At 42.3% G+C, this 261483-nt stretch overlaps 5 protein-coding genes, 1 long non-coding RNA gene and 1 other non-coding gene across 11 annotated transcripts; 3 read left to right on the top strand and 4 right to left on the bottom strand.

Annotated features, from left to right (window-relative positions):
• Positions 1-19386: 19386 nt before the first annotated feature.
• On the top strand, positions 19387-82447 carry ACO1 (aconitase 1). Of its 2 annotated transcripts, none has more exons than XM_019965853.2 (21): positions 19387-19511; positions 44331-44449; positions 48090-48258; positions 49643-49780; positions 56219-56288; positions 56408-56591; positions 57107-57246; positions 59258-59429; positions 60867-60967; positions 61924-62040; positions 63150-63309; positions 64829-64964; positions 65906-65990; positions 66759-66915; positions 68055-68179; positions 69758-69862; positions 70596-70738; positions 74201-74348; positions 78122-78244; positions 80641-80826; positions 81591-82447. In XM_019965853.2, the coding sequence occupies exons 2-21, from the start codon at positions 44353-44355 to the stop codon at positions 81702-81704; spliced, it is 2670 nt and encodes an 889-aa protein (XP_019821412.2). In that variant the 5' UTR covers positions 19387-19511; positions 44331-44352; the 3' UTR covers positions 81705-82447. The 2 variants fall into 2 exon arrangements, with proteins under 2 accessions (XP_019821412.2, XP_019821411.2); XM_019965852.2 differs by lacking the exon at positions 19387-19511 and adding an exon at positions 19771-19974.
• A 6576-nt stretch (positions 82448-89023) lies between these two features.
• RIGI (RNA sensor RIG-I) lies at positions 89024-170095 on the bottom strand. Its single transcript, XM_019965850.2, has 19 exons — positions 169964-170095; positions 134067-134327; positions 127733-127867; positions 124390-124571; positions 123288-123435; positions 122128-122247; positions 120553-120654; positions 119998-120151; positions 118992-119250; positions 116692-116854; positions 114293-114412; positions 110755-110912; positions 109686-109821; positions 108450-108598; positions 105589-105679; positions 102859-103029; positions 101265-101416; positions 92541-92684; positions 89024-90292 (listed from the first exon to the last, which is right to left on the bottom strand). Exons 2-19 carry the CDS (start codon positions 134170-134172, stop codon positions 89954-89956), a joined length of 2829 nt encoding a protein of 942 aa, XP_019821409.2. The 5' UTR covers positions 134173-134327; positions 169964-170095; the 3' UTR covers positions 89024-89953.
• Positions 130700-130771, bottom strand: TRNAC-ACA (transfer RNA cysteine (anticodon ACA)). The gene has a single exon. It is a non-coding gene; the product is annotated as a tRNA-Cys (tRNA).
• Positions 161092-172171, bottom strand: TOPORS (TOP1 binding arginine/serine rich protein, E3 ubiquitin ligase). 2 transcript variants are annotated; one of them, XM_019965849.2, is made up of 3 exons: positions 171800-172171; positions 169964-170158; positions 161092-164631 (listed from the first exon to the last, which is right to left on the bottom strand). In XM_019965849.2, the coding sequence occupies exons 1-3, from the start codon at positions 171800-171802 to the stop codon at positions 161716-161718; spliced, it is 3114 nt and encodes a 1037-aa protein (XP_019821408.1). In that variant the 5' UTR covers positions 171803-172171; the 3' UTR covers positions 161092-161715. The 2 variants fall into 2 exon arrangements, with proteins under 2 accessions (XP_019821408.1, XP_019821407.1); XM_019965848.2 differs by lacking the exon at positions 171800-172171 and adding an exon at positions 171458-171606.
• On the top strand, positions 171666-172381 carry SMIM27 (small integral membrane protein 27). Its single transcript, XM_070794432.1, has 2 exons — positions 171666-171845; positions 172171-172381. The coding sequence occupies exons 1-2, from the start codon at positions 171801-171803 to the stop codon at positions 172291-172293; spliced, it is 168 nt and encodes a 55-aa protein (XP_070650533.1). The 5' UTR covers positions 171666-171800; the 3' UTR covers positions 172294-172381.
• Positions 172382-173023: 642 nt separating this feature from the next.
• Positions 173024-189257, bottom strand: NDUFB6 (NADH:ubiquinone oxidoreductase subunit B6). Its single transcript, XM_019965851.2, has 4 exons — positions 188957-189257; positions 184952-185044; positions 176512-176556; positions 173024-173194 (listed from the first exon to the last, which is right to left on the bottom strand). Exons 1-4 carry the CDS (start codon positions 189134-189136, stop codon positions 173126-173128), a joined length of 387 nt encoding a protein of 128 aa, XP_019821410.1. The 5' UTR covers positions 189137-189257; the 3' UTR covers positions 173024-173125.
• Positions 189258-189283: 26 nt separating this feature from the next.
• On the top strand, positions 189284-226936 carry LOC109562818 (uncharacterized). Of its 3 annotated transcripts, none has more exons than XR_011568003.1 (5): positions 189284-189459; positions 197399-198064; positions 201439-201539; positions 215579-215723; positions 226547-226936. It is a non-coding gene; the product is annotated as an uncharacterized lncRNA (long non-coding RNA). The 3 variants fall into 3 exon arrangements; XR_011568002.1 differs by lacking the exon at positions 215579-215723 and adding an exon at positions 198412-198762; XR_011568001.1 differs by lacking the exon at positions 215579-215723.
• The last annotated feature ends 34547 nt before the right edge of the window (positions 226937-261483 follow it).

Here is a 261483-nt window from a genome sequence, read left to right as displayed (position 1 = left end):
TAACCAATCACCTAATGCCACCATTCCAATAGGAATCTTCTTTGTCTTGAGGCTGTAAAAATTGACTACTAGCATCTCCCTCTCTAATAAACTTTATTCTCCACTCATTCGCTCACTGTGCCCCACGTCTGCATGGACCACAACAATGTGGTTTCTATTTCCAAATGTGACTTTGTCTTAGTCAGTTTGGGCTGCTATTACAAGTGACCACAATCTGGGTGACTTAAACAACAGATATGTGTTAATATTGCTCATGGTTGTAGACGCTAAAGAGAAGGTGCCGACAGTCAGGTTCTAGCAGGAGTCCTCTTCTAGGTTGCCGAAGAAGTTACAGCTGTTAATATTGTAGCCTCACATGGCAGAAAGAGACCTGGCTAGTTCTCTAGCCTCTTCTAATTCATGAGGGCTTCGTCCTCATGATCTAATTGTTTACCAAAAGCCCCACTTTCAAATACTGTCACATTAGGGCATCAGAATTTCAATGTACAAATCTTGGGGGGACACAAACATCCAGTTCATGGCAAAACCTCACTGATACAGAAAAGAATTTGGCAATATTTAGCAAAAGTAATATGGATTTACCCATTGACCCATCAACACCACTGCTAGTACTCTATGTAAAAAATATATGGTCTTTCTTTGAAAGACTATTTATCTTAGCAAAGACTGGAGACAAAAATGTCTACCAATGATACATACACATAACAGGATATTATAAAGTCATAAAAATTAATGGGAAAAGGCACTATTACCGCTATGGAGTGATCTCCATGATATATGGTTAGGCAAAAAAATAAAAGCAAGAGGGATAAAATGTGTGTAGATTTCTGTTATTTGTCTAAGAAAGGAAAGAATAAGAAAACAGTCACATATTAGTGTGACTAATTAGTGTGACTAAAGTCACATACTTTTGTTAAATTAAGTGGATGGATAAACAAACAAACAAACAAACAAAACCAGGATACCCATTGGAGGTAGAAAGAATAGGCTGAAGAAGACAGGGACAGAACCTAGACTTCTCTGGATATACCGGGTTTTATAGATTTGACTTTAAGAGGTTCCAGTGAACAATTCCATCTTGAGGGTGTATATGTGGAATGGGGTCCCCACACCAACAAGCAATTCTTCAACACCAGCTAGGCACCTTACAAATCAACAGCATGCTGCCAGTCCCTGGACACAGCATCAGGTCCCATGGGTTAAGGGCTCTATCCTACAAGACTGTCCCTGCCCCTAACACCCCCAACTTTGAACACCAGTCACAACCCACTCCCCTGGTGGCTCAGAGGGTAAAGAATCTGCCTGCTATGAGGGAGATTGGGGTTTGACCCCCGGGTTAGGAAGATACCCCTGGAGGAGGGAATGGCAACGCACTCCAGTATTCCTGCCTGGAGAATCCCCATGGACAGAGAACCCTGGCAGGGCTACAGTCCAGGTGGTCGGACACAACTGAATGACTTTCACTTTTTCACTTTCACAAGTATGGGTTATCATCTGTGCTTCTGACCAAATGACAATAGATGGGAGGATCCAACAATCTCCCAATTCAATTACTTGCTAGAATGACTCACAGAACTCAGAGGAACATTTTACTTACTAGATCACCAGTTTTTTACAAAAGGATATAATTCAAGAATAACCAGATGGAAGAAAGACACAGGGCATGGTAAGGGGAAAGGGCACAGAGCCTCTATGCTCTCTCCAGGCACACCAGTCTTCCCAAACCTCCATGTGTCCACCAACCTGGAGGCTCTTTATATCCTGCCCTTTTGGGGTTTTATGGAGGTTTTATTACAGACAAAGGATTGATTAAATATTTCGCTATGACTTACTAAATCTCCAGCCCCTCTCCCCTCCCTAAAGGTCAAGGGGTTGGACTGAACATTCCAACCCTAATCACAGGTTTGCACCTCTGGCTATCAGGTCCCATCCTTGGGTGCTTTCCCAAAGCCACTCAATTAACATAACACGCCAGATGGTCAACACCGAAATCAGACTGATTATACTCTTTGCAGCCAAAGATGGAGAAGCTCTATACAGTGAGCAAAAACAAGATCGGGAGCTGACTGTGGCTCATCCATTCATATATGACCAAAATCAAATCCCTTATGATTATACAGTGGAAGTGAGAAATAGATCTAAGGGACTAGATCTGATAGAGTGCCTGATGAACTATGGAATGAGGTTCATGACATTGTACAGGAGACAGGGATCAAGACCATCTCCATGGAAACAAAATGCAAAAGCAAAATGGCTGTCTGAGAAGGCCTTACAAATAGCTGTGAAAAGAAGAGAAGCAAAAAGCAAAGGAGAAAAGGAAAGATATAATCATCTGAATGCAGAGTTCCAAAGACTAGCAAGGAGAGATAAGAAAGCCTTCCTCAGAGATCAATGCAAAGAAATAGAGGAAAACAACAGAATGGGAAAGACTAGAGATCTCTTCATGAAAATTAGAGATTTCAAGGGAACATTTCATGCAAAGATGGGCACCATAAAGGACAGAAATGGTATGGACCTAACAGAAGAAGAAGATATTAAGAGGAGGTGGCAAGAATACACAGAAGAACTGTACAAAAAGAGCTTCATGACCCAGATAATCCTGATGGTGTGATCACTCACCTAGAGCCAGACATCCTGGAATGTGTTAGAGCCAGATACCCTGGAATGTGAAGTCAAGAGGGCCTTAGAAAGCATCACTACAAACAAAGCTAGTGGAGGTGATGGAATTCCAGTTGACTTATTTCAAATCCTGAAAGATGATGCTGTGAAAGTGCTGCACTCAATATGCCAGCAAATTTAGAAAACACAGCAGTGGCCACAGGACTGGAAAAAGTCAGTTTGCATTCCAATCCCAAAGAAAGGCAATGCCAAAGAATGCTCAAACTCCCGCACAATTGCACTCATCTCACACGCTACTAAAGTAATGCTCAAAATTCTCCAAGCCAGGCTTCAGCAGTACGTGAACTTCCAGATGTTCAAGTTGGTTTTAGAAAAGGCAGAAGAACCAGAGATCAAATTGCCAACATCCGCTGTATCATGGAAAAAGCAAGAGAGTTCCAGAAAAACATCTATTTCTGCTTTATTGACTATGCCAAAGCCTTTGACTGTATGGATCACAATAAACTGTGGAAAATTCTGAAAGAGATGGGAATACCAGACCACCTGACCTGCCTCTTGAGAAACCAATATGCAGGTCAGGAAGCAACAGTTAGAACTGGACATGGAACATAGACTGGTTCCAAATAGGAAAAGGAGTACGTCAAGGCTGTATATTGCCACCCTGCTTATTTAACTTATATGCAGAGTACATCATGAGAAACGCTGGGCTGGAAAAAGCACAAGCTGGAATCAAGATTGCCAGGAGAAATATCAATAACCTCAGATATGCAGATGACACCACCCTTATGGCAGAAAGTGAAGAGGAACTCAAAAGCCTCTTGATGAAAGTGAAAGTGGAGAGTGAAAAAGTTGGCTTAAAGCTCAACATTCAGAAACTGTAGATCATGGCATCTGGTCCCATCACTTCATGGGAAATAGATGGGGAAACAGTGGAAACAGTGTCAGACTTTATTTTTGGGCGCTCCAAAATCACTGCAGATGGTGACTGCAGCCATGAAATTAAAAGACGCTTACTCCTTGGAAGGAAAGTTATGACCAACCTAAATAGCATATTCAAAAGCAGAGACATTACTTTGCCAACAAAGGTCGGTCTAGTCAAGGCTATGGTTTTTCCTGTGGTCATGTATGGATGTGAGAGTTGGACTGTGAAGAAGGCTGAGCGCCGAAGAATTGATGCTTTTGAACTGTGGTGTTGGAGAAGACTCTTGAGAGTCTCTTGGACTGCAAGGAGATCCAACCAGTCCATTCTGAAGGAGATCAGCCCTGGGATTTCTTTGGAAGGAATGATGCTAATGCTGAAATCCAGTACTTTCACCACCTCATGTGAAGAGTTGACTCATTGGAAAGGACTCTGATGCTGGGAGGGATTGGGGGCAGGAGGAGAAGGGAATGACAGAGGATGAGATGGCTGGATGGCATCAGTGACTCGATGGACGTGAGTCTGAGTGGACTCCAGGAGTTGGTGATGGATAGGGAGGCCTGGCATGCTGTGATTCATGGGGTCGCAAAGAGTCGGACACGACTGAGCGACTGATCTGATCTGACCCTGCATATAAGTTAAATAAGCAGGGTGACAATATACAGCCTTGACATATTCCTTTCCCTTTTTGGAACCAGTCTGTTTTTCCATGTCCAGTTCTAACTGTTGCTTCCTGACCTCCATACAGATTTCTCAAGAGGCAGGTCAGGTGATCTGGTATTCCTATCTCTTTCAGAATTTTCCACAGTTTGTTGTGATCCACACAGTCAAAGGCTTTGGCATATTCAATTAAACGAAGTAGATTTTTTTCTGGAACTCTCTTGCTTTTTATATGATCCAACAGATGTTGACAATCTGATCTCTAGTTCCTCTGTCTTTTCCAAATCCAGCTTGAACATCTGGAAGTTCACGGTTCACGTAACTGTTGAAGCTTGGCTTGGAGAATTTTGAGCAATACTTTGCTAGTGTGTGAGATGGGTACAATTGTGCAGTAGTTTGAGCATTCTTTGGCATTGCCTTTCTTTGGGATTGGAATGAAAACTGACCTCTTCCAATCCTGTGGCCACTGCTGAGTTTTCCAAATTTGCTGGCATATTGAGTGCAGCACTTTCACAGCATCATCTTTCAGGACCTGGAACAGCTCAACTGGAATTTCATCACCTCCACTAGCTTTGTTCATAGTGATGCTTTCTAAGGCCCACTTGACTTCACATTCCAGGATGTCTGGCTCTAGGTGAGTGATCATACCATTGTAATTATCTGGGTCATGAAGATCTTTTCTGTATAGTTCTGTGTATTCTTGCCACCTCTTCTTAGTATCTTCTGCTTCTGTAGTTCCATACCATTTCTGTCCTTTATGGTGCCCATCTTTGCATGAAATGTTCCTTTGGTATTTCTCATTTTCTTGAAGAGATCTCTAGTCTTTCCTATTCTATTATTTTCCTCTATTTCTTTGCATTGATCATTGAGAAAGGCTTTTTTTAATCTCTCCTTGCTATTCTTTATAACTCTGCATTCAAATGGGTATATCTTTCCTTTTCTCCTTTGCCTTTAGCTTCTCTTCTTTTCACAGCTATTTGTAAGGCCTCCTCAGACAACCATTTTGCCTTTTTGCATTTCTTTTTCTTTGGGATGGTCTTGATCCCTGCCTCTTGAACAATGTCATGAACTTCCTCATAGTTCTTCAAGCACTCTGTCTATCAGATCTAATCCCTTGAATCTATTTGTTACTTCCACCGTATAATCATTAAGGGATTTAATTTAGGTCATATCTGAATGATCTAGTGGTTTTCCCTACTTTCTTCAATTTAAGACTGAATTTGGCAATAAGGAGTTCATGATCTGAGCCACAGTCAGCTCCTAGTCTGGAGCGGGGGCTGCACGGTGCTGGAGCAACTTTGAGGAGATCCTCCATGTCCAAGGGCAAAGTAGAAGCCCCAGCAAGATGGTAGGAGGGGCAAAATCACGTTTAGACTCAAACCCCATACCTGCCAGCGACACTCAGAGGGCTCAGACAAACCCTGTGCACACCAGGACCCAAAGACCCCACAGAGACTAAGACACAACTGTGTTTGAGTGTCTCTGTGGAGGTACAGGTCAGCAGTGGCCTGCTGCAGGGGCAGGGGCTCGGCGCAGCACACTTGTGTATGGCATAAGCCGTCTTGGAGGAGGTTGCCATTAACCCCACAACAGAGCTGCCAGAACTTACACAGGACCGGGGAAATAGACGCTTGGAGGGCACAAACAGAACCTTGTGTACACCAGGACCCAGGAGAAAGGAGCAGTGACCCCACAAGAGACTGACCCAGACTTGCCCGTGAGTGTCCAGGAGTCTCCAGCAGAGGTGTGGGTCAGCAGTGGCCTGCTACAGGGTCAGGGGCACTGAGTGTAGCAGTGCGTTCATGGACCTTTTGAAGGAGGTCGCCATTGTCTTCATTACCTCCACCATAGTTTGGCCCCAGATAAATAACAGAGAGGGAACACAGCCCCACTCATCAATAGGAAATTAGATTAAAGATTTACTGAGCATGGCCCCGCCCATCAGAACAAGATCCAGTTTCCCCCTCAGTCAGTCTCTTCCATCAGGAAGCTGCCATAAGCCTCCTACCCTTCTCCATCAGAGGACAGACAGACTGAAAACCACAATCACAGAAAACTAACCAATCTGATCACATGGACCACAGCCTTGTCTAACTCAATGAAACTATGAACCAGTCTGTGTAGGGCCACCTAAGACAAACAGGTCATGGTGGAGAGTTCTGACAAAACATGGTTCGCTGGAGAAGGGAATGCCAAACCACTTCAGTATTCTTGCCTTGAGAACTCCATGAACAGTATGAAAAGGCAAAAAGATAGGACACTGAAAGATGAACTCCTCAGGTCGGTAGGTGCCCAATATGTTACTGGAGATCAGTGGAGAAGTAACTCCAGAAAGAACGAAGGGATGGAGCCAAAGCAAAAACAACACCCAGTTGTGGATGTGACTGGTGATGGAAGTAAAGTCCGATGCTGTAAAGAGCAATATTGTGTAGGAACCTGGAATGTTAGGTCCATGAATCAAGGCAAATTGGAAGTGGTCAAACAGGAGATGGCAAGAGTGAATGCTGACATTTTAGGAATCAGTGAACTAAAATGGACTGGAATGGGTGAATTTAACTCAGATGACCATTATATCTACTACTGTGGGCAAGAATCCCTTAGAAGAAATGGAGTAGCCATCATAGCAACAAAAGAGTCCAAAATGCAGTACTTGGATGCAATCTCAAAAACGACAGAATGATCTCTGTTTGTTTCCAAGGCAAACCATTCAATATCACAGTAATCCAAGTCTATGCTCTGACCAGTAATGCTGAAGAAGCTGAAGTTGAATGGTTCTATGAAGACCTACAAGGCCTTCTAGAACTAACACCCAAAATGATGTCCTTTTCATTATAGGGGACTGGAATGCAAAAGTAGGAAGTCAACAAATACCTGGAGTAACAGGCAAATTTGACCTTGGAATATGGAATGAAGCAGGGCAAAGGCTAACAGAGTTTTGCCAAGAGAACGCACTGGTCATAGCAAACACCCTCTTCAACAACACAAGAGATGACTCTACACATGGACATCACCAGATGGTCAACACTGAAATCAAATTGATTATATTCTTTGCAGCCAAAGATGGAGAAGCTTTATATTTAGCAAAAACAAGACTGGGGGCTGACTGTGGCTCAGATCATGATCTCCTTATTGCCAAATTCAGACTTAAATTGAAGAAACCAGGGAAAACCGCTAGACCATTCAGGTATGAGGACCCCTAGTGCCCAGATTATATCTTTAAATACCAGTTCCCACTAAATGGAGCCAGGACTCCTTTGAGAGCTGGCAGGTTCCAGGTCTGGAACAGAAAATGTATTACACAAAGCAAGTAAGGAAGCTCTTGTTGCACCAGAAAGCAAGGACACTATGAAGGACAACTGGGTTATGTCAAAAGAACTCAGAAGTCAACTTGACTCTATTATAATATCTTCATTTGCAACTTATAAAGATTAATAAGTCTAGGCATTGATCATCAATGCCTGCTCACATTCACACATAAAATGAGACAATCAGATAGTGTATGCTGCTGATGCTACTAAATCGCTTCAGTCGTGTCCAACTCTGCGCGACCCCATAGATGGCAACCCACCAGGCTCCCCTGTCCTTGGGATTCTCCAGGCAAGAACACTAGAATGGGTTGCCATTTCCTTCTCCAAGTACACAATGTCATCTGGTGGCTCAGCTGCTAAAGAAACAGCCTGCCAACGCAGGAGACTCAAGAGGCCCCTGGGTTGGGGAGAGCCCCTGGAAAAGGAAATGGCAACCCACTCCAGTATTCTTGCCTAGGAAATTCCATGGACAGAGGAGCCTAGTGGGCTACAGTCCATGCAGTCACAAAGAGTCGGACATGACTGAGCAAGCACTCACACACGCACATCATCTATGAAGTATTCTTGTGTAATAAGATGATTACATAGATGATGAAGTATTCTTGTGTAAAACATGGGAACCATAATCTAATCACACTTCAATATACATGTATCTATTGCAGGGGACAAATATATTAATGATCTCATAGAGATGCAACCTCTATGGACTATACAGTCCATGGAACTCTCCTGGCCAGAATACTGGAGTGGGTAGCCTTTCCCTTCTCCAGGAGATCTTCCCAACCCAGGGATCGAACCCAGGTCTCCTGCATCACAGATGGATTGTTTACCACCTGAGCCACCAGGGAAGCCCAAGAATACTGGAGTGGGTAGCCTATCCCTTCTCCAGAGGATCTTCCCATCCTAGGAATCGAACCAGGGTCTCCAGCATTGCAGGCAGATTCTTCACCCGCTGAACTATCAGGGAAACCCATCTATTTCAGAGGACAAACATATTAATGACATCATAGAGATGCAATCAGCAAAATACAGGTGGTAGAACACAATTATTACTTCAACAAATCAAAAAATAGCATGTAAACCTGTGAATTAGCAGAGAAAATACAATGAGCCTGATTTAAACAAGCAAATTGTTTTAAAATTTTTATAAGACAGGAACTTTGAACACAGATGAGATATTTTATGATATTCTGAAATTATTTTTAACTTTGTTATATGAGGATACTGTGGTTAAAACAAAATATATAATACATGAAATTGTATAAAGTCAGGTATTTGCTTCATAACTATCAGGTGTGAGGAAGAATTGAGTGAGGACAGAGAAGAAACAATATTGTCTAAAGACTTGAGTCTGGGTCATGGCTATGTCAACTGAAAAAAAAATGACGTAAAAGCAGTGAGTTTCAGTTTTATTTGGGGGACCTTACTGAGGACAACAACCCAGGAGACAGCCTTTCAGCCCTGAGGAACTGCTCTGAGGAAGTGGGGAAGGAGCTTGTTTTTGTATGAATCTTTGCAGAAAAATGCAGGTAGTGAAGCATCTATCTTAGTAAAAGATTACTGATAATCGCACACAAAAAAACACAGATCTCTCAAGTTAATGACTTTAGCGTTTTTCTATGAATGGAAAGATGCAAGAACCTGGGGTAGTTAAAATTCTTCCTTAGACATGCATCTTAACCATCTAGCTGCACAATATGCAAAACAAAGAAGGCTTCCCCTCCTCCCCCACCCCACCCCCGCCCCCCGCCATTCTTTCTCCACCCAGAATTCTCCTCCTGTGTGCTCTTGGTGGGAGACTGCAGGGATTTTCTATTTAACCCTTTGCTACAGTCCATGGGGTCGCGAAGAGTCGGAGATGACTGAGCGACTTCACTTTCACTTTTCATTTTCATGCATTGGAGAAGGAAATGGCAACCCACTCCAGTGTTCTTGCCTGGAGAATCCCAGGGACGGGGAGAGCCTGGTGGGCTGCCATCTATGGGGTCGCACAGAGTCGGACACGACTGAAGTGAGTTAGCAGCAGCAGCAGCAGCGTCAAGGTGACACTCTTTGTTCAAGGAGTTCTCTTTGTTTACAGGCACATGGAAGTTCATTATAAAGTTATATATCCTTTTTTATATGTTTAAAATAACCAAAAAACTCAAGCCTATACATTTACTGGGCTTCCCTGGTGGCTCTGTGGTAAAGAATCCACCTGCCAATGCAGGAAACATGGGTTCGATCCCTGGGTCAGGAAGATCCCCTGGAGAAGAAAACGGCAACCCACTCCAGTATTCTTGCCTGGGAAATCCCAAAGAAAGAGGATCCTGGTGAGCTACAGTCCATGGAGTCACAGTGGTCTGACACAACTTAGCGATTAAACAGCAACATACATTTACCACTATGTACAGTTTGGGTTCCTGTAAAATATTTCAGAGATCAGGGAGAAGGAGAATTGTGATGGTTTTCCATTAATTATTATTAGTGGTCCTATATATCTTATGTTCACAAAACAGTTCTTGGAAATTCAAAGAATACAGATACTACAAAACAAAGCGAATTCCAGTCAATCATTTTAAATTAAAATATATTAAAAATGAAGTGATATGATTTCATAAATACGCTTTCAAGTTATCAGGGATGGGAGGCAGATACAGAAGTAATCAGATTAGCTATAAGTTGAAAATTGCTGAAGCTGAGGGATATCTATATCGGTGCTCACAATTCTAGTCTCTCTACTTTTGTAAATGGCCGAGACCTTTCATTATTTTAAAGTTTTTAAATAAAACTTAAAAAGTGGCTGAATTAAAAAGTGCTAAATATCAAGCTCTGCAGTTTGGTGCAGCTTCAGGACAAGTTTAATGAACTGAATTCTTTTCCTCAATGTAAAAACAAAGTTACACAACTAACTTTGTGCCTGGTGACTTCAAGTAAACATCATAACATCCTTTGCCCTCCCCCAAAACACAGATACCCATGAGAGTTTGGGATTATATCATACTTCCAAGCGAATAAGAGACTATTACTAGTTTATGAATACTGGCAGGGGGCAGGAGGCTCCTGGGTCATAGAAAAACTTGGTTACTCAAGGCACAGCAAGCGGCATGAGGATCAAGTCCTTGCCTTGGGTCCCATGGGAGTGAGTGACATGGAGGACCCCAGAAGGATGTAATACATACAGTAGGTTTGTGCTGCAGAGGAGGAGCAATGAGCTTGGAAATTCACAAGAATGACATGGAACTTGGGCTGTTCCACCTCCCATGGGACCACACCAGTACTCTTGCCTGGAGAATCCCATGCACAGAGGAGCCTGGCAGGCTACGGTCCATAGGGTCGTAAAGAGGTGGACATGACTAAAGAGACTGCACGCAGGCATGCACGCACGCATAGTGATAGCAAAGTCTGCACTTTGAACTCACATGCACCCATGATCCAGACTCAACGATCATAAATTCTTAGACAACACTGTTTCATCTATAGTCTCACTCAATTCCTCTCCTCACCTAGTAATTTTGAGGCACATGCCTGACTTTATATATAATTCTAACAATCTCTGTTCTCTGTAAACACCACCCTAAGGAATGGCATGTGTAAACAGCAGTCAGGACCTTGTGTCCTTGGCATACCCAGCAAAAATGTGCAGGGGCCACGGAAGATTGCCTTCCCCAGCAATCCACCTGCTGTTCCTCCATGTCTTGACTTCTGGCAAAAATCACAGAAGTATGCCACACTGTTGACCACTCTTATTAATCTAACCAACAGCAGCTAGAACTAAATCAGTTCAGATGTTCTCATACTGCATTTAATCAAGGCTTCTGTCAATAGGGCTCCAAAGGCAAGATAAAATTAACCTGCAGTATTGACTTAAATATGCTTTCCGGGACCCAGGCAACTGTCCTCGGGGAGACCAAGGGATTTTATTTCAGTCAGGATGCAGCCTAGTGTAAGGCTGTCTAATATCCACTATAAGCCATGAGAGTTTACACTAACCTTCAGATCTCTGGGGTCATTGCCAACAATTACAGAAGGCAATAGGTAAGCAAAAAAAAAATCAAATCTCAATGGAGAAATATCCTATGAGCCATTTCCAGCCACATGCAAACATATAACCCAAATGGCCACAGGTAATTCCAATCAAGTTTTTCATTAAACTTGATTTGGTGGTTTAGTCGCTAAGTCATGTCCGACTCTTGCGACCCTGTGGACTGTAGCCCACCAGGCTCCTCGTCCATGGGGTTCTCCAGGCAAGAATGCTGGAGTGGGTTATCATTTCCTTCTCCATAAACTTGATTTGGATCAGCTTTAGTGTTGGTTACATCATATGGGCAGTGTTATACGGGTTGTAGACTCCTTTTCCATACACGGCATAACCGAAGACCTCTCAAGGATCAGAAAAGCACGTGAATTTCTAACAGTCACGATGTAACAAGGCTGTACCTGCGTAAACGGGGGTCCATGTGGAGAGCTGCTACTGATGACAGCGAGCATCTGTCATCAGGCAGAGGAATGCAGGGCCAGCCACGTCCACAGAATGTCAGCTGCAGCTGTTATTTGACTCAGTGGTAGTGGTGGATCTGCGGGACAACAATATCATGAACTGTCCCCACCCTCACACATTTTGGGCCTAAAGTGTTCCCACCAGAGATGCCAGAGTTGTTTAATCTATGCATACTCCAAGTGGCGGGCCAGAGAGTAGGCCAGTCGGCTAAATGGTTGGCAAAATCCCAAGGACCAGTTTAAAAAAAAAAAATTTCTTTCATCAAAAGGAGTATTGGCCAGAGTTATGAGAATGGCCTAGAGTTCTGCCCACTGAGTGGACAACCACACCAGTTTTCAAGAGGGCATATATTGAGCAGCCACTGACCATCGGAAGCAGGCCAGTGGGCACTAACAGGATGCAACTTAGCCAAACCATCAGTGAACCAGGCATTAAGATGAGCCTCTGTGAACAAAGGGCCCCAATAAACTGATGGATTTATTTCAGGTGGTACAATGGAGAATAAAGTGTCTCGAAAACAATGAGAGAGTTAACTTAGGCAGGCTGATAAGGAGTCCAAGCCTAAGGCCCTTTAAGGAGGAGGTAAACATTCTTTTTCGCATTCTTTTGCCTTAAACAAGAAGGCCTTGTAAGCAGCAATATCTCTTGTTCAGGGACATGCCTTTTTTTTTTTTTTTTTAATTTCTGGGCTTTGGATGAATGTTATGGGAGAGGTGGATCGCTCAGTCATGTCCAACTCTTTGTGACCCCATGGACTTGTAGCCTACCACACTCCTCCATCCATGGGATTTTCCAGGCAAGAGTACAGGAGTGGATTGCCATTTCCTTCTCCAGCGGTTCTTCCGGACCCAGGGATCGAACCCAGGTCTTCCGCATTGTAGACAGACGCTTTACCGTCTGAACCACGAGGGAAGTCTGAGAAGTGCATAAGACCCTGCTTAAACTAGTGAGGCAGGTACTTGCCAGCCCCCTTCTGATGTCTACGTCAGAAACTTTTTCTGTCATTTTCACTTTAAATAACATCTACACAAAGCATTGAGTGACTGAGACTGTCTTTGGTCCTGGAGTTAAATCTTCTCCTTCAGAGACCACGAATTCAGCGGCACCGTTCACCGTAAGCTATCAGCAATAGTTGCCATTTTTTCAAATAAACTAAGATGCTGCTAGGGCCAGGCCATACAATCTCCATTTAACAAGTAGACTGGACTTTTTCCTTGTTGTTGTTAAATCGCTAAGTCATATCCAACTCTTTTGCGACCCCCACGGACCGTAGCCCAACAGGCTCCTCTGTCCATGGGATTTCCTAGGCAAGAATACTGGAGTGGGTAGCCATTTCCTCGTCCAAGGAATCTCCCTGACCCAGGAATCAAACCCACATCTCCTTCATTACAGACAGATTCTGTACTGACGAGCTACTAGGGAACCCCCTGACTTTTTCCTTATTGGTTGTCAAATCTGAGCTAGCTCACCCAGGAATGGGGACATCAGGTTGCAGAGGCCTACGCCCTTTATGTAAGGACCAGGCATTCATCTTCAACCAGCACTTGGCAACACATCAATTGCTGCTGCTGTTTCTGCTGCTGCTGCTAAGTCGCTTCAGTCGTGTCTGACTCTGTGCGACCCCATAGATGGCAGCCCACCAGGCTCCCCTGTCCCTGGGATTTTCCAGGCAAGAACGCTGGAGTGGGTTGCCATTTCCTTCTCCAGTGCATGAAAGTGAAAAGTGAAGTCGCTCAGTCGTGTCCGACTCTTCGCGACCTCATGGACTGTAGCCTACCAGGCTCCTCCGCCCATGGGACCCTCCAGGCAAGAGTACTGGAGTGGGGTGCCATTGCTACTCCCCCTTTTAAAATGGGTGTACTTAGAGACTGTATCCGGCAGGTGGCGATATTGTACTGGGAAACTGCCTTTCCAAGCTTCTTCCTTTTAAGTCCTTAGAGCTGTAATTTCCATTTCCTCTCAGATTTTATATTCTTTTGCAGGACTGCTGGGAAGAGAACAGAGATTGCCTCTCTACCTGCCACAGTCCCTGAATGCAAGAATCTCTTCTGGACCTCATGAGCATTTACAAGTAGGTAAAACATAAATATCAAGTATATGTTCAGCCGTGAAATTAAAAGGCACCTGCTCCTTGGAAGAAAAGCTATGACAAACCTAGACAGCATATTAGAAAGCAGAGGCATCACTTTGCCGACAAATATCCATATAGTCAAAGCTATGATTGTTCCAGTAGTCATGTGTGGATGTGAGAGTTGGACCATAAAGAAGGCTGAGCACCGAATCATTGATGCTTTTGAACTGTGGTGTTGGAGAAGACTCTTCAGAATCCCTTGGACTGCAAGGAGATCAAACCAGTAAATCCTAAAAGAAATCAGTCCTGAATATTCATTGGAAGGACTGATGCTGAAGCTGAAGCTCCAATACTTTGGCCACCTGATGCTAAGAACTGACTCACTGGAACAGACCCTGATGCTAGAAGAGATTGAAGGCAGGAGGAGAAGGAGACAACAGAAGGTGAGATGGTTGGATGGCATCACTGACTCAATGGACATGAGTTTGAGCAAACTCTGAGAGATAGTGAAGGACCGGGAAGCCTGGGGTGCTGCAGTCCATGGGGTCACAAAAAATCAGACAAAACTGAGCAACTGAACAACAATAACAATATGTTTAGCAATGAAAGACTTATTACAGATCATTATCCAGAAAAAAAATATTAAATAAGTCAGTAGCAGCGGACTCAGAACAGTAATATGACTGTGATATGATTTCTAACACCTCCATCCCCAGGACGGAGAGCATCTTTACCTGTGTGCACCTAAATTACAGAGCTGTAGCAAGGAACTCCAGACTGTCAAACAGGGAGACACAGGCCTAAAAATAAATGAGTAAGGAATTTTAGACCATATAGGAACAGACCAAAGTTCGCTCCTAGAACATTTAAGCTCCTCTTCTTGTCTGTAAAGAACTAGTAACTTATAACCTCAGAGTGTCCAATGATTTCATGTAAATGATTATATACTTTTAAAATTCGTTTATTGGCTGTGCGGGGTCTTCGTTGCTGCGTGAGGGTTTTCTCTAATTGTGGCGAGCAGAGGTTACTCTCTAGTGACAATGCACGGGTGTCTCATTGCGGTGGCTTCTCTTTTGCACAGCCTGGGCGCTACAGCATGGACTTCAGTAGCTGAGGCGCCTGGGCCCAGCTGTCCTGCAGCACGTGGGATCTTCCCAGACCAGAGATCAAACCCATAGCCCCTGCACTGGCAGGCAGATTCTCAACTACTGGATCACCAGCAAAGTCCTGTTGCTGCTGCTGCTGCTCAGTCGCTTCAGTCGTGTCCAACTCTTCGAGACCCCATGGACTGCAGCCTACCAGGCTCCTCCGCCCATGGGATTTTCCAGGCAAGAGTACTAGAGTGGGGTGCCATTGCCTTCTCTGAGCAAACAAGTATATTTGGTTGCACAGAGTATCAAGCACAAGCTCCAGAATAAGACCAGCCTTTCATCAAACCCTAACATCACCATTTATAAGTTATGTGACCTGAATCATACAGTCACTCTGAATCCCAGTTTCCTCAGCTGCAAAATGATAACAATGCCTCCAGCTCAAAGAGCTGTTGTGGAGTCAATGGGACATTTAATCACATTTGGCTTTTATTATTAACTTCATTTAGGGGAACAGCGCTTAATTGAAAAGCAGATGGCCAGGGAATCCTGGTTCCCTAGCAAAGCAGCTCAAGAATTCGGGCACTTAGGTGGTAAGAAAGAGAGCACAAAAATTAAGACATTGACAGGTGTGGAAGGGCATGGCAATGCCCTTGTGGGGGGCCAAGATGAGCCCAAGAACTGCCTTTTCCTGTTATGAATGTAGCATTTTTTAAAAAACAGGAACAGAAAACATTTATTTCAAACTTTCTCTGGTATGAGGAAGACACACGTTCAGTGATGAACTTAGGCATTCTTGAGTCATTGTGCCCAACTCTTTGTAACCCCATGGAATTCTCCAGGTAAGAATACTAGAGTAAGTGGCCATTCCCTTCTCAAGGGGATCTTCCTGACCCAGGTATCAACCCAGGGTCTCCTGCTTCGCAGGCAGATTCTTTACTATCTGAGCACAGAGAAGCCCAGGAATTTAGGAGGGACCACCTTATACTTCATTCATTGCCATACAGATATCTCCCCCTCTGCTATGCTAGAGAACACGGAAGAATATGCAGGCCAACGTAGAGCACAGAGCAGAGGGCAGTAAGCAGACTGAGTATCTATGTGCCAGGCTTCCTGTTAGGGGTGATGAGCATAGTGACGTGGTCCCACCTTCATGGAGGATGTGTCTTCAGGTAGCAGCTCCCTGGGGCCGATCTGTGGACCTGCTGGAGCAGGATCTTCTGCAGTATACAGAGTGCTCTGACTCTGAGCTCAGATCCCACTCCTCACCTAATTCTACAAAGTGGGGATGCAGGAGGCTGTATTTTTAATGTTTCCTCTGGTGATTCTAACACAGTCTGGGAAATGCCATTGGTAGCACTCAAAGGGTGGTGAGACCCTCACACTCAGTCTCCCTAAGAGTGCAGTGCAGGAACATGCCTTTCTCTGTCTTTGGCAATCCCGCACAGCATTCAGGATCTTAGTTCCCAGTGAGGACTCGAACCCTTGCTCCCTGTGGTGGAAACACAGTCTTAACCACGGGACCACTAGGGAAATCCGTAGACTGCCTTTCTCTTATACCACTTCCTTTCGATTAGATAATATGTATGAAAATGCATTATGAACTACAAAGCAAGATGCAAAGGTGGTGTCTAGTTTTTAGGATGGTCCAGTTTACACACGTAACTAAAGTCACTGTGAAGTACAATGAGGCATTCCTCACAGCTTAACAGGTCTCCAAACAAAGCCTTAGGATTCCCTTTACAGTAGCAGAAGCTTCTGTCAGGTAAGGCTGTTACCTCACTAAAGGCCCTTCTGCCACTTGCCCCTGGAGCAGATCCACAGTGCCTGGGCAGTGACCACACCTGGATGGCTTCCTCTCTGAAGGCCCTTCAAGTCTACACACTCCTCTGGGCCACTGGCAGAATCTTCTGTATCATGACAGAAATATATATCCGGTGAACTTTGTATGAGTATAGTGATGTGGTTTGAACCCCCGTAAATGTTTAGCTTTCTCAATATACGATAAAATATCCAGGATGTGGGATTCAGGATGAGGAAGAAACTGGATGAGTGGGAGGGGACAGACAGATGGCAAGAGAAGACACTGAACTGCCACTTTAGATGTGAAGTATGGCAAGGGCCTTGGGAATACTCAAGTGCTGCTGCTGCTGCTGCTGCTGCTAAGTTGCTTCAGTCGTGTCCGACTCTGTGTGACCCCATGGACTGCAGCCCACCAGGCTCCTCCGTCCAGGGCATTTTCCAGGCAAGAGTACTGGAGTAGGGTGCCATTGCCTTCTCTGACTCAAGTGCTAATGCTCCACAAATAGCTGCTGTCAAAGAGTGTGGAGATCTGAAGAAGGTTAAGGTCAATGATGGAGACAGAGCAGACTTTAGCTGGAAGTCTGAGTAGAGAGAAAATAGATGATGAAGACTTCATCAGTGTGTGGAGTTACATGTAAAGTGAGAAGAGAAAGGGTGTACTGAAAGAGCCTAAGAAAGAGGGGCCAAATTAAGAAGAGGTGAATCATGAGAGGAGAAGCCTCTAAAGCCAAAAGGAGGTTAAATTTCAAGGCAAGACCTATTACCAGTATCAAATACCACAGAGCAGTCAGCAAGGCAAGAACAGAAGAGAGGTCACTGGGTTTTGCGATCCACACGTTCCTGGCGACAGGCCCAAGCGCACAAGAGTAGGGCGATGTGAGAACTGTCTCCTTCACAGTTTTGGCCAGAGCGTTTACTAATAAATCTCAATTCCTTTTATAGTTCTGATTGAATTATTCCCTGTCAACGATGACCAGTCCTCCTATTCCATGTATGTTATCATTGAACATTAAGAAATTTTGCTTTGTGAAGGGCTGCCTTGGTTAAGAATCAAAATTTAGCTGGATGTCTTTTCTCCCTACCCCTCAGCCTTCCCTACATACTCTCTAAGGGGACCCCAGTCCACTCAAGGGAAGTTTGTTCAATGGATGTGAATGGAAACAGTTTAGAAAGTGGGTAGGAAGAAAGTCTTCTCCCATATAGTAAAAATATAATGCTTGTTATGTGTGTGTGCTCAGTTACTCAGTCATGTCCAATTCTTTGCGACCACCAGGCTGCTTTGTCCATAGGGATTCTCCAGCCAAGAATACCGGAATAGTTTGGCATTTCCTCCTCCAGGGGATATTCTTGACCCAGGCATTCAACCCACGCCTCCATCTGCATTGGCAGGTGGATTCTTTACCACTGAGCCACCTGGGAAGCAATGTTTACTACACAATAAATATGTCCTTCTTCAAACTTGAATATAGTAGTAGCAGTGTTAGTTGCTCAGCAGTGTCGGACTCTTTGCAATCCCATGGACTGTAGCCCACCAGGCTCCTCTGTCCATGGGATTCTCCAGGCAAGAATACTGGAGTGGGTTGTCATTTCCTCCTTCTCCAGGGGATCTTCCCGACCCAGGGTTATGAACCTGTTTTTCTTATGTCTCCTGCAATGGCAGGCAGGTTCCTTATCACTAGCCTCACCGGGGAAGCTGAAAATGCTACGTTACACAGGTTGGCCCCTATGGTGATAGTCACTACTTATTCCTTCTATAAGCCGTATATCCATATACTCAAGATGGAAAAGTACAATAACTCTTCATATAAGTTGGGCAAAAACCTCACCTTTTCTCTAGAAAGATCTAATAAGTCAAATTTGCCTGAGCAGGCGCGACTCCAACCAACCTATAGAAACTAGGTGCAGTGACCAAGGCCTGCTGAGTCAACTCAGTCATTTCTCTGACTTCTGACAGGTGAACAGCCTGCATTAGGAAGTGTTGTTAGACATTAAAAAAAAAAAATTAAACACTGAAACTTTGCACTCCATAACCATGGAAACTTTGAAGTCCTGGCAGTCACTCGGCTCGCTCTGCCAGGCGCTAAGGTGGGGGCGGATTGGGGGCAAAGGGGAGAGGGGGAGGTGACCACGTACCGGGGTGTCGGACAGGGAAGCCTCCACTGATGGTCAAATCATTTTTAAAAGCTGCATCTCTAACATGCGCCTTCAGCTCCCTCCCTGCGAGCTGGGAAGTCACACTCCACGCCCAAGAGTGAGCGTGTCCCCGGCCTGGGCCATCATGGGAGGAGCCCGTCCCGAGGCGCCTTCCGGCCGCTGACCCCCAGCTACCCGGCTCCCTCCCAGCGAGGTCTCCCCGCCCGCAGACCCCGCCCCGCCTGCAGGCCCCGCCCCGGCCCCGGCCCCGCCCCCGCCCCTCCCTCAGGCCCCGGCCCGGCCCCGCCCCTCGGCTGGCGGCCCCGCGGCGACAGGGGGCGGAGCGGCGCCAGCAGCTGGACTCAGCCGCAGAGAGCGCCCCCAGCCTGGTTCCCCGCGCCAGTCGGAGTCCTCCGTGCACTCCGCGGTGAGTACGACGCGGCCCAACCCGGGTCCCCGGGCCCGAGCGCCGGCCGCCCTGCCCTGGCAGGGGAATCCGGGTCGGCGGAACCCCGAGCCGCCTCCCCGAGCCGGGCTGCAGCGCGCCGGGCCGCCCAGGGGAGATCTGGGGGAGCGGGAAGGCAGCCGGGAGAATCGGGACTAGTTCCTGGGGACTGACCCCTCCGCCCTGTTCCCAGCCGGTGCCGCGCCGAGGACGGGGGCGGGACTGGAAATGGCTCTCCTCGGCCTCCTTCGCCCGGGCTGTGCCGGCCGCCGGGAGAGTCCGCGCCGAGCTTGTGCGGGCCTCACCCGGGAGTCGGCGAGGTTGAGGGGGCCGCCAGGAGAATCCACGCTGCCACTTGTCCCGGCACACTGAACCGGGGAGTCCTACCCCCAAGGAGGGTGTGCGGCCCTCGCCGGGGAGTTCTCGTCGATCTGGGGATGGCGAGGTAGGGACATTTCCTACTGGGGTTCCGACAGATCGGGGAGTCCACACCAGATGGTAAGGAAATGGAGTGAGGGGGGAAAGAGACCCTCGGTGGAAGGGGTGGGGAGAGTCCATCCTAAAGATTCACAGACCCAGGGAGGAGTGAATGTGTGTGTCTGTGTGTGTTGCGGGGATGGGGGCAGAGAGTCGGAAACAGTCTCTCAGCAGTGGGGACAGAGTCCATCCTAAAGATTCACAGACTCAGGGAGGAGTGAGAGAGTGAGTGAGTGAGTGTGTGTGTGTGTGTGTGTGTGTGTGTGTGTGTGTTGCGGGGATGGGGGCAGAGAGTCGGAAACAGCCTCTCAGCAGTTCTCAAACTCCCGTATACACTCTTAAAAATTAGTATATTAAGGAGCTTTTATGTGGGTTATGTGTCTCAATATTTATCATATATAACTAAAACAGAATTTTCAATATATTTAGTATCTCATTTAAATATAGTGGTAAAGAATCCACCTGCCAGTGCAGGAGACGTAAGAGATGTGGGTTCAATCCCTGGGTTGGGAATATCCCCTGGATATGAAAATGGCAACCCACTCCAGTATCCTTGCCTGGAGAATCCCATGGACTTAGGAGCCTGATGGGCTCCAGTCCATGGGGGTAGCAAAGCGTCTGCTATGACTGAGCACACAGACATGCATGCATTATATGTTGATATGTGTTTATGAAAATAACCATACCTTTCAAAATAGAAGAAGAATGTCATTGTATTATATTTTTGCAAATCTCTTTCATATCAGTTTTAATAAGTAGCAGCTAGGGTTCTTATATCTTGCTTCTGCACTGTCTGTTGCAGTATCACATGTCATATCGCCTCTGGAAAACTCCACTGTGTACTCCTGAACGTGTGTGGGTAAAAGCATCAAATAGCATCTTGGTATTAAGAAAGTGGTTTTGACTTTGCGAATCCCTAGAGTCCCCTGCACCACACGTTGAGAACCACTGGAGTAGGAAATGAGTCAGGGGCTCAAGTCATTGATCCCGCTTCTTGTTTGTGATCCTTCCTCTGAATGGGAACACGCATCACCCCAAGGAAGGATGGTTAACCTCTGGTAGCTGCAACCAAGCTGACCTCACTCTGGAAACCCAAGTACTGTGTCCCCACGTAAAAGATAATGAGCCCTGCACGCCTCCTGAAAACTGGCAAGGCTCTCAGATGCCTTGGGTTATTTCTGTGCCTGCAGAGGTGGCCTGTGTATGCCTTCAGATTGTAGCGGGGATATGGCACACAGGACCCATGGGTTCAGAGACATGCCCATAGGGAGCCGGTGCCAAGTGTGGAGGAGTTTGTTCAAGAGCTTCCAAGTGGGTCAGAAGTGATTTCGAAGAGAACAGGGAGGCATGTTGTTGCCTCCCTTTCCTCCATGATCGCTTCTGTGTGTGGTTGTGCAACCTTGCGTTTATTGGAAAATGATTTCCCAGTCTTGGTGCTCTTTCCCTTTCCACTTTTGGGGGCGGGGGGGTGTTTGTCCCTGTGGGTGGCCCTTCCTCAGCCTCTGCCAGACCCCAGTGTCCTGGAGGCTGCTGTGTGGTAGGTGGGGGCCCCTCACTGGATTTCTTCCTTGGCTTCTTGCTCTGTCAGCACAAATTCCAGATAGAAATTAGGTACATATATAGCCTTATAAGAGCACCATTGTGGCTCAGCGGTAAAGAATCTGCCTGCCAATATAGGAGATGGGGTTCGATCGCTGGGTCGGGAAGATCCCCTGGAGAAGGAAATGTCAACCCACGCCAGTATTCTTGCCTGGAAAATCCCACGGACAGAGGAGCCTGGCAGGGTACAGTCCACGGGGTTGCAAAGAATCAGACACGACTTAGCAACTGGACACACATATACACACCATGGCCTTATAAATGTTTGGAAGACAGACATCCCAAACCATTAACAGTCAGTTCTGGGCAATGGAGTCAGAAAAAAAGGCAGGAACCTTCTCCTTGTTACTCGTTGTGATACCATATGACCGCCTGTTTAGCAGCATTCCTGTATTGCTTTTACAACCTGAAAACAAAAACTGAAATCCCAACAACATACACTTTTTCAAGGAAGATAGGATTATTTCTCTGATAAGAATGTTACCACTACTCCCTCTCTCCCAAGAAAACAAATTACTTTATTACATCACATTTCCAAACTAGTATCTGTGATACTAGTATATACAAAGTCAAAATGATACTGAGAGAGAGCCCTCTGAGATCAAAACATTCTTGAACAGTATAGTTTGGTGTAAGGTTAGAAGCCACCAGATCAGACTGTTCTTCAGTGGATCATCATACCCCCCTTAAACTGCTGTTGTAAAATGCTATTTCATGAAATGTCATGAAGTACAGTTTTAAAACTGAAAAATGTAATACCCAAGACTGTTTCTCCTTGATCCTACAGCTATGAGAAGAGAAAGCATGTTCGTGTACGTTCTGATGTGCCCATGTACCAACTGGGGCAAAGGATATGCCCACATGCCAAGTGGCTTTCTCTTGGTGGTGGAGTACAGTAGATTTTTATTTATCTTCACTTTGCTTATTAATAGTTGGTGCTGCTGCTGCTGCTGCTTAAGTTGCTTCAGTTGTGTCCGACTCTGTGCGACCCCATAGACGGCAGCCAACCAGGCTCCCCAGTCCCTGGGATTCTCCAGGCAAGAACACTGGAGTGGGTTGCCATTGCCTTCTCCGATTAATAGTTGCTGCTGCTGCTGCTGCTAAGTAGCTTCAGTCATGTCCAACTCTGTGCAACCCCATAGACGGCAGCCCACCAGGCTCCCCAGGCCCTGGGATTCTCCAGGCAAGAACACTGGAGTGGGATGCCATTGCCTTCTCCGATTAATGGTTGCTAGCAACCACTAAACAAGTATTAAACTTGATATGACCAGAAATAACCCCTACAGTTACTTATGTAAGGAGGACAACATAATTGCCTTCGTTTTTCTTAGGTGGACCATGCAACCTGGCTAGTAGCAGACCCTTGCTACTCCCTTCCTCCCAGTGGGAAGTGGAGAAAGAAGTGTGTGGAAAGCGACTCAGGGGGAAATAAAAACAGCCCTCAGTCACATTGTGCGGTGTCTACTTCCCCCTGTAAGATCAGCTCCAATCTCAGCCCTGCCCGCTCCTTCCAAGTGACCCAGAGGTTAGAAAGTTCTTACTGGATTTGCACCATCACCCGAGAAGCCATCAGCTGACCATCTTCCCAGACTCACTGGCCTTCATTAATTTTTTTTAGCCATTTTTAATGGCTAAAACTTTAGACATACAAAGAAATGGAGAGTATAAATCCCCAGCTTCAACAGTTATGAACATTAGCACTTGGCCAATCTTATTTCACCTAGACTTTTCCTGGAACTCACTCTTTTCCCCTCTTCTAAGAGTTAGCATCTTTATGTTCAACTGTATAAACTAATGAAAGGAATATTTTTGTTGTGTCTTTTTAGTATCAAGCATGTACTGACTGCTGTAGCAAAATCTTAAAGTCTTGTGCCCTGCAGTCAGCATGACTGAACCCCTGGAGTGGACTTCACACACTTGCTATGTGGTCCCACTTCTCCGCCTCTGCATTTGCTTGCCTCTTGGCCTTTCTTCTTCCTGTCTCCCCGTTCTGCTCTCTTAAGGCTTTCTCAACTCCCCTAGTCATAGCTGTCTCTTTCCTCTGGCCTCTCTTATGACCCTTTGCAAACAGCAAGCTTATTTCAGTCTCCTTAGTCAGATCATCATCTTTGTCATATTCAATTAAAGCAAGGTTTTCCTTTCTCCCTTTCTCCTATGCTGCTTGTGCTTAGTTGCTTAGTTGCTTGGTCGTGTCTGACTGTTTGTGACCCCGTGGACTGTAGCCTGCCAGGCTCCTTTGTCTATGGGGATTCTCCAGGCAAGAATACTGGAGTGGGTAGCCTATCCCTTCTCCTGGGGATCTTCCTGACCCAGAAATAGAACTGGGGTCTCCTGCATTGCAGGTGGATTCTTTACCAACTGAGCTACCAGGGAAGCAATGCTTTGTGCAAAGAAGATGCTCAAGAAATAGATGCTAAATTACTTTAACTCAAGTTCACTGGAGAACATTTTTGATTACAAGAGAAATGCATCATTTCTAGGGAAATTTTTCCCGTATTGTCTAGGACCACAAACGTTTTATCTACATTTTTATGTTTTATCCACATAATAATTTTATGCGCATAAAATTATTTATCTGCATAATTTTTAAAAGAACTGCAACAAAAAGAATCTCCAATTTGAGCCGACATAAAAAAGCCAGCTTTTTTTGAGGAAATTATCTTTCTGATCTGTTGTCATTTTTTCACATGTATCTGGAAGACCTCTCTGATTCTGGAGTGCTTTTTTTCCTCAAAAGGAAAGAGTGACTCTCTTTTAGAATATCTATCGTGTTGTAAGATGTAGGCTTAAATCTTCAGTAAAAGAAATAGACTACATGTAGGGTCCACACGCCCCATGAACTAAGTTGATATCAATCAATGTCATGAATACTGGTAGCTCCTGGGTGTAGAGTCATTTCCAGTATTCATCATCTTTTCATCTAGTTCCTCCCTTAATAATCACAGTGGCCCTTGTGAGCTGGGCAGAGCAGTGCAGTCAGGTAATGTTACCTTAAATCTGCAAAAAGTAAACTGAGGTTTAGACAGCTAGAGTTAATCTTGTCTATGACAGAAAGTGGCAGAGTCTGATTTTAAGAGTAGATTAGAAACCAAAGGCTTTGGGATTGAATATTGGGAACATGCAAAGACAAACTCTCTAAACAGGACGTGTACTGGGGAGCCAGACCAGGTTGTTGAAGTCAGGATGTTTAGTTGCTAAGTCGTGTCTGACTCTTTTTGACCCCATGAACTGCGGCATGCCTGGCTTCCCTGTCCTTCGCTGTCTCCCAGAGCTTGCTCAAACTCAAGTCCATTGAGTCAGTGGTGCCATCCAACCATCTCATCCTCTGTCGCCCCCTTCTCTGGGATTGGCTATGGGGAACGTGCAAAGCCAGGAAACTATCTAAACATGACATGGATTTGGGAGCCAGACCAGATTCTTGAAGTCAGTGTGTATACCCTGATGCATAAAACTACCAAAGTGATAGCACACTCTCTGAACCAATCACTTTCCAAATGCCTTGGGTTTGGCTTTAGTCTTTGTTGCACAAGTTGATCTGCTTTCTGATGAATTGGCAAGGCTGCTCTGTATGAGTGCTAGTGGGGTTCTCTCTCATTCTGTTTTTGTGACTTCAAAACTTTGGGGAAACCCAACTTTGAACTGTGTGAATTGCCTGGGCTGTTGCTCAAACTGACACGGATGGAGCATTTCATTATTCTTGAACCTCATCATCCTTTCATGATCACGACTGTAGACTTACAAAGCAAAGTACACATTGTGGCTTGGCTCATGAAGGAGGCGTGTCGGCCTAAGAAAGAGTTCTCCTGCAGACTTGCCAGGTTTGAACTTTGGGTTGTGAAGAGATGTGAACGAATCATTGTGGACAGTTGGTTACATGTGATAACTACACGGACATACTCAGGACAGTTCTGTAATAGTGGTGGCATCAAGACCAGCACTTGCTATGTTATGCTGGGACTTCCCCAGCAGTCCAGTGGTTAGGACTCTGAGCTTCCACTGCAAGAAGCACGGATCCTATCCCCGGTCAGGGAATTAAGATCTCACAAGCCTTGTGGCAGAGCCAAAACAATAAGAATTGTTATGTTTCATAAAACCTTATCTGCTCAGATAAGGAATCAGTTACATTTTAAGGCTGGTGATGCCTGATAATGGATTTTTGACATCAACCCATACTTCAGAACCCATGTATACTGAAATTACATATACTATATGTAATTTCATCTATAGGTATGATTACTGTATGTAATCATCTATACTGAAATGTACATCTATACAAATTTATACTGAAATCAAGAGTATTTTAGGGGCAATTAGAGGAAAACTATCTAGTCCTCACTACTCTATTGGCTTCCCTTGTAGCTCAGATGGTAAGGAATCTGCCTGCGATGCAAGAGACCATGGTTTGATTCTTGAGTCAGGAAGATGCCCTGGAGAAGGGAATGGCAACCCACTCCAGTATTCTTGCTTGGAGAATCCCATGGACAGAGGAGCCTGGTGGGCTACAGTCCATGGGGTCACAAAGTCAGACACGACTACCTCAAAATATCCAAATTATCTAGTCCTCACATATGTACTTTAGAGTTGGAAGATTGTTTTAAAGTGAGATTTAACTTTTTTAATCTATTTGGTAATGTAGGTTTTTGGATGAGGAATAACTATAAGATTCTCTGCTTGTTTGGAAATGCGTAGGGCAAGGGAGTTGGCCATTGGTGGCTCAGTGGTAAAGAGCCTGCCTGCCAATGCAGGGGACACGAGTTTGATCCCTGGGTTGGGAAGATCCTCTGGAGAAGGGAAGGGCAACCCACTCCAGTATTCTTGCCTGGAAAATCCCATGGACAGAGGCACCTGGCAGGCTATAGACTCTGGGGTTGCAGAGTCAGACACAACTGAGCAACTAAAACAAAACACAAACTTGCCACCTTCCAGCCATGGGGTGTTGACAAGTTATCAATACTTATCGTCTGTGATCCTCAGTCTTCTCATCTGTACAGTTGGGTGGTGATCCCTACGTCACAGTTGTTGAGGGACTATATTAGACGCTGTGGATAAAGTGTCGGGCACTCCACCGGGGCTCGGCTCAGGTCAGCTGGCTGCAGTGCTATAGAGTGAGGTAGCACTCAGAGCAGGGTGCCTGTCCACACTTCTCTTAGCCCAGACCTCCTGAGCTCCAGGCCCATGTATGCTGTTGCCTGCCGTTCCTCTTCAAGGCAAACTCACCGTCTGAAACCAGTACCCAGGTGTATCACGGTCATTAGCTCTGCCAGTTTGCCCAGATGGGGCACACGGAGCCATGCTAGATCTCTCTCTTCCTCCCCCACCCTCAGCCCGTTCTCCTTTCTTAGCTGTCCCTGGGATCTGTTGCCCTGCCCTCCACTTCTGACTTGATGACTGCAACAGCACCATAACCTGCCTCCCTGACGCCAATCTAGCATCCTTCCCCCAAGTCAGCTCCTACCTCACCCAGCGTGTGTGCGTGCTAAGTCGCTTCAGTCGTGTCCTACTCTGCAACCTATGGACTGTAGCCCACCGGGCTCCTCTGTCCATGGGGTTTTCCAGGCGAGAATACTGGAGTGGGTTGCCATACCCTCCTCCAGGGGATTTCCCCTACCCAGGGATCCAACCCGCATCTCTTTATGTCTCCTGCATTGGAAGGTGGGTTCTTTATCATGAGCGCCACCTGGGAAGCCACCTCTACCAGAGTAATGTATAATATCCAATCAGGTCTTGAAGATTTCAGCTAAGACTCTTTTAACGTGCCTGCCTTCAAGTTTTTCTGTGCCTTTCTTCGAGGTCCCTCGTGATACGGGCCCCACCCCTCCCCTCTCCTCTGAGCCCCGCCATCATGAACATTTCCTTCAGACTCGTGGAACAGCTCTGTGACATCCATAGGGTCTCACTTCCATACCTTCACATGTGCTGTCTTCTCTGCCCAGAACATTTTTTCCCTGACTCCCTCCCTCAGTGTAGTTCTCCAAGTCTCCTGCATGGTGTCACCTGTCCCCAGAGGCCTTCCTGACCCCGTCCCATACTGGATCAGGTGCTCTCCTTAGATGCTTCTTTTGTCTGTTTGTTTTTGGCAGCATCGTGAGACATGTGGGATCTTAGTTCCCTGACCAAGGATTGAACCCATGCCCACTATAGTGGAAGTGTGGAGCCCTAACCACTGAACCGCCAGGGAATCCCCCGTAGAATTCCCTTTATCGGCCTGCATCCACCACTGCTGCAGGATGGACTGCTTGATCGTGTCATAGCCTCCTGACCAGTCTATGTGTAACTGAAGATGGCGGGGAAGCGGGGGGAGCGCTTATGTCTTTATCCCATCAATGTCAAATCAGTGTCTTTCAGGGTCGAATGTAAAACTGAATCTGCAATAGTGCCTTTTCTTGGACAAACCAGCAGCTCAGAAACCAGGTGCATCGTCGTCAAATGCTGCTCTAATACTTGTCCCATCTTTGACTCAGTGAAGTGGCCATTGCATGTGGATGCTACGTGGCCCTGTGGGCCACTGAGATGGGATTAGAGCATTATTGCTCAAGAGCTGGGCTTAAGGGCGGATGCACTTGACTTTGAGTTCCCTTTCAGCACGCCTGCGATCTGGCAGCTGCTTTCCCGCTCCTAACCACCTGACTGTGGGGAAAGAAAACAGTAGCATCAGGTCCTCCCTGCAGCTGCCTTTCTTCTGGAAAACCAAGAAATGTGGGTTTATAGCTCAAACTTCTGCGAACTTGACCAGCATGAGTCATCACTGTTGGATCCCAGCAGTGCTGAAGTGGGTGGGGGCAGATCACCTCAGAACCTCGGTGAATTCATGGAGAGAAATGCTGCCCAGAGTGACCTCTGGCAGCCTGACACTTGCCACCACCTTTTGTGGTGACACTCTTTCTAATTTCTAAAATTTGAGTTAGGGAAGTTCATTACCAAGGAACTACTAAATGAGGTAGGAGCTCGAGGGACTCACGTCGCTTCCCTTGCCCTTGGGACTCAGATACATCAGGGCTTGGCTGGGGTCTCTGCAGGTCTCGTTTTGGAAACCGTACTGGTGATGGTGGGTTGCTGCAGGGGAGGGAACCGCAGTTTAAGAAGGGCAGCCTTAAAGAGGACTGGCCTCAAAGAGAAGAGGATGAGGTCCAGAGTGGGCTAGTTAGGATGCCTGGTTCTGGTGGGTCCTGCCCTTGCTGCTGCTGCTGCTTCCTTTTTGAAAAGTTATTTATTTATTTATTTGGCTGAACCAGGTCTTAGTTGCAACCTGTAATCTAGTCCCCTGACCAGGGATCGAACTGGAGCCCCCTGCACTGGGGGCACAGAGTCAGCCATTGGACCACCAAGGAAGACCCTCTCTGCCCTGCTTCTTTCTGTATTCTCTGGACAAATGTTCCATGACCCCACAGTGACTTGCCTTTCTCAGTGCATCCCCAGAATAATAAACGTGAAGTTCACCAAGACTTTCTTGTGAACCTATCTATATTAGCTCATAGTGATACCAGAAAATAAAAATAACTATGTTTGTGCTACTGTAGTTAATTTAAAATGAGCTTAAAAGATGTGTCAGGCAAGCTTTCTGTGTTGGGAATTGCATATGATGTTGTGCCCTCTTGGGCACTGAGCCTCAAAGAGGCTAGGGGGGCTTGATCAGACAGTGCCGTGGTCACAGGGTGCTGGTCCACACAGATTCTGACCACTGCCTTTGGCTGTGGCTGTGCACATCTGCTGAGTGAGTCATGATCACTTCTATGATACATCCTGAAAACTTCCAACGTGACTTAATGAAGTTTGGAGAACGGAAAGGTTAGATTTCAGGAAGTAGCTACTTCTTAAATGACAATCAGATGTTTTCATATTATGAGTTAATATCTTACCAAACCTAAATTCTGGTGTTGGAAATGTAGAGTTTAAACCACGTGTAAAGTTAGGAGCGTGCTTTGTGGTTGTCCCTTAGTCCAAGTTCCTACAGTGACAGGCTCTGCTACACCCCACCTCAGTCTTCCCCTTTTCTGCCCTCGCTCACCCACTTCTGCCTTCCCTCAGACCCCACGTCAGGGCCTTCACACGTGATCTGACCCCTCCTCCAGATTCCCCTCACTTCCTCCACAGTTTTTCTCAAGTGGCTCCATGTCAGTGAGGTCTTCTTTGATCTCCTGATAACGCTTCACAGAACATGCCCTACTGCCGTGTCCTGCTTTATCCATGGAACTGGTCACAGTCTGACGTTCTGTTTCTGTATTTATTTGTTTAGTCTCCCCCTACTGAAATGAAGCACCATGAGGGAGCTTTGTCAATTTTGTTCCTGAGTGCCTAAAACATATTACATGGTTAATGTAAAGGTATATTGAACAAATAGATGAATGAATTACAGAATTTTTTTCACTCAGAAGGGACTTTTTAGATCATCAAGTAACCCTGTGTTACAGACTGGGAAACTGAGGCCCAGAAAGGTTCTGTGGCTTATTTCGAATGAAACTGCTGCTGCTGCTAAGTTGCATCAGTCATGTCCGACTCTGTGCAACCCCATAGACGGCAGCCCACCAGGCTCCTCTGTTCCTGGGATTCTCCAGGCAAGAGTACTGGAGTGGGTTGCCATTTTCTTCTCCATTGAATGAAACTAAATCCTTCAAAAACTGTTACAGCTCTTTAAAAAACTAGGAATATATTTGGAGCGCTCTGGCCAGTGGTCCAGGATAAGACAAAAGAGTTAGTTAAAATTATAATAAGTTAAGTTGTGATAAGTTAATTTGTGATAAGCTAGAATTGTAACCCAGAGTGACAAGTTATTGTGTGACTGCAAAGCTTTCTGAAGGCAGAGTCTCATTAATTTTTGTAAAGTGCACCTTGCATTAATTAGTGCCCAAGAAAAATGTGCTGATGGATTTGCTAATATTGTTATAAAGCCATTCCTTCTCCAAGATCCTCCTTCTGCACTGAGACAGGAGGGAAGAGGACAGGGTGCAACCTCTGAAAGAATAACATCCTGAGGATATGACAGAGCTGGGTAGAAACCACTAGGTTCAAGATGGCAGGAGATTCTATTTCCCACAGACCTGGAGCCTCATTGTATGCTCACTGTAACATGTTAATGCTGTCGTGTCTGACTCTTTGAGATCCCATGGACTGTAGCCCGCCAGGCTCCTCTGTCCATGGAATTTGCCAGTAAGAATACCGGAGTGGGTTGCCATTCCCTTCGCCAGGAGTCTTCCTGACCCAGGAATTGAATGCAGGTCTCCTGCATTGCAGGCAGATTCTTTACCATCTGAGCCACCAGGGAAGCCCTGTAATACATTAGCATAGGCTAAATGTCTCACAGGTGCCATGAGAGTTATAGGGCCAACCATAAAAAGTCAAAAAGCGGGAATTGCCCCAATTCCTGGAAATCCCCACCCCCTCACCAAGATAGAATATTCCTCCTCCTCATCCAGTATCCAGTGAAATTCCCCAGCCCATAGAAACTAACCACCCCTACACCCGGGGTCTGGTCTAACTTTCCAAGAGGACCCCATGCCCTAGGGCCACCTCTCACCTTCTGAGACTGCCCACACTGTGTCTCTCTAAATAAACCCATTTTCACTTTACTGTGGCTCACCTTGAATTCTTTCCTGCATAACGCCAAGGGCCCTCACTTGGCCACTTGAGACCTAGGACATGACCATCCTTTCTTGCCCCATTTTTCATACAACAGCACTACCTTTTTTTTTTTTTCCATTCTCTCCCAAAATAGATAATTGCACTTATGACTTCTCCTTTAAAATTCTTTTGGTTGCAAGTATCACATTTAAGAGATTTTTGTATTATTTTTCGTGTTTTTTTCCCCCAGTACTTTTATGAACAGCTAGGAAGATCAAAAAAGTGATTTGGTCTCTGAAAATTGGGCTTCCTTGGTGGCTCAGACAGTGAAGAATCTGCCTGCAATACAGGAGACCTGGGTTCAGTCCTTGGGTTAAGAAGATCCCATGGAGAAGGGAATGGCAACCCACTCCAGTAGTCTTGCCTAGAGAATTCCATGGACAGAGGAGCCTAGCTGGCTACTGTTCACGGTGTCGCATGGACAGAGGAGCCTAGCTGGCTACTGTTCACGGGGTCGCTAAGAGTCGGACACAACTGAGTGACTAACACACACATGCTGGGAATATTCAGAGATGTTTAGCTCTTCCAGCTTCCCAGATGCATCTGCATCAAATAAAGCAAAAAAAACTAACATTTCTAGCTCTCTCGTTTGTAAAAGAACCAAGTCGACTAGCCATGGTGGTTTGCTGGCCTGAATGCTTCTGACCTCAATCTTGTTTATATTTACATAGACATCCTTGGAATCTCACTTTTGACAAAAAGCTGTTTATAAGTAGCATGATGTTTAGATACACAGCAGTCAGTTTGGGAGCGGGAGCAATTAATTTCTCTTTAAACAGAAGAAAATGAAGCACAGCTAATCTTGAGAGTGAACTGAAGTAAACTCTAAGAGATGCAGTGATGTTATGTTACTTTGGATTGGAAGCTAGGAAAAATCAGGAAGGGTATATTTAGGAAAGTGTGAGAAGCAAGGTGAATAAACCATATGAACTACAGAATAAACCTTTTTCTGATGTTTGCACAGATTTTAAAAATCCACTCTGTGTGTCTTGGATGTGCTCAATAAATAATTCAGAGGGCGTGTTGTCTGTACTTTAGACCATAGCACAGAGGTTCTCAGTGAATCACCTGAAAGCCTTTCAAACTATACCAACTTTCCAGGGAACTTATATGCACAGTCTCCACCCCACCCCCAACCCTTTCTCCCCACCTATAGGTTTTTTTTTTTTTTTTTTTTTAATTTTTAATTTTGTACTGGGGTACAGCCTATTAACAGTGTTGTGGTAGCTTCGGGTGAACAGCAAAGGGACTCAACCATACATATACATGTATCCATTCTTCCCGCAACTCCCCTCCCATCCAGACTGCCACATAACATTGAGCAGAGTTCCCTGTGCTGTATAGTAGGTCCTTGTTGGTTATCCATTTTAAATACACAGTGTATACCTGTCTGTCCCCAACTTCCCTTCTCTTCCTAAATGAAGTGTTTGGATGGCACAAGAGATACCCCACCCCACTACTGACAGGAGTTCTGCTGCCTGGGTTACAGTTTTCCTCTGCTCCTTCCTGCTGGTGCCTGGGAATCCTGTGGTTGGTCATAGGATTTGTTCACATCCATGCTTCTCTCTCTATTACAAAATAAGCTAAGAGGATTCAACTCTGACAGCAGAAGCAGCTAAATGTAATTAGAATTATATACTCCAAAGCCTGGAAAGAGACCTGAAAAGGTGAATCTTACTTTATCCAATCATTGGCATTTAGCTAAAATCATTCACCTATTGCAAACATCTCTACAAAGCTGACTGTGCCAAACAGATACCATCACTATCAGCTGGTGTGTGGTGCCAGGCAGTCTTCTGTCCTTCAATAAAGGGCAGAAACGGTATGGACCCAACAGAAGTAGAAGAGATGAAGAGGTATCAAGAATACACAGAAGAATTGTACAAAACAAGTCTTAATGACGCAGATAACCACAATGGTGAGATCACTCACCTAGAGCCAGACATCCTGGAATGTGAAGTCAAGTGGGCCTTAGGAAGCATCATTACAAATAAAGCTAGTGGAAGTGATGAAATTCCAGTTGAGCTACTTCAAATCCTGAAAGATGAGGCTGTGAAAGTGCTGCATTCAATATGCCAGCAAATTTGGAAAACTCAGCAGTGGCCACAGGACTGGAAAAGGTCAGTTTTCATTCCAATCCCGAAAAAGGGCAAAGAATGCCAAAGAATGTTCAAACTACTGCACAGTTGCACTCATTTCACGTGCTAGCAGGTAATGCTTAAATCCTCCAAGACTTCAGTAGTATGTGAACCAAGAACTTAGTTTGTACAACTGAATTTAGAAAAGGCAGAGAAACCAGAGATCAAATTGCCAACATCCATTGGATCATAGAAAAAGCAAGGGAATTCCAGAAAAACATCTGCTTCATTGACAATGCTAAAGCCTTTGACTGTGTGGATCACAACAAACTGTGGAAAATTCTTAAAGAGGTGGGAATACCAGACCACCTTACCTGTTTCCTGCAAAACCTGCATGCAAGTCAGGAAGCAACAGTTAGAATGGGACATGGAACAATGAACTGGTTCAAAATGGGAAAGGAAAAAAAAAAAAAAAAATGGGAAAGGAGTACGTCAAGGCTGTATATTTTCACCCTACTTATTTAACTTTTTTGCAGAGTATATTTGAGAAATTCCAGGCTGGATGAAGCTCAAGCTGGAATCAAGATTACTGGGAGAAATATCAATAACCTCAGATATGCAGATAACACCACCTTTATGGCAGAAAGTGACGAGAAACTAAAGAACCTCGTAGTTATAACCTGAGTAGTTATAAGCTACTCAGTCTCCCTCACAAAAGCCATTAGCAAGACTGCTGCCTGGGCTTGGAAATGGTCTGGGTTACAGGTAGAGAGTTCACTGATCCCAGTAAAGATTTTGCCCATGATGTCAGGAATTGGTCACTTGCGCGGCTCTAAACAGCAAGGTTCACAGTGCACGTGAGCATGGGGTCAAGTTGTGCATCAGATTGTCAGGGCTCCCTTCTTGTAAAGGGGAATCTTGTAGACTGCAGGTCTCAAGATCAGGTAGAGGCCAAGGGCAGTCCTTGCCTCTCCCGAATTACAGAGCTGAGTCTCATCCACAGGAATAACTCAGCAACATCCCTTCGGATATGAGAACATTTGGTCACCAGAAGCCATCTCAGCGTCACTCAGTTTGACCTTTCTGGCAGACAGGGAGCTAACAGAAGAAATTCAGATGTCTAACAGAAGGATGGAAAAGTACTCACCTTTACTAGCCATTAGACAAATGCCTAAGATTAACTTTTTAATCTCTCAATTTGGAAAAGATAAAGACAAATTATGTTCCCTGGTTTAGGCACTTCTGTTTTTACTCTCTGCTTCAGAGAAGGGTCATAAAATTGGTACAGCCTTTCCCTGGCGGCCTGGTGATGTGCATCCAAATGGAGCGATCGGATCCTTCCACCCAGATGTCCTACTTCTAGGAACTGAAAGCTCAGGGTTTATTTTGAGGAACTGGATTAAGGACCTATCTAAAGAAGTGTATACAAAGATTGCAAGCAATGTTTGAATGTTAATGCTTGGACACCACCTACATATTTTAACAATAAGAAATTTAAATAAATTATTATATGTCTGAAGGAGAGATTTTTATGGTGTAGTTAAAAGTGATATAAAATACCATATAAAAAAAATCACGTGATGGCCCCATGAAGATGTTTGTGGTCTACTGATGAGTAGGGGGAAAGCAGTTTACAAAACAATGTGAGGTCTAATCCACTTTTTTTTAAATCCAAATACATTTAAAATTCATGGTAAATGAAACTCCACACCATGGTGTTACAGATGACTTATTTTCTTCTTTTTGTTCACTTGCATATTCTAATCTTTCCACAATGAATATCTGTTTTTAAAATTTTATTTTACTGTACCAATATTTTTCTGATCTTTTTCTAAGTTTCAGGTGTATAACATAGTGATTCACAATTTCTAAAGGTTATACTCCCCTTATGGTTATTATAAAATGCTGACTATAGTCCCTGTGCTGTACAGTACATCTTTGTAGCGTATCTTATACATAGCAGTTTATACCTCAAAGTCCTCTCCCCCGTCTCGCTCTCCTCACCGTCTCTCTTCCCCACTTTGTAGCGTATCTTATACATAGTAGTTTATTCCTCAAAGTCCTCTCCCCCGTCTCGCTCTCCTTACCGTCTCTCTTCCCCACTGTTAACCACTGGCTTGTTTATGTCTGTGAGTTTGGTTTTTTTTAAATATTCACTAATTTGTTTAATTTTTAAGATTTCACATAGGTTATTCTAGGTCTTATTTTTTAATTGAGTTGTTTGGGTGGGTTTTTTTTGTTTTTTGTTTTTTTTGATATTGAATTGTATGAGCTGTTTATGTATTTTGAATTTTAACTAACCCTTTATTGGTCATATTATTTGCAAATATTTTCTATCATTCCATAGGTTGTCTTCATTTTGCCAGTGGTTTCCTTTGCTGTGCAAAAGCTATATATTTAATTACATCCTGTGATTTATTTTTATTTTTGCTTTTGTTTCCTTTGCTTTAGGAGCAGGTCCAAAAATATATTGCTGTGGCTTAAGTCAGAGAGTGTTCCACCGATGTTTTCTTCAAGGAGTTTTATGGTTTCTGGTCTTACGTTTAGGCTTCTAATCTACTTTGAGTTTATTTTGTGTATAGTATTAGAAAATGTCCTAATGTTAACTCTTTTCCACGTAGCCATCCACTTTTCCCAGAACCACTTACTGAAGAGAGTGTCTTTTCTGCATTGTATATTCTTGCCTCCTTAACTGACCATCAGCGTGTGAGTTTATTTCTGAGCCCTCTGTTCCTCCCTGCTGATCTCTGTGTCTGTTTTGTGCTATTTCTGTTTTGTTACGTTCGTTTGTTTTATTCTTTCGATTCCACGTGTAAGTGATAATATATAGTATTTGTCTGACTTATTTCCATCAAGTCTAGTTTGCACAAATGGCAAAATTTCATTCTTTTTCATGTTGAGTAGTATTCCATTACACATATATATTATATATGTGTGTATATATGTCTCACATCTTCTTTCTTTATCCATTCATCTGTTGACGGATACTTAGGTTGCTCCCAAATCTTAGTTATTGTAAAGAGTGCTGCTTTGAACGTTGGGGTGCATGTATCTTTTCAAATTAGTGTTTGCGTTTCCTTTGGGTATATACCCAGCAGTGGAGTTGCTGGATCGTATTGTAGTTCTGGTTTTCGTTTTTTTTGAGAGCCTCCATACTGCTTTCCACAGTGGCTGTATCCATCGACATTCCTACCAACAGCATGTGACGGTTCCCTTTTCCCCACATCCTGGCCACCACTTGTTATTTGTGGTCTTTTTTCTTTTTTCTCATGAAAAATAGTTATATTATTAATTCATCTGTCTTGAAAGATTATGAGATTGTGTCTTTTTTTTTAATGCTATATGTATTTTTTTAATTTTAATTTATTTATTTTAATTGGAGGCTAATTACTTTACAATATTGTGGTGGTTTTTGCCATACCTTGACATGAATCAGCCACGGATGTACATGTGTCCCCCATCCTGAACCCCACTCCCACCTCCCTCCCTATCCCATCCCTCAGGGTCATCCCAGTGCACCAGCCCTGAGCACCCTGTCTCATGTACCGGACCTGGACTGGCGATCTGTTTCACATATGGTAATATACATGTTTCAATGCTATTCTCTCAAATCATCCCACCCTCCCTCTCTCACAGAGTCCAAAAGACTGTTCTTTACATCTGTGTCTCTTGCCTGTCTCGCATACAGGGTTGTCATTACCATCTTTCTAAATTCCATATGTATGCTTTAGTATACTATATTGGTATTTTTCTTTCTGGCTTACTTCACTCTGTATAATAGGCTCCAGTTTCATCCACCTCATTAGAACTGACTCAAATGTGTTCTTTTTAATGGCTGAGTAATACTCCATTGTGTGTATGTACCACCGCTTTCTCATCCATTCGTCTGCTGATGGACATCTAGGTTGCTTCCATGCCCTGACTATTATAAACAGTGCTGCGATGAACACTGGGGTACACGTGTCTCTTTCAATTCTGGTTTCCTCAGTGTGTATGCCCAGCAGTGGGATTGCTGGGTCATAAGGCAGTTCTATTTCCAGTTTTTTAAGGAATTTCCACACTGTTCTCCACAGTGGCTGTACTAGTTTGCATTCCCACCAACACTGTAAGAGGGTTCCCTTTTCTCCACACCCTCTCCAGCATTTATTGCTTGTAGACTTTTGGATAGCAGCCTTTCTGACCGGCGTGAGATGATACGTCATTGTGGTTTTGATTTGCATTTCTCTGATAATGAGTGATGTTGCGCATCTTTTCATGTGTTTGTTGGCCATCTGTATGTCTTCTTTTCATGATATCCACTTTTATCAGTGTGAGACTGGTTTTGATTTGCAAAGCCACTGACGTTGTGGTCTTGGGTTGCGTTTTTCTGATGAGAAGCCCTGTTGAACATCTTTTCATGTGCCTGTTAACTATCTGTATACCTTAACTTTATATCTTTCTTTTTTTTATTTATTTACTTACACAATAGTATGTGAGTCTGATATTTACATCTATAGGATTGATTTGCCCTTACTCGTCTGCCTCTCTTGGAATAAACTAGTCATCCAGAACATCCAGATGGTTAAAAACTTAACCACAAGTTGTTTTCCCAAAGTTTAGCTGTCAGTCAGTTCTCTGGAATTTTGAATCATAGAAGGTTCAGTGAATGATTATAAAGCTAACTCATGAAAGTGCCAGAAGACTGTAATATGTCTAAGTAGTACTTTTTAAACTCTATTTATGGAGGATTTTAAGTTTTTTTTCCACCCCCTGCCAAGGAAATGTACTTTTAATTGGAAGGAAAATCAGATATATTTTCTTCCTCGTTCTGCCACTTACAATCCTGTGACCCCCAGGCTATCACCTTCTTTTTAGGGCCTCTATTTCCTCATTGGGGGAATGTTAGTGATATCTAAGGTTCTTTCAAGGAAGGCTCAACATTCCCTGATTTATCTCATTACATCCTCAGCATCTACTCACCTAGGGAGTGGTGGGTTTCCCTGATGGCTCAGATGGTAAAAGAATCTGCCTGCCATGCGGGAGACCTGGGTTCAATCCCTGGGTTGGGAAGATCCCCTGGAGGAGGGCATGGCAACCCACTCCACTATTCTTGCCTGGAGAATTCCCATGGACAGAGGAGCCTGGTGGGCTACAGTCTATGGGGTTGCAAAAGGGTCGGACGTGACTGAGCGCCGGAGCACAAGCACACAGGGTGTGGCGATGGGTTAATGCCATGTGGCAAGTGCACAGAGTGAAGGTGCCTCTCCAAGTCTCCCGCCCATGTCCTAAACTAAGGCCAAAGATCAGTTGGCAGCAACACTGTCTGCAGCTGGAAAGGATCCCTGCACTGAGCTTTTTACAAGGAGCACAGTTCACTTGGTAAATGTCTCAGATCTGCCCACCCATGCCTACTGTTTAGTATTTTTAGTGATTTACTTTAAAATTCTGGTGTCCAGCACTCCCTACCCCACTCCCACTCCTCCGTGCACAGAATGTACCTGTAAGGATCATGCCAAGTGACCCAGCTGGTATTTCAGGATGGGTTAGCTTTGAGAAACACCCATTTCTCTACCAAACAATTATCTTTTCTTTCAAAATCTGCACAGATGTAGTAAAGGGTTTCAGGGATAGTACAAAGGTCTCTTCTTGGATTCCTTTTGTTCAAGAACTGTCCCTGGGTCCCAATTGATTCAGAGGCAAAGGTCAGCAGTTCTGGCCTCAACACAAGTATTCAGGAAGGACAAGTGCTGAATGAGCTGCACACTCGCTGCTTAAATATAACATTTCCCCTGCTTTCCTTTCTTTTTAAAAAAAATCTCTTTTCTGCTTTTCTTTTCCTCTTTTTATCCTTTGCCTCCATGCAGTACCACCTTATTCTGTGGAACAGAAGAGGCAGCAACCCGAACATATTTCCATGTATACAGTAACCTTTCCTCTTTCCATAAAAGAAGAAACCTAGGATAACACTCCACTCTCTCCAAAACAATCCTGTTTGTTCATTCCTCTCTTTTATTAGTATTGAATGGGGGTTAGATAAAACAGAAGAAAGGGAACAATGCAGAGCAGATAGGAAAGGAATTGAAACCATGGGGTCTGTGGTTTCTCTGAATGTGGAAGTAGACAGGATTCCCTGGCCATTTGGTGGGGTTTCTAGCAAAATCACAGATCTCGGGATAATTTAGGGCCTGCAGATCCTGCAGTAATAATACTCGAGGCTTGGGGATGGGGTTTGAGGGTTCTGGAGAAGGTCAGGCAGACCTACATATATCCCTGATACCTAGATTCTACTCTGGTCTGGCTTGTCCCCAAGGCAGAGATCCTTCTCCTCACACCCTGCTTGGACTGTGGTCACTTTGGCTCCCTCTTGGGGTTCCTGAAGCACTGGGAACTCCTATAATGTCATATGAAATACAAATGATAAAGTGAGTGAAACTGTGGAGTGGCTCTGATTTCCAGAACCCTCCAGGTTTAAAGCAGGGGTTGGGGGAGGGGGGCGGGGAGTAGACATTGCCCAACTTCCAAGCAAAACCAGTTTGGGGTTGCAAAAACACAGCTGCTCTTGCTTTCCACTGACCTGGGGCTCAGAGTGGCAAGGGACATGTGGCAGTCAATGCCCAGCCCAGGCCACTGTGCTGGCTGAGCCCTAGAAAGAAGGAAAGGCAACTCAAGTATTCAAAACTGAGGCTTATAGGAGAATTTTGCAGGCCCGCAAGTCTCTTGGCTTTTTATCAACACTAGGGATTGCTTGGTGGCCTCCAGCCAGCACCTCCTTCAGATGAGGAGTTGCCACACCTAGAGAGGTGGCCCCAAGGAGCTGGTAGAGAAAGCCAGAGATCAAAGCCTAGCTCTGCCTCTAACTGGATGTTTGCCCTGCGGCGAGCTATCCATGTCTCAGAGCTGCACTATTCTCTGCTGTAAAATGAGAGTAATGATAGGCTGAAATTTACAGAGTTGTGGCCAGGGTTATAGAAGATGGTATGAAGTCAATGGTACATCCTGATACTTAGTAATTAGTAATTGGTTCGTCTGTCTCCTAACTTCTGCAAGCAAGATTTCCTTCATTTATGTACTGAAACTAGATAATTATGTAGTTTTTAAGAAAAAAGGAGGCAGATGGAGAGTGCGTTACACAACATATTTTCTATAAGAGCCACACTGGTCACCACATGTGACTGAATGAGTGAAAGCCGCTCAGTCATGTCTGACTCTTTGCAACCCCATGGACTGTGGCCCACCAGGCTCCTCTGTTCACGGGATTATCCTGGCAAGAATACTGTAGTGGGTTTCCATTTCCTTCTCCAAGGGATCTTCCCAACCCAGGGATCAAACCCAGGTCTCCCGCACTGTGGGCAGATTCTTTACCATCTGAGCCACCAGGGAGACATATATGCATCCTGAAATACCAGCTGGCATTGTAGGATGGTAGGAACGGCAAGAATCATGTAAGACTTCCAGAGCTCTGCTGGGGGCATCTGTAAGCTGTGTTGAGTCACTTCGGTCATGTCTGATTCCTTGCAACCCCATGGACTGTAGCCTGCCAGGCTCCTCTGTCCATGAGATTCTCCAAGCAAGAATACTGGAGTGCGTTGCCATGCCCTCCTCCAGGGCATCTTCCTGATCCAGGGATCAAACTTGCGTCTCATGCCTTGTGCATTGGCAAGTAAGTTCTTTACGGCTAGCGCCACCTGGGAAGCCCACATTTGTAGGCTTCAGGGAAGCGAACTGACATGTTGAGTCCTCACCGCATCATGGCAAATATGGGTACAATTTAGCAACTGGTTTGCCCATCACATTTTGGCAAACTGACCCCCTTTAGGGCTTGACAGAGAAACAGGAATGATTCAATGTTACTTAAGAATTTTTGAAGGTATGACCTGCCCACCATGCCTGGTTCAGCAAAAGGTCCCCACCACTTCCAGAGTTTCCTGGCCCAAGTTTTCTCTTTAGTTTCTTACCATTCCTCCAGAACATCTGCCAGGCTGAGTGAGAACGCAGGGCAGGGCTCGCCCATGAGCGTGTTTGGTTTGATCATTATGGTGCAGGCCCACTCAGTCGTTTAGGAAAATTTAGTTACCAACATTTGTAAATCAAGAGAGTTTGGGTGGAAATCCAGATTGCCAGCCTCGCTTGAACACCGTCCACACTGGGCTGGCATTCCTGCATGCAGCCTGTGGCTGGAGCCAAGTGGGTGCTGCTCCCTTGGCTGGGCAAGCAATGCCTGAGCTGCCTGGCCGGGCGCTGCCTGCTTCCCTTGTTCAGAGCCCCTTCCTGAACTGGGGTGGTGTTTTGGTTTCATTCCCTCACCATCTTACACATCTCCCTTCCATGGTACCTCACCGCCTTCTGAACTAAGTGGGCGTTCCTCACCTGACCCTCCACACCGTCCAGCAATGATTCTCAGACTGGGCACCTTCTAGAGACACCTGGGAGATTATTGGGTCCTGCTGCTTCCCCAGTCCCTTCTGATTCAGCAGCTTGGGGAGCGGGGTTGGGACTCAGGAGTCTATTTTTAACAAGAACGATCCCCAGGTAATTCTCCTGCAGATGACCTGGGATGCGTGCTTTTGTAAATAGAGCTGCAGCATGCCCCAGCGTCCCCTGCTGGCCTTTCTTTAGTTTCAGCTCCAGAATTCCTAGAGAAGGCAGTCCCTTGGCCTTTAGTCTCCCCCACCAAATTGCAGCTCCAGCAAAAACCACGTGGGATGGGACTTCCACGGCGGCGGCCCACTGGTTAAGACTTTGCCATCCAATGCAGGGAGTACCGGTTCGATCCCTGGTTGGGGAGCGAAGATCCCACATGCCTTGAGGCCCAAAAACCAGGACATACACAACAGAAGCAATACTATAACAAATTCAATAAAGATTAAAAAAAAAAAAAATGTGTGTCCAGGGGAAAGAAGCCACTCCTGGCAACAAGGTGCTGATCAGATCCGTTTCCCCGCCCCCACCCCACCCACTCCACCTCTACACAGACACACACACTCACACACTCTCTCTCACACACACATGCCTTTCCACTGCATTCTCCCTCCATTACAGGTGCCCAGACCATCCTGGCCCTCCTGCACGGGGAACTCCAGGAAGGCAGGGCTACTCCTCACTCAGCTGCCTGTCATCAGAACAGCCCAGCACTGGACTTCAGACAGAGTGAATGAACACATTCTCGCTCTCAAGTTTCAACTCATTTTCAAACAACTTTATTTGTCCTCAGTTTAAAATGCAAACAATACCAAAGGATATTCGATGAATGTGAGTCATCTTCCCAGTCCTGACTTTGAGGCCTCTGTCCCTCTTAAGGGGCTTCCCTCTTGGCTCAGACAGTAAAGAATCTGCGTGCAGTGTAGGAGTCCCAGGTTTGATCCCTGGGTTGGGAAGATCCCCTGGAGAAGGGAATGGCAACCCACTCCAGTATTCTTGTCTGGAGAATCCTGTGGACAGAAAAGCCTGGCAGGCTACAGTCCATGGGGTCGCAAAGAGTTGGACACAACTGAGCAACTTTAACTCACTCATTCCCTAAAGGAACCAGTCTGTTTTGTGTCTTGATGAAAACATGGGCCTGTCTCTGGAGACAAGGGCCACTGTCACTGTTCATCCTCACAAACAGTTGTTTTCTCTACAAACTGTCCTCGGTTTACAATGGTTCAGCTTACAATTTTTTTTTTTTTTTTTTTTTACCACTTTGGTGCAAAAGCGATAGGCACTCAGTAGAAACACACTTTGAGTTTTGAGTTTTGATCCTTGCCTGGGCTGGTGCTACGCAGTACTGTACTCTGCTGTGATCGCAAGTAGCTATAGCCGCAGCTCCCAGTCAGTCACGCCATCACCGGGATGAACAACCTCACAGCCGTTCTGTACTCAAACAGCCACTCTGTTTTCCATTTTCAGTACAGTAGTCAATACATTACGTGAGATATTCAACTCTGTGTTGGGTTATCTTATCCAACTGTAAGCTAGCGTTAAAGAGTCCTGAGAATATCCGCGGTAGGCTTGGCTAAACTGTGAGGTTCAGTAGCGTAGTACATTAAATGCATTTCAGCTTATGGTATTTCCAATTTATGATGGGTTTGTCGAGATACATATCTTTTCATTTTTTTCATTTTATAGTAATATGTTGATCATTTCATATCAGTCATCCCCAAAATAGGTTGGACAAAAGTTCATATTTATTCATAAAACCTTGGATTAAGTAAGGAAATTTTACTATTCTTATATAGTAATTAAGACTGAAGAGTGGACTGGTAAGGATTTTCGCCAAAGCGGTAGATCTAGAAAGCAAGTCTTCCAGCTCCTACGCTGGAGTGTTTTGCTCTAAGTCGTATAGTTATTTGAATCACTGTTTATCTGTATGGTTCAGGCCAGATCTTTTTTGTTCACCGCTTACAATTTATAAAAAGATACAGGAGAAGTTCTGCCCAGAGCTGGGGTAAAGGGTCCTCTCCAGACTTACTTGGGAGTCTGGCCTTTTATACATCCACCAGGTACCTTAAAGGTTCCTTGATGTGAACACACTCTTGCTACCATTATGTAAAAGTGAGTCCACAAGACTTCTAACTAACAAGTTTATTTAAAATGCTGCAGAGGCAGTTACAGAAGAAACCAGCTGTTTTCAAGCCTGCTCTCCCAGAGTTCAGGTTTTATGTAGTTTTACAATGTCACCTGCTCCTACCTCTTACCTCCTGTCAAGCAAAGCATGAATCCAGCTCAGATGTTCATGTGTTGGCAATTTCCCGTGTGACACCCTTCATTTCCCTTCTGCCTCATGTCTTATCAGTGCAATCATGTTGGAAAGTTGTAGATATAAGACAAAAGAAGTTTGGAATTGTACACTCTTGAGAGGTAAATGCTAGCTTTCACAGGAGCTTCACAGAGGTCATTTTCTTTGCTAAGAATATCATTCTGATATTCGTGTCCCACCTTCCCACCACTCTGAAAAGATAATAAGTGATTTCTTGAAGTCATTGTGTATCATAATTGTTAAAGAGGGCAAATACTCATTGGAATAAATAAGATCCAGCTTTGAGAGGAGAAATTAAATGTTCTCTGTCCTTTTCAGGGACACCTGGTCATCAGGAATCATGAGCAACCCATTTGCACACCTTGTTGAGCCTTTGGATCCTGCACAACCAGGAAAGAAGTTCTTCAATTTGAATAAATTGGAGGATTCCAGATATGGTAGGTACATGGCTCTTTGATATAAATGCTCTGATAGCAATCGGCATATCAGTTGCATAATAACTAAACTACCTAATAAATCAGCCTTTAGGAGAGTTGGAAGAGGGAGTAGCAGAGAATGGCTGAATGGTCTTGGATTAACCACAGAAACACACACACACACCCTTCTTACATTGCTCATTTTCAAGTAGATAATGATTATATACATATAACATTTATGTAACACTTGGTATAGAGAGTGTTTGTACATGTATATTATTTAATCTGAATAACAAGCCTGTCAGGCTATATTCAAAAACATTAAAAAGTCCTGAGGAAGCTGAGGCCCAGAGAGAGTCGATGACATGGTTAAATAACAGCTATGTAGGTAGGAGGCAGCCAGCGGCAACAGTCAGGCCGCTGGGTGGCGGATTGGCCCTAGGACGAGCAGTGGCAGCAGAGAGGCTGGGGAGCCCTGCGCTCCTGGGTTTCCTCCAACATCAGTCAGCTCCAGCCAACAGCTCCAGCAGGGCCTTTGCCCAGGCCCCCGGGTGGAATGTTGGCCAACACGCCCAGCAACCAGTGAAGGTTTACACACTCAACGAGAACCAGCAGTGGGACAGCCAGGGCACTGGGCATGTCCTCCAGCTACGTGGAACAGTGGAAGGGCACGTGCCTGCTAGTCAGGGCCTGACAAGACGTGGGCCACTGGAGACGGGAATGGCAAACCACTCCAATATTCTTGCCTTGAGAACCCCATGAACAGTAGGAAAAGGCAAAAAGATATGACACTGAAAGATGAGCCTCCCAAGTCTGTAGGTGTCCAGTATGCTACTGGGGAAGAGTAGAGAAACAGCTTCAGAAAGAATGAAGAGGCTGAGCCAAAGTGGAAAGGACACCCAATTGTGCTGTGTCTGGTGGTAAAAGTAAAGTCCGAAGCTGTAAAGAACAGTGTTGAATAGGAACCTGGAATGTTAGGTCCATGAATCAAGGTACACTGGATGTGGTCAAACAGAAAGTGGCAAGAGTGAACATTGGCATTTTAGGAATCACTGAACTAAAATGGGAATGGGAGACGTTAATAACGATGATTATTATATTGACTACTGTGGACATGAATCCCTTAGAAGAAAATGGAGTAGCCCTCACAGTCAACAAGAGAGTCTGAAATGCAGTACTTGGGTGCAGTCTCAAAAATGGGAGAATGATCTCTGTTCGTTTCTAAGGCAAACCACTGAACATCACAGTAATTCAAGCCTATGCCCCAACCACTAATGCCAAAGAAGCTAAAGTTCAACAATTCTATGAAGACCTACAAGACCTTCAAGAACTAACAACAACAACAAAAAATGTCCTTTTCATTATAGGGGACTGGAATGCAAAAGTAGGAAGTCAAGAGATACCTGGAGTAACAGGCATGTTTGGTCTTGGAGTACAAAATGAAGCAGGGCAAAGGCTAACAAAAGTTTCGCCAAGAGAACATACTGGTCAGAGCAAACATCCTTTTCCAACAACACAAGAGACAACTCTACATATGGACATCACCAGATGGTCAACACCAAAATCAGATTGATTATATTCTTTGTAGCCAAAGATGGAGAAGCTGTATACAGTCCACAAAAACAAGACCTGGAGCTAACTGTGGCTCAGATCATGAACTCCTTATAGCCAAATTCAGACTTAAATTGAAGAAAGTGGGGAAAACCACTAGACCATTCAGGTATGACCTAAATCAAATCCCTTATGATTATACAGTGGAAGTGAGAAATAGATTCAAGGGATTAGATCTGGTAGACAGAGTGCCTGGAGAACTATGGACGGAGGTTTATAACACTGTCCAGGAGGTGGTGACCAAATCCATCCCCAAGAAGAAGAAATGCCGGAAGGCAAAATGGTTGTCTGAGGAGGACTTACAAACAGCTGAGAAAAGAAGAGAAGCAAAAGGCAGGGAAAGATACACCAAACTGAATGCAGAGTTCCAGAGAAAAGCAAAGAGAGATAAGAAAGCCTTAAGTGAACAATGCAAATAAATAGAGAAAAAACAACAGAATGGGAAAGACTAGAGATCTCTTCAAGAAAATAGAGATTCCAAGGGAACATTTAATGCACAGATGGGCACAATAAAGGACAGAAACAGCAAGGACCGAACAGAAGCAGAAGAGATTAAAAAGAGGTGTCAAGAATACACAGAACTGTACAGAAAAAGTTCTTAATGACCCAGATAACCACGATGGTGTGATCACTCACCTAGAGCCAGATTTCCTGGAGTGTGAAGTCAAGTGGGCCTTAGGAAGCATTCCTACAAACAAAGCTAGTGGAGGTGATAGAATTCCAGCTGAGCTATTTCAAATCCTAAAAGATGATGCTGTGAAAGTGCTGCACTCAATATGCCAGCAAATCTGGAAAACTCAGCAATGGCCACAGGACTGGAAAAGATCAGTTCTCATTCCAATCCCAAAGGGTAATGCAAAGGAATGTTCAGACTGCCACACAATTGTACTCGTTTCACATGCTAGCAAGGTAATGCTCAAAATCCTTCAAGCTAGGCTTTAGCAGTAAGTATATCTTCCAGATGTACAAGCTGGATTTGGAAAAGGCAGGGGTACCAGAGATCAAATTGCCGACATCCACTGGATCAAACCAGTCAAACCTAAAGGAAATCTACCCTGAATATCCAATGGAAGGACCGATGCTGAAGCTGAAGCTCCAATTCCTTGCCCACCTGATGCCCACCTGATTCACTGGAAAAGACCCTGATGCTGGGAAAGACTGAGGGCAAGAGTAGAAGGGAACGACACAGGATAAGGTGGTTGGATGGCATCACTGACTCAGTGGACATGAGTTTGCGCAAACTCAGGGAGATAGTGACGGACAGGGAAGCCTGACGTGCTACAGTTCATGGTGTGCAGCGTGAGACACAACTTGGCAACTGAACAGCAACAAAAAGAGCAGAAGAGGATGAAAACACAAGCCTGTTTTGTCCCAACTCCTATGCTTTTCTGCCTTTGTGCTCTTTCCTTCTCTGGATAATACTAGTGAATAATTCTTATGTATCAAGTTGAACCACTTCTTTTATAAGCAAAATAAATTTTCTTAAAAATTACCATTGTCTTATTCTAAAAAACATGGTTACCAATGACCATACTCCATGGAGTTTAGGTGTTTATTTCCTTTGAAAGGTATATATGACTATTCTTTGGTCTTATTTTAATCATCGTAAAGGGGTTATTTTCTCATTTTTTACACACTGAGGTTTCATAACAAATACTACTCTGTATGTGTGTATGTGTATTTTACTCACTAACAGTAATACAGCAAATTAAATAATCTAGACTGATTTCCTTCATGATAACTTAAGGGAAGCTCTGTTACTGGATTCCAAGGCTAGGCAGCCACTGGCTATGAAAGAATTAACTGTAATATTTTACTTTTGCCTAGGCTGCAGGTATTTTCTAATAACTGAATGTCTCAAGCCCATTCAATATTCTTATATTTCAAATTGTTGAAATCAGTTTAAATTTACTCTCTTTCCTTGTTGAAAGACTACCGGGGATGTTGCCTTGTATCAAGTTTGGATGGAGATTGGCTTTAAAGAGCTCTGATAATAAGATGTCTCATGGATTTTTGTTTGTTTTGTTATGCTTTCTCCTTTTATTCCTAGGATCCTTACCATTTTCTATCAGAGTTCTCCTGGAGGCAGCCATTCGGAACTGTGATCAATTTTTGGTGAAAAAAAATGATGTTGAAAATATCCTGAATTGGAAGGTCATGCAGCATAAGAACATAGAAGTGCCCTTTAAGCCTGCCCGAGTCATCCTACAGGACTTTACGTGAGCCTCGTGTCACCTTACTCTCTGTTTCTCTCCCTCCCTTGTCGGCCTGTAGAGAAGGCTTTTTAAAGGCAAAAACAAAAAAACAACACAGTGATTGTGTGATTTTTCACTCAATATTCAGAGACACTTGAAAGCAAAAGAGGGCGGTCATCCCAGATGGCAAGAGATAATCTCAGGGATGATACTCATCCACCTTTTCAGTGGCGGAGATCATTGTCCTTAGTCTTGAAGATCCTAGTCCTCAGTGTACTAGCAAAAAAGGTGAAAGAGACAGCATGAAGTGGAACTGTCTTAGAATCTTTTCTCCCCCACATCCTGTCACCCAGGGAGCCAGGTTTTAAACAGACATCCTTGGAATGTTGATATGTATCACCGGAGGGGAGAAGTAGTTTGCAAGGCCTTATGTGTTGCTGTTAAGTCTCTGCTCACACCCTGCTAGTCCCAAGAACCGCTTCCCATCACAGCCCCACTTAAAAAAAAAAAAAATCTATCTATTTATTTGTTCATTTTTGGCTGCACTGGGTCTTTATTGCTGCCCTCGGGCTTTTAGCTGCAGTGAGCAGGGAATACTCTATAGTCGTGGTATGCTGGCCTCTCATTGCGGCGGCCTCTCTTGTTGTAGAGCACAGGCTCTCAGTACATGGGCTCCAGGAGCTGCGGCTCCTGGGCTCTAGAGCACAGGCTCAGTAGTTGTGGCACACAGGCTGAGTTGCCTTGGGACATATGGGATCTTCCCGGATCAGGGATTGAAGCCGTGTCCCCTGCATTGGCAGGTGGGTTCTCAATCAGTGGGCCACCAGGGAAGCCCTTCACCCCTTCACAGACTACCTTTTCATTTTTTTAAACAATGTTATTTTATTCCTTCTGGCGACCAAATTTCATTTTTTTAGAGGATGATTACTCATATTTTAGTCTCTAATATAATAAAAAGGAAGGATGCATTTAATATAAACTTGATTCACAGCCGCTTTTCTGAGTTACATCCATTCCTTTAAATTTGAAGTTGAAGGGTGTGATCTCTGTCTTGCCCAGGACTTTCTAGCCCACCATGTGAGTAGGGAACAGTAATAACAGAAAAAGTTCCCAAGTTATTAAGTGCCAGCTTTCTGACAGTTTCTCTGCCTAAACCACATTGGTTGTGAACTTTAATGCAGGAATAAAATTGCATATAGAGGTACCACTCAGCCATGATGCTCATTACTGATGTGATTTCCACTCAAGGAAATATATTTAGCAGCTTTCACTTTTCTGACATCTATCATTTGCTCCACTGGTGAGACAGCCCTCTTGCCAATATTTTCAGTAGAAACAAAAGCTGGAAAAAACCCGCATAACACTTGTTTAACAGATTTGTCTTCTGCTTAATTCTCCCATTTCTTAGGGGTGTGCCAGCTGTGGTTGACTTTGCTGCCATGCGTGATGCTGTGAAAAAGTTAGGAGGCAATCCAGAGAAAATAAACCCCATCTGTCCTGCTGATCTTGTCATTGATCATTCCATCCAGGTTGATTTCAACAGAAGGTGAGAGACCAGGATTAATATTTGGGTTTTCTGCTTTGTGCAAAATCTTGGAGTATAAGTCTTGTGTATGTGTGTATCGTTAAATAAAAGAAGAAAAATCTTTAAAAGATATATTCAGAAAAACTCAAACTTACTATATATTTTCCCTTGAAGTTTTTTTTTTTTTTTTTTAAGTGATGGGGACATTAATCTCTTTTTTCTTTCTATTTACTTCCTTCGGGGGAGCAGGCTGTGTTTAAGCTTGAAGTTTGGGTGAAAATCACAAACAGATTTCTGCCAGGGGAGCTTGTTAGTACAAGTATGTGTGTGACCTTAAAAGAGTTTTGGTGTTTTGTTTTGCTTTTTCTAACCACTGGATCCTTATTCTTCTTTTAATTCCAAGTAATTATTTTATATCTAGCCATCTCTGCCTCTCCACACAAGTGTCCATAATGTCCGTACCTTTCTTTTCCGCTGTTCCTTCTACTGTTCGGGATACCTGCTTCTCTCTTCCTGCCATAACCCTACCAATAACCTACCAGTAAAATCTCAGTGTCGGTAGATGATAAAAATGTATCTCTTAAACATCTACCAATTAGTTGGGAGGTCCGCTAACCTCAGCTGAGTGCGGTTGGGCAACTGTGCCTCACCCAGCCTTGACTGGGTTGACTGCTTACACTGCACACCTGCAGGGCAGCTGGGCCTGCCCCATTCTCTGTGGGCTGCTTTGGGAGCCCAGGCTAAAGGAGAAAGCAGCTGTCTGGGAATCACAGAGGCTTGAGAGAGCAAGCGGGAACCTGCAGTATCTGTCGAAGCCTTGATGAGGGACTGACGTCTGATCACTTCTGTTCACAATGACATTAATTATAGCAAGGCCCGAGGTCGAGCCCAAAGTCAGGGGTGGAGGCATACACTCCAGTAACTGCAAGATTACACAACAAGGATATGAATACAGGGAGGGCAGCCAGGTACTGCTAGAAGGCTGATACCTTCACCTAGAAATATAACTAAGTAAAATTATTTCCAACTTTAGATAGAACCTTAGTTAAAAGGAAAGAACTGTTCTGCATACAATGCTGGGAAAATCAATTCTTTGGTAGAAAAAACAGTACCTATGATTGAAAGCATTAATATTTTTAAAATTAAATCATCAAACATTTAGAAGAAAATGTAACTTTATATGTGTCAGATGTCTGGATGAGAAAGACTTTTCTCAATTGAGAGGCAATGAATGAAACAAAGGCACAAAAACTATAGATGTAAGGACTTCAAAGCTAACAGGAGATAACTTGAACAATATTTTCAATAGAGTTAATAGCCTTAATATATACAGAGTATGTGTAACCTATTAAAAAAAAAAGAAAAGAAACAGTAAAACCCAGCAAATAAATGGGCAAAGGGAAGTAGACATGTCACAGTAAAAGAAAATGGTAAACAGTATATAAAGCCTTTTCAACTTTACAAGTAATAAAAAGGTAAATTAAACCCTTGAGATACCATTTTCTCTTATCAACATAGTTAAGATTAGAAAATAAATGTTATTAATTATAAAGGTGTCATGATGGAGACACTTTTATACACTGCTGATAGAGCTGGAAATTAGAAATAATGAAAGCACTGTGTATTTGGATCGTTAGAAATTGCCATATCCTTTGTCCTGCGATTTCTACTTCTAAACATATCCTTTATAGATTTCTGAAATTCAGCAGAAGCTTAGTGACTAAATAGTGCTCTTTAAAGTATTATTTATAATAGAGAAAACCTAAAAGCATTCTATGTGTCCCAACAAACGAGAGTGATTTATTAAATTATATACATCCTTAAAATAAATATATTAAGTAACCTTTAGGGTTATATTTAAATCCTTAATAACACTTGGAACATGCTCATGTGTTAGCTCAAGGAGCCAGGTAGAAATTGCCTGTGTAGAGTGATCTCAGTTCAATGAAAAGCTGCTGCTGCTAAGTCGCTTCAGTCGTGTCCGACTCTGTGCGACCCCATAGATGGCAGCCCACCGGGCTCCCCTGTCCCTGGGGATTCTCCAGGCAAGAACACTGGAGTGGGTTGCCATTTCCTTCTCCATGAAAGTGAAAAGTCAAAGTGAGGTCTCTCAGTCGTGTCCGACCCTCAGCAACCTCATGGACTGCAGCCTTCCAAGCTCCTCTGTCCATGGGATTTTCCAGGCAAGAGTATTGGAGTGGGGTGCCATTGCCTTCTCTGCAATGAAAAGCTAGGCAGAGGTTAAAGAATTGGAAAGAGAGGTGCCAAACTGCTAAGCGATTGTAACTATTCTTTATTTTTACAATAAGAAGCTGTTGTTTTTATAATAGAAGTTCATTTAAGAATGTGAAACCAACCGCACAAAGGGGAAAAAAACCCAAAACCTCTATTGGCTTCCTTGGCAATTTAAGCGGGTTTCATACAGGCTTAAGAGAATCGTAGAAACTGGCCATTCTCAAATTAGTATTGACAATATCCAAACCAGAAAAATTCAGGAATCGAGAGAAATCTGCTTTGTCTCCTGAACTGTCAGTTCTTGGAACAAGCAGACTGGATACTTGCCAGCTCTTTCCTTTCCTTTGGACTCTAAACCCATCCTTAGGCTTTTTTTTTTTTTTTTTTTCCCTTAAATTACATGAGCTCAATCTAATATTTTGATTTCAAAGGGAAGAGTTAAAAATACACAAACTATTGTCCTATTGAAGAGTAAGTATGTTTCCTAAAGTCCCACTTTAGAAATGAATAAAAAGTAAGCTCACAAAGGCAAAGGAGAAGAGAGTGGCAGAGGATGAAATGGTTGGATGGCATCACTGACTCAATGGACACAAGTTTGAGCAAACTCCGGAAGATAGTGAAGGACAAGGAAGTCCATGGGGTCACAAAGAGTCGGACACGGTTTAGCAGCTGAACAACAACCTCACAAAATCATAGGCCACTTTTATCTTTCTTGAAGACTCTTATTGGTCTTCATGGATTTACCTTTATTTCCCTTGCCTGGAAGGTAAAAATACTGGTGGAGACAAAATTGCAATTGTTTTAATGTCTGAAGTTATTTGACGCAAAACTCAAAGAACTCCTGACTCTCTAAGTAGGTAAAGAATCTGAATCAGCACCAACTGTGACTTGGTTTCCTCTTTAAGCTGTGACATCTATCAACTCTGGTTTCAATTTTTTATGGACCTTTTTCATTTACACTGTAACACTGAAAATATTGTTTTGAAAAACGCAAAGTCCAAGGTTGAGCTTTGATCCAAAATGATACCCAAATCTAACAAACACTTTTTTTTTTTTAATTCAAGAGAAACATTTCTGTAAGAAGCATTTTCATTGCTAGTGTTTTGTTTTTATTTCTTGAGTTTGGTTTTGCAATTTGACCTCCCAGTCTGTTTCCTCATTTTTGTAAAGAATTAAATGTGATACGTCTCAGCTTTTGTGGAACTCTGTGCTGTGGGCTTTTTTCCAGCTATTTCCAGAAATGAACTAGTACAACTGGGTAAGGGGTGGCAGGATGGTGAATTTTCTCAGTTAAGTATTTCTAAACTTTTTCCTTGGTTTGAATATTAGTAATTGGCTTCACACTATCTTTAGGGATCAAGGATCTAACTAATGCATAATTATAATGTTTTGCAAAGTTATCTCAGAAATAATCTTTTTTAAAATCCCAACAAGAATATAACAATTTCCAACCAGATTTCAAGCATGTCCGAACTACGAACTATTTCCTCTATAAATATTTTCTGTGAATTTCTGGAGTACCATTAAATGTAATACTCAGAAACTTTGAACTACATCCAGATCTGATTTCAACTTATGTAAATAAGGGGACATTTCCTCTTTAATCTGTGAGGCCATTCACATTCAGAGATCTTATTAAAAACTCACCAGGTTGGGTAAATGTAGGGCAGTTCTGAGTGGTGGAAAACTCTGAATTCTGGGTCTGTTTATTCATTTCAATAACTAGAACTAAGTTAAAGAAACAGCCAAGGTTAGCATGAAAGTTGTTCTGTTTTAGTGACTAAAAGGGTTGTTGTTGGTGGGTTTCTTTTTTTTTTTTTTTAACTTAGAATTAACATATTATAAAGCAGCCTAAACATTCTGGCTTCTGCTTGTCCTGTGACTGTGTCATTTGTATCAAACTGATGGTCCCAAAATTCTGTGGGTTAAATGATCTTCTTCCAGCCCTGCTTCTGCTGTAAGGAGCTCTGATATCCTTCTAGAGACAGGAGGATGAGGCATAATGACTGGGAGTCCTTGTGTGCTCAGAGTACGGCAGAAGAGATGGAGCAGGGCCATACATGATTAAAAATAATGTTCCAAGATGCCTTTCCTTTTTTTTTTTATTAAAAATAATTCTATTTAACAGACCTATTGTGTGCTAGTATTTGTTCAAGAAGCAGGTTAGTCTTAAAAAGCAGAGAGATTAGAGAATGCATAGCTTGAATGCAGTTAATAAGTGTAGGAATGAAATTTCTAACTTGGAGAGTTGGGAGATTCTTCCAGGAGTATCACTTAATCTAGGTCCCCAGGAATGTTTACCACAAGGAACTGGAAAGGCATTCTACACAGAGAGAACAGAGCATGCGAAGGCATGAGGAAAGTGTAGTGTGGGAGAGTATGAAGGCCACAGTGCCGCTGAAGCTGAAAGTTTGGACTGGAGGATGGGAGAGAGTGCATGGAGGAAGTCTGAGGTCAGACTGAAGGACCTTGTTTTTTAAAGAAAAGGATTTGTACTTTATTTAGAAAATGGGATCCCCTGGCAGATTCAGCATGGGTTGTGATGATCTGTATTTTGGAAAACCAAATTCTGGTGACAGTACAAAAGATAGGTTGACTAGATTGAGAGAAACAAGACAGGAGGCTATTTCTGGAATAAATACTCTGATAGCTGTAGGTACTAAGTGGGAGAAGAGGAGATCATTAGATGAGAGATGGACAGATAAGAACAAGAAGGAGATGCAGGGAGGAAGGTCACACATTAGGATTTGACCTGTTGCATTTGTGGTGCCCAAAGTGTTCCTGGTGTAGATGCTCAGGATACATTGGGAATATGGATCTGGACCTGAAGACACAGGAGAGGACTAGAGGGATGGAGCCCTCAGTGTACTAGGATGAAGGTGGAGGGATGGAGCCCTCAGTGTACTAGGATGAAGGTGGAGGACCTGAAGACATGAGTGGGGACCGGAGGGATGAAGCCCTCAGTGTACTTGGAAAAATTATCTAATCTTTCTGTGCCTTGGCTTCCTCTTCTATACATTGGGATGATAGTAGTACCTACGTGAGGGGTTGTTATGATGATTGAGTGAGTTCATGTGTGTAAAGTCTGTATGCCTCTTGCGATCTCGCATGTTGGCTTCTGCTGTAATTATTATGGTAGTTGTCGCTGTTACAATACCAGCACCACTGCTGCAGTTTCTGGAACTACTACTGCAAGGAGACAGTATAGGGATTTAGAACATCGATGCTGGAGTCAAACTGCCTGGGTTTCAGTACCAACTCCATCATTTACTTGCTGGGTAGTCTTGAGCACCTTACCTTCTGTCTGTCTCCTTTTGAAAAAAATGTGGATATTAGTTGCCCCTAACTTGAAGGGCTATTTTGAAGACTAAATTAGAAAATAAATGTAAAGCACTTTAGTGCCTAGCTCTTGTAATGTCAGTAAGCGTTAACTATCAATTAGTGAGGCCTGACTTGGCTCTTAGCTATTAATTTTACCGTCCTTTCCTATGTTCACTCAGTCCATGACACATAGTTTACAAATGCTTCCTGTGTGCTAAGCATGCAGAGTTACCACTATGACTTACTCTACCTTGACTCAAAACAATGTAGTTTGATTATAAAAATTCTAGAAAAGCTTCCTGATGCTCTGCATTGTCCATGTCCTTCCTGATGGATGGAATGACTTTGAGCAAACTTTGGCATGTATTTTGGGTTTTATAGATGTTCTTGGGTGGCACCATCTGCCCTGTAAACCTCCATTTGGAGGATAGGAGGTTGTGATCCTACAAATTCCTGTGCCTCCTGGCATCACTGGGTTCCTGTCCCCAACATAAAACAGATGAAAATGCCAGGCCCAGGCATGGCTCAGCTCAGAGAGGTGTCGTAACAAAGCCACAGATGAGAAAGATGTATGGAAAGAAGGCTTCTTTAAGAATCTAAACTGCTGTTCTCCTCATAAATGTCTTAAGTCTGTTCCTAAGACTCAGACTTTATGATTAGAATAGTTTTTACTTAGATTCACTCAATGTTTTCTACCTACCATGTTTAAAGGCATTGTAAAAAAAATCACCTGAATCAAAAATAAAGTTGTTTTTCCTTTAATTAACTCTTCTTTGCCATGTGAATAAATGTATTACCACCCAACAGGCCTACAGATGATATGCCATTTGGTTTATTATCATCAATAACTTTGGTAACATTTCAAGCCTTAAAATTTATTTGTTTAGTTGTTCTCTTTGACAGGGCAGACAGTTTAAAGAAGAATCAAGACTTGGAATTTGAAAGAAATAAAGAACGATTTGAATTTTTAAAGGTACGGGCAGAGCTTGGTTCCATTGATTGATTCTTCATACGTGTGGGGCGTGAGGGAGAGGTGAGCTGCATAAACGTGTGTCTGGCATTCACAGTGTTCCTCCCATTTCTCAACCCTAGTGGGGCTCTCAGGCCTTTCACAACATGAGGATTATTCCACCGGGCTCAGGAATCATCCACCAGGTGAATCTGGAGTATTTGGCAAGAGTGGTCTTTGATCAGGATGGATATTACTACCCAGACAGCCTTGTGGGCACAGATTCGCACACCACCATGATTGATGGTTTGGGTGTCCTTGGTTGGGGTGAGTGCTTTTTCGGGTTCCTATTCGTATATGCTGGTCTGTGGCATGGACTTCGATATACTTTGATCCCATTACATTCCAGCAGCATGAATTTGAGTGACCAACAAATATCGGAGAGGTATTTTTGTCTGTTTTGCTTACTGCTATATTTCCAGTACCCTGAAAAGTGTTTTGTGCCTTTTACGCAGTCAGTATGATATTTGGAAGAATGAATTGGAACAAGGGGTTAGGGACATTTGAAATAAATGAAAACCACCTGGAGAGTTTGTTAAAAATGGATACTCCTGACCCTCACTCTCCTTTTCAGTGTGGAATCGTGGGGATTTTTTTCTAGATGTTGGGAGACCACACTCTGAGAAACACTTGTTAAAAATTCTGTAGAGGGAAATAGAGGAAAGATAACCGTTCTTTATGGAAATATAACTCTACACTAGTAAAATACTGTAAGTGGGTTGACTACTTATTAATGATACTGAACTATGCCTGAGGAGTCATGAAACCATTATTACATACAGGTGTGGGTGGTATCGAAGCAGAAGCTGTGATGCTGGGCCAGCCAATCAGCATGGTGCTTCCCCAGGTGATCGGCTACAGGCTGGTGGGAAATCCCCACCCCCTGGTCACATCCACTGACATCGTGCTCACCATCACCAAGGTACCCAAGTGCTGCCTCTTCTGGGGTCTTAGAGAGTCTCAGTGACAAACTGGAAGGAAGTCCTTGATGGACTCTCTCTTGGTTTTCACGTGCTCTAGAAATGCTAGGAAACAGTACGTTGATGACTTTAAAAGAGACGCAACAAGGCGAGAATTCTGTGGTCAAATTTCAGATCATTAGGTTCACGTCACTCTTCTGTTGCTGCATGGATCTTTTTATTTAAAAAAAAAAGTTTTTGAAACCGTGAAATAGTTTAAATACGCAGAAGTTAAAATGACACTTATATGCCCACTGCATAAACTTAACAGATGGTAACATTTTGCTGTTTTTGCTTCAGAGCTGTCTCTGTATGTACATTTTTTAAAGAAGTGAAATGTAATGTTTATGGCTGAAGCCACCCTCCTCATTTCTAGAGATAATCACTATGCTGAGGTTGTACAAAATCATTTCCATGCATATGTTTATACTTCTGTACTTTTTCCATGTGGTTCTTCTTTGTATGTAAATAACAAACTCTTTCTATGAATAATTTTTTACTTTTAAAATTTCTTTCTCTGTATTTTAAGTTACATTATTGTAACGGATGTTTTTCCAAGCTGGAAAATACTAGTTTTTTTTGTTTGTTTGTTTTTCCCCTTGTTGGAAGTAATCTTTTATGATGATTTGCTTGCTTTGCAAAAAGAAGGCAGTTTCATTTTGAAAGATTATTAGAAAAGTAATTTTTTTTATTATCACAAAGTTTTTTCTGGTTGTATAGTTTGGAGGCTTGGGGTATTTGGGATGGATACTATACTTTTGATTTAATCTTCATGGAAATCAGAATTGGATATGTTTGAATATTATAGTTTATCAGAGATGTCCACATCGTTCAAGTGTAGAATAACATAGGCTTTACCCACAAAATTTGGCAGAATTCCACATAATCAGAAGAGCCTGTCCACGTGGTTGTCCACACTTCATGAAACTGATTTCATGCAGGCCCAAGCTGGTCACTGATGCTGCAGCTCTGGCTGATGGCTTGCATGGAAAAGATGTGGGAGTCAGACTGCCTGAATCTTTTGGTTACCTTATACCTGTTTTTATGATATTCATTCATTATACACTTGGAAACAAGGCATTTGCTTACTCAGCAAGTGCAAATCGTAACTTATTTAAGTTGAAAGAATTTATTTAATCTTTAGAAAGTTTTCTCATTTTGAAAAACTTTTCTTAATATTGTGTTTTTATATTATTTTTTCTTTTTCAAGAACTGTTTTGAAATAATTTTAGATTTATAGGCGAGTTAATGTAAAGGTAATACAGAGTTCTGTTACCTTTCTCTCAGCTCCCCCAGATGGTAACATCTTATATAACCATGGTACATTTACCAGAAATAGTAGTTAACATTGGTATGCCATTTTTAACTAAACTAGAAACTCCACCAGTCTTTTTAGTAATGTCCCTTTTCTGTTCTAGGATCTACTGCAGGGTACCATGTTGTATTAGTTGATTTGCTTTTTAAGTTTTATTTTTAAAAGTAATCTATAACGTGTGCTCAGTCGTGTCTGACTCTTTGTGACCGCATGGACTGTAGCCTGCCAGGCTCCTCTGTCCATGGAATTTTCCAGGCAAAAATACTAGAGCAGGTTGCCCTTTCCTACTCCAGGGGATCTTCCCAACCCAGGGGTCCAACCTGCGTCTCCTACATTGGTAGGCAGATTCTTTACCACTGAGCCACCTGGGAAGCCCATAATCCAAAATACATTGGGCTAATTTAGTTTGTGTTGACTCACAAGGCTGGTTTATGAAAATTGCAAGGGGATAGTTCTGCATTTTAGATGAGTTATCAGGGCTTCTCTGTTGGTCCACTGGTTAAGACTCTGCCCTCCAGATGTGGGGAGCACGAGTTCAGTCCCTGATTGGGGAACTACAATCCTGCATGCTGCCTGGCATGACCATAAAGAGTAAATAAATACTGAAAAAAAAATGTGGGTTATCAAATCTCAAATTCTGTTATTATCCTGTTGCTCAGCACCTCCGCCAGGTTGGGGTAGTAGGCAAGTTTGTCGAGTTCTTTGGGCCAGGAGTAGCCCAACTGTCCATTGCCGACCGAGCTACAATTGCCAACATGTGTCCAGAGTATGGGGCCACTGCCGCCTTTTTCCCAGTTGATGAAGTTAGTATCAAGTACCTGGTGCAGACAGGTAAGTGCAGAACCCTGAGAACAGAAGGTCCTTTGTATAGTTCAGAGAAAGCTGAGAATCGGGGTGCTACCTTCTGTCTCTGTCCCTCAATTAAACAGTAGAGGCATCACCCTAAAAAGAGATGGGAAGAGATGGTGGGGAGGGGAAAGCTGCAAACTACGCCCAGAGATAAGATTGGTTTCTGTGATCTAGAGGTGGTCGCTGAACCTCTTACTGATCTGGTACTGAATTTCTAACATCTATTGAAATGAAACAAATGGTTTTAGAGAAGGCGAACCCTTTCTTAAACGGAAACCTAAGAGAAATTTCTCCCATGTGTTTTCATGGAGAGGGTGACACGGGGTGTAGTGAACACTGGAACGCAACAACAGGTCACGACAAATATGCTAATGAAGATCAGACAGTCATCTGTTACAAGATCCATGCTGACAGCTGATGACCTTGACAAGTCAGTGGAAGTGAACAGGCAGACAAAAAATGCTGATCTGATGTGGATCCAAGAATCAAGCTCTCCAGCAGTCTTAATTTACTGTCAGAGAAATGGGAGGACTGCATGTCCATTTGGGCAAACCATGCGTATTATCTCCTGCTACCAGGAGCTTTCTGAATGAAACAGCAGAGCATTTGGGGTCATATTCTTGGTGATACAGTATCATGAGTTAGGACCTTGAACTTTGGAGTTAAACTCAGCTTTGGTTCCTGGTTCTGCCATTTACAGCCTGTGTTCCATGGAAAAGTTATTTAATCTTCTTGAGCCACTATTGCCTCATCTGTACATGAGGATAATAATAATGTTTGTCTCAGAAGGTCAGGATAAAGGATTAGATATTGAAATAATGCATTGAAAAAGTATAGCCCATAGCGCTGGGCACACAGCTCGTGGTCTGTGGTAGGAGATGAGGGGAAATTACTATTTTAACAGGACTAATGTAGAATGTTGAGGGTCTATGGCCAGTTGAAGGCAGATGCATAGGAGGGGCACTTTGGCAATTTGCTGAGCCTTAGGAGCCTCTTAATTAAGAACCATAATCAGGACTTCCCCAGTGGTCCAGTGATTTAAGTCTCCATGCTTCCAATGCAGGGGGCATGGGTTTCATCCGTGGTCAGGGAACTAAGATCCTACATGCCACACAGTGCCGCCAAATAATTGGGGGGAAAAAAAAAAGAACTATAACCCAGAGAGAGGAGTACTTATAACCAAGACTAGAATCCTTTTCAGAAAACAGTCCCTTCGGTAGAACAGCAAATTGGTTCATGGTCCCTAGTAAACAGCAGCATCATTTGGAAAGTCAGACCATGAGCCTGCAGGCTGCAGTGTCAGCAGAGGGCTTGGAGTGTTTTAAGTGAAATCCCCATTATTTATGCAGTTGCTGCTAAAGGTATTAGTTTCATCAGAAAATACTGACATCTGTTGCTTGTTCTTAAAATGCCCATTAGGTCGTGACAAAGAAAAAGTAAAGCATATTAAACAGTATCTTCAGGCTGTAGGAATGTTTCGGGACTTCAGTGACTCCTCTCAAGACCCAGACTTTGCCCAGGTATGGGAGCACCTCTCATTGAACACGTTTCCTCTTCCTCAAGCCTGTGGTTTTAATTGTGAAAGTTTTTCTTAGGGGGGTGTACTTGTAGGAAATTAGTCACTGCCAAGTTATCACAAAAAAACAGGGTGTTAAAGGCTGAAAAAATAAAAAAGATAAGGAATTGCAGACATAACAAAGTAACATAACTTCCCCCGTTCTTCCTGGCCATTAAGCTGAGTGTCTCCTTTTTTGATTTATTCCTCTTACTTAGACAGCCCTTGGATAAGAAGTTTAGAAGGACTGGATCTATTTAAAGGCTGATAAGTTCATCAGAATTATAGATGGGAAAGAAATGAAAGTGCAAGCCAATCAACTAAGTGTGAGCCAATCAGTTCAGATTTATCCACTGCTTATCTTTACTCATTGTCTAGGGTGCAAACTAAACCCACATTTTTCTCTACAGCCAAGATCGGAGGGTAAACCAGATGTGGGACTATTATTTCCTTTCCTATTATTAATACACTGAGGGAAGGAAATACTCCATCAGACTAGGGCCCATTTCTTGGCATTGATGACTTAATGACAACATCCCCCCAAGTCATCTTAGAAAAATTACAATGGTTTATCTGTCGTTTCAGTAGGAAACACATCTCAGACTAACTTCAGCAATAGAAAGGATGTATGAGCTACGTTATAAAGAGGGCCAGGTGGAAGACCACAGCAGCCATAGTGCCCGCCCTGGTCTTTCTGAGAGTGGGCAAGGCTTCTGCCTGTCTCATGCTACCAAAGTGCTCATCTGGCTCTCTGGAAATTCCCTTCAGTGTTAACAAGGGACCCTGACTTCCTTGGTTTTGAATGTGGTAGTTTGGTTTGTTAGTTTTTATTGTTGTGGTGTAAATTCTCTGGCACAGCTGTGTTTTTTTCTTTGTGGGTATAATGCCAGTTCTATGGTTCCTTTTCTTCTGGGTGGACAGGTTGTGGAATTAGACTTGAAAACAGTAGTGCCTTGCTGCAGCGGACCCAAAAGGCCTCAGGACAAAGTTGCCGTGTCTGATATGAAAAAGGACTTTGAGAGCTGCCTGGGGGCCAAGGTAGGGAGCTGGGAGAGGTGGGTGGAGACCCTCCCCATGCCTGGCTTCTTCATGCACAGGCTTCTTTTCACACCTCTCGATGATGAATCTTCCTGAAGCCTAGTACTGAAGGCCTTTCCTCTCCAAACTGAACCTCTTGGTGCCTCCTCCCACCTTAGCTAAGAGCTGAGCAGCTTCCTTACAGCCCTCTATTGCCTATAAACACACTCAACCCTCCTTTTCATTTTTTCTAATTCTCCTTTTCCAAAGCATATCCACTCTTCACGTGACTCTCACCACAGCGTTCACTCTGCTTGAACAAGCTATTCTGGCCACTAATTTTGTTCATGCCACCCTTGCCTACATGCCCTTCCTCACCAGCATGCCCCAATCTCTCAGCTCCTCCACAGCATGACCTCAGATCTCATAGCACAATGTCATCTCTCCCTCATTTGAACATTCTGGCATCAGTCTAAACCCCTGTGATGGCGTTTCATATCCTTTAACTTCATTGTTGGTACTTTATATTATTTGCACTTCTGATTCTTTTACTAGACTCTTAAGTTTGAGGATAGGATTTATGTTGCAGTCACCTTTGTATCCCACACAGTGCCCAGCAGAGCATCTTGTACACAGCAGATTTTCAGTGAACATTTCCCAAATGAATGATTAAGATTTGTGATGGGTTTTATCCATGGGACATCAGTATTTTACCAAATGTTCAGCTGCACTGTGTTCACCTCATTGCTCATGCTTGAATCTGGCCAAAAGGGCACTTTTTCTAAATTTCCTTATGGTTAGTGTCTGTGCCCTCTGTTGCCATTAAATCTGTACTAATTTGCTCTAGTTAGACTAACTTTAAGCTAAATTTGTAGTTTTAGCATTTCAGTATTTAAAGTGGGAAGGAGGTAATTGTTAATAATTTCAAAGCAAAATAAGATTCAGAAATCATGACTCCCTTTTATAAAGATTTTAAAAGAGGGAAGGGAACTTTCATTTTTCTGTAGCATTTCAGAGTTTACGAGCTGAGATGTTTATGTTTTAAGAATTATAATTACCAAAGTGCTTCTTCTCCTTCCAAAGTGAAAACTTTTGACCTTATATTTTTTTTTCTTTTTTTCTTCCTATAGCAAGGATTTAAAGGATTCCAGGTTGCTCCAGACCATCATAATGACCATAAGACATTTATCTATAATAACAGCAAGTTCACCCTTGCTCATGGTTCTGTGGTAATCGCTGCCATTACTAGCTGCACAAACACCAGTAATCCATCTGTGATGTTAGGGGCAGGTAAGTGCATCTGATGGTCATGTGGACGTGTGGGTGGGAATTTCCAAGACATAACCCAAGGCCTTAATTAACTTCTATGTATGGGGCTTCCCTGGTGATTCAGAATGCAAAGAATCTACCTGCAGTACAGGAGACCCAGATTTGATCCTTGGGTTGGTAAGATCCCCTGGAGAAGGGAATGGCAACCCACTCCAGTATTCTTGCTGCAGAGTCCTATGGACAGAGGAGCCTGGTGGGTTACAGTCCATGGGGTCACAAAGAGTCGGACATGACTGAGTGACTAACACTTTGACTCATAGTTACCTGAACCTTATCCTTCCCAGATGCACAGACTAATTGGCCTAGAAATGTTTATTCAATAAATAGTGCCCAATACAAAATATTTAAAGTAGTATAGTCTTTAGAATTAACACAGAAAATAAGGAAAAGAGAGGAAAGAAAGATGAATTTCTGGTAAAGCCTAGAATCTTGTGTCAGATTTTAGAAAAAGGAAAAAATGTTTTCATGCCACAGATTGTTCTTCATAAAATCCCTTTTTATATGGTGGCATTTAGTCTTAGATACCTTGTCAAGTGCATCTGAATTAGCACACAGGGCACTTGGTTGATACAACTTATCTGCCTATTATGCAGTTCTGGTTATTTAATGTTTACATGCAGAGTTTCATTAATGTAAGGTCCCTTTAGTTTCCAAATTTTAAAACATCCCGAAGAGTTCCTCTTGTGTCCACACACAAATAGTTCTTTCTTTATGAAGTAGACAAGTGCATAAGGAAAACTTTCTTTGTCCAAGAATTCGTCTTTTGCCCCCTAAGCTTTGGACAAACAAGTTTCCTTAAAATAAGACCGCAGCTTGTCTGTAGCTTCTTGTCTCTTAATACCCACACTCCTTATTTCTTTCCTACTTCCATGAGATGTCCTAAGGCAGAGCACCCAAGTGTCCCTGTAGTACACTTGGATTTGCCAGAATCAAGTGACCCAGCAGCCCTTGATCTTCCACTTTAAGAAATATCTGAGAGCAAGATTTTTAACATCTAGGTGGACTGTACTCCTCACCAACTAATAGGCAATTCGTATACTTTAAGAAGGGGCCCTGCCAATTATTTTTTATCTAAATATAATTAGAAAGATTGCTTTCCCTCCAGAAATTAAAAACTCACACTATAATATAATCATTAATTATTTATCTCTTTAAAAAACAAAAAGCACTTCTCTTTTTATGTCATTCACGTCCATGGCTCATTTTGAGCTTACTGAACAAACGTGAATGACTTTGCGCTAGTGAGCATTTGGTTTCTATCGTTTAGTCTCTCAGTCGTGTTCGACTCTTTGCGACCCCATAGACCACAGCACGTCAGGCTTTGGTTTCTATTAGGCAGCAAAAATGGCAGAAAGCACCAGCAAGAGAGGGGTCCTGTCAGGTGGTGCAGGAAGTGCAGAGCAGAGTCAGTGTTTCCTGAACTGTCTGTGGCACCTGGAGCGGGCAGCCCGCAACCATGTCTGTGTTTACCATTTCACAGGCTTGTTAGCGAAGAAGGCTGTGGATGCAGGCCTGAGCGTGAAGCCTTACATCAAAACTAGCCTGTCTCCTGGCAGTGGTGTGGTCACCTACTACCTGCGGGAAAGCGGAGTCATGCCTTACCTGTCTCAGCTTGGGTGAGGGAGAAGTCTCTTACACCATTGCTTTTGTTGCGTTGTATTCCACAGATACCTTGCCCAGTCACCTTGAAATGGATGTAAGCTTATCTGATGGTATCTAATTGCATAGTCTTTCGTCAGTGCAGACTTAAACCCTTGCTTTCCAACAGACAGGGCCCCTGTACAGTTGTGCTGGTTGTTCATCAGACAAGGGTGTCTGTGAAGAGAGCATGGGCTGATATCAAGCCCGTGCTCCACTGTGGCACTGCCCTCCCAGGGGAGGGGGCAGCTTTTTCAGTTGCATGAAGGTGTGCTGTGGGCTAATATTGGATCTGCCACAGAGAGTCTGCCCTCTGTATACTTTAATTAAAAAATAATTATTTCACATGCCTAGAAATGTTGTGATTCACTGAAGTCAATTATTTGTTTCCAAATACAGTTTCTCCTAGTAACCCACTATTACTAATTTAGTTGACATAGATCTTTATCACGTACCTCATAAAAGTTGGAAGTCCCTGGGAGTATATAATAAGAGTAGTGAATAAAGATATCAGATATCTGATTTTGACTTTTAAAAATTACAGATCATTTAGGTAGTCTCCTCATAATTTACTTATAAATTTAAAAAGTGAATTACTTATAAAAGCAAATTATATGGACTAGAATAGAGAGACCAGACGGAGAAGGCAATGGCAACCCACTCCAGTACTCTTTCCTGGCAAATCCCATGGACAGAGGGGCCTGGTGGGCTGCAGTCCATGGGGTCACTAGGAGTCGGACACGACTGAGTGACTTCACTTTCACTTTTCACTTTCATGAATTGGAGAAGGAAATGGCAACCCACTCCAGTGTTCTTGCCTGGAGAATCCCAGGGACGGGGGAGCCTGGTGGGCTGCCAGGCACCAGCAGGCGGGCCCACTGAGAGTCATTCTGCATCCCGTGCTTCTCTCCCGCACCAGGTTTGACGTGGTGGGCTATGGCTGCATGACCTGCATCGGCAACAGCGGGCCCTTACCGGAAGCTGTGGTAGAAGCCATCGTACAGGTAATTACAGGGCAGCCTGTGGGTCTTTCTTTTTCATATGATGTGTGATGAAGTGTTGCTAATTTTAAAGAAAGTTCAGGGAAGCATGGGGTGCAGTTAAGAGAATGGTCTTTAGAGTTGACTTAAACTTATTAACTATATACCTTTGAGCAAGTTCATGAACCTCTTTGTGCCTCAGTTTTCACAACTGTAAACGGGAAGTGATAATAGTATATGTTTCAGAAAGCTGCGAGCATTCTGGTGACAGTGGACACAAAGGACTTAGTGTGGTGCCTGGCCGGCGCGTGCCCCACACATGTGAAGGAATCATTTGTTCCTGTTGTCTGCAGGCTGGTTCCAAGTCAGACAGCTGAACATAAACTCATCGGCTTGATTTTTGTCCCATAAATTCTATAGTATTGAAAAATACTGTTTGGTCCGCTTGCACTGATTTGGAATCCCTGTCAGCCAGTGTGGCTGCCTCTAACTGTCAACCTGTCATCTTCCCCACCTGTTCTCGGGCCCCCGGCTGCAGAATAACTAGGATGCTGCCTTCTGACCCACCTGGTATTCGCTCCTGAGCAGAAATCATCCAGTGCGTCTCTCTGCTGCTTTTGACCCAGCATGTCTCCCCCAGGCTCACCCTATGGTCTCCCTCTCCGGGGAGAAGCCCAAGTGCAGGGGAAGCCTAAAGGGCTCCTTGACTTAAAGGAGGACTTCAGCAGATGGGTCTAGGAAGCCCAGGCCGTCTGTTGTCTCTGCGACCTGTTTCCCCCTTGCCTCACACAGGGGGACCTCGTAGCTGTTGGAGTACTGTCTGGGAACAGGAACTTTGAAGGACGAGTCCACCCCAATACCCGGGCCAACTATTTAGCCTCTCCGCCCTTAGTAATAGCCTATGCGATTGCTGGGACCATCAGGATCGACTTTGAGAAAGAGCCACTAGGTAAGATCTGATTTGTGGGGTTACAGTATTTTTCCCCCCAATGAATTTGAAAACATTACTGGAAAAAAGTTATTGCTTTCCTTAATAAATAATGAAGCCTAGAACCTCCAAAGATCAGAGGAGAAAGAAGGGTCTTTGCTTCCTTCCCCAGCACACAGCTAAGACATAACTGAAACAGCTAAACAAGAATTTACTAAAGGGGAAGGGGCAAACAGGGAAAGAAACACCTAGAGTAGTGGAGGTCTTGCCATTCTGGCCTCTGCTTCAGTCCCTCCCTTTCCAGTTCCTGCTTCAATCTCATGATAGCCTGGTTTTAATGTCTCTGCTGTAGGAACACGTCCAGAGTATGCAGCGTCTCAAAGCTTGGGGGACGTGATGCTTTTTTCCTTTCCCCTGGCCTCCTGGTGTGCCCTCCTCAGTCCATGCTATGCAGATTAGATTAATATGAAAACGGTGCCCTGGAATTTACTTTAAGGAAATCATAGCTTTAGACATGCAGCTGATCCTCATTACATATGTATTCCATATTTTCAAATTTGACTACTCTTTGAAGTGGATTTTCACCCCCAAAATCAGTGCTCATCACACTCCCGTGGTCACTCACAGACATGCACGAGGTGGTGAAATCCCTGAGTCACTCACCGTGCCTGCTCTCAGCTGAGGTCAAGCAAGGTGACACTCTGTCTTTTTATTTCAGATCTCATACTGCAAATAAGTGTCCTGTTTGTGCTCTGGATAGCATCATGTTTTTCATAGTTTTGTGCTTTTTTTTGGTGGTTTTACTGTTTAAAATGACCTGAGAGTAGGGCTAAAGTGCTATGGAGTATTCCTGAGCTCAGGAAGGCTATGACAGGCCTCATGTTGGGCTCCCGAGTTCAGTGTGAATGCATCAACAGTATGTACACAGAAACACATGAGACAGCGTTACGTATTGATCAGTTGACAACAGTGCTGTGGATAAACACCCCTGGGAGCCTAACCTGTGTGTTTCTTGCAGGCAGTGGCTGAGTGTTTTCTAAGTGTGCAGAGAATTTACTGAACGTAACTGCCCTGAGCAATGAGACTGGGCTGACTGCCTGTGACCATGAAAATTGGATATGAGATGAAGTTCATCTCACTAATAAACATTTTCTCCCCAGGTGTCAATGCCAAGGGACAGCAAGTATTTCTGAAAGATATCTGGCCGACCAGAGATGAGATCCAGGCAGTGGAACGTCAGTACGTGATCCCTGGGATGTTTAAGGAGGTCTACCAGAAAATAGAGGTGAGGTCCCCGCCCCAGTGTCATGGGGAGGTCACTCCTCTGCGTCTTCTCTGCCAACCTTGAGGCTAGTGCTGGTGTCAACTAGACAAAGTAGCATTTCTTCAGATAACTGGGAAAGTGGGACAGTCATTTTGCTCCTACAACTCAGGTTCTTCCAGACCCCCCTCTCCCCAGATGTTCCCAGATTTGGACACATGAGCAGCAGGCTCAGGAGGCATGGACTCGGCATGGATGTGGCTCCTGGCTAGCTCTGCATGGCTCCCCTCTTCCTCTGACAGCCCGGGGTGAGCATGAGCTGTGGTTGAGGAGCTCGATATCACTATAATGTGTCACTGAGGGGCCACATGGCTGAACGCACCTCTCAGATTTATTTGCCTGCTTCAAAGAGTAATACAAATAAAAGCCACTCGGTTGGAAGGACCAAACTATCAAGCTGCTGAAATTAAAAAAAAAAAAAAACTTGCTGTGCATTTTACAAACAGAGGGGGAATGTATGGGGCTCCATATCACTTTCCGAGACTCGAATGTTACCCTTTTCCCTGGTTTCTGTGTTAGGCTGACCCCAGGGCTTCTGGCTGGGGCTGGTGGCTTGAAATATGAGGGCAGACTGGGGAGCAGATTCAAATGGGAGTCACACTCACGCACTGTGAATCCCACAAGCTGCTCATTGGGAAATGGTTGAAGGGAGTTTGGTGGATACTGGGTTGAATGCATTTCTCCAGAGGCTGAGTTAATGACGTGGAGCAAATTCAAGCCAATTGGAACGCCTACTGGCCGACACTTACTATCTAATGTTCCTGTGACCAGAAGTCTACCTCCCCAAATCTTCAGAGCATCAATAATTTCTCCTCGGGTACAACCTGGATTGTTATTTCATAAATTATATGGTTAGTTACCTGTTGCTCTGCAACACATTACTCCTAAACTTAGTGAATTAAAACAGCAAACATTTTTTATCTGTTTCTGTGGGTCAGAAGTGGAGGTGCGGCTTAACAGGGAGTGTCTGCCTTCACAAGGCTTCATTCCAGGTGTCGTCTGAGGCTGTGGCCTCACCTGATGATTCGACTGGGGAGGGGCCAGTTCTTAGACCGCTCGTGTGGTCACTGGCAGGATACAGGACCTCGAATGCTGTGGGTGAAGGCCTCAGCTTCTCACTGACTGTCAGCGAGAGGCCCCCTCAGGGCCTTACTGGTGGGTCTCTTCACAGCATGGTGACTGGCTTCCAGCAGAGCCAGCAAGAGCAAGTAAGAGGTTGAAGAGACAGAAGGCAGTCTCTGTAACCTAATCCTGGAAATGAGTCACTAGGCTCAGCCCTCACTCAGCAGGAAGGGTCCATTTACAGGTAGGGTTCCCAGGAGGCAGGTCCATGGGGTCATTTTAGAGATGGCCTGTCACAGGGTATGTGTATTTTTAAATTACTTAGCATGGTGTTATCTTTGTATAGACATGTTGTGTGACCATTTAGACTAAGAATTGGTCTAACTATACTCTTAGCTTGAATATTATGTTCACATGTTAAGTCTTCCTCAGGATGAACTGTGGTTAGATCTGCCTCTCCTTTTTTTCTTTCTCCCCAAGACTGTGAATGAGAGCTGGAATGCCTTAGCAGCCCCGTCAGATAAGCTATATTGCTGGAATCCCAAATCTACATACATTAAATCACCACCATTCTTTGAAGACCTGGTAGGACTTTTTTTTTTTTTTTAACAAAATGAGTTCTTCAAAAAGTTTCTTGGTTTGTAAAATCTACTTGATTAACCAGTACCCTCGCTTTGACTACCTACTTTGTTGAAAGCTTTACAAACCTGAGCAGATAACACTGAGGAGAGCTTGAGGAAGCTGGGTTATTCGGCTGGAGTGGGCCTGTGGTTTGTCTGTCTAGGGCTTCCACGTGGCTGTGCAGAGACCCCTGGAGATCAAGTGTCACTGGGATAGAGACTCAGTAACGTCTGAGGGGGACTGTCCAGGAGAACAGGCTCCAGGACCTGCCGTACTTCAGCCTTACACCCTTACAAACAAGGGACGTCTTCTCTGAAACTGATGATCAGGAGTCTGTGCTCTCCCAGTGGGAGGAGGGGATGAGAGGATGTGAGTAGAAGGCAGGACTCCTGCCGTACCCAGCATTTGGGACCTTCTCTGGATGTGGAGGAAGAATGTCATCTGCAGCATCATCCCTTTTGTTTTTGAGGGGATAGTGCCAATACTTCCCCTCCTTCAAGGATGAGATATGAATATTTTGCATAAATTCACTTGCTTTACTAAACACCCCTGATAAACCCAATAAAACTAGAATTCTCTATGTGTTGATGTGGGGCTATCATCAGGGTCAGATCCGTGGACCACTACTGTTGAGGCTCCCCTGGTGATGCGTTGGAGAAAAGCCAGGCAAACACTGACTTCCTGTGTTCTTTGCTAGACTTTGGATCTTCAGCCCCCTAAGTCTATTGTGGATGCCTATGTGCTATTAAACTTGGGAGATTCAGTAACAACAGACCACATCTCTCCAGCTGGAAACATCGCAAGAAACAGCCCTGCTGCTCGCTACTTAACTAACAGAGGGTAAGTAATGGGGTGGGGGGAGGCCTGAAGACAAAAGGGACAGCATGAGGTCGTTAGTCCTCTTTTCATGAGGTCTGTTTGGAGGCAGACTCCAGTTTTTCACTGAACCCTGGAGCCTGAAAACCAATCACTCTGTTTGTAGCTTTGAAGCTACTAGAGAATCCACCAGGACATGAACCTCAGCACATGGAGACCTTCTTTTTGAGCAAGTCTACTTATTAGACTCGGCTATCATCCCTGCCACCAGCTTGGCTGATCATTTATGTACAAGGCTCTTCCCCTGTGTGGTCTGGTTATACTTGAAGCACTTGGCAGGGGTTTAACCAGAAATGTATTTACATTTCCTGGTTGAGAGACATATGTTGTGTTTTAGTTTACTGTTTATTTTGGCTGCGCTGGGTCTTTGTTATAGCCCATGGACTCTCTAGTTGTGGCGTGTGGGCTCTGGAGCGCACAGGCTCAGTAGTTGTGGCATATGGGCTTGGTTGCAGTACGTAGGATCTTAGTTCCCTTACTGGGGATTGAACCCAGGACCCCAGCATTGAAAGCACAGAGTCTTATCCACTGGACCACCAAGGAAGTCCCAAGAGACATGTTCTTTACGGAGAACAGCTTTGAGGATTTGCAATTTACACATCCATTCAGCAATCCTTCAGTCATATACCTATTTTAACAGGTATTACACTCATATTGACTTCCCTAGTGGCTCAGACAGTAAAGCGTCTGTCTACAATGCAGGAGACCCGGGTTCAATCCCTGGGTTGGGAAGATCCCCTGGAGAAGGAAATGGCAATCCACTCCAGTACTCTTGCCTGGAAAATCCCATGGACAGAGGAGCCTGGTAAGCTACAGTCCATGGGGTCGCAAAGAGTCAGACATGACTGAGCAACTTCACTTTCACTTTCACACTAATATTATATACTGCTATTTAACAAACCCTGAGTCAAGAAGATCCCCTGGAGAAGGACATGGCAACGCACTCCAGTATTCTTGCCTGGAGAGTCCCCATGGACAGAGGAGCCTGGCAGGCTATAGTCCACGGGGTCGTGAAGAGTCAGACACTAAACCACCACCACAGTGCACCAATATCAGTCAGTGTCCCTCCCAGATCTGACTCCTTGAGATTCGTCTGGGGAGATGAACATTCCTGGCCCTATCCCCACTTGCTGAGTCACCTTCTTCAGAGTCAGGGCCCAGACCCAATATGAGAAACAGAATTGAAGCTTTTTTTTCTTTTTTCCCAGTGGGAGAGGACAGCTACCTTGCCCCTCCTCTCACTTGCTGGGCGAGTAACCCATTCTCTTCACAACTTTCCCCTTCTCTCACGCGCTTTCAGTCTCTGCCTTTTCCTAGTGCATCCCATGGGACAGTCTGTTCATTCAGACCGAGATATGCGTGTTGTGAGTTTAAGAAGACAGCCCAGATCTAACGGAGGTGAACGCACAGTGGTCTGTGTCGAGATTTTTCTTTAACTTGGGGCAACTACTTTTTAAAATGCATGGCAACTGCCCATACACAGATAGCGGGTTGGTCAAAAAGTTCACTCAGGGCTGTCTACTGTTAAGATGGTATGGAAAAAGCCAAACAAACTTTTTGGCAAACGTCATACATACGAGATTTTAACATTTATTTGTTTTATTGTTTGGCTGGGCCGGGTCTTAGTTGCAGCACGTGGGATCTAGGGCCCCAGCAGGGATGGGACCCGGGCGCACTGCACTGGAAGCCTGGTGTCTTAGCCCCTGGGCCGCCTAAGGGAAGTCCTCATATTATGAGCTTTTACTTATTTATTTATTTTTTAACAATGTTAAGCATCTTTTCATGTACGTATTGGCCATCTGTATGTTTTCTTTTTTTTTAACAAATGTATTTATTTTAATTAGAGGCTCACTACTTTACAATATTGTATTGGTTTTGCCATACATCAACATGAAACCACCACATGTGTACACATGTTTCCAATCCTGAACCCCCTTCCCACTTCCCTCCCCATACCATCCCTATTATGAGCTTTTAAAGGGATGATTCTGTCTTGAGTGGGAGATGCAAGTCCATCAGCAAATAGAAAAGGGCAGATGTTCAAGGTGGGTCGGTGATTCCTGCTCTTCCCCCTCACCCACACTGCTCGGGACACGCTGCCCACCACCTTGTTCCCTGAATGTTCAGACAAGGCCAAGTACCCCTCTGCCTGAGAGCCTTCGGGTGAGCTCACCTTTTTCTCCTCTTGGATGCTTTTCCCCAAGATACCCTCTTAACAAACTCCCACGCCAAGTTCAAGTCTTCCTCCATAAGGTCATGCCCACTGTACTGTTTCTTGCCCTGGCCTACTTTTTCTTAGGTATTAACCACAATCTAGTAACACTTGTGTAGGGTGCTCTTTTAAAAAAACGTCTCTGTCTCTACCTTCTAGGATGTAAGCCCTGCAAAAGCAGGGATTTGCTGTATCCCAGGCACCTGACGGCTCCTGGCATGCAGTTGGTGCTCAGTGAAAAGTTGTTGAATGAATGAATGGGAAAGGCTTCTAAGGACAGAGAAACTAGAGAAACAGAGTTGAGGCTGGAAGAAGAAAACTAGGAAGAGAGAAGTAACCAACACCTTTTTTGATTGGTGGTTATTGATAGTCTTTAGAGAATAGCATGAAACGAAATATACCTTTCCCGAAAAATACATATCCACATTTGGACATAATTTCAGGGGTTCATAGACACACTTACCTACTCCTGAAGCCCATGCGTAGATTCTCAGTCTTCAGAATTGAGCTAATGAATAAATCATCAACACACATGGCTTCTAGCATTTTAAGAAACAGCCCAGTGAACTGGTCACTGTTCATTGTTAAGATGTTGTTCCTGACATCTCAAAACATCCTTTCGTTCGGACCCACAGACCAGACTTTTCTTTGATTTTAGGACCAGCCGTTCTTGTTCTGCTCCTTCGTCCCTGCCCTGCTTTTGATCTTAAAACAATACTAAGTCATGTTGCCAGTTACGTGTTTTTTAATTGCATTGAGTTCCTGGACAAATTTGAACTTACTTCTGTTTAATTTATAGAATGTATTTTATGTGTCCCCCACTCTTGGCTCCACCAAACTGACCTACCCGGAGTATTCCCTTTGCTTCCTTTTTTTTCCCACCCATTTTTAACATTTTACTTTTAATGAAGCTTTATAGGCTACCTTACTGAATAAATAAAATACTCTTATTAAAGTTCCTCCCGCTTGCTCTACCCAGACTTATAAGACTGTAGGTTGCTGCTGGGAGGCTATAGGTTCACCATTGCACCTGCTGCCTCTCATCGTGCCCTCGGTCGAAGCTATGGTTTGAAACAGTGTTTCCACATTGGAGAACAAGACTTAGTAGACTTACAGAAACACCTAGGTTTGTGATTTTTACCCCCTTTCATGGTGTAAGCCAGGTTTCATCTCTCAGTTCCCTAAACCAGCTTCTCTCCTGCTTTCGTTATCAGCCTGACTCCTCGAGAATTCAACTCCTACGGCTCCCGCCGAGGGAATGATGCCATCATGGCACGGGGGACATTTGCCAACATCCGCTTATTAAACAAATTCTTGAACAAGCAGGCACCGCAGACTATCCACCTGCCTTCTGGTGAAATTGTGAGTATGATGTCTGTGCTCCCGCTAGAGCCAGCATTTCTCGGGCTCTGGGCGCTTCAGTGCTTGCACTGCCACTTCCCCTTGGGTCTTATTTTTTCCCACACCTCATCCTACCTCCTGCTTTACATAACCCCTCTTGCCAAGTGTCCCATATATGTAGAGTTCATCCCTAAAGAAGAGTCCCTTTAAACTGAGAGGCCTTTTCCTACTTAGAGATTTCTGCTTCATGCTTTAACTAAATCTAGTTTCTTAAGGGTTGAGCTTAAAAAGCCTCCGATTGAGGTTTCATCAGTTCAGAATACTTGAAGGGGAAATTCCAGGTTAAGGTGGAGGATATTTCCTAAGAAGTGCTGTTTTATGACTTCAGTAACATTTAATCAATCATACCTTAGGGAAGGAAGGATACAGAGGACTGTGCAGGCCTGCTTGGGTCCCAGTAGGAACCCCGTGGAGTTGGTTTATTAGAGCTGGAATTGTCTGTTCACAGAGGGCAGGCATGGGGAGAGGTGGGAAAGCCTGCCCTTGGAGTCAGACAAGCCTGGGTTCAAGTCCCAGCTCCACCTCAGACCAGCAGTGGAGCCTTCTTCAGCAATCTGTCTACCTCTCTGAGCTTCACTTTTCTTACTTGCAAAGTAAAATAATATCTGCTTTTTAAGGTTCTGGGTGGCATGCATGCTTCAGTCACTTAGTCAACTCTGCAACCCCATGGACTATAGCCTGCCAGGCTGCTCTGTCCATGGGAATTCCCAGGCAAGAATCCTGGAATGGGTTACCATTTCCTACTCCAGGGCACCTTCCCAACCCAGGGGTCAAACCCACATCTCTTGTGCCTCCTGCCTTGGCAGGCGGGTTCTTTACCAGTGCGCCACCTGGGAAGCCCATCCCGCACAGAGCGAGTGCCCAGGACGTGTTTGTTCAGGGCCCAGCAGGGACAACAGACGAGTAAGTGAAAAGGATACAAACGCGTGGTGAAGTCCCCAGGAGACCAAGGAGGGACTTGCAGTTAATAGACTTTGAGGGCCTCCGGGATGCCAGCTGTCATGGTGGGATCCCTCATTGACAGCCCTACCGTGCACAGAACTCCTAGTCAGATGGTTAGTGCCTCAGCTTAAATAAGGAGACAGCATCAGAGATGAAGAGACATTGGAGTCCAGGCCTTGAACTTGAAAGACAGACCTAGACAAGAAACAGAGGAATAAAGAGAAAAACAGATAATGCACACAGTAGAAGAAAACTAAGAAAAACAATTATTTCGTCAGAGTGATAAGAGATGATTTTCTGTTGGTATAATCAGAAGACAAGAAGGAGCTCTTTAAAAAAAAAAAAAAAGTCCCTAAAAAATTTCACAGGAAAAGTTGACTAGTTGAGAAAATCTTCCAGAAGGTAGAAAGACAAAGGGGAAATTAGGAAATGTAAGAAAAATCAAAGCCTGAACCGAGGAGGACCAGCATCTGACTGAATAAAGATGCTAAAGAGAACAGATAGAATCTGAGAGGAAATTGTTACGAGTTAACACAAGAAATTCTTCAAGTGCAAAATCTGAGATTCCAGATCAAAAGGTCCACTGACCACACCCAGCCACATGATTAATACTCACTCCAGGTCACATCACTGTGAAATTAAGAACAGCAGAGGTAAGGAGAAGATCTAGAAACTTCGGAGAGGGGGAAAAAAGCTTACGTGCACTCTTCTGGGGATCAGACGCACTCAGGGCAACCCAGGGACTTAGACTGAGGAAAATTGTTGGCACTCTAAAGTCTGTATCCCTCATACGACCAGCCAAGTGAGGGCAAAGTGACAACACAATCAGATATTCAGAAGCTTTAAAAATAATCTGTCAGCCCCAGTCTCAGAAAGCTACTTGGTAATTGTGTTCCACCAAAACGAGAGAATAAACCAAATATAGGGGAAGATGTAGGATCCAGGAAAAGGAAATGCAGGGAATCACCAGGATGCTGGGGAAGGAAGTCTCCTCTGTCACATGAACACGCCTCAGAGAGTCAGCGCTCCACACAGGAATGAGGGCGTAGGGAGTGACACCGCGTGAAAAAGACTTTTAAAGTAAATTGCCTGACAGATGTGAATGTCTCCAGAAAAGACTTATGTCGATACTTTAGGTAGTATATTCGTTAGTTAATTGGTAGGGACACAGAAACAGGTGAACACCTGTGCACACACACATACAAATTTATTATTTCCAGTAGGAAAAAAATTTTTTTCAATTGCCAAGAAAAGGAAATCTGAGTCCATTATGTGGCTCAGCTATAAATAGCATGTACGTCATCAAAACATATGGCCAAAAAAAAAAAAAAAAAGACAGTGATATTAGAAGGCCCTGGAGAGGAGAGGTTGGGAGGGGGAGGGCCCTACAAGAGAGGTAGTTGAAAGAACTAAATCCTCTAAGTAGGAATTTAATGGATAATAAAAAAAAGGAGAAATGAACTGACCGATTATATACTTAGGGATCCAGAGGTGAGATATCAGAAGAAACCACTAACTTTATGCTTTCTTTAGAAGAGAGGGAGAGTGCAGGGAGCCGATGCTTTATAAGCTGCTTGCTACTCTCAGTTTGACGCACACAAGAGAAAAGCCAGGAGCCCGGAATTCAAACCTGCCGAGTCCACACAGCTGGGTTCCACAACCCAGCCGCTCTGCCTTGGGATTGTCAGCTCTGTGGTGGTTTTGAAAGCACTTTAAGACACACACTCCCACATTCTTAATATCCAAACTAGTAATAGATACCTCTGAAAATATCAGGTAGGTTGTTTCTTTCCTGGTCTTCGAAAGCATCCAGGCTTTTTGGTTAGACAGAGCAGGCTTTTACTCTGTTTTTTGTGTTTTTTTCCAGCTGTTTCTATATTTGTGAGTTCTGTTCAGCTGAAGACAGACAGAACCCTACTTAGATTTAGGCAGTGCCGTGTGACATTAACCACAGTCTCCATCCTTTTACCACAATAGTAATTTGTGAAAGCCTACTTGAGAGTTTGATTATATACCTTTGTAGAGCTCCTTTCAAATCAAACACTCCCTCTTTGGACTCTTTGGAGGGGTCTTATTTTCTGACTTAAGTAGTGACAAAAAAAAAATGTTTCATTACTCACCATCAATGATATCACCCGTCTTTGTGAAGCCTCAGCTCAGCAGAATGTTCAGAGTTCCTATAAGAAACAAACGAATCTGTTAAAGCTGTTTCTCATACATACTAAGAGATTCCTTATCCCTTTCTTGTCCTTTATTGATTGGTGCTTCATCAGTGTTTCTACTATCGTTTCCTTGACCTCCACGTAGGAGGGTGATGAATAAAAGTCTGCATTTTTGTAATTTCCGAACACGTGACCTTTTTTTGTGTTTGGCCACCCTTCACAACTGACCATCACCAAGTCTCTGGTACAGAATCAAAACCCAGATTTAGGTGGGATTATCTGCTTTTGCTTTAAAATATTTTAATCAATAGAAGAGTTAAAAAAAAAAAAAAAACTGATCTAATTTCCTTTTTCCCCCTGATGCCCTAGGATTTGAATGTTTTTCTAAAATTAGGACAATAAGGCATTTCACTTAAGAGTATAAAATTCAATTTGACAGAGGTAAGTATTAATAGATGGCATTAACTGGAAATTTGTAGACCAGGCAACTGATTGGTTGAGTGTGCCATTGAATTTACACTGGCTTGGCCGACTGCAGACACTCCTGCATGGCCCCCCAGGACTCACTGGCCTCTGTCTACACGCTGTGCCTTTACTCTGTCAGTAAAACCTTCCTCCTCTCCTCCTCAGCTTGACGTGTTCGACGCCGCTGAGCGGTACCAGCAGGCGGGCCTCCCCCTCATCGTCCTGGCGGGCAAAGAGTACGGCTCGGGCAGCTCCCGAGACTGGGCCGCCAAGGGCCCTTTCCTCCTGGTGAGTAGGACACAGAGACAGCCCTGCAGGCAGCTGCCCCCCTAAACCAGAAGGGAAGCTGGGAGCGAGGCTTTACTTTCCAAGAAGATGCTGTGGGAGAGCAAAGCAAGCTCGGGGAGGCGTGGACTGTTTTCTCACCTCTTGCTTGGTAGATCGGGGCTTCCCTCACTGAGTGAAGTAGAGTCACCCGGTTCCCCACCATCGAATGTTGCTACCCTGAGAGCCATGGATCTTTGGGTGTGTCTGTACAGCAGTTGAGGGGAGGATCTTGAAGTCTATGAAATTACATCCAGAAGTGTGGGATGTATGTCTTTTTTTTTTAATGGGGAAAGTTTCATGGTTTTCATAATGCTCTCAGGTTAGCACCTGAAGCTTATCTAAGGCCCTTGTCCCAGGTCAGTGTGAGGAGTAAGCTGCGGCTACTGCCTTGTCTGTTAGGTTCACAGAAGGGAAAACATCAGGAGCCTGAAAGTGAAAGTCTCTCAGTCATGTCTGACTCTTGCAACCCCATGAACTATACAGTCCATGGCATTTCTCCAGGCCAGAATGCTGGAGTGGGTAGCCGTTTCCTTCTCCAGGGGATCTTCCCAACCCAGGGATCGAACCCAGGTCTCCCACATTGCAGGTGGATTCTTTACCAGCTGAGCCACAAGGGAAGCCCAGGAGCCTGAGCTTTGAATAAACTCAGGGAATGCACTTTTTACAGCTGCTTTTCATTGCCAGTGAATGGTCTGCGTAAGGGCTCAGTTAGAAAAGGACTGCAGGCAGGACACACTTCTACCCCTGGGAGCAGGAGGCAGCTCCTCCCATTTATTAGAGCAGGGATTGACATCAGGTTGGCTGTCAGTTACCAGGGAAACCAGAGCTGGGCCATGTCCCTCATAGCCCCTCAAGTAACAGCCATCAGAGGGTAAATGTTTCCCTTTAATGAACTAACAGGTGGGGCCGTCCTGGCTTAAGGGGCAGAGGGCAAGCACGCAGGTGAGTAGGGTGGAGGCGAAGCCGGACCAGGAAGCCGGACCAGGAGAGCAGCGGGTATACAAAGAACAAGGGAACAGCCCTCTTTTAGGGTCCTGACTCTGCAAGTGTCAGCTTCTCTACAGAACTGCCCTGAGTTCTGTCTGCCCAGACAGCCGTGCACACTTCCTTCTGTAGCTGGCCAGCCTCAGCCACGTTGTCCGCAGGCAGAGAGGGCCGGGCAGTGTGACCTGCAGCCCCACACAGCCCTCCTCACAGAGCTTGGGGCATGAATAACCTGTCTTTACAACCATTGCCCCTTCCCCCCAAATGAATACACAGTACATATGTACATAAATCTATACAAAATACCTGTCATAAAGAATCTGCTCTTTTAAATCTGTACTTTTAAACTTGGAAACACTTTGTGATTTAAAAAATACCTATGCCCAGATCTCATTCCCAGACATTCTGGTTTGGTTGGTAAGGTGAAAGGCCTGGACGTCTGGATTTTAAAAGCCTACCCTGGTGATTGTAATATCAGCAGAGTCTTAGAACACCTCTGTCTAGCCATGGTTCTCCAGACTTAAAAGAATCCCATCTTCTCCCACCCATGCTTCCTGTAAGAGATTCTGATACAGTAAATCAGGGGTAGTAAGTACCCAAGAATCTACATTTTTTAACAAGCTTCCTGAGTGACCCTGATTCAGGGGATCTGAAAGGATGTTGAGAGCTTTTACGGGTATCTTAATATTATATTACAGTTAACTAATATTTGAGATTTGGGTATTTAGTTAATCAGGTATCCTGGTTTACTGATCATTGCTGTATATTGTCACTTATATCTTATCAATAAAATGTACTTTATAGGAAGCTTTATATCAAGATTATATTCAGTGCAATTTGATCCTTGAAACAGGAGGTATAAAAGCGGCACACAGCAGGTGATCAATTCCTTTCTCTGTAGTATGTTCTGAAAGTTGTGTTTTGATTAAATCTTCTGTGTCTGCTAATACAGCCTACAATAATACCGAAATTCAAGGGGGGAAATGAATTTTCTTTGTGTTTCTTTGTAGTGTGGTTTCCAGACACAATGGGAGTTTGTATCACAAACTAAGTGTGTGGTTAGACTTTGTGGGTTCAAATATCTGACAGACCACTGACTCCCAGGGTGCGGGGCACGGTACCAGTGTCTCCATCCAGGGTTGGTGGAGGTAGAAGCAGAGAGTTCATTTCATTGCCTACATGCTGCTTATCCAGTGGAGGCAGTTGGTCAGCTACGGTGCTATTTATAATGACAACATTTTATGTAAAGGATTAATTGGTACTTAAGAAGAATTTAGGCAGGAGAAGAGTTTTGACTTAAGAACCCTTTTGTAAGGTGTCTGTGTATCTAAAGAAAAACTGTGTCCGAACTACTTACTCTCTTGGTTTCTCAGGGAATCAGAGCTGTCCTAGCAGAGAGTTACGAGCGCATTCACCGAAGTAACTTGGTCGGGATGGGGGTGATCCCTCTCGAGTACCTCCCTGGGGAGAATGCAGACACCCTGGGACTCACTGGGCGTGAACGATACACTATTAGCATTCCAGAAACCCTGAAACCACGAATGAAAGTCCAGATCAAGGTAAGTCAGTGCCTTTCCAGGCCAGGTCCAGCTAAAAGGGGCCCCGTGTTTGTCATCAGTCTTTTTTTGTTTGTTTGTTTTAATCTGGTCACACTGCAGGTCATGCAGGATCTTAGTTCCCCACCCAGGGATTGAACTCATGTCTCCTGCATTGGAAGAATAGTGATGAAAAGCTCAGGGACAGGGCGTTTAAAACACCTTTTTATGATAAAAATGTGAACAGACACACTCACCCCATCCCTGCACCTCACCTCGCCCTGGCTTTGATTAGCACTGAGGTGAAAACGACAGATCAGCCCTGGGTAAGCCGAGGATGAAGTGCGCCACCGTGGTCCCAGGGTGATCTAGCCGCCCAGGCAGACTGAGCTGCTGAGCCGTGTCCCAGGGCGAGCCTCTGGGCCAGCGCCTAGGGGACAACCTTAGTGAAGTGCCTGCTGGCTGCCAACACTTCCTTCCTTGGGCCGTCCCTGGTGAAGGCTTCGAAAATATTCCGAATCGCTAGTAATTGCTGCCCCAAGAGGCTGTTTCTAATTCTCCAATGTCTCGCACTTCCATCACAGATGCTCTGCAGGGCTTTACCTTGTAGATCAGTACCTGGGGCATCTTGTTAAGTAAAACACAGCTTACTGCTCAGCGGGTCTGGAGCCGGCCGGCACCTGCTCTGGGTGCTGGGTGCTGCCAGGGCATGGACTGCACTTGGAGGGGCAGTCTGAGGGCTGGCTCGTCTCCTCCCTCAGCAATTCTCTGCTTATCCATCCTCCCAGCTGGATACCGGGAAGACCTTCCAGGCTGTCATGAGGTTTGACACCGACGTGGAGCTCACTTATTTCCATAACGGGGGCATCCTCAACTACATGATCCGCAAGATGACCAAGTAGGCCCTGGTGTCCCAGCTGCCCGGTGGCAGGAGGAAGCACAGCGTCCGCAGCCCGCAGGCCCTGGGTTGGCAGCGTCCCCGCCCCAGCCTCCTCCCCCGACCCTCCCCTCCACGCAGGGGTGCTGCCTGCCCAGGGCACCCTGAGGCTCCAGTGTGGATCCTGTGCACACAGAATCAGCAGTTTCTACATGCTCTATTTTTGTTAATCTTTTTATCTTGTTGTAGAATTTGGGAGCTTAGAATGGTGGGACTGTCACTTGTGCCAAGAAGGGAGAGTTGAGCCCTTTAAGGTCACTGATCACTGAATGTTGATTTTTCACTCTTAGCCTCTAATGTTCAGGTGAACACACGTCCGTCTCTTGCCCAGTTTCTGGCTCCTCTCTGTTACCCTCTGCTCAGTGAAACCTTCCCCTTGAGAGTGCTTCGCCTCTGTGTGCGCCACCAGTGTTAGCTGACAAGGCAGAGGGGAACGTGTTCGAACGTGGTGACTAGTCCCTGCACCCCGCCCTTTCCTCCAGTGAGTGACCCAGGCACCTCATGAACAGCTCAGACACTGAAGTTTTTGCTTGTGTACCTTTTGACAGATCCACACTGAAGAAATACGGAGATTTCTTTCAGTAGTTTCATAAAGTTTCCCTAGAAAACTTTTCATATATCAGGAGGAGAACTTTGGAGGTGGTTTTGGTGGAGAGAGATGCAGAACATTTCTAATTTGAATAAGATTAAATCTATTTTCAAGGAAAACTTTTTGACTTTGGTATTGAATTCTGCTGCGTGCGTGGCCCTCATTTTGTGGTATTTAGAGCAGAGCAAATTTCAGACTGCAGGTTCCTGAAGTCCGAATGATCTTCGAGTTTTGTTTGTTTGTTTTCCAAAAATATATTTATTTGTCTGTGCCAGGTCTTAGTTTTAACGTGAGAACAATTAGCTGTGGCACGGGGGATCTAGTTCCCTGACCAGGAATTGAACCCAGGCACCCTGCACTGGGAGCACGGGGTCTTCAGCCACTGGACCGCCAGGTAAGTCTCTCGAGCTCTTTTTTGTAACCACATCAGTAATATGCAGGTCAAATGGCTGTGTTGAACCTCATTTACAAGCACACAAGACGGTAGCAATAGCCTGGGAGCAGTGACAGTGTAGCTTGGTGAACAGATTATAATAGTTTTTCATCTTCAGCTGGGTTATCTGTTCATTTTCATCACTGAAGTCATTTCAGGCACGTGTTGTGGTCTACTCCAGCTGCCATAATGAAATGTCATAGACTGAGTGGCTCAAACATCAGAAATTTATTTTCTCACAGTTCTGGAGGATAGATGTCCAAGATTGAGGTTCCAGCGAATTCATTTTCTGGTGAGAGCTCTCTTCCTGGCTTGCAGCCAGCCACCTCTCCCTGTGTCCTCGAGTGGCCTTCCCTCAGTGCATGCGCAGATAAAGGATGAAAGGACAAGCTCTCTGGGGTCTCTTCTTACAAGGGCCCGGCCCTCGTGACCTTTATTTAAACTTAGCCTAGAAGCCGCATCTCCACAGAGTCACAGTTGGGGGTGGACTTCAATATACGAATTTGGGGTGGAGGGGGGGCACGTTCAGTCCATAACAGGGCACCCTATACCTTACAAATTAATCTCCCTCTAATGAATTTTAAGTCTCAGCTTTCAGCACTCAGGGTCTGTGGGCTGGTCAGCAGAACTTGGGCCTGTGTGCTCGCTCAGTCGTGTCTGACTCTGCAGCTCCATGGTCTGCAGCCCACCAGGGTCCTCTGTCCATGGGATTCTCCAGGCAAGAATACCAGAGTGGGTTGCCATTTCCTCCTCCAGGGGATCTTCTTGACCCAGGGATCGAATCTCTTGTTTCTCTCCTGCACTGGCAGACGGAATCTTTACCACTAGCTCCAGAACACCCAGGATCAAATCCTGCCCCCAGCTCTCCCCCCAAATAATGGACAAGGCAGGTTCCTGAGCATCCTTGCCTCTGAGATCCTGGGATCTAGCTTCTGTTCATAAATAAAAATCACAAACAATCCTGATGTACAATAAAATCCTGTGACCCACATATTAAAATCAGTCCTAGCATAAAAACACTAAGGGCTGAAAAAACACATCCACCCCTCAGGCCTCCATTGCCGAGCCTGGGAGCAGCCTGACTTCCCACCCTCAGTGCTTATTCTTACAGCTATGACTTCTGGAATGAGGTCCCTTCACCTCTGAATTTCCCTCCTCCTCCCTTCCAAACACCCTCTATCGTGTTCATTAATAAAGTGTCTTGGGCCAGTGTCCCATCCTTGCTCTCAACCAGGCTGGACAAATAAACCCCTTTCACCTGGTTTCTCAAGAAGGCACTGGGCACTTACTCTCCAGGTGAGAAGCGTGCTGGGCCCAGCCCCTTCTTCCTGTCTATGGGGTTCCCATCTCCTTGGTTCCTACTGTTTTCTAAATTCGTATCTGCCTGATCCCTCCTAGAGAAACAAGTGCCCCTGGCGCACAATGAGTTCATTGACGAATTTCTCTTGCAGTGAGTAAGCACATGTGTCTTTGGCTATGGAACAGCTCATGTAGGTGGAAAGTGATCTAGGAGAAGGATATATTAGACAGGACTCTTGGTTACAGTATTAGAAGCATAATTCAAACAAAAAAAATTGGCTCAAGAACCGAGGTGGCCATTGCCACAGGGGTGATTGGATCTAGCGACTCAGACTCAGGTCCCTCCAATTCATTTCCATTTGTGATGGCCTCACTCTGGGCCAGTCCGTGTGCTGGGGGATATGGCCACTGGCTCTGGGATAACAGTTAATAGTTTGTTATCTTAGATCCCAGTGTCCCCTAGGCTAAAAATATTGGGAGTTTCCTAGTCACCTAAATGAAGCACCTTATTTTGGGCACAGCTGGCCTTTCAGGGTTGAGTTAGGACAGTGTGGCGGAGCCATGAGAGCTGCTTCTGAAAAACAGGAACCCAAGCTCCATGGGCTGCCTTCTTCGGAAGCTGTTAAATGTCCTGACCACAAACAGAATTTAACATCCAAGTCGTTTTTGTTCACCTGTACAAAGACTATATAATTATAGTCAATATTTAACAGTTTTAATAATTTGAATCCTCAAAACTGAGGTCTACATTTTAAATACAGATTTATTGAGTGGAATTTGTAGTTTTATTACATGATATAATAAAATGAGTTATTGGTATGATCCTGAAATTAATACTCTAATTTGGTTCGTCATCTGATTGGCATCAGGGCTTATGAGTATCTGCTACTGTGGTTCTTCTACAGGATGCTGATAACGTGCCGTGAATATGGGGGGGTCTAGGGTCAGTGTAGTTGGGAACCACTGGGTTACACGGGCCTTATTACTGCAGAGCTGACACAGGACACAATGGCCGTGTGCGCTGCGAGTCGTTCATTTGAGGGGAGAGGGGGCAACAGACAACATGGAAGCCTATCTGCCCGCAGAACTGCTTTCTGCAGAGCATCGCACAGCTCCACGTTCCACGGGTCACACTTGAGCCAACACTGACCTGCTGGCTTGCTTGTTTTTAAATTCAAATAATAATCTCAGTTTTAAGGGTGGGAATCAGTTTACTGGCCTTGTGACACAATCAGGCATTCGGGGGAAATATCACAAGGTCAGCACTGGTGGGGACCACACTTAACAAAAGAGCGGTTGTATCAGATTATATCAGAAACACCTGAGGAACTTCAAAAGCTACCACCCTGCCAGGATGTTCTAAGGGGGTTAGGCATGTGCCCAAGAAAAAGACTCCCAGTTGGTTCTGAAACGCAGCCTCTGATCTAGAAATCCAGTGACCATTTGGGCATCAGTCAAGAGTATGCAATTCTTAAATCCTTACTACTGTTTTTTTTCCTTCAACAAGTCTTGACCAAATGCCTACTCTGTTCCATGCTCTATACCTGCAAGGGCTTGACTTCAGGCTAACGTGAAACAAGGAAATTCTCAGTTTTTCTTGTTTCAGCTTTCGTCCGCGTTCTTCAGTTGGCTGTCGAGAAGGAAGGGCTACTCACCTTCATCCAAACTGAATTATTTAGATTTCCAGCAGATCTTCCAGCACTGAAAATCTGCTGTGTGTGTGTGTGTGTGTGTGTGTGTGTGTGTGTGTGTGTGCGCGCGCGCTCCGTTAACCCTTGGAACTTCGTAAGTGATAACAGCAACAAAGGTGTCCTGGTTATGTTAATGACTGACCTTTGGACCACACCTAAGGGAGGGTGGGCGTCCCTGGTGGCTCAGAATCTGCCTGCAGCGCAGGAGACCTAGGCTGGCAAGATCCCCTGGAGAAGGGAATGGCATCCCACTCTAGTATTCTTGCCTGGAGAATCCCATGGATGGAGGAACCTGGTAGAGGGTCCCTGGTAGAGGAGGGACCTCGCAGAGAGTCAGACACGACTGAGCAACTAACACTTAAGGATGGACTGGTTAACAGGAGAACAATCACAGGATCAGAGGGTTAGAACTTTCAGTCTCATCCCTTGCCCTCAGGGGCTGAGAGGGGCTGGAAGTTAAACAAGTTACCAATGGCCAATGACTTAATCAATCATGCTTCCCAAATGAAGCCTTCAGAAAACCCAAAGAACAGGGTTCAAAGAGCTTCCAGGTGTATGAACACGGAGATTCAGAGAAGACATGGAGATTCTGAACCCTTTCTGCATAATTACCCTATGCATCTCTTTCACCTGGCTGTTCCTGAGTGTCTAGCTGTATCCGACTGACTATGCCAACTGTCTCGCTGTATCTCACTGTTCACTGATCCCAGGGAGGACAAGGCATGGGCAAGGAAGCTGGAAGAAGATGTGAGGAGCCGTAGGAACTGTGAACATGCAGGCTAAGTCGCTTCAATCATGTCTGACTCTTTGAGACCCTATGGACTGTAGCCTGCCAGGTTCCTCTGTCCATGGGGTTTTCCAGCAAGAACACTGGAGTGGGTTGCCATTTCCTCCTCCAAGGGCTCTTCCCAATCCAGGGATCAAACCCAGGTGTCCTGCATTGCAGGTGGGTTCTTTACCACGGAGCCACCTGGGAAGGAACGGCAGACTTTCTTTACTCACTGTGGGAAGGCAGACATGCTTTACTCTCTAATGACTGCCATAGGAGCAACAACTACGCAACCCAACTCAATACAACTCTTACTCCCCTTAAAGAGCTTTTCAGGTGGGGCTTATATAGCTTTACAGAACAAAAAGTGGCCCGAGGCCACGCGAGTACATCATGGCATGCATGCGCAGTTCTGTAAGTGACCTCAGCTGTTACATAACCATGCAAAGGCATTATTTACAAAATGTGGGGTGACAGCAAAAGGTCATGGGGCAAGAGAGCCTGACCACTGCCATCTTGGCTAATTTGTATAAACAATCCCTACACTGAGTTATTTCCTCTTACAATAAACCAATAATCTAAGTCCTATGAGTCTAGCAAGTTAATTAAGCCCACAGAGGAGGTTGCTGTAACTTTCATCCGTATTCAATTGGTCAGTTCAGTTCAGTAACTCAGTCGTGTCTGACTCTTTATGACCCCATGAATTGCAGCAAGCCAGGCCTCCCTGTCCATCACCAACTCCCGGAGATCACTCAGACTCACATCCATCGAGTCAGTGATGCCATCCAGCCATCTCATCCTCTGTCGTCCCCTTCTCCTCCTGCCCCCAATCCCTCCCAGCATCAGTCTTTTCCAATGAGTCAACTCTTCGTATAAGGTGGCCAAAGTATTGGAGTTTCAGCTTTAGCATCAGTCCTTCCAATGAACACCCAGCACTGATCTCCTTTAGGATGGACTGGTTGGATCTCCTTGCAGTCCAAGGGACTCTCAAGAGTCTTCTCCAGCACCACAGTTCAAAAGCATCAATTGTTTAGTGTTCAGCTTTCTTTATAGTCCAACCCTCACATCCATACATGACTACTGGAAAAACCAGAGCTTTGACTAGATGGACCTTTGTTGGCAACTGGTCAGAAGCACAGGTAATGACACTTTGTAGGGAGGAGGCGGGCAGTCTTGTAGGACTGAGCCCTTAACCTGTAAGGCCTCTGATGCCATCTCCAGGCAGAGAATGTCAGAACTGAGTTGAGTAGTAAGACACCCCGTTGATAAATTGCTTGGTGGTGTGGGGAAAAAGCCCACATTAAAACCGGTGATCAGAACCTTAATACTCTTATAAAATACAAATGGAAAATGAATAAAAATCAGCAAGTAAGTCGGCTTAAATAACTCATTTTTAGTATGTCTTACTAAGAATACTTCTAAGAGTAACCATGATCAAGCTACTATGTATAATCAAGGACTTCTCATATGTTATTTCAGTTAAAAACTCTCCATTAATCCTTACAGGTATGCATTATCCTTGTTTTGCAGATGAAGAAAATTAAGCCAAGGAGTAGTTAGGTAAATAGCAAGTTCTCTGACTCTGCCTGCAAAACCAATCATCAGATCAAAACCAGGATGAGGTGGTTGTAGTGCGTCAACCCACTGATCTCCAGGATTGATCTGGGTACTCTGAGTGGTCTCTTGGACACCAAATAGCCTTCAGATATAAATAGGTGCTATTTGAAAAGTTATGTGATCCCTTATATTGAGCATATTAACATTTTATGATGTTTGCAAGTTTGTTTAAGCCATTGACGATCCTAGCGGATTACAAACAGCTCATGTGTTTTAGGAATTTGCTTAAATTACTACAGAGCCTACCCTGAGCTGAACATACAATACCTTGGCCTGGGTGGAGACAGCAAAACTCAGGTGTCTCTGTGTCTGGAACACACCAAACTAAACTCTGGAGCATCAGCAAACCCTGTTAAACGGCACAGGATACCTTTGCATGCGTTCTAATTTTTTAAACAGAATGGACAGCCAAATTAAACTGCCCCTTCAGTATCATCCAAGGGACCTACTTGAGAACACAGTCCAAATGTTGACCATCAACTATTACTGGAAAATGTCTTGAGATGACCAATCGGAGGGAACAATGGCACAGATTAAGAAAAAAATTAATTGGGCAAGATGTACAATAAACTAAAACAACAGAAATCAACTTTGCAAGGATTACTGTATCATTTTCATGTCCCCATTACTAAGAGTTGTCCACCACTGAGAACATACTGTTTAGCACACGGAACTCTACTCAGTACTCTGTGGTGACCTAAATGGGAAGGAAATCTAAACGAGGGGCTATGTGTATATATAAAACTGATTCACTTTGATCTACAGCAAAAACTAACACTTCAGAGCAACTATGTTCCAATAAAAATTAATTTAAAAATTTTAAAACGAAGAAAAAGAACTAAACTTTAAAGGAGAAAGGTCCAAGAGCCAACAAAGAAAAAAAAAGTCCATCGCTGAATTTTAATAATAGATGCCACATGTTGCTACACAGAGAATACAAGTATATGTGACTCTTACGCCTATGGATATGTATATACATTGAACCTTTGGAATTACTAACGTGGGGGATCAGAAAAAGAAGCCAATAGAAAAGACTGGGGAAGAGTTAGAAGAGCAAGTGGCCAAGACAGAGTTCCAAGAAAGAAGTATCTAACGGCAAAAACAGAAAAAGATCAGACGGACTCATAAGTGCCCAATGGATGTGACAACCAGAGTCACTGATGACCTTGACAAAAATAATTTCAATAGATCGTTAAGGGCAAAAGTCGGTTTCAGTGGGTCAGTCAGTTCAGTCGCTCAGTTGTGTCTGAGTTGTTTCGACCTCATGGACTGCAACACGCCAGGCCTCCCTGTCCATCACCAATTCCCAGAGTTTACTCAAACTCATGTCCATGGAGTTGGTGATGCCATCCAACCATCTCATCCTCTGCCGTCCCCTTCTCCTCCCGCCTTCAATCTTTCCCAGCATCAGGGTCTTTTTCAGTGAGTCAGTTCTTTGCATCACGTGGCCACAGTATTGGAGTTTCAGCTTCAGCCTAGTGGGTTAAGGAAAAGGAAGTATGGAAAAGGTTTCAACATTCCATTCACTCATTCATTGATCCCAGTGTGTCTGAGTGGCTATGGGTACACTGGGTTCTGAAAGGAAGGATGGCAACAAGTTAAGGCTTATTCATTTTTCCCAAGCTCTCCCAGCCAACAAAGAATCGAGTGCTCTAATCCACTCACTTGTGCTTGACAGACATGATATAGCATCAGTACAAACTGCTGAAAACGAATAGAAGTTGAGTGATACATACTCCGTATGATACAAGCCATAGGAAAAATAACTTGACCGTAGTACAAAGAGACCCATGATTCACACGCAGGTTTAACTTCTTCATTCAAGGCCATCCACTCCCTGCAGATTGAGGTCCTGAGCCCAAGGGGACATTTCTGCAGCATCAAATGGGATCTTCTCAAAATTAAAGTCCTTCCACTTTGCATACAGTGTCTGAGCTCCAGTCGCAACATCTTCCACCACAAAACTTTCGATCTTTATAACTGGAATCTCGAATGTCTTGTACTTCATGTGAATTCCCCAGTCATGGAGGCAATCCTTCCTGGCACAGAAGATCTTAGCTTTCTTGTCAAAATTCCCAAACTTCTTCGGTCTGGGGTGTAACTTAGTCACGAAGCACTCCCTGAAAGCATCTCTAACCACAGTGAAATGGCATTCCTACAGATAAAGGGATCAAATAGCACCCAAAACAGAATGTTAGAACCAGAATGTAACTGTGACTTAAAAAATAAAATTCCACAATAATCTGAGATGACAAGGAGGCGGGATCCCACTTCTTTTACAGATGGAGTAGGGAGGAAATGTGAATTCGCCTCAAGACTAGAGTACAATCCATGCAGTCTGACTCCCAGCCACACAGGTGGAGGTGAGGGTGGGCGTGGAGGTACCAGTGAGTTGATGGGGGACACCTCATGCTGAGGAGGACTAAAAAGTTTCCAGGCAACCTGGCTCCTGAAAACAGACTGTCATTGTTGTAGTTGCTAAATCACATCTGACTCTGCAACCCCATGGACTGTAGCCCGCCAGGCTCCTCTCTCTATGGGATTCTCCAGGCAAAACTACTAGAGTGGGTTGCCATTCCCTTCTCCAGGGGATCTTACTGACCCAGGGATCGAACCTGAGTCTCCTGCATTGGCAGGTGGACTCTTTACCACTGAGCCATCAGGGAAACCCCTGAAAATAGATACTCATTAATTCAGAGACAAAGGGGTATTTGCTGAAGATCTGGGAAGCCCAAGTTCACCAGTGGCCCTGACAGGAAGAATCCCAAGGATACAGAGAACAACAAAGGGTCAGTGTGTATCTGAAGACTCTCAGGGACTAAGCTGTCCACTGGCCCCGCCCACAACATTAGAATAAACACAAATAAAGCTCACAGTGCACAGAACAAATACAGATCCTACAAACCCGGCCCTCAGGAAAACAGAGTCTAAAAGGGCTATTTCAAGAGAAAATCACCCAAATTGGAGCTGAAAGGACCTTCTACAGCTAAAGAAAAAGACTCAGGAAGGTATGGGAACTTGCTAGTATTAGCCCTAACTGTGTTTCTTGCTCCAGTGTTATACTGACTAGAGACTTCAGCTTTCTGAAGACTAAACAGAAGACTAAACGATGATTCTTTTCTCTTTCTACTATTTTGTTTTCTTTAAAAATTTTTTTAACTGGAGTACAGTTGTTATACAGTGTTGTTTGAGTTTCTGCTGTACAACAAAGTGAATCAGCCACAAGTACACACGTGTCCCCTCCCTCTTGAGCCTTCCTCCCACACCTATTACACCTATTACATGTAACAGCTAACGTAATGTAACAACTCATCATGTGAACCAGCCCAGGCCCTCTACTGTCCCCAGTCAGCAGCAATAGAGTTACGTCCAATTTTTGTCTTTGGAGATTCTTCTAATCCTTTATCTACAAGTTTTAAGAAAAAAAAAATAGAAAGCTAAGCTGCAGATGTGTTTAAAATCAGGAGATTTTGCTTCCATTGTAAAAGTGATCCATATCCCCAAAAGAAAGTTTAGAAAACGTAAAATTGGTGTGGGAGGAAGGCTCAGGAGGGAGGGGACACGTGTGTACTTGTGGCTGATTCACGTTGTACAGCAGAAACTCAAACAACACTGTGTAACAACTGTACCGCAATTAAAAAAATTTTTTTAAAGAAAACATAAAATAGTAGAAAGAGAAAAGAATCATGGTGTCTCACTGCAAAATGTGAGTACGTTTTAGTATACTTCTGCTAGCCTTTTTTGGTACAAACGTAAGTGTTTTTATTGGTGGTGGTGATGGTGGTATTGTTGCTATTATTTCATACTGCTCTGATCATAGCATATTTAATACATATTTAATACATATCCTGGGTTTTTTTCCACTTTGCCATTAATTTGTAGAAAGTTTTTCCTTATACTACATAAGCTTCCTAATAATTTTGTTTAACAAATTTTATTTTGGAGTAACTGCAGATTTACAGAAAACTTGGAAAGATTGTCCTGTGTACCCTTCACCTAGCTTCCCTAATAAGCACTTCCATCTTACATATCATAGCATATTTGTCAGAACTAAGAAATTAATATCGGCACATTACTATTTACTAAGCTATAAATGTTACTACTTTTTCTAATAATACCTTTATCTGTTTTAGGATCTAATCCAGAATACCACATTGCATATAGCATAACGATTATTTGTAATGGCTATACAATATTTAGTTAAGCAGCAGCTTTTAAAGTATTCCTTTATTGTTGAATATTTAGGGTTTCTTTTACATGTTTTAGCCTTTTAAAAATACGTGGACCTTGGCCAGGATAATAAAAGAAAAAAGAGTATTCTTACTATAATTCTCTCGCAGATAGACAAGCTTTAATGAGTGCTAAAAAAGGACCCAGTGCTATTTGTGAAAAAGGTTGCTTACCTCCACCACTCTTATATCAGCTGTGTAACATGCAAAGGTTTTGCACTTTCCACAGAGCAGCTTTTTATTTTTCTTATCAACAACAGGTTTTACTTTTCCTTGACTATCCCTGATTAACTTTTCTTGAATCTGTATCTGGCGAATCTAAGTGCAAAAAAGCAGACCAAAAAACCTTCAAATGTGTACTCTGGGTATAATTAAGATACACACACACACACACGTACATAATAATTTATTCCTATACAACTTCTATGAACATACAGGACCTGGTTTTGTTTATAAAAATCCCACAGGTAATTTTGATTCTCCTAATTCTTTGTTAGTGTTTAACTGTGGCCTCTCCAATTAGTCTTTCCAATATCTTCATCAAAGATCCATAAAAGCATGAAAGATGTCCATAAAATAGTCATGTGAACCATGCTTTCTACATTAGTAGTTGGTAAAACTTTTAAAATCCTTATGATATGCATTGACTGTTTTAGGAATAAAATACCCACTCCCAAGGTATAAACCCATTGAATAGAACAGCAGGCAGAAGAGTCCCCCACCACCTAAAATCTTTTTTCTCTCTCCCCTTCTAAACCACAAAGAATATTGTTGAATTACATTAAAGTTAAATGTCTAAATAGGATGACTACATTCTATCTCAAAATTTAGGCCTTGGCTAAGTACAACTAAGAACGCTGAAACATTATATATAAAATAAACATAAGATTCTGAAGGACGAAGAGAAGGCAGACCAGCTAGGAACCATGGGGCCCTAGAAACCACATGGGAGTGAGATCCCTGGGGTTTGTCTTTTTTTGCCTTGTGTATCCTAGACATGGGGCCGAAGAAGCTGGCAACCAGAAATGCCTCTCGGCACGCACGGAAAGTCTCAACAAAAGCCTGTCTCTCTAGCCAAAGGATGAAGACAGGGGCAACTAGCAAGACAGAAAACTTTTAGACAATAGCTGTTCCACAGGGAGAAGTCAACAACAATGACAAAAAAAAAAAAAGAACCAAGAACCCTGAATCTAGTGGGGAGGAACCTAGAATTCCACTTTGGAGGGCTGAGACGAAGCATCTCAACACTCCCCCCTGGTGGTGTCAGAGAAGGCCACACAGGGAGCCAGGATTTTCAGTCCTGCCACATGGTAGCCCCCCTTGACTGTACAATCCATAGGGATCACGCTGGGGGCCAGAACTTGCATCCCCAAGCGGAAGTTACAAAGAGCCTCCCCTTGCTGACATCAACAGCAGCTGAGTAGGAAACCCAGACTTCTACCCTTACGCGGCAGTTATGAAGCAGGGTCACCTACCTCCCCTGCCAGATCAGTATCAGAAGACGCCAGCTAGCACGGAAGGTTAAGACCCCAAATTTCATCATCTGGTATGAAAACCCCTGGGTTTTGATTTAAAAATCACTCTTTATACCAAAACCCAGAAAGATATCAAATTGAATAGAAAAAAAGAGAGAGAGAGAGAGAGACAACCAGTTGATGTTAAGATGACAGAGATTTGAGAATCATCTGACAAAACCTTTAAACTAGCTATAATAAAAATGCTTCAATGGGTCATCATAAACACTCCTGAAACAAACAAATTTAGAGGCTCAATAAAGAAATGGAAGATATAAAGAAGAACAGAATGGAAATTTTAGAACTAAAAGATACAATAACCAAAACAAAAAGTTTAGTGGATGGGCTCAATAGCAGAATGGAGAGGACAAAGGAAAGAATCCGTGAACTGGAAGACAGAACAACAGGAATGACCCAATCTAAACAACAGAAAGTAAATAGAAAAAAATTAATAAATGAGCAGAGCCTCAGGTAACTTTAGGACTATTTTAAAAAGATCTAACAGTTATGACAGGAGAGGGGAAAGAGCAGAGCTTAAAAAGTACTCAGACAAACAATGACTAAACATTTCCCAAATTTTACATAACAGAACCCTGCAGATATAAGATGCTGGACAAATCCAAACAGGATAAATGCAGAGAAACCACACCAAGACACATTATAATGAAACTTCTGAAAACTAAAGGCACAGGGCAACACTTCGGTGTGTGTGTATGGTTTGCCCCTTACCTTCGTGTATTTATCCATTTCTGGATTTACATGGTTTTTTTATGTAGTAATTTCACCTTTAAGAGATTTATCCTATGGGAAGTCCAGATCCTTTGATTTATATTGTCTTTTTAAAATTTTTTTCAATTTAAGTGTAGTTGATTTACAATGTTATGTCAATCTCTGCTGTACAGCAAAGTGACTCAATTACACACATATAGACACATTTTTTCCTAGTATGGTTTATCACAGAATATTGAATATGTTCCCTGTGCTATCTAGTATGACCTTGTTGTTTATTCTACTGCTGTTTAAACTATTATATATAATAGTTTACATTTAATTTGCTGACCCCAAGCTTCCCTCCCCGATCCACTCCTCCTTGGCAAACACAAGTCTGTTCTCTAAACACACAGGAAAAAAGTCTTGAGAGCAACCAGAAAAAAAAAAAAAAAATGCACCTTACCTACAAGGGAAAAACAATCTGAATGACACCAGATTTCTCACCAGAGAATGTGGACAGCAGGCAAAAGTGACACGATATTTTTCAAATGCTAAAAGAAAACCCTGTCAATCCAAATGCCTATATACTCCTCAATATATACTTCAGAAATAGAGGAAATCAAGACATTCTCAGGTGAAGCAAAACAAATTATTTTAAGAATCTGTGCACCAGCAGACGTTCCCTTCCCTAAAAGAAGAGCAAAAAGAAATTCTCCAAAGAGAAGAACATGACAGAAGAATAAAGGAAGAAAGCATGATGACCACAGAGCAGAGCTGTGTGTGGAAGGATCTGCTCTGCCCCGCTGCTCTGCGGGGCTGCCTCTTTTTCATCCAGGGTTCCAGGTGGAACCAGACAGCTTAGGTGTAAGCCCTGCTCCTACCACTGAGCAGCTGTGTCATTCTGGGCAAGTGCCTCAAATATAAAATGGGAATAGTCATAGCATTTACATCCTAGGTTGTTGGGAGGTAACATGAGTTAATAATTGATCAGGACTGCCTGGCATAGCTTTAATGCTCCTTGGTATTCGTCTTGGTCTGTTAGGCTAGTCTTTTGCCGAGAACCATGAAAATGTTAATGATGGTGACTTGTACTTCAGTACTGGGTAGGGCAATACCTGTTCATGAGTTATTTTTTCAGAAATGTCATCGCTATTTTCATTTATGTATGTGTCTATATAAACTCTGGAGCCATTTTACAAAGCTAAAATATCATTTATATTTTGATTATGGGCTATGATAAATGTACAACTGAATTTGCAGTAAATGCACATCTTTAAAATATCCAGTCATTCCATTCAAGAAAATGGTGTTTCTTTTCTTTTTCACAAGTTTTTTACTTGGCTGTGCTGGGTCTTAGTTGCAGCATGTGGGATCTAGTTCCCTGACCAAGGATTGAACGTGGGCTCCCTGCATTGGGAGCTCGGAGTCTTAGCCACTGGACCACCAGGGTAGTCCCAGGGTTTCTTTTCTCTTAATTTACCTTCTATTGCTCGGTAAAATTTTTTTAGTTGTCCTTATTTATGCTTCAAACATTTCTGGTTAGGCCAACACATGCAGAGTTTAGACAGATGGACTCTGCCAGCTCTACTGCGACCTAGCTATGTGATCTGACACTGAAAATTTTCATGCCTCAGTTTCCCTCCCAGAGCGTGACTTCATGAGAGGCTTGACCACATGGATCACTGTGAGACCCATTGATAAAAATAAGCATTTGCAGGGCTTGGTGGAGAGCCCATATTCTGCACGGATGAGACAGTTATTGTCACTGTGAACAGAAATGTCCCAGCCCCTTATACCTTGTACTGGTTACTGATCAACCATTGAGAAGTCATTGATCTCTAAAGCACTTCAAATTCAAATAAAACTTGATTTATATTAAAAAAAGTTTAGGCCTGGAATATAGGTCAGGAAAGCAATCAAAATGATTTTCTCTCCCCTGATTCCCCACTCTACTCCATCCCACCTATAATTATCTTCATTGTTTCTGTAAGCATAAAGGAAGCTTAATGTGCCCTATTTCCAATTCACATTTTCACTGCTGTAAAACCGCTGCATGATGTGTGCATTTACCTTGTTATTTCCTCTGGGTAAATTTCTAGAAATGAAATTCCTGGGTTACATTTCCCTATGAGGAATTTTAATTTCTCAGACATAGTTCTGATCATTACTTAAGGCAGGCTCAGGGTGGGGGGAATGTGATGGGAAAAAAGGTAAAAATATAAACTTGCCCTTTGGGCATCCAATTAAAAAAAATCACCTACATCTAATGATGTTCAATCATACACTAAAATGCAATTAAATAGTTCAGTTCAGTAGCTCAGTTGTGTCCAACTCTTTGCAACCCCATGGACTGCAGCACACCAGGCTTCCCTGTCCATCACCAGCTCCTGGAGCTTGCTCAAACTCATGTCCATCGCATCGGTGATGCCATCCAACCATCTCATCCTCTGTCATCCCCCTTCTTCTCCTGCCTTCAATCTTTCCAAGCATCAGGGTCTTTTCCAATGAGTCGGTTCTATACATCAGGTGGCCAAAGTACTGGTGTTTCAGCTTCAGCATCAGTCCTTCCAATGAATATTCAGGACTGATTTCCTCTAGGATGGACTGGTTGGATCTCCTTGCAGGCCAAGGGACTCTCAAGAGTCTTCTCCAACACCACAGTTTAAAAAGCATCAATTTTTTGGTGTTCAGCTTTCCTTATAGTCCAACTCTCACATCCATACATGACCACTGGAAAAACCATAGCTTTGACTAGACAGACCTTTGTTGGTAAAGTAATGTCTCTGTTTTTTAATATGCTGTCTAGGTTGGTCATAGCTTTTCTTCCAAGGAGCAAGCGTCTTTTAATTTCATGGCTGCAGTCACAATCTGCAGTGATTTTGGAGCTCAAAAAATAAAGTCTCTCACTGCATTATAATAACCTCAAATATTTCCTCAGCCCCTCAAAATAAAGTCAGCCACTGTCTCCACTGTTTCCCCATCTATTTCCCATGAAGTGATGGGCCCAGAGGCCATGATCTTAGTTTTCTGAATGTTGAGCTTTAAGACAACTTTTTCACTCTCCACTTTCACTTTCATCAAGAGGCTTTTTAGTTCCTCTTCACTTTCTGCCATAAGGGTGGTATCATCTGCATATCTGAGGTTACTGATATTTCTCCCAGTAATCTTGATCCCAGCTTGTGCTTCTTCCAGTCCAGCGTTTCTCATGATGTACTCTGCATAGAAGTTAAATAAACAGGGTGACAATATACAGCCTTGACGTACTCCTTTTCCTATTTGGAACCAGTCTGTTGTTCCACGTCCAGTTCTAACTGTTGCTTCCTGACCTGCATACAAATTTCTCAAGAGGAAGATCAGGTGGTCTGGTATTCCCATCTCTTTCAGAATTTTCCACAGTTTATTGTGATCCACACAGTCAAAGGCTTTGGCATAGTCAGTAAAGCAGAAATCAATGTTTTTATGGAACTCTTGCTTTTTTGATGATCCAGTGGATGTTGGCAATTTATCTGTGGTTCCTCTGCCTTTTCTTTTTTTTTTTTTTTTAAACTTACTTCTCCTCGAACACCGAGTCCTCAAACTTGCCGCCGAGCAGCCAGCATCCCGTTTCCATTGCACGTCCCACCCCTCTGCCTTTTCTAAAACCAGCTTGAACATCATGAAGTTCACGGTTCACATATTGCTGAAGCCTGGCTTGGAGAATTTTGAGCATTACTTTACTAGCGAGTGAGAGGAGTACAATTGTGGGGTAGTTTGAGCATTCTTTGGCATTGCCTTTCTTAGGGATTGGAATGAAAACTGACCTTTTCCAGTCTTGTGGCCACTGCTGAGTTTTCCAAATTTGCTGGCATATTGAGTGCAGCACTTTCACAGCATCATCTTTCAGGATTTGAAATAGCTCAAGTGGAATTTCATCACCTCACTAGGTTTGTTTGTAGTGATGCTTCCTAAGGCCCACTTGACTTCACATTCCAGGATGTCTGGCTCTAGGTGAGTGATCACACCATTGTAATTAACTGGGTCGTGAAGATCTTTTTTGTACAGTTCTTCTGTGTATTCTTGCCACCTGTTCTTAATATCTTCTGCTTCTGTTAGGTCCATACCATTTCAGTCCTTTATTGAACCCATCTTTGCGTGAAATGTTCCCTTGGTATCTCTAATTTTCTTGAAGAGATCTCTAGTCTTTCCCTTTTCAAAACACCACAGACAGGGGGCTCACCCCAAGAACCATAAATCCTTTGACTTTTAAGAGAATGAGGTTTCCCCTACCTTGGTATACTTCTCCTAAGCCTCTGCCCTTGACAACAAAGCCTGCCTCTTTCAACATGGCAGTGTGCGCTGTTCACCACAGCAGGACAGAGACGAGACCAAGACTCTGCGCTCCTGACCGCCACGGCATTACCAGCTAGCAGCAACTCCTGGCCACCCTAGAGCTGGGTCCTTGCTCACTCTTTACCATCTCTGCCCATTTTCAATAGATGCATGTTAGGGGAATTCCCCAGTGCTATTAAATAGCCTAATTCAACATATATTTAACAACAGTCCATTTTCTCCTCACTGCACTCTATGACCTGATGCGTTGGATACAAAAGAACGTATGGCTGAGCACCTTCGCTATTCACCTGAAACCACCACAATATTGTTAATCGGCTATACCCCAATACAAAATAGAAAGTTTGAAAAAAAAAGTCAAAAGACAGAAAAATTAAATTTTAATTTAAAATATAATTTTAAAAATTAAAAAAAAAAAATTGAACTCTAGGGCTTCTCTGGTGGCTCAGTGGTAAACAATCCGTCTGCTAATGCAGGAGACATGGGTTCAATCCCTGGTCCAGGAAGATCCCACATGCTGTGGAGCAACTAAACCCGTGTGCCACAACTATTAAGCCTGTGCTCCAGAGCCTGAGAACCACGACTACTGAAGCCTTCACTTCCTAAGCCCATGCTCCGCAATAAGAGCAGCCACAGCAATGAGAAGCCTGCTCGCCTTAACTAGAGAGTAGCCCCACTCACTGCAGCTCGAGAAAAGTCCTGGCAGCAGCAAAGACTCAGCACAGCCAAAAATAATATAAATCAATCAATAAAATTATTAAAAAAAAATAATAATGCCTATATGTTTGTTCCAGCCTCTGTCTTCCTCAACAGGCTTTTACTCTATTGCTTTTGCCACACGTGACTGCAAGCACACTGTTACCTAGTGGAGGAGATAAAAATATTATGCCAAAGCTAAAAAGGTTTTAAAGCCTTTAATCAGCATCGTCCCTATATTCTACAAAATGGAGAAGTGGCTCAGTGAAAAAACCCTATCCTAAGTAAAATTAAGGGGGGAAATTAAGAGGAACTAAAGAATTTCCCTGCAATTCTCAGTGAAAATGTAGACGAGGTGTTTTCAAATATCTTGTTCTCCTAACTTTAGGGAGAAATGTTTTTTAAAATGAGTCAACGCTGACATAACATCGTAATTTTTTCCTAAAGTAAGCATTAGTTTGCTTTCGATAGTTCATTCCTTCTCAGGACTTTTTTGAGCATACAGATTATGACTTTTCAAAATTATGAACCCTATGGAATTAGTCTACTGAATTGTAAGACTCATCTTCATGAAGTTAAAGTAGGCCTCTCACCCTTGTCCTGTAACAACTCCCGTTTTAAGCACTTACTTTAAACCAGGCACTGTAGGAAGCAATGCATACATCTCACTTTATCTCCAAAACCACCCTGTGAGTTCTACAAATAAGAATGATGATTTCAAAGAGGAACTACCTGAAGTCACACGTTCTGTAAGTGGCAGAGTGGAGACTGGAACCACTGATTCTAACGTTAAAGCTCTTCCCCAGGCCTGCAGAGTCCAGTGTTTCCACAGAGTCTGAGATGAAGTCTCTGCAAACAGTCTGGAGAAAGTATGGGTGTCTGTGTGTGGGGGTATCTGTGTGTGTGTGTCTCTTTCCCTAATCTGCTTCCATGCTGTGTCATAAAGAAAATTAAAGTCAAACTAAGGTCACTACTGAGAGGCTGGACTGAGCCAGCATGCTACTTCAAGGTCCACTGAATCATCCATATGTGTAAACAGGCCTTCCAATACTGGGCACAGCTCCAGGCACAGTGCGCCAGGACCTTCTCCCTGAGGACTCCAGATGTTAGAAAGTGATGTGAAGAAAAGACTAAGAGCTGTGTCTTGCAGTGTTAGGGTGTTGTCCTCAAAATGAACTGTCCGTGTAGGAGCTATTCTAGCTGTTTCCCTTTTATATCTAAAAGCATAGCTTCAAGCATTAGCGCTAATGAAATGTATTTTAGCTCACTGAGAAGTAAAGCAGAACAAACCTGATATTCACTGTGGGGTGAATTCCTGGCGGTCCAGTGGTTCAGAACCCACCTTCCAATGGAGGGGACGAGAGTTAGATCCCTGGTTGAGAAACCAAGATCCCCCATACTGTGGGGCAACTAGTCTGCCACAACTTCTAAGCCTGTGCACCACAGCTAGAGAGAAGCCTGCACTCTGCAATGAAGATCCTACATGTTGCAACTAAACCCAATGCAGACAAATAAACAAATACTTAAAAAAATAAAAATACAACCTAAGAAACAGAGCAAAATGATAACAGGTACCAACCATGCTCAAGGTCCCTGTTCATGGCTTACAGTTAGATTCTGAAGGAGTAACACGGATGCAAAGACTTACCTTTTCCTTAAATACTGCTTCATTCCATCCCTGCAGCCTTGAAATGGACTCATTCATCATTTTTTCTTGGCAGATGTTCAGTTTTTCTTTTTCGATTACATCAGCATTACTAGTCAGAAGGAAGCACTTGCTCCCTCTTGCTCTTCCTCTGCCTGTTAGAAAATAAACATTTTACGGTGTCTTTGATGTAAAACTCTGACAAATCTGAGAATGTGAACGAAGCAGGGCTATTCCTAAAATTCAACTTTGGTTCACTGAATCCCACTTTCTGGAAAAGCCGAGCTGGTAGGGTGTGGAGTCAAACGCAGGTGTGCAGCTGCACATTAAACATTCAGACAAACAAGGAGCCCGCTTTAGGCTGCTTGCTCAGGGTCTCCCTGGTGCAGTGTGATGGGACAGACACATTCTTAGAGACACTGCTTAAAAACAACCCAGCAAGCACCTCCCGGATGACACTGTGACGGCCCCAAAGATGAATGATAAACAGATGGGGAAATGGGGAAATAAGAGATGTTCACAGGACTTCACTGGTGGTCCAGTGGATGGGAATCTACCTGCCAATGCAGGGGAAACAAGTTAAAGTCCTGGTCCAGGAAGATGCCACATGCCACGGGGCAACTAAGCCTGTGTACCACAACTACGAGCCCACGTGCACACCCTAGAGCCTGTGCTCTGCAATAAGACAACCCACCATAACGAGAAGCCCGCATACCACAACTGGAGCAAAGCCCGAGCAAAAAGCAAGGAAAACCCAGCACAGCCAAAAATAAATAAATAAAACTTTTAAAAAAGAGACATGTTCACAACCACCAGAATATAGGTGGAAAATGAGAAGTGGTATAAGAAAGATGGATAAAAGGGCCATGGGCATTCAAATTAGAGATGATTGCCAGCTGGGAGACTGAGGAAGCGGTGATGTGGAAGCAGGGGAAGAGAAACAAAGAGCAGCAGCAGCAATATATGAGCAAGTCCTTCAAACAGGAAAAAAGATGAAGCCAGGGAGGCTGAAGTGGATAATGCACAAAGTGGAAGAATGGGAAATAAGGTTGGAAACATAAGAGGGTGCCGGATTTTGAAAATGCTTTAACATCAAGAAGATTTGGGAACCATGGGAGTTTCTATACAGGGAGGTGACATGCTCAGAGCTGTTTTTCAGGAAAAATAATGTGGCAGCTGTAGTTATGGAAATTAAGAAAAAATAAGAAAGACTAGTTAGGAGGCTGCCTAGTTCCAGTGGGAGAACTCCTTGCACATCCTTTCTGGCACACAAGGGACCCCCCAGCACCTAAGCACAGCCATGAACGGCTCACATGTGACTGCCGAAGCCTCAAAGCTGGAATTTTCCTTCCATCAACATGTCAGCCAATATTAACCAAGTAAGCAATATTCATTGTGAACAAGAACAAAAACAGACAACATTGTGGACAAAACTGTAGCCACCCCATCCTGACCAAGTAGGTCACCGTAAGGGCCGGTGATAGAAGGGGCCACCGTGCCGCCAGTCACAGCAAAGGAGAAGAGCTGGAAGGACAGACACGTTCACAAGTCAGACAAGATGGCAGCCTTTGAGTCCTGGCATCACAGCTCTTCTTACCTCTGGTCTGGATCATTTTGATGACATTGCCCACATACTCGTAGAGGATGACCAGATTGCACTGAGCAATGTCAATGCCTTCATCGGCGACCGAGGTAGCAATTAGAATCTTGCTGTCTCTGTTGGTTCGGAATGCATCCAGTGCACACTTCTGTGCTGGGAGCGTCATTCCTGTGTCAGAGGGCATGACATAACTCACCAAGAGGGAGCTTTACCCTTGGAAAAACAGCCGTTAATTATGGAAAGCTTACGACACGCCAGGTACTGTGATAAGTGCTTTACATTCATGATCTCACAACACCCCTTGGGGAAGGGCCTATCCCTGTCCTTGCTTTAGAGAAGATAAGGTGGGGGTCTAACATCTTGGACTCTATCACAAGTCTGCCTGACCTCAAATTCCAGCTGCAGCACCTACTAGCTATGTGGTTTCAGTCACGATATCTCAAAACAAATATTAAACTTTTTGAAAAAATACCAACAGCTGGACAAATACCATATAATACCACTTATGTGTAGAGTCTAAAGAAAAGGGTACAAATGCATGTATTTACAAAACCGAAGTAGAGTCATGCATGTAGAAAACAAACATGGTTACCAGAGGGTAAGGGGGGAGGGATAAACAGAGACTGGGACTGACATATACACACCATTACATACAAAACAGATAACTAATAAGAACCTGCTCAATACTCTGTAATGGCCTCTGTGGGAAAAGAATCTAAAAAAAAGAGTGGCTGTATGTATATGTGTAACCGATTCACTTAGCTGTATACCTGAAAGTAACGCAACTATTTCCAATAAATCAACTATTTCCAATAAAAATTTTAAAAATATATCAATAGCTAACTGTAACACCTTTGTGCACATACAGGAGTCCTCAGCTAACAAGACCTTTTCACATCTACTTACTCACTGCAACTTCACAAGGCCCTTTTTAGGTTGATATGGCAAATGTTATGATTCCCCTTTATTACAGGTGAAAACCTGGAGGTTTTGGAGGGATGGTAAACTGACAGCTAACTAGCAAAACCAGGCTTGGGATTTAAGTTGAGGACCCTACCACCGTGCAGTTTCCAGCCACTGATACACTGAGAAGAGCAGGAACTTAAGTGGTCCCCACCTCAGAGTTAACAGAATTTATAAAAGTTCCAACTCTGTCCCAGTATATTGGCAGCAAAATCTTGAGATATATTTTGCTGAGGCCAAAACAATTTCTTTTCAACATGATCTACTGAACAATGAACATGCCCAAGACAGACACCACACTTCACTAATTTCTGAACTTAACTATTTGTTCATCAAACATTTATTCTGCAATTATGGTTTGTCAGATAAGGATAGAATGGTTAAAAGGTTCATTTTTATCTAAAGGGAGCTCCTAGTTTGTAGAAGAAGGCTATACATGGGAAAGTATAATTCAATATGATGACAATGAATGGAGCCAGAACTGTGTGCTGTGGGATGTGGGCAAGGGAGACTCCGCCCTAGTGGTCTAGACTTAGGAGGAGGGGGAGGCTGCCCGGCAGAAGCACAGTTACTGGCACAGAGTGAGTTCTCAATGAATGTGGGTGGATGGTGGATGGATAGATGAATGAGTGAATGGATGGATGAATGGAGGGATGGACAAACAAATATCTTCTAGGTGCTTATGTATGGATGAATAACAAAGTTTGAAAATCAAGTTGGACTCATGCTGGAGTCATATGGCAGAAGCCTCTGAATTCCAAGCACAACCTCATTTGGTAAGCCAACTATTCAAAATCTGACTTTGCTTTTTAGATTAGTGAGGCTTAAATTTTGCATAAAGGGAAACTTCAAGGGTGATGACCGAGGACTGAGAGCAGGACTGTTTATTATAAAGAGCACTAAATTAGAGATACAGTGAGGACTTGTCGTTGCTTGTCACTGAGGCGTGGGGAGCAAGGCTGTGAGAATGTCAGCATGAGGACTGGCCACCGAGGATCAAAGGTAGCCTTTCATCCTTTAACCCCCTACCCAGATTTTAGGATTATCTCTAGGACTTTTTAAAATTATAAAATACATAATGCATGTAAGTTTTTTACACTTTAAAGAATAACAATAAAATAGACAGCATTTCTATTTCCAGTTAATCTACTGGTTGAAAATTTGAGCAAGAGAGTAATATACTCAAACAATATTAAAAACAAAACAAAACTTCGGTTTTGTCTGCAGGACATATGGGAGGAGGAAAGTCTACAAGTTTCTGACATTTGAGCATGGTGATGGCTTTTCAATGTGTCCACTGAGCTAGGCCGAACTGCAGTCCCCAGATATTCACCTAGGTGTTTCTGTGAAGGGAATTTGCAGATGTAATTAAACTTCTTAAATCAGTTGATATGGTTACTCAATAGGGACTTCATTTTAGGCAGGCCTGACCTAAACAAGGCAGCCCTTGAAAAGAGGACTGAGGTGATCCGTGACCTCAGAGACTCTGGACAGCTCATGCCTATGGGATTCCACCTGATCCTGGCCTGCCCTGCAGACTCAGACTGGCTTTGCCAGTCCAGGTGTGTGTCAGTTCCTTGTGCTAAATCCCTGTGTGCCTGTCTGTGTACAGTATACATGTGTTGCTATATATATATATGAATGTATTTATAATCTCCTACTGGTTTTGCTTCTCTGGTTGAACCCTGACTGATACAAGTACTAAGAATTAAAATATATATGTTCTTATATATATATTAGATCTAATGCACTATATATAAATACCCATTGTCTGATTTGTTCTGCCACGTCCAGTCAATATGCCAGGTTTTAGAAAGCTGAGTTTAGGATTTTCTTCAATCCAGTTCTTTAAGGCCTGAAAATACAAAGAAATTGTCACTATTTGTATATTATCTGTATTAATTCAATATTGAATATATGCCACCTGATTTGAAGAGCTGACTCACTGGAAAAGATCTTGATACTGGGAAAGAACGAAGGCAAAAAGAGGGAATGGCAGAGGGTGGGATGGTTAGATAGCACCACTGACTCAATGGACATGGGATTTGAGCAAACTCCGTGAGATAGTGGAGGACAGGGGAACTTGGCATGTGGCAGTCCATGGGGTCACAAAGAGTTGGACGTGACTTAGTGACTAAACAACAATGCAAGTAGAAAAAAAGCTTAAAGTAAACGATAATGGAAAAGAATTAAAAAAGAATGTATGTATATGTATAACCGAATTGCTTTGCGGTACAGAAATAAATACAATGCCATAAATCAACTCTACTTCAATTTTTAAAAAGTGTACAGACAAGTACGCTGAAGTAGTTTTAAGACTAACAGACCTGAGGAATCAAAAGCTTCTTGTGATTGAATTCTATGCAACAAATAACTATAATGGTGTCTATCTTTGTAATCCGATATGATTCAATTTCTAAGACATTTTTTTCAGTGAAAAAGGCAAGGTTCAGAATAGTGGGTAGGTAGAAAATAAGTGACTTTAGAAAGATCTCAGGACACAAGATCAATATACAGACATTAGTTGTATTTCTAAATACCAGCAACAAACAAAAGTATCATTTATAATAGCATTAACACTTAGGTATAAGTTTAACAAAATATGTGCAGAATCTGTATGCTGAAAATGACAAAACACTGATAAAAGAAACCAAAGAAGATGTGGCAGGCAGCCTCTAAGGTAGCTGTAAGTGATCTCCACCCCTTGGAATTCAGATCCTGTTTAATCCCTTCCCCTCAAGTGTGAACTGAACTTATTGACTTGCTTCTAATGAATAAAATAAGGCAGACCTGAGGGGAATCACTTCCAAGTTGAAACTATAACATGTCTGTGACCTTGATATTAGGTGCCCTCTCCACCTCTCTTGGATCACTTACTCTAGGGGAAGCCAGCACCTCTCTGTGAGGCTGGCCTGTGCAGAGGCCCCCATGAATGAGCTAAGCATGTGTGTGCATACTTAGTCACTAAGTCATGTCCAACTCTCTTTGGGACCCCTATGGACTGTCGCCCTCCAGGCTCCTCTGTCAATGGGATTTCCCAGGCAAGAATACTAAAGTGGGTTGCCATTTCCTTCTCCAAGGGATCTTCCTGACCCAGGGATCAAACCCGTGTCTTCTGTGTCTCCTGCATTGCAGGCAGATTCTTTACCCACTGAGTGATTGGGGAAGCCCCCATGAATGAGCTAAGCACATCTTCTGCCAAAAACCACACAAGTTGGGTTGGACGTTGATCCTCCCAGCCTTGAGATGGCTGTAGCCATGGCCAACAACTTGACTGGAGCCTCATGAGACATCCTGAGATGGAAACACCCAGTTAGTGGTTTCCAGATTACTGACCCATATGCATTATAGATGTCTGTTGTTTCCAGCTACTTAGTTTTGCGATAAACTGTTATCAGCAGTAGATAACTAATACAGAAGCCCTATATAAATAAAAAAGATACATTGTTATGATACCATTTCTCCCCAGTTTTATCTATAGGTTCAGTGAAATCCCAAATGAAATTTCAATAGATTTTCTCATAGATGTGGGTGAGTTTATTCTAAAATAAAAATGGAAAGGTAAAGAAAGATAGCTAAGACAATGTTGAAAAAAATTAAAAAGTCAGAAGACTCACACTACCTGATTTCAAGACTTAATTACTATAAAGCGACAGTAATCAAGACCGCGTAGAATGGGTGAAAGGATAGATGTACAAATGAATGGAACAGAATATAGAATCCAGAAATAGACCAACATGAAGAGAGTCAACTGATCTTTTTAAGTTACAAATGCAATTCAATGGAGAAAGGATAGTCTTTTCATCATATATGCTGAAATAACTGGATACCCACATGCTAAGAGAAAAAAATCTCAATCCATACTTCAAAATGAATTGTAGACTTAAATATAAAATCTAAATCTATAAAACTTCTAGAAGATAACATGGGAGAAAAGCTGTGCTCTTGGGTAGGCAAAGGTTTCTTAGACACAAAATCAAAAGCACAATCCACAAAAAGAAAAAAAAAAAAAAGATAAAATGGACTTGTCAAAGGTTAAAACTTTCAGTAAGAGATACAGTTAAGACAATGAAAAGATCTTGAAGAAAATGTTTGCAAATCACATTTCTGATAGAGGACATTTTTGTCAGAAAAAAGAACTCTCAAAAAACTAACAACAATAACTTAAAAACTCAACAATAATAAATAACCCAGTTAAATCCCATTTTAAAATGGGCAAAAGATGTAAACAGATACTTCATCAAAGGAGATACATGAATGGCTAATGAGCATATGAAAAAAATGATAAATCATATTAGTCATTAGCGAAATACAAATTAAAACCTTAGTGAGGTACCACTAGGTGCCCACAGACATGGCTAAAAATTTTTTAATTGATGGAAAGAATAAAAATTTGTGAAATGCTTGCTGTGAGGGTATCAAGGCATTATAAACCAGAGTGATTGAGACAGTGAGGTATTAGTGTAAGGATAAACAAACAGAAAATCAGAATAGAATAAAGAGCCCAGAAACAGACCCACACAGACCCTATAGGGATGCTTAATTGCAAAGAAGTGAAGAATGGACAATCTTTTAATTAAAATAGTACTGGGCCAACTTGTATCCACAAGGAGGAAGAAGCTTACATCCACCAGTGCTCGGGTTTTCACAAAGAGGATGGTTCTGGTCTCTGGGTTTAAGTGGTATTCCTCTTGCAAGATGAAGCAGAGATCTTTGAGTTTAGCGTTCTCATTGCTGGGATCCATGGAAATACCTTCTAGTTCCAACAGCTTTTCTGCAAAAAGGGGAATATTTTACAAAAGGTTTATGTGCGTGTGCTAAGTCGCTTCAGTCATATCCAACTCTTTGCTATACTATGGACGATAGCCTGCCAGCCTCCTCTGTCCATGATATTCTCCAGGTAAGAATGCTGGAGTGGATTGCCGTGCCCTCCTCCAGAGGATCTCCCTGACCCAGAGGTCAAACCCACCTGTCTTGCATCTCCTGCACTGGCAGGCAGGTTCTTTACCACTGGTGCCACCTGGGAGCCCACAAAAGGTTTACAAATTCTAGTAATTTAGAACACACTGCAACCTTTAGCTATAGTTCAAACACTTCATCTCTCAATCTCTGACCAGAATTGTATGATAAATAACCACCAATGCAATGCATACACTGAATACACTAATAAATGCATAAATTTCCCCTCCCCCCAGAGAGCTAGTTGTTCAGTATTTAGCATATGTATAGTTAATACTTTGGTATTAACCAAAAAAGACCAAAAAAATTATTATTTGGAAAAAGGCATTTGAGAGAGAAAGAAGAAAGACTTACTTTTCACTTAATATTTTCCTATATTTTTCTTAATATGGACACAGTGGCATCAAGAGCCATATTGGTTTTCTTCTTTATATAGAAGTACATAATTACAATCTTGTTTGGTCGCCAAGTCGTGTCCAACTCTTTGCTCCCCATGAACTGCAGCATGCCAGGCTTCCCTGTCCTTCTCTATCTCACAGAGTTAGCTCAAATTACAGTCTTAATATCATTAAAACTTTTTTTATATTTTTTAAATCTTTATAAAATTACTAAAAGTTAAACCAAAAAATGTTCCTATCAATTGACTATTTCTATGGGATGTATCTTTTGCAAATCCTACTATTTTTTCCTTCTTCAAAACAGGAAATAGTGTAAGCAGCAGATTCTTTTCCTAAGTGCAGATTTCCCTGAAGTATCACAGTCCTGCCGCGTATCCTATCTTCTTAATCCCAGGACAAGTCCCTGAGCATCACCAGGTGTTGTTAAGTGTGACATCATCTGTGTACGCTGCCCCTGGAGTCTCCAGGCTCCACTGGCTTCCTCCCCTTGGAAACACCACCCACCTTCAAATCTCTGAGTGAGATCTTGCTCAATTGCATCAAATCCTGCTGCCCGGACATTTTTGAAGAAGTTTTTCAAGTAATTCAGAGCATCTTTCATCCGTGCATCCTCATTGATAATGAGGGCATCATTGTATTTCTGTTGAAAATGGAAAGTTTCAGTATGTTTCTAATGTCTAATACAACTGCTGTACTTAAGTTCATTTCACTGTACTCAACACAGAATTAACTTTAATAATAAACTTGTCTCAAGTCTATTCCAACTTAGTTTTTAAAGATGAATCATCTCTAACAGTACTGCTATAAAACCTTAGAACCATACTGTAAAAAAAAAACAAGAAAATACCTCAATTAGCTAGAATTAGTCATTAATTCAGATCACTTTGGATCCTAGAATCCTTGGAAGACAAAATTACATGAAAAACAAATGTCAAAGATTAAATCACAAAAATTAAAGTAAAGCAACTTCCACATCAACCTGCTTCATAATTTAGACATTCAACTTAACCTCTTTGTACATCCAAAACCATCAGTGAATTGCACCTGTTCAGAATGATGGCGCTGACCCCTTACACCAGATATTCAGTTAAGTCCGTTAAAATTCTACAAATTCATGTGGATTGAATGTATTTTAAAATATTTTCAATGGCACGATAAGCAGAGGTGATGGTGGTGACTGTTGCTTAAGTTCTTGGTTAACCAGCAAACGACTACAGACTCTGGACTTCTCAGCATGTGGTTTGACCAAAGGTAGGAAAACATGCTTCAGGCTATGGCAACACGACCCACCTACTGATTTAAAGACTTTAAAGATGGCTGTCCCTGGTCATGTATCTACAGTAATATTCCCCACCCCCAAGGTCAAATATGGAGATACTGAGGTACAGCACAGACCCATGGCCTCTAGGGCTAGGTTTCAGAGAGCAAAGACAGATGCTGAATAGGATAGCTTTTGGCATTTGCTTCATAAGAACCACCAGGAAAGTTCCTAAATGATGCTCTCTCAGCTGCCACAGCACAGCTCCCAGTAGGTGTTACAATGGAAATATCCTTTTCCAAAGAAGCCACATACCCGCAAATGTGACGTGTACAAAAACAGGGCTTTACAAATCCTGCTTTCTTCCTCTTTGTCTGGCATCTGAAACACCATGCATGCTTTCTGAACTGCAATAATCCACTGTTCATATTTCTGTGTCCCAAAATTCCTATTTTGAATTCGAGATAAGTTTTCTGGAAAAAAAAAAAAAAACAGTTTTCCATTGTGTCATCTGGCTAGTCATTTAAGGCCCTAAGCATGTCTCGCCTTCTAATTTTGATTCCTTACTCTTGGTACACAGAGTATTTCTCTTGAGACAGTTTTCAGCAGTGTGTCTACGTACAAACACAATTGCTTACTGAATACCGACTACGTACCAAGAATCAACATGTCTTGTATTTAGAATTTCATTTCACAACGCCATGACGTAGATACACTTTATAGATGAGGAAACGGAAGCTCGGAGAAGTCAAATCATCACACCAAGTCACACAGCTAGTATATAGAGGGAGCAAGGAATTCAAACCCAGATGTGTCCCATACCCAAGCTCTACTGGTTCTCTGAGCTGACAACCAAACAGCCCAGAGGCCAAACAACGGCCATGGAATAAAACCTAACTGCCCCCCAACCCTTTTGCCTTTTGGCTGCGCTGGGTCTTCGCTGCAGCACACAGGAGCTTTTCTAGCAGTTGCGTGTGGGCTTCTCTAGCTGGGGTGCACGGGGTTAGCTGCCCCATGGCATATGGGATTTTAGCTCCCTGACCAGGGTTTGAATCTTCATCCCCTGCGTTGGAAAGGAGATTCTTAACCACTGGACCACCAGGGAAGTCCCCTCACCCATTCATCATTAATCAGAGGAACAAAGGCGGTTACCCAGACAAGTAGCAGTAGCCCCATCTACAAACAAGGAGGCTATCAATAAACTAAAGCAATCAACAGGTATTTACTGAACTTAGGTGGGTGCAAAAATGAGCCAGGCCATCTGGCAGTGAGCAGCTGGCAGCATGTGAACAGGTGAAGAGATGGCAGGAGGGTATAAGAGACGAGAAGAATAAGAAGGCAGAAAACCATGTCTCCCCACCCTTCTCCACCTCCACAACCCTGACCACGTCCTAACGCTTCTGGATAATACCATGATCTTCTCCTACCTGGTCTCCTTACCTCCTTCCACCTGCCCTCCAGTCCAGTCTCCATTCAACAACCGGAGGGAATTTCCAAAATTGCAGAAGAGAGACAATGCTAATCCACTGATTAAAAGCCTTTAGGGAGGGACTTCCCTGGCAGTCCAGAGGTTAAGACTTCACCTTTCAAAGCAGAGGGTGCAGGTTTGACCCCTGGTCAGAGAACCAGGGTCCCAAATGATGTAACAAAGGTCCTTCGTGTTACAACTAAGACTCGGTGCAGCCAAATAAATAAATACACGTATTTTTTTTAAGTCTTGAGGGACTTCTTTGGTGGCCCAGTAGCTAAGGCTCTACACTCCCAACGAAGGGGGCCTGGGTTTGATCCCTGATCAGGGAACTAGATCCCATACACTGCCAACGAAGACCCAGCACAGCCAAATAAATAAATGTTAAAAATAACAATAATAAATGCTTTAAAAAATAAAATACAAGTGTTTAGTGGGTTTCTCCAGCCAAACTCCTAGTCTGGCCCTCAGGGGCCTCTGTGGTCTGGCCTTTACCTGCTTCCGACTCTCCTCTCTAGAGACTTTTCTTCCTACAGTTCTCAGGATTAGTGAAAGCCCCCAGACTCTCTCTACGCGCCTGTCTCCTCTGCCTGAAACACCCCTCACTCCCCTCACTCCCACCACTCCCCTGCCCCGTGTTGCCTCGCTACTGTCACTCACCCACCTTTGGCACTGCCGGTAACCAAACCGAAAATGCCGTGAGGGCAGGGCTTGTGTCTGAGGGTCCACGCTGTGTTCCCACCACCGAGCACTTAGCCCAGCACTGAATGAACAAACAAGAGAATGAATTCGTTCGAGGCTAATAGGCAAGGAGTGGAAAGCTGGCAAGAGAAGCAGAACCAGATTGTGCAAGCAGGGCAAGCACGGCCGGGTGAGCGGCCAGCGTGAGAGCTCTGCCTGGGAGAACGAGGATTGCCAGCAGGACACTGGCGAGATGAAACAGGTAATCCCAGGAAGACGAGCTGGGTAATGGGGGTTCGACGGGAAAGAGGGTAGAGGCGGGCAAAGCAGCTGTTAGAATAAGTTGTTAGAAATCAAGCTGTGAAAGAAAGAAGAGAGGTTAAGCGTGAGAGAAGCTGAGACACAGAAGTTACCTTGGAGACGAGAATTCAACATCTCCGAAACTCTACACTCACTTGTGCCTGCCCAAGCTGCTTCTTGCTCTAGAACAAGTAACACCTGCTGGTGCACACACAGGTGCCAAGAGAGAAGCCCCGCACTCGCTCACTCGCTCACTCGCTCACTCCCACCCAAACCCAGTGAGCTCTTAAATCCGAACGCTTCTGTTTGCACGAGCTGGCTTCCTTCACTAGCCCATCTCCACTGCCTCAGTTTGGCTCTCGTCATTTCTCATCACAGAACTTAGCAGTTCAAAATCGTGCGTTGCTTCCCATTTGCTTTTAGGATATTTATTTATTTATTTGGCAGTGCTGGCTCTGAGCTGTGGCACGTGGGAATCTAGTTCCCTGACTGCAGATGGAAGCCAGGCCCCTGGCATTTTGAGTGTGGAGTCTAAGCCACTGGACCACCGGGGAAGTCCCACTGCTAGGATAAAATTCAAACTCAGCATGGCCTACAGGACACCTTCACTGTCTGCCCCTGGCCTCTCCCCCAGCCCCACTCTCCTTTCTACTAGTCACCTGTTAGAATTAGCATGAAATCCTGCAGATTCTAAAATTCACTGTGCTCTCTCTTCCCTCTGCAACTGCTGTCTCTTTGACCACACTGGATCACCTCTCCTTCTTAACCTGGCTGACTTCAAGATCTATCGCACACATTACCTCCCTACAGCCCAGTCCTGGCCTAAGCTCCCCTGTGCGCCCATAATAGCAGTGTGTAACCCAGCCTTGCCACAGGGCAACTATTCGCATTTGATTCTCATTGTTTGATGGTGAGTTCCTTGAAGGCAAGACTGTCTTTAATCTTGGTGCTTCCTTTACCTAGCATAGTACCTGGCACAATACCCAATGAATTAATTACTTGATTTAAAAAAGGAGAAGAGAACTTGGCAACTTCAAGAGAGTCTCAAAAGAATAAAGAATCAAAGGTCACCCATAGGTTTGAATCCAAGACTTTAGGGCAATGGTGGTTTCATTCATACAATGAAAAGCTAAATTTGGAAGGTCAAGAAAGCAATGAATTGAATTAAATATGGTATTTTTCAGGTGTGTGTGTCTAGGTGGATTTACTTTGGATTTAAAAAGGAAAAAAAAAAGCAAGAGAAAATAAAGGAGGACTTATAAGCTTCCTGAATAACATAAACAAGAAGTCAAACTCTGGGTATGGTCTTGACATTATTTGGACTAAGAAAAGTGCAAAAAGACCCCAGTGAACAACAAATGGCTGTTCCCAGATGGAGAGAAGACAAAATGAGGTTATTCTCACCAAGAGTTACAGTCCCAAGTTCTTCAAAGATACTCTTTGCTAGAGCCTCTGTCTCTGCCATCAGCTGAGATATGATGCGTTTAAATCTGTCTGTAGTCCGTGATTCCACTTTCCTGAAAACTAGAGCCATCAAAGGAAAGTTAGTATTTCTCAGGAAGAACACATCATAGTTCAAAGCAGGTATCTCCAAACCTTTCTCTGCCTTTGTCTCTTCCTCTGTAAAACCCGAGGCCCCAAGCTCACAGGCAGGTCATCTGAATGATGAAACAAATATTCAAGACACCTTCAGCCACTCTCTAGTGTTTAATGCACTCATTCTAACATTTTTCATGGTCCAAGTCTAATTCAACTTTTTAAAAAATAATTTTATTTATTTATTTTTGGCTGTGCTGGGTCTTCATTGCTGCATGGGCTTCTCTCTAGTTGGAGTTCGTGGGCTTCTGATTGTGGTGACTTGTTGAGGGGCACAGGCCCGAGGGCATGTGGACTTCAGCAGTGGGCTCAGTAGTTGCGGCTCCCAGGCTCTAGAACTCAGGCTTAGTAGTTGTGGTGCAAGGGCTTAGCTGCTCCATGGCATGTGGGATCTTCCCGGAACAGGGATTGAACCCGTGTCTCCTGCATTGGCAGGTGGACTCTTTACCACTGAGCCACCAGAGAAGTCCTCAGGCACATTTTAGATTCTAGTTTTCCACATGCGTATCTGGTGAAAGAGGTCAGAATCAAGAGGCCTGGGAGCTGGGAGTCCTCAGCCACACTTTAGACTCTGCATCAAAAGCTCTGGGGCCTTTGGCGAGCACCTCAACTTTCCTGGGACTGTTTTCTTCCCTCAAAAATGCCCCACAGCTGCTTTTTCGTCACAAAGTCATGTCCAACTCATTCATGACCCCATGGACTGTAGCCCTCCAGGCTCCTCTGTTCATGGGATATCCCAGGCAAGGATCCTAGAGTGGGTTGCCATTTCCTTTCCCTAATACAACTTCTTACTCGGGCTTTCCTGTTAACTCAACACAGAGCTTCTGCTCTGACTAGGCTGATATCCATCTTGTTTCTGTAAATACCATATTTTAAGCCCTGTCTCTGTTCTTTGATCTTCTCCCTTCCCACCTAACCCCCAGGGGTGTTCACAATGCTCCAAATATTCATTTTTGCAGTATCCACAGAACATGCTGGGTTCTGGTGATAGCTGAAAAGAACATGCTCTGCGCTCCAGAGAAGGCTATCTTCTTAGCAGAGAAAGATACACAAGCCAGATGACCAGGCAGAGAGCTGTGACACAGTAGGTGCAAAGTGCCATGGAGCACAGGGAGGCTTCTCTCATTCTTCCTGGGGCGGCAATGTCAGGGGATAAACAGGGGAGAGGCGAGGAGGAGTGAACACAGTCATGTGCAGAGGCTGGGATGGACAAAGCTTAGAGGGAGAACACACGTGACTCCTCCATCCCAGGAGCCCAGAGAAATGCAACTTGGTTGGGTTTGTGGGAGGTGAAGCTGAGATGAAGCTCACCGTGTGGGAGAGACCAGATGAGAAAGAAATTTGTGCCTACCCAACTCTTTGCAACTCTTTTGGACTGTAGCTCACCAGGCTCCTCTGCTCATGGGATTTTTCAGGCAAGAATACTGGAGTGGGTTGCCATTTCCTTCTCCAGGGGATCTTCCTGACCTGGGGATCGAACCTGCGTCTTCTGTGTCTCCTGCATTGGCAGGCAGATTTTTTTTTTTTTTTTAAACTGCTGAGCCATCGAGGAAGCCCAAAGAAATTTGTATACGACATCAAAAGTGGTAGGTTGAGTGCCTTGTCTAAATTCCTTACAGCCAGCGCCCTGACCGTCTTTGGTGCGTTTGTTCTGCCTTGTAGTCATTTGGTCGTGTGCTATTTAGAGAGCAAGGGGTGAAGTCATACTTGTCTTCCGTACCCTCTCTCCCTTGCTGGGTTAGTATAGCATTGATATTCAAGAAATATCAATCTTTGTTAGTCAATCTTAGTAATCAAATCATATTCTGATCTTTTGAGGAAGGACAGGATGAGTTCAGATACTTTCACTTCAACCAAAATTCCAGATACAAATTCAAATAATGGATAGGAACTCAGTATCGTCCTCAGGCACAGAAGGCGGAAGGACCGAGCCACGTGCGTGCCAAGATGTTTTCAGCACCTTTCACTGCCAGTACCTTTGTTAAGGTTTATGGAAATGAAGAGTAAGAATGATTGCTTTTTACAGGCCACTCCTGACCTTCACTGGGGAGAGAAGCGGGAAATATGATTATTTTCCAAGTTTGCAGATAAATATTTTGCTCTAAACAGAGAAAGGGTAAGAATTCAGTGTTCATCTACATGACCCTGAACTAAGAATAGCAGAGGGTAACAAAGTCCCAAAGGGCTTGTGACTGAATCCCACTTACACTTCTGGGGCTTGTAAACAACCTCCTCCAGTTCCTCCAAGTTGTCTCTGACTGTTGTTACCACTGCTGTGTCGAGAGAAGCACACAGTTTGCAGATATATTCTGTGGCTTCGGCTGTGTTTTTGGCATCTCCAACGCCAACTGAGGCAGTCAGCCCAATGACCTGCGAGGAGCATTCCAAATCGTCAGATGTCTGGGAAATAGCAAGATGTTTCCACAGTCCCTCATGTAACTCTTTCCTGATAATGTAGGGTTTTTATTTTTTAAACTAATCTCAGATAAAGAACAAGAATTTTTTTTTTTTTCTGACATTCTCTATGACATCAAAAATGGAAAGGTCCCCATTAGGTGAAGCACTGAGTAAATGCGGGAATCACTGCTCTGCAGCTGAACACGAATCAGCACAGAAGCCCAGAGAAGAAACCCTTTCCAGGCAGGACTGCTCTCAACTTTATCTTTGTTTCCCCATGACACAGAGAACAATACGCTGAAAAGGGCAAGGACTAAAATCAGACATGCTTCCATTTCAATCTCAGCCATGTCACACTGGCTGGGTGTCTTGGATAAAAATCTTTCTCTCTCTGTAAAGTTGGGGAACTTTAGCCATTTAAACTGGAAGTTGTGTGACATAGAGAACAGACTTGCGATTGCCGAGGGAGAGAGTGGTGGGGGAGGGATGGACTGGGAGTTTGGGATTAGCAGATGCAAACTATTATATATAGGATGGATAACAGCAATGTCCTACTGTGTACACAAGGAACTATATTCCATATCCTGTGATAAACCATAATGGAAAAGAATATGAAAGCAATTGAATTTCTTTGCTGTACAGCAAAAATTAATACAACAGAAATTAATACTGTAAATCAAATATGCTTCAATTTTTTTTAAATGGTAGCTTCAATTTTAAAAATGTGATAACTTCAATTTAAAAAAAAATGGTAGCTGGGTGACTTCAATAAGATGACATTTGTAAAGAATTTAGTTTAATGGTCTTCTAATAAATATTTATTTCTTCCTCTAAGAGTCACTCAAATATTGAATGACTGAATGACTGAATCATTCAAATAAACAAGGAATCTAGTTAACTATCAATTTTATTCTAAAAGAAAAAACTGTAAGAAATGTGATTTCTACTAAATTCTGTCTGAATTTTGGGCACCATACTGGATTTCTTCTAACCTGTGCTTCCTAAATGGTTAATTGTTAAGCCTAGACAGTGCAACACAGAGGTGAGACTGGTAAACCAGAGACGTGGTTTCCAACCTCATTTGGCCTCAGTAATACCAGGCCACTCATCTGTGCTCCTGTCAGTTGTGTCTCCCATTTCAAATCTTCTCCATGCACCCTGAGCTCCCACCTCCATTCTCATCTTGATTATTCTCAGTGAACCATCTCTCTCTCCTTCATTCAAGAGAAAATGCCAGGGATACCATACCCTTCCTGCCCCCACCTATAAACTATTCTCTGTCTTGACTCCTCTCAGCCCTTCCCCTCTGACGACACCAAAAACAATGCCTCGTCCACTCTCCTGCACTAATGCACCTACGCAGCCCATACCCGCTCGTCTCTCCTGGCATCTTGTTCTGCCAATCATTCCCTCCCTCCCATCCTGCCCCACTGGTGGCTATCTACAGCTTCATACTCTGCACTCAGGCAATATTAAGAACTTCATGATTCTTGGGGATTCCCTGGCAGTCCAGTGGTTAGGACTCAGCACATCCACTGCTGTGGCCCGGGTTCAATCCCTGGTTGGGGAACTAAGGTCCCCGTAAGCCATACAGCACAGCCAAAAAAAACAAAAAAACAAAACTTTAAGCTTCTCGAGCCCTTGTGCATTTTCATATCCCCGTGCCTCTAGACACACAGTAGCCTTTACTGAAAACCATCCAGCTATTTTCCTTATAAACTCTTGTTAGTTTTTACCTATCCTAACTTCTATTAGGTCTCACTTTACTTTCATAGCACATTTAAGATCACTTTCATTTCTTTTCTGTACAACTCCATCGCGTGTTATTACCATAAATTATGACATAATTCTCACATATTTGGCTCCCCACAAAACTTAAGCTGCTTGAAGGCAAGGACTATCTTTTTATATTTGTGGCCCAGTGCCCAGCACAGGGCATGACACATGGGGGTACCTAATACATATTTGTTAAGTGAATGAATGAATGAACCAATCAAAACTAACCTAATGAGTTGTACAGTATGCAAGGATCTAAGAAGGACATCCTCAATATGGCCACAAGGGTAAGTAAAGACGATTCAGGAAGAAATCCATCTGACTTTGGACACACCTGGGGCAATGAGTCTGAAGATCCTCCCAGTTTCTGATCCAGATAATGAAACATGATCATATTATATGGATGGTGTTTATTGGTGTTGTGACATTCATCAAATATCATCAAAGTAAAGATGGAGAGTGATGGAATAGTCCCATCTTTAAGGCTGTTCACAAGAATCTGTGGTGTTAAAATGATGATGTCATTGTTCTCAACAATCTGTTCCACAGAGATATTGTCAGCTGTCTCTCCAGAAATGCCTGAAACTTTGTACCTGGAAGATGACAGAGATTTCCCATTAGCAACCATGATGTGAATAAGGAACCACAAAGATCAGAACGTCAATTAAATTCTCCCTAAGTCCAAAAGGAATGGATTTGGAGAAAAGGTAAGTGCTTGGAACAAAGCCTGACACATAGTAAAGTGAAAAAACTGAAAGTGTTAGTCGTGTCAGACTCTGGTACCCGTGGACTGTAGCCCACCAGGGTCCTCTGTCCATGGGATTCTCCAGGCAAGAATACTGGAGTGGGTAGCCATTCCCTTCTCCAGGGGATCTTCTCGACCAAGGGATTGAACTGGGATCTCCTGCACTGTTGGTAGATTCTTTCCTGTCTCTGACATGTAGTAAGTGATCAATAAACATAATCTAGGAAGAATTTCTAGTATTGATAGAATATATTCTATGTGGCACCTGAGGATACAGAGGGCCAACCATAATTCTTTCAAGCCACCGTGAAAGAACATAGAAAAGAGTAATATTAAATAAATTATAAAATCATTTAAAAAGTTAAATGTTCCATTTAAATATAAAATTCACCTTAAGTCATTTACTCACTCTACAAGAGCTAACCAAAGGAGTTTAGGATTTCAGGTGTATTCATGAAGGAGTTATATCTAAAAAATAAAAAAGCTTAATCTACCATAAGTTTTTTGAATCATGGTTTTCTAAAAGCAAAACAAAGCACAAAACACATCGGTTACATGACCTAGAGAAAAAAAAGCTGGACCAACTTATACCTACCCAAATCTTTCAAAATATTCTGAGAACACAGATTTCTGCTGTTCATACAGTGGGACTTGAACAGCAAAAACGACAACTTTCCCCTTTCGTCCTTGTGGAAATTTCTTAAGATGATGTTCGCATATAAGAAGGGAAACAAAGGTTTTTCCACAACCTTTTAACATATAAAGAGAAAGACAACACGTAACTAATAGTATAGTAAAATGCTTCTGTAGAAAGGTCATTATTGGGGGCTCCTCTAAAACCACAGAGCTAAAAGCAAACGGATGATGAGGGTAGGTTAACAACTGTAGAACTCACACTCTGACTCAAAACCCAAGCTACTTCCTAGGCACTCGCACACAGCCAAGGACTGCAGGAAGCTAAAAAAAAAGCATTCTCTCTCCTTCCTCATGTCCCTGAAAACACCACGAAACCATATGAATAATGTTTTTTTCAAAAGATCAATGGAACAATGAAACAATTGAAACTTGCTACTTGGTCCCAGTGTTCAATAAAGTGGAAAAAAGGAAGCAAACAGAGAAATAAACTATTTCAGTAATTGCATCCGCTTACCAGTAGGAGCACATATTATTGTATTCTTTCCCTTCTGAGCAGGTAAAGCCAGCTCTAGTTGGTAATTTCTTGGTTTCAATGGGCTATAAGTAGGAGGCACTTCTGTAATACAACAGAAACTAAGTTAGCAAATAGTGACCACTCTGAGGAATCAAGTCAACACTATCCTCCAAAGGACAAGAAATTTGACTCTAGCAAGAAAGACCTCATTTAAGAAAGTTTAGAATTCTTGTCTCTAATTAACCATTCCAGCTTCTAAACTGATTTGAAATACAGAATTCTCCGTCAATAACAAAGTACCAATGGCAGGAAGAAAAAAAGAAAAAAAAAAAAAAAAAACCACAAAGATTTCTTTCTGAAATAATCATGGAAGACTAATCAGGAGAAATTAAAGCAAGAATGGCCTAATCCAGGGCAAAACAGATAGCCACCGATTAAAGGAAATGCTGCATGAGACAAAACAACAACAAATCCCTCTAAGGTCTTTGAAAAACACCAAACTGAATACCAAACTCCAAAGCAATCTCTTACTGACAAGCAACCGTGCTTTAAAATTCTGCAGGCTCTCACATGGTATTCTCTCTTAACAGAATCAGAAGTTTTAAAAAAATAGTCAGAGGTATCTCACTAACAGATAAGTGTACAGAATGTTAAGAGCTAGAAAGACCTTGGAAATCATCTGTTGAGTCGAACCTACCTATTTTAAAGTAAATGGAAATTTCTAAATGGTTAAGTGAGTTCGCTAAGGACCTTTACCTGTCAGAAAACTTAAAACAATTGACAGTCACTGATTTTATTCTGGAGTGACAAAAATGTGTATCATTTTATTGCAGAAACAGTCCATCAATTCTCACCTTATGTTCTTATCCCCAAATCACATCCTTCTTCCAACACTTCTTTATTGATCCTATTTTTTTCTCTGATGCCCTTTTATAAATAACTCTTTGCTTAATTTGTTATGCTGCTTTCTGGTCTCCTTGTGAAAATATGCTTCTAGAAACATAAAGTGGGCCTTACAGGGACACAGTTAACTCACAGTGCCTTTGTGTGAATTAGAGAAAGGACTCCCTTTCGGAGGATATAGCCCCTCACCGCACTGCGCTGGCAAACAACACAGGCTGGATCCCAGCCCCAGCTCAAGCTCTCAGGCCCACACATTTGTACAGTGCACACACTTATCAACATACACTGCAGCCCTGGGATCTTGAGAGGAAACTGAACAAGTGACTCACAAAGAGCAGAAGCATTTCTTTAGAAAGCAGGGCTGATTTCAGATGTCACAGGTATTGAGCTTCTGGGAGGACTCTATTTGCATTTTCAATGTAGACATGCACATCCTTAGTGATAAAAAAAGAAGGAAAAAGAAAAGGGAGAAGCTGGCAAGTGCCATGGAAGGGAGAGAATGGTATTTCTAGTTGTGGGGAAAATATCTGTTTTAACATATATTCTCTTTTTGTTCTGATTTTTCCTTAAAAACCTTTCCATTAGGCTATGACTTTTGGCACTGCAAGACACGACCCTACTCAAAATACCTCAAGAGCATCATTACGGAGAAGAATGAACAATGCTGAGTACCTGAAGAACAGGAATTCTGGCTAAGATTCTGGCTTTCTGGTTCTTCTTTGTAGACAATGTGTACATCCAAAGTTTTCATTTCATCATCCTCAAGATCTTTCATTTGAACATTTTCTGCACCTTTATGAAAACAAAACACATCTCATAATCTTTATCTGATTATGATCTTGATGGTGAAAGCCCTACAAAGAGGTCATAAAATTTTAAACTTCCATTACGACTTCTTATAACCATTCCCTCTACCTTTTAAAACAATTAAATGAAATCTTTTTTAATTTGAAATCTTGATTTGAAGTTTGAACTCCAGTGTCATTTAGGACTTTATTATTCAAAGTGTGGAACACGGACCAGCAACTTCTTTAGGAGCTTGTTGGAAATGCAAAGTCTTGAGCCCCAACTGAATCAGAAGCTTCATTTTAACAAGACCCCTAGGTGATCCACAACCACACCAAAGACAAGCCCTATTAGCAGAAACACTTTTGTCTTCCATTCCTGACCCGACCCAAGACAACAGATGTGTATTTTGACAGATAATTTCTGAAACAATTTATGATCTTAAAGAAGACTCTGAAAGGCTAAGACCAGACACTCAGATGGTTTATCAAACTCAGCTCTTAAAATAATGCTCTGAGAAGATGTTATTAGCTTCAGGAAGACAAGGGATAGCTCAGCCACTTAATCGAAACAGATTCTTCCTTTCAATCTTGTTCTAGTTTGGTTCCAGATGGATTCTAAACAAGAGAACCACCATATAGTGTCTAAGATGATTCTATTCTGAAAAGGCAGTGAGTTGTGGAGTTTGAACCTTTAACTCTAGAATTTTCAACCTATTTCTCTCATCATCTAAACCCAGAGAGTGAGCTCAGACTCTGCCTTTCCCCCAAATACTCTGGGCAGATAGGCTAATTCTGGATGAAAGGGTTTGTCCTGATCCATTTTCAGGGGATATATACAACCCAACTAATTCTGTAGACAAAAAAACCACCTACCTCCCAGAACTCAACTTCATGCGGGCCTCTCACTAGAGATATAGCCAAGAGTATTTGAAGGGAAAATGCTTCTGACAGTGAGTGAAAAGCAGGTAGGAATGCAAGAAGCTCCAAGCAGAACTATGAAGAAGGGCCTATTTTCAGACCCTCGCACCCTTCCAAGTATCCTACCTTTCTCTACCATCCACAGTTCGCTGAACTTGCTCTCTTCTTTCTCCAATGCAAGTTTCAAAGTTTTGGGCCAGTTCTCCTTGTCTGATCTGAGAAGGCATTCAACCATTTTCTCTGCACCTGCCATCAGCCCCTTGTTGGAACTTATCTAAGGAAGACAATTGTAGTGGACTGATCAAGTGTTTCAAAAGTTTTCATTTTATGAGTTTTTACTGAAGAAACGTCAATTCAAATACTATCAAATTTAAGATCACTGTATACTCTGGTTCACTAGGTCTCTTTCATGACCGTTCTTGCCCCAGTGCAACTTGATCTTTTAAGATACACTTCCCTTTATCCTTGTCCTCTTACACATGATATCACCATGTCAAGCCCTGTGTTCTTACCTCCTCTGAGATGTTATTATATTAATATCAGCTATATCAGGAAAACAAACTACTTCACACCTATTCAAAATATGGGTATACTGGCATAGGCATATTTGGAAGAATATAATAAAATATTAACAAATAGTTTTTTCTGGATAGTGAGACTTACATGGTTCTTATTATTAATCATGATAATTAAAATTCATTGAGCAATTACTATTATGTGCCAGAGATTTATAAGCACTTTACATATATTATCTCATTCAAAGCCTATAAAAATACCTGACTAATACGGTACCATTAGTATTCCCATTTCATACAGGAAACAGAGACTTAGAGAAACTAAATGTGCCCAAGATCACACCACTAGTAAGTGGCTGAGCTTGGATTAACAAAATTGATCTGTGTCCAGAGACTGAATACTTAACCACTGGAGTCCATAACCTTTTTTCTTTTTATTTGCTAAACTGTTTGATTTTATTTAAATTTGTATAAAACATTATTCACAAAAGTAGTAAAGTAATTTTAACTGAAAATAGGGCAAACCTGAAAAAAATCTGTGACACAAATTGATTACTCAGATCACAAATAAAAGTATCCTTCTAGGTAATTATGCCTTAGATTTGAGGACTTTAAATGATCTTGTTCAGTTCTAAAATAACATAGAAAACAGAAGACATTCCTCATGGTCAAATTTTTCCCCCAAATTCAATATTTAATATTAAGTAAAATACCTGAATAATTTCTTCACATTCTTGATTAAGTAAACATCCAGATATTTCAGGAAGGATATCTTCTGGATTGATTGTGGTTTTAAATTCTGGTTGTAAACGCTTTAAAAGTAATCTATACTCCTCCAATTTTTCAAGTTTTTGGAAATCCCAACTTTCAATGGCTTCATAAAGTCCAGAATAACCTGAAAAGTAGGGGGAACATGGGGCTCTTAGGACACCAACTAAAAAAATATGTTGAGATTAAAATTTAGAAGTCATGTTTGTATGTATTGTGAGAGAACTGAAAACAACTGTAAGTCACTTCCATTATTTATGATCTTTCAAAAAGAAAACTCAATATTCATTTTAGGCACCCCACATTTAAGGTGGGGCTAGTGGCAAGAACCTGTCTGCCAATGAAGGCGATGTAAGAGACTTGGGTTCAATCCCTGGGTCAGAAAGATCCCCTGGAGAAGGGAATGGCTACCCACTCCAGTATTCTTGCCTGGAAAATCCCATGCACAGAGGAGCCTGACGGGCTACAGTCCATGGGTCACAAAGAGTTGGACACAACTGAGTGACTAACACTTTCACTGAGAATAAATTTGAGGTCTTATATTTGGTCTTAGTAAGACCTCTTCCTTCCAAGGTACCCCATGGACTTCACCTACAATCTCTGATCTGCCTTTCAATTGAGTCAAACCATCATGCTAAGTATCTTCTCAGTGCAAAGTAGTAAAAAGGGCAAAAAGAAATATAAATGTTAATTCCTGCCCCTCAGGGCCTTACTGCCTACATTATTCCAAGGAAAGAATAGTAAGTACAATGGGAAATTTGAGTGAAAAAATTATTTCCAACTAGAATTATCCAGGAATGCTTGGCTCTAAGTTTCTCTTCAGAGAACCACCAGGCTTGTCTGACTGTCAGGCCCACACTCTTTTCACTGGGCTATAAAGACCATATTAGCACATATGACTTAATACCTGGAATATTCCAGTACCTTTGTGGGTGTGTGTCTCCTCTCTCTCGCTCTTCTATCTTCCTGCAAAGATAGCACTATCCTGTATTTGATTTATCACTCTTGATTTCTTGGAATAGTTGTGTGGCATATGCTCAATTCTCTAAAGAATACATGTTTAGTTTAAGCTTGTTTGAAATGTTTTAATTTTATTCTTCACTAAATGCAATTTTATCTGACTTTTTAGAAAGTTTAATATTGCATTTCTAAGTTTCGCCTGTGCTGTCATCTGTAGCTCTGTTCGTACATCTCCACTGCAGGATAATCGACTCTTGTGTGAACGTCACAAAATGGATTTATCTATTCTCTTTCTGAAGGATACTGGTGTTGCTTCTAGTTTTGTTTCTTTGCTTGCTTGTTTTTGGCATTACCAACTGATTATAGTATGAACATTCTTTGTATGTGCATTCTGGAATATATGTGTTAAGAATTTCTCTGGGCATATACTTAATACTGAAACTGCTGGACAGAAGGAGAGTTGTAACTATACGAGCTGATGCTGATTGTTTTTCAACAGTTGTAGCATTTACACTCCCTATTGTCATCCTTCAGATTTCCCATTATTAAAAATCCTCTTTGAGCCTTCCCACTGTTGGACTTACTAGATTTTGCTATTATGTTCCTAATGTACAACTTCCTAATTGCTAATTGGGCTGAGAGTCTTTTCTCATGTGTATTAACCTTTCATGCTTCTTATTCTTTGAAAACTCAGTTCACATCTTTTGCCTTGTAAATATTTTCTTTTTTTTTTTAATTGATTTTAAGCCTTTTAAATATATCATGGATACTAATTCCTTGGTGATAATGCAGTTTGAAAATATCCTCCCCTAGTTTGTCTCTTATTTTTTCACTTTCTGTATACTGTTTTTTGATAAACATATACTCTTAATTTTAATATCCTCAAATTTATCAATTTAGGTTAATGTTTTAATGTCTTATCTCATAAATCCTATCATACTCTAAGGTCAGAAAAATGCTCTTCTATATACTGGTCTAAAATAGTTGATCTTTTGCTATTATGAATTAAGTCTTGAATTCTTTTGACTTATTGTGTGTGTGCAAGTGTATGTATGTACATGGAATGACGTAAGGAAGACAAGTTTATTTGTATCCACATGGATATGAAAGTTAGGGTTTGCCTGGTTTTTACTCATTGCCCCAGGTGTGTCCAAAGTCAGATGGATTTCTTCCTGAATCGTCTTTACTTACCCTTGTGGCCATATTGAGGATGTCCTTCTTAGATCCTTGCATACTGTACAACTCATTAGGTTAGTTTTGATTGATTCATTCATTCATTCACTTAACAAATATGTATTAGGTACCCCCATGTGTCATGCCCTGTGCTGGGCACTGGGCCACAAATATAAAAAGATAGTCCTTGCCTTCAAGCAGCTTAAGTTTTGTGGGGAGCCAAATATGTGAGAATTATGTCATAATTTATGGTAATAACACGCGATGGACTTGTACATTATCCCATTTTAAATGGCCCACTGCAATGTATCAAAAAGTCCCTCCTTTCTGAATAATCCTCTTTTCCCAGTGATCTCCAGTACATCAGAGTTCCATAAATATACGAGTCTGATTGAAGGCTCTCCATTCTATTTCATCGGTCAGTTGTTCAATACCAGGACCAGCATCACAATGTACAGTTTAGAATACAGTTTAGAATCTGCTTGTCAAGTTCATAAAGTAGCATGCAGGATTTTTATTTAGAATTGTATTGAATGTATAGCTCAGTGTAGGGAGAACTGACACTTCTTTGGTCTTCCTCTCCACGTGCATAGGTATATATCCCCACTTAGCTAGGATTTTTTTTTTTCTGGTTTTGCCGCACAGCTTGCAGGATCTCAGTTCCCTAACCAGGGATTGAATCCAGGCCATGACAGTGAAAGAACAGAGTTCTAACCATTCGACAACCAAGGAATTCCCTAGAAGTTCTTTTATTTTCTCAAAAACCTTTTGTCATTTTCTCTATTCAGACTCCACACACCTTTGGCTAGATTCATTGCTAAATATAACTTTTGTTACTATTAGAAATGGTATTTTATTTTGGATTACATTTGCCATTTTTCCCAGTGGGTGGAAATACAACTAATTTTTGTATACTGATCTTATAGCCAATAAACATGCTAAACTGTTCCATTAGTTGTAATAACCTCTCTGTAGATTCCTTTGGAAATTTCAAGTAGGCAGTTATAGCATCTGCCTGAAAATAGTCTTTACATTGCCTCAGATTGAGACATAAATTAAACGTGGATACTTATAAATTAATAGAATTTCACCTTTACAGAATCTTTAAACAGTCAAGTAATAACTCTGATTTGTGAGTAAAAAGAAGGAACTAACCTGCTTGTTGAAGGGCATCCAAAAAGCCGCGGAACCAGCCTTCCTCCTGGAGCTCCAGTAGGACCTGGAGGAAAAGGGAGGCAGCCTCCATGGGCCCCTTGTTGTTTTTCTTGGCCTGAATGTGCTGCACCACATCTACAAACAGAGGCAAGAGGGACTCATCAAACTGCAGAACCGCTAATCACTGGAAGTAAAACCACTAATCACTGGAAGGGTTGTCAGATCTTCTCAAACGGGGCTGGGGATTCACAGCAGTGGAAGGACCTGCAGGAAAGCAGCAAGTTCTCCATCTTGGTCAATCATACCCATTCTTCACTACCCCCAACCCTACCCCCAGCCTCTCTGGAAACTTCTCCTAGTCTGTTGTGGAAGTCTGGACACACACTGGAGGGCAGTCCTTAAGAAAAGGAGTCTCTTAAAGATGTCTGCAAGAGTCTCCCCTTAACAAGTGAGAACTCATGGTAGCACCAGGTTAGGTAGAAAAACCATGGCTTCTTCTAACATTTGAAAGTTTCTTGTTCAAAAGTCTGAATTAATCGTAGGACTAAAAGGGTGTGAGGACAGGGCCACTCCTGTCATCAGTGACAATTACAGTGGACACAGCAACCAGAAATTTGGAAAACCCAGCAGTGGCCACAGGACTGGAAAAGGTCAGTTTTCATTCCAATCCCTAAGAAAGGCAATGCCAAAGAATGCTCAAACTACCGCAAAATTGCACTCATACACACTAGTAAAGTAATGCTCAAAATTCTCCAAGCCAGGCTTCAACAGTATGTGAACCGTGAACTTCCAGATGTTCAAACTGGATTTAGAAAAGGCAGAGGAACCAGAGATCAAATTGCCAACATCTGTTGGATCATTGAAAAAGCAAGGGAGTTCCAGAAAAACATCTACTTCTGCTTTATTGACTATGCCAAAGCCTTTGACTGAGTGGATCACAACAAACTGTGGAAAATTCTGAAAGAGATGGGAATACCAGACCACCTGATCTGCCTCTTGAGACATCTGTATGCAGGTCAGGAAGCAACAGATAGAACTGGACATGTAACAACAGACTGGTTCCAAATCGGGAAAGGAATATGTGAAGGCTGTATATTGTCACCCTGCTTATTTAACTTACATGCAGAGTACATCATGAGAAATGCTGGGCTGGATGAAGCACAAGCTGGAATCAAGATTGCCGGGAGAAATATCAATTATCTCAGATATGCAGATGTCACCACACTTATGGCAGAAAGCGAAGAACAAAAGAGCCTCTTGAAGAAAGTGAAAGAGGAGAGTGAAAACGTTGGCTTAAAGCTCAACATTCAGAAAACTAAGATCATGGCATCTGGTCCCATCACTTCATGGGAAATAGATGGGGAAACAGTGACAGACTTTATTTTGGGGGGCTCCAAAATCACTGCAGATGGTGATTGCAGCTGTGAAATTAAAAGACACTTGCTTCTTGGAAGAAAAGTTATGACCAACCTAGACAGCATATTAAAAAGCAGAGACATTACTTTGCCAACAAAGGTCCATCTAGACAAAGCTATGGTTTTTTCCAGTAGTCATGTATGAAGTAAGAGTTGGACTATAAAGAAGGCTGAGCACCAAAGAATTCATGCTTTGAACTGTGGTGTTGGAGAAGACTCTTGAGAGTCCCTTGGACTGCAAGGAGATCAAACCAGTCCATCCTAAAGGAAATCAGTACTGAATATTCACTGGAAGGACTGATGCTGAAGCTGAAACTCCAATACTTTGGCCACCTGATTCGAAAAATTGACTCATTTGAAAAGACCCTGATGCTGGGGAAGATTGAAGGCAGGAAGAGAAGGGGACGACAGAGAATGGGATGGTTGGATGGCCTCACGAGCTCGATGGACATAAGTTTGAGTAAGCTCCGGGAGTTGGTGTTGGACAGGGTGGCCTGACATGCTGCAGTCCATGGGGTTGCAAACAGTCACACACGACTGAGTGACTGAACTGAACAGCAACCAGAGTTAGAATAAACAGAGGTCCTTTCATGGTCCTATTTCCAGACTTTTGCTGCTGCTGCTGCTAAGTCGCTTCATTCGTGTCCAACTCTGTGCGACCTCATAGACGGCAGCTCACCAGGCTCCCCCGTCCCTGGGGTTCTCCAGGCAAGAACACTGGAGTGGGTTGCCATTTCCTTCTCCAATGCATGAAAGTGAAAAGTGAAAGTGAAGTCGCTCAGTCGTGTCCGACTCTTAGCGACCCCATGGACTGCAGCCCACCAGGCAACTCCGTCCATGGGATTTTCCAGGCAAGAGTACTGGAGTCGGGTGCCATTGCCTTCTCCGAGGCTTTTGCTAAGACATGTAAAAAAAAATTAGTAAACAGAAATCACAATAGAGTCAGGAGACCAGAAGGGGGCGCTCTCATGCCCTGTGCCCATAGCAGAGCCCAAGAGGAAGAAGTCAGACTTCCTTCCTGGCAAGGACTGAGCCAGGGAAAAGCCAATGACTGTTTACTACAGCCCCTCCCAGACTCCTTTTCTCCTCTATTAAAGTGTTCTTCCTTTGCCCTGCAGGGACCTGCATGGGGCTGCCGTGATTGCAGATTCCAGACTGCAGTTCTCTGCTGATCCTGAAAAAGTGTGTCTTTGCTGGAGAAATATCTGACAGTCTATTTATTTCATGCCCATAGGAAATATGGTAGAAAAGAAAAAGCAGGAGCTAAAGAAGACACAGTGAGGCCAGGTAACAGACAACTATCCACCAACCAGCTGGTGGTCTTACTGATTTTGCACAGTAACTCCATGTCTGGGCTGATAACCAAACAGTTACCTTCGTATGACCTGACATTTGATAATTTTCCCCACTGTCGAAGCAAAGCGAAGTCACTTGCTCAGTCGTGTCCAACTCTTTGTGACTCCATGGACTGTAGCCTACCACGCTCCTCCATCCATGGGATTTTCCAGGCAAGAGTACTGGAGTGGGTTGCCATTGCCTTCTCCAGAGGATCTTCCCGACCCGGGGATTGAACCCAGGTCTCCTGCATTGTAAGCAGACGCTCTACCATCTGAGCCACCAGGGAAGTCCTAGTGCCAGTGGGATGTAAATTCTGAGGAGTAATTCCAATTGTCTGGCAGGTTAACCTCTGTATTCTCAGAGTTTAGAAGACCTAGTACTCAATGTACACTTAACAAAGGTATGCTGAATGAATGTAAGAAGACAGGAAGGAACGCCTCCCTTTTCTGCCAAGGTCTCTGCAACAATAAAACAAACCCTTTTAAAGTATAAAATTCAATGGCTTTTAGAGCTGTAAATCCATCACCACTATATAATTTTACTGCCTTTGTATTACTGTAGAAAGAAATCTTATACCCATTAGCAGTCATTCCCCATTTCCCCCATGGCAACTATGGATTTGCCTATTCTGGATATTTCATATGAATGGGATCATAGAGTAGGTGGTCCTTATGGCTGGGTTCTTTCACTTAGCATAATGTTTTCAAGTTCATCCATGTTGTAATCATGTATCATATTTAATCCTTTTCCTTGCTGAATAATATTCCATTGTGTGGATATACCAGTTTTGTCTATCTGTTCATCAGTTAATGGGCATTTAGGTTTCTACATTTTGTCTTTTATGAACAGTAATGTTATAAGCGTTCATGTACAAGTTTTTGTGTGGACATATATATTCATTTCTCTTAAGTACATATACTGTTAGGCACAAGATTGCTGGGTCTTAAGGTCACATTCTGAAGCCTGGGGTTAGGATTTAACCAAAAGAGCTGAGAAAACAAGGCAGGGGAGGGATAGATAATTTAATCAGTGTAACAGAAACAGAAAAAGTGGGGTGGAAAAGCAGAGTTTATGTGATAAAATACAAAGAAATGAACAGGAAAGATGTCAACCAACTATATGAGAACAGCTGTCTATGGGGCTGGACTTGAAATAAGAACTCTACGGTATTGTTAACATTCAAAAATAAGATACTATTATACACAGTATTTTTAAGCTTGCTTTTAAAAAATTATTTACTTCTGGCTACACTGGGTCCTCATTGCCACGTGGGTGGCTCTCTAGTTGCAGAGAGCTGAGGCCACTCTCTAGTTGTGTGGAGGCTTCTTACTGCAGTGGCTTCGTTTGCTGTGGAGCACACTCTAGGCATGCAGGCCTCAGCAGTCGCGGCAGGGGGCTCAGCAGTTGTGGCTCTCGGGCTCTAGAGCACAGGCTCAGTAGTCGCGGCGCACGGGCTTAGTTGCTCCGCGGCACGTGGGATCTTCCCGGATCAGGGATTGAGTCCATGTCTCCTGCGCTGACAAGCAATTCTTTACCACTTGAGCTACCTCAAGCTCACTTTTTAAACTTACCTTTTGGGTTTTTTTTATTTTATGAGGAGTTTATTGTCTTTTTTTTTTTTTAAGGTTTATTCAGGGAGATAACATACTCCACAGAAACTTTTGGTATTTTTATTGTGCTGTATTATAACTATAAATTAAAGTTAATATGTATTAAAAAACAATCCCACCCATGCACTCCCATAAGCACACTGTGGTTTTCCATCAACGCACTCATCACACTTTATTAAGTTCAGTTACCTGACTTCGCACAGGCACTCTAATCTCAGGGCAGAACCATTCCTATCGATCCTTCATTCCTAAAAGGATGCTTCCTATTAACTAATACATGTAGTAATGTGTGTTAATGCTAGCCAGTGCTAGCCTAATGCCTGACGCACACCTTAACTGCTAAGTTGCTGGTTATTAAATCAATACACAGTACATGAAAGAATGGGATTCACATCCCTGTTAGTGTTTCACTCTTTGGAGGATTTCTGGAAGAGACAGATGTCTTGCTTGCATGGCTTACATTCTTCAAGGGCCCCAACTTCTCTACCATCATTAGGATGTTATTTTGTTACTTCTCTCTGAGCATAGCTACAAAGTGGGAGTCCTTCCTGTTGGTGGCATTCTTTCACTCCTGGCTCCACAACCTGTGCTTTGGTTGTGCGCAGCAATTAGCACGCAAGTTACCTGTCTGCTTTAATACAGTTTCAAAAAACTGCCTCACATCAGGAAAGTTATGTAGGCGTTTGGAGCACACTCCCTCTTTCATCTCAACTCTTTCCAGGCACCCCCGCCCTTCTCTTCTCCCCAAGGCTCTGCTCACCTCTGGCACAAAGTACCTCAATACAAATCTGTAAAATGGCCATTATCCATCATCATGGGACTCATTCGCTGTGGGGAAACACCTGAACTGAAGCCTAAAGCCGTTCCCTCCAGTGAGTCTTGATCCTCTCATAATTTGAAAAGATACATGCACCCCAGCATTTATTGCAGCACTACTTACAGTAGACAAGACATGGAAGCAACCTAGGTGTCCAATGACAGAGGAATGGATAAAAAAGATATGGTACATATATCCAATGGAATATTACTCAGCCATAAAAAAGAATGGCATAATGCCATTTGCAGCAACATGGATGTACCTAGAGATTATCATACTAAGTGAACTCAGACAGAGAAAGACAAATATCATATCATATCAGTTATATGTGGAATCTTAAAAATGATACAGATGAACTTATTTACAAAACAGAAATAGACTCACAGACTGTGAAAACAAACTTATGGTTACCAAAGGGGAAAGGTGGGGGAGAGAGATAAATTAAGAGTCTTGGATTAACATACACACACTACTATATACAAAACAGGTAATCTACGGAGCACCACCTACTGTATAGCACCTAGAACTCTGCTCAATATTCTGTGATAACCTATATGAGAAAAGAATCTGAAAAAGAATGGTATAGGTATAACTGAATCACTTTGCTGTACATGAAACCAGTGCAACATTGTAAATCAACTATACCCAATATAAAATAAAAATCAAATTTATAAAAGTTTCCAGTCATTTGCTGATAAGATCCAGATCTGGCAGAGTGAGTCTAAACTTATCATTTGTGTTCTTCGGTCCTCACCTGTCTCCACCAACCCCTTGGACTTTAAAGTATTTTAAGGAAGGGCTTGTATCTCATTCTGAATCTCTGATGTCAGCGCAAAGACCAATACAGTAGACGGACACAAGTATTAGTAGAAATAAATGAAACGGACAGCGACATGTTTCCCCAGCTTTAAGTCTAAACAAATGTGCAGCTCTAAGCAAGTCATTTCACTTCGCTAGGACTCAGTTTCCCCATGTGGGCTTCCAAGGGCTTCTCAAACTCTTGATAATCCCCAGTCTAAAATATTGCGAAGATCTCGCCACAAACCTGGCGTTAACTGTATTGATTGAAAGACCGGGATGGGGGTTGAGCAGTGGAATAAGAAAGAAATCCTGAACTGTTTTCTTGCACCAAGGGGCAGGCGGCAACCACTCACCGTCCCTAAACCAGGGGGTCATGTAGCTCAGGATGTAGGTAGGGTCCAGGATCTTCCTGACATAGTCGCGGAAGGCGTGCAAATTCCGCCGCTGCTCTGCCGTCATGCCTGCGGCTCCGCTCCCCGCGACCCCCTGCTTCGCCTGCGCTCTGCTGGGCTCCGCTGAGCTCGGCTCCGCTCTTCCTAAATACAGCCGTGAAGCGCGAGAAATCTGCCGAGGCGAGCGCCCAGCGCGGAGGCGGAGCTGCAGGGGAAGCCGGGCTGCGGAGGGAAAATCGAAACTGAAACTAGGGGCAGGGCACCCCCAGGCTCCCTGATCAACCTGCGCCATTATGTTTTCGTTTCCTCGCCAGCTCGCGGATCCCGAGGGACCCAAGGGGACCCCTGCGAGTTGCTCTTTGGTGTTCACTTCATCCTACTTTGTGTTTGGCTTTTAGAGCCATGAAATTTAGATACGGTAACATGCATAGGTGTTAATTTATAATTCTCTGAGTTTGGGGAAATGCATGCGGGTGTCACCACTTTGCCCAGGTTTCTGGGTCCTGCGGTCTAGTGTCTTAACTTCACAGGACACTGTCACCTGTTTTCCAAAGTGGCCATCCCGTGGTGCATTCCCACCTGGAGTGTGAGAGAGCTGCAGGGGATGCAAGCCCAGGAAATACACAGCTGGTCAGTTTGTTGTTCGCTTGTTTGGTTTGGGCTTTTGCCTGGTATGAAATAGTGCGCTGTTGTCAAATATATGTAGTCCAAATATCCTCTCCCAGTCGGCGACTTAGATCATTCTCTTTAAGGTGTCTTTTGAGCATCAATTTATTTTGGTGAAACCTAATTTGCCACTTTTTTCGTTGTTTACTGCCTTTTGTGCCCTTTTGGTGAATCTTTGCCTACTAAAGATATTCTATGTTTTCTTTTAGGGTCTTTGTGTTTTCAGCTTTTACCTTTAGGTTATGGGCATCTCAAATTAATTTTGTTGTGGGAGGAGGTAGAGGTTAAGCTTTCACTTTTTCCATACTTGTACTTGATTCACACAAACTATTTCCTCGAAAACTTTTCCCTTTGAAAAGGCTTGGCACCTTTGTCAAAAAAATCAACTGACTGTGCACTACTCTAACTTTACTCTGTTCCACTTATCTATTTGTTGATACTGCTTTATGTCTCTTTGTAAAGACTATATTGGGACTTACCTGGTGGTCCAGTGGCTAAAACTCTTGCTCCCAGTGCAGAGGGCGTTGGTGTGATGTCTTGTGGGGAGCTAGATCCCACATGCTGCAACTAAAGATCCCACATGCTGCAACTAAAGATCCCACATACTGCAACTAAAGATCCTGTGTGCTGCAACTGAGGCCTGATACAGCCAAATAAATTTAAATATACGAAAGAAAAAAAAGTACATCGACTGTTCTGGGATCTTTGGATTTTGCTATGAAATTTTCTTGCCTGGAGAATCTCATGGACAGAGGAGCCTCGCGGGCTGCAGTCCAAAGGGTCGCAGAGTCAGACACCTCTGAGTGACTGTTACTTTCATGAAATATTGTTTGCTAATTCTTATTTTTAAAAAAGCATATGGGGATTTTGATCAGAACTACATGAAACCTACAGATGAACTTGAGGAGAAATGATATTTTTAACAGTATTGAGCCTTCATGGAGTGGCCATCATGGTCAACAAAAGAGTCCGAAATGCAGTACTTGGATGCAATCTCAAAAACGACAGAATGATCTCTGTTCATTTCCAAGGCAAACCATTCAATATCACGGTAATCCAAGTCTATGCCCCAACCAGTAACGCTGAAGAAGCAGAAGTTGAATGGTTCTATGAAGACCTACAAGATCTTTTAGAACTAACACCCAAAAAGATTTCCTTTTCATTATAGGGGACTGGAATGCAAAAGTATGAAGTCAAGAAACACCTGGAGTAACAGGCAAATTTGGCCTTGGAATACGGAATGAAGCAGGGCAAAGACTAATAGAGTTTTGCCAAGAAAATGCACTGGTCATAACAAACACCCTCTTCCAACAACACAAGAGAAGACTCTATACATGGACATCACCAGATGGTCAACACCAAAATCAGATTGATTATATTCTTTGCAGCCAAAAATGGAGAAGCCCTACACAGTCAGCAAAAACAAGACCAGGAGCTGACTGGCTCAGATCATGAACTCCTTATTGCCAAATTCAGACTTAAATTGAAGAAAGTAGGGAAAACCACTAGACCATTCAGGTATGACCTAAATCAAATCCCTTATGATTATACAGTGGAAGTGAGAAATAGATTTAAGGGCCTAGATCTGATAGATAGAGTGCCTGATGAACTATGGAATGAGGTTCGTGACATTGTACAGGAGACAGGGATCGAGACCAACCCCGTGGAAAAGAAATGCAAAAAGGCAAAATGGCTGTCTGGGGAGGCCTTACAAATAGCTGTGAAAAGAAGAGAAGCAAAAAGCAAAGGAGAAAAGGAAGGATATAAACATCTGAATTCAGAGTTCCAAAGAATAGCAAGAAAAGATAAGAAAGCCTTCTTCAGCTGTCAATGCAAAGAAATAGAGGAAAACAAGAGAATAGGAAAGACTAGAGACCTCGTCAAGAAAATCAGAGATGCCAAGGGAACATTTCATGCAAAGATGGGCTCGATAAAGGACAGAAATGGTATGGACCTAACAGGAGCAGAGGATATTAAGAAGAGATGGCAAGAATACACAGAAGAACTGTACAAAAAATATCTTCACAACCCAGATAATCACAATGGTGTGATCACTGACCTAGAGCCAGACATCCTGGAATGTGAAGTCAAGTGGGCCTTAGAAAGCATCACTACGAACAAAGCTAGTGGAGGTGATAGAACTCCAGTGAAGCTATTTCAAATCCTGAAAGATGCTGCTGTGAAAGTGCTACACTCAATATGCCAGCAAATTTGGAAAACTTAGCAGTGGCCACAGGACTGGAAAAGGTCAGTTTTCATTCCAATCCCAAAGAAAGGCAATGCCAAAGAATGCTCAAACTACCACACAATTGCACTCCTCTCACACGCTAGTAAAGTAATGCTCAAAATTCTCCAAGCCAGGCTTCAGCTGAACTGTGAACTTTCTGATGTTCAAGCCGGTTTTAGAAAAGGCAGAGGAACCAGAGATCAAATTGCCAACATCCGCTGGATCATGGAAAAAGCAAGAGAGTTCCAGAAAAACATCTATTTCTGCTTTATTGACTATGCCAAAGCCTTTGACTGTGTGGATCACAATAAACTGTGGAAAATTCTGAAAGAGATGGGAATACCAGACCACCTGATCTGCCTCTTGAGAAATTTGTATGCAGGTCAGGAAGCAACAGTTAGAACTGGACATGGAACAACAGACTGGTTCCAAATAGGAAAAGGAATACATCAAGGCTATATATTGTCACCCTGTATATTTAACTTATATACAGAGTACATCATGAGAAACGCTGGACTGGAAGAAGCACAAGCTGGAATCAGGATTGCCGGGGGAAATATCAATAACCTCACATATGCAGATGACACCACCCTTATGGCAGAAAGTGAAGAGGAACTAAAAAGCCTCTTGATGAAAGTGAAAGTGGAGAGTGAAAAAGTGAGCTTAAAGCTCAACATTCAGAAAATGAAGATCATGGCATCTGGTCCCATCACTTCATGGGAAATAGATGGGGAAACAGTGGAAACAGTGTCAGACTGTATTTTTTTGGGCTCCAAAATCACTACAGATGGTGACTGCAGCCATGAAATTAAAAGACGCTTACTCCTTGGAAGGAAAGTTATGACCAACCTAGATAGCATATTGAAAAGCAGAGATATTACTTTGCCAACAAAGGTCCGTCTAGTCAAGGCTATGGTTTTTCCTGTGGTCATGTATGGATGTGAGAGTTGGACTGCGAAGAAGGCTGAGTGCCGAAGAGTTGATGCTTTTGAACTGTGGTGTTGGAGAAGACTCTTGAGAGTCCCTTGGACTGCAAGGAGATACAACTAGTCCATTCTGAAGGAGATCAGCCCTGGGATTTCTTTGGAAGGAATGATGCTAAAGCTGAAACTCCAGTACTTTGGCCACCTCATGTGAAGAGTTGACTCATTGGAAAAGACTCTGATGCTGGGAGGGATTGGGGGCAGGAGGAGAAGGGGACAGTAGAAGATGAGATGGCTGGATGGCATCACTGACTCGATGGACGTGAGTCTGGGTGAACTCCAGGAATTGGTGATGGACAGGGAGGCCTGGCGTGCTGCAATTCATGGGGTCGCAAAGAGCCGGACACAACTGAGCGACTGAACTGAACTGAATTGAGCCTTCAAATCCATGAACGTAAGTTTTCATTTATCTGGGTCTTTAATTGCCCTCAGCATTATTTTATAGTTTTACAAGTATAGATCTTCTAAATATCTATTAAACTTATTCTTAACTATTACATTCTTTGATGCTTCTGTAAATTGAATTGCTTTTCAAGTGTCATTTTAAATTTTTTGTTGCTGGTATATAGAATTTACTAATTCGCTTGTATTATGCAATTCACTAATTCACTTATTAGCTCTAGAGTTAATGTTCTGTAGAGTTCTTAAAAATTTCTATGTAAACAGTATGCCATTTGGGAATACAGGGTTTTATTTCTTTCCAATCTTTATACCTTTTATTTTGCTTCTTTCCCATATGGCACCTACTAAGACAATGGCACCCCACTCCAGTGTTCTTGCCTGGAGAATCCCAGGGACGGGGGAGCCTGGTGGGCTGCCGTCTATGGGGTCCCACAGAGTCGGACACAACTGAAGCGACTTAGCAGCAGCAGCAGCACGGCTTCAAAGGAAAGCTGAATAAAACTAGTGAGTTGACACCCTTGCTGCTGCTGCTGCTGCTAAGTCGCTTCAGTTGTGTCTGACTCTGTGCGACCCCATAGACGACAGCCCACCAGGCTCCCCCGTCCCTGGGATTCTCCAGGCAAGAACACTGGAGTGGGTTGCCATTTCCTTCTCCAATGCCTGAAAGGGAAAAGTGCAAGTGAAGTCGCTCAGTCGTGTCCGACTCTTAGCGACCCCAAGGACTGCAGCCTACCAGGTTCCTCCGTCCATGGGATTTTCCAGGCAAGAGTACTGGAATGGGGTGCCATTGCCTTCTCCTACCTTATTACTAATCTCAGCAGGGAAACAATCAATGTTCACTTTAATTACAAACTCTAACAGAGAAGAACAAACCTGATTCCATACTGAATCCATTCCTTTAGCTCTAACTTGTGTGGTCTGTCGCCTGTGCTTAGTCATACTGACTCTGCACCAAGGGCTCCTCAAACTCAAAAGAATGCTGCCTTGAGCCTGAAATATACAGGATAGTCCATTCTCAAGACTCCGATCTTTAGAGGTGTAACACCTTTCTATTCATAGAGAGATAAAAATTTGAAAGCAGAGCATAATATTTGTCTTGTCGGAGGTTTGTGGGAACATTATGCCAGACCTAGGTCAACAGCAGTAAGAACAAAGGATTCCAATGCCATGAAGTTTGCAACCACCAGCCACACCCCTTCCCCTTTTAATATAGAAGAAGTGAAGTGAAGTTGCTCAGTTGTGTCTGACTCTTTGCGACCCCATGGACTCTAGCCTACCATGCTCCTCTGTCCATGGGATTTTCCAGGCAAGAGTATTAGAGTGGGTTGCCATTTCCTTCTCCAGGGGATCTTCCTGACCCAGGGATCGAACCTGGGTCTCCTGCATTGTAGGCAGATGCTTTACCATCTGCACCACCAGGGAAGTCATAATATAAAAGAAGGCTTAGTTTTAACATTTGAAAGATGGTTCCCTAGGACACTAGTTCACCATCTTCTTGGTCTGTTGGCTTTCCAAACAAAGTCATTATTCCCTGCCCCAGCAACTTGTCTCTGAATTTATTGGCCAGTCATACAGAGAGTGGTACAAGCTTGGATTCAGTAAACAGGTTGGCTATTGGTTTTTCCTAGATGCCTTTTATCAGATTGATGTTTTCTTCATTTCTGCTTTGCTCAGTTATTTTTTTTAAGTCATGAATAGGTGTCAAATTTCTCAACTTTTTAATATCTATTGAGGTGATCATATATTGTTAATATGCTGAATTTCATTTATTGATTTTTTAATATTAAATCAACCTAGAACTCTCAGGATAAATCACATTTGATCATGAAGTAGCACCCTTTTAAAAATATATTTCTGGATTCAGTTTGCTAATATTTTGTATCTATGGTTATATATTTGTATCTATGGTCATACATTTTCTTATAATTTTAGGCTTATGCTGACCTTATAAAACAAGTTTGTATAAGACAGGTATTGTTCCTTCCTTAAATATTTAACAGAATACACCAGTGAAGCCACTTGGGGTTGGAGTTTTGTTTGAAGATTCTTTTATTATTAATTTATTTTCACTGAAGGATAATTGCTTTACAGAATTTTGTTGTTTTCTGTTAAACCTCAACATGAATCACCCATAGGTACACATATATTCCCTCCCTTTTGAACCTCTCTCCCATCTCCCACCCCTCTAGATTGATACATGAAGATTCTTCATAACAGTTCAATTTCTTTACTGGATATAAGGCCATTCTAATTTTTTGTTGTTGTTGTTGTTGTTTAGTTGTTAAGTTGTGTCTGACTCTTTTGTGACCCCACGGACAGAAGTCCCCCAGGCTCTTCTGTCTATGGGATTTTCCAGGCAAGAATACTATAGTGGGTTGCCATTTTCTTCTCCATGGGATCTTCCAGACCCAGGGATTGAAAACTCATCTCCTGCTTTGGCAGGCGGATTCTTAACCACTGAGCCACCTGAGAAGCCCTAATTTTTTACCTAACATCAAATCAGTTTTGGTTAAGTTGTGCTTATTAAGGAATTTGGCCATTTCCTCTAAATCATTAAATTTGTTGGTATAAAGCTATTCATGATATTCTTTATTATCTTTTTACCTTAAAAAAATCAGTCTTCTAGAATCTAAAATATGACACTAATGACTTATCTGCAAAACAGAAAGAGATTCACAGACATAGAGAACAGACTTGTGGTTGCCAAGGAGGAGCAGGGTGGCGGAGAGATGAACTGAGAGTTTGGGGGCAGCAGATGCAAACTATTATACATATGATGAATAAACAAGGTCCTACTGTATAGCACTGGGAATTATATTCAATATCCTGTAATAAACATAAAGGAAAGGAATGTAAAAAAGAATATATATATGTATAACTGAATCACTTTGCTGTATAGCAGAAATTAACACATTGTGAATCAAATATACATCATTTAAAAAAATCAGTCTTGCCAGGAATTTACCAACTCTGTTTTTTCAAAAACCAACTTTGGCTTTGATAGCTTCATTGTTATTCTATTTTCTGTTTCATTGATTTCTGCTCTAATCATTATTTTCTCCTACATCCACTGGGTTTAATTTGCTCTTCTTTTACTAGTTTGGTAAGTTAGAAGTTTAAATCACAATTTTATACATTTTTCTTTCCTAATAAAAGACATTTAAGGCTATAAATTTTCCTTTCCTCAGCTGAGAAGTTTTAAAATCCCATCAGTTTGATAGATTTTATTTTCAACATCATTCCATTTGAAACAGTTTCTAATATCCCTGTGATTTCTTCTTTAACCTATGAGTTAACTAGAAGTATGCTGTTTATTTTTCAAATATTGGGAATTTCCCAAATAGCTTGATGTTATTGACTTCCGATTTTAAACTGTTGTGATCCAAAAGCATATGTTGTACGATTTCAATCTTTTGGAATTTATTGGAATTTGCTTCATGACCCAGCATATAGACTATCTTGATATACCTTTCAGATATACTTAAGAAGAATGTGTATTCTATAGTTCTTGAGTATAAGATTTGACAAATTTCAATTATGTCAGGTTGGTTTATGAGTGTGGTCTAGTCTCCTGTATCCTTACTATTCATAGTTTTGTTGACTTGTTGTATCAAGTACTGAGAGGGGGTGTTAAAATCTCCAGTTATGATCACTAGTTTGTCCACGTGTCCCTTTTGTTCTATCAGTTTTTACTCCATAAATTTTGTAGCTCTGTTACTAGATGCATACACATTTAGGATTGTTGTTTTCCTGATAAATTTTGTCTTTATGAAATGTCTTTTTGTCTGTATTGATACTTGTTATATCAAAGTCTACTTCATGTGTTATTACAGAACCTGTAACAGCTTTCTTATGCTTACTGTTTGCATGGTATATCATTTTCCATCCTATTATTCTCAACTTCTCTGTTAATATATAGAGGGTACCTTTAGTATACAGTTTATAGTTAGGTGCTCCTTTTTTATCCAGTCTGACAATCTCTGCCTTTTAATTGGAACATTAAATCTATTTATATTTAGTCATTTTATGGGTTTAAAACTGCAATTTTGCTGTTGCATCTGATTTTGTTAGCTATGAATTGTTTTCTTTTTAGTTTTGTCCCTGTGTGTGTTTGTGTGTGTGTGTATATATATGTATGAGCAACCATATACAGTGGTTGCTCTTATTGATTACAATGTGCATATTTAACTGATATCAGTCTACTTATAATTAATATTATACCATATCAAGTAAAAATATAAGATCCTTGCAACCATCCATCCCAGCCCATCATTTTATTGTCCTAATTTTTACTTTTTTATGCATTATAAACCACATAATACAATGCTATAAGCTTTATTGTAAAAAGTCAGTTGTCTTTTAAATAAAATAAGAAAATTATTTTCTTTTCTATTTTCCCATTTACAATTTCTAGTGTTATGCATTCCCATTTGTAGATAATGGTTTTTTCCCATCTGATATCATTTCTTTTGGTTCCTCCAATATGTTGTTTAGACTTCCAATGAGTTTATCATTTTTAATATTGTTTTGAAGAGTTCTAAGATTTCCACTGTTTTTTTCTTCTTTCAGTTTCTCAGCTGAGAAACTCTATGTTCATCACTATAGCTGTCTTTTAAGTTCATGTATATATTTCTAATTATATCTTTAGAGTCTTTGCTAATTCCACCATGTGGATTATCTCACAGTATGTGGTTGGGTTTTTTCTTTCTTTTTACTTTTTTGGCTATGCTACACAGCATGCAGGATCTTAGTTCCTTGGTCAGGGGTCAAACCTGAACACCTGCATTGGAAGCACCGAGTCTTAACAACTGGACCATAGGGAGGTGCCACACTATGGTTTTGTAACTTTTTTCTCTTGACTCTGAATTCCCTCACACATTTAATAATCTTTTATTTCACACTGGACATCACAGATATGCTGTAGAATCTCTGGATTCTGTTATTTTACTTTGGGGAGTGTTGCTTTTTGTCTAATATACTAACTTACCAGCTATTAATTTTGAAATTATAGAGGCCTTGTTTCACAGTTCTGGTGGGTTTCACACATCTGTTAAAGGTTTGCCTTTATGCAAGGTGATTCCCTTATTTGAGGATACAGTCTTTTCTGTTAAGGTGCGGTCCTGAGGGGTTTCAGTGAAAAGCCCTACATGTTTCCACTGCCTTTCCAAGTTGGTGAAACTCAGACTCCAAATTCTGCCTTCCCTTTCCAGCTATCTTGTTGAGCTTTTCCAGCCTTCCAGCCGTTGCTTACCTGGGCCCTTGGATTCTCCCCTCCATGGAAGGATTTGAGTGAATGTTATATACAAATTCTAGGGGTACCTCTGTTTCCTTTCAGAAATTTCCCCCTCAGTATCATCACTGTGGCAGCCCCAGGGTTCAGCTTCTAATTCAATGACTGCTTGTCATTGAATTCAGTGACTCTCTGCTTGTGTTCAAACTGAAGATGGACTAGTGAGAACCCTCAGAAGAAAAGTCAAATGCAGTTCTCATGCAGTACAGTTCCTGTCTTTCAGTATTCTACTTCCCTCTAGTTTCTGCTTTTTTTCCAATGCCTTCAAGTACTTGTTCTTTATATTTTGTCCATTTTTATCAGTTTTCTCATACAAGCTATTCTGCCACTAATTGGGTTTAAATTTTTAACTGAGGAAGAAAAATCAGATCTAAAATTCCTTAAAAAAAGAAAGTCATGCCTCCTTTTATGCTACAGAGCTTTGAATAACAATGAATTAATTAAACATCAACAATTACAGTGTAGAATCTGAAAGAACTGAAGTTCCATAGACAGAGTCATTTGAGAGGTCAGAGAAGAAGCGGAAGAAGGAAAGCATCACAGAACGATGAGAAGAAAGGATTTGGATTCGGCAGAACTGCTAGCTCACCTGGGCATTAATTTTAACCAGAACATTTGCAGAGTATTTACTATATCAGGGGTATTGTGAAAAGAACTGGGTATGTGGAGATAAGTGAAAAAAGTTTCCCTCAGGTGGAAAATCATAAATAAGAAATTGATCAATGTGAAATAATGCAAAGAAAGCAAGTAAAGTCATGAGTCAGAAAATAATGGACATTGGGAAAAAACTTTTAATACAATTGTAAGGGTATATTTTTCTGAATAGGCCACATTTCATTCAGCTGGATCTTTAAGAATGAGAAGGAATCACTATTCACAAAAAGCTGGGGCAGTGGATTTCATGCAGGGGGACAGAAAACAGAAACAGGTCAACAAGTAAAAAACACTGGTAGCTGGAACTTCAAGAACAAGGGGTAAATAGTAGGCAGTGCTGCTAAAGAGGCAAGCAGGGCCTTGTAATGCAAGGAATGAAGGGCAGTGGTTAACACACCGCAAGGTTTTAAGCAAAACAACATAATCTGATAACATTTTTAAAAGAACTCTCTGGTTCCTATGCAGAACTAGTAGTTCAGTTGGGAGATGACTCAAGTAAGATATATGAAGGCTTAGATAAGGACTGTGGCAGTGGAGAGTAGAAGAAGAGATATATTTTAGAGACAGGATTGCGTCAATAGCAGAAAAGAAGAGAGAAAAGAATCCAGCCTACAGTTCAGGTATCTGGTCTGAATGACTGAAAATGGTTGCACTGTGACTAAAATGGAGAAGGTACATTTAGACCTTACGACATTCTAGTGTGGGAGGCGGACAAGCAACTAGATGTCAGGTAAGAGCAGTGAGCAGAATAAAGCAGGATAAGGGAATAAAGAGTAAATGGGGGCTGCTTATGCTACACGAATTGATCAGGGAAGATTCATATCAAGTGAGAACACGCCAGCTGGGTGAAGAGCATTCTACTCAAAAGGAAGAGAAACTGCAAAGTCTGGAAGGTGGTAATAAACTGAGTCTGCAGGAAAAAAAAAAAAAAAAAGGTAAGCAGGGCTGTGGGAGTGGGATGGACTGGGAAAAGAGAGGGGAGAGAGAGGTGGCCAAGGCAGTTCACATAAGGCCTGAAAGAAGACAAGGACGATTTCAATCCTTAGTACACTAGGCAACTAATGCAGGATTTTGAGTGGGAGAACAGAAAACAAACTGCAAGGGGGAAGGTGGGAGCAGCGGCCTGGTAAGAAGCGACAGCACTGGTCCCAGTGAGAGAGAATGGAGTCTTGAACTAGGGTCAAAGCAGTAGCAGTGCTGAAGTTGCTGGATGTGTAACCTTAAAACCCCCATGACAATTTGCTGACGGACTGGATGAAGGATACGTGGAGTCAAGGAGAATGCCCGTTGGTTTCCCCTGAGCAGCTGCAAGAGTCGGGGTGCCATCTGCTAACATGGACGCTGGAAGAGAGGCGAGCTTGGAGGAGGAGATCAAGAACAGGCTCGCTCATTTGCTGACGAGGACAACCCACAGGTGGTGCTTCTCAAACATCAATGTGTGCACGAATCATCCTGACAAAAGTACAGATTCTAATCCAGTGTACCTGAGACTCTGCATTCCTAATAAGCTCCCGGGTGATGCTGACGTTGGTGGGCCACAGACCTCAGTCTAGATAGCAAAATCAGAGATAAGGGAAAAGGAGGAGAACTGCAAAATCAAAGTTGTTATTAAAGTGAACGGAAGTGAAACCCAGAGCACACAGGGAGGGATGAGCCTCAATTAGTGGTTCTCAAACTGGTGTGCAGGCCAGTAGCAGCGGAACCACCCAGAGACTCATGAGAAAAACACATTTCTTGGCATCCCAGACCTTCTGAATCATAAACTGTGTGGGTGGAGCCCAGCAATCTATGTTTTAACAAACTCTCCCAGTGATTCTGATGCATGTGAAAGTCTGAGAACAGAGGCCAAGAGAAAGAGGACTTACTTCACTGAGGGCAAAGATGAGTGCTATCACAGGTTGATAGCAAAGATCCCAAGTCACTTTTCTCAGTATTTACAACCTGCACCCCAGTGTTCTTGCCAGGAGAATCCCAGGGACAGCGGAGCCTGGTGGGCTGCCATCTATGGGGTCGCACAGAGTCGGACACGACTGAAGCGACTTAACTGCAGCAGCAGCAGCAGCAGGTAACTGCAGTTCCCCTCATCAACAATAGAGTCACTTTTTCAGCCCCTTAAGTCTGCTTGGAATTACGACTTTGAATGAGGAAATGACAGTGTGTCAATACTGAGTCGGGTTTCAAGCTTCCGCTCTCTCTTGGAGCCCTGTGACCATGATATGAACAAGCTCAGGCTAATGTGCTACAAGATAAATGACCACCTGGAAAGTACCCTGTAATCCTAGCTGAGGCCAGCCTAGGTCAGCAGACCCACCAGTTAACTGGACACATGAGAAAGCCAGTCAAGACCAAGTAGGCAGGCAGTGTCTCTAATAATGTGCTAGAGGTTATCATTTTTAATACATTTTGATAATAATGTGCTAGAGGTTTTTGTTTTTTTTTTTTTTTTTTGGCCTGAGCTTAGCACTGACCAGAACTGCCCAGTCAATATGGAGTGTTGGGAGAGAAATAGAAGGTTTGAGGAGGAAAAGGTAAGAAATATCCATTGTATCAATGAGGAAGAATAATAAACTTGTCCACTAATGTGTATCATCTGGAAGTTCTTGGTTCATGTACTGTTGGAGCCTGGCTTGGAGAATTTGGAGCATTACTTTGCTAGTGTGTGAGACGAGTGCTACTGTGTGGTAGTTTGAAACTTCTTTGGCATTGCCGTTCTTTGGGAGGCATGCTAGGCTTTCAAATTCTCCGAGCTAGGTTTCAACAATATGTGAACCGAGAACTTTGAGATGTTCAAGATGGTTTTAGAAAAGGCAGAGGAACCGAGATCAAATTGCCATCTGTTGGATCATCAAAAAAGCAAGAGAGTTCCAGAAAAACATCTGCTTCATTGACTACACTAAAGCCTTTGACCATGTGGATAACAACAAACTGTGGTAAATTCTTCAAGAGATGGGAATATCAGACCACCTTACCTGCCTCTTGAGAAATCTGTATGCAGGTCAAGAAGCAACAGTTAGAACCAGACAAGGAATGGACTGGTTGCAAATTGGGAAAGGAGTAAGTCAAGGCTGTATACTGTCACCCTGCTTAAATCAAGATTGCCGGGAGAAGTATCCATAAGCTCAGATATGGAGATGACACCACCCTTATGGTAGAAAACAAAGAGGAACTACAGAGCCTCTTAGTGAAAGTGAAAGAGGAGAGTGAAAAAGCTGGTTTAAAACTCAACATTCAGAAAACTAAGATTATGGCATCCAGTCCCATCACTTCATGGCAAATAGATCGGGACACAATGGAAACAGTGACAGACTTTCTTTTCTTGGGTTGCAAAATCACTGCAGATGATGGTGATTGCAGCCATTAAATTAAAAGATGCTTGCTCCTTGGAAGAAAAGTTATGGCCAACCTAGACAGCATATTAAAAATCAGAAACATTACTTTGCCAACAAGTCTGTCTAGTCAAAGCTATGGTTTTTCCGGTAGTCATGTATGGATGTGAGAGTTGGACTATAAAGAAAGCTGAGTGCCAAAGAATTGATGTTTTCAAACTGTGGTGTTGGAGAAGGCTCTTGAGAGTCCCTTGGACTTCAAGGAGATCAAACCAGTCAATCCTAAAGGAAATCAGTCCTGAATATTCATTGGAAGGACTGACGCTGAAGCTGAAGCTCCAATACTTTGGCCACATGATACAAAGAACAGATTCACTGGAAAAAGACCCTGATGCTGGGAAAGACTGAAGGCGGGAGGAGAAGGAGACAATCAAAGGATGAGATGGTTGGATGGCATCACCAATTCAATGGAAATGAATTTCAGCAAGCTCCGGGAGTTGGTGATGGACAGGGAAGCCTGGCATGCTGCAGTCCATGGAGTAGCAAAGAGTTGGACACGACTGAACAACTGAACTGAACTGAATGTGTATCATACGAAGTTTGGGCTGGTGACTGGTTTTATGTTAACAATCTATAGGGTTATCGATTTCCTTCAGGAACACTTAGCAGGATGTATGTAGGGACAAGTCTAGAGATGGGTTCACCCAGATTGAGATCTTGCTAGATAACAGGTTAATAAGCTATTATTACTTGCAGGACAAATCTAGCATGTGGCTTGGTTTTTACAGGCTGCAAGCTAAAAAATGCTATAACATTTTTAAAGTGCTATAGGAAAAAACTATAGATCATACTATTAAAAACTATACAACAGAGACTACATGTGGCCCCTAAAGCTGAAAATATTTACTCTTTGACCCTTTACAGGAAACAACTGCCAACCCCTAAATGATATGAATGAGGACAGAAAGTTGGAGGGTATTGCAATGAATTGATTTAAGTATAATCCAGAAAATCATAGCTGGGTATGAAGGAAAGTGTAGCAAAGGGTGACTTAGTAAGGTCAAAAGATGGTCACTCCTAGTCCTGAATTCTGTCTAAGTCATATTAGATATCCTCAGAGGCATTCTAACTTGATCTACCCAGAGCAGTAGTATCTGATATAATGATCACATGAAGGTACAGTGAGGTACTCTCAAGAACTTGAAAATAAAAGACACTTCTTGTGTTGTACCGTGTGTAGGACACTGTATTTATTTGTCACAGGGGGTACCAGATAAAATTGGAAACAAAGAAACTATACGAAACTAGAGGAAACACTTCTTAGTCTCTTTGGAAAGCATCTCCTTTTATCAGCCTCCTTTCGGGTGTATTCTCCAATACTTTGGCCACATAATGCAAAGAACTGACTCATTTGAAAAGACCCTGATGCTGGGAAAGATTGAAGGCGGGAGGAGAAGGGGCCTACAGAGGATGAGATGGTTGGATGGCATCACTGACTCAATGGACATGTTTGAGTAAACTCAGGGAGTTGGTGGACAGGGAGGCCTGGTGTGCTTCAGTCCATGGGGTCGCCAAGAGTTGAACATGACTGAGCACCTGAACTGAACTTTAGGTTGTATTCTCTAGATTTCTCACTGATCTCTCTTCTTGCTCTGCCTCTCCTCTCTGGGAGGTCTCATCCATCCCCACAGCCTCATTACTACTCTATTACCAGTGACTCTTCAATCCTGTCTCTAGCCCCAGTTGTTCTTCCAAGATGCACACTCCTACTTCCAGCTACCCACTGGAAATCTTCATCTGCATCAGATCAGATCAGATCAGTCGCTCAGTCGTGTCCGACTCTTTGTGACCCCATGAATCGCAGCACGCCAGGCCTTCCTGTCCATCACCAACTCCCAGAGTTCACTGAGACTACATCCATCAAGTCAGTGATGGCCATCCAGCCATCTCATCCTCTGTCGTCCCCTTCTCCTCCTGCCCCCAATCCCTCCCAGCATCAGGGTCTTTTCCAATGAGTCAACTCTTCACATGAGGTGGCCAAAGTACTGGAGTTTCAGCTTTAGCATCATTCCTTCCAAAGAAATCCCAGGGCTGATCTCCTTCAGAATGGACTGGTTGGATCTTGCAGCCCAAGGGACTCTCAAGAGTCTTCTCCAACACCACAGTTCAAAAGCATCAATTCTTCAGCGCTCAGCCTTCTTCACAGTCCAACTCTCACATCCACACATGACCACAGGAAAAACCATAGCCTTGACTAGATGAACCTTTGTTGGCAAAGTAATATCTCTGCTTTTCAATATGCTATCTAGGTTGGGCATAACTTTCCTTCCAAGGAGTAAGTGTCTTTTAATTTCATGGCTGCAGTCACCATCTGTAGTGATTTTGGAGCCCAGAAAAATAAAGTCTGACACTGTTTACACTGTTTTCCCATCTATTTCCCATGAAGTGGTGGGACCGGATGCCATGATCTTCGTTTTCTGAATGTTGAGCTTTAAACCAACTTTTTCACTCTCCACTTTCACTTTCATCAAGAGGCTTTTGAGTTCCTCCTCACGTTCTGCCATAAGGGTGGTGTCATCTGCATATCTGAGGTTATTGATATTTCTCCCGGCAATCTTGATTCGTTTGTGTTTCTTCCAGTCCAGCGTTTCTCATGATGTACTCTGCATATAAGTTAAATAAACAGGGTAACAATATACAGCCTTGACGAACTCCTTTTCCTATTTGGAACCAGTCTGTTGTTCCATGTCCAGTTCTAACTGTTGCTTCCTGACCTGCATACAAATTTCTCAAGAGGCAGATCAGGTGGTCTGGTATTCCCATCTCTTTCAGAATTTTCCATAGTTTATTGTGATCCACACAGTCAAAGGCTTTGGCATAGTCAATAAAGCAGAAATAGATGTTTTTCTGGAACTCTCTTGCTTTCCCTATGATCCAGCGGATGTTGGTAATTTGATCTCTGGTTCCTCTGCCTTTTCTAAAACCAGCTTGAACATCAGGAAGTTCATGGTTCACATACTGCTGAAGCCTGGCTTGGAGAATTTTGAGCATTACTTTACTAGCGTGTGAGATGAGTGCAATTGTGTGGTAGTTTGAGCATTCTTGGGCATTGCCTTTCTTTGGGATTGGAATGAAAACTGACCTTTTCCAGTCCTGTGGCCACTGCTGTTTTCCAAATTTGCTGACATATTGAGTGCAGCACTTTCACAGCATCATCTTTCAGGATTTGGAATAGCTCCACTGGAATTCCATCACCTCCACTAGCTTTGTTCGTAGTGATGCTTCCTAAGGCCCACTTGACTTCACATTCCAGGATGTCTGGCTCTAGGTCAGTGATCACACCATCGTGATTATCTGGGTCGTGAAGATCTTTTTTGTACAGTTCTTCTGTGTATTCTTGCCATCTCTTCTTAATATCTTCTGCTTCTGTTAGGTCCATACCATTTCTATCCTTTATCAAGCTCATATTTGCATGAAATGTTCCCTTGGTATCTTGATTTTCTTGAAGAGATCTCTAGTCTTTCCCATTCTGTTGTTTTCTATTTCTTTGCATTGATCGCTGAAGAAGGCTTTCTTCATCTGCATAGGTAGCCTCTATTCCATGTTGTGCAAAGAATTTTTGTGGACATGCTTTCTACTTGTACTGGCCAATATGATAGCCTTAAGCCTTGTGTGACTACTAAAGAAAATTCAAAAGTTCTCTAGTTTTTTGACTTATTATTTATTTTTGGCTGCTCTGGGTCTTCGTTGCTGCTCCAGGGTCTTCAAGTGGGCCTTCTCTAGTTTCAGAGAGCGGGGGCCACTCTCTAGCTGTGGTGCCCGGGCTTCTCACTGCGGTGGCTTCTCTTGTTGCAGAGTGCCAAGCATGGGCTTTAGGCGCACGGGTTACAGTAGCTGCAGCACGCATGCCCAGTAGTTGTGGCACACAGGTTTAGTTGCCCTGTGGCATGTGAAATCTTTCTGGACCAGGGATCAAACCTATGTCCCCTCCCTGCACTGGACGACCACCAGGGAAATTCAAAAGTCCCTCAGTTTTACTAATCACATTTCAAGTGGTCAATACCCACATGTAGCCAGTGGTGAGTTTATTGGATAGCATAGCTCTAGGCAACTCAAACATCTCAAACTGAACTCGTTTTTCTCCCACAACTGTCGCTAATTCCTATTTCTTACCTTGAATATTGTCAGTATTCTCTCTCACATGGAAAAAAAAAAAAAAATACCTGGTCCTACCAGACTCTTCCCTATCCCTCACAGCCCAGCCTCATTGAAATGCTGCCCACATCTTGTCTGTTCTACCTCAGAAATCTATTGACTCCAGCCTCTCCTCTGGGTTACTGCTGTCCTACAGGTCCTTTTGATTGAACTGCTGCAAAGAGCTTCTCAAACATTTTTTTTTGGCCACCCCAAGAGACACTGACATTAGTGATGTCCTTGGAGATGGCAGCAGCCTTGATTGATAGCTCAGTTTGAAAAGAAGACATACTGGGCTGGTTTTCCAAATGAGAGGCATGAGGAATCTTAGTTCCCTGACCAAAGATCGAACCACACTCCTTGCATTGGAAGCACGGATTTCCAACCACTGGACCACCAGGGGAGTTCTCAAATTTTTTTTTACTGAGATTCTCCCTACTCTAAACCTTCTTCATTATTTCTAGTTTTTTTTTTTAACAACTTGATTGTTCCATTCCCACTTTCTTTAAAACTCTTGTCTTCCCAACCCAGAGATGGAACCCAGATCCCCCGCATTGCAGGTGGATTCTTTACTGTCTGAGCCACCAGGGAAGCCCGAAATTCTTCTCAGTACCATCTTTTTCATCCTTATTACCCTAGCACTTAGCATAATCTTGGACGAGAGGTACACAGTATCTGATGAAGAAACGAATTTTGCAGATAGGAAAGCAGAGACATAGCCTCCTGCCTAGGAGAGAACTGTTACCTATTTGAAGTACAGACAACCTTGCAGGGAAACAGAAGCCAGCCTACTCCAGGCAAATACTGGAGGCTTTAATTTTGTCCCATGTCCCTTTGAAAGCATACAACTAGCGTTCTAGCAAACATCACAGCCACAGTTTCTACTGGGGTGAATTTGGACTCAGACCTTGGTCTAAGTTGAATTCTCTTTCTCTTACCTCCTGCTTTTCTCAGGTACAGATCCAATGGTACTTCTCATCCCCCAAGTAAAGTAGGAAAAAATTTCCTAATTTCTGTGACGTTATAACACTGAACATTACTGTACTTTTTAAAACACCCATATACCACTTACTGCGACCAGCGCGCTAAGCGCAGGCTGGTGCAACCGGCACGCTAAGCGCAGCCGAGAGGACCTACCCCACGTCCGAGGTCAGGGGCAGAAGCCAGGAGGACCCCATGCCCGAAGGGCGGTGGCCAAGAGGAGTTACCCCACGTCCGAGGTCAGGGGCAGGGGCCGAGTGCCAGACTGCGACGGCGCAGGAACGGCTGAGAGGAGCTACCCCGCGTCCGAGGTTGGGGGGGTGGGGGGGGGCGGCTAAGAGGAGCTACCCAGCGTCCAAGGTCAGGGGCGGCAACGAGAGGAGTTACCCCACATCCGAGGTCAGGGGCGGCAGCCGGGAGGAGCAACCCCATGTCCGAGGCCAGGGGCGGTGGCCAGGAGGACCAACCCCACGTCCAAGGACCCGTGGCTGCGTGGGCGCAGGAGGGCCTAGAGGAGCTATCCCACGTTGAAGGTCAGGAAGGGCAGCGGTGAGGAGATACCCCTCGTCCAAGGTAAGGAGCAATGGCTGCGCTTTGCTGGAGCAGCCATGAAGAGATACCCCACACCCAAGGTAAGAGAAACCCAAGTAAGACGGTAGGTGTTGCAAGAGGGCATCAGAGGGCAGACACACTGAAACCATACTCACAGAAAACTAGTCAATCTAATCACACTAGGACCACAGCCTTGTCTAACTCAATGAAACTAAGCCATGCCCTTGGGGCAACCCAAGATGGGCAAGTCATGGTGGAGAGATCTGACAGAATGTGGTCCATTGGAGAAGGGAATGGCAAAAAACTTCAGTATTCTTGCCTTGAGAACCCCATGAACAGTATGAAAAGGGAAAATGATAGGATACTGAAAGAGAAACTCCCCAGGTCAGTAGGTGCCCAATATGCTTCTGGAGATCAGTGGAGAAATAATTGCAGAAAGAATGAAGGGATGGAGCCAAAGCAAAAAGAATGCCCAGCTGTGGATGGGACTGGTGATAGAAGCAAGGTCCGATGCTGTAAAGAGCAATATTGCATAGGAACCTGGAATGTCAGGTCCATGAATCAAGGCAAATTGGAAGTGGTCAAACAAGAGATGGCAAGAGTGAATGTCGACATTCTAGGAATCAGTGAACTCAAATGGACTGGAATGGGTGAATTTAACTCAGATGACCATTATATCTACTACTGCGGGCAGGAATCCCTCAGAAGAAATGGAGTGGCCATCATGGTCAACAAAAGAGTCCGAAATGCAGTACTTGGATGCAATCTCAAAAACGACAGAATGATCTTTGTTTGTTTCCAAGGCAAACCATTCAATATCACAGTAATCCAAGTCTATGCCCCAACCAGTAACGCTGAAGAAGCTGAAGTTGAATGGTTCTATGAAGACCTACAAGACCTTTTAGAACTAACACCCAAAAAAGATGTCCTTTTCATTATAGGGGACTGGAATGCAAAAGTATGAAGTCAAGAAACACCTGGAGTAACAGGCAAATTTGGCCTTGGAATATGGAATGAAGCAGGGCAAAGACTAATCGAGTTTTGCCAAGAAAATGCACTGGTCATAACAAACACCCTCTTCCAACAACACAACAGAAGACTCTATACATAGATATCACCAGATGGTCAACACCAAAATCAGACTGATTATATTCTTTGCAGCCAAAGATGGAGAAGCTCTATACAGTCAGCAAAAACAAGACCAGGAGCTGACTGTGGCTCAGATCATGAACTCCTTATTGCCAAATTCAGACTTAAATTGAAGAAAGTAGGGAAAACCACTAGACCATTCAGGTATGACCTAAATCAAATCCCTTATGATTATACAGTGGAAGTGAGAAATAGATTTAAGGGCCTAGATCTGATAGAGTGCCTGATGAACTATGGAATGAGGTTCATGACATTGTACAGGAGACAGGGATCAAGACCATCCCCATGGAAAAGAAGTGCAAAAAAGCAAAATGGCCATCTGGGGAGGCCTTACAAATAGCTGTGAAAAGAAGAGAAGCAAAAAGCAAAGGAGAAAAGCAAAGATATAAACATCTGAATGCAGAGTTCCAAAGAATAGCAAGAAGAGATAAGAAAGCCTTCTTCAGCAATCAATGCAAAGAAATAGAGGAAAACAACAGAATGGGAAAGACTAGAGATCTCTTCAAGAAAATCAGATACCAAAGGAACATTTCATGCAAAGATGGGCTTGATAAAGGACAGAAATGGTATGGACCTAACAGAAGCAGAAGATTAAGAAGAGATGGCAAGAATACACAGAACTGTACAAAAAATATCTTCACGACGCAGATAATCATGATGGTGTGATCACTGACCTAGAGCCAGACATTCTGGAATGTGATGTCAAGTGGGCCTTAGAAAGCATCACTACGAACAAAGCTAGTGGAGGTGATGGAATTCCAGTGCAGCTATTTGAAATCCTGAAAGATGATGCTGTCAAAGTGCTGCACTCAATATGCCAGCAAATTTGGAAAACTCAGCAGTGGCCACAGGACTGGAAAAGGGCAGTTTTTGTTCCAATCCCAACGAAAGGCAATGCCAAAGAATGCTCAAACTACCGCACAATTGCACTCATCTCACACGCTAGTAAAGTAATGCTCAAAATTCTCCAAGCCAGGCTTCAGCAGTATGTGAACCGTGAACTTCCTGATGTTCAAGCCGGTTTTAGAAAAGGCAGAGGAACCAGAGATCAAATTACCAACATCCGCTGGATCATAGGGAAAGCAAGAGAGTTCCAGAAAAACATCTATTTCTGCTTTATTGACTATGCCAAAGCCTTTGACTGTGTGGATCACAATAAACTGTGGAAAATTCTGAAAGAGATGGGAATACCAGACCACCTGATCTGCCTCTTGAGAAATTTGTATGCAGGTCAGGAAGCAACAGTTAGAACTGGACATGGAACAACAGACTGGTTCCAAATAGGAAAAGGAGTTCGTCAAGGCTGTATATTGTCACCCTGCTTATTTAACTTCTATGCAGAGTACATCATGAGAAACGCTGGACTGGAAGAAACACAAATTGGAATCAAGATTGCCGGGAGAAATATCAATAACCTCAGATATGCAGATGACACCACCTTTATGGCAGAAAGTGAAGAGGAACTAAAAAGCCTCTTGATGGAAGTGAAAGTGGAGAGTGAAAAAGTTGGCTTAAAGCTCAACATTCAGAAAACGAAGATCATGGCATCTGGTCCCATCACTTCATGGGAAATAGATGGGGAAACAGTGGAAACAGTGTCAGACTGTATTTTTCTGGGCTCCAAAATCACTACAGATGGTGACTGCAGCCATGAAAGTAAGACGCTTACTCCTTGGAAGGAAAGTTATGACCAACCTAGATAGCATATTCAAAAGCAGAGACATTACTTTGCCATCAAAGGTTCGTCTAGTCAAGGCTATGGTTTTTCCTGTGGTCATGTATGGATGTGAGAGTTGGACTGTGAAGAAGGCTGAGCGCCGAAGAATTGATGCTTTTGAACTGTGGTGTTGGAGAAGACTCTTGAGAGTCCCTTGGACTGCAAGGAGATCCAACCAGTCCATTCTGAAGGAGATCAGCCCTGGGATTTCTTTGGAAGGAATGATGCTAAAGCTGAAACTCCAATACTTTGGCCACCTCATGCGAAGAGTTGACTCATTGGAAAAGACTCTGATGCTGGGAGGGATTGGGGGCAGGAGGAGAAGGGGACGACCGAGGATGAGATGGCTGGATGGCATCACTGACTCGATGGACGTGAGTCTCAATAAACTCTGGGAGTTGGTGATGGACAGGGAGGCCTGGCGAGCTGCGATTCATGGGGTCGCAAAGAGTCGGACATGACTGAGCGACTGATCTGATGTGATCTGATACCACTTACTGTTTCCCAACACCTAAAAGATTCAGTTATTGACTGAAAACTCAAAATAAGGAAATTAATCATCTCCCAAGGTTTGGTTACCTCCGGTGCAAGAGTCAGCTGCTGCAGCAGAAATGAGTGTAGTTTAAAGGACAAGATGTAATTAATATCGTTTTCTTCTCCATCCGGTTATATCCCAGCATCACCCAGTGTTCCTCCATGTAGACAATAGCCTCACAGATCACTGTCCTCAAATCCAATCACCTTCACCTCCAGTCACGTTGGTTACTTTAAATCATGGCTAGAATTAGGCATTCTCTAAAACATTTTTCAGTCTTCTGAAAAAGGCATAACCCCACATATACATACTTGAACCTCACTGGAAAATGAATCCCTTGACAATCAATTCTCTAACAGTCATCTCATAGCTTCACTTCCTTCCCTACCCAGCCCAGATGCCAGAATACACAAATTTAACTACACTTATCTCACTCAGCCCCCTAGCCCACCCTTTCTTTTGCTACTTACATTCAGCGATACTTTAACTGTAGATAAATCCATTTGTTCATTTGCTGTATAAACACTGAATGCATACTCCATGTCCAACTTTAATTTCTGCTTCTATTTCCATACTGTTGAATGCTACCAGAGCAAAACCACAAGTTTCAGGGCCCCATAGACATTCCATTATCACCATGCCTCAACATTCACCAGCAATTTGTGGCTAATCCCTTCACACCCCTTAAAAAGCATTTTTCCACTCCTCTCCTGAAGCCCAATCCTATTGACCATCCATCTTTCTCAGAGGATGGCACTGCTTCCTACTTCATGGGGGAAGAGAGGCTTTAGGTAATGAACTACTTCATCATAACCATCTACCCACCAATGTCTCTGTGCATTTTTACTTCCTTCTGCTGCTGCTAGCTCATGTACCTCCGCTCTGCAACCACCCCTCTCCATTTTGCTTCGCCAGCTGTCCCTCTCCTTTATTCTCAACTCTTCCTATTCTAGGAGTATGTGTGCACGTCCCCAGTTGTGTCTTGCCTCTGCGACCCCATGGACTATAAACTGCCAGGCTCCTGTGTCCATAGAATTCTCCAGGCAAGAATACTGGAGTGGGCTGGCATTTCCTTCTGGGAGCTCCTTCCCCAAAATCTTGTCTCCCTCCCATTCAAAATTTTAAAAATTAAGCAAACTCTCCTTTGGTTTTATACCCTCACAAGCTTGCTTCTGAGCACAGAACCAAGAGTAGTTAACTGTGTATCTCAGGCAAGACCCTCATCCTCAACAGGTCTAGCCTTATAAACGGTCTAATGAGTTCTATTTTCCTGAAGAGAAAATGGCTTTAATAGTTAATTTCCTTTATCATTTTTGCCCCCTTTTGGAAAATATTCAAGGCTGTTAACTAATATATTCTCATATGCAGGCAGCCCTGAAGGCCTGGAGGCACTTTTGTTTTGAAATTACTTCATCCTTATATAAAAATTACCAAAAAAAAAGGTACAGAGAATTCCTGTATTTCACCCTCGTTCACCAATTTTTAAATTTTGCCACAATTTATCATTATTCCTCTCCAACTATATTTTTTTTCTGAACCATTTGAGGGTAGGTTACATAATGATTATGATTCAGATGCCCAAGTGGGTTTTCCTAAAGGCACCAATCACCAGACAGACCTATACAAATTCTGGTCTCTGTATTATCATAGTAATTAATCAGTCACCATTTCAGTAGTACAAAGGTCTATTTAGCTTAATGTTAGAAATGGATCCATGCTCTGAATACTGATGAAATCTGTTTTCTGTGAAGAACCCCTTCCCATTTCTCATCCCCTGACATCACTGGTAGGGACAATGGGTGGTGGTGGTTTCCAGCACCCAAAAGCACCTTCTGAAAAAAACTTTCCAAGTTCACAGACACATTACCAGCTAGCTCAAGTGTCCACAGCCTATGCTAGAGGGGACTGAAATTATTCTCCATGATGGAAGAATAATTCCCAATAAGCAGAGGCCATCAAATGGCCTTGTATAAACCCTCTCCCCTTTGTACACACCACCCTTTGTTATTACAGACTAGATGGGTTAGGAAAGCCCTTGGATTACCTTCCCCAAGAGCTAAGGCTGAATTTAACTACTTAGACTAAGAAGCAGTTAAGTTTTCCTGTTTATCAGAGGATAAGTACAAGCACAAATGCTTGCATTTCCTTTACACAAATAAGTCACAAAAACTAAAATCCTGAGGTAAAAGAAAATGACTCATTGACAATAGATTTGGATGAATAAGCTAAGTGAATGTAATGTTTGGTTGAAAGTTTATTATGTAGCTTCATGGAAGCAGGTCTCAGGCAATTTTTAAAATCTCTAGCACCTGTACCTCCACCCAGTAAGGGTTTTAAGCATATCTTATGTGAAAGAGAAGGAATACAGCAGAACACACAGAGTTGCCAAAGAACTTTCAGACTGGTGAGAGAGAAAAAAAGTCAAAGTCACTCAGTCGTGTCTGACTCTCGGCAACCCCATGGACTATACAGTCCGTGGAATTCTCCAAGCCAGAATACTGGAATGGGTAGCCTTTCCCTTCTCCAGGGGTTTTCCCAACCCAGGTATCGAACCCAGGTCTCCTGCACTGCAGGTGGATTCTTTACGAGCTGAGCCACAAGGGAAGCGGTGAGAAAGAGGACATTAGTAACCAATTGCAACCAGTGATGCATGCTCTAAAGGAATCCAGGGTTGTTAAAGAGCAAATGATTGACAGGAATGGAGTGGAAGGGCATATTAACACTAACCTAGTTTAGCTACAGAGTTTAGTTTCCAGTAGAAGAAAAATGCTATGCATGAAGGCTGTGAATTAGTGGGGAGCACCATGCACACAGACCCAAAGCATGTCAGTGAGGCCCAGGCACAAATGAAGTGAGAGAAAAGCTGAAGATGGACTAGAGTCTCTAATTAAGCAGGTGTTTGTAATTCATATTATTTTGGACTTTTGTTTCCTTTTAATAAATATCCTAAGAATAACAGGAAGCTACTGAAGGATTTTAAGTAGAATGAAAGGATAAAAAATGTTTGTAAAGGTCTTTTGAAAGCTATATCAAGAAACGATGGAGGCAAATAGTGGATGCAGGCAGACCCATTATGGTAGCACAAGTGAAGAGATCATGGCTGTCTAGACTGGATGATGGTACAGACACATTAGAAATATTAGAAAAATATCTAATAACCAGGATTTACTGATTGGATGAGAAGGCTGAAGGAGAAAAAAGAATCAAAGACTTGGAAATTTGGGGCTGGAACACTTAGAATGATGTAATGGAGCCATGTATGAAGATGGCTTTTCACTAGTGCTTTGAGCTTTTTCATTAAAATACTATGCCAAAGCAGAATGTGCAATAAAACAGCACTCTTACATTTTTCCGCACTCTTACATACTTCAGAAAAACTAGTCATTTCATAATTTCAAAGTATATTTCTTGATTAACTATAATCATCCCACAACTTCTCAATGTCTGAGCTTACCAAAATTGTCAATATCAACTTTAGATTTTCGTCACTTTAAACCAGTTTCCTACTGCCCGTAGGCTAAACACAGACTACAAAGCTTGGTCCCACACTCTTGTCCCTTAACGAAACCTGACTTTAGTTCCCGGAATATACCAGACTCCTTTTCACCCCTGGATTTCTGTACATCTCCTTTACTAACAACTCTGCTCCTGCTTAATAGCTACTTGTCTCAACCATCACTTCCACCTAAGATTAGGCCCCCACTGTACGCTCTTACAGAAAATTATACTCTCGAGAGAACTTATAGTCTGTAATATTCATAAATACATATACATAAATGTCCCATGAGGACAGGGAACATACCTGCTTTGTTCTGTCACCGAATCTCTAAAAACCTAAAACAGAACGTGCCACACAGCAGGCATTCTAATTTCTGTTGAACAATGAACGAACATTGCAGCCAAAGTGACACCTAAATTTAGACCTAATCCAAGTTCCACTGTTCATTGGCAATCAATCCTACATCAATCAGGCTACCAATATCGAGCAGTTTTTATCACCTCTGAAACAGAAGAACACAAACACAGCCCTCTTTTGTATAAAAGAACTATTTAAGTAAAAGAAGTCAGAGAAGGGTTTTGTTTTTAGTAAGCTGTAACTGCACTTTGCTGAAGACAGAAAACAAGAAAGATACTCTTCATAATCAGATTAAAAAACTAAAATAATCATTAAAACTGTTTGAGGTTAAATGCAGTTCACATTAAAACTGTGAAATTCAGTATTTATAACACAAGGATAGCCTTAACTATTTACAAGATTTTAGCTCCACTAAAATGATTTAAAAAAAATACTGCATAAAAAAATTTATGGATTGTTTTAAAGTGTTACTGTTTTATTTTTTTTCTTTTGTTGAATACACATTTGCTTTACTGGCAGTCCAGATAAACAAGTATATAAAGGAAATATTTAAATTTTTCTTTTGGCAGATGTCAAGATAAGCTGTGCAGATTAAAATGCCTCAATTTAACCTGAAGAAATGGTTTTGAATCATATAAATTTTTAAGAAGAAAAATAAAGACTGTCCAAAGGGATTCTTCTAGCTTATAACACATTTCCAGAATAACTCTCAAAAAGAAATTCAAAAATACTCATTGGCTACTTTAAAAATATGTCAATACCATATGGCTTTACGAAATAACTTCTAAAATTTTTATTTTTTATTTAAAAAGGATCCCAAGTTTTAAATAAACTGCTAGCAATATCATTTTCTTCACTTAAAAGTGCATATCTCTGAGGGTGGAACATACATACTTTTTGAACAAATAATGATTTTTACAAATTTTTAACACCAAAAAAAAAAAAAAATCACAAAATATTTTTAAGGGGGAAAAGAGTTTTCACCAAGTGTCATCTCTAAACAGACTGCAATAGATGACACTGATCTTTTTTCTTCTTTTTATACCATCAGAATTCTCAAAGAGATGCTTTGGCAGTTTTAAGACACATCATGGTCTCTACCAAGAGACACTGACATTAATGATGATGTCCTTGATGGCTCAGTCTGAAAAGAGACAGTACTGGGTTGGTTCTCCAAATCAGAGGCCAGAGTGCTCTCTTCTCTTACATCAAGAGTTTGTCCAATTGAAGCTGCCTGGGGTGATATATTATCCACAGTTTTATTGGCATTATTCAAGTTGTTATTAAGTATGGTAATATCACACTCCTTGCTCAGGACACCAAATTCATCTTCTATTGTAACTACATCTTTAGATTCAAATGGAGCCAAAACTTCACTTTGGAGAGGGCCTTGAGGACCACTAGGGTCACATTCTATATCCTCCTTTACTTCACAGTCTTTATCACTGTCACTGTCAATGGTAATCACAACTGGGGAATGTGAAGCATTATCACCATGGTGTCTCTTATGCTTCCTCTTATGTTTCTTCTTTTTCTTTTTATGGTGTCTGGTTGTATCGGTAGCTTTCCCTTCATAAACTATCTCTACACTCAGGCTGCGGGTCCTCCTTTTTCTCCTCTTGTGCTTTGTCTCTCTGTCTGATGACCGGCTATCTGAAAAGCTATCACTCTCATTTTTGTAGCCTCCATCCAATTTTGATGAAGATTTTGAATAATGACCTTCCTTTACTTTAGAAGCAAATTCATGACATGGTTGAGCAACATCATTAGTACCCTCCAAATGCCGTGTTTTGTATTTTCGTTTCCCACCAGGCTTTTCATTTCTCACCCGGTCAGGCCCTGTAGATGCAGTCTTTGATCTATTACTAGATAGGCTCCTTGATCTATGCCTTTCATAGTAGTAGTACTTCCTTTCACTGTGATTGTTTTTCTTCCGAGCATTTGTTCTTTCAGAAAAGGACTGAATTCTAAGTTCTGGACTTGATGATTGTCTGGAATAGTGAGCTCTGGACAGAGTCCTCCTCCTGTAAGATGACTCGTAGCCATCCCTGTCCTTATTTCTACTATAGTAAGTATATTCCCACTTATACCTGCTGCCATAATTATTTCTCAAGTAGTAACGATCTCGATTTCTGCTCCGTGATCTTCTTTTACCATGATCACTGCTACGAGATCTTGATCTGCTAGAGCTTTCACTACTTAGAGACAGAGTTTGGCTTCTTCTTGACCAACTGCTATCTCTGGTTCTTGATCTCTTTTTATCTCTTCTACCTCTAGGTCTACTACTCTCCCTGCTTCTGGATCGCTTGCCTTTCATTCTTTTCTTCCCATGATGCTTTCTACGATTCTTCTGATCATGCCCACTTCTACTCTGGGAATATGAATCTGAACTTCTCGATCTTCCCCTCTTTCTGTGTCTGCGGGTATATGGCGAATATACTCTGTCTCCTCTGAGGGATGAGCTCAGGTCTCTGAGAGAGGACAATGATATAGATCGTTTCTCTTCCTTCTTTGAGTTGATTTTTGTACCAGAATCACAACGACCTTTATTTATTTGTTCATCTTTTCCAACGACAGAGCGGGGAGACGAACATCTACTAACATCACTATCACCAGAACTGTAAGACTGCTCTTGTTCTTGTGTCTTCATGGTCTCCATTTTCTCATAAGAACCTAACTCTACCTCAGAATCAGAGGACAGTTCAACAAGTTCTGGGGTCCTCTCAGCTAGTGGTTTAACAAATCCAACAATGACACAGTTATCTGAAGAAGAATCACTGTCATTATTTAGGTCCTCATTGGTCTGTACTCCTTGTATCTGAGATGTAGCTCTTGCTGTTACAAGTTCTTCATCTGAACTGTCAGAAGTATTTAAAAGGGAAGACATGGCAGCATGCACCTGCTCTGAGCTTGAGTAAGAAGGTCCTGGAGTCTCATCATCCCATGGTGCTTGACTAACAGTGGCTACATTAACATCCAGCTCTTGGGTCTCAGCTTCATCGGGAGATATTGTTATGACTGAAGAATCAGAATGGCTACCTTCTTCATATGAAGGAGCAGGGCAATCATAATTAGCATGCTGATCAAAGGCTGCCATATTAAATGGAGAGCGAGCAAAACTGATAAATTCATGTATAAAATGCTCAGTCCGATTAAGCAAAAATGGCCTCAAATCAGACACAAATGCCTGACTCTCCAAGTCATAGCGAGTAACATTACTCATGATGATGTGCTGGACGATATTTACTAAAGATCCGTGAGCTCCAAAGAGAACTGTCAGTTCACGTTTTAACCAGGGGACTAATCTGTGAAGGCAAGCTGGATTTCTACGGAAAAATTCAGCTGAAATGTCCCTGTAGCGACCACCATCTTCAATATTTCTAACTCGAGCACCAGCACGATAGAGAGTTCGCCTAAAATTAATGATATCCTGTTCTTGAATTTTCCGCAAAGATCTCTCATCTGTAGTAGTTGGCCTTCTTATTGAAATCTGTCTCATAAATGGAGGAATTTCACCATCTCTAGGTCTTGCCGAAATGCTTAACCCTTCAAATAATACTCCACTGTCTGGTGGAGTTGTTGTTCTTCTATTCACGGTACTACTAGGTGAATGAACAGAAGCACTTCGTTCCCTTGTCATAGTTGTGCGATAGCGGAATCGTCGGACCTCAGGAGTAGCAAAAGAGCCATTGTACGAAGGTCTTAGGACATATTCCTTGAAGTCATCTTCTGCCCTCACAGAATGAAAAATAGAATCAAAGGGCTGCTTACACAGTGGGCATTCAGCTTTGTTTTTTGACCACTCCTGTACACAGCGAAAACAGAACTTATGTAAACAGCGATCTAAGTAAGACACATTATCAAATCTATCCAAGCATATAGGACACTTAGAATCGGGAGATGCATCAGCTGGTACTGTCTGTTGCAATTTGCTAGTGCCAGCTTTAGGTGAAAAGTTGTCCATTTTAAATTCCTTAGCGGCTGATGCCATTATCTGTAAAAGGGAAAAAAATACATCAGTAACCTGATAAAAGTGAAATGACTAAATCTGAAAAAAATGCAAATGACTGAAACATACTTCAGTGAAAAGTAGTACATGTCTGTAACATAAAGGGACAGCGTAGCACAGTAATATAGTACTTAAAGCACAAGCTCTAAAGTCAGATTTCCTGGTTCATATCCTGGTTCCACACTACCAGTGTGATTATAGACTAGTTATTATCCTTATGCTTCAATTTCATCTGATGAGCACTAATACTAGAACCTACCTCACAGGATTTGTGAAGCTGTTTAAAAAAAGGAAAAGGTCTTAGAAAAAGTGCCTGGTACATAGTAAGCTCTCAAATATTCTATACTATGCATCATTCCTTTTTAAAAGATAATTTGAGGAAAATTTGATATATACAAAAAAGTGCAAAAGAAAATATACCAAGTAGCCAAATATCCACCACTCAGATTTAGCAACTTACATTTTCTCATGGTTATTTGAGATTTTTTAAACCGTCCCTTTATGTGCCCCTCCCCCAAGCCCATCCTTCTCCAGAAAACAAAAACCCAAAATATCACAATTCTCAGTTATTTCTATGTATGGTTTTATATCTTTCATACATACACCCCAGACAATATGGACTACTTGTTTTGTTTGTGGTATTATGTATGTACCTTTAAAAATAGCTTTAGTGAGAAAATTTGTATACCATAAAGTTCCCCTATTTCAAACAGTTCTGTGGATGATTCTTTTCAAACACAAAAAAGGATATTAGTGAAGATTATTAAATGTAATAACTGTAAAAGCATTCAAGGCCAGTCCCTGGCTTACAGCAACTGCTAAGTAAATGTTAACTAGTTACTCTTATTATTGTTACTATTCAGTTCATCACTGACTCCTTCCAATATCCCTAAGAAGCTTTTCTTCGCCTTCCTGTTTAATCTAGTCACTCACAAAGTATCTTGAAATCATGCTTTCAGCCTCCTCCCCTTATCTATTCTCACTAGGATCACTAGAATCTTAAAAATTCGTTGTTTTCTTGAAATTTATCAGTTTACATTGGCCCATAACTTACTAAATGAATTTTCAAGAGCTGAAATCTAGTTGCATTACATCTGGGCCTTGTTCCCTGTTTAGTTGCTTTCTATCCTAATCATTTTATAAATATTAAATGTTAGTTTCTTCTTCTATGTTTTCCTGGGCCTATTATCCATCTTTCTCCACCTCCTCTATCACAGGAAGTCTCATGACCAGTCAACTGCTATCTAGTCAAATAATAAAACTAATTTTCTAAACAAGAGACTCACTGGCCATATCTAGCTCTAACAAAATACAAATAAAACCCACAACAAAAATCTGTGATTGCAGAATGTAAGTATTTCACCACAGACTTCAAATTAACTTGCTCATCTAGTGCATCTTAGCTTTCTCAGAGCTGTATCTTAATAGGAAATCAGTTAATGCTGAACAAGTTTCTTCAAGGGGGTCCAAATACCTCCAGTCCTCTGTCTTCTACAGTGGGATGCAAAAATTACCACTGTTCTTAACTAGAAGAGAATTATAAATATATTAATACTAGCTGCATTTTTGCAAACGTATTTAAACTCTGAAAACAATATGACATAAATTTCTCAGCATTTCCCCCTACTTCTCATATTTTTAAATTCTCCGACTCAGGGGGGGAAATCTTTTAAAAATAAAAACTGTTAAGAGACTCTGTGGGCATTAGGGAAAACAGTGGAGAGGGCATCAGATCTGGACTAATGACCAGGTTTCACCAAAAACTAACTGTCAACTGGAGAAATCCACATTAACTCTGGACTTTAGTTTGCCTCTCTATTTAAGAAATCACTAGACTTTTAAAACGACTGGAGAATTTCTAGGTAATACAGTTTACCTTAATTTGTTTTTCTGGAATACAGAATTTTGGTGTTTACTAAACATTTCCAGGTCACACACAGATTTATAACCCTGAATGAATTTATTAAAGAGAATTACTAGATAATTTCAAGTTCAAATAAAACAAAATTTCACTAATTATAAATTTTTTAAGATGGAATTCTAGTCCTCCTTTCAGCACAAGTGTATAAAGAATGATGAGTAACATTAATGTATAGTAGGTAAAAAGAAAAAATTCTTAGTTCTGTTTCATATTTCCACACAGGAGTTTCTTTAGCTATAAAGAATGGTATTCATGAGAAACATCATACAATGGCAATGAATGTAAATCATAAGGGATTTACTCTTTTGAAATCACCACTAAATACTAAAAATATGTGCTAATTCAAATAAAGTAGAATTACCACATGACCCAGCAATCCACATCTATTTATCCAAAAGAAACAAAACCACATGCCCACACAAAAACTTATAAAAGAATAGCCGTTGTTGCTAAGTTGCTTAAGTTCTGTCTGACTCTCTGTGACCCAAGGGACTGTAGCCTGCCAGGTTCCTCTATCCATGGGATTCTCCAAGCAAGAATACTAGAGTGGGTTGCCGTGCCCTCCTCCAGGGGATCTTCCTGACCCAGGGAAAGAACCCACATCCCTTAAATCTCCAACATTTACCACTAATGCCACTTAGGAAGCTAAAAAGTGTTTTAATAGCTAAAAAGTGTTAAATGCTCATCAACAGATGAATTCTAAAATTTATCATATTTAGAATTGGGGGTGGAAGGGAGGGTGGTAGTGCTGGCAGGTGGAGGCTGCCTCTACCTGTGGTATACTCATACAATGTGGTATATCCATGTAATGGAATATTTGACAATAAAAAGGAACAAAGTTCTGATGTATGCTGCAACATGGACAAATCTTTTCATTATCAATCACAAAATATCACATTATATGCTATTTTATATGAAATGTACAGAACAGGAGAATTGACAGAAATTAGACTAGTGATTCGGAGAAGGCAATGGCACCCCACTCCAGTACTCTTGCCTGGAAAATCCCATGGACGGAGGAGCCTGGTGGGCTGCAGTCCATGGGGTCACTAAGATTCAGACACGACTGGGCACTTTCACTTTCACGCACTGGAGAAGGAAATGGCAACGCACTCCAGTGTTCTTGCCTGGAGAATCTCAGGGACGGTGGAGCCTTGGTGGACTACCGTCTATGGGGTCGCACAGAGTCGGACACGACTGAAGCGACTTAGCAGCAGCAACAGCAGACTAGTGATTGCTGGGTGTGTGTAGGGGAAGCCTGGGTAGGGATTATCAAGGTTTCTTTCTAGGATGATGAAAATGTTCAATTATAACTGCAGAAATATACTCCATAAACACATTAAAAACCACTGTATTATAAATTTTAAAGAAGTGAACTTTATCGATGAAATACAAATTATATCTCAACAAAGCTGTTTCAAAAATACAAATTAAGGCATAAAACAGAGACAGCAAGATGACAGATTTGAAGGTCTGGGGGACTTCTCTGGTGGTCCAGGGGCTAAGACTCTGCGCTCCCAATGAGTCAGGGGCCTGGGTTCAATACCAAACCAGCCAACTATATCCCAAATGCAACTAAGATCCAGCACAGCCAAACAAATATATATTAAAAAAAAAAAAAAAAAAAAGATTTGTTTTGCTGGAAGAATTCTGGGTTAGGCAGCAAAGGCAGACCTGATGACAGATTTAGTGCTTCAGATTCTAGAAGCACCCTATGATAAAAGTTTCTCTATCCTAGTACTCTAGGAATTAGGACTTCAAATTAATTTCCCCATGAAGAGAAGATTAATCAGTTCTTCTGAACCCTTCCCCTTAACTGCCTCCCAAATTCTAAATAAAATGTATCATCTTCAGAATTGAGGGGAGGGGGTGACAGGTGGAGGCTGATAAAAAGAGTCGGGAGGCTGGAAATCTAAATTAGACCTTAGACTGGACATTAAAAAACACCTCACATTTAAAAAATTTGACAGAGTGATGTTTTCATGGAGTGATGTTAATTCTAACGCAAAGTCAGGGCTGAGAATCAAAACACTTATTAGGGGTGTGATCTGCAGAAAAGTCAATTTCTCAAAACCTTACATTTTTCTCAATTCTAAAATGTGTTAAGTAACAGTATCCACCTGAAAAGTGGTTGTGTGAAGAGAGAGATTCCACATAAACCCTTGGCATAGTGCTTGGTGGGGAGTAAGAATTTAATAGGTATCTCATGTTATGTGAAGATAAAATTAATTTCTGTAATTTCCATCACCCATAACTGATTATAAATGCCCAGGAGGATGACAAGCGAATGATCCTCATATTAGTATCATTATCGTATTTATTATATCTAAGAAAAATGGCTAAAAAGGGTTCACAGGTGGATCAACTAAACAGTCCCAACTATTATAAACAATCTGGGCCCTTATCTCTTGTGACCTTAAAGAAACCGTGTCCCTCTCTGCACTGCAATCTAATCAATACCAAGAAATCAAACAGAATTTAAACGATCAATTAACCAGACCCTAAAAAATTTAAACACTGACCAGACCCAGTGAAATTTAATTCCAGTTCCAGCAATAAAAGGAACTGCTTGGGAACCATTACCCTCTAAAGCCGCTCTTTCCAGGTAAGCATGACTGCTTTGGCTGACTGTATAGCTTTCAAAGCCAGAGACTAAAAGCAAACAAAACCCCCAACTCTCACCGTTATTAACTTAAATCTTCGGTAACGCTTTCTGCATTTATCTTCAATTAACTTCAAAATTACCTACCAAAAATTCTATTCACTTTTCCTCGCAAAGCACTATTTGCCTCCTCTCAGTACTGCCCCCTTCCAGTCTAACAAAGTAGCCCGTGAAGAGAGATGCACTGAGTCGACGGATGAAGTCACAGGCTCAAGGGGTGTAACAGACAACTACAAGAGTTACAGAGACAGTCGCTTCCTTTGGTTGAGAACTGCCACCTGCCAGGATCTAAGGTAGGCACCCCGTGCATTACATAATCACAACGAACTCCAACACTGTTACTCCCATTTTACAGACATGCTCAGAGATTAGGGGGCCATCCAAGGTCACAACTCTGGCAGCAGCGATGCCACGACTCAAGACTCGAACGTTTCGTGCTTTGTGTCAGGTTCCCCCCACCAACCCCCCCACCCAGAGACCGAGCGCCTTCCAGTACGCGGCTGGGCTCGCGCTTTCGGGAGCGCCTCTCGGAAAGCAGCTCTCCCCCGCCCACCGGCACGGATCCACAGGTGCTCCGCAGAAGCCGCTCGCCCGGAGCCTGGCCCGCCGGCTGACCGCGGCGCCTCAGGCCCGGACCGCAGCTCTCTCGCCCTTGGGCCTCGCTGCAGGCTGGAGCTCCTGCTCTCCCGGCCCCCTGCCGACCCCCGCGCCCCATTGTTCCCGACCTCACTCACCTCAGAGGATGCCGGCGCAGGCCGGACTGGAGCGCTCGTGGCCAGTTCGCGGCGGCCCAGAAGGCTGGGTCGGTGACGGCAGGATCCACGAAGGCGAACTCTACGACTTCTCCGCCGGCCCTCCGGAGCGGGAGTAGGCCGGGGCGCTTCACCCTCCTCGCGAGACAGCGGAGACCCCGGCGGTTGCTGCGACCCCTGTGACGTAAAGCGCTCATCACCAATGGCAGACAGGGGGCGGGGGCAGAAACCAAAACCCACTTCCCGGCCCCCAGCGCGTCAAAACACAGCACCCGTCCGCGTGACGCATGCGCGGTACAGGACGCCGGCGCTGAGGGCGGGCCTTAGCGCTCTCGGCCTGAGCCCAGCCCTTCCCCCACTTGCCTCCGCTCCCGGAAGCAGAGCGACGTGACCCCCTGAGGACGAAATCGCTAACGTACCGTCAACTCGAATAAATACCAGGGGATTACAAACTATCTTAAAGTTCGCTTCTAACTTACCCGGAAGACACAATAACTAGCTTGGTCTCATTTGAAAGTTAAAGTCACTCAGTCGTGTCGGACTCTGCGAGACCCCATGGACTATACAGTCCAGGGAATTCCTCAGGCCAGAATACTGGAGTGGGCAGCCTTCCCCTTCTCCAGCGGATCTTCCCAACCCAAGGATCGAACCCAGGTCTCCCGCATTGCAGGCGGATTCTTTACCAGCCGAGCCACAAGGGTTGTGGTCTCATTTAAACCTTGCCAAATTCTGCGAGAAGTTCCTCAAACTATCTATGGTGTTCGATAAAGGAACCAAGTTATCCGGAAGGAAATGGACTTCGGCTGATAAGTTAAGAACCACCACCAGGATTCCAATGGAATCCCAAATCAATCTTGAGAGATCAACTCCAGTCCGGATGAACTATCATCTGACGTAAAATCAGTGGGAATTGAAATCTTCCCGAAACAGATAACGTCTTTTCCTTACCCGCTCTCCGAAATATGCATTAAAACCCTGTTTAGGTGATAGCTGAGATTACAGAAACAAAACGTCTGGAGCCTAACGCGGTCCCGTTGTCCCATTCTTCACTTCAAATGTAAGCATCCCGAACATTCTAGAGCTGAACTTGATACAACGGCCCGCGTGCCAAACCCCATCCTTTGGCTTGGTATTTGATCGTGCTACAGTTCTAAGCATACAAATGCTCGATGAGCACTTGCTAATTGGCAGCTACATTATGCCGGGTAATTCGTGCCACGTTATTTCTTCTTAAAAGTAGCTGATATCAAGCCACTGCATTCTCAAAAACTTTTAAGAAAAGCTCCAGTAACAGGGAGTCCCACAACTACTCATCAGTTATAAAAAGCAGGTTGTACTCTAAAAGGTGAATACACGAACTACCTATACCGTGGTAACAGATCCGGTTAGAAACATTCTTTCAGTGCTAGACGTCGGCGTAATACTTAAACCGTGGATTATTTTTCCAAATAAACTTTTAAATGCACATGACGGTACCTTATCTCGCATTAATACTGCTCTACAACTGAAAGACCGGTTGACGAGTCAAGCCTGTCCCTCACAGCGGCAAAATAAACCCATTTCCAACGTTATTTTCTCGTTTCTCTCACTTCCTCCCCTAAAGGCGGGATAGGCCCCCGGACACGTGACACCGCCCCCGCCCCCAACTCCGGGCGGAAGAGGCCGGCCAGGCTGATGGGAAACGCCCGTGGAGGCGAGTGGGCGGGCGCTGGCGCCCGGCTGAAAGATGGCTGCCGCCGCCCGGCAGCCACCGCCCCGGAGGTTACTGTAGGGCCTGCGGCTTCCGCCCGTGCTCGCGGACCACCGCCACCGCCTTACCATGAAGCCAGTGAGTCGCCGCACCCTAGACCGGATTTATTCCGCGGTAGGTCCTGGGCTCGGCGGGCCTCCACGGGCTCTACGCTCGAGGCCCGCGGGTGGAAGATCCCCTATATCTTCAGCGCCCAGAAACTCTAAAATCCATTCTTGAATTAAGCCTTTCACTCCCTAACCTCGACTCCGCCTCTTCCTGGAGGACACGGTCTTCCGCTTCTTACGTAAGGGCTACTGGGTGAACTCGCTTCCGGAACTACATGTATTCGAGTTTGTCACTAAAATCCCCACCTTAGCAACGTGCACGGCAACCTGATGGGGGCCGGGAGGACGTGCCACTCACAGGTTGTTTTTACGCCTACTCTTGCATTTCCTAGTTGCTCCTCGCGGTCGTATTGCTCTCCTGGGGATACGTCATCTATGCATCAACTGTAGCTGCACGACGACAACTAAGCAAGGAATACCCAGACAAAATCTTCGGGATGAACGAAAATTTGTAATTCCTCTGGATTTGACTTCATGCATATACAGTTCTTTACCTCTGTCTGGTACATGTCTCGATTTGAAGTAAAATCTTTAATACAATGATTCCAAATTCACTTTTGTATACCGTCCGTTATAGTAACCATTAATTCTCGATTTTTCATATACCAAGAGGTTTGTCTTTTTTAGGTTTTCATATAACAAAGCACAAGGATCTTAGGTGATGCAGTTGTAAAGAATCTGTCTGCTAATGCATGAGACACCAGTTCCATCCTTGATGATGGAGCAGGAAACGGCAACTCGGTCCAATATAACTTGCCTGGAGAATTCCAGGGACAGAGGAGCCTGGCGAGCTACAGTTCAAAAAGAGTTGAAGGAAAAGAACACGGGGAAGGATAACAAAGCAAAGTAAATCTGACAGTCTTTTGCTCTAGAGTTTCTAAAATACTTCTGAAATGTCTCCAGAAAGCCTTTAAAGCAAAGTGTGCTGTAATTTCTGTACTTATTTTTATTGCAGCATTTCATTCCGTTGTATACTTTCACATCAACTAAAGTACAGTGTAAGAAAAAACTATCATGTGACTAAACAATTTTCTACGTTCTGTTTTCCAGATTAAAAATGGCCAGAAAAAGTAGGTGACTGACCATATTATTATTTAGCCTGTCCAGTTTTTACTTATTGTTAGATAATTCAGTCTCAAATTGTACAGAGAGAATGGCACAGGTTGGGAAGAAACAGACAACACATATGTGAGTAAACTTTATTACTTTTCCAGAAAATACTTTAAATAAGTTGGTAATGTAGCAACAAACTTAGGCCCATACACCTTTGAAATTTTAAAGTAATCTTCAATGATGTTGATCGGGAAATTCTTTCATGGGTGGGATTACTTCTCCAGTCTCCAGAATTGTATCACCCTAGAAAAACAAAGGTGCATTAGTGATAAATCTTGTCAGCAGAGGTAACAGTTCCCCTTCGAGCTCATCTGGAAAACCTAGCTCAGTTCTGGCATTCAAACTTTAAAAATGACATAGGTAAAATAGAAGCTGTCTAAAGATAAGAAACCAGTATCCAAAATCTTAAGGAATAAGGAACAAATAGGGGAAGTTTTACTCGAACCAAACAACCACAAAGAACATGAAAGTTGTGTTTACAAAGTGACAGAAGGATGATCTTTATTTGCTTGGCCCCCCAAAATAGGAGAAGCCCTAGAAAGAAGTTGTGGGAAACAGCTTCACTTCAATACAAGGTGGTATATATTCCCAGCAACTAAATATGGTAGGCAGCTGCCAGTTACTGTTTGGCTCGGAACAGATATTAGAGACAGACCTGCAGACTTTGCCCAGGCAGCTGGTCCAGCTGTCTTTCCAGCTTTCCAAACCTAGATACAGCGTGTGTTGCAGAACAGGAGGGGACTTTAAAGCTAGAACCAAGTAGTGTGAATCTTGGAACCCTCCACTGACAAGCTGTATAATTTTAGGCAAAGTACTTAGTTTTCACTTCAGCTCTCTCTTTAAGACCGCAGATTCCATAAGCCTCACAGTCCATGAATTGACTGAGTAGGGCAGAATTATCCCATCACCACCTGCCATTCCCTGTCCTGGTTGCTCAGGACTATAAACTTGTATTAGTGTAAGCCAGTAAACATTTTGGGGAAAACCTGTTTCCACAGCTAGCTTTACCCTGACACAGAAATTAATAACCTGAACTGGTATGAATGCTGCTGTAATAAAAATTGAACTATATGGCACTGGCTTAGCAAATCTGGCTTCAAGCCACTGGCACTGGAGGCTAAGAGATGGAAACAAAAGGCACTAATCACTTAGAAGCACCAATAACTTAGAGGTTCTAGGAGAAGTACCTGGAAAAAAGTTAGAGTGTGGGTTTAACTACTACACTAATGGCCACCTTAGGAATGTACTTTAAGAAACGTAAGCCCAGGTTAAGAAGTGGCTGATTTGAGAAGAGAAATAAAAATAAGAATCTAAAAATTCAGGACCATGCAATATTAGAAAATCAGATGAATTGTTTCTGAATCTCTAAAGAGTAGGAGCTAACACTGAGAAGATTCTGAGAAGCCCATAAAGCTGAGTAAACACAGGGACCCAGCACCATGCAAAGATCAGACTGAAGCCAAGGTAGCCCTTGAGCCAGAGTATGTCTCAGTGGCTTCCACACAGCTGCCACTGAGTAGACAGCAGCAGGGTGAGGACAATGGAATGAAAGAACTTGGTAACTATGTACAAACCACAGATACTGGCAGGTGGGGCTGACTAGAAGCACAAAGATTAGATTCCTACCAAGTTTTTCTTTCCATGCCTGCCAAATGTGAGAACTAGATGGTCCAAGAACCCAAACATACAGAAACAAAAGCCTGTGATTGTTTTCTCTGGCCCTCAACCTTCTGTGAACCTGAGGTGGACTTTAAAGGCTATACAACCCTAAGAAGGGCATGTTTCACAGTCCTCATTTTAGATGTGGTCTAGATCGATAAAGAAAAACAAAGGATGCGCCCCCGTGATGCTCCCCCCCAGGAGTCAGGAAGAACAATGAACAAAGGTGTTTCCTCCAGAAGCAAAATCAGTCCCATTCAAATAACCTTTGACCAGTGGGGTTTCAGAACCAAGTGACTGCTATGCTGTCCACAGCATAGCATAATAATGGCCGTGGTTGGGGGGACAAGGGATACAGTTCACTTGTCATTGATCCTCAAATCTCTAAGAGAAGAATCTCCAAAATTAACCCTGACAGATATTACTGTGCATCATCTGGCAGTCTAAGGTTGCATTGATGGAATGGGATCTTGGGGTTTCTCCCAAGGAAAAGGTCTTGTGTTACATGTGTGGGAAGAAGGAAGCAGAGAGCCATTTGTTGACTAGAAAGATAGACTGTGGCAGAGACTCCAGGTATGGGAGGCTGGGAAATATAAAAAAGCACAAAGATATCTGGGTCCATAAGAATAAGTCCTGGCCAATAGGACTTGAAGTGATGTAAGCTACATCCAAGCTTAGACCTTAAAATCATCCTCTGAGATATTCAACCCTGTGATCTTGGAGCTGCATATTCTCAATGGCCTAACTATAATTGTCTGATCTATACTAGTCTGTGATATCAACAGGAAATAAACTTTTGGTAAGCCATTGAGATTTGGGGGTTTATTTCTTACTGTCTATCCTATTCCAAGGTATGTACAGATGAGCACTCTTCAGGTCCTCAAAGGAGCAACTTCTCAAATGGGTCAATGGTACAGAAACAGGAAAGAACCACAGTAGCAAAAAATACTGGTCTTCTAAAGAGATCCTCCTCCTTTTCCTTCAAACAGTAATGGCAAAATAAATAACAAACATATAAATGGAAGAATAAATAAATTACCTAACTGGTTGAAACCAGCAAGATAAATGAGGCTAACTGGGCCCTGACAAACACCAATTATACACAAATACAGAAGAAATCTCCTTTTTCCTAAAGCAGAATTCCAACTGGAAGAGTTAGCCAATTTTGGTGGTTCTCCCTAAAATTCCCTTCTGCTGCAGTTGTCAATGGATTATTGTGACTATGTCATTTGATGGAAGCAAGAATCTACAGTTTTGTCTTCTAGAAGTACATAAGTTAGAAATTGATGGTAATTCATTATCTGTGACTAGAAATGGGAAAAGAACATAACATGTATTTGACTCTGCTAAACAATAACCTCATGAACAGCCAGCAAAATACCAACTGACTAATAAGTAACCTTTTAATGGTAAAAAAAAAAAATCATTTTAAATTAGGTTAATAGCCTACATATCCATAGTGTACAATTTAAAGCACACAATAACATTTTAAATTCACATATGGAGAGATTATGGTCAAACTGTCACAGGAAATGATAATAAGTCTGAAAATAATAAAAGAATTCAGTTGCTCTTGTAATGCCCAGGTGTCTGCTCAGGACAGTGCCCTAAATCCTTAACCCACATGAAACAGGGCACCAGTGAAAAACTATTGGGACTTTCAATTCACTTTAGGACTACAAAAGTCACACAAGTTTTACAGCCAGGGTGAAAAGAATGTGCCCATGTCCTAAGTTTAACTCCAGTTGCTACATCACACTATTTCCTCCCTTTTTTTTTTTTTTTAAAGAGTATGCAATAGGTACTTAAAACTTTCAGCAAGAAGAATTTTAGTCTAATGATCATTTGGGAAGGGAGAGAGAAATATAAGCAAAAGAAAAAGTAGATGTTTTAAGACTTACTGGAAATATTCTGGGCTTCTTTTCAACGATGGTATATGGTTTTGTCTGCAATAAAAGTAATTCTGTTAATTATGGTTTTAGAGTTTTTTCTAAAATACATTGATCATATCCCAAATTTTTACTAAGCTTCAGGCTCATATATTCAATTATTTACTCAAGACTACTTGATCAAACAGGCATTGCAAACTTAGCCAGGCCCAACACTTAACATCCCTCAGCCCCAAACTATTCCCAATCTCTGCAACAGCACTTTCATTCTCCTAGTTACAAAGGCCGAAACCCCGGGCTTGGTAGATCCTGCTGACTCCACCTTGAGGATTTATCCTGAATCTCAGTGCTTCTCACCACTTCTAATATACTACTACCCTTGTCCAAGCTGCTCCCATTTTTTCACCTACTAGTCTCTTGACTTCTGCATGTGCCCTCCTACAGTCTATTCTCCACACTGCAGAAAGAGTGATTTTTTTTTTTTTTTATATTTATTTACTTGGCTGCACTGGGTCTTAGTTGCAGCATGCAGGATCTTTAGTTGTGGCATGCGGGCTCTTAGCTGCAGCATATGGGATCTAGCTCCCTGACCAAGGATCGAACCTAGGCCCTCTGAATCGGGAGCTCAGAGTCTTAACCACTGGACCACCACGGAAGTTCCTACAGTGATTAAGATGCATCACTCCTCTGCTCAAAGTTGCATAATTCTTAAGAAAAAATAAAAAAAGCCAACGTCCTTGGCCAACTCTCCGATCTCATACTACCTCCCCCCACCCCACCGCCTGCACTGTAGTCGCAGTGGCTCCTCTGCGTTAGTACAACCTGTAAGGCCTGCCTGTGCCTCAGAACCCTCCCACCTCATGATTCTTCTGCCTGAAGTGCTTTTCTCCATATCCTCAGTTCATTAACGTTTTTCAAAGAGCATTTCCTCAAAGAAGCTTAATTAGAATAGCAGTGCCTGTCATTCTCTAGTCTTTTACCCTTAAGTTTTTCTTCTAGAGACTTAACCACCTCCGGTAACATTATCTTGCAACATTTGCTTATCTATTTACTGCCAGTCTCCAAGACTAGAACAAACATTTCATGAAGACAGGGACTCAATCTGCCTTGTTCAGTGCTGTATCCCTACAGTGTTTAGAACAGTGCCTTGTACACAGGAAGTGCTAAATAAAGGTACTTATTAAGCACACACATCTGTACAAGATACCACACCAGAAATTTAAAAGATTATTGGCATGATGTAAGACTTAGGCAAATTGGAATCAAAAGCAGGAGAGAAGCTCATAAAACAATGTGAGGACATTCAAATGTCTCTAAAAACTGCCACCAGAGGCAAGAAGATAGTGAAATATCTTCACAGAGAATGTTCAATTTAATGCAGCATAAAGGTATTAGCTGAAGTGAACTGGCTATAACAGTACTGAGGATGCAGGCCTACCCAAACCAAGAGAAAGAGTAAGGTAAAGGAGAGGCCTGTGGACATCTACTGACCCCAAACCTGTACTTATGTCCATCTGTCCAGGAAAAATCATCTAGAAGTATGAATTCCTCAGATAAGCCACCATATCAATGGCTCAAATTGTCAACCCAGCAACTGCAGGTAGTTAAAATCTTTTTCTCTGAGGAGATAAGTATTTTTTCCATCCTAGAAATATTCAGTTAAATATAGCTATGACAAGGTAAATTAAGCCAGGGTATAAACAGGTGAATGTCAAATTTAATAAGGATTCTAGTTAAAATGCATTTAAATGTGTGAATTTTAAATTTAAAAAGATTTTCCTTTGAGTCTCAGTGAACTCCGGAAGTTAGTGATGGACAGGGAGGCCTGGCGTGCTGCGATTCATGGGGTCGCAAAGAGTCAGACACGACTGAGCGACTGATCTGATCTGAACTGTTTTTCGCGATTCATGGGGTCGCAAAGAGTCGGACACGACTGAGTGACTGATCTGATCTGATCTGAATGTGTCCTGTAAAATTCAGCAGTCCCCAACATTTTTGGCACCAGGGGTCAGTTTCCTGGAAGATAATCCTTCCATGGGGGTGAGGCAGGGAGTGGTTTCAGGATAATTCAAGCACATTACATTTACTGTCACTTTATTTCTATTATTATTACATCAGCTCCATCTCAGATCATTATTTCTATTATTATTACATCAGCTCCATCTCAGATCATTAGGCATTAGAACCTGGAGGTTGGTCCTGAGGTTGGGACCCCTGTCATAAATACTTAAAGATAAAACTGAATATATAAAATATATAAATGCAGCTTAAAACATTTAAGAGAATTTGATGATGTTTGTAAGTAGAATTGTTTTATGGAAATTCAATTTGAATTATCCAAAGATAATAAGAACAAAGAAAAAAGACTGTTCATATTTTACTAGATGTATTATCTAGTTAACAGAATTTTAAAATTGAATTAAAAAAATCAAAAGTTTTTAAATTTGAAACTAAGAAATTGAATATTAATTTATACTTCAGGTAACTGGAACAGTTATTCCTGCACATAAAAACCACTCTTAGATGTTTAAAACAAATTTCACAGACAGTAACATTTTTTCTTCTCTAGGGTCCTGCATGTTAAGACATTGAAAAAAATAAGAGGTATAACGATACAAGGCTACCCTCATAGCCCAGTCAGTAAAGAATCTGCCTGCAGTGCAGAAGACCCAGGTTTGATTCTTGGGTTGGGAAGATCCCCTGGAGAAGGAAATGGCAACCCACCCCAGTAATCTTGCCTGGAGAATCCCATGGACAGAGGAGCCTGGCGGGCTGCAGTCCATAGTGTCGCAAGAGTTGGACACAACTTAGTGACTAAACCACCACCACCAGGATTCAAAGCCGGCTGTGGACGTGTAGGTGAACATGGATACAAAACTTTGTTTAAGCTTGTCAACGACAGAAATGTAAACCACACTCTGACCCTTAGCCATGCACTGTTCGCCCCCTTTCCATGGCTGAAGAACGATTTTCTGTTGGTTTATAAAATGAAACACTAACCCCCAGTTCTTCATCCCCCTGGCCTCCACTAATCTCATGTTTCTACCATGTGAGACAGCCCACGTCCACTCAGACTTCCACAGAAACTGACCGGGCAGCACACGCGCCTAAGCACATTTACCTCCTCCCCATCTCCAGAAAGCCTTCCTTCACAAAGTCCTACTTATAACTTAAGTTGTGGAGGAAGAAATTTTCCTCTACCTTTCTAGGCTCTTCTGGTTGGTCTAAGAATTAAGTTGACATGAGACAGATTAATAGGAGAAAAGCAAACAAAATTCAGTAACATGTACACATGGGAGAGACCCAGGAGAACCAAGTAACTCCCCAAATGAGTTAAATACCATCTTAGGCTAAAGACAAAAAAGGACGCTGGGAGTAAGTGTTTGGGACTTCATTGGAGAGGGAGGCAATTCACATGGAGATGGAAAAGCAAAAGTTCGGGAAACAAACGTCTGCTGGACCATGAGAGACGATGGAACACAGTAGGGAATTTCAACAGCCTTTGCTAGGTTCCTTCCTGTCTACTACATCTAGAGTTCATATTATAGTTATCTATGGTGATAGTTCCCTTCTTAGAACAGGTCTTCTAATCTACATTATTTTAAGAAGTTAGTGAAAGTGTTAGCGGCTCAGTCTTAACCAATTCTTGTGACCTAATAGACTGTAGCCCGCCAGGCTTCTCTGTCCATGGAATTTCTCCAGACAAGAATACTGGAGTGGGTAGCCATTCCCTTCTCCAGGGGATGGTCCTGACCCAGGGACTAAATCCGGGTCTCTTGCATTGCAGGCAGATTCTTCACCATCTGAACCACCAGGGAAGCTCTATCTCTTGTCTAACACTGACCAATAGAAACATAATGGGAGTGGCTTATGTCATTTTAATCTGCATGCCAAAGAGACATTGTGGAGTGGCAAATTTTGCTACCCTGAACTTTCAAGGCTAAAAATTTTAGAGTCAAAATGACTGTGAAATTTTATTTCATCCCCACCTTGCGTTATTTCTTTAAAAAGTATCTTCTGGCTCACTACTACCTAATCAGATTCTCATCAACTAACATCCAGTAAACTGAAACAGCCTCTGCTGATTTGCTTGACATCAGTACTTTCCTCCCTCCAACTCGCCCTACAGTTCTATGTTTTTATGTTTTCCTAAATAGATGACTTCAGTTCAGTAGCTCAGTTGTGTCCGACTCTTGGCGACCCCATGGACTGCAGCATGCCAGGCTTCCCTGTCCATTACCAACTCCCAAGCTTGCTCAAACTCTTGTCCATTGAGTTGGTGATGCCATCCAACCATCTGATCCTCTGTTATCCCCTTCTCCTCCTGTCTTCAATCTTTCCCAGCATCAGGGTCTTTTCAAATGAATCAGTTCTTTGCATCAGGTGGCCAAAGTACTGGAGCTCAAGATCCAACCAGTCCAGGGGACTCTCAAGAGTCTTCTCCAACACCACAGTTCAGAAGCATCAATTCTTCAGTGCTCAGCTTTCTTTATGGTCCAACTCTCACATCCATACGTGACTACTGAAAAAACCATAGCCTTGACTAGACGGACCTTTGTTGGCAAAGTAATGTCTCTGCTTTTTAATATGCTGTCTAGGTTGGTCACAGCTTTTCTTCCAAGGAGTGTCTTTGACTGCAGCATGGCTGCAGTCAAAATCTGCAGTGATTTTTGATCCCAAGAAAATAAAGTCACTGTTTCCAAAATAGATCAAGCCCCCTAAACACAAACCTTCAAGTTACAAACTTTCAAAGATGTAAATGTGTCTGCATACCCAATCATGTAAGGCCTGAGTGAAATTGCAGCTTGCCCTCCATCTCCTATTGCTGATAATCCTTCAGCTCTATCATCTTCCACCCCCTCTCCCTCCTCCAGTTAGTAACTCTTTTTACTCATTCACCTGATGCCAGCCCCTGTATGTCAGCTGTTGTACTGTACTCCTGTACTTTTCAAGGTACTGTTGTTGTTCACTGTCACTTTTATGTATTATTTGTGTGAAAAATACTATACTGTACTGTTGTACTGTATATTACAGTAGCTCTTTCAAATCCTGAAAGATGATGCTGTGAAAGTGCTGCACTCAATATGCCAGCAAATTTGGAAAACTCAGCAGTGGCCACAGGACTGGAAAAGGTCAGTTTTCATTCCAATCCCAAAGAAAGGCAATGCCAAAGAATGTTCAAACTACCGCACAATTGCACTCATCTCACACGCTAGTAAAGTAATGCTCAAAATTCTCCAAGCCAGGCTTCAGCAATATGTGAACCATGAACTTCCTGATGTTCAAGCTGGTTTTAGAAAAGGCAGAGGAACCAGAGATCAAATTGCCAACATCCGCTGGATCATGGAAAAAGCAAGAGAGTTCCAGAAAAACATCTATTTCTGCTTTATTGACTATGCCAAAGCCTTTGACTGTGTGGATCACAATAAACTGTGGGAAATTCTGACCACCTGACCTGCCTCTTGAGAAATCCATATGCAGGTCAGGAAGCAACAGTTAGAACTGGACATGGAACAATAGACTGGTTCCAAATAGGAAAAGGAGTATGTCAAGGCTGTATATTGTCACCCTGCTTATTTAACTTCTATGCAGAGTACATCATGAGAAATGCTGGGCTGGAAGAAGCACAAGCTGGAATCAAGATTGCCAGGAGAAATATCAATAACCTCAGATATGCAGATGACACCACCCTTATGGCAGAAAATGAGGAGGAACTCAAAAGCCTCTTGATGAAAGTGAAAGAGGAGAGTGAAAAAGTTGGCTTAAAGCTCAACATTCAGAAAATGAAGATCATGGCATCTGGTCCCATCACTTCATGGGAAATAGATGGGGAAACAGTGGAAACAGTGTCAGACTTTATTTTTCTGGGCTCCAAAATCACTACAGATGGTGACTGCAGCCATGAAATTAAAAGACGCTTACTCCTTGGAAGGAAAGTTATGACCAACCTAGACACCATATTCAAAAGCAGAGACATTACTTTGCCAACAAAGGTTCGTCTAGTCAAGGCTATGGTTTTTCCAGTGGTCATGTATGGATGTGAGAGTTGGACTGTGAAGAAGGCTGAGCGCCGAAGAATCGATGCTTTTGAACTGTGGTGTTGGAGAAGACTCTTGAGAGTCCCTTGGACTGCAAGGAGATCCAACCAGTCCATTCTGAAGGAGATCAGCCCTGGGATTTCTTTGGAAGGAATGATGCTAGAGCTGAAACTCCAGTACTTTGGCCACCTCATGTGAAGAGTTGACTCATTGGAAAAGACTCTGATGCTGGGAGGGATTGGGGGCAGGAAGAAAAGGGGATGACAGAGGATGAGATGGCTGGATGGCATCACCGACTCGATGGACGTGAGTTTGAGTGAATTCCGGGAGTTGGTGATGGACAGGGAGGCCTGGCATGCTGTGATTCATGGGGTTGCAAAGAGTCGGACACGACTGAGCAATTGAACTGAACTGAACTGTATATACAGTATTATACAGTATATATAAAACAGTATATAAAACTGCCTATACAGTATTATACTGTATGATACTGTACTATTATGCAGTATATATACTGTATAATACTGTGCTGTTACAGTACAGTACTTCATAGACCACTGTGTTAGTTGGGTACCTAGGCTAACTTGGTTGGACTTAAAAAAACTGGATTTAATGAACGTGCTCTCAGAATGGAATTCATTCATATGTAGGAGACTTACTGTATATCACTTTATCAACTCACTCCCCTATTTAAAAATGGAAAGCTTCTCACTGCCTGCCACACAGAATTCAACATGCATAAAACCAACCTCCTATCATCATCACCACCACACTCCAGTATAAATAACCTCCTCACCTCATTCAGGTTCTGACACTTTACTCTGGCTGGCTTGCTGCAGCTCTCCAAACAGGTACACTCATCAACCCGCCACCCCCCAACCCATTCAGGACTTAACACTCATCACTGGGTACGAGAATATCCTCCTCAGTCTTTGGGTTATAAAACTCCACGCTGGGCAGGCAACTATCACCACTCTTCTTCCATTCCACTCCCTGAAATGTGCTCTTTCCTCACCGTGCCTGGGATCTAACACCCTACACCAAGGTATGCTGGGCTAAGTCGCTTCAGTCGTGTCTGACTCTTTGCAACCCTATGGACTGTAGCCCACACCAGGCTCCTCTGTCCATGGGATTCTCCAGGCAAGAATATTGGAGTGGGCTGCCGTGCCCTCCTCCAGGGGATCCTCCCGACCCAGGGATCAAACCCGTGTCTCATGTCTCCAGCATTGGCAGGCAGGTTCTTTACCACTAGTGCCACCGGGAGAGCCCCCACCAAGGTATCCCAAGCCTTTAAAATAAGGCAACAGGCTGAGTTCCATCATCACATGCAGATGTTCTGGACACACTGAATTCTAAAGAAAGTAAGTTGTGAAAAACCAGATAGAACAAAGGAAAAGGAAATGATGACAAAGACCTTTATCCATTTTGAATTCTATCTTATATCAGATCTGTGCTCAATAAAAAAGGAGCAGAAATTCTGTTCTCTTTTCCAGACTCAGGACCCCAATTCTGCACCAGTATTATTAGATCAACTACATTCCTGATCATTAAAACATCATTTCTACAAGGAAATACGATTCAAGTTGTAACCAACTAATATAAAGATTAAATTTTCTGGGACATTCCTGGTGGCTCTGTGTTAAGTGCATCAGGCTGCCAGTGCAGGAGACATGGCTTCGATCCCAGATCTGCGAAGACCCTACATGCTGCGGGGATGCCCGTGCATCACAAATACTGAAGCATGCGCACCCTCAAGGCTGTGCTCTGCAACAAGAGAAGTCACTGCAGTGAGAAGCCTGCATGCTGCAACTAGAAAAAGCCCCCGCGAGAAAAGTCCGTGTAGCAATGAAGACCCAGCACAGCCAAAAATAATACATAAATAAACTTATTTTTAAAAATTAACTTTCTGAAAAACCATGCATTAGTTAAGTTTCATTAAACCATCTACTGAAAAGGATTCAAAGTAATTCAAGATCAGTTATAAGGTCTTGAACTTATAACTTATAAGTTATAAGATCAGAGGAGGGTAAGGCAAACCCATAGAGGAAATAATTTTGTACAATATTAACAATATATTCTGGGATTTCCCTGGTGGTCCAGTAGTTAAGAATTTGCCTGTCAATGCCGGGGACACAAGTTCCAACCCTGGTCGGGGAAGATCCCACATGCCATGGGGCAACTTAGCCTATGTGCCACAACTACTGAGCCCACTGCCCTAGAGCCTGTCCTTCGCAACAAGAGAAGCCACCACAATGAGAAGCCAGTGCCCTGCAACGTAGAGCGGCTCCCACTCGCTGCACCTAGAGAAAGCCTGCCCACAGCAACAAAGACCCAGCACAGTCAAGTATACTCAAATAAATAAATATTTTTAAAATAAATAAATTCTGGAAAACACATACTTAAAGCATACTTACAGTCACGTGATACTTGAGATAATAATGAATAATCCAGACAGGAATAAGTACATGAGTAAAAGCAAAGATACTGTGTCGATATGTCTTATAGATCTGGAGGAGAAAAAAAATACATGAGATAAATAGATTTCTCACTTTTTTTTTGCCAAACTACAGTAATATATGCATAGATGCATGCCTTTAAAAAGACTTCTAAAAATATCCTTAATATAAATTTATGATAAAATATGGCATTAAAAAATGAGAGTAAGTTTCACTGATTTAACCAGAGTAACCAAAACTATAGAATTTTCAGGTAAACTCATTTCCCTGATTTATCAACGTCAGATACGCACGATCAACACCATTTATCAACGTCAGATACGCACGATCAACACAACACATTCCACATGTAGGGTGGACAACCTTGAGTACACTAATGCTAGAAAAAGAATGTTTTACCTACTGGGATAAGGGTGGCCCAAGCTCACTTTGAGGTGCCTTTACACATGCTGTTTTTAAAAAGAAAGGCAAAGGACAGCTAAAAATGGAGTTTTTCCATGGCAGCCAATTTCAGTGAAAGAGACCTATCCTTTCAGGGAATGGATAACCTAGATTATAAGTGCTATAATAGATATGATTATGGAAGAGAACGTTAACTCTTAAGTAAGGCAAGACAGATTTCAACAAATGATTATTTCCTTAAATCACTGGCTGTCAATTTTCAATCAGTGGCTGCCAGTGAGTAATATCAGAGATACAAACTGGGAGAGGGGAGGAGAGTTGAATTTTACCACCATAAATTAGCATTGAATACGTTCTTTGACAGACTTTGTAGCACAGTAAGAAAGTAGATACACATGGATTTCAAAGTGAACTCCTTCTATTACTAGCCCTGTGACCATGGGTAAATCACTGAATTTTTGTAGGTCTCCATTCCCACACACTTACAATAAGGATGAGGAAAGTTTCTACATTACAGCAGTAAAAACTTAAGTTTTTTATTTATTTTTTAATTTAATTTAATTTTACTTTTTAACTTACAATATTGTATTGGTTTTGGCATATATCAAAATGAACCCGCCACAGGTATACATGTGTTCCCCATCCTGAACACACATAAAAGTGCCAGGCACAAAGTAAGCACCCAAGTGTTATTTATTACCACTATTATTAGCCAAAGTCCCAAGGAATTCTGAGATACAGTATTCATCACCCATAACTGATGTGACTTAACAACGGCTTTAAGAAAATGTGAAGAGACCCCGAAAATAAAGACAACACTTGAATGATCTTCTGCAGAGTAAAGCCCAGGAATGACACCCTTAAACAAAAGAATGCGTTAAATGTACATGGTGGTTAAGGAAGTTCAGTTCAGTTCAGCTCAGTCGTGTCTGACTCTTTGCAACCCTATGGACTGCAGCATGCCAGGCCTCCCTGTCCATCACCGACTCCCAGAGTTTACTCAAACTCATGTCCATCGAATCGGTGATGCCATCCAACCATCTCATCCTCTGTCGTCCCCTTCTCCTCCCGCCTTCAATCTTTCCCAGCATCAGGGTCTCTTCAAATGAGTCAGATCTTCGAATCAGGTGGCCAAAGTATTGGAGTTTCAGCTTCAACATCAGTCCTTCCAATAAACACTCAGGACTGATCTCTTTTAGGATGGACTGGTTGGATCTCCTTGCAGTCCAAGGGACTCTCAAGAGTCTTCTCCAACACCACAGTTTAAAAACATCAATTCTTTGGCACTCAGCTTTCTTTATAGTCCAACTCTCACATCCATACATCACTACCAGAAAAACCGTAGCCTTGACTAGACGGACCTTTGTTGGCAAAGTAATGTCTCTGCTTTTGAATATGTCTGCTGCTGCTGCTGCTGCTGAGTCGCCTCAGTTGTATCCGACTCTATGCGACCCCAGAGACGGCAGCCCACCAGGCTCCCCGGTCCTTCGGATTCTCCAGGCAAGAACACTGGAGTAGGTTGCCATTTCCTTCTCCAATGCATGAAAATGAAAAGTGAAAGTGAAGTCGCTCAGTTGTGTTCGACTCCTAGCGACTCCATGGACTGCAGCCTACCAGGCTCCTCCGTCCATGGGATTCTCCAGGCAAGAATACTGGAGTGCGGTGCCATTGCCCTCTCCATTGAGTATGTCTAGGTTGGTCCTAACTTTCCTTCCAAGGAGTAAGTGTCTTTTAATTTCATGGCTGCAGTCACCATCTGCAGTGATTTTGGAGCCCCAAAAAATAAAGTCTGACACTGTTTCCACTGTTTCCCCATTTATTTCCCATGAAGTGACGGGACCGGATGCCATGATCTTAGTTTTCTGAATGTTGAGCTTTAAGCCAACGTTTTCACTCTCCTCTTTCACTTTCATCAAGAGGCTCTTTAGTTCTTCTTCACTTTCTGCCACATAGGTGGTGTCATCTGCATATCTGAGGTTACTGATATTTCTCCCAGCAATCTCGAATACAGCTTGTGCTTCATCCAGCCCAGCATTTCTCATGATGTACTCTGCATAGAAGTTAAATAAGCAGGGTGACAATATACAGCCTTGATGTACTACTTTCCCGATTTGGAACCAGTCTGTTGTTCCACGCCCAGTTCTAACTGTTGCTTCCTGACCTGCATACAGATTTCTCAAGAAGCAGGTCGGGTGGTCTGGTATTCCCATCTCTTTCAGAATTTCCCACAGTTTATTGTGATCCACACAGTCAAAGGCTTTGGCATAGTCAATAAAGCAGAAGTAGATGATTCTCTGGAACTCTCTTGCTTTTTCGATGATCCAGCGGATGTTGGCAATTTGATCTCTGGTTCTTCTGCCTTTTCTAAAACCAGCTTGAACATCTGGAAGTTCATGGTTCCCGTATTGTTGAAGCCTGGCTTGGAGAATTTTGAGCATTACTTTACTAGCGAGTGAGATGAGTGCAATTGTGCAGTAGTTTGAGTATTCTTTGACATTGCCTTTCTTAGGGACTGGAATGAAAACTGACCTTTTCCAGTCCTGTGGCCACTGCTGAGTTTTCCAAATTTGCTGGCACAGCATCATCTTTTAGGATTCGAAATAGTTCAAATGGAATTCCATCACCTCCACTAGCTTTGTTTGTAGTGATGCTTCCTAAGGCCCACTTGACTTCACATTCTAGGATGTCTGGCTCTAGGTGAATGATCACACCATCGTGATCATCTGGGTCGTGAAGATCCCTTTTGTACAGTTCCTCTGTGTATTCTTGACACCTTTTCTTAATATTTTCTGCTTTTGTTAGGTCTATACTATTTCCGTAGTTTATTGAGCCCATCTTTGCATGAAATGTTCCCTTGGTATCTCTAATTTTCTTGAAGAGCTCTCTAGTCTTTCCCATTCTATTGTTTTCCTCTATTTCTTTGCACAGACCACTGAGGAAGGCTTTCTTATCTCTCCTTGCTATTCTTTGGAACTCTGCATTCAAATGAGTATATCTTTCCTTTTCTACTTTGCTTTTCGCTTCTCTTCTTTTCACAGCTATCAACAGCATATCAACAGAACCTTTTCTTTTACAGTAATTAACATGGAGCTGCATTACCAGCTAGAGGATTATCCTGCTTTCGGGTAGTCGAGTGTAGTGTTGGTCTGTGTAATCTCAACCTCAAAAATCACACAAGTGTCCTTGGATACTAAAATCATTGAATTTTAACTCTAGTGAATCCTTGGCCATCCTTCTGAGGAAAGGTTTCCTCAGTCAAAAGAAAGGCAAACCTGTACGTCCTGTATGACCTAGGCAGAGATTCGCCTCCTTCTTATCACACTTGAGAGCCAAAGGGCAAGACAATCCCAAAGCCATACAAGCTCCGAACTCCTGACTTCCAGTGCATGACTCTTGGGACCAGACGGAGTCCCAGACAAGCCGCAGTCTCGACTGAACCTGACTCTCCCTTGGGGAACTTCCGGGGGCAACGCGGCTATAGCGAACAGGTTGTCTCAGCAGCCAGGCCGTGGACTGCGATGGGACGAGAGTGGGTTGGGGTTGGGAAGGGCGGTCACTCACCACGTTCTTCCAGAGAGCTCCGTCTTGCAAAAATTTATTCCAGAATCGCTCCACAGGCGACACCCTCTGCGGAGGCAGCACGGGTTCCCGGGGGCTCAGCTCCTGATCTTTCAGCCATCGCCTTCTTAGCTCTCGCAGCTGCTGCAGCCGCAGTTTCTCCTCGGGCGTATACCCCGACATGTCGCTGCTGATACCAAGGCAGCAAGAGACGGCGCGCACCCGAACCAGGGTCTTGTCACTTACGCGCGCTCCCGCTCTGCAAAGCGACCTTGCGAGGACGCCTGGGAGCGGCGCGCCGTTATAACGTCACTCTGCTCCTGCCTCCGAGCGACTCCAACCTGCACGTAGTGGCTGGGCATGCGCAAAGCCCCGCACACCTCGCCGGCTGTACTGGTCTAAATTACCAGAAGGGGCGGCGGCGGGGATTCTCATTCTTCCAGTATCCAGCACACCAGTTCTTCCTTAACAGAACCTCTAGTCTTTCGACCTCTCATACTCTTCAGGTAACTAAGCGGCCCCCGCCCCCGCCCTACGGACCTACAGAGTCTGTGGAGACGTTAAGTCTTTTGTCAGTGACTGGAAAAGTGACCCTGAGCAGCTGTCTCAGTCTGTTCCTTCATCTGTTGCTGTTATTGTTTAGTTGCTAAGTCGTGTCTGACTCTTTTGCGACCCCTTGGACTGTAGCCGGCCAGGCTCCTCTGTCCATGGGATTTCCCAGGCAAGAATACTGGAATGAGTTGCCATACCCTTATCCAGGGGAATCTTCCTGACCCAGGGGTCTGCATTGCAGGCGGATTCTTTACAGCTGAGCTACTGGGGGAAGCCCTTCCTTCATCTGTACTGTAGAAGTAAAAAGAATCTCAATATATAGCAGAGTTGTACACATTCACCCTTTGATCCGGTATTCTCACTTCTAGAATTCTATCCTAAAGATATAGTAGTAAAAGTACATGCCATTGTTCACTGAAGCACCATATATATAATAAAATATGGAAATTCCTCAACAAATGGCTAGTTGAATAAATTGTAAACAAACGTAATGAAGTGAGTGCCTGAAAACATAATATTGTTCAGTGAAAAAAAAGCTACGTGGAGAGAAGTGTACATACTACCTTTTATCCATAAAAGGGAGGACAGTAGTAATGTTATATATAAATTTGCCTATGAAACGCCCTACGGACTATGGCCAACCCAGTAACCATGAATATCTCTAGCTCCTAGATTGTGATCTCTAAATACCATCTTCAATTAAAAGGAGCCAAGACTCCTTAGAGTAGTTAGTTGTTCTCGAAACATTTTGTTCCCTAAATCTCTTTAAATTCTTAAAATTGTGAGAGGGTCCCAAAGAGTTTGTTGATGTGGGTTATATCTATTGATGTTTAGTGCATTAGAAATTAAAACATGTAAAAACAAAAAAAATCTGTTAACAAAAACTACTTAGAAGAGTGCCATTGTAAATTTTTCTAATGTCTGGCTTAATAAATGACAGCAGAATTCTTAAAACTGCTTCTACATTCAATCATAATATCATACATCATGTAACCTTGGGGAACTCTGTATATATTTATGAGACAAAAAGAGTTTAAAAGAGCAAATAGCATCTTAGTATTTTTATGAAAATAATTGTGACCACGCAAACCCCATGATAGGATTACAGGGATGCCCAGGGGCTCCCCAATCACACTTTGAAAACCATCACTTTGGAGAAACAACTAATTTCACATTGGGGTTGGAAATGTAAAATAAGCCTGGAACATCTTATCTTAGCTGAAGGCAGGGAGGTTTTTAAAGACTAGTAGGGTGGTGTCAAAATGATTGAGGAGACAACTTGAATAGACTTACACTGGTCAAAGATGGAATGATTTGAGCATCAGTGAGTATTGTGACTTCAGTGGGTGAATGAAAAATATCAGATACATTTACATACATGATTTTTAAAATGATTTATGATTTTTAAAAATCATGATTTTTTTTCACTATGATTTAAAAAAAAAAAAAACCTTATTGGTCACTTTTTGATGGTGTTAGGGAAAGTGAAAGTGAAAGTGAAGTCGCTCAGTCGTGTAGGACTCTTTGTGACCCCAGTCCATGGGGTGTTAGGGAACCAACTCATTATTTTGAAAACTAAAAAGCAGAGGGAAAAATCAAGCGTTTTTCTGGCCTCATTATATAAATCATAAAGTAACAAAATAGTTGATAAGGAGAAATTTATTCAAAAAATCTAAAAACCTAATAAGAATAGATGGCATATTTAGAATACTACTATTTCGCAAACATTAGTTTGTTAATGAATCAATGCCCAGATCACGAGGTTGAGATCCTTGACAGAGAGCAACTGCGCCCCCTGGTGGAAGACTACCTCACTGCCTGTGAATAAGCCTTGCTAAACAAAAAACTGAACCTGAATCTGATCAAGTTTCTAGATCTAACCACTCATTTACAGGAAACATAGGAATAACATCAGAATGATATTAATACATTATGAAAAATCTAACTTGTAGAAACTTCAGACAAGCATCTCAGATTCTTTAAAAGAATATATGGAGGCGAGAGAGAGAACCTATAGATTAAGAGAAACAACAATAAGAAAACAAACAACCCAATTTAAAAACTGGCCAAAGATCTTAGCAGACACCTCACCAAAGAAGATATACAGATGGAAAGTAGGCATACGAAAAGATGCTCCACATCATATGTCATCAGGGAAATGCAAATTTAAACAATGCCACTACACACCCATTAGAAGTGCAAAAATTTGGAACACTGACAACATGAAATGCTGTGGGAGAGGGTTGTGGAGTAACAGGAACTCTCATCCAATGCTGGCAGAAATGCAAAATGGTATCACCACTCTGGAAGGCTGGAGGTTTCTTACAAAATGAAAATTTCTCTTACCTTAAAATCCTACAATTTTGTTCTTTGGTATTTACCAAAGGAGTCAGAAACTTACATCCACACAAAAACCTACCCACAAATGTTTACAGTACCTTTATTTATACCTGCCCAAACTTGGAAGCAACCAAGATGTCCTTCAGTAGGTGAATGTTTAAATAAACTGTGGTGCATCCAGACAGGGCTTCCCTAGCGGCTCAGATGGAGAGAATCTGCCTGCAACGTGGGAGACCTGGGATTCAGTTCCTGAGTTGGGAATATCTCCAGGGAGATACTCCTGGAGAAGGAAATGACAACTAACTCCAGTATTATTGCCTGGAGGATTCCATGAACTGAGGGATCTGGTGGGCTACAACCCATGGGGTCACAAAGAAAGAGTCAAACACAACTGAGAGAATTAAGTGTGCAATAGCATTATATCTTTAAAAACAAAAAAGGAAATACGTTAGCTTTAAAATACTTTATTGGGCTTTCCTGGTAGCTCAGCTGCTAAAGAATCCACCTGTAATGCAGGAGACCCTGGTCTGATTCCTAGGTTAGGAAGATGCCCTGGAGAAGGGACAGGCTACCCACTCCAGTATTCTTGGGCTTCCCTGGTGACTCAGACGGTAAAGAATCCACCTGTAATGCAGGAGATCTGGATTGGGAAGGTCCTCTGGAGGAGGGCATGGCAACCCGCTCTAGTATTCTTGCCTGGAGAATCCCCATGGACAGAGGAGCCTGCCGGGCTACAGTCCATGGGATCGCCAAGAGTCGGACACGACTAAGCAACTAAGCACAGTACAGCACATCCAGAAAATGGCATATTATTCTGTGCTGAAAAGAACTGAGCTATCAAGCCGATGAAAATACATGGAGGAATCTTACTGGCATATAGCTAAGGGAAAGAAGCCAAACTGAGAAAGTTACATGCTGTATGATTCCAACTACATGATGTTCTCTAAAAGACAAAACTATGGAGACAATAAAAGATGAGTGGTTGCTGGAGGGGTTGGGGGAGATAAACAGGAAGAGCACAGAGGATTTTAGGGGAGTAAAAATATTCTGCATGATACTATTATAATGATGGATGTGTTATCATACATTTGTCCAAACCCACTGAACTCACACCACCAAGAGAAAACACCATGGACTTTGTGTGATGTGATGTATCCATGTAGGTTCCATGTAGGTTCGTCGTTGGTTTAAAATAAAAGCACTATTCTGGTGAGACATGTTGATAATGGGGGAGGCTACACATGTGTGAGAATAGGCCATATACCTCCGTACTTTTCTCTCAATTTTATTATAAACCTAAAACTTGTCTAAATATTTTTTTAAAAGAGAGATAGTGAGGGAAATTTGGACCCTTTCTCAATCTTTTATGATAATAAGAAATTACTTTTCATTCTATATGTTATGATTTTGTGGTTGTATTTTTAAAGGGGCATTCTTATCTTTTAAATTTAACTTCTGAAATACTTATGAATGAAAGGACAGTAGCCTTCCAGGCCCCTCTGTCCATGGGATTCTCCAAGCAAGAATACTGGAGCGGATTGCCATGCTCTCCTCCAGGGGACCTTCCAGACCCAGGGACCAAATCCAACTCTCTTATGTCCTGCATTGGCAGGCGGGTTCTTTCCCACTAGTGCCCCTGGAAAACCTGCAATTTACTTCTAAATAATGAAAAATTAGTAATGAGTTGGTAATGCTTGAAGCTGACTAATAGGTAAGTGGGGGTTAATTATACTCCTCTCATATACTATTTTGTATATGAAATATTTTAAAAGATTTATGCCTTGAAGTAGTAAGCAAATTGTGTCTTTAAGCTCTTATTAACCCTCATTCTGTCTTATAACAGCTTAGGTGAGAGCTCTCATCTCTCTTATGATGAGATACAATCATTTGATAGTCATATTTGTGTAAGTCCCTGAGTGTTTAACTACCCCCAGAGAGGTTGTATAAAGCATTGATAGCCTAAATAAGTGTTTTCTTTGTGAGTAAAGACAGGGCTTCCCTGGTGATTCAGTGGTAAGGAATCCACCTGCCAAGCAGGAGCTGCAGGAGATGTGGGTTCGATCCCTGGTTTGGGAAGATCCCCTGGAAAATAAAATGGCAACCCACTCCAGTATTCTTGCCTGGGAAATCCCTTGGACAGAGAACCCTGGCTTGTTACAGTCCATGGGGGTCACAAAAGATTTGGACACAACTTAGCAACTAAACAACCAACCAAGAATTAAAGACATCTAGGAGAAGGCAATGGCACCCCACTCCACTACTCTTGCCTGTAAAATCCCATGGGTGGAGGAGCCTGGTGGGCTGCAGTCCATGGGGTCGCAAAGAGTCGAACACGACTAAGCGACTTCACTTTCACCTTTCACTTTCATGCATTGGAGAAGGAAATGGCAATCCACTCCAGTGTTCTTGCCTAGAGAATCCCAGGGACGGGGGAGCCTGGTGGGCTGCCGTCTATGGGGTCGCACAGAGTCGGACACGATTGCAGTGACTTAGCAGCAGCAGTCGTTTCTTGAATAGAGGGTCCTTATTCTGACTTGCTCTGGAAATTTACCACACTTTTCCCCACTTCCCACCACCACCACATTTAAAAAGGGGGGAGAAAAAAGAAATCAGTATTGTTTTGGAAAATATGATCTTATTCCACTGGTTAATGCCTAGCACATTTCCACCCCTTTCCATTTACCTATAGCTGTGAAATCCATCGAGATTAGTTAAATAAAAACAAAGCACAATTAAGGAGCCTGTCCCTCTCAACACACCTGGGAAAGAGATGGTTGAAATTGAGATGGTTGGCCGCACTTGGATAACTACCTGATATTCCCACAAGAGGGCACTCTAAGCTTCTGAAAAATCATAAAATCTAACAAATGGCGTTTTATATAAGGTCTCATTAACAAGCCCATAAGGCTGGGAAAGAGCTAAGGAACAGTGAGCAGGGAAAATAAGGGGTCAGGAGATAAAGTAAGAAGTTGTCTTCTGTTAACAAACTTACCTCTTCAACTTTGAATCCATCTAATAAGGGTCTGTGGGCATCCCAGGTGGTTCTAGTGGTAAAGAACCCATCGGGCTGTGAAGGAGACATAAGAGATGTGGGTTCGATCCCTGGGTTGGGACTATCCCTTGGAGGAGGGCATGGCAACCTGCTCCAGTATTCTTGCCTGGAGAATCCCGTGGCGGGCTACAGTTCATGGGGTTGCCAAGAGCCAGACAGAACTGAAGCAACTTAGCACACAATTATAAGGGTCTGTATTTCCAGCTATGGTTTTAAAACCCAGTTCAGTTTGGCTGCTGCAAGTGCACTAGCTGGGACAGACATGAAATGGAGGCTGTGGATTTTAGATGGTGGGGGACAGAGGCTGAAATGCATGCAGCAAACCACCTCCCCCACAACACCCCTGTGCCTGTCTGAGTCTGCCAGCAGGAACTGAGATGAGAGTTCCCCATCAACGTTCCCTTTCCTTCCTTCAATCAAAATTTTAAAACCTTTGTGTTGTCTTCATTTTAGGTACTGCTTAAGACTACTGTTGAAAAAAATATTTATTTTCCCTGTAAATTCCTTTATATCCTAGTAAGATTCATTCATCTTGTGCTTCCGCTTTAAAGAACATTGTATCATCCTACTATACCAGACATCATTATTTCTAAAAGGGGGAAGGGGAAAATGATGCTTGCTTATGTTGATCAGAAAAATCTGTGAAGGTGCTTAAAAGGGCACAGTTCAGTTCAGTCACTTAGTCGTGTCCAACTCTTTGTGACACCATGGACTTCAGCACACCAGGCTTCCCTGTCCATCACCAACTCCTAGAGCCTACTCAAACTCATGTCCATCGAGGTGGTGATGCCATCCAACCATCTCATCCTCTGTCATCCCCTTCTTCTCCCACCTTCAATCTTTCCTAGCATCAGTGTCTTTTCCAATGAGTCAGTTCTTTGCATCAGGTGGCCAAAGTATTGGAGTTTCAGCTTCAGCGTCAGTCCTCCCAATGAATACTCGGGACTGATTTCCTTTAGGATGAATTGGTTGGATCTCCTTGCAGTTCAAGGGACTCTCAAGAGTCTTCTCCAACACCACAGTTCAAAAGCATCAATTCTTCAGCACTCAGCTTTCTTTACATTTGCCTAAAAATTTCTAACTACTGTTTCAGAGGTGTACAGAAACTAATACAGTGAGCAACTTCATGGGGAAGTTCATTACTAACAGAGGGAGAGGGAGAAGGGTGTGCCAGAAACAGAGCATTGAGCTGAACCATCTATGGAGCCTAGTTGGCATGACTACAGGTGTCTTAATTTCCTTCTGAGATGAGTAGAGCAGACTAAGTTGTATGACATATTAGGCATTTAGTGGTCCTGGACAACAATGTCCAGTAGTAGTAGACAGCAGGGTCCATTGATCAAGTTTTTACATCTGTTTGGATGCCTGCACTTTCAGTGGCAAGTGATGCCAATCAGAAATCAGCCTAGAAAGAGTGATTGATAAAAAACATTATCTCCGTAACACAGAAGGTATCCTCCAAGTCCCTGTAAGAGTTTCTAAATTTTATGTTTTCATTTCAATGATCATTTTAAAAATATAATGTGAGCATACTCTCCATCGCCTCAATGACTACCTTATAACCATATACCCAAATGTGCACGTGTGTTTACAATTGTATGGGAGCCACGTGAAGGCCATGTGATGTTACAGACACTCTTTGTAAACAAGGCTTCACAGTCAGGAGGGGTAGCAAAGTAGAAAATAAAGCCACCTAACAGCATATGGCACCTCATGGTAAAGATCCTATCTTTGTATATTTTGACTAGCAACAGTTTATTCAGTAGATGAGGTAATAGACTAAAGAAAAGGTTGTCATTATGCCTTCTTGTTGTTAGAATATTATGTTATTATTGCAATTTGGTGGATGCTATTGAGCAGATCAGCCCAACAAAACAACAAATTGGTTAAAATTAGTATCATTGTTTAAAAGGAAAAATAAAAAGCAATGCTCAATGATGCAATATTCCAGCATGTTCAAAACCAAGGCAATATGCAATGAAGCAGAAAACGCCAAATACATCTCTCCATTATTCAACCCAGTATCACTGGGTTTTTTTTTTAATTACAACATATCCATTATTTGAATTTTATTAATTTTTGTTATTGTTTAATTTGTAAGTTAATTTATGTTTTATAGTTGAAACACAATATAGACAGGTTTATGTAATTCTTGGTTGTGAATATTTAAGGAAAGTTGTCATGAAAATTACTTTAATCTAGGAATAGGAAATAATGTGCTTTCCCTTCTTTAAAAGGGATTATTACATTACTCACATTTGAAAAACACTATTGTAATACCATATAGGTTTATTTCTTAAAATAATAACTGTGTTATAGGCATATATGAATTAGAAATAACTATATGCTATTAATATATGTAAACTATAAAGTTAATAATGACCAACAGGAAATAAAGTAAGGAGAAAAACACAGTAAGCTTGTAGTCATAAGAGCAGTTGTGTGCTTTTGGGGGACTAGAGTGAAAACTAACTTCTTTTTCCTTTGGCTGTACCTCGTAGGCTGTGGGATCTTAGTTCCCCAACCCGGGATGGAAGCCGGGCCCCCTGCAATGGAAACATGGAGTCTCACCCGCTGGACAGCCAGGGAAGTCCCTGTCTTCACTTTTTACTTAAATAGATCTGATATAGGTCTTTACGTCCCATTAGTAATAAAAAAGGGAAATACTGTTTAAAATTTTAATTAACATTAAAATTCTTCATCATTATACAGCTATATTGTGTTTGAGGTTTTGAAATAACATTTTATTTCTTGGTTTTGCCTGAGTTATCTTTGATCTCCCACACCTGCTCTGGTGTATTCATGGGTTTCTGTAATGAGATGAGTGGTGGGAATAGTCAGATGGCTTCTTTGTTCTCTTTTCTGTACTTGTGCATTTCATAAGCATGAAGATGCAGTGGTCATAATCCCAAAGAGTTATTGCTATTCTCCACACTTTCTCATTCACGCAGCATGGCCCATCAAGCATTTGCTTACTAAACTTTTGCTTTTCCATCTCCGTGTGGACAGCTCTCCTTCCCTTTGAAGTCTCAAATCTTTTTTGTCTTCAGGTAAACATGGTATTTAAGGTGGGCTTCCCTAGTGGTTCAGATGGTAAAGAATCTGCCAGTAAAGAATCTGCCTGCAATGCAAGAGACCCGGGTTCAATCCCTGGGTCAGTATTTAAGGTGAGGTCTTCACTTACATTGGGAGTTATTCAATTTTCCTGGGTCTCTGGCATGCATGCATGTGTGCTAAGTCACTTCAGTCATGTCCAGCTCTGTGTGACACTATGGACTGTAGCCTGCCAGGCTCCTCTGTCCATGGGATTCTCCAGGCAAGAATACTAGAGTGGGTTGCCATGCCCTCCTCCAGGGGATCATCTCGACCCAGGGATCGAACCTGCATCTCTTATGTCTCCTCCATTGGCAGGAGGCACTAACACCACCTGGGAAACCCCTCTCCATGTACACATGTTATTAAATTTTGTTTGCTTTTCTCCTGTTAATCTACTTCATGTCAATTTAATTCTTAGACCAGCCAGAAGAACCTAGAAGAATAGAGAACAATTTCTTCCTTCCCAAAATATGCCAGATACTGAAATGTGCTGAGAATAAATTTGTGAATAAGGAGCCTTACAATCTAATACAGGAAGACAGTTGTGTAGACAAATAAGTGTATGTAATGGCTGCATGTGTGAGTGAAGTCTCCAACCTTGAGGAAACAAATCTTCATACTTTTCATTCATCCATCCATCTGTGCATTTATCATATATTCATCTTGAGCACCCAAGAAATGGCAGGGCTTGCTCTCAGAGTCAGGAATAGAGAGTGAAATGAGACACAGATCCTGCCTTCAAGGAATCCACAGTTAGTTCGGGAGCCAGGTAAGTAATAAAAACATGCAATAAGCAAGAGATAGAATTGATATGGGTTTCCCAGGTGGCTCATTGGTAAAGAACCTGCCTACAATGCAAGAAATATAAGGAACACAGATTGGATCCCTGGGTTAGGAATATCCCCTGGAGGAAGAAATGGCAACCCACTCCAGTATTCTTGCCTGGTAAATCCCATGGACAGAGGAGCCTGGCAGGCTACAGCCTATGGGGTCACAGAGTCAGACATAACTGGGCATGCATGCAGCTAAATAAATAAGAATAAATATTTTAAAAAATGAAGTACTTTACATGCATTTAATCCTCCTCAGAGGTGATTTATATCTGGTACTGTGGCTGCACAAGGGAAGGAGTGATCAGCTTCCTGGACAAAGCTTCAGGCAGGCTTTGCAGGGCAGAAGGTGATAGAATAGGATCTAGAAGGCTGACATGGCATCATCAGGCAGTCGGGGAGAGAGGGTACTCAAGGAAGAAGCACAGTCTAGGACTTCTCATTATCTCTGAGTGTTTAGATTTAGGAGCAGGGTATCTTGTCAGACCCTCTCTCAGTCTGAAATGCTCATGAGTGTGCCTTGGGGAAAACATGAATGATGGCAGACACCAGAACAAATGACTGGGCAAGGACAGTATTTGATTGGCCTGGGACCTCGGGCTCATCCAATCTGGCTTCAAATACAAAACTCAGTGATCGTTTTCAAGGCTCTTAGTCACCTGCCTTCATCTTCTCTTTGCTGCTTAGTTTCACCCTCTTCCTCTACCTCAATCCCATAAGACCCATTGCCTTTCTATTTATTCCTCCGTATTTATTCCTCTCTCTTTTCTGCCACCACGCATGCTTCTCTCCTTCTCTGCCAGCCCACGGTTCAGTTCAGTCCCAGCTCCTCTGCAAAACTTTGACCTCTGGGACTCAGTGGTTTCTATTTCTTTTGCTCACTTAAAAGACTTTTTATGTGTTAAAACTTGTGCCCAGTATTGCTTCCATCAGTGGCTCAGGTGAAGGATTTGGGGGATAACCCACTCTACTTAGCCTGAATGTACCTGGAACGCCGATTACTATATGGAGGCAGGCATAGAACCAAATCTTGCAGGACATCTTGAAAAGAGTTAATTGAAAAGTTTAATTAGCCTGATATGATGCATAATCCCGTAAGAGTCTGGGGGCTAAAGCTGATAAATCTTGCTCCTGCATTTCCCATATTGTAAACACTTCACACTGCAGTCACCGTGTCTCAAGCTGTGGGAAGCATCTTGAGCCCACCTTCATCATTTCCACCCACAGCCTGCCTTCCTGACCTCATCAGCTCTAACCCTACCTGGAGGCATTCTGTGATTCTACGTCCAGCTGATCTGCTAAGTGTTTGCAGAACTCATTGACCATGTGCTTACTCTGAAACCTGGAGAAAAGAGAACGCTCCTCAATGTATCTGAGGGAAATTTGGACCTTATTGTCCTTCCCTCAGTTCATATTCTTTTTTTCCCCTCCATTGTTTTTTTCTCTCCAGTATTTATCAGGGTAAATAATCATCAAGTCTCATTGGCTTAAAATAATGAAAGCATATCCCATGCCCTTGTCTCTGTCGTTATAGGTTGTGGGGATCAGGGGGCAGGGGCAGGCTCCACTGAAAAGGCAGAGGTTGAAAGACTCAACATGATAAAAGCACTCACGTTCTGTGTGGGCAATGACACCCGCCAGATGACGGTGGTGAGGGTGGGGCAGGGGAGACTAAAAGAAAATGGAGGGTGGTGCAAAGTATTTTAAGAGTCAGGCCAGGAAGGGAGGGGTAGGGGTATATGTCTCATGTATCCACATTTAATTTGCCAGAACTATATCAAAGGACTCCACCTGAAGGAAAGCTGCAAAATGTAATTTAGCTAAGTTTCCAGGAAGAGGATAAAATGCATTTGGTGAACAAGCCCTCCATCTCATTTAGAGGGGAGGCCTGTTCTCTTCAAACAGTCCAAGGAAACACTCTCTGACACCTTCTGCAATTTCAACATTGTGTTTGATGGTTCATTTCCAGTCCCACTTGTAGCAAATATTTCTTAATTCTATATCATACCCTGTCTTGTTTAATTCTCAGATTGTCCAACATATACATTTCTTCATTCTTCAGTGACGTTTCATGGTGGAAGGTGTGGCGGTATGAGAGAAGGCAGGCTAGAAGGGACTATTTTTCACAGGAAGGGAAAAAAGTAAACAAATTAGAACTGTCAGAAACTTAACTGAATGTGTTTCCATAGATTATAAGAAATTAATTAGAACAGGGATTTGAGTGGACAGATATTTATTTCTGTCAGATTATTTATATAAAGAACAGTTAATTGGGGTTTAAAGGGACTAAAAGGATTTTTAAATTTTTAAGAGAAAATTTTATTTTTATTTAAAAAACGTGAACGTAAGGTTTTAGAGGATGCATTCACAGTTTCATAGTTCCGCTAGATGGCCCTCTTTCAAAATATTACAAAACTGGAGATGAACGGCTTTCTAATGCATTACAACTCTCATGTCTTTTCAAGCATTTAGGGTGCTTCATTATTGATTGTAGCTGATTTTCCTAAAATACTATTGATGTAGCAAATCTCATCTTGTAGTATGATATAGAAACAGTTTTGGTAAAAGAGTTTAGCCCAGAGTTTTCTTAACAGGGCATATTTTGTTCTGAACAGACCATTTAAAACAAACAACCTGACAACACTGAGATGACAACCTGTCCCCCAAAGTGCAAAATCAGCAACGATGCTGGAGAGTCCAGAAAGCGGCCTGCTCTGTAAGTTTCCCCTGCTCCAAGTAGATTTTAAAACCAACACAGATTCTACTCCTCCTTTTTTCCCAGCTCTATTTTGAGACACAGATTTCAAAATCCCTAAGGTTATTCTGCAAGGTTATGTGGATTCTGACAACCCCAAATAAGTCAAAGCCAACCAATTAAAATATGCTCTGAAACTAAAAATTGGATGGTTATAGTAAAAAGCTGCAAGGCCAGTGTTTAGCAACCAGAAGCTGGTCGTTGCCATTATAAGGCATCTCTGGAATTGCTGACAAGACACAACTAGTGTCTCTCTTTTCTATCTGAGCATCTATTAAACCCAGCATCATTTGTATTAGGAGCCACCTCTCAATGCAAGAAGCGAGTGCATCTGATTAAAAATAAAAAGTCAGGGAAATGGATAGTGGCTTTTGACTTTTTCCTTCCTTCCCCTCCCCAACCTTCAGTCTTGCTCAAAGGACACCATTGATGGGGTCTCCTACCACTTCAGCTCTCATAATCCCTCTAGCGAATCTGGTAATAGCAACATTAGTGTGTTCCCAGAAACAAAGGAAGTGAAGATCAGAGCCTTCTTACTCCACTCCCACCGTTCTTCAGGGTGCTTCTTATACTTTAATGGAGCCATCACACTATGTTCAACATTTCTAAACCATTCTAATATATATTCACAGTTGTAGACAAGAAATCAGAGCAGTAAACTCAGGCTAGAATAATTTCCCACCGGCAGTGTGGTCATCCGAGTTATCTTAAATATTATGTTGAAATCATTTCTGATCCTGGTTCTTCCAAATTTATGGTACCCGTATATATCCTTAATCATTAAATTCTAGACCACAAAAATTACACATTTGTGTGTACAGAGAGTTGAAGGATTAAATTTGGCCAAAATAATGTGTATGTAACCCTACCTGTGGCCATGATGAAGTAACAGGGACTGGATTTACTTTTCTGCCTTAAAAAATTAGAAAATCAGATAACATGTATCAAGTAGCAGTGTCAGACATTGGATGCTAAGCAACCCAAGAGGAAGGAAATAAATGAGACGAGCCCTACAATTGTCCCATTTCCCATTTTTCTGCCTGGAAGTTTCTAGGTTGTAGTATATGCGTGTGTGCTAAGTTGCTTCAGTCATGTCCAACTCTGTGTGACCCTAAGGACCTGACTGTCGCCTGCAAGGGTCCTCTGTCCATGAAATTCTCCAGGCAAGAATACTGGAGCAGTTTGCTCTGCCCTCCTCCAGGGGATCTTCCCGACCCAGGGATGGAACCTGTGTCTCTTATGTCTTCTGCATCGGCAGGTGGGTTCTTTACCACTAGCGCCACCTGGGAAGCCCCAGGTTGTAGTATAGGAAGTGATAACCCAGAGAGCAGCAGTCTCACTGAGCTGAGGACACCGAGGTTAAAGTCTGAGGAGGCCGAGGTAGCTAGTCTCCTCTCCAAGAGGAGGAGACTAACCGAGAGAGAGCTCTGGAGTAATGGAATAATGATCTATGCATGTGTGAGGGAAAACCATCTGAGTCCAGATAAAGAAGTCCAAGGAAGTCATATACCGAGCACTGCCTGCAGTTTACACAGAGTTGGGAATGGTTCATGTTCCTACCAGCGATGGTGAAAACATCTCAAAACACAAAAGACATCAGATGGTGACCTGAGGAGGGTATTGACTTCTTGGTAGTGGGCTACTCTGGATCCTGGCTAATGAGGCTCTTTTTTTAAAAAAAAATTATTTATTTTAATAGAAGGGTGATTGTTTTACAGTATGGTCAGCCTGACAAAGTTTTAAAGCAAGCCTTGAAACAATCAGGAAGAAAGCCAACATTATGTAAGGCATACAACAAAATGCATCATCTAAGAAGGTAAACAACATGATATCCAGGATTCAATTTAAAAAAATACCAAGTATATGAAGGAGAAGAAAAAATAAGATCCATAACCAAAGGGGAAAATTACCTCAAATGACAGAGATAGTGGAATTAGCAGACAAGCATGTTTTTAAAAGCTGTTATAAAAACGCTTCGTATATTAAAGAAGATAGAAGAAATGTAAGAATGAACAGGGGAAAACTGAATGATATATTAAAAAAGAGAACCATGGAACTTCTAGAAAATAAGACTACAATCTCTGAAGTGAAAAATTCAGCAGATGACACTGGCAACAGCTTAAGCATGGTAGAGTAAGAGATCAGTAAACCTGAAACATAGTAATAGAAACTACCATAAATGAGTAACACAGAAAAATATTGAGAGAAATAAACAGAGCACCAGTGTCCTGGGAGACAGTACCAGTGTGTGAAAGTGGAGCCCCGCATATGCTGTAATGGTAGGAACACAAATGCACAGATTAAAAGTAAAAGGGTGGAAAAGACATGCCACGCAAACACCAATATTTTCAGACAAAGCACATTTCAGAACAAGGAGTGTTATCTGGGACAAAGAGAGACACTTGATACTGACATATGTGTATGTATCTAATAACAAAGCTTCAAGTATATGTAGAAAATATTCAGAGAAACAGAAGAAAGACTGCAGCATGCCAGGCCTCCCTGTCCATCACCAGCTCCTGGAGTCTGCTCAAACTGATGTCCATCAAGTCGATGATGCCATCCAACCATCTCATCCCTTCTCCTCTTGCCTTCAATCTTTTCCAGCATCAGGGTCTTTTCCAATGAGTCAGTTCCTTGCATCAGGTGTCTAGCTTGGTCATAGCTTTTCTTCCAAGGAGCAAGCGTCTTTTAATTTCATGGCTGCAGTCTCCATCTGCAATGATTTTGGAACCCCTCAAAATAAAATCTGTCACTGTTTCCACTGTTTCCTCATCTATTTGCCATGAAGTGATGGGACCAAATGCCATGATCTTAGTTTTTTGAATGTTGAGCTTTAAGCCAACTTTTTCACTCTCCTCTTTCACTTTCATCAAGAGGCTCTTTAGTTCTTCTTCACTTTCTGCCATAAGTGTGGTGTCATCTGAATGTTTGAGGTTATTGATATTTCTCCTGGCAATCTTGATTCCAGCTTGTGCTTCATCCAGCCCAGTATTTCTCATGTTGTACTCTGCATGTACTCTGAGAAAAATTACAGAGAGGTCCCAATTCACCAACATGAAATAGAGGACATCACTACAGATCCTGTACACATTAAAATGAAAATAACAGAGTGTTAAATAAGAACTAAAGATACACAATGGAGTGTTACTTAGCCATTAAAAAGAATACATTTGAATCAGTTCTAATGAGGTGGATGAAACTGGAGCCTATTATACAGAGTGAAATAAGCCAGAAAGAAAAACACCAATACAGTATACTAATGCATATATATGGAATTTAGAAAGATGGTAACGATAACCCTGTATGCGAGACAGCAAAAGAGACACAGATGTATAGAACAGTCTTTTGGACTGTGTGGGAGAGGGAGAGGAGGGGATGATTTGGGAGAATGGCATTGAAACATGTATAATATCATATGTGAAATGAATCGCCAGTCCAGGTTCGATGCATGATACTGGTTACTTGGGGCTGGTGCACTGGGGCGAGCCAGTGGGATGGTACAGGAGGGTGGAGGGAGGGGGGGTTCGGGATGCGGAACACGTATATACCTGTGGCGGATTCCTGTTGATGTATGGCAAAACCAGTACAATATTGTAAAGTAATTAACCTCCAATTAAAATAAATAAATTTATATTAAAAAAAAAAGAGGAACTAAAGAGCCTCTTGATGAAGGTGAAAGAGGAGAGTGAAAAAGCAAATAGATGGGGAAACAATGGAAACAGTGACAGACTTTTTTTTCTTGGGCTCCAAAATCACTGCGAATGGTGACTGTGGCCATGAAATTAAAAGATGCTTGCTCCTTGGAAGTAAAGCTCTGACAAACCTCGAGAGCATATTAAGAAGCAGAGATATTACTTTGCCAATAAAAGTCCATGTAATCAAAGCCATGGTTTTTCCAGTAGTCATGTATGAATGTGAGAGTTGGACCATAAGGAAGGCTAAGTGCCGAAGAATTGATGCTTTCAAACTGTGGTGTTGGAGAAGACTCTTGAGGGTCCCTTGGACTGCAACCCTGAACATTCACTGGAAGGACTGATGCTAAAGCTGAAGCTCCAGTACTTTGGCTCCCTGATGTGAAGAGCTGACACATTGGAAAAGACCCTAATGCTGTGAAAAAATTGAAGGAAGGAGAAGAGGACAACAGAGAATGAAATGGTTGGATGGCATCACTGACTCAATGGACATGAGTTTGAGCAAGCTCTGGGAGATGGTGAAGGACAGGGAAGCCTGGTGTGCTGCAATCCATGGGGTTGCAAAGAGTCGGACATGACTGAGCAACAGAGCAACAACAATAAATGCAAAGTCATAGATAGCATGTTTACAGATAAGAAAACTAAATATTTTTTTGATGACAATTCTCTGCTAATTGATCTATGGAGCCAACACAATTCCAGTCCAAATACCAGCAGGTTTTTTTTTAACACACATGGCAACATTTATAACTCAATAATAACAAAAAAAATCTGATTTTAAAACTGAGTAAAATATTTGAAACAGACACTTCACCAAAGAAGACAAATGACAAAATGCTCAACATCATTAGGCATGAGGGAAATGCAAACCAACAAACAACCCAATGACAACTAAACACAGCACAATGCAACTGAAATGAATGACAACGTGGAATGTTGCAAGGATGCCAATCAATCACAACTGTCATATGCTGGGGGTGGAAATGCCTACTGGGATAGCCACTTTGGAAAACAGTTTGGCAGTTTTTTAGAAAGTTAAACTGGCAATCCCACTCCTAGATTTACCCGAAAGAAATCAACATGTGTCCACACAAATATGTATAGCAGCTACATTCATAATAGTCCAGCCTTGAAAACAACCCCAATGAATCAGTTGGTAAATGGATAAGCAAATGGTCCTATGTCCAGTGATGGAATACGACTCAGCATTAAATGAGCAACCTACTGATACAAGCATCAACCAGGATGGCTCTCAGAAGCATTATGCTACGTGAAAGAAGCCAGCCACAAAAAGACCACACGCTGCAGAAGTCCCTTGTCTGAATTTTGACAAAGGTAGAATTACAGGGATAGATAGGAAATCAGTGATTGTCAGGGGCTAAGAGGGGGAGGTGAGGACTGACTGCAGAGATGCATGATGAAATGTTCTGTATCACGACTGTGGTAGCAATTGCAGAGCAGCATGCCTCTGTTAGTACTCAGTAAAGTATACACTTTAAATTGCTGGATTTTACTGTGTATAAGTTATACCTCAATGAAGTTCTTTTTTTTTTAATGTAGAGGTGAGAAATCCACAAGGTCCATTGAGTAAGGACAGTGACAAAAATACACATACATTCTTTGGAATTCCAATGCTGAGCTCCCTAGACAATTGGAATCTTTAATCTGATCTATGCTGTAGCTACCTTTTAATCAAGAAAAGTTAAAGTCAACTAAATAAGTACAAAGGGTACCCTGGTATATGACCTACTTCCAATGCTTGGGATAGGGTGGGGAGGGGAAGAAAGGGATGTGAATTTGGCATGTGACACTAAGATAATCATCTCCCAGCCGTCTGTTCAAAACAGTTAACCTGTGGTTCCCATTTAATCAACACACACACCTGGAACACCTATGTGTCAGGCAGAATCAGTCCCCGGGCAAAACGCGAAGATGAGTAAGACAAAGCCTGTGTCCTTGAAGGCAAAACCAGGATTACAACATAGTCAGTCAGTGCAAAGTGTTCCTGAAATATCGAGAGGAATCTGTTCATGTGAAAATCATTGGCTGAGTCCTAATTATATTCCAGGCATGTGCTGTCGGTCTTTGAATACAATGATGGGCAAAAGAACCAGAGAACACCCTCTTCTGCAGATAAGTCAGTCAGGCATTAATAAAGGAATCACACTGTTACTACTCATCAGGATTCTTGATTATAAAAATGATGCTGACTCTAGTTAAGTAGAAAAAAATAACCTACAAGGGGATCAGATGGCTCATAGAATTGACAGAAATGAGGAAATTCCCTGGCAGTCCAGGGAGCAAGCCCAGGCGTCCAGCAGTGGCCCAAGCCAGCCACACAGTGGCCAAAAACAAAGCAAAGCAAAATAAAACAAACAAAAAAACAATGAAATAGAATTGATAGAAATGTTAAAGAACCAGACTAAGGCAGGAACCATGGGAGTCAAGACTCTGCTACAGAAGCTGGTACCTGACCCCCTAATGACTGTCATCCCTGTCCTCATGACACTGAACTCTCCCTCTGCACAGCCAAGAATAATGTCTAATCAGCCCCGTGCTTTTTGCAACTTTCCCATAAGACTGATGTGCTTGTCCAGGCTTAGATCATGTGCCTGCCTAGAAGTGGGAAAAATGGTTTTTTCTCCTTTGAGTTTTTGTATTAGGAGGCCGTCTTAGTTAATTGAGTGAAAAGGATAGGAAAGAGTGTGTTAACCAAAAAAAAAGAAGTACAACCTAAAAGTTGAAAATTATGTTTCATTTTGTGAACTCTCTGAGGGCTTCAAGCCCAGCAGGCAGCCTCTTAGGAGTCTCTCTGAAGAGGTAAGGGAGGACTCAGAATATATAAGAGTTTTTCAACAAAGACCAGGAATTAATAGTTGGAACATCAAAAGATGGTTGTTTAGTCGTTAGGTTGTGTCCAACACTTTTATGACCCTGTGTACTGCAGCCTGCCAGGCTCCTCTGTCCATGGGATTTCCCAGGCAAGAGTACTGGAGTGGGTTGCCATTTCCTTCTCCAGGGGATCTTTCTGATCCAGGGATTGAACCCACATCTCCTGTGTCTTCTGCAGTGGCCGGCAGATTCTTTACCACTGAGCCACCAGGGAAGCCCATCAAAAGATTACTGTTAATTGAAGAAAACCAGACATCTAAAGTTAATGAATTTAGTGCTTCTCTATGTATGGGAACATGCAAGATTCTGGATTCACTGAAATAGTTCTTTGATGGGCACCTTAGCTATCTAGGACCAGCATCCTTTTCTTTCCCATCCTCAGCCTCCACAGGGTGCACCCCTGGGGGCAGCGGTAGCGGCTGACAGCTGAAATATACTTTGTTTATTGACATGGCAGGGAACATTTCTCATTTGCCAGTGTCTGGAGCGTGTACTGAGGAAACTGTGTGTACTGAGGTCCCACCGTAGGAGGGAGAATGATGCGTATCAAGCACTGAAAGGGTGAGGGACCATGCAGCACTTTGGGGCAGTGTTCAAAGGATTTGACCTTTCCACGAGCAATGAGAAGCCACTGTGGGATGTTAAGCAAGGAAGGAGATCACTGAATTCCTGTGTCTAAAAGGTTACTTTGCACTCTGGAGAACAAAATGGAAGGAACAAAAATGAAAGCAGAGCCACCAGTTACTTGGCTACTCCAACAATGCAGTCCAGAGGCTGACCCACGCAGTGCCAGTAGAAGTGGAGAGATAAGGATAGGCAAGAGCTCTGTAGAAGGTAGAATATAGGACTGGCTGTGATGGTAGCAAGGTGTGGGAAGTGAAAGAGGGGCGAAGCCAGGATGACTCCTGAGTTTCTGACTGGCATAACCAGACTAATGGGGGTACAAATCATTGGAAAAGGGAACACCAGGAGAGGGCCTGCTTGGCAGAGCAAATGATGAATTTTAGTATTCAACCTGTTTACTATGCAATGGCTTGAGACACCTAAAATGCAGTATCAACTAAGTGAGAGAACCTCAATCCAAATGAATTTTAAAAAGGGGGAGAAACCAACAGAGGGTTCATAATGCACAAATTACAAGGTAAAAAAAAATCATGGATGCAGGTCATCAGACAGAACTGGAATCAGAAGTTGAAATAATATTAAGGTGGTTTACTTTCTCTCCTCATTGCTCAGAAAAAGCAGTATTAGTCCCTTTAAATGAAAAACATTTCTTAAAAAAATATACTATGACCTCAAAAATGTCCCAGAATCAAGTAAGAAAGAAAGATGGATGGACCAAATGACCTTCAAAATCCCATCCAACCCTAAGATTCTACTGTATTGTCTAAGTTTTGAATTGTCTAGAGTGTTGCTGTACTGTGTGGAGTCTCTCAGCTGTGTCTGACTCTTTGTGACCCTATGAACTGTAGCCCACCGGGCTCCTCTGCCCATGGGATTCTCCAGGCAAGAATACTGGAGTGGGTCACCATGCCCTCCTCCAGGGGATCTTTCCAACCCAGGGACTGAACACAGGTCTCCCACATTGCAGGTGGATTCTCTACTGTCTGAGCCACAAGGGAAGCCCAAGAATACTGGACTGGGTAGCCTATTCCTTCTCCAGGGGAACTTCCCGACCCAGGAATTGAACCAAGGTCTCCTGCATTGCAGGCAGATTCTTTACCTGCTGAGCTACCAGGGAAGCCTCTAGAATGCTGATTTATTCCTATTCAAATACGCTGGTTCCATTTCTTAACAGTAATAACTATCATCATCATTATTATTATTTCAAGCAAGCTACCTCCATTCCTCTGATGTAAATTTTAAGAGGCAATAATATGATATATTGAGTAAAAGCATGAAATTTGAGGACAGAGAGTTCTGGGTTTCAATTCCATCAAACATAAATCAGTTATGCAAATATACAGAATGTATTTCACTTTTCTAGTTTTCAAAATGAGAGTAATAATAGTGCTTATGTCATGGTTTTTATGATGATTAAAAGGGTTCTTGAATATTAAAAAAGGCAATGTCACGTAGGTGGTTGGACATATGAGTCTGGAATGCAGAAGAAAATTTGTGTGAGAGATATACTATTAATCTATATTTATATTTAAAGTAGGTTTCTTTTCATGACAAGCCCACAGCTAACATCATACTCAATGGTGAAAAGCTGAAAGCATTCCCTCTAAGATTAGGAACAAGACAAGGATGCCTCACCACTTTTATTCAACATAGTATTGGAAATCCTAACCACAGCAATCAGACAAGACAAAGAAATAAAAAGAATTCAAATTGGAAAGAAAGAAGTGAAACTGTTTGCAGATGAAGTGATACTATACATGGAAAATACTAAAGATGTCACCAGAAAACTACTAGAGTTCATCAATGAATTTGATAAAGTTTCAGGATATAAAATTAATACACAGAAATCTGTTGCATTTCTATACACTTAAGCTATCAGAAAGAGAGATTAAGGAAATAATCCCATTTACTATCATATCAAGAAGGATAAAATACCTAGGAATAAACTTACCTAAAAAGGTAAAAGACCTATACTAGGAAATCTATAAGGCTCTGTTGAAATCAATTGAAGATGGCATGAAGAGACAGACAAGATATACTGTGTTTTTGGACTGAAAGAATTAATATTGTTAAAATGACCATACTACTCAAGGCAATCTATAAATATAATGTGATCCTATTAAAAAAACCTATTTTTCACATTACTAGAACAAATAATTTTAAAATTGGTACAGAAACACAAAAGATCCCAAATAGTCAATACAATCTTAAGAAAGAAGAACAGAGCTGGTGGAATCATTCTCCCTCTTCAGACTATACTACACAGCAACAGTCATCAAAACAGCCACACACAGATCAATGCAACTGAATAGAGAGTCCAGCAATAGAACCATGAACTTAAACAGGCAATCAATGCATGGCGAAGAAAGCAGGAATATACAATGGAGAAAAGACAGTCTCTTTGATAAGTGGTATGGGGAACACCAAACAGCTACATGTAAAAGAATGAAATTAGAACATCTCCTAATGCAAATAAATAAACTCAAAATGGATTAAAGACCTAAATGTAAGGATGGAAACCACAACACTCCTAGAGGAAAACATGGGCAGAACAGTGTTTGACCTAAATCATAGCAATATTTTTTTGGATCTGTCTCCTAAAGCAAAGGAAATAAAAGCAAAAATAAACAAATGGGACCTAATTGAACTTAAAAGCTTTTGAACAGCAAAGAAACCATCAACAAAATAAAAAGCAACTTATTGAATGGGAGAAAATACTTGCAAATATTAAAACTGATAAGGGATTAATATCCAAAATATATAAACAGTTCATACAACTCAACATCAAAAAAAAAACCACACACACAAACACAAACAACAGTTAAAAAGTGAGCAGAAGACCTGAATAGATATTTTTCCACAGAGGACATGCAAATGTCCAACAGGCGCATGAAAAGACACCCAATATAGCTAGTCATCAAGGAAATGCAAATCAAAACCAAAATGAGATGTCACTCCACACTTGTCAGAATGCTGCTGCTAAGTCACTTCAGTCGTGTCCAACTCTGTGGGACCCCATATACGGCAGCCCACCAGGCTCCCCCATCCCTGGGATTCTCCAAGCAAGAACACTGGAGTGGGTTGCCATTTCCTTCTCCAATGCATGAAAGTGAAAAGTGAAAGTGAAGTCGCTCAGTCGTGTCCGACTCTTAGCAACCCCATGGACTGCAGCCCACCAGGCTCCATCCATGGGACTCTCCAGGCAAGAGTACTGGAGTGGGGTGCCATTGCTTGTCAGAATGGCTATCATCAAAAAGAACAAAAATAAATGCCGGTGATAGTGTTCAGAAAAGTGAACCCTTGTACACTGTTGGTGAGAATGTAATTCGGTGCAGCCACTGTGGAAGCAGTATGGAGCTTTCTCAAAAAACTAAAAATAGAACTACCACACAACCCAGCAATTCCACTCCTGGGTATATATCTGGGAAAAAACAAAAACAATAATTCAAAACAACATATGAACCCCAGTGTTCACAGCAGCATTATTTACAATTGCCAAGATTATAACAACAATTGCCAAGATGGAAGTAACCTAAGTGTCCATCAACAGATGAATGGATGAAGAAGATGTGGTATATATACTTATATGCATGTATAAGTATATAAGTATATATACATACACATATATACAATGGAATACTTTTGTTCATGCTCAGTATTCAACTCGTGTCCAACGCTTTGTGACCTTATGGACTGTAGCCCACCAGGATTCTCTGTCTATGGGATTTTCCAGGCAAGAGCACTGGAGTGGATTGCCATTTCCTACTCCAGGGGATCTTCCTGACCCAGGTATTGAACCCACTTCTCCTGTGGCTCTTGCATTGTCAGGCAGATTCTTTACCACTTGAGCCCTAGAATTTGCAATATACATTGACAACTAATCCAAGTCTACTTTCAAGTAACACCATATCTCTTCGTGGGTAGTACAAATACCTACAGTAACACAATATTCTCAATTCTTCCCTCCCACCCCTTATATCATTGCTGTTATTCATTTCACTTATATATAAACTTTAATCACTGAATACATTGCTATTATTTTCCCAAACTGTTATCTACTAGATAAATTAAGGATTAAAAAAATGGAAGCTTTTATTTTACCTTCACTTATTCTTTCTCTAATGCTCTTTCCTTCTTTTTGTAGACACCAGTTTCTGACCTGTTTCATTTTGCTTCTCTCTGAAGAACTTCTTGTAACATTTCTTGCAAGGCAGGTCTACTGGCAGCAAATTATCTCAATTTTTATTCATCTAAGAAAATACTTCTCCATTTTTCAAGGGTAATTTCACAGGATACAGATTTCTAGGTTGGTGTTTGTTTCTTGTTTTTTCTCTTTCTCTCAAAACACTAAATATTTCACTCTATTCTTGATTGCCTGGTTTCTGAGAAGTCAGATGTTCCTCTATGGGAAAGTTGTTTTTTTTTTTTTTCCCCTGTAGATTGATTTGCTGCAGTTTGAAAAAGATATGTTTAGGTGTTGCTTGTGGAGTGGGGCAGCAGGGTGGGGGGGGCGGGCATTCATCCTGTTTAATACATTCTGAGTTTCCTGGATCTGTGGTTTTCTGTTGGATGTTAATTTGGGGGAAATTCTTAGTCATTATGGTTTCAAGTATTGCTTCTGTTCTTTTCTCTCTTATCCTCGAGATTTTCTCATTATATATATGAGAGAGGCAAACCAGGACTGAAATCTAGCTCTAATGCCAAAGCCCATGATTTTCTCCAGGCTGATTTGTGAAGAGTTTGCTACCAAATATTTACATTAAGCCATAAATTACTCAACCTGAAAAACTACAGTGGCATAATGGAAAGTGAGCCTGAATGAACAAACACACACCAGCTTTTAGTGCTCTAGAAACAGATCAGGGTGGGAAAGAGACTTCAAGTACTGAGCACTTAGAACAGAGAGGTCCTGTTGGTCTTTATATACCTTTTTTCTCTTACTCCTCTCATTAACCTTGCAAAGCAGAGCTAATTATTTTCATGTTACCCTATGAGGCTTTGAAGCACAGGCAGGGTTAGACTGATGCAAGACCTTAATAAAGACTGACTTTTTATGCTTTCGTTCCTTTTCACCCACTTCCCACTCCCCTATCCCCAACATTCCGATCCTCCTCCTCCTTGATGCCCTGAAATAGGTGAGGTTCCCTTTGAAAACTTAATCCGTGACAACTTCAGAAAAAAGTTGAAAGAAAAATTAGATGATTTGACCTTACCTCTTGACTGGCTTGATTTTATTGTCAAAGAAATGTGTGTGTGTGTGTGTGTGTGTGTGTGTGTGCGTGTATTTAAAATGGGCTCTATTTTCCTCATTCTTTCCTTTTTCTTCCCCCGCCCCTTCCTTTAGTTATTTTATTTTATATTTAGAAATGCCTGCCTTTTGGCTTAGTATAACATCACTGGCTCTTACACTGTTTCCTGCAGAAATTGTAGATACTGCTTACCCATCTTCTGTGGAAAAGTAGGGAGCCAGTTTGATCTTTGTGGGCAACTAGCCTTTTCTGCTTGGATGCCTCAGGAAACCTCTCTTATCCCTGAAGTTAAATATCTTAATCAATGTCTATTGTTATACATCAAATAGTCTCTGGGTATATGGTGTACCATTATGATAGCAGATTTCATTCTTTCATTTCAGGGAAATTTTCCTTCATTGTATTTCTGAATAATTTTTATCTCCTATTGTTGAGTATGCTATTTCAGGGACAATAATTATCTTTGTTTTGTATCATCTAGAACTGAACACCTTATTTTGTCCCTAATTGTTTTAGCTTCTTGGTAGTCTTCTGTGTTCATAGTGATGGTTTTAAGGTGTTCTTCAGCACCAGTAACTCTTCTTTGATTTCTAATTTATTTGTTAGATAGTATTATTTTGGTTCTGATGGGTTTCCTTAGCCTTGCAAGTCTCTTTCATTTCTTCATGTTGTTTCAGCACTTCATCTTTGAGTTCTTATTTATTGATAGCATTATTTTAAAGTTTTTCTTTAGCACAAGACAATCTGGTGAGTTTTCTTCTGTTCTTTGGGTTTTGTTTTCTTCCAGGCTGTCTCCTTCATGTTTGGTTTTCTCTCTCTCTCCCCCTCTTTCTAGCGGATTAACACAGTTGACATGACTTTTTTTTTTCTTTACATGCCATTTATTTTTATTTGCTCAAGCTATAATTGGGCAGTTCTGCTTCTCCTCAGTTCCTCTGACCTACTGTAGTTCTCCTTGACCTCCTTTGTACCTTCCCTGGAAACTATCAGACCAGTGGACGGCAACTTGGGGGCTGGATGTCATTTTCTATTTACTTTTCAGCGGCTCGAGTCTTGAGAGAGGAAGAACTCCCCTGGATCTGCCTGCAGCTCTTGCTGGGATCCTAAACCACATTCTCTGAGTTGCAGTGAATGTTTTTTCCCCGGGCAGTCTTCCCAGTGAGGGCCAGGGGTCTCCTAACCCCTGGGCTCTGGTTGGCTCCTCCAACTCAGCGATGACCTTGGAGAACAGCCAGGCCTGTCAGCCCCTCTAGCCTCAGCTGGGATCCACAGTGGTGCGGAGAGCAGCTCCTGTGCTCAGAGCTTCCACACTCACCTTTTTTGGCCACTTCTCTTCAAATCAAGGTGAATTCAGAGTATCAGAATTTTTTTTTGACTCACCTGTTCTCACTTCTCTTTCTGGGGAGTGGGTGTCGTGGTAAGCAAGGTTAAGAGCTACTTTTCAAACTTTATTACATGATGTTTTATCATTTTTCTATTTTGATTGCTGCTGATGAATTTTTGGCCTCCTGAAAAGCAATAATTTTGTTCATTTCCTTAGGTGCTGGGGGACAAACATTCTCTGATCTGATTTCCTTTACTCCAAAGTCTCAGAACAACTTTGCAATAAGCATTCTTGGTGATTCCAAGCAGATGGTTTGAATCAAATTCAGAAAAAAAGCCAAAGCATGAAATTCAGAGTCAAGGTAAAAATAAAACTAAGGATGGGGTGAAAAGCAGAGAGCCTTATTTTGTAATGGCTTTAAACAGTGAGATAGTTCCTAATTTCATATTTACTTTAAAAATATACTTGGGCTTCCCTGGTGGCTCAGATGGTAAAGAATTGCCTGCAATGCAGGAGACCCGGCTTCTATCCCTGGGTTGGGAAGATCCTCTGGAAAAGGGAATAGCAACCCTCTCCAGCATTCTTACCTGGAGAATTCCACAGATAGCAGAGGAGCCTGACAGGCCAGAGTCCATGGGGTCGCAAAGAGTCGGACACAATAGCAACTTTCACTAAAAAATATACTTATACTTCTAAGAGCTTAAAAAAAAAAAAAAAAACAGCCAAGATACTTTGCTTTTCCTTTCCCAATGTTAAAAAGAATGGAAGGTGAATAGGGGCAAGTTAAAAAACCTCACATATTAAATACATGTAAAGAAAAAGAAACCCCAAGCATTTTTGCAATCATAGAAGGTACCAGAGTGGCATTAAAAATATGACCCAAGAATATCCTTCCCCAAGATGTCTCCTTCTAAAAGCAGCTGCGCTGAACACCTCTGACTTTACCATACTCTGCATTTATTTATCTTACAGAGTGTAATGAATTCTTTCGTTACTTTCAGAGATTAATTCTGTGTGCTGACTCCAACAAGACTTGATGCTTCCTTCCATTGTGCTCAGCCGCATTTTAAGCAGCTCCCTGGGAGGTAGTCAGTGCTGTGTACGGGGATTTCACTGCATGGTTCACATTGAGATCAGCAAAAGGGTGGATAAATCCCTAGGTGCGGTTTTAATTTTGTTGCCAGGAAAAAAAAAAAAAAAAACCGCAACCAGTGTTCAGAGTCCATCAGGCTTAGCTTCTCTGATGTACCTCTGCGAAGTGCATCGGGCAAGAAACAGCCCATCCTGGAGCCAGGCCCTCCTTGAATTACAGCTGCCAGCCAGACCCAGGAGGCTGTGTCCTTGGAGCCCAAGGCCCGTGCCGCCCAGTGCTGCCGGTCATCGGCTCTTGAGAGCTGCTTATCCTCTTTTCAGCGTTTGGCAAATGTGCTTCACCATTAGCTCAAGTTCTCAATGTGTTCCTCAAATGATTCACAGTGACTCCTCCACATGTCACCTTAACCCAGTAGGCACATTTTTAAGAGCGGTTTATTCATTTTAAAGTATTCAAATGCCTCCCAGTCACAATGACTGAAGAGGCCAAGCTCTTCAGTGAATACCACTGATTTCCTGAAATGCTTCACAAGTACTAGTTAGGTATAGTGACGGGGCAGGGTGGCAGTGGCTGAGCTCCTGCACTCTGATCCCAGGAGCCTAACTCCTGTCTCCAGCACTTCACTACCTGCATGACAGAGCTAGGTACTTACCCTCATGGGGCTCTTTATATGTGAAATGGGAATAATAATGGAAAGATTTTTAAAAAGCTCATCTACAGGGAATTCAGAGGTAAAGAATCCGCCTGTCAAAGCAGGAGACGCGGGTTCAATCTCTAGGTTGGGAAGACACCCTGGAGAAGGAAATGACAACCCTCTCCAGTATTCTTGCCTGGAAAATCCCATGGACAGAGGAGACTGGCAGGCTACAATCCTTGGGATCACTAAGAGTTGGACACACTAAGCATGCAGGTTTGCAGAGTTTCTATATGGAATTCTTAGCCCTGTGCAAACGACATAGCCACTAAAGATGACTAGCATCTTATTTTATCAGAGAAAGCTAGCACCAAAGATTCAGTTTTATACATCTTAAAGTATTATTGAGTTGCTTTACCAATGGAAATGAATAGAGTGAAATACTCTTGTAACCGGACACTTTTCACTTGCAAGTTTTAATAATTTCTTTTTAACTGTATAAAAATCACCTGATTTTATGGACGAGGACACACACAAAAATATAGAGACCTTCTTGGGGTCACAAAGCTGACTAGAAGTAAAGTCAAGGCTAAACCTCTAGCAACATCATTTTTAAAAATTATCAATTTATTTATCCAGCTATGTCAGGTTTTAGTTGTAGCACACAGGCTCTCTTTTTCAGGTGTGCAGGCTCAGTAGTTGTGGCAGGAGAACTTAGTTGCCCTGCAGCACATGGCATCTTGGTTCTCTGACCAGAGATGGAACCCGCGTCTCCTGCGTTGGAAGGTGGATTCATAATCAATGAACCACCAGGGTCATCCCTAGTCTCACTTTGAGTCCACTGCTCTTTTCCCTACATTACCTTGCCTTTCTTTGTGTGATCATCTTCATCAGCGAAGATGCTCATGTCAGTGACTTCACATTTTAGCTGTTATAACAGAGAGCCTCAAAATAACCCCGGATTAAAGAAGGCATTTAGCTCTCTTGTTAAAGTTTGACTACGTAATCTGGGACTGCTATGGTGGCCCTGTGATGGTCAGAGACCTGGCTTCTGTTCTGATACTCTGCCTGCTTCAGCACATGGTGTCCAAGACGGCACCTCCAGCCTTTGCCATCATTCCTACTTTCCAGTGAAGATGTGGAAAAGGGTGAAAGGCTCACTTCTTTGGTCTCAGAATACACGATATTTTCGCTCACATCCCGTTCACCTAGACTTAGTTATGTTTCTACATCCAGAGCTGCAAAGGAGGAAGGGAAATGTACTTTTTGGTTCTGTCTATCCAATAATTATATTTCTATGTAAAAAGGGAAGAATGGGTGTTGGGGTATAATTAACAGTCTCTGATACACACACACAATAAACTTTAAGTAGAACACTATTATTTACAAAAGTACTAAAATTTCTAGAGTTAAATACAACAGCTGTCAGATACACACAGGTCCTAAGCTCCCACGAAGGGTTCAGTTCAATTCAGTTCAGTCACACAGTCATGTCCGACTTTTTGCAACCCCATGGACTGCAACATGCCAGGCTCCCCTGTCCATCATAAACTCCCAAAGCTTGCTCAAACTCATGCCCATTGAGTCAGTGATGTCATCCAACCATCTCATACTCTGTCATCCCCTTCTCTTCCTGACTTCAATCTTTCCCAGCATCAGGGTCGTTTCAAATGAGTCAGTTCTTCTCATCAAGTGGCCAAAGTATTGGAGTTTCAGCTTCAGCATCAGTCCTTCCAATGAATATTTAGAACTGATTTCCTTTAGGATGAACTGGTTGGATCTCCTTGCTGTCCAAAGGACTCTCAAGAGTCTTCTCCAACACCACAGTTCAAAAGCTTCAATTTTTTGGAGCTCAGCTTTCTTTACAGTCCAACTCTCACATCCATACATGACTACTGGAAAAACCATAGCTTTGACTAGATGGACCTTTGTTTGCAAAGTAATGTCTCTGTTATTTAATATGCTGTCTAGCTTGGTCATAGCTTTTCTTCAAAGGAGTAAGCATTTTTTAATTTCATGGCTACAATCACCATCTGCAGTGATTTTGGAGCCCCAAAAAATAAAGTCTGTCACTGTTTCCATTGTTTCCCCATCTATTTGCCATGAAGTGATGGGACCAGATGCCATTCTCTTAGTTTTCTGAATATTGAGTTTTAAGCTAGCTTTTTCACTCTCTCATTTTCATCAAGAGGCTCTTTAGTTCCTCACTTTCTGCCATAAGTGTGGTGTCATCTGCATATCTGAGGTTATTAATATTTATCCTGGAAATCTTGATTCCAGCTTCATCCAGCCCTGCATCTCACATGATGTACTCTGCATATAAGTATATGTGTATATATAAGTATATAATAGGTAATTAACCTATTTCTAAAAATGTAGTTCAGGACAGCAGCACCCACCTAAGGATCTAGGAAGGTGGTATGGGGTTTCCCCAATGTATTTAAAATATCTAACAAAGCCAATGAATAAAAAGATAAATAATAAGCACTGGTGAGAGTATAAAGAAACTGTAACTCTTGTCCTTTGCTGGTAGGAGTGTAAAATGGTGTAGCCATTCTGTAAAACATTTGGCAGTTTCTTAAAATGTTAAACATAGAGTTACTGGATGAGCCAAGAATTCCACTCCTAGTCAACTGCGCAAGAGAAATGAAAAGCTACGTCCACACAAAGATTTGTATGTGAATGTTCATAGGAGCATTAACATAGGCAGGAATATCCCCAGGTGGAAAAACCCAAATGTCCATGAACTTGCAAATGGACAAACAGAATGTGGTTTATCCATGCAGTGGAGTACTATTCCAGCAATAAATAGCAATCCAGTACTGATATATGCTCCTATACGGATCAATCTCAAAAATGTGGTGTTAAATGAAAGAGGTTATATGAAACACCACATATTGTATGATTCTGTTTACATGAAATACCCAGAATAGGAACATCTGGAAGGACAGGAAGTAGATTAGTGGTTGCCTAGGGCTGGGGGTGGGAGAAGGCAATGGCACCCCACTCCAGTACTCTTGCCTGGAAAATCCCATGGATGGAGGAGCCTGGTAGGCTGCAGTCCATGGGGTCGCTAAGAGTCAGACACGACTGAGCGACTTCACTTTCACTTTCCACTTTCATGCATTGGAGAAGGAAATGGCAACCCACTCCAGTGTTCTTGCTGGAGAATCCCATGGACGGAGAAGCCTGGAAGGCTGCAGTCCATGGGGTCGCACAGAGTCAGACACGACTGAAGCGACTTAGCAGCAGCAGCAGGGCTGGGGGTAGGAAGGGGAGTGGAGGTAGTGCGGTGAGATTGGAGAGTTTTGACTGCAAAGAGGCATGAGGGCTTCTGTACATGTGTGTGATTCTAAAATTTTGATTGCGGTTAACAGTTACACAACTCAGTAAATTTACTTAAAATTATTAAATTGTACAATTTTTAAAGGCCAGTGGAAGCAGCACATGGATCCTTAGCTGGCAGGCAGATGTACAATGCATGTTTACTAGGCCACAAAATGGGCTGTTCTAGTTAGCATAAAGTTTAAGCCAAATCATGTATAAGCCAAAATGATGTCCCCATATCTCAATATATGAACATTTCTTCCTCAGCTTTTTTTCTCATTTACTGTATTTGTAGAAATAATATTTCCGCCTTTTCCTAGTTTCTTTGCTTCTTGTTCTACTGTATTTAACAACATACTGAGAATCACTTCTTTTTTTGGTTTCCTTTAGGAAAATAATAATATGTGTTAATCAAATGACTATGGATCACTTAATCATCTCTAGGCAATAGTTAGTCTTGGAAATAGCTCTTTCAACAAAGTAGTTATTTAGTTTAGTTATTTTAAGGTAATTAGTACACATATACCGTGCAAATAGGAATTCATGGGGAATTCTTTCTGGGAATCTTCTGTTATTTCCACAATCTTGTTTCTCACAATTTTTCTTAATTGCCAAATTCCATTTAAAAATATAAATATCATCCATTAAAGTGGTGTTGCTGCTGCTGCTGCTGCTAAGTCACTTCAGTCTGTGCGACCCCATAGACGGCAGCCCACCAGGCTCCCCCATCCCTGGGATTCTCCAGGCAAGAACACTGGAGTGGGTTGCCATTTCCTTCTCCAATGCATGAAAGTGAAAAGTGAAAGTGAAGTCGCTCAAGTCGTGTCCGACCCTCAGTGACCCCATGGACTGCAGCCTACCAGGCTCCCCCATCCCTGGGATTCTCCAGGCAAGAACACTGAAGTGGGTTGCCATTTCCTTCTCCAATGCATGAAAGTGAAAAGTGAAAGTGAAGTCGCTCAAGTCGTGTCCGACCCTCAGTGACCCCATGGACTGCAGCCTACCAGGGTCCTCCATCCATGGGATTTTCCAGGCAGGAGTACTGGAGTGGGGTGTCATTGCCTTCTCCGAAAGTGGTGTTAATAATCCATAAATAGAATCTATTCTTTCTAAATAGCTCGTGATTTACAAATATGCACATGTAAATTGACTATACATTTGTAAATCATGTTTTATTTCTATGCGTGGGGAATATTGATTTTTAAAATTATATAATTCAGTTAAAAAGTATGTTAGTTCCTAATCTGTAAATTGGAGCACTTCCAGATTCAGTTACGTCATCTTCTAAAGCATGTATATGCATTATTAACGATTATTTGCATGTATCCCACATATAAATATTTTGGGATGGCTAACAATATACGTCGGAGAAAGCAATGGCACCCCACTCCAGTACTTTTGCCTGAAAAATCCCATGGACGGAGGAGCCTGGTAGGCTGCAGTCCATGGGATTGCTAGAGTCGGACACGACTGAGCGACTTCACTTTCACTTTTCACTCTCATGCATTGGAGAAGGAAATGGCAACCCACTCCAGTGTTCTTGCCTGGAGAATCCCAGGGATGGCGGAGCCTGGTGGGCTGGCGTCTCTGGGGTCGCACAGAGTCGGACACGACTGAATCGACTTAGAAGAAGAAGAATATACGTAGAATGAAAGCAATTTCTATTTTAGACTGATAAGCAAGAACTTCTATCTAACTTTATACGTAGTATTCCTCACTTTGTGTATACATTAAAAATGTATTGTTAATAACAGCAAAAATAAGACAAAAAGGTGAATTACATTAAGATTAAAAACTCAGAAGAAGCTTGCCTGGGCTAGGGGACATGCAGTTTGCAGAAAGATGAAACCCAGGGATATGATTAGTGAGGCATGCTGCTTTGTTTTAAAGTGGCATTCTTTTTCTAAAGATAATAAGAACGAACAATTAATAGCAATTGACTGTAGGCTGTTAAAGAGTTTTTAGAATTAATGCCTATTTTTTTTTCCCAGTCACTTAGAATCTAAAATTTTCTTCTGGAATCGCAGAACAATTTGCATATATGGAACCGATCACTGAATGCAAACCAATTTAAAGTATTAGAGAAAGAATAATAGAGACAAAAATTCAGAGAAAGCTCAAACTCCCAAAATAGTTCAAATGATCATACATGAGGCATACAAGACAAGCAACCTCCAAGTCTGAGGAAGCAGGTAAATCAGTGCCCCCTCCCTGACCGGAAGAAGTCTTAGGGGCAGAATGGCAAAATTTCTTTTTTCACTTAATAAAAGAAAATCCTATGCATTTCCAAATGTAATTTTAATCATTTTTTTCAATAACAAAGTGCTTCAGTTCAGTTCAGTTCAGTTGCTCAGTCATGTCCGACTCTGTGACCCCATGAATCACAGCATGCCAGGCCTCTCTGTCCATCACCAACTCCCGGAGTCCACCCAAACTCACATGCATCGAGTCAGTGATGCCATCCACCCATCTCATCCTCTGTAATCCCCTTCTCCTGACCCCAATCCCTCCCAGCATCAGGGTCTTTTCCAATGAGTCAATTATTCACATGAGGTGGCCAAAGTATTGGAGTTTCAGCCTCAGCATCAGTCCTTCCAATGAACACCCAGGACTGGTCTCCTTTCGAATGGACTGGTTGGATCTCCTTGCAGTCCAAGGGACTCTCAAGAGTCTTCTCCAACACCACAGTTCAAAAGCATCAATTCTTCAGTGCTCAGCTTTCTTCACAGTCCAACTCTCACATCCATACATGACCACTGGAAAAATCATAGCCTTGACTAGACGGACTTTTGTTGGCAAAGTAATGTCTCTGTTTTTTAATATGCTATCTAGATTGGTCATAACTTTCCTTCCAAGGAGTAAGCGTCTTTTAATTTCATGGCTGCAATCACCATCTACAGTGATTTTGGAGCCCCAAAAAATAAAGTTTGACACCGTTTCCACTGTTTCCCTATCTATTTCCCATGAAGTGATGGGACCAGATGCCATGATCTTCGTTTTGAGCTTTAAGCCAACTTTTTCACTCTCCTCTTTCATTTTCATCAAGAGGCTTTTTAGTGCCTCTTCACTTTCTGCCATAAGGGTAGTAACATCTGCATAACTGAGGTTATTGATATTTCTCCAGGCAATCTTGATTCCAGCTTGTGCTTCTTCCAGCCCTGTGTTTCTCATGATGTACTCTGCATATAAGTTAAATAAACAGGGTGACAATATACAGCCTTGACGTACTCCTTTTCCTATTTGGAACCAGTCTATTGTTCCATGTCCGGTTCTAACTGTTGCTTCCTGACCTGCATATAGGTTTCTCAAGAGGCAGGTCAGGTGATCTGGTATTCCCATCTCTTTCAGAATTTCCCACAGTTTATTGTGATCCACACAGTCAAAGGCTTTGTCATAGTCAATAAAGCAGAAATAGATGTTTTTCTGGAAATCTCTTGCTTTTTCGATGAACCAGCGGATGTTGGCAATTTGATCTCTGGTTCCTCTGCCTTTTCTAAAACCATGTTGAACATCATTTATCTAGTTGTATGCAGCCTCTTTCTCTCCCACACACTAACATTTTTATTAGCACTGAGATTTCTGCAGGGTCAGATGCATGTGTTGGTTATCTGAGGGCTTGCATTCTTTTCTGGATCATATAAAAAAGTAATTGACCCTGCACGTGGCTCCTTATTGATTGAACTTCTGATACGTTAGTTTCAAACCCAAAAATGTAACCAGTAATAGGGTCACATTTCTTTACTATTCCAAATCTAGATAAATGGAGGGCTTCCCTGGTGGCTCAGTAGTGAAGATGGATGATGGAAGAACCTCTGGCTTACCAGGACCCAATAAAATAAGGAGGACTCAGGCTTGGTCCTTGCAAAGGCCTTGGTGATCATCTGTGCAGTGTTAAGAAAGAGAAATGCAGAGTACTGTGAGGGCAGATAATATGACTGGTGAGCCACTTGAGGGGGACAAGGAAGGCAACCCCAGATAAGTGACGTTTAACCAGCGACACGAACAGGAGTAAGATTTGGCTCTTTGCTCCTCAACCAAAGTTGGATCCCTTTACCCACTTTCAGTAAAGCCAAACTATTCACACCAGGTTGTGGTGAAGAAAAGTGTAGTGTTTACTGTAGAGTGCCAAGCAAGAAGTTCAGGCCTTTTAAACATTAGCTGCCTGAACTCTCTGCTTGGTCTCCTGCAATAAGTGCTACATTTTTCTTCATCGTAACCCAGGGTCCATAGGCTGGCTTTACTGCCAGTGGGTGAAGGGAACCAAGTCTGGTTTGTTAACATAATCACACTGAGGGGGTTGGAGATCTGATTCCTCCTGGGAATGCTTGAGCAGCAGCAGATGGCCAGTAGAAGGCTGGATCCCAGTGACCAAAGGCTTCACTAACAGGAGATCCTCAGAAGACTCACCTCATCTCTGACCCCTGTGGCCTTTTTACTGGCCAAGCCTGTTGCTGGTTTTGCCCTTTCTTTTAGGACTTTTTCCTTCAGGAGGTCCCTAGTGCACCATGTTAACAATCCTCCAGATGGACGTATCAGATGTACCTGAATCCCAGCAATGGACATCTCTTGGGCTCTATCTGGAGCATTTGCTCCATCCCCCTTTTTTCCTACTGTGCCCTCCACAACCACCAGGATCATAGTTGCGATGTATTAATGAACATGCGCTTGTGGAAACTAGAAAATCTGGGGGAGATTTATAACAGAAATGTACAAATGTTTGCTTTCTGTCCTATGACATTGTCTACTCTTTTTTTTTTTTTCAAGTTACAGCAAAATTTATCAAGTCCAAAACATTCTGAAGTGATTCAATCACCACTTAGCATCAATAGAAATGGTTCGTGATTCTATTGTCCATGTGCAAGTCTCTAAACATTATTAGATGTGTCATTTCTGTGGAATCCCAACAATAATTTGATTTTTAAAAAATCAATGTCAGTACCCTAGACTAAACAAAACCACATGATAATCATCAAAACACAAGAAGAAAGAAGTACTTGTGTTCCGGGGAGAGAGAGAGTAGGAGGGTGCAGACAATTTACAGTTAATAATAGACAAGTCACCTGTGTATCTTTAATCTCCTGAATTCAGTTACTGTTTCAGTGAAAACTTGAGATAGCAAAAAACAGGAGAGTCAAACAATAGAATCTTTCCTACTGAGAAAAAGAAATTAAGTGTGGGAAACTTTCTCCCCTCAGGGCAAAGCAGACGCTAAAGAAGCTGATGGTCACAGGCACGGAGGGGAGCGTAGATAAACGATTTGAAGCTATCAGTACACAGGCTCCCCAGGCCCTCCTGGTGCTTCACTCGCACCCTTAACAACCTGCCCGTATTTAGATGCCCCACCATGGAGAGTTACTGTTACTCACAAAAATGAACCAATTCCTTTAAGCTTCCTAGGACAGGAAAGTGAGCCACCAATCACTGTTCCAGGGTATCTGTGCCTAAAAACATCTTCTTCCCTTACAGGAACAAGAAAATGAGAAGAAAAATTAAATTCACTAGGAAACAAAATATGCAAAGGTCAATCTATATTGTTGATACTTTCAATTAATGATTGATTTTTGTTCTTGGATATGTATCCCTTTAACCTAAATAATTCGGCATAGAATCTAGGACATAGTAGGTGTTCAGTAAATATTTGTTGAATTCATAAATAAATGAATATATATTACATAGTTGATATTCTTAAACTGAGGACATCATTTCCAGGTAGCTCAGTGGTAAAGAATGCGCCTACAGTGCAGGAGATGCAAGAGACATGGGTTCAGTCCCTGGATTGGGAAGATCCCCTGGAGAAGGTGATGGCCACCTACTCCAGTATTCTTGCTTAGAGAATCCTCATGGACAGAGGAGCCTGGTGGGCTACAGCCCATGGGTCACAGAGAATCAGACATGACTGAGCAACTAAACACACACCCCTGCCAGAGTAATTTCAACTTGCATTCACTACACTTGAGGATGCTAGGAACCAGTCAGTATCTTTAAAGAAACCAAATCTGGACACAAAGCAAACATATATTGAGCATTCAGCATGTCTAAGACTCTGTGCTTGGCCATGATGGGTCACTACAAATGCACAAACCAAGGTCTTGCCCTCAAGTTACAAGTTTCTTTCTCCTTCCTGCTCCAGGGGATGTGAAATATTGGCCAAATTGTTGAGGCAGCTGAGCCCACAGAAAATGGCCTTGCTGTGAAAACATCCTTGGCTGTTTGGTGGTGTCAGAGGGGACCATGAGCCCAACCCCAGGTGACAGTGGGAAGGACTGAAGGAGCACCGCGTCAGAGGAGAAGGAAGAGAGTCAAGTGGAAGGAAAAACGGGAAGTGAAAGGGCTGCTGCCCTCCCTGAATTAAAGGTTCACCATCCTCCTGCTCTCAAGAGCATCCATATGTTCTGTCACCCGCCCACAGAGGCGACCAAAACATCAGACCAGTGTTGAAAGGGTCAATGTGGCTTTCTACCAAGAAATATTTTAAAAATAATATATAATATTATTTTTAAATAATAGATATTACTAAATATTTTTGAAAAAATATATAGTATTATTAAAATATTTTAAAAATAATATATAATATCACAGGTTAAATATTATGCTTATTTAATAATTTAAAAGTATTAAATAATATATTCAGTAAATATTACTGAGTAACATTCCATTGTATGGTTTTTTTTTTTTTTTTTTTTTCAGTTTATTTTTGGCTGTGTGGGCTTTTCTCTAGGTGCAGCGAGCGGGGGCTTCTCTCTAATTGCGGTGCTCGGGCTTCTCATGTGGCTGCCTCTCCTGTTTCAGATCATGGGCTTTCGGGTGCAAGGCCTTCAGTAGTTGTGGCTCCCGGGCTCTAGAGCACAGGCTCAGCAGTTGTGGTGCATAGGCTTAGCCAAATGGGATCTTCCGGAACCAGGGACTGAACCCATGTCTCCTGCACTGGTATATGGATTCTTAACCTGGAATCAGCTGCAGTCACCCTGGAAGCCCTGTTTTTTGTTTTTTTTAATTAATCTTTATTGGTGTATGGTTTTTATGTTTATAGTTGTTTACTTATCCATTTACCACTGGATAAGCATTTACATATCTTATTTTCTCTTGGGTAAATACCTGCAAGTGGGATGGCTGGGTCATAGGGGAAGTGTACACTGAATTTTTAAATAACCGCCAAATTGTCTTCCAAAGTGGTGGTGCCATTTCATGTTCCTGCCAGGGATGCATGGGAGTTCCAGTTGCTCTGTATCCTCGCCAGCATTCAGTGTTATCAGTGACTTCTTTTTGTCTTATTTGGTGGGTATTGGTATGTTGTTGTGGTTTTAATTTGCATCTCTCTCGTGACTAACGATGCTGAGCATCTTTTCATATGCTGAGTGGCTAGTTGGTTTAGAACTATATTAGTTGCCATTTGTCTTGAACTTTCATTTGCTTTATAGCCTTTAATAGTTTGCTGGACAAATTAAAATAACATTTGGTAATAATTTGAGACCTAGAATGATGTTATTTTCCTCCACAAAATATTTTCCTTTTTTCCCCTACAAAACACCCAAGTAGATGAGCAGTCTAGGACCAAGATATGAGGGTTTTGTGCAGGCTAGACTAAAATCCAGATCCCGTGCCTCCAGGATGTAGCCTTTGAGTGTTTCAAGTCAGAAAAAGGGATATTATATTAAGGCCTCACTGTTTTTGAAGGAGATGGATACAGTCCCCAAATCTTCATGTATCTGAATTCTCAAATGCTTAGCTCTGTGTCTCAAATGCTTCCAGCAAGTGGCCTCAGAGCCAAATTTCAGCCCGTGGGCTCTGGAGCACAGAGTGGGTCATTTCCTAACGTCTCAGTCAAGCTCTGCCTTTCACTTTTCTTTTCATCATTAGTAAATCATCCTGTCCAAAAGGGCTCTGATTATTTCCTTGTTCTCTCTAAATATCTCGTTAGGTCTCTGATGCTTATGAGAATGTGTGTGTGTTTCAGTTTTTAAAATTGTCTTCAAGTGGGAGGCTTGGTTGGAATCATCTAGCATGCCATTCCTGAAATCTGGAATATAGGCTAATATTCTAATGGAGAAAATAAACAAATGAATATATATTGTGTCAGGTGGTAAAAAGTGCTACAGAGATAAATAACACAGAATAAAGGATACAGGAAGACCAGGGAGGAGGGGAAGAATACTCAGGAAAGATATTTCCTAAATGATAACACATGAACAAATAACCTTGAAAAGTGAGAAAGGTATTTGTTCTAGGAAATCTCTTCTAGGGGTATGTCTGGAACAGAGTATGTACAAAGAGGCAAGAACTCAGGGAACAAGAAATAAAAGTATGAGATGAGAGAGGTAGCTGAGGGAAAGGTTATGTTGTTGCTGTCGTTCAGTTGCTCAGTCATGTCCAACTCTGAGATACCAAACGTGGCCAACTGGAGAAGGGAATGGCACTTCAGTATTTTTGCCTTGCGAACCCAATGAACATACTAAGAGGCAAAAAGGTTATAGCCCAAAAAGGTTATATAGGGCAGGTCATATTGTCTTTGGATTTTACTGTGAATGAGATGAGGAGCCTTTAAAAGTTTTGAGCGAAAGAGTAACTTGATTTTACCTGCAATTTAAATAGATTATTCTCACCTCTAAGTGGAGAACAGAGTGTAGTGCGGGAGGAAGAAAAGAGTCCAACTAGGAGTTTTTGAAATAATTCAGGTGAGGGATTAAATTACAGTAGAAGCCTAGACCAGGTAAAGAGCAATGGAAGTGGTGAAAAGAGCTCAGATTTTTGATAAATAGAATATCGGAGGCAAAATTACTAAATCAGTTTCATTAAAATGTTTAATTTAGCAGTTTTAACTAATTGCAATGATACAGCCAGTTGTGCGTGAGGACACAGACAGTGAGTATATCTGTTTTGTGTGTATGTGATGCTTTGTTTTTCCTTAAGAATTCTGTAGATTGAAGTGCTCTTTGAAAACAAAGAACAAAAATACATTTAGGATTCCCTGGTAGCTCAGCTGGTAAAGAATCTGCCTGCAATGCAGGAGACCTGGGTTCGATCCCTGGGTTGGGAAGATCCCCTGGAGGAGGGCATGGCAACCCACCCCAGTATTCTTGCCTGGAGAATCCCCATGGACAGAGGAGCCTGGCAGGCTACAGTCCATGGGGTTGCAAAGAGTCGGACACTGAGCAACTAAGCACATATTGGAGGTAAAACCAATAGGATTTACTGATGAATGTAGAGTGTCAGAGGAAGACAGAAAATGTAGTTTTGGCTGGGCAACTAGAAAGGCAGAGCTAACATCTTTTGAGATGTAGAAAATGGTACAAAGAGGATTGTCAGTGGAGAGATGGGGCATGGCAGTGGAGAATTGGGAGTTTGATTCAGGACAGGTTAAGTTTGAGATCCTGACTAATATTTAAGTGTAGGTTTGAGTAGATGGTTGATCATGAGTCCTCTTTAGAAAAGAGGGCTAGAAATGCACATTTGGGAATCACTGACATATAGATGCTTTCAAAGCTAAGAGCCTGGGGATGGTATTACAGAGGGAATAAATAAAGAGAAAGAAAATGAAAGGTTTTTAGGGCTCAACACTTAGGAGTCAGAAGATAAAGAGGACTTGAATGATCAGTGGAATAGGAGAACTAGGACAAAGTGATGTCTCAAGCCAAATGAAGACAGCATTTCAAGAAGGAAGCATGCTCATCGGTTCTTGGAGATACAAGCAAAGTCATGAAGTAAGTAACGTCCAGGTCATTGGGACATTTCAGTAGAATAACGAGATGAATAAAGTCAAAATGGTAAATGGTTCCTCTTTTTCTTTAAAAATAGCCTTTATCAAATGTAACAGAGAAGATGCTATATATTATAGCAACATGAGATTTACAAGTTTTCCTCTGAGGTAGTTAATGTGAATTATATTGATAAGCCAGTTGTTCAAACATGCTATACTTATTCTGAATAATCTCATCATTAGTAAAATTAGGGCTTTTAGTATAAAAAAGAATGAAATAATTCCATTAACACCAACATGTATAGACCTAAAGATTATCATACTAAGCAAATAAGTCAGAGAAAGACAAATACCATATGATATCACTTATATGTAGGATCTAAAATTTAACAAAAATAACTTATTTATGAAACAAAAATAGACTAGCAGACATAGAAAACAAGCTTATGGTTAACAAAGGGAAAAGGGGGTAGGGATAAATTAGGAGTTTGGGATTAGCAGGAACAGACTATCATATGTAAAATAAACAACAAGGTCCTACTGTATAGCACAGGGAACTACATTTAATATCCTGTAATTTATCATTAATATTCTGTAATTTATTAACTTATTAAACCATATGAAAAACAATATGTATATATATATATATATATAACTGAATCATTTTTCTATATTCCAGAAACTAACACAAGAATATAAATCAAGTATACTTCAATTAAAAAAAAAAATTAGAGCTTTTAGTATCCTAGAGAGAGATGTACCTTTATTCAAGAAAGAGAGGGCAGGGACTTCTCTGGTGATCCAGTGGCTAAGACTCTGTGCTCCCAATACAGAGGGCCTGGGTTCAGTCCCTGGTCAGGGAACTAGATCCCACATGCTGCAACAAAGATCAAAGATCCTAGATCCTGTGTGCTGCAACTAAGACCCAGTGCAGCCAAATAAATAAATATTAAAAAAAAAAAAGAGAGAGAGAGAGGGCAAATTTTAGAAAAGTAAATCCAAGCAATAAATGCATTTGACAATATTGGCCTTAGAATGACATTTGTTCTTTGGGGAAAAACCGAAGAAAAAGAATTCTAATAAAAAATAAAACTCTCTTGGCAATAGCAAATAACAGCCTTGAATGGTGTCAACTCAACAGATAGAATTTCCTCCCCAACCCCACCATGAAAAATGCTCAGTGGTTTATCCCTTTAGTTATATGAAATATTTCTTTGGCCTCAGAAATAGAATTGTTTACTTTAATTTCTCAATTTTTTTCATATTCTCAATTTTCTCATATTTATTTAACATTCTCATATCCTTTAATATGATAGCAAGTGAGTATTATATAATTTTTGCACTCATACAAAAGTAACATTTGGAGTTTAAAAGAACACAATCTTCTATGTCTATAAATTTTTGAACATTTTCATAAATCTTAAGTACTGCAATTATTTATAAATTGCATATAGCTCTATAATTGGTTCTTTTAGACTTTGGTTTGAAGATAATTTATTTTCTTTTCTCCACGGAATTACATTTATTCGCTTAATTTCCCTGTATAATAAGAAATTCAATTTTCTTTCATCAAAATGATTTCCTGATTGTCTTTCAATTACAATTTTAGTTTCAATATGATATCAAGTAAGTTCAAACTATAAAAGATATTTAAAGTTGGGAATGGTTCCTTTTTCAAGCACATTTTGATAACTTTTATGGGCACAGAAAATCTTTTGGTTTGAGGAAAAATAAGGTGAACTAACAGATAGAATGGATACAACGTAACGTAGTGGTTAAGCATGATAGTGTTGGAGACACGCCTGGGTTTAAATCCCAGGTGTTCTGTACCTAATTTTATAATCTTGAATAAATCACTTATTCTCTCTTAACCTCATTCCTCATCTATAAATGTTGATAATAGTACCTGCCTCATGGGGTTAAGATGATTATATGAGATAACATATAAAAAGCACTTAATACAGACTTCGGTCATGTCTGACTCTTTGAGACCCAATGGACTGTAGCCCACTAGGCTCCTCTGTCCATGGCATTGCCATAACACAGGTTAGGTGCTGAATAAATGATATGCTTTCATTAAGGAATTCCCTGGTGGTCCAGTGGTTAGGACTGGACAATTTCACTGCCATGGTCCAGGTTCAATCCCTGGTTGGGGAACTAAGATTCCACAGGCTGAGCAGTATGGTCAAAAAAAAAAAAAAAGATAAGTATCCGTCATCATCATCAGCATCATCAAAATTGGACAATTTCCAAAGTCAAGTAGTTAAAAAAATTCTAGACTAAGCATGATCAATTCCAAAGGTTGGAATTCGATTTCACAAGAAAGGTATTTATTTATACTAAAGCATATATTATACGCTTTAATAATAAAACACATTGAAGGGGGAAAGTTAGCATGACTTGTTGCATTACTCGTGCTGGAGGCCACAGGCACGTGTCAATTAACTCTGACATCAACCCCAGAAGGGAATGTGTATATGCCCATTTTACAGATGAGGAAACTGAAGCTCAGAAGGATAAAAGTGATTTGGCCAAAATCACGCAGCCGTTAACTTGAAGGGTCATGGCTCAACTTCAACTCATTTGTCTACAAAGCCCTGCTTCAACTGAACTTTCAAATGAGAGTTACTTTGGGGACTATTTAAACTGGACCCCTCATCTTCATCCAGACTATACCTGAATCGAAAGCATAAGCCTGTGGGTAGCACAGGCTTTATCAACCCTCAGCTCTTATTCTCTTTTTCATTCACAATCTAATCACACCAAAGGAACCCCAGAATTCAGAGGGCTAGTACCATACCTGCTGCCTGCATAGCCTGACTGCCGGCTCTTCTCTACGTGGACCTGGGTCTGGGCTGAGTGAACCTAATACAGTCTCATGAATCCCACCACAATTACCAGTCAGCTTTGGGTTGAAAAAGTTGCTTGACTCAGCAAGGCTGGCATTTCCCCCTGCACAATTCTTCCCAGCTCATTGGCAGTGGTATTCAGGAGTGGCTGGACAATTCTGATAAGAGCTTGCTGGTTGGATTCCAGGAGAAGAGCCCAGATTCTGCTGAAGACTCATCAGAAGGTGAAGAAATACTGACAAAAAGAAGTTAATGATGACTACTCTAGAAGCTCTGACTACCTCCGTGATGCCTTCACAACTATTTAAAGCATCACCTTGGAGCTAACTGAGACACCAGAAAATGAAGCAAATTCCATGAATGGAAATTAACAGTCAGGCTGTGACCCACTTAAGTAAGTGTTATGCTTCTTGCCAAAGGCCTGCTAAAGAGTGCACCCTGGATTAATGGCTCAGCGCCTTGGTTTTCATCACTTTTAGATGGAAGCAATGCAGTTGTCTCCTAATCCCCTTGCAGAACTGTGCCTCTTGCTTCCTTACCTTTGTTCCTGATAGCTTTTTCCAACTATTTAACTACTTCGTAAAACACAATAAGCAAAGAATTGGGAAAGGTGACTGCTCAAACAATTGTGGATATTGACCTTTAAAAAAATATTTGGCTATGTCGAGCCTCAGTCGTGGCATGCAAGGTCTTCGTTGACATGCACAGGCTACCCTCTGGTTGTGGCATGGGCTTTGTTGCCCCGCTGCATGTGGGGCCTTAGTTTCCCAACCAGGAATCAAACCCACATCCTCTGCATTGGAAGATGGGTTCTTAAAAACTGGACCATCAGGGAAGTCCCTGGATGTGGTAATGTTAAAAGTTACCCTTACCAGGCAATACAAAAGCCGTGAACCTTGAGCGAAGACATTATTAATATATTCTTATAAGCTGTAGGCAATATTGGCACACTATGGGTAATTCATAAATTGTTCCTCAAGGCCTTCCAAGCTCGGAAGCCAATCAACTTTCCCAGTTGCATCTCCTGGGGATATGAAACATCTGTAGTCTCACACTGTCCAATAGAAACATAATGGGAGTGGCTTACATCATTTTAAAGTTTCTAGTAGCCTTCTTAAAAAAAATAACAGAAACAGGTAAAATCAATTTTAATAATATACTTTAACCCAATGCATCCCAAATATTTCAACATGTAATCAATATAAAAAGTTCAAACTTATAAGCAGGTAATTTGCATAGTAGGCTAAAACGCAGGTTTTGGATTTTGAGAGATATGGGTTCTAGTTTAGCTTTCCTAGTTACAGGAATTTCTACTTTGAACAATCTCTTAGACTCTCTACATATCATCTCTATGATGGAGATAATATCTATCACTCAAGGTTGGTGAAAGGATTTAAATAATGTGCAAAGCTCCTGCAAAATTCTCCAGAAATGTTAGCGATTATACATGCTGCTTTGCGGTTTTCATCATTCTGGTGCAGCCATTCCCATCTAGTAAAATCTTTACAATAGATTCTTCACGTCAGTGGAAATTTTCCTTATTGCAACAGCCAAATAAATGGCTACAGAAAATAGCATTTCTTCCAACTCCAAAAGGCCCCTCCCAAAACAGCCCATTAGAAACAAGAGCTGCTGAATTGATGCCCTTCCTTCTCAGCCCATAGCAGAAACTAGCTTGAGTTGCAACATCAGCATGAGCTAAGAAGAGCCAGGGGCCAGGGACAGCCTTTGCTAGGGGGCTCCCTGTGAAAGTTCCTACAAACTGTTCTACAATGTGCTGTGGGTTGAACTCAATTCTAAGCTTTAGTGTGTGACTAACAGCCTAAAGGAGCCCACACACACACACACACACACCCCAAACAGAACAAAATAACAAACAAAAAAACTGCCTCAGAGTCCTGTCTGCTTTTCTTATTTTTATTTGGCTGCCTAGAGTCTTAGTTGTGGAACGTGGAATCTTTCACTGCAGAGTGCAGACTAGTTGTGGCAAGCACAGACTCAGTAGCTGTGGTGTGTGGGCTCTCCAGTTGTGGCGTACAGGCTCTGGAGTGCACAGGCTCTGCAGCTGTAGTAGCTGTGAGCTCTCTAGCTGTGCCACGTGGTCTCTGAGCAGGTGGACTCAGTAGTAGGGGTGCACAGGCTTAGTTGCTCCACAGTATGCGGAATCTTAGTTCCCCAACCAGGGACCCAACCCACATCCCCTGTAGTGCAAGGCAGATCCTTGACCACTGGACCATCAGGGAAGTCCCATCCTGTCTACCTTGAAAGACCTTCTGGCAACAAGGTTATGTCTCCAAGAGGGCCAAAGGGGTCAAGAGAGGCATTTCCACTTTGTAACTCTCTTACTAGCCAAACATAGAGGAGATATTTTCAAATAAAAGTACATTCATGAAGAATAAGAAATCACAGTAGGGAAAAAAAAAAGCACACACTTTATTTCCATCTCTCCTCAGCAACACACATTTAGGGGTCTTGTCAGAAAATGATATGTGCTCATAAGACTCACCTTCCTCAAAGTCTGAACCTTACATGAAAAGCTTATTCTGGAAGAATACTGCTCATTCCCATGGGGTGCTTAGCATTTCTAAGCTATTGCACTGGCCAGAGCACTTTGATTAGCTTCATTGCTCAGGATCCCAGATCCTTGACTGATAGGCATTACCCAAGGAACTGGTGCACAGAAGAGATAACTTAGAGGTCAAGGGCCTGGCTTTAGCCAGCCAGATTGACCCTTAGAATTCTTGCCCCACCAACAGGCGCATGTAAAGATGCTCAACATCACTAATCATCAGGAAAATGCACATCAAAACCACTAATGAGATTTCCCCTCACATCTGCCAGAATGACTGTCATCCAAAAAACAAGAAATAATAGATGTTCGAAAGTATATAGAGAAAATAGAACCATCTTCTGCTATCAATGGGAATGTCAATGGATAACAGCCACTGTGGAAAACAGAATGGCGATCCATCACCAAAAGAAAACATAGAATCATACAATCCAGCACTTCAACTTCTGGGTATTTACCCAAAGAAAACAAAAACACTACTTCAAAAAGCTATATGCACCCTAGTGTTAATTGCAGCACTATTTAGCCACGGAATGGAAGCAACTTGCATCTATCAATAGATAAATGAGTAAAGAAGATATGGTACTGTCTATACGCACATAAAAAAGAATTGAAATCTTGACATTTGCAACTACATGGTTGGACCTACAGGGTATTATGCTAAATGGTAATAAGTGAGATAAAAACACACACCATTTGATATCATTGATACGAGGAATCTGAAAAACAAAACAAATGAACAAACAGTAACAGACTCATAGACACAGAGAACAAAATAGTGGTTAGCAGAGAGGAAAAGAGAGGCGGAACTGGCAAAACTGGTGAAGAGGGTTAAGAGGTCCAGTTATAAAATAAGTTATAAAAACCCAGTTATAAAATAAGTAAGTCATGGGGCTGTAATGAATAACATAGAAAATAAGTCAATAATATCGTAAGAACTTAGTATGGTGACAGATGATAACTAGATTTATCATGGTGATCATTCCCCACTGTATAAAAATATTGAATCATTACGTTGTACATGTGAAACTAATCTTTTAAGTCAATTATACTTCAATTTTTAAAAAAAAACTAAAATATGAAAAAAAGAGAATTCTGGCTCCTGTCATAATTAGCTTGTGATCTTGACAAATTATTCTCTAAGTCTCAGTTTCTTCTTACATCAACTATGGAACAAAAGATATCTACTTCATAGGATTGTTGTAAGAATGCCTATCGAGTGCTTAGCAAAGTGCCTGGTACATGGTAAGATTTCAATAAATGTTCAATGTTTTCCCATACAAGATTGGCGGGAGTATGTCTTAGTAGTTTATAGAAAGTGAAAATAGAAAATTGCCAAGTGATAACAATCTCTCCAGTTCCAACAAATAACACAACCAGCAGCAAGACAGCATCCCTGGTTCCACATAAACCTCCTGAAGAAGAAAAACCATGCTGAAGAGGCACAGTCTGGTAGAGCTGCAAGAGCCCTTAGAGACCATTTAGCCCAAGCTTTCATTTTCCAGATAAAGAAAAGAGACCCTCTGAGAGGTAAAGTAACTTACCCCACGTCAAGAGCTAGAGGCAAGTTTGGAGTTCAAATCCAGGTTTCTTGATTCTTAATTCTGTGATAAGTTCAAGTGCATTTGTGGTTAAAACAGCTCCTAAAATGTCAGTACATGAATCATCATTGGAAACACTCCCTGTATTTCTAATTCATCCCATTAACTGTTCATCTGAGATTGTATAACTGTATCCCAAAATGCTCTCTCAATAGCAAAGAGCAAGTGCTTATAAGAAGTAAGTGAGTGACTGTTTGTGACCCCAGGGACTGTAGCCTACGAGGTTCCTCCATCCATGGAATTTTCCAGGCAAGAGTACAGGAGTGGGTTGCCATTTCCTTCTCCAGAAGATCTTCCTGACCCAGGGATGGAACCTGAGTCTCCTGCATTGCAAACAGACACTTTTACCATCTGAGCCACCAGCGAAGTTTATAAGAAGACACCTTACAAAAAAAGAAAAGTAATGAATGGAAAAACATGCAATTTTAACAGTTTACCTAGAATGACCAAAATCTGCATTTATCTTGAATAAATATTTTTAAACAAACAAAAATAAGAAGGCACCTTAGAAGAAAGTGTCTTTTCTACTGGTTCTGCAGGCAATCAGCATCATGGATCGCCTGGATTGCCTGAACTAATTTGAGACTAACGCATAATGTAGTACCCACTCCAGTGTTCTTGCCTGGAGAATCCCAGGGATGACAGGGCCTGGTGGGCTGCCGTCTTTGGGGTCACACAGAGTCGGACACGACTGAAGTGACTTAGCAGCAGCAGCATAATGTAGTAAACAGTTCATTAAATGCCTGTGATCATTTATGCCAAAGAATTAGGGAAAATTATAGAAATCTATACTGTGATCTGTAACCTAAAACACATTCATAGCAGGTAAAAAAAAAAAAAATTACGCCAGACAGTCTGTCCAAAATGGTGCCCAATAATCCCTACTTACTGATACTCACACACTGGGGTATCTTCCTCCCCCTAGAATATGGGCTGGATCTATTAACTTGCTCCTAACAAACAGAATACTTCAGAAGTTCTGGGATGTCAGTTATGATATTGGTTATAAAAGACTGTGGTTTCCGTCTTGGACACTCTCTTTTGCTCTCACTCTGGGGGAGTCACCTGCCACGTGATAAGGTTGCCTGGCTGGCAGAGGGGGCCACATGAGTGAACTTGGAAGCAGATCTTCTGAGGCCTGACAAGAACCATCTGAGTGAATCTGGAAGCAGGTTTTCAGCCACAGCCAAGCCTTGTAGGTGACTGCAGCCATGGCTGACAGCTTGATGGCAAATGTATGAGATACCTTGGCCCAATGGCACCTGACTAAGCTGCTCCCAAATGCCTGACCCAAGGTGAAATATTCAGTACCTGCTGTTTTAATCTGCTAAGTTTGGGGTAAATTATTACACAAAAATAAATAACCAATACAAAATGCAGCCAGGGTTGGGAAATAGCACCTCTGAACAGAGGGCATGATGCAATGGTTCCTCAAAAAGCAAGCGTCTTTATTCTCATTAGAGATAGTCCAGAAAAACACCAACTCATTTTCTCCAAGGCTTCTCCAAGGTTCTATGAAAATTGATTATATTTGTGGTTGACCTCAATGCTATTGTCTGGACTTTGAAAAGTGAGAAAGTGGTTTATTGCCATCATTGATGCCTGGCCTCTGTTGGCTCTCTCTAAATATTCCCAAATGAATGAATGAAAGATCCACCCTAATGGCATAACTATGGATCTTAACCAGTGTCTTTTGGATAATGTATTGTAAGTATCTGATCATTTCTTTAGTAACTTCTGAGTAATTAAGGTGTTATTTTTTCCCCCTAAAGATAGGCCAAGAGTCACTGTCCTAGGAAAGGAGAAGGTCAGTACCACATCATCAAATGTCTTTTTAAAAATTTAATAGCCAGAAAGACTTGAAAGCCAAATGTTGCAGAGAAAAAAAAATTATAAATTCTAAAATCTCCCTTTGAATTAAGAAATGATGCTTATATGTCTGATAATGCATAGTTTTTTTTTCTCTACACCATGGTTAGAGTGGACTCAGAGGTAATCTAAGGAAAGTTCCTATAAGACGGGAACAGAAAATAGAAGAAGAAAACATCAGCGAGAGGTCAGATGCTAAAGCCCTGACTTCCCCTGCCCAGCTTTGCTTCACATTGGCACCTTAAGGGCATGAAGAAAAAAAAAAACCTCCAGAATGTTTGGGAGGAGGAAAACCAGAGACATTTGTACCCCAGTCTGAATTTGAGATTTGAAAGGAGGTTGCCTACCAGAGTATGCCGTGTCAAAGAGCAGTCTGACAGCAGCACAGAGGAAGACAAGAGGGAAGTTACACAAAATAAAGGAGCTGTACTCAGTGCACTGCGTGGTGTGTATTTTTTTTTTTCAGTTTTAACCCCAGTTCACAACTAGGCCTGATGAGGTTCGTCTGGTTTCAGGAGTGCCACTGAGGCCCAGGTTTAGTCTTTCTATAACCTGTGGGAAGAAAGGTGGGAAGGACTGCTGTATTATGCTGCTGCTGCTAAGTCACTTTAGTCGTGTCCAACTCTGTGTGACCCCACAGATGACAGCCCACCAGGCTCCCCGGTCCCTGGGATTCTCCAGGCAAGAATACTGGAGTGGGTTGCCACCTCCTTCTCCAATGCATGAAAGGGAAAAGTGAAAGTGAAGTCGCTCAGTCGTGTCCGACCCTCAGCGACCCCGTGGACTGCAGCCTTCCAGGCTCCTCCATCTGTGGGATTTTCCAGGCAAGAGTACTGGAGTGGAGTGCCATTGCCTTCTCCGCTGCTGTATTATACATGTGACTGATTCTCACTTCCTTCTGTTCCTGATGGACAAGGTTCTGCCCAGGATTGACTGCTCCACAGTAGTGTTAGTCCGTCAGTTCTGCCTCTGCTGTTGGTGATCTCGGCGTCCCCACACTCATCTCTCCTTTGCACCAAGTGTGGTAGAACCACACGCAGACACACTTGAGTGCTCAGCTTGGCCTGACCAGTTAGCTGTTAGCTGTCTGACCTTGGGAAGCTCTCTCTGAGCCCCCAAATTTTATTATCATAACAGTAACAAAATAATCATGAATAATTATAACAATTCAGGGTTTACTCAGAGAAGGCAATGGCACCCCACTCCAGTACTCTTGCCTGGAAAATCCCATGGACGGAGGAGCCTGGAAGGCTGGAGTCCACAGGGTTGCTGAGGGGCGGACACGACTGAGCGACTTCACTTTCACTTTTCCCTTTCATGCATTGGAGAAGGAAAGGGCAACCCACTCCAGTGTTCTTACCTGGAGGATCCCAGGGACAGGGGCGCCTGGTGGGCTGCCGTCTATGGGGTCGCACAGAGTCGGACATGACTGAAGTGACTTAGCAGCAGCAGCAGCATCAGGGTTTACTAGGTGAAAAGCCCTTTACAAAGCATATAATATGCATTATCTCATTTAATTCTCATATTCACCATGTGTGAGATGGGTACAATTTTTAGCCTCTTGTTATAGAAAAGAATACCTTCCCAAAGCCGCACTGCTAATAAGTAGCAGTAGGACTTGAAACTGGGTCTGAGATCGGCGGCTTAGAGGAAGACCGCATGATAGGGACCCCAAGCACCTCAAAGCATAGGCGTAATTTCCCTGCTAGTCTGCATCAGTAATTGGTCCTCAACAAGGTCAGCATTGATTCTTATGTGATCAAGGTAACTCTTTTCCTGTGTGTGTACACAACATTTAAACAAGTCCTATATTTATTCTAACAAAAATATTTGGATGCGCAGCTATGACTTATTGCTTTCCATTAGGCTCCGTACTGGGGCTGGGGTCACATCACTCCAAGCTCCCCTAGATCTGGAGACAGATGCCTGCTGGTGACTCCCTGCGGCAGCATACCTTAAAGCCCATGACAGCCTGGGCACACTCCCAGCTGCTGAAATTAGCCTGCAGGATCCTTGCAGGCAAAGGTGTATTTTAGGACCACAGTACCAAGCAGCATCACAGAAAGGCAAGTGCTCAGAACACAGCCCCTCCTACATCCCCTAACATCCAAACAGCCCATGCTCCTGTTTGACACAATCGCATAGATGGCTGATATAGAAGGCAAGCATCTATTTACTTGTTAAATCAACAAATGTTCATGCAACAGAATTCAGGAACTGAATGATAATGGCCTTTTTTAATTTGGTTGCTGCTGCTGCTAAGTTGCTTCAGTCGTGTCCGACTCTGCGCGACCCCATAGACAGCAGCCCACCAGGCTCCTCCGTCCATAGGATTCTCTAGGCAAGAATACTGGAGTAGGATGCCATTAATATGTTTAAATGATAATAAAAAACAAATTGTCTTCTTCATAGGACTGTATTGCATTTTAGTTAACAAATTCATTTATTGTCATTGTATTTCCTAAGCTGCTATATTCTTCCATGGGAATAATTTAGAGTTCCTGGCAATAATGCTTCTTAATGAATTACTATGCGCAAAAGTATGACTCAGTAGCCCACTATAGAAAGAACTTTCTTATCTACACTGGGAATATTCAAGACAGAAGAAAACTCAGAATGTATTTGTTCCACACCAGCAACTGCCCTGTGGTGCAATTTACAAACCAGAAAGTAGGCTTAGAGAGTCAATATCATTTTCAAGGTCACCCAGGGGGATTTTTTTAGAGGTGCAGCCAGGAGTCGTGCCTTCCTGGGCAGCAAAATTACATCACTTCACCACACTGCCCCATGCATGTTCTGCCACACAGCAGCAGCAGAAACTGAACAGGGAACTCATTACTTCATATTTGGGGTATGGATCTTAGAAGTTGTTACTCAGGTTATATTCACAGAAAGAATTCAATTTACTGAATAGAAAGTAGAGATGTGCTATAAATCCAAATTCAGGTGGAATCTATTGAAACTTCAACGTGCCCGACACACAAAATCTCATTCATCTGTACAACTGTTCATGAGATTGATTTAACTGCCTGATTTCACAGAAGAAGAAATGGGCTTAGGGTATGAAGTGACCTAGTTTACACAGTAAGCAATGGATCTAGGATTTGATACTGGGCTCTGGGACTCCAGTTCAGAGCCTTTCCTACTGCCTCACAGTAACAGCTTGCTAAAGCTTCCATAAGTTCCCCCCACGGGGAGAACTAAGGCGACTCTTTAGCTCTATAAATGTCCGGTACTGCATCATATAATATTTCCAGCATCCCTTAAGGTAAAGGCACAGCATTCAGCTCATGGCCCTTATCACTGAAGAACTATTCTTCCCTCTGGCTGATGAACTGAAATTTTCAGAAAGCTCTTGGGTAAAGTGTGACTGCTGGCACAAAATACAATGCTAGGTGGAATAATAATAAATGACAAACTCAAGCATCTTCCCCACTGTTCCAGCTTGGAGAGCTTATTACCACATAGATAAATCCTCTAACTAGCTCAGAAAAGAATATAAACATCAGCGCCTCCATTTTACCCATACTAATAGCTGGTCACATGCCAAATGGGTTTGCAACTGAGTGTGCAATATTAAAATCTCTAAATCTACCATCCTTGGCTTGCATTCGATTTCCCTCAAACGTTCAAAGTCTCCACCATTCATTTTCATGCCAGCTGGGAATTTGTAACCTCTGCTAATCTCCCCTGCCTCTTACAGATCAGTTTCTTTTTTTGCATTTATTGCATCAGCTTGTTGTGTATGCGGGAAACCTTTAAATATTTAAAGTTGTAATTTAGCAAACTACAGAGAAGCCAGAAATAGAAGTTTGGATTTTAAAATTTTTTTTATAAGAAAGGGTTAGAAATATATTAACCTAAAGAGGAAAAGTCAAACCTCCTGCACAGGTGTGGGGACTTGCTGGATATTCTTGCCTTGTGAGGTGAACTCTGTCACCCACTGCACACAGAGGCAAAGGGCATATCATGGATATGGCCTCATGGTCCCTCCTTCACAACTCCTCCTGCCCTTCTCATCTGCTTTTCCATCTTAACTTCCCATTCTCTGCACATCCTATGCATTACAGTTACGGTCACACCCCCATTCACTGGTACAGCTCTACCGTGACCATCAGTGACCTTCCAGTTGCTGCGTCTCTTGGGCATCCTTCAGTCCTTGTCATACCTGGCCTCTACACCATACTGTTCATTGCTTCCTCCTTCTTTAAACTCTCCTTTGGATCAATAATACTTATTATTATTGTCATTATTGTCATTATAAGTTTGCATCAAGAGTGCTTATAATACATAAAGCAGTGTGTTAAACACTTGCTACGCATTCTGTTCTTGAATACTCATAACCCCACAATGTAGCTATTATTATTATGCCTATGCTAACATGAAGAGAGTTGGACTGTGAAGAAAGCTGAGCGCCGAAGAATTAATGCTTTTGAACTGTGGTTTGGAAAAGACTCTTGGGAGTCCCTTGGACTGCAAGGAGATCCAACCAGTCCATTCTGAAGGAGATCAGCCCTGGGTGTTCTTTGGAGGGAATGATGCTGAAGCTGATATTCCAGTACTTTGGCCACATCATGCGAAGAGTTGACTCATTGGAAAAGACCCTGATGCTGGGAGGGATTGGGGGCAGGAGGAGAAGGGGACGACAGAGGATGAGATGGCTGGATGGCATCACCGACTCGATGTATGTGAGTCTGAGTGAACTCCGGGAGTTGGTGATGGACAGGGAGGCCTGGCGTGCTGCAATTCATGGGGTCACAAAGAGTCGGACACAACCGAGCGACTGAACTGAACTGAACTGAAGATAAAGAAATTGAGTCCCTTGTCTTAGGTGACATAGCAACCCAAGTTTTCCTAACTCCAGAACCCACATTCATAAGCATTATGCTACATCGTCTCATAAAGTTTTCAGGAGAGTGACTCTATGGAGACATCAGAGCCATTAAAGCTAGCTCTAGATTGCAGTTCGTTTTTCCATTTTTGAGCTGAGGCAAGGTTCAGAAAATAAAATCTTTTTTTTTTGTGTGTGTGTGTGGAAAGAAAGTTAGACAGTGCTGTATCAAAACTGATAAAACATGAGAGTAAAAGTAGACAGTAAAAGTACCATCCAATGAATTCTAGCCTTTTAGAAACAAGGTAAAATGAAAAAAGAGTTTGACTCTGTACAAGATTTTCCTCCACATCCTGTTGAAAATGGTATTCAGTCTGCAATCTGTGGCAGACTCTGGAGATGTCGGCTTCCCTCCCATGATCACTGTCTCTTGGTGCTCACATGTCTGGGTAGTCCTCTCCCACCGAGTGTGGGTAGGACCTGTGGCCTGCTTCTAACCCGTGGAATATGGCAAAGGGGTGGGATGGCGGTTCCCTGACTCGGTCACATTTTATGAGGCTGCATCTGGCTGGCACACTCGTTCTAGAGTTTCTGCCTGCTTGCTTGGAGAAGTAAGTGGTCATGGTGGGGAAGCCCATGACCCATTGAGGGCGGCCATTTGGAAGTGTGGGCACCCTCCAGGCAGTAGCTGACAAGAAGCTGGAACCCTTCATCCTACAACTGCAAAGAAATTAATTCTGCCCCAAATCTGAGTGAACTTGGGCAGATTCTTCCCTAAACAAGCCCCCCCAGATGATGCCTTGACTGTAGCCTGGTGAGACCATGAACAGAAGACACATCTCAGTCAAGTTCTGACTCACAGAAGCTGTGAGATAATACATGTGCATGGTTTTAAGCTGCCACGTTTGTGGTAATTTGTCATGTAGCAATAGATAACTAATACGTGGCCTCACTCACGGCTTTTCTTATACTTTAACAAATGTTCTTATAAAATAACAAACAAAAAGCTGGAAAAAAATTTAACAAGACTGAATGTCAATCTATTCAGAATCGTGAAGGGACTGTCACTGGTTTTTAAGTACAAAACCAATGAAATTAGATTGAAAAGAATCTGTTCCATGTCAGTTGTTCTATGCACTGAAAGAACAGTAGCTGTTATCTATTCCTGCATAATAAATCACCCCAAGTATTGTCTGATTCCATTTGTGTGAAATGTCCAGAATAGACAAATCCATAAACACAGAAAGTGGATTAGTGACGTTCAGGGGATGGCAGTCAGGAATAATCAGGAGGCACAGGATTTATTTTAGGGTAAATGATTCATTTTAGGAGTGATGGAAGGATTACAGAATTAGGTAGTGGTGAAAGGTGCACATCATTAATATACTAAAAACTACTGGATTTTATCCTTTAAAATGGTGAATAGTAAATTGTATGTATTATTAATTTTATCCCAATACAAATTTAACTAAAAATTAAAAAATAAATACTTATTGTTTCTCACAGATTCTTTGGGTCAAGAATTTGAGAGTGAATCAGCTGTAAGGGTCTGACTGGGGGTCTCTCATAAGTGGTCAAGATGTCAGTTGGGGCTACAGTTATCTGGAGAAGCCTGGACTCGACTAGACTGGAGCTGGAGAATTTACTTCAAAAGTAGTTCACTCATGTGGCTATCAAATCAGTGCTGGTTGTTGGGGAGAGGCCTCAGTTCCTCTCAGTTCTTCTATACAGGACTTCATGAGTTTCCTCACAGCTCACCGGCTGTCTTTGCCTGGAACAAGTGATCAAAAAGACAGCAATACAGAGAGGCCCATATCTCTCATTTCCTGCCTCAGAGCCCACGTCCTTCACTTTTGCAGAAAAGAGGAGGTTTTGCTTAGCTTCTTACCACTTTCTTTCCCTATTAGAAAAACCAAGGTCTCCACCAACTAGAAAACTGAGAATACATCCGTCTATTGTAGGAATACCATTGTATACGTATGATATTCCTACATACATATACCTCCAGACTATTATACTCTACCTCCTATTTATTCTATTTTTCCTACATTATCAGCAGCTCTAACTGCCACAAACCATGTATGCATGAAGCAGGGAGTGGAGGAGAATAATGGCTCCTCTTATGAATAAGATTTCCACATACATTACTCAAAATGCTCTGAGTAACCCAAAACCCAAACCAAAAACTAATGTGTGAAAAAGGAGACATTTTGGCCAACTTCTGCAAGCTTCTGATGGTTTCAGCCTCCTCCAGGAAAACAATGCTCTGCTTCTAGCTGGTGACTGCCTCTATTCTTGGAATTATTGGGAAATTTTCATGAGAAATAATATCTATGATCATATCAGTCTGCTTTAACTTGTGTTAGTGTAAAGATTGGAAGGGTGAACCACGTTCCCGACAAGCCTAATAACAATAATAATACCACTTGCTATGGGTCAGGTACCGTGCTATTTCACCTCCATGATTTCAATGAATCCCAGCAACAAACCTAAGTAGTGAAATGCTATCATCATTCCACTTTATGTGGAGGAAACGGAGACTAGAGAAGGTCAGTTGACAAAGGTCTCAACTCTAAGAGCAGAGTTGAGATTCAATGTATGTTATTTGATTTCCATGCTTGAGTTCTTTTTTTTTTTTTTTTTTGGATTATAATGGTTCTTAGTTTACTTTTTTTATTTTTTTAAATTAATTAATTTATTTTAATTGGAGTCTAATTACTTTACAATATTGTGGTGGTTTTTGCCATACATTGACATGAATCGGCCATGGGTGTACATGTGTTCCCCATCCTGAACCCCCCTCCCACCTCCCTCCCCATCCCATCTTTCAGGGTCATCCCAGTGCACCAGCCCTGAGCTTGAGTTCTTAACCTGTATTGCCTCCCAAAGCAATCAGCTCTTGCCTCCCTTTGGAAAAAAGAGGCATACATAGATATATTCTGAAAAAAAGTTTAGAATTGTATGGATACAGAAAAGGCATGTAGTAAAACAAACATGTTGTACATAGTGGAACCACAACCAGGCTGGTGCCCCCTCCACTTTTGCCAGACTAAGTGCAGAACACAATGTGGTAACATCTTCAGAGTTTTTAGGAGAAAAATTCTCCTACCCAGATTTTAAAAATTCATTCAGATAGATGTAAAGGCAACCGAGAGACAAATTCATGTCTATGGGGGACTAAATGATTTTACTTACCTATTCTCCTAAAAAGTAAGAAGCAAGCAATAACCCTTTAAGATTGAGGTGAATGGAGATTTAAGGGAAAAATAGAAAGATGATAAAAGAATTAGCAAGAGCATTAGAGACATTTTGAGATAAATCCAAAGAATTGTAAACTTTGCTACAAAATGGAATATTTTTGTAATCCTGGAAGAAAAAAGGATACATAATATAAAAACAATTGTGTTAAATTCCAAATTACCTTCAGTTCAGTTCAGTCGCTCAGTTGTGTCTGACTCTTTGCGACCCCATGAATCGCAGCACGCCAGGCCTCCCTGTCCATCACCAACTCCCAGAGTTCACTCAGACTCACGTCCATCGAGTCAGTGATGCCATCCATCCATCTCATCCTCTGTCCTCCCCTTCTCCTCCTGCACACGATCCCTCCCAGCATCAGGGTCTTTTCTAATGAGTCAACTCTTCGCATGAGGTGGCCAAAGTACTGGAGTTTCAGCTTTAGCATCATTCCTTCCAAAGAAATCCCAGGGCTGATCTCCTTCAGAATGGACTGGTCAGATCTCCTTGCAGTCCAAGGGACTCTCAAGAGTCTTCTCCAATACCACAGTTCAAAAGCATCAATTCTTCGGCACTCAGCTTTCTTCACAGTCCAACTTTCACATCCATACATGACCACTGGAAAAACCATAGCCTTGACTAGACGGACCTTTGTTGGCAAAGTAAATATCTCTGCTTTTCAATATGCTATCTAGGTTGGTCATAACTTTTCTTATATCTACTCCTGCGGGCAGGAATCCCTCAGAAGAAATGGAGTAGCCATTATGGTCAACAAGAGAGTACTTGGATGCAATCTCAAAAACAACAGAATGATCTCTGTTCGTTTCCAAGGCAAATCATTCAATATCACAGTAAACCAAGTCTATGCCCCAACCAGTAATGCTGAAGAAGCTGAAGTTGAACGATTCTATGAAGACTTACAAGACCTTTTAGGACTAATACCCAAAAAAGATGTCCTTTTAATTATAGGGGACTGGAATGCAAAAGTAGGAAGTCAAGAAACACCTGGAGTAACAGGCAAATTTGGCCTTGGAATACGGAATGAAGCAGGGCAAAGACTAATAGAATTTTGCCAAGAAAATGCACTGGTCATAGCAAACACCCTCGTCCAACAACACAAGAGAAGACTCTACACATGGACATCACCAGATGGTCAACACCGAAATCAGATTGATTATATTCTTTGCAGTCAACAATGGAGAAGCCCTATACAGTCAGCAAAAACAAGACCAGGAGCTGACTGTGGCTCAGATCATGAACTCCTTATTGCCAAATTCAGACTTAAATTGAAGAAAGTAGGGAAAACCACTAGACCATTCAGGTATGACCTAAATCAAATTACCTTAACAAAGACTAGAAAGGGAGATGAGAAGAGGAAGTGAATGTCAATTTCTCATTCACATATAGAAGAAAGTATGACGGTGTCATTTCGTTTCTTATTTTGATGATTAGAAAAAATATGAGTTAACTGTTTTTGAAAAAGTTAAAGGCGAACTATTAGTGATCCTCAAAAGCAGAAAATAATAAAAGGAAATTATAAAAGAAAAAAGACCATAAATACTTACATTTCTCTATGACTCACTTCCCCCATCTATGAATGGGACTAATAAAACCTATCTGAGGAGTTGTTAAAATTCAAATCATTGGGATTTCCCTGGTGGTCCAGTGACTAAGACTCCAAGGTCCCAATGCAAGGGCCCTGGGTTCAGTCCTTGGTAAGGGAATTAAGTCACACATGCTGCAACCACACACCTGGTGCAGCCAAAGAATAAATATTTTCTAAAAATCCAAATGCTTAATGCATATCAAGTGTTTAGAATGATGTCTGCCATATTATAATTAATATAGCTATAATATTATTTTAAATTTTAAAAAATTTTTATGTAAAAAATTTCTGTAGTAATACAGTGCTATCATTTGAAAAGTCCTCTACAGTAAGCAGATATTAATTTTCAAATTGAAAGCAAAAAAAAAAGTTACTTTAAAAACATAGACAAAAAATAAATAAAATAAAAATGTAGACAGTAGTTTAGGGCAAAGTTTCCTTTCCTTCTTCTCTTTTACTATACAAAAATAGTCAACTTTATACAGTATATATATTAATGGAGTGGCTAAAATTTGGGTTTGAACTTGTAGGAGAATCCTTTCCCACTGAAATTGCAAAACCTCGATTTATTTACCTCTGCAGCACGCTTCTTCATTGCCCATGGCGAGATTCCATTTTTCTTCTTCAAATTGCACCCCAGGGATTACAGGTACCAAATATGAGTTCTTAACTCCTAGAATTATAAAATATGCATTAGTAATACTGACACGTTGGCATTTATGTTAAGGTTCCACAAATTTTGCAGTGTCCTAATATCAACATTATTCAAAGAGGAATATAATCTTCAGAAACTCATCTTGTAGGGTAACTATAAATGCTTGGAGAATCTATAAATGCTTGAACTATAAATGCTTGATAGCAATAATAGTGACATAATCAGTGTACTTTCCACACTTTTCTTTTCCAGATTAGGTCCACAGAAATAAAGTAGTGGAACTTTCAGAGAGTATGAATGCAAATACTTGTGCACTTACACCCCACCCTACTCAGTTTAGGGCCCTTGGATGGAGACAAACATGTCATCTGCTTCTGGCTGTGCTGCACACTTGGAGTTTTAGTTTCCAAAGTATATAAAAGGAGAAATGATGGGGCAGGTATGGGGCAGATTCCACAATTCCACTTAGCACACAAAACAGCCCCCTTACAGAGATGGGCAGCTACCCGTTTTCCTGGTAGAGACATCACAGATTTATGGAGAGCGAGAGAATAAGAGGTAGCTAAAGTCCTTTTCTTTTTTTTTTTGAAAAAGTACTGCTTTTATTTATTGGTAAACATGACAACGAACTCTGAGCATCTGTCTAACTCTTCAGCGAAGGCTGTCACGCCTGCACGCATGTATACACACACTCACACTTAGAGACATGAACCACTTGGGCTCACAAGCACCAAGAAAAAACATGCAACACAGGAAGAAGGCAAAGTGGCTGGGAGTAAGATGTTTGCAGATTCAAACTTTGGGATTGAAGTAGCTGGTAAACAGAAAAGCACCCAGTCGGGGTTTGAAGACCTGGCGGCTGGAGCTGTGTGGTTAGTCCAGAACAGGGGTGCCCTGAAGGCATGAAGGGGAGAGCCGCTGCTGGCCTGGCTCTGCAGCCTCTAAGGCAGCACAACTTGAAGGTTATGAGCTCCTCTGATGGGGAGGCAGCCCAAGAGTCCCTTTAGTCACACCCAGGGGCATCCGGGGACAGGAATGAGGCTGGTGCCAGGGGCCCAGTGTGCTGACACCCCTTTCTTCCAGACAGGGCAGTGCACTGGCATCTCTCCATCTCCTGCTGGGGTAGTGGAGGGGGCATTCTTCCCCTTTATGGCCCACTTTCCAGTTTTAGCCTGGCTGTCTGGGACCCCCAGCCCTTGGGTCTGCCCAAGTGGACACCATTCCAATTGCAGATAGCATGGCTATCACACACGAGTCGGAAACTGCATCTGGACACCCCTCAACCAGGTCTTGGATGTGGATCCGTCCCCAAAGGCACACTGTTGAAATTGATCTGGCTACACAAAAGCCGTATCTTCCTATTTGGCGTGGAGGGTAAGGGACTGGGGGGGCTGGAGTTCTGGGAGGCCTACCCTCAGACACTAGAGCCTACTGACTCCCCTGCCCTCAGGGTTATGGGGACAACAGAAGACTCTACACCTGCTGGCTGATGTTAACCGGTAACTGAAGCAGAAATAAAGTTCCCTGCATTGCTAAAGTCCTTTTCTAACTTTATCATTGGGTTGAGGGGGCACATTCATCAGTGTTTCTGTTCACGGAAATTCTCTCTAGTAGAAATTCCCCTCTAGACCACAGCATATGGTCTTCTCTTTACCTTCTGGTGTTGTCTTTTTTGTGCCTTTTCTTAGGCATTTCATTGGAAAGCTTTGAGAGGGTATATAAAGTTCAACTCATATGAGATCATGGATACTCATGACTTCATTTAAAAGCCTTTTTTCATGAGGTTCAAACCTTAAATGATGCAGACCAACTATAAAATTGCTGTTTGGAATTATACCTCCTTTTTGAGTTCTAAGCTTCAGCTTAGCTCTAATATCCAGGAATTGGGGAACTATGCCAACATTCTTGTATTCTCCATGCCTTTAATGATTTTATTGATTTAAAAAAAATTGTCTCTCAGTCATCATTTTTCACATTGAATCCCAAGCTTTTCAACCTTGTTCTCTGTCACCAATGCCCTACTGTCTTTGATCACAAACACACTTCTTCCCAAGACCTTCTTACGTGGATGCACTCAGGGGGTTAATCATTGGGTGCTCAAAGAGATAGTCTAAAATATTAGTTCAGAGTTTATTTCATGGCTGCAGGAAGAAAGTGGCTTCTATTAATAAAACCACTTGCTTTATATTAACAAACCACTCACTTCATATTGAAAATGTAACACCATCCAAAAATATAGAAGTGCAGCAGCTGACAAAATATTAATGTCTGAGTAGTCACAGCCTCTCCCACTTCTTCTTCTAAGGAGGGTGACTCTGACTTGCTGGATTGGATCCCAGGCTCTCCTTTGCTCTGCAGCACATGAGAAACAGGCAGTCATGGGGAAGAATCAAAAGGAACCAGAGAGACTTGGTTATTCTCTATAATAAAGGGCTCAAGAAGAAAGGGAAGGAGAGAGAGGAAGACCAAGCACATGGTTGGTGTTAAAAATAGTCGGAGGGAAAAAATTGAGAGGAATCATTCACTTCAGAAGGAGAAGGAAAAATGGCAACCCACTCCAGTACTCTTGCCTAGAGAATCCCATGGACAGAGGAGCCTGGTGGGTTGCTGTCCATAGGGTCACACAGAGTCGGACACGACTGAAGCGACTTAGCATGCTTGCATGCGAAATGGCAACCCAGTCCAGTATTCTTGCCTGGAGAATCCCAGGGCCAAAGGAGCCTGGTGGGCTGCCGTCTGGGGCACAGAGCCAGACATGACTGAAGCAACTCAGCAGCAGCAGCAGCATTCACTTCAGAAGTCACTGACAGGAGTGTGTGTGTGCCTGTGTCTACATTAGGAGACAGAGAGATAATGAGAATGTTTTCTCTTGGGGCTTTTACTATTTATTAAGGATATTCTCCTACCTTAGCATTTCACCAAAAGAAACTGAAAAAAAGTTGGTTTAAAACTCAACATTCAGAAAACTAAGTCATGGCATCTGGTCCCATCACTTCATGGCAAATAAATGGTGCAACAATGGAAACAGTGGCAGACTTTATTTTTCTGGGCTCCAAAATCCCTGCAGATGGTGACTGCAGTGATGAAATGAAAAGACACGTGCTCCTTGGAAGAAAAGCTATGACCAACCTAGACAGCATATTCAAAAGCAGAGACATTACTTTGTCAGCAAAGGTCCGTCTAGTCAAGGTTATGGTTTTTCCAGTGGTCATGTATGGATGTGAGAGTTGGACCATAAAGAAGGCTGAGCGCCCAAGGAATTGATGCTTTTGAACTGTGGTGCTAGAGAAGACTCTTGAGAGTCCCTTGGACAGCAAGGAGATCCAACCAGTCCATCCTAAAGGAAATCAGTCCTGAATATTCATTGGAAGGACTGATGTTGAAGCTGAAGCTCCAGTACTTTGGCCACCTGATGCAAAGACCTGACTCTTTGGAAAAGACCCTGATGTTGGGCAAGATTGAAAGCGGGAAGAGAAGGGGATGACAGAGGATGAGATGGTTGGATGGCATCACTAACTCAATGGATGTGATTTTGAACAAGCTCTTGGAGATGGTGATAGACAGGGAAGCCTGGCATGCTGCAGTCCATGGGGTCGCAAAGACTTGGACACGACACAGCAACTGAGCTGAACTGAAGGATATTTTTCCATCTTAGAATTTCATCAAAGGAAACTGGAAAAAGTGCTTCCAATTATATTTTTTGTCCTAACCCTGTGATACTTTTTTTCACTCAATAGCACCACAGGGTGATGGGTCCAGGTAGGGCCCCAGATACACGTGGGTTACAAAGACAAGGCCCTTAGTAGATACACTGACTACAGAAAACAATTAAATATATTTGTAATAACCCTCATTTACATCTCTTATGATTAGACAGCCATCTGCCTGGTGATCTTCACTAATAAATCAACCCTGAATATTCATTGGAAAGACAGATGCTAAAGCTCCAATACTTTGACCACCTGATGTGAAGAGCTGACACTGGAAAAGACCCTCATGTTGGGAAAGATTGAGGACAAGAGGAGAAGGGGCTGACAGAGGATGAGATGGTTAGATTGCATCACTGACTCAGTGGACATGAGTTTGAGCAAAGTCTGGGAGACAGAGAAGGGAAGCCTGGCGTGCTGCAGTCTGTGGGGTCACAAAGAGTTGGACACAACTGAGCAGCTAAACAACAACAAGAAGCAGTTACAAATATGTTTAAAAACTTGTTTTTTCAGTTTTCTGATGGTAAAATATTTCCTATTTTTTGGTAAATCTTTTTTTTTTTTAGACTTCCTTTGTGACCTTTTGAAACTAGACAGCTTTTTGAGAGGTATATTTTAAACATATATTTTCAAGGCAAGTTTACAAATTTTAGGTAATAAAATGAATTCTTTATTCCAAATAAACAGCACCATGCCATGTGTCATGGGTTTAATTGTGTTCCCCCCAAAAGATATGCTGCTGTTAACTTCCAAGACCTCAGAATGTGACCTTATTTGGAAAGAGGGTCTTTTCAGAAGTAATCAAGTTAAAATAGGTCATTAGACTGGGCCCTAATCCAGTGTGACTGGTGTCCTTATTTTAAAGGCAAATTTGGATACAGAGACAGACACGCACAGAGGGAACTGTGTGAACAGGCATGAAGGACAGAGGATTGGAGTTCTGCAGCCGGATACAAAGGTGCATTTGGGGCTACCTGAAGCTGAAGAGGAAAGGAGAATCCCTACCCTACAGCTTTCAGAGGGAGTCAGGCCTTGCTGACACCTCAGTTTCAGATTTGTAGTGTCCAGAACTGTGAGACAACAAATTTCTGTTGTTCTAACTCACCTATTTGTGGTACTTTGTTAAGGCAGACCTAGGAAATAAATACATTATGTATGAAACAGTTCTGGCGTTTAGGCTGATGACAAGGCCTGTCATGAGGACTACGGGCTGGATGCTTCCTAGGACTGTTGTGATCCCTCGCTGCACCAGGTAATTTGCAGTCACTCACTGTGAAGGGATTAGGCTGGCCAAAAAGTGCATTTGGCAGAGGGGAGGATGGGGGAAGGGATAGTTAGGGCGTTTGGGATAGACATGTACACACTGCTATATTTAAAATGAATAACCAACAAGGACCCCCTGTGTAGCCCAGGGAACTCTGCTCAATGTTATGTGGCAGCCTGGATGGGACGGGAGTTTGGAGGAGAGTGGATACATGTGTATGTATGGCTGAATCCCTTTGCTGTCCACCTAAAACTATCAAACATTGTTAATCAGCTACACTCCAATACAAAATAAAGTCTTTTAAAAACTCTATAATGCCTTATGGGTAGTGTAAACACCTTTAATAACAAAATAATTCTAATTCCTTTCTCCTCTCCCTTGTATTGCTGTCATTTCATTTATATATACATTATATATGTATGCACATAAGATATATATACATATATATGTATATAAGCATACATAATTGAAAAAAAAAAAGGTTCATTCAGGCTTTTCTATAAGATGTTATGGAAAAACCTGAATAAATTTTTTGGTCAACCCAATACTTGACAGGGGCTTCCCTGCTGACTCAGACAGTAAAGAATCTGCCTGCAATGTGGGAGACTCAGGTTCGATCCCTGGGTCAGAAAGATCCCCTGGAGAAGGGAATGGCAACTCACTCCAGTATTCTTGCCTGGAGAATTCCATGGAGCCTGGAATTCCAGAGGAGCCTGGCTGGCTATGGTCCATAGGGTCACAAAGAGTTGGACAGGACTGAGCAACTAACACATACATAACACTTGAAAAGTCAGTGTCTTCTCTATGAGTTCATTTCCTCTTCCTTCCTTCCTTCATTTTTAGGTTCAAGTTGATTACATTGTCTCTCTCAGCAAGAGCTGATCAATTACATTTTCTAGTTATGTAATAAAGAGTTGCTTATGGAAATCTAGGTTAATAGGAAGTATATTTTCAATGTATTATAACTTCATTTTAGCATTTCATCCTGAAGCCCAGGATGCTTCCCCCTCACCTGCTCATCTCACTTCTGAGGCAGAACTCAGTAATAGGGTGGAAATATCCATTCTTACATTACCAATTTTTTCTTAAACTGAAATTTTAATTGTTGTAGTACCCAAGAAAAATGTTCCTGGCTTCAATGTGGATAGATCACAGTGGCTAAATAAGAATAACTTGATCTTTATGTTAAATACCTGCCCCAAACTAGAGCAGTATAATTGCAAGATAGAAACACTGGTGTCCAGACACACAGGGATGATCCAGCTTCCACCCTGCTATGTGTGCTTCCTGAAGGTCGTGGAGGAAAACATTTCGTGAGATGCCCTTTGGGATCTTCCTCTACCCCAACATACCAACATACCTCACATACCTCACCCCCAGACAACTCCAATCCTGAGATCTGAAGGGAAGACTTATATGGGGCTAGAATTCTGGAAGTCCAAGTTGAAAAGATCAAGACATAGGTAATGCCCTATTCTAACAGCACTCCAAATTAGCGCTACTGGGTGGTCCCACCAGAATAGTTACAAGGCGATAGTGATTAAGTGTCAGATGGATTGCATTTTTGATCTTTGTTCAGCCATTTGGGTAACAACTTCACAGTCTTTACCAGAGTCTTCTACAACCTGCACTTTTTCTCTCTTTTAAAAATATTCATCCTTGGAGAAGGAAATGGCAACCCACTCCAGTATACTTGCCTGGGAAATCCCATGGACAGAGGAACTTGGCAGGCCACAGTCCATGGGGTCAGAGAAAAAAAAAAGAAAAAAAATATTCATCTTATTTTTGGCTGCATCGGGTCTTACTTGTGGCACATGGAAACTTCATTGCACCACGCAGGCTTCCCTCTAGCGGTGGCGCTGGGGCTCAGGAGTTGCCGCACACAGGCTTAGTTGCTGTGGGATCTTAGTTCCCCTCAGTTCAGTTTAGTTCAGTTGCTCAGTCGTCTCCGACTCTTTTCGACCCCATGAATTGCAGCACACCAGGCCTCCCGGTCCATCACCAACTCCCGGAGTTCACCCAAACTCTTGTCCATTGAGTCGGTGATGCCATCCCTGCTGCTGCTGCTGCTAAGTCGATTCAGTTGTGTCCGACTCTGTGCGACCCCATAGATGGCAGCCCACCAGGCTCCCCCATCCCTTGCAGCCTACCAGGCTCCTCTGTCCATGGGATTTTCCAGGCAAGAGTACTGGAGTGGGGTGCCATAGGGATCAAACCCGTGTCACCTGCATTGAGAGGTGGATTTTTTGGGGGGGCTGGATTTTTTTTCTTTTTATTTTTTTATTGAAGGATAATTGTTTACAGAATTTTGTTGTTTTCTGTCAAACCTCAAGAGAGGTGGATTCTTAACCACTGGACCACCAGGGAAGTCTCTGCACTTTTCTTTAAATCAACTTTCATAGTAGATCAACTGCAGCATGTCCATAGCTGTTTTCCCCTCTCCGCATCCATGCCCCTTGCAATGTGACTTTGTAGCCCCTCCCATTTGGAGGGCTGGCCTCAGGAGTTGCTCCAACCAATAGAATGCAGAAGTGATGGTGTGTCAGTTCCCAAAGGCCTCAAGAGACTCTACATGTTTCTGCTATATTCTTAGACCCCTGGCTCTGCCATACAAAGAGCCTGGCAAGCATAATGGGGGATGATGGACTATGTGGAGGGAAAGGAAAGGCCTCCAGCTGACAGCCAGCAAGCCCCAACCAGTTAGCAAATCTGCAGCTGACTACACACACATGAAGGAACCCAGCTGACTTCAGTCCAGCTGAACCCAGACCTAATTACCAGTCGTAAGTTCAACAAAACATCCTTCTTTTAAACTATTGTGTTGGACTGGTTTGTTTTGCAGCAGTAATGAACTGATACAATTTTCAATTAAATCACCTTTAAAAAAAATCCACTATGGAATCATGAGTCTAAAATATTAGTAATATATTTTTCCTAATATACAATAAAATTAATATATAATTATTAGAATCTCTGACAAATATTAAAGAAGTTATGAAAAAGGAGAAATTGTTTCAGGCAAGGCATGCAGTCCAGAGGACACTTAGAGAGGAGAAAAATTTAACTAGATTTGGAAAAATATAGAGATATGAATAGAGGTCAGCCAGGACCAAAAGTGTGAAGCAGGCTGGTGAGGATATTCTACAAATATGAAGTGTATCTCTGAGACAGTGAATAAATCAGTTTGGTTGAGACATTGTTTTGGTTTTGTTTCTTTGTAAGTTGTAAATCTTGGGGAAAAAATTATGCTTTGAGAAAAACTTTAACAGAGGCTAAATGCTTTTAGTTGAAGAGCAAAAAAATTTCACCATGTTCTTTCAAGCTGAGACCAATGCATTTCAACACATCCTAACCGCACTTTTAATCTAAAAGGATTTTTTTAAGGATCATAACTCTCTTTTAAAGTCCTTTTTTTGTCATAAGGAACAGAAAATGACTTGCCATTCCTAAATGTGGTGCTTTAAGATCCAGCATAAGGCATATTCTAGAGCTGGTAATAAGATAAATAGAAAATGCAGGTGACCAGAGTTGGACCATAAAGAAGGCTGAGCGCCCAAGGAATTGATGTTTTTGAACTGTGGTGCTAGAGAAGACTCTTGAGAGTCCCTTGGACAGCAAGGAGATCAAACCAGCCAATCATAAAGGAAATCAATCCTGAATATTCATTGGAAGGACAGATGCTGAAGCTGAAGCTCCAATACTTTGGCCACCTGATGCAAAGAGTCTGCTCACTGGAAGAGGCCCAGAAGCTGGGAAAGATTGAAGGCAGGAAGAGAGGGGAGTGATAGAGAATAAGATGGTTGGATGGTATCACCAACTCAACGGACATGAGTTTGAGTAAACTCCGGGAGTTGGTGATGGACAGGGAAGCCTGGCGTGCTGCCGTCCATGGGGTGTCAAAGATCTGGACATGACTGAGCAACTGAACAACAACAACTAGAACTCAGGACACCAACTAATGCTCTTATTCAGCAACAAATGAGCTGTGTTACTTTAGGCAAGTGACATGTCTCTGGACCTCAGCCTCCTCAATCCATCAAACACGTGAGGTTAAACCAAATGATCTCCAAGATCCCTTCCAGTTCTAAAATTCTGTCATTCTCTTGTCAGTGATTCGGCAAAACAAGCTGTCATCAAGAAATGGTCAAATTCACTGCTGATTCAGCCCACAGGGCAGTAAATACTTCTGAGTTCTTAAGGGCAGAGCACAGTGTGCAGACCTGGTGTGCCACTGATGCTCAATGTACAACAGCTCGGTATAACTTGAGCTCTTCCCTTGGGCATGTGTGTGTTCCTGTGAACACTGGGGTGAGGGTGAATAATGAAGAAGTTAGGGTCTTACAACTATATGATATTCAGTCGTTCCAAAAGATTACCATGTCTCTAAGAAGCACGTAGGATATTACCAGAGGTTGATTCACACTTTGCCTGCAAAAACAATGGTTGGAGTCAGCAAATTTCCAAAGCGAGAGCATCTTGGGCGGGGCTCATGGTAATCTTGACTTGGGATAAGCTACAGCATTCAAAACAGAGCTTAGAGTCCCTGGTGTGAATGATCCATGGGAAAGGAGAAGGAGGAAAGCAAGCTGCCTTGCAGTAACCACTTGTTCAACATCCATTCCATGTAGTTCTTCCCAGGCATGGGGGATAGAGTAAGGAACAAAACCAACAAACTTCCTGCCCTTACAACCTGTTCCCAACTATTCCTTCTGAGGCAAACAAGACATGTATATTATGCACATATCTGTTCTGGGGTGTTTGTTGTTTCACACTTTTGCTTTCTTTTGTTTTCTTTTGGTGGACAGTAAAGTTTTGGCAGGGTTGTAGGTGTTTCCAGAGGGACTGAGAACATCTGAAGGATACTTACTTGATTCTCAAAGCTTGACTCAACTCATCTGAGTTTAATCACTGACAGAAACAGAGAACCAGGTACAAAGAACCAACTATAACAAAGCTAGGCGACTCATTGGAAGAGATCCTGAGGCTAGGAAAGACTGAAGGCAGGAGGAGAAGGGGACAACAGAAGATGAGACAGTTGGATGGCATCACCAACTCAATGGACATGAGTTTGAGCAAGCTCTGGGAGATGGTGATGGACAATGAAGCCTGGCGTGTTGCAGTCCGTGAGGCTGCAAACAGTTGGATACGACTGAGCAACTGAACAAAAACAGTTTGAAAAAACGCAAATGAACCAGATTCCTTGCCCCAAAGATTTTCACAACATAGTTTTCTCTGGTGAGAGAAAGAGATATGAAAATACATGATTATTATAAACAGTGCTGCGATGAACATTGGGGTTCACGTGTCTCTTTCCCTTCTGGTTTCCTCAGTGTGTATGCCCAGCAGTGGGATTTCTGGATCATAAGGCAGTTCTATTTCCAGTTTTTTAAGGAATCTCCACACTGTTCTCCATAGTGGCTGTACTAGTTTGCATTCCCACCAACAGTGTAAGAGAGTTCCCTTTTCTTCACACCCTCTCCAGCATTTATTGCTTGTAGACTTTTGGATCACAGCCATTCTGACTGGCATGAAATGGTACCTCATAGTGGTTTTGATTTGCATTTCTCTGATAATGAGTGATGTTGAGCATCTTTTCATGTGTTTGTTAGCCATCTGTATGTCTTCTTCGGAGAAATGTCTATTTAGTTCTTTGGCCCATTTTTTGATTGGGTCATTTATTTTTCTGGAATTGAGCTGTAGGAGTTGCTTGTATATTTTTGAGATTAGTTGTTTGTCAGTTGCTTCATTTGCTATTATTTTCTCCCATTCTGAAGGCTGCCTTTTCACCTTGCTAATAGTTTCCTTTGATGTGCAGAAGCTTTTAAGTTTAATTAGGTCCCATTTGTTTATTTTTGCTTTTATTTCCAATATTCTGGGAGGTGGGTCATAGAGGATCCTGCTGTGATGTATGTCGGAGAGTGTTTTGCCTATGTTCTCCTCTAGGAGTTTTATAGTTTCTGGTCTTACATTGAGATCTTTAATCCATTTTGAGTTTATTTTTGTGTATGGTGTTAGAAAGTGTTCTAGTTTCATTCTTTTACAAGTGGTTGACCAGTTTTCCCAGCACCACTTGTTAAAGAGATTGTCTTTAATCCATTGTATATTCTTGCCTCCTTTGTCAAAGATAAGGTGTCCATATGTGCGTGGATTTATCTCTGGGCTTTCTACTTTGTTCCATTGATCATCAGCAGATGAATGGATAAGAAAGCTGTGGTACATATACACAATGGAGTATTACTCAGCCATTAAAAAGAATACATTTGAATCAGTTCTAATGAGATGGATGAAACTGGAGCCTATTATACAGAGTGAAGTAAGCCAGAAAGAAAAACACCAATACAGTATACTAATGCATATATATGGAATTTAGAAAGATGGTAACAATAACCCTGTGTACAAGACAGCAAAAGAGACACTGATGTATAGATCAGTCTTATGGACTCTGTGGGAGAGGGAGAGGGTGGGGAGATTTGGAAGAATGGCACTGGAACATATGTAATATGACGTATGAAACGAGTTACCAGTCCAGGTTCGATGCACGATACTGGATGCTTGGGGCTGGTGCACTGGGACGACCCAGAGGGAGGGTATGGGAAGGGAGGAGGGAGGAGAGTTCAGGATGGGAAACACATGTATACCTGTGATGGATTCATTTTGATATTTGGCAAAACTAATACAATATTGTAAAGTTTAAAAATAAAATAAAATTTAAAAAAATAAAATAAAAAAAGAAAAAAGAAAATACATGATTACAATTTGATATGCTGTACCTCTAATGGCGTGCACAAAGACTGGACTCCTAAAAGAGGAGCAGAGAACTCTGCTGGGGAAAAGTCCAGGGACCTCTTCACAGAAGAGGTTTGGTAGCGTGGGTTTTGAAGGATGAGAAGTGTTGCTGCAGGCTGAGGGGAGAGCAGTGCAGAGTAACAACAGGGAGGGCGGCAGCATGACGTCTGGAAGGCGGTGGTGATTCCGTGAGGCCAGGGCGGTCGTTCTCCACCTTGCTGTGTGTTCACCTAATCACAAGATTGTTTTCATAAAAGTCACCTGGGGAGCTTTTAAAACGACAGGTACCTTGTCCCTTTCAACATTTTGATGAAATCAGAATCTTTAGGGGTGGAGCACGGGCCTCCATGAAATTTTAAAATTAAGATTGTGAAGCTGTCCAGGTGATTCTAAGGTGTAGCC

The sequence above is a fragment of the Bos indicus genome, chromosome 8, assembly GCF_029378745.1.
Source record: "Bos indicus isolate NIAB-ARS_2022 breed Sahiwal x Tharparkar chromosome 8, NIAB-ARS_B.indTharparkar_mat_pri_1.0, whole genome shotgun sequence".
Lineage (NCBI taxonomy): Eukaryota > Metazoa > Chordata > Mammalia > Artiodactyla > Bovidae > Bos > Bos indicus.
This window is presented reverse-complemented; position numbering and strand designations above follow the sequence as displayed.

Coding starts and splice junctions, on each gene's coding strand:
- ACO1 (XM_019965852.2), top strand. Junction 48,259..49,642: donor GTCATCCTACAGGACTTTAC/GTGAGCCTCGTG, acceptor CCCATTTCTTAG/GGGTGTGCCAGCTGTGGTTG. Junction 62,041..63,149: donor AGAGCTGCCTGGGGGCCAAG/GTAGGGAGCTGG, acceptor TTCTTCCTATAG/CAAGGATTTAAAGGATTCCA.
- RIGI (XM_019965850.2), bottom strand. CDS start 134,172: ATGACGGCAGAGCAGCGGCGGAATTTGCACGCCTTCCGCGACTATGTC. Junction 120,152..120,552: donor AATAATATGTGCTCCTACTG/GTAAGCGGATGC, acceptor ATATGTTAAAAG/GTTGTGGAAAAACCTTTGTT. Junction 110,913..114,292: donor ACTTGGGACTGTAACTCTTG/GTGAGAATAACC, acceptor TTTTTTTTCCAG/AAAACTTATCTCGAATTCAA.
- TOPORS (XM_019965848.2), bottom strand. Junction 164,632..169,963: donor CTGCGCCGGCATCCTCTGAG/GTGAGTGAGGTC, acceptor TCCCTTTTACAG/ATAATGGCATCAGCCGCTAA.
- SMIM27 (XM_070794432.1), top strand. CDS start 171,801: ATGAAGCCAGTGAGTCGCCGCACCCTAGACCGGATTTATTCCGCG. Junction 171,846..172,170: donor TAGACCGGATTTATTCCGCG/GTAGGTCCTGGG, acceptor TGCATTTCCTAG/TTGCTCCTCGCGGTCGTATT.
- NDUFB6 (XM_019965851.2), bottom strand. CDS start 189,136: ATGTCGGGGTATACGCCCGAGGAGAAACTGCGGCTGCAGCAGCTGCGA. Junction 185,045..188,956: donor GAGCTCTCTGGAAGAACGTG/GTGAGTGACCGC, acceptor TTTCTCCTCCAG/ATCTATAAGACATATCGACA. Junction 173,195..176,511: donor AGAAGCCCAGAATATTTCCA/GTAAGTCTTAAA, acceptor TTGTTTTTCTAG/GGTGATACAATTCTGGAGAC.